This window comes from Pseudophryne corroboree, chromosome 2, assembly GCF_028390025.1.
Source record: "Pseudophryne corroboree isolate aPseCor3 chromosome 2, aPseCor3.hap2, whole genome shotgun sequence".
Lineage (NCBI taxonomy): Eukaryota > Metazoa > Chordata > Amphibia > Anura > Myobatrachidae > Pseudophryne > Pseudophryne corroboree.
Window position 1 is genome coordinate 255,232,492 of NC_086445.1, and position 288,358 is coordinate 255,520,849.

A 288,358-nucleotide genomic window follows, 5' to 3' on the forward strand; every position below is an offset into this window, starting at 1 on the left:
CCCTTACAGCTAATAAAATTATATATATATATATATATATATATATATATATATATATATACACACACACACACACACACACACACACACACACACACACACATATATATACACACACACACACACACACGTATTTTATTCATTTATTTATTTCTTTTCACAAAAGGGACTGCAGGTACCAGCAGGTCTTAATGCCCCGCATGCTGGTACTTGTGGTTCTCCAAGTACCAGAATGTGCAGGGGAGGCTTGCTGTAGTTTCAGCTGTAAAAGACCATGGTGGTCATTCCGAGTTGTTCGCTCGGTAATTTTCTTCGCATCGCAGAGATTTTCCGCTTAATGCGCAATGTTCGCACTGCGACTGCGCCAAGTAAATTTGCTATGCAGTTAGGAATATTACTCACGGTTTTTTCATCGTTGTGTTGATCGTAATGTGATTGACAGGAAGTGGGTGTTTCTGGGCGGAAACAGGCCGTTTTAGGGGCGTGTGGGAAAAAACGCTACAGTTTCTGGGAAAAACGCGGGAGTGGCTGGAGAAACGGAGGAGTGTCTGGGCGAACGCTGCGTGTGTTTGTGACGTCAAACCAGGAACGACAAGCACTGAACTGATCGCACTGGCAGAGTAAGTCTCGAGCTACTCAGAAACTGCACAGAGATGTCTTATCGCAATATTGCGAATCTTTCGTTCGCAATTTTAAGATGCTAAGATTCACTCCCAGTAGGCGGCGGCTTAGCGTGAGTAAATCTACTAAAAACAGCTTGCGAGCGAACAACTCGGAATGACCACCCATATTAAATCAAATTATTTACACACAAAAAAAAATGCTCGTAGGTGTTTTCATACTTTTTACCTTGTTTTTTGCTTTCACACAGAAGCACTGCACAGATCTAACTGATCTGTGCAGGCTTCATGTACGGGTGTGTTTGGCTGCCAGCCCACACGACCACATACACCATCGGAAAACAACTAAAACATGGGGACATAGTAAATTCCTGTGTTTTAGTTTAAAATAAAAAAAGCATCAAATCTTAGTAAAATTTACCCCCAGGTGTTGTGGATTTAAAATGTGCAGGGAGATTTAGATTTCGGTGGGGCGTGTCCAAACTGATCTAAGTGGCTGTGTAAAATAAAGCTGACCAGCAGAGTGGGCTACATGCAACAGCAGCCAGTATTTACCCAGCATGCACAATTTTTTTAATCTATTTTATCCCCTTGTTGTGCAACATGGTTTGTCCAGATACAAAAAGTTACTTGCTCTTTCTTCCTAAATCATAATCAGGCACTATGTATACAAACGCATATAAGTAAAGATGCAATGCCAAGCACAAAGCCACAAATATAAATAGTGTTATTTATTTTATGATTAATATAAAATTAAATGAGGGTTATAAAAACAAATACACAGAGGTACTGAAATGTTCCTACAAAAATTGGCCAAAAAACCCCCAAAAGACCATACTAAAAAGTAAAAGGACAGCCTTAAGGGCCCTACACACTGGCCGACATCAGCCAAAGATATGAACGATCTCGTTCATAAATGAACGAGAAACCGTTCATATCTTTGAGTGTGGAGGCTCCAGCGATGAACGATGCGCGGCCCCGCGCTCGTTCATCGCTGGTCCCCCGTCGGCTGTACATGCAGGCCAATATGGACGATCTCGTCCATATTTGCCTGCACTTCAATGCAGCCGGGTGACGGGGGGAGTGAAGAAACTTCACTCCCCCCGTCACTGCCCCCCCCGCCGCCGGGTCGCCCGTATCCGCCGTCGGGCAGCTCGACGGCGGATCGGCCAATGTGTAGGGCGTATTAGAATTATTTTGACGCAAAACTCATCCTCTTCTCTAAGAAGACACAAATATCCAGGAACCATCCAATCCGATGCCGACACTTCCCTGGCTCACTTTCAACATTATCTAGAATCTGATACCAAGAAAATATGTCCATGGAAGGTGTAGACCTGAAAGGAACTAAAATCCCTCCACAACTACTGTTCTCCAGGTTGCAGGCATATACTCTGACAATAAGGAACTGGTAATAAATAAAGGAAGAAGTGAGCTGCTTCTTGGTCTGTACATATGACAGTCACAAAAGTGGCCAGAAAGCATGGTGCAAATGCTTATATATACATAATACACAATCTGTAGCAGTCAGGAATCTCCAGGATTAATGGGAGTAAAGTGCTGGAAAAGAAAAACAAACAAACAGGAGATAAGCGACCGGTACACACCAACTACTAAACATATCTAAACAGTATGTAGTTCAAAATACATGTGTAATATACAGTACATCTGTAATGGCACTAAAGCTTACAATAACACCATCTAAAGGTTTTTGCTGAAATCAGTCGCTCAGTGCTTGAGTGCCACACGCAGAAATCGCTTTGGCTGGAGATAAACTTTGTCCTCAAAACACACCAGGTGACGGAGACAGACATAAGAAGTAGTAATGTGGAATGTGCACTGTAAGGCCTAAAGGCACAGGGCAGCTATACCAACCTCTAAAACACAAGTATTTCAATTTAGTGCGATTGAAGATCCTATAAATAAAAGTTAGCTGTACGTAAATTCAAGAAAACAGTATAACCGACACAACTTTGACACCTTCATATCAGACCTTCTAAAAATTTTAATAATGTGTACATTTCAAATCTGTTTTACATAGATCAGTTGTCACAAAGTTTGGCTGTGTCAGAGATGTGTTCTTTGAAAGGATAATATAGTGATTTAAAGGTTGGAATAGAACCAGTACATGCTACAGCCTAAGACAGTGATGGCTAACATTGACACTCCAGCTGTTGTTGAACTACATATCCCAGCATGCCCTGCTACAGGTTTGTTATTTGGCCATGCTAAAACTGATGCAGGGCATGCTGGGATGTGTAGTTCAACAACAGCTGGAGTGTCAAAGTTAGCCATCACTGGCCTAAGGTGGTCAGGCAGAAGCTGTACAATCTGCAATACAAGGCTGCCAACACTCTGCTAGCTCATGTTAGCAGCAGAAACTTTTGCTTGGCTTTTCCAGCAATAATATACAAATGTAACGCTTACGTAAACCACATATATCGTACTATACACACACCATGTCATCCTGCTGCTCCAGCAAACTAGATACAGGGTCATTACATCTCCTACAAGAGTTAGCAGTCCCTCGAGATGTATAAAAAGCACACTCCTCATCTAGGTAGGTATCCCAAAACCTCTGCTTTGATGACATTGTAGCTTCTAGTCGTAATCTTGCAATTGTGGGTAAGGAGTGTGGACCTGATGAAAGAAATTTAGTGATCACAAGATTATTAACAAATCAATGGATTCTTGCAAATAACATACTCTCTCTTACAGCCACTAGGTGACACTGGAGAGACATCTTCTACACTGGGGATAAGACAGTGGCATTGTATCTTAGAAAAGGAGTTTCAATATCTACATTGTAGATTTGTACTTAAAGAACCAGCATTAAATATTGCTGCAAGCCTGATAAGTGGAAAAGAATATGTTTGGCGTCTAAAAAATAATTTTTGTACAATGTTAAAATCTTTTTGAAAAGTCATCTGGGGGCACGGGTTCTGTGCCTAGAAGTGGCAGGAGGAACTTGGGCACTTTTAAAAAAAAAAATTCAAAGATAATTTGGCTCCTCCATCTCTATATTGCAAAGTCTGGAGTCTGTTCTATTTTACTCTCAGAACCAGTACAGAAGAAAAGGGAGAGGTAAATGCTCAAAACCACCAATAAACCAGCGCATACATTGGAAGGCCAAACCGTATCCCCCAGTGACTTTGAGAAAAGGATTTAACAGTATCAGTGCTTTCTCTTGCTTCCATTGGGGGTCACTGGATCCACTGGGAATGCTCTGAAGGTCCTGCACACAAACAGATGCCTCCAAATAAGTGCATCTTTGGAGGTAAAAATGTTGAAACAGGATAACAGTTGGCTGGCCAACACTTATCTTCGCTGAGACCTGCCGACACCTATGAAGCACCAACCTAGTGGAATGTGTTCTCAAATTTCCAGGAACAGGTTTACCTGCTCCAATATACCTGCTCAATGACATAGATAAAGCATATGAATGCAAGCTGGGTTATCACAGAACCAAACCTTTATTTTGACCTATTAGGTCATCTGTCTATTACAAATTTGCCATTCTAGCATCAAAAATATTTAAAGTCCTGACAACATCTATAAGTAGGAGATAATCTTCTACATTAGAAGACTAACATTCTGGTTGAAAAGAGCGTCCGTTTCAAGCCCCATCTGTATGGGGAAAAAATAAGATTTTACTTACCAGTAAATCTATTTCTCGTAGTCCGTAGTGGATGCTGGGGACTCCGTAAGGACCATGGGGAATAGGCGGGCTCTGCAGGAGACATGGGCACTTTAAGAAAGAATTTAGATTCTGGTGTGCTCTGGCTCCTCCCTCTATGTCCCTCCTCCAGACCTCAGTTAGAGAAACTGTGCCCGGAAGAGCTGACAGTACAAGGAAAGGATTTTGGGAATCCAGGGTAAGACTCATACCAGCCACACCAATCACACCGTATAACTTGTGATTACTTTACCCAGTTAACAGTATGAATAACAACAGAGCATCAGATAAACCCTGATGCAACTATAACATAACCCTTATTTAAGCAATAACTATATACAAGCATTGCAGAAGAAGTCCGCACTTGGGACGGGCGCCCAGCATCCACTACGGACTACGAGAAATAGATTTACCGGTAAGTAAAATCTTATTTTCTCTAACGTCCTAGTGGATGCTGGGGACTACGTAAGGACCATGGGGATTATACCAAAGCTCCCAAACGGGCGGGAGTGCGCGGATGACTCTGCAGCACCGAATGAGCAAACACAAGGTCCTCCTTAGCCAGGTAATAAACTTGTAGAACTTTGCAAAGGTGTTTGAACCTGACCAAGTAGCCGCTCGGCAAAGCTGCAATGCCGAGACCCCTCGGGCAGCCGCCCAAAAAGAGCCCACCTTCCTTGTGGAATGGGCCTTAACTGATTTAGGCAGCGGCAACCCAGCCACAGAATGAAACTGCTGAATCGTGTTACAGATTCAGCGAGCAATAGTTTGCTTTGAAGCAGGCGCCCCAAGCTCGTTGGAAGCATACAGGATAAACAAAGATTCTGTTTTCCTGACCTTAGCCGTTCTGGTTACATAAACCTTCAAAGCCCTGACCACATCCAGTGACTCGGAATCCTCCAAGTCAGTAGTAGCCACAGGCACCACAATAGGTTGGTTTATATGAAAGGATGAAACCACCTTTGGCAGAAATTGTGGGCGGGTCCGCAATTCTGCTCTATCCGCATGGAAAACCAGATAAGGGCTTTGATGTGACAAAGCCGCCAATTCTGACACACGCCTAGCCGAAGCCAAGGCTAGTAGCATGTCCACCTTACAGGTGAGATATTTCAATTCCACCGTCTTGAGTGGTTCAAACCAGTGTGATTTCAGGAAACTCAACACCACGTTAAGATCCCAAGGTGCCACTGGAGGCACAAAAGGCGGCTGAATATGCAGCACTCCCTTTACAAACGTCTGAACTTCAGGCAGAGAAGCCAGTTCTTTTTGAAAGAAAATGGATAGGGCCGAAATCTGGACCTTAATGGAGCCCAATTTTAGGCCCAAAGTCACTCCCGACTGTAGAAAGTGAAGGAAACGGCCCAGCTGGAATTCCTCCGTAGGGGCATTCCTGGCCTCACACCAAGCAACATATTTTCGCCATATACGGTGATAATGTTGAACAGTCACGTCCTTCCTAGCCTTTATCAGCGTAGGAATGACCTCATCCGGAATGCCTTTTTCTGCTAGGATCCGGCGTTCAACCGCCATGCCGTCAAACGCAGCCGCGGTAAGTCTTGGAACAGACAGGGCCCCTGTTGCAACAAGTCCTGTCTTAGAGGCAGAGGATACCAAGTCCTTCTTGGCCAGTCCGGAACAATGAGTATTGTTCTCACTCCTCTTTTTCTTATGATTCTCAGCACCTTTGGTATGAGAGGAAGAGGAGGAAATAAATAGACCGACTGGAACACCCACGGCGTCACCAGTGCGTCCACAGCTATCGCCTGAGGGTCTCTTGACCCGGCGCAATACTTCTTTAGCTTTTTGTTGAGGCGGGATGCCATCATGTCCACCTGTGGCAGCTCCCACTGACTAGCAACCTGCGCGAAGACTTCTTGATGAAGTCCCCATTCTCCCGGGTGGAGGTCGTGCCTGCTGAGGAAGTCTGCTTCCCAGTTGTCCACTCCTGGAATGAACACTGCTGATAGTGCGCTTACGTGATTCTCCGCCCAACGAAGAATTCTGGTGGCTTCTGCCATCGCCACCCTGCTCCTTGTGCTGCCTTGGCGGTTTACATGAGCCACTGCGGTGATGTTGTCTGACTGAATCAGAACCGGGTGGTCGCGAAGTATGGACTCCGCTTGGCGTAGGGTGTTGTATATGGCCCTTAGTTCCAGGATGTTGATGTGGAGGCAAGTCTCCTGACTTGACCACAGACCCTGGAAATTTCTTCCCTGTGTGACTGCCCCCCCACCCTCGGAGGCTTGCATCCGTGGTCACCAGGATTCAGTCCTGAATGCCGAATCTGCGGCCCTCGAGGAGGTGAGCACTCTGCAGCCACCACAGGAGCGACACCCTGGCCCTGGGGGATAGGGTGATTAACCGATGCATCTGAAGATGTGATCCGGACCATTTGTCCAGTAGATCCCATTGAAAGGTCCTCGCATGGAACCTGCCGAAGGGAATGGCCTCGTATGATGCCACCATCTTTCCCAGGACTCGCGTGCAGTGATGCACAGACACCTGTCTTGGTTTCAATATGTTTCTGACCAGTGTCATGAGCTCTTGAGCCTTCTCCATCTGGAGGTAAACCCTCTTCTGGTCTGTGTCCAGAATCATGCCCAGAAAGGGCAGACGAGTCGTAGGAATCAACTGCGACTTTGGAATATTTAGAATCCAGCCATGTTGCCTTAACACTTCCAGAGAGCGTGCTACGCTGATCAGCAACTGCTCTCTGGACCTCGCCTTTATGAGTAGATCGTCCAAGTATGAGATAATTGTGACCCCTTGCTTCCGCAGGAGTACCATCATTTCTGCCATTACCTTGGTAAATATTCTCGGTGCCGTGGAGAGACCAAACGGCAACGTCTGAAATTGGTAATGACAATCCTGTACTACAAATCTGAGGTACGCCTGATGAGGTGGATAAATGGGGACTTGAAGGTATGCATCCTTTATGTCCAGAGACACCATAAAATCCCCCCCTTCCAGGCTTGCGATGACCGCTCTGAGCGATTCCATCTTGAACTTGAACCTTTTCATGTATATGTTCAGGGATTTTAAATTCAATATGGGTCTGACCGAACCGTCCGGTTTCGGTACCACAAACATGGTCGAATAATAACCCTTTCCTCGTTGAAGGAGGGGAACCTTGACCACCACTTGTTGAAGATACAATTTGTGAATTGCAGCTAACACTATTTCCCTCTGTAAGGGGGAAGCTGGCAGGGCCGATTTGAGGTATCGGTGAGGGGGCATATCTTCGAATTCCAGCTTGTATCCCTGAGACACAATATCTATTGCCCAGGGATCCACCTGTGAGTGAACCCACTTGTGGCTGAAATTTCGGAGACGCGCCCCCACCGCGCCTGGCTCCGCCTGTGGAGCCCCAGCGTCATGCGGTGGATTTTGTAGAGGCCGGGGAGGACTTCTGTTCCTGGGAACTAGCTGTGTTGTGCAGCTTCTTTCCTCTGCCCCTGCCTCTGGCAAGAAAGGACGCACCTCGGACTTTCTTGCCTTTTTGTGATCGAAAGGACTGCATTTAGAAATACGGTGCTCTCTTAGGCTGTCAGGAAACATATGGCAAAAAATTTGACGTTCCAGCAGAAGCTGTGGAGACCAGGTCCGAGAGACCCTCCCCAAACAATTCCTCACCCTTGTAAGGTAAAACCTCCATGTGCCTTTTTGAGTCGGCATCACCTGTCCATTGCCGAGTCCACAGGACCCTTCTGGCAGAAATCGACATTGCATTTATTCTAGAGCCCAGTAGGCTAATGTCTCTTTGAGCATCTCTCATATATAGGACAGCGTCTTTTATATGCCCCAGGGTCATTAATATAGTATCCTTGTCTAAGGTATCAAGTTCCTCAGATAAGGTATCCGTCCATGCTGCTACAGCACTACACACCCACGCCGACGCAATTGCCGGCCTTAGTAAGGTACCTGAACTTGTATAAATGGACTTTAGGGTACCCTCTTGCTTTCTATCCGCAGCATCTTTTAGGGTGGCCGTATCCTGTGATGGCAGGGCTACCCTCTTGGATAAGCGTGTTAAAGCTTTGTCCACCCTAGGGGAGGATTCCCAGCGTAACCTGTCCGTTGGCGGGAAGGGATACGCCATAAACATCCGTTTAGAAATCTGCAGTTTTTTATCTGGAGATTCCCAAGTCTTTTCACATAACTAATTTAGCTCGTGTGAAGGGGAGGGTTGTCACCACCTGCCTTTTTTCCCCATACATATGAACCCTCTTGTCAGGGACTGGGGTTTCCTCTGTGATGTGCAACACATCCTTAATTGCTATAATCATATAACGGATGGATTTAGCCAATTTAGGCTGTAACTTTGCATAATCGTAATCGACACGAGTCAGAATCCATGTCGGTATCTGTGTCAACAATCTGGGATAGTGGGCGCTTCTGAGACCCTGACGGCCTCTGCGACATAGGATCAGGCACGGGCTGAGACCCTGACTGTCCTAAGGTTTCAGCTTTATCCAACCTTTTATGCAAGGAATTAACATTATCATTTAAAACCTTCCACATATCCATCCAATCAGGTGTCGGCACCGTCGGCGGAGACACCACATTCATTTGCTCCCGCTCCGTTTCCACATAGCCTTCCTCGTCAAACATGTCGACACAAGCGTACCGACACACCACACACACAGGGGATGCTCTTTTTGAAGACAGTTCCCCCACAAGGCCCTTTGGAGAGACAGAGAGAGAGTATGCCAGCACACACCCCAGCGCTATATAACCCAGGAATCACACAGTAACTTAGTGTTAACCCAGTAGCCGCTGTAATAATGATTTTTGCGCCTAATTATGTGCCCCCCCTCTCTTTTTTACCCTCTTCTACCGTGAATCTGCAGGGGAGAGCCTGGGGAGCTTCCTCTCAGCAGAGCTGTGGAGAAAAAATGGCGCTGGTGAGTGCTGAGGAAGAAGCCCCGCCCCCTCAGCGGTGGGCTTCTGTCCCGCATTTATGTACAATATTATGGTGGGGGCTCATACATATATACAGTGCCCAACTGTATATATGTCAAACTTTTGCCAAGAGGTCCTAATTGCTGCCCAGGGCGCGCCCCCCTGCACCCTACAGTGACCGGAGTATGTGGGTGTAGTGTGGGAGCAATGGCGCACAGCTGCAGTGCTGTGCGCTACCTCAGTGAAGACTGGAGTCTTCTGCCGCCGATTTCGAAGTCTCACCCGGCTTCTGTCTTCCGGCTCTGCGAGCGGGACGGCGGCGCGGCTCCGGGATCGGACGACGAGGGTGAGATCCTGTGTACGATCCCTCTGGAGCTAATGGAGTATGTGGGTGTAGTGTGGGAGCAATGGCGCACAGCTGCAGTGCTGTGCGCTACCTCAGTGAAGACTGGAGTCTTCTGCCGCCGATTTCGAAGTCTCACCCGGCTTCTGTCTTCCGGCTCTGCGAGCGGGACGGCGGCGCGGCTCCGGGATCGGACGACGAGGGTGAGATCCTGTGTACGATCCCTCTGGAGCTAATGGTGTCCAGTAGCCTAAGAAGCAGGACCTATCTTCAGAGAGTAGGGCTGCTTCTCTCCCCTCAGTCCCACGATGCAGGAAGTCTGTTGCCAGCAGAGCTCCCTGAAAATAAAAAAAACCTAACAAAATACTTTCTTACAGCAAGCTCAGGAGAGCTCACTGAACAGCACCCAGCTCGTCCGGGCACAGATTCAAACTAAGGTCTGGAGGAGGGACATAGAGGGAGGAGCCAGAGCACACCAGAATCTAAATTCTTTCTTTAAGTGTCCATGTCTCCTGCGGAGCCCGTCTATTCCCCATGGTCCTTACGGAGTCCCCAGCATCCACTAGGACGTTAGAGAAAATAAATATGGATATCTGCAATAAAGAACTTAAACAATTTTTGCTGTAGAAACTAGCATAGAAAAAATAAGAACTTACTCACCGGTAATTCTATTTCTCGTAGTCCGTAGTGGATGCTGGGACTCCGTAAGGACCATGGGGATTAGCGGCTCCGCAGGAGACTGGGCACAACTAAAAGAAAGCTTTAGACTACTGGTGTGCACTGGCTCCTCCCACTATGACCCTCCTCCAGACTTCAGTTAGGATACTGTGCCCGGAAGAGCTGACACAATAAGGAAGGATTTTGAATCCCGGGTAAGACTCATACCAGCCACACCAATCACACCGTATAACTCGTGATACAATACCCAGTTAACAGTATGACAACAACTGAGCCTCTCAACAGATGGCTCAACAATAACCCTTTAGTTAGGCAATAACTATATACAAGTATTGCAGACAATCCGCACTTGGGATGGACGCCCAGCATCCACTACGGACTACGAGAAATAGAATTACCGGTGAGTAAAATCTTATTTTCTCTGACGTCCTAAGTGGATGCTGGGACTCCGTAAGGACCACGGGGATTATACCAAAGCTCCCAAACGGGCGGGAGAGTGCGGATGACTCTGCAGCACCGAATGGGCAAACTCTAGGTCCTCCTCAGCCAGGGTGTCAAACTTGTAGAATTTAGCAAACGTGTTTGACCCCGACCAAGTAGCTGCTCGGCAAAGTTGTAGAGCCGAGACCCCTCGGGCAGCCGCCCAAGAAGAGCCCACCTTCCTCGTGGAATGGGCTTTTACTGATTTAGGATGCGGCAGTCCAGCCGCAGAATGTGCAAGCTGAATCGTACTACAGATCCAGCGAGCAATAGTCTGCTTTGAAGCAGGTGCACCCAACTTGTTGGGCGCATACAGGATAAATAGCGAGTCAGTATTTCTGACTCCAGCCGTCCTGGAAACATATACTTTTCAGGGCCCTGACTACGTCCAGTAACTTGGAATCCTCCAAGTCCCAAGTAGCCGCAGGCACCACAATAGGTTGGTTCACATGAAAAACTGATACCACCTTAGGAAGGAATTGGGAACGAGTCCTCAATTCCGCCTTATCCATATAAAATACAGATAACGGCTTTTGCATGACAAAGCCGCCAATTCTGATACACGCCTGGCCGACGCCAAGGCCCACAGCATGACCACTTTCCACGTGAGGTATTGTAGCTCCACGGATTTAAGTGGCTCAACCCACTGCGACTTCAGGAAATCCAACACCACGTTGAGATCCCACGGTGCCACTGAAGGCACAAACGGGGGCTGACTATGCAGCACTCCCTTAACAAAAGTCCGAACTTCAGGCAGTGAAGCCAGTTCTATTTTGGAAGAAAATCGATAGAGCCGAAATCTGGACCTTAATGGAACCCAATTTTAGGCCCATAGTCACCTCTGACTGTAGGAAGTGCAGAAATCGACCTAGCTGAAATTCTTCCTTTGGGGCCTTCCTGGCCTCACAGCACGCAACATATTTCCGCCATATGCGGTGATAATGGTTTGCGTTCACTTCTTTCCTAGCTTTAATTAGCGTAGGGATAACTTCCTCCGGAATGCCCTTTTCCTTCAGGATCCGGCGTTCAACCGCCATGCCGTCAAACGCAGCCGCGGTACGTCTTGGAACAGACAGGCCCCCTGCTGCAGCAGGTCCTGTCTGAACGGCAGAGGCCATGGGTCCTCTGAGATCATCTCTTGGAGTTCTGGGTACCAAGCTCTTCTTGGCCAATCCGGAACAATGAGTATAGTTCTTACTCCTCTCCTTCTTATTATTCTCATTACCCTGGGTAAGAGAGGCAGAGAAGGGAACACATACACCAACTGGTACACCCACGGTGTTACCAGAGCGTCCACAGCTATCGCCTGAGGGTCCCTTGACCTGGCGCAATATCTTTATAGCTTTTTGTTGAGGCGGGACGCCATCATGTCCACCTGTGGCCTTTCCCAACGGTGTACAATCATTTGGAAGACTTCTGGATGAAGTCCCCACTCTCCCGGGTGGAGGTCGTGTCTGCTGAGAAAGTCTGCTTCATTCACTACGGGAATGAACACTGCTGACAGTGCTAACACATGATTTTCCGCCCATCGGAGAATCCTTGTGGCTTCTGCCATCGCCATCCTGCTTCTTGTGCCGCCCTGTCGGTTTACATGAGCGACCGCCGTGATGTTGTCTGACTGGATCAGCACCGGCTGGTGTTGAAGCAGGGGTCTAGCCTGACTTAGGGCATTGTAAATGGCCCTTAGTTCCAGAACATTTATGTGTAGGGAAGTCTCCTGACTTTTCCATAGGCCTTGGAAGTTTCTTCCCTGTGTGACTGCCCCCCAGCCTCGAAGGCTGGCATCCGTGGTCACCAGGACCCAGTCCTGTATGCCGAATCTGCGGCCCCCTAGAAGATGAGCACTCTGCAGCCACCACCACAGCGACACCCTGGCCCTTGGAGACAGGGTTATCCGCCAATGCATCTGAAGATGCGACCCGGACCACTTGTCTCGCCTTTATAAGGAGATCGTCCAAGTACGGGATAAGTACTTCGGCCATTACCTTGGTAAATACCCTCGGTGCCGGGGACAGACCAACGGCAACGTCTGGAATTGGTAATGACAATCCTGTACCACAATTTTGAGGTACTCCTGGTGAAGAGGGTAAATAGGGACATGCAGGTAAGCATCCTTGATGTCCAGTGATACCCTGAAATTCTCCAGGCTTGCAATAATCGCCCTGAGCGATTCCATTTTGAACTTGAACCTTCGTATAGAAGTGTTCAAGGATTTCAATTTTAGAATGGGTCTCACCGAACCTTCTGGTTTCGGTACCACAACATTTTGGAATAGTAACCCCGGCCTTGTTGAAGCAGGGGTACCTTGATTTCACCTCCTGGAAGTACAGCTTGTGAATTGCCGCCAGTACTACCTTTCTCCGAGGGCAGCAGGCCAGGCTGATGTGAGGTAACGGCGAGGGGGAGTCGCCTCGAACTCCAGCCTGTATCCCTGTGATACTACTTGCAGAACCTAGGGATCCACCTGTGGGCAAGCCCACTGGTCCCTGAAGTTCCCGAGACGCGCCCCCACCGCACCTGTCTCCACCTGTGGAGCCCCCGCGTCATGCGGTGGACTCAGAGGAAGCGGGGGAAGATTTTTGATCCTGGGAACTGGCTGTCTGGTGCAGCTTTTTCCTTCTACCCTTGTCTCTGTGCAGAAAGGAAGCACCTTTGACCCGCTTGCTTTTCTGAAGCCGAAAGGACTGTACCTGAAAATACGGTGCTTTCTTAGGCTGTGAGGAAACCGGAGGTAAAAAAATTTCTTCCCAGCTGTTGCTGTGGATACGAGGTCCCAGAGAGCATCCCCAAACAATTCCTCACCCTTAAAAAGGAAGAATCTCCATGTGCCTTTTAAAGGCAGCATCACCTGTCTACTGCCGGGTCTCTAATACCCTCCTGGCAGAATGGACATTGCATTAATTCTGGATGCCAGCCGGCAAATATCCCTCTGTGCATCCTTCATATAAGACGACGTCTTTAATATGCTCTATGTTAGCAAAATATTATCCCTGTCTAGGGGTTTAATATTATCCGACAGGGTATCAGACCACGCTGCAGCAGCACTATTTATGCTGAGGCAATTGCAGGTCTCAGTATAGTACCTGAGTGTGTATATACAGACTTCAGGATAGCCTCCTGCTTTTTATCAGCAGGCTCCTTCAAGGTGGCCGTATCCTAAGACGGCAGTGCCACCTTTTTTGACAAACGTGTGAGCGCCTTATCCACCCTAGGGGATATCTCCCAACGTGACCTATCCTCCGGCGGGAAAGGGTACGCCATCAGTAACTTTTTAGAAATTACCAGTTTCTTATCGGGGGAACCCACGCTTCTTTACACACTTCATTCACTCATCTGATGGGGTAACAAAACACTGGCTGCTTTTTCTCCCCAAAAATAAAACCCCTTTTATGTGGTATTTGGGTTCATGTCAGAAATGTGTAAAACATTTTTTATTGCCGAGATCATGCAACGGATGTTCCTAGTGGATTGTGTATATATATATATATATCTCAACCTCGTCGACACTGGAGTCAGACTCCATGTCGACATCTGTGTCTGCCATCTGAGGTAACGGGCGTTTTTTGAGCCCCTGATGGCCTTTGAGACGCCTGGGCAGGCGCGGGCTGAGAAGCCGGCTGTCCCACAGCTGTTACGTCATCCAGCCTTTTATGTAAGGAGTTGACATTGTCGGTTAATACCTTCCACCTATCCATCCACTCCGGTGTCGGCCCCACAGGGGGCGACATCCCATTTATCGGCCTCTGCTCTGCCTCCACGTAACCTTCCTCATCCAACATGTCGACACAGCCGTACCGACACACCGCACACACACAGGGAATGCTCTGAGGACAGGACCCCACAAAGTCCTTTGGGGAGACAGAGAGAGAGAGAGAGAGTATGCCAGCACACACCAGAGCGCTATATAATGCAGGGATTAACACTATAACTGAGTGATTTTTCCCCCAATAGCTGCTTGTATACATATATTGCACCTAAATTTAGTGCCCCCCCTCTCTTTTTAACCCTTTGAGCCTGAAAACTACAGGGGAGAGCCTGGGGAGCTATCTTCCAGCTGCACTGTGAAGATAAAATGGCGCCAGTGTGCTGAGGGAGATAGCCCCGCCTCTTTTTCGGCGGACTTTTCTCCCGCTTTTTCATGGATTCTGGCAGGGGTAATTTATCACATATATAGCCCTGGGACTATATATTGTGATGATTTGCCAGCCATGGTGTCTTATATTGCCCTCAGGGCGCCCCCCCCAGCGCCCTGCACCCATCAGTGACCTGAGTGTGAGGTGTGCATGAGGAGCAAAGGCGCACAGCTGCAGTGCTGTGCGCTACCTTGTTGAAGACTGAAGTCTTCTGCCGCCGATTTTCCGGAACACTTCTTGCTTCTGGCTCTGTAAGGGGGCAAGCGGCGCGGCTCCGGGAACGAACACCAAGGTCGGGTCCTGCGGTCGATCCCTCTGGAGCTAATGGTGTCCAGTAGCCTAAGAAGCCCAAGCTACCACCAGTTAGGTAGGTTCGCTTCTTCTCCCCTTAGTCCCTCGCTGCAGTGAGTCTGTTGCCAGCAGATCTCACTGTAAAATAAAAAACCTAAATATACTTTCTTTCTAGGAGCTCAGGAGAGCCCCTAGTGTGCATTCAGCTCAGCCGGGCACAAGAATCTAACTGAAGTCTGGAGGAGGGTCATAGTGGGAGGAGCCAGTGCACACCAGTAGTCTAAAGCTTTCTTTTAGTTGTTCCCAGTCTCCTGCGGAGCCGCTAATCCCCATGGTCCTTACGGAGTCCCAGCATCCACTTAGGACGTTAGAGAAAGGTTAGAAACCTAGTGGCACATGTATGATACTCCAATATGGGGGAGAATTGGTATCAGCACACGTTATTGTGCACCGAGCCAGCGGTGTGTGCTCACTGACAGGGCAGATAGCTTGCAGATATGCAGGGCAATGTATGCACGGACCGATCAGACACCTGCAACTATTGATTTCGACAACTGCAGGTGTTGCTGCCCATACTCCACAGCCAGGGACAAAGCTGTCCCCGGCTATTGCGGCTTCCATCTCCAGGCAACATTGTGAGCTCTTGCACGAGTAGCAAAATCTCGCACATGCGCCCTGGATCCGGCCAGGGGGAGACACAGCACATCAGCATTAGGTTGATGCACTGTGTGCTCTGGAGGGGAGAGTTTTCTCTGCCCCGCTTCAGCAAACGAGATGTACCTTCCTGCTTCGCCTTAGTAAAGAGGCAAAGCAGGAAGAGCTCTAGCAGAAGGATATGTGCTGTGATAGTACATCAACCACCTACGGTTGTTGCCCATAGCAACCAATAAGATTCTTATTTATCTAGCACCTTCTAGAACATCTCCACTTCTAAAAACAAAACCTACACTTTAGTAAATATACTCCCTAATATCTATCTAACCTAGTTAAAATAAAAAAGGAGGAAAAACTGTAATAGGGTGTCAATCACAAAAAGGGAGATTTGGTGAGAGTTCTCCTGTTTTTTTAAAGTGGCAATCACTTACATAGCAAAACTAGAAAACTAGGTTGCTTTTGCCATGTAAATGATTACCACTTTAAAAAAAAAAAAAAAAAAAAACACCCTCACAGAACTCACAAAATCTCTCACTCTATGATTCTCACCCCCTATTACATTCCTCTCCATGAATTCTACATTCCACACTTTATGGTAGTTTTTTTTACCCCCCCAAATCAAACCGTATTACCTACATTGTCATCCCCACTCACAGGGTGGTATTCAATTTTGAGTGCCCGACCTCCTGTTCAAAGTGACGGGAGGCCGCAGGACGCAATTCACTTTATACAACAAAGTTGGGCGCAATTTAAAAAATTGCAATTTGGGCAGCCACACGGGTCACTTTTCATGGATATCAGATCGACACCCATGGGGGGGGGGGGGGGGGGTGATTGAAAGCTCAAATGCAGGTGTCGGCAGCCATTGTGCCCGAACGTAGCAACAATTGAATTGCTCCACTGTAGCGCCATCTAGTGACTGCCAGCGCATGCAACAACTGAATCTCGCCCACAAAGTTTAAAAGCGGACAATCAGCACTACGGCATTGAATTGCTGTCTAGATGTTTTGACATTTTGTATACCACATTTGGCAACATCATCTTAGCTGTTCTTCTTAGTCGTAAACAGGTAACATTTAACTATACAGATTAGAACTTTTTGCTGCAGCATGGGAAGGTTAGGTTTTTCATGTGGAATTGTGTGAAGGTCGCTTTTGAAAACAGCTTGCACACAGGGAGTATTGACACGGAAGTATACATGAGTTATAATGAGTAGTTTGGCTTAAAAGCCATGAAGTGTAAAACTGTCTTTAATAGCAGTTTAAATTTACAAATGTGTGGAAAATAAGATTTTACTCACCGGTAAATCTATTTCTCCTAGTCCGTAGTGGATGCTGGGAATTCCGTAAGGACCATGGGGAATAGACGGGCTCCGCAGGAGACTGGGCACTCTAAGAAAGATTTGGTACTATCTGGTGTGCACTGGCTCCTCCCTCTATGCCCCTCCTCCAGACCTCAGTTAGGATACTGTACCCGGAAGAGCCGACACAATAAGGAAGGATTTTGAATCCAGAGTAAGACTCATACCAGCCACACCAATCACACCGTATAACTCGTGATACTATACCCAGTTAACAGTATGAAATATAACAGAGCCTCTCAACAGATGGCTCAACAATAACCCTTTAGTTAGGCAATAACTATATACAAGTATTGCAGACAATCCGCACTTGGGATGGGCGCCCAGCATCCACTACGGACTACGAGAAATAGATTTACCGGTGAGTAAAATCTTATTTTCTCTGACGTCCTACTGGATGCTGGGAACTCCGTAAGGACCATGGGGATTATACCAAAGCTCCTAAACGGGCGGGAGAGTGCGGATGACTCTGCAGCACCGAATGAGAGAACTCAAGGTCCTCCTCAGCCAGGGTGTCAAATTTGTAGAATTTAGCAAACGTGTTTGCCCCTGACCAAGTTGCAGCTCGGCAAAGTTGTAAAGCCGAGACCCCTCGGGCAGCCGCCCAAGATGAGCCCACTTTCCTCGTGGAATGGGCTTTCACTGACTTAGGATGCGGCAATCCAGCCGCAGAATGCGCCAGCTGAATTGTGCTACAAATCCAGCGAGCAATAGTCTGCTTAGAAGCAGGAGCACCTATCTTGTTGGGTGCATACATGACAAAAAGCGAGTCAGTCTTCCTGACTCCAGCCGTCCTGGAAACAAAGTTTCAAGGCCCTGACTACATCCAGTAACTTGGAATCCTCCAAGTCCCTAGTAGCCGCAGGCACCACAATAGGTTGGTTCAAGTGAAAAGCAGATACCACCTTAGGGAGAAACTGGGGACGAGTCCTCAATTCTGCCCTATCCATATGGAAAATCAGATAAGGGCTTTTACAAGACAAAGCCGCCAATTCTGACACACGCCTGGCCGAAGCCAAGGCCAATAACATGACCACTTTCCACGTGAGATATTTCAAATCCACAGTTTTAAGTGGCTCAAACCAATGTGATTTTAGGAAACTCAACACCACATTGAGATCCCAAGGTGCCACGGGAGGCACAAAAGGGGGCTGAATATGAAGCACTCCCTTTACAAAAGTCTGAACTTCAAGCAGTGAAGCCAGTTCTTTCTGGAAGAAAATCGACCGGGCCGAAATCTGGACCTTAATGGAACCCAATTTTAGGCCCATAGTCACTCCCGACTGTAGGAAGTGCAGAAACCGACCCAGCTGAAATTCCTCTGTTGGGGCCTTCCTGGCCTCACACCACGCAACATATTTTCGCCAAATACGGTGATAATGGTTTGCGGTTACTTCTTTCCTGGCTTTTATCAGCGTAGGAATGACTTCCTCCGGAATGCCCTTTTCCTTTAGGATCCGGAATTCAACCGCCATGCCGTCAAACGCAGCCGCGGTAAGTCTTGGAACAGACAGGGCCCCTGCTGTAGCAGATCCTGTCTGAGCGGTAGAGGCCATGGGTCCTCTGATATCATTTCTTGAAGTTCTGGGTACCAAGCCCTTCTTGGCCAATCCGGAACCACGAGTATCGGTCTTACTCCTCGCCTTCTTATTATTCTCAGTACCTTTGGTATGAGAGGCAGAGGAGGGAACACATAAACAGACTGGTACACCCACGGTGTCACTAGAGCGTCCACAGCTATCGCCTGAGGGTCCCTTGACCTGGGGCAATATCTCTTTAGCTTTTTGTTGAGGCGGGACGCCATCATGTCCACCTGTGGCCTTTCCCAACGGTTTACCAACAGTAGGAAGACTTCTGGATGAAGTCCCCACTCTCCCGGGTGTAGGTCGTGTCTGCTGAGGAAGTCTGCTTCCCAGTTGTCCACTCCCGGAATGAACACTGCTGACAGTGCTAGTACGTGATTTTCCGCCCATCGGAGAATCCTTGTGGCTTCTGCCATCGCCATCCTGCTTCTTGTGCCGCCCTGTCGGTTCACATGGGCGACTGCCGTGATGTTGTCTGACTGGATCAGTACCGGCTGGTTTAGAAGCAGGGGTTTTGCCTGACTTAGGGCATTGTAAATGGCCCTTAGTTCCAGAATATTTATGTGCAGGGAAGTCTCCTGACTTGACCATAGTCCTTGGAAGTTTCTTCCCTGTGTGACTGCTCCCCAGCCTCGAAGGCTGGCATCCGTGGTCACCAGGACCCAGTCCTGTATGCCAAAACTGCGGCCCTCTAGAAGATGAGCACTCTGCAGCCACCACAGTAGAGACACCCTGGTCCTTGGAGACAGGGTTATCAGTTGATGCATCTGAAGATGCGATCCCGACCACTTGTCCAAGAGGTCCCACTGGAAGGTCCTTGCATGGAACCTGCCGAATGGAATTGCTTCGTATGAAGCCACCATTTTTCCCAGGACTCGTGTGCAGTGATGCACCGATACCCGTTTCGGTTTTAGGAGGTCTCTGACTAGAGATGACAGCTCCTCGGCTTTCTCCTGCGGGAGAAACACTTTTTTCAGTTCTGTGTCCAAAATCATCCCCAGGAACAGTAAGCGAGTGGAAGGAACCAGTTGTGACTTTGGAATGTTTAGAATCCAGCCATGCAGTTGTAGCACTTCCCGAGATAGTGCTACTCGGGCCAGTAACTGCTCCCTGGACCTCGCCTTTATAAGGAGATCGTCCAAGTACGGGATAATTAAAACTCCCTTTTTTCGAAGGAGTATCATCATTTCTGCCATTACTTTGGTAAACACCCTCGGTGCCGTGGACAGTCCAAACGGTAGTGTCTGGAATTGGTAATGGCAATCCTGTACCACAAATCTGAGGTACTCCTGGTGAGGAAGGTAAATGGGGACATGCAGGTAAGCATCCTTGATGTCCAGGGATACCATGTAATCCCCCTCGTCCAGGCTTGCAATAACCGCCCTGAGCGATTCCATCTTGAACTTGAAATTTGTTATGTAAGTGTTCAAGGATTTCAAATTTAAAATGGGTCTCACCGAACCGTCCGGTTTCGGTACCACAAACAGTGTGGAATAGTAGCCCCGGCCTTGTTGAAGTAGGGGTACCTTGACTATCACCTGCTGGGAATACAGCTTGTGAATGGCCTCTAGCACAGCCTCCCTGCCAGAGGGAGTTGTCGGTAAGGCCGATTTGAGGAACCGGCGGGGGAGAGGCGCCTCGAATTCCAGCTTGTACCCCTGAGATACTACTTGAAGGATCCAGGGATCCACCCGTGAGCGAGCCCACTGATCGCTGAAATTCTTGAGGCGGCCCCCCACCGTACCTGGCTCCGCCTGTGGAGCCCCACCGTCATGCGGCGGATTTGGAAGACGCGGGGGAGGACTTTTGGTCCTGGGAACCTGCTGTGTGTTGCAGCTTTTTCCCCCTTCCTCTGCCTCTAGACAGAAAGGACCCGCCTTTTCCCCGCCTGTTTTTCTGGGGTCGAAAGGACTGTACTTGGTAATACGGTGCTTTCTTAGGCTGTAAGGGGACATGGGGCAAAAATGCAGACTTCCCAGCTGTTGCTGTGGAAACAAGGTCTGAGAGACCGTCCCCGAATAACTCCTCACCCTTATAAGGCAAAACTTCCATGTGCCTTTTAGAATCTGCATCTCCTGTCCACTGCCGAGTCCATAAGCCTCTCCTAGCAGAAATGGACAATGCACTTATTCTAGATGCCAGCCGGCAGATCTCCCTCTGTGCATCTCTCATGTATAAGACTGAGTCTTTTATATGCTCTATGGTTAGCAATATAGTGTCCCTGTCTAGGGTGTCAATATTTTCCAACAGGGAATCTGACCAAGCAGCAGCAGCACTGCACATCCAGGCTGAAGCAATAGCTGGTCTCAGTATAACACCAGTGTGTGTATATATAGACTTTAGGATAGCCTCCTGCTTTCTATCAGCAGGTTCCTTTAGGGCGGCCGTATCCGGAGACGGTAGTGCCACCTTTTTAGACAAACGTGTGAGCGCTTTATCCACCCTAGGGGGAGTTTCCCAACCTGACCTATCCTCTGGCGAGAAAGGGAACGCCACTAGTAATTTTTTTGAAATCACCAATTTTTTATCGGGGAAAGCCCACGCTTCTTCACACACATCATTCAATTCCTCAGATGGCGGAAAAACTATTCGTAGTTTTTTCTCCCCAAACATAATACCCTTTTTTGAGGTACCTGGGTTTATATCAGAAAGGTGTAATACCTCTTTCATTGCCTCAATCATGCCACAAATGGCCCTAGTGGACATTAAATTTGACTCATCGTCGTCGACACTTGCATCAGTATCCGTGTCGACATCTGTGTCTGCCATCTGAGGTAGTGGTCGTTTCAGGGCCCCTGACGGCCTTTGAATCGTCTGGGCAGGCACAAGCTGAGAAGCCGGCTGTCCCGCATTTTGCATGTCGTCAAATTTTTTATGTAAGGAGTCGACACTTGCACGTAATTCCTTCCATAAGTCCATCCACTCAGGTGTCTGCCCCGCAGGGGGTGACAACACATTTATAGGCATCTGCTCCGCCTCCACATAAGTCTCCTCATCAAACATGACGACACAGCCATACCGACACACCGCACACACACAGGGAATGCTCTTAAAGGAGACAGGACCCCACAAAAGCCCTTTGGGGAGACAGAGAGAGAGTATGCCAGCACACACCAGAGCGCTATAATAATGCAGGGACTAACTGAATTATGACCCTTTATAGCTGCTTATTGTATTAAACTGCGCCTAAATTTAGTGCCCCCCTCTCTTTTTTTACCCTTTCTGTAGAGTAGACTGCAGGGGAGAGTCAGGGAGCTTCCTTCCAGCGGAACTGTGAGGGAAAAATGGCGCCAGTGTGCTGAGAGAGATGGCTCCGCCCCTTTTTCGGCTGACTTTTCTCCTGCTTTTTTCTGTATTCTGGCAGGGGTAATTACCACATATATAGCCTCTGGGGCTATATATTGTGGTTATTTTGCCAGCCAAGGTGTTTTTATTGCTGCTCAGGGCGCCCCCCCCCCCAGCGCCCTGCACCCTCAGTGACCGGAGTGTGAAGTGTGTATGAGGAGCAATGGCGCACAGCTGCAGTGCTGTGCGCTACCTTGGTGAAGACTGAAGTCTTCTGCCGCCGATTTTCCGGACCATGTTCATGCTTCTGGCTCTGTAAGGGGGACGGCGGCGCGGCTCCGGGAACGAACACCAAGGACGGGTCCTGCGGTCGATCCCTCTGGAGCTAATGGTGTCCAGTAGCCTAAGAAGCCCAAGCTAGCTGCAAGCAGGTAGGTTCGCTTCTTCTCCCCTTAGTCCCTCGATGCAGTGAGCCTGTTGCCAGCAGGTCTCACTGTAAAATAAAAAACCTAATTTAAACTTTTTCTAGAAGCTCAGGAGAGCTCCTAGTGTGCAACCAGCTCGGGCCGGGCACAGAAATCTAACTGAGGTCTGGAGGAGGGGCATAGAGGGAGGAGCCAGTGCACACCAGATAGTACCAAATCTTTCTTATAGAGTGCCCAGTCTCCTGCGGAGCCCGTCTATTCCCTATGGTCCTTACGGAGTTCCCAGCATCCACTAGGACGTCAGAGAAATGCTCCTGTGGATAACGATTGTGTATAGTCACTGATGAAACGCGCTAGGGCAGGGCCTCATAACATGTGCATCCCTTGGTGTCTGACTCCAGACTTGGGGATATAGGGGGTCATTCAGAGTTGATCGCTAGCAGAAAATGTTTGCTGTGCAGTGATGATGCAAAAAAAGGCACTTCTGCGCATGCGTATGCGGCCAATGCGCACGCGCGACGTACTTTCACAACGGCCGATGTAGTTTCACACAAGGTCTAGCGAAGCTTTTCAGTCACACTGCTGGTTGCAAAGTGATTGACATGAAGTGGGCGTTTCTGGGTGGCAACTGACCGTTTTCAGGGAGTGGTCGGAAAAACGCAGGCGTGCCAGAAAAAACGCAGGCGTGGCTTGGCGAACGCAGGGCGTGTTCGTAACGTCAAACCAGGAACTGAACAGTCTGAAGTCATCGCAAGCGCTGAGCAGGTCTGAAGCTACTCTGAAACTGCACAAAAAATAAGAATTTACTCACCGGTAATTCTATTTCTCGTAGTCCGTAGTAGATGCTGGGACTCCGTAAGGACCATGGGGAATAGCGGCTCCGCAGGAGACTGGGCACAACTATAAAGAAAGCTTTAGGTCTAACTGGTGTGCACTGGCTCCTCCCACTATGACCCTCCTCCAGACTTCAGTTAGGATACTGTGCCCGGAAGAGCTGACACAATAAGGAAGGATTTAGAATCCCAGGTAAGACTCATACCAGCCACACCAATCACACCGTATAACTCGTGATACAATACCCAGTTAACAGTATGACAACAACTGAGCCTCTCAACAGATGGCTCAACAATAACCCTTTAGTTAAACAATAACTATATACAAGTATTGCAGACAATCCGCACTTGGGATGGGCGCCCATCATCCACTACAGACTACGAGAAATAGAATTACCGGTGAGTAAATTCTTATTTTCTCTGACGTCCTAAGTGGATGCTGGGACTCCGTAAGGACCATGGGGATTATACCAAAGCTCCCAAAACGGGCGGGAGAGTGCGGATGACTCTGCAGCACCGAATGGGCAAACTCTAGGTCCTCCTCAGCCAGGGTGTCAAACTTGTAGAATTTAGCAAATGTGTTTGACCCCGGCCAAGTAGCTGCTCGGCAAAGTTGTAAAGCCGAGACCCCTCGGGCAGCCGCCCAAGAAAAGCCCACCTTCCTCGTGGAATGGGCTTTCACTGATTTAGGATGCGGCAGTCCAGCCACAGAATGTGCAAGCTGAATCGTACTACAGATCCAGCGAGCAATAGTCTGCTTTGAAGCAGGTGCACCCAACTTGTTGGGCGCATACAGGATAAATAGCGAGTCAGTCTTTCTGACTCCAGCTGTCCTGGAAACATAGATTTTCAGGGCCCTGACTACGTCCAACAACTTGGAAGCCTCCAAGTCTGTAGTAGCCGCAGGCACCACGATAGGTTGATTCAGATGAAAAGCTGATACCACTTTAGGAAGAAACTGGGGACCAGTCCTCAATTCTGCCCTATCCATATGGAAAATCAGATAAGGGCTTTTACATGACAAAGCCGCCAATTCTGATACACGAAGCCAAGGCCAACAACATGACCACTTTCCACGTGAGATATTTCAATTCCACGGTTTTAAGTGGCTCAAACCAATGTGACTTTAGGAAATCCAACACCACGTTGAGATCCCAAGGTGCCACTGGAGGCACAAAAAAGGGGGCTGAATATGCAGCACTCCCTTAACAAAAGTCTGAACTTCAGGTAGTGAAGCCAGTTCTCTCTAGAAGAAAATAGATAGAGCCGAAATCTGGACCTTAATGGAACCCAATTTTAGGCCCATAGTCACCCCTGACTGTAGGAAGTGCAGGAAACGGCCCAGCTGAAATTCCTCCGTTGGGGCCTTCCTGGCCTCACACCACGCAACATATTTTCGCCATATGCGGTGATAATGGTTTGCGATTACTTCTTTCTTAGCTTTAATCAGCGTAGGAATGACTTCCTCCGGAATGCCCTTTTCCTTCAGGATCCGGTGTTCAACCGCCATGCCGTCAAACACAGCCGCGGTAAGTCTTGGAACAGACAGGGCCCCTGCTGCAGCAGGTCCTGTCTGAGCGGCAGAGGCCATGGGTCCTCTGACATCATTTCTTGAAGTTCCGGGTACCAAGCTCTTCTTGGCCAATCCGGAACAATGAGTATAGTTCTTACTCCTCTTCTCCTTATTATCCTCGGTACCTTAGGTATGAGAGGAAGAGGAGGGAACACATAAACCGACCGGTACACCCACGGTGTCACTAGAGCATAAAGAAAAAACAGACGGCTGCGCTGAATATCAGGAGGAAGATATAATGTACAGAGAGCCAACGTAAAAAATCACAATATTTATTAATAAAACATGTGATAAATTATGTATCATATAAACCGGTTAATAATTTTAAGAACATTCACTTAACGTGAACTGATGGTCTATTGTGATAGCTCAGCTTTTATGGTGAAAAGTTCCGTGTTCCACTTGTTAAATAGTTGGTAAGTACCAGGTGTAATAATGGAATCCTAGTAGATTCAAGGTCCCACAGTTGAAATTGAAATTCAGTACCTTTCCAAATGGGCTGGTAAGAGCCGAGCGTCCTCGGCTTCAATGTCCTGCAGTGCCCATACACGCTAAGCAGCGGAAAAGGAAAAGACAGTCTCTCTCACCACCCGGTCGTAGCGGCGTGTGTGCTGAAGCCGCGGGTGCTGTAGACGGAGAGTGCAGCGGGGACCACCAAGGTGCACCTGGAAAATTTCACCTGAGCTTGGTACGGATAGGGGCGGGTCCTGACGCGTTTCGTCACGTTCACGTGACTTTCTCGAAGGTAGATACCTGCCTCCTAGGTCATCCGGTATTTAAAGGCTGATTTGATTAGTGTGGACAGGTGTCTGTCATCAGCAAATGTTAAAAACAATGAAAAAGCATGCAACGAAGGCTCTCATGTACTGACATATAACATTAAAGAAAGTTGGCAGAAATGACTAGGTAGAAATACATTTATAATTAACCTATTGGTGTCGGAGACGGACATTGATTTAATATAATATCATACTTTAATATAAAGTATATAATAAGCCATTAAAGATAATGGTTTCAGCTCAGATGTAATAACAGATGTATTAATTCGCAACACCCTTAGTCACCTACTAGCCTCTCCTATAATAAATAGCAGACATTTATCACAAGATACACTGGATAAATTTAATTAACTATATATAGAGACTAGTGTTGAGTTCCACAAATAAATTAAAAAATGTTGGGGGTTTGGAAGGGGCAAATTTAAGGCCCTTAGCCAGAAGTGTGGACTCTGCTGGAGAAATATGGGTGGAGGACAAATTATATTTATTTGTGGAACTCAATACCTATACACGTACTTTAGCACGCAAAAGGTACTTTGCAACTAAGAATTTGACTAAACGTAAACTTGATGGTACACCGATCCTATTAGATGATCAAGATAGAGTAGGCGTAGATATGCTGGAATCCTTACTCCTTGAAAACAATACTTTAGACTCTGGGGTACAGATCTATAATCAAAGTCGTACCAATGAACGTAATCTCAAATTTAGAAATAAATCGCAATTCTATCCGTTACACCACAGGAGCCCTGCTATTGATATATTTTATAAGAAAACACTGGATGATTTCAATAGTCTATGTAAGAAAGAATCAAAAAGATTTAAATATAGACATAATTTAACAGTCCAGGAGAGATTGGCTTTACAAAAACTTGCCAGTGACCCCTCCCTTGTCATCAAGTCGGCAGACAAGGGAGGAGGTATTGTCATTCAAAACACTGAGGATTACTTAACAGAGGCTCTTAGGCAACTTAATGACAGGAACACATATGTCAAATTACCAACCAATCCTGCACTTGATTTTCACAGATCACTATCTATTATAGTTAAAGATGCCTTAGATAAAGGCATCATAACTAAGGAAGAATTTAGATATCTCATTCCCACACACCCTGTCACTCCTACTTATTATCATTTACCCCAAATTCACAAATCCCTCACTGCACCCCCAGGTCGACCAATTATCTCTGGTGTAGGGTCCCTCACCTCTAATTTATCACACTTTGTTGATCATTTTTTACAACCACTTGCCTCTTCTTTACGTTCTCACATCAAGGATACTACATGTTTTCTAAATGATATTTCAAACATTAATTGGAAAAGTTCATATTTTTTTATGACCTGCGATGTGCAGGCACTATATTCTAATATTCCGCATAAGAGAGGTCTCTCTACGATAGCAGAATCTCTCTCTAAAACAAGTATGATCGATTCAGAGTTACAAAAATTCATACTGGATTCAATAAATTTTATAGTTTCTCATAATTTTTTTGTATTTAATAAAGAATATTATTTACAGATACTTGGGACGGCCATGGGGACGAGGTTCGCGCCGAGCTTCGCTAACCTATACATGGGTGCCTTTGAGGAGGAGCATGTGTGGGGGCGGAGCTTTGGCGCGGACCTCGTCTACTATGGCCGTTATATAGACGACATGTTTTTTATCTTTGATGGTGATATATCCTTATCCTCAGATTTGATCACCTCTTTAAATAATAACAGTTATAATTTATTTTTCACTGGTACTGCGCACCAATCATCTATCACCTTTCTGGATATCTCACTTGATATAATTGAGGGCAATATATCCACAAAAACGTTTCGCAAAGAGGTTGACACTCTAAACTTTATCCACTATAGAAGTTCACACCACAAGTCATGGTTGAACAGTGTCCCTTTTGGACAATTTAGACGCATTAAGCGTAACTGCAGCAATAGAGTGGATTATCAATTACAAGCAGATGAATTATCTAAATCCTTCTGCAATCGTGGCTATCCAGCAAGATTGATTGAAACAGCACGGGAGAGAACGGATGCTTTAGATAGAAGGGATCTTCTGAAAACAAAAACTCATATATGTAAATTTGCACAAGATCAGCCACATTTCATGTCACAGTTTAACTGTGCTTCCTCTAAGATTAGAAATATCATCTGCAATAATTACTCTATTCTTCTTACAGATCAGATCCTTAGATCTGAACTGAAAGATACTCCTTCAGTGATATTTAGAAAATCTAATAATCTACAGCAACAACTTGCTCCTAGCCTCTTTGTTGATAGAAGACTCACTAATGAGAGTTCAACATCAGCTGGCAATACACAGTGGCTCCCGAAAATAGTAGGGTGTTTCAAATGTGGTGCTAAACAATGTATCACATGTTCATATATTCAGAATAATACAAAAAGCTTTGGTGCTTCAGACTCATCTGAATTTGAGATATGTTCTCATATTAATTGCAATAGTTCCTTTGTCATTTATATATTGGTTTGCAAATGCAACTTAATGTATGTAGGTAGAACAACCCGTAAACTTAGGACGAGGTTCCTTGAGCATAGACGTAACATCCAAAAGGGCCTAATATTTCATAGTGTCTCTAGACATTTTTTAGAAAAGCATCATAAAAACCTGGATGACATACAATTAGTGGGCATAGAGATCATTAAACCCACAACACGGGGGGGAGATAGATATAGAAAACTATGTCTTAGGGAAAACTATTGGATACATAAATTAAGAACACTTACACCAGAAGGGCTCAATGAAAGCATCGAATTTGATCTTTCATGAAAACTTATCTTTACTGGGCACCCGGTGCTTTTGACTCTCCGATATTACACTTGAGTGATATCTGTGAAGACTGTTTAATAACTTCTAGTATTGAAACTATCCCCCCCCCCCGACCTTCGTGCATATATATTAATTTAACATCCATAGTGCATATTCATATGAAATAAAATATCTGTATCATGAATACGCACTTAGGTATTATCTGTCTGGTTATGATACTTTGAAACATCCAGAGTATTTTGAAGGAAGTCCATCTGCAATATATTATCATTTTTATGTGTAGGACTCTTCATTTTCATGTTTATATTTCTTTTTAGTTTTATCATCTATCCATTATAAATATAGCACAACTAAGAAGATACATTTATTTATTTATTATATTGATAATGATGTTGCATATAAAGGATTTCTAATCACTAATAAGATCTATCTATAGACTTTGGAATATGTCCTTCTATGAGATATACATCTGTCAGATTATCCTCACCCTTGTTAGAAAATATTGAAACAAGTAAACTATTGTGTCAATCTCTCAGTCTGTCTCCTATACAAACCTCAGACTCAGTGGCGCATCAAGTTAGAGGACAGATTAGAATCTTAGAGTTCGAATCATGTCAATACCAATATATTAAAGTCTTCCCTTTTTGGTCCGATTTTTTATGTAGATGTGATATATATATAAATACATATATTTTTTTCTCTTGATTAAACTCCTTTAGCGTAAGACGGCACCACTAGTCTCTATATATAGTTAATTAAATTTATCCAGTGTATCTTGTGATAAATGTCTGCTATTTATTATAGGAGAAGCTAGTAGGTGACTAAGGGTGTTGCGAATTAATACATCTGTTATTACATCTGAGCTGAAACCATTATCTTTAATGGCTTATTATATACTTTAATATAAAGTATGATATTATATTAAATCAATGTCCGTCTCCGACACCAATAGGTTAATTATAAATGTATTTCTACCTAGTCATTTCTGCCAACTTTCTTTAATGTTATATGTCAGTACATGAGAGCCTTCGTTGCATGCTTTTTCATTGTTTTTAACATTTGCTGATGACAGCCACCTGTCCACACTAATCAAATCAGCCTTTAAATACCGGATGACCTAGGAGGCAGGTATCTACCTTCGAGAAAGTCACGTGAACGTGACGAAACGCGTCAGGACCCGCCCCTATCCGTACCAAGCTCAGGTGAAATTTTCCAGGTGCACCTTGGTGGTCCCCGCTGCACTCTCCGTCTACAGCACCCGCGGCTTCAGCACACACGCCGCTACGACCGGGTGGTGAGAGAGACGGCCTTTTCCTTTTCCGCTGCTTAGCGTGTATGGGCACTGCAGGACATTGAAGCAGAGGACGCTCGGCTCTTACCAGCCCATTTGGAAAGGTACTGAATTTCAATTTCAACTGTGGGACCTTGAATCTACTAGGATTCCATTATTACACCTGGTACTTACCAACTATTTAACAAATGGAACACGGAACTTTTCACCATAAAAGCTGAGCTATCACAATAGACCATCAGTTCACGTTAAGTGAATGTTCTTAAAATTATTAACCGGTTTATATGATACATAATTTATCACATGTTTTATTAATAAATATTGTGATTTTTTACGTTGGCTCTCTGTACATTATATCTTCCTCCTGATATTCAGCGCAGCCGTCTGTTTTTTCTTTATGCTATTTCCATAATACTACACATAGTATTCCGGCAAGCGCAGCCTATCAGGAATAGAAAATTGTGGTTATTCAACTTTATGAAATATTTATGGTTATCATTTTTTTGATGATTAGGCGCTCGTCTGTTGCAGTTTGGTGTCAGTAGAGCGTCCACAGCTATCGCCTGCGGGTCTCTTGACCTGGCGCAATATCTTTCTAGCTTTTTGTTGAGGCGGGACGCCATCATGTCCACCTGTGGCCTTTCCCAACGGTTTACAATCAGTTGGAAGACTTCTGGATGAAGTCCCCACTCTCCCGGGTGGAGGTCGTGCCTGCTGAGGAAGTCTGCTTCCCAGTTGTCCACTCCCGGAATGAACACTGCTGACAGTGCTAACACGTGATTTTCCGCCCATCGGAGAATCCTTGTGGCTTCTGCCATCGCCGTCCTGCTTCTCGTGCCGCCCTGTCTGTTTACATGGGCAACCGCCGTGATGTTGTCTGACTGGATAAGTACCGGCTGGTTTTGAAGCAGGGGTTTTGCCTGACTTAGGGCATTGTAAATGGCCCTCAGCTCCAGAATATTTATGTGCAGGGAAGTCTCCAGACTTGACAATAGTCCTTGGAAGTTTCTTCCCTGTGTGACTGCCCCCCAGCCTCGAAGGCTGGCATCCGTGGTCACCAGGACCCAGTCATGTATGCCGAATCTGCGGCCCTCTTGAAGATGAGCACTCTGCAGCCACCACAGCAGAGACACCCTGGTCCTTGGAGACAGGGTTATCAGCCGATGCATCTGAAGATGCGATCCGGACCACTTGTCCAACAGGTCCCACTGAAAGGTTCTTGCATGGAACCTGTCGAATGGAATTGCTTCATAGGAAGCTACCATCTTTCCCAGGATCCGCGTGCAGTGATGCACCGACACCTGTTTTGGTTTTAGGAGGCCTCTGACTAGAGATGACAGCTCCTTGGCCTTCTCCTCCGGGAGAAACACTTTTTTCTGTTCTGTGTCCAGAACCATCCCCAGGAACAGCAGACGTGTCGTAGGGACCAGCTGTGACTTTGAAATATTTAGAATCCAGCCGTGCTGTTGTAGCACCTCCCGAGATAGTGCTACCCCGACCAACAACTGCTCCCTGGACCTCGCCTTTATCAGGAGATCGTCCAAGTACGGGATAATTAAAACTCCCTTCTTTCGAAGGAGTATCATCATTTCGGCCATTACCTTGGTAAAGACCCTCGGAGCCGTGGATAGACCGAACGGCAACGTCTGGAATTGGTAATGACAATCCTGTACCACAAATCTGAGGTACTCCTGGTGAGGATGGTAAATGGGGACATGCAAGTAAGCATCCTTGATGTCCAGTGATACCATGTAATCCCCCTCGTCCAGGCTTGCAATAACCGCCCTGAGCGATTCCATCTTGAACTTGAATTTTTTTATATACGTGTTAAAGGATTTCAAATTTAAAATGGGTCTCACCGAACCGTCCGGTTTCGGTACCACAAACATTGTGGAATAGTAACCCCGTCCTTGTTGAAGTAGGGGCACCTTTACTATCACCTGCTGGGAATACAGCTTGTGAATCGCCTCTAACACTGCCTCCCTGCCTGAGGGAGTTGTTGGCAAGGCAGATTTGAGGAAACGGCGGGGGGGGGGGGGGGGGGAGACGTCTCGAATTCCAGCTTGTACCCCTGAGATACTACTTGAAAGATCCAGGGATCCACCCGTGAGCGAGCCCACTGATCGCTGAAATTTTTGAGACTGGCCCCCACCGTACCTGGCTCCGCCTGTGGAGCCCCAGCGTCATGCTGTGGACTTAGAGGAAGCGGGGGAGGACTTTTGCTCCTGGGAACTGGCTGTATGCTGCAGCTTTTTCCCTCTACCTCTGCCTCTGGGCAGAAAGGACGCGCCTTTAACCCGCTTGCCCTTATTGGGCCGAAAGGACTGTACCTGATAATACGGTGCTTTCTTTGGCTGTGAGGGAACATGGGGTAAAAATGTAGACTTCCCAGCTGTTGCTGTGGAAACGAGGTCCGAGAGACCATCCCCGAACAACTCCTCACCCTTATAAGGCAAAACTTCCATGTGCCTTTTAGAATCTGCATCTCCTGTCCACTGCCGAGTCCATAACCCTCTCCTGGCAGAAATGGACATTGCACTTATTTTAGATGCCAGCCGGCAAATATCCCTCTGTGCATCCCTCATGTAGAAGAGTGCGTCTTTAATATGCTCTACGGTTAGCAATATAGTGTCCCTGTCTAGGGTATCAATATTTTCCGACAGGGAATCTGACCACGCAGCTGCAGCACTGCACATCCATGCTGAAGCAATAGCTGGTCTCAGTATAACACCTGTGTGTGTATATATAGACTTCAGGATAGCCTCCTGCTTTCTATCAGCAGATTCCTTCAGGGCGGCCGTATCCGGAGACGGTAGTGCCACCTTCTTTGACAAGCGTGTGAGCGCTTTATCCACCCTAGGGGATGTTTCCCAACGTGACCTATCCTCTGGCGGGAAAGGGTACGCCATTAGTAACCTCTTAGAAACTACCAGTTTCTTATCGGGGGAAGCCCTCGCTTCTTCACACACTTCATTTAATTCCTCAGATAGAGGAAAAACAACTGGTAGTTTTCTCTCTCCAAACATAATACCCTTTTTTGTGGTACCCGGGGTAACAGAAATATGCAACACATTTTTAATTGCCTCAATCATATAACGTTTGGCCCTATTGGAAGATACATTAGTCTCATCGTCGTCGACACTGGATTCAGTATCCGTGTCGACATCTGTGTCTGCCATCTGAGGTAGCGGGCGTTTTAGAGCCCCTGATGGCTTTTGAGACGCCTGGGCAGGCACAGGCTGAGAAGCCGGCTGTCCCATATTTGGTATGTCGTCAAACCTTTTATGCAAGGAGTCGACGCTGTCGCGTAATTCCTTCCACAGAACCATCCACTCAGGTGTCGACCCCGCAGGGGGTGACATCACATTTATCGGCATCTGCTCCGCCTCCACATAAGCCTCCTCATCAAACATGTCGACACAGCCGTACCGACACACCGCAAACACACAGGGAATGCTCTGACAGAGGACAGGACCCCACAAAGCCCTTTGGGGAGACAGAGAGAGAGTATGCCAGCACACAACAGAGCGCTACATAACACAGGGATCCCACTATAAATGTGTTTTTTCCCTTATAGCTGCTTATAATATATATATATATATATATATATACTGCGCCTAAATTTAGTGCCCCCCCTCTCTTTTTTACCCTTATGTAGCTTGACACTGCAGGGGAGAGCCAGGGAGCGTCCTTCCAGCGGAGCTGTGAGGGAAAAATGGCGCCAGTGTGCTGAGGGAGATGGCCCCGCCCCTTTTCCGGCGGACTTCTCCCGCTTTTTCTGGAATTCTGGCAGGGGTATTTTTACACCTATATAGCCTTCCTGACTATATATGGTGTAGATTTGCCAGCCAAGGTGTATTATATTGCCCTCAGGGCGCCGCCCCCCCCCCCCCCCCCCCCCCCCCAGCGCCCTGCACCCATCAGTGACCGGAGTGTGAGGTGTGCATGAGGAGCAATGGCGCACAGCTGCAGTGCTGTGCGCTACCTTGTTGAAGACATAAGTCTTCTACCGCCGATTTTCCGGAACACTTCTTGCTTCTGGCTCTGTAAGGGGGCCGGCGGCGCGGCTCCGGGACCGAACGATCGAAGTCGGGTCCGGTGTTCGATCCCTCTGGAGCTAATGGTGTCCAGTAGCCTAAGAAGCCCAAGCTACCACCAGTTAGGTAGGTTCGCTTCTTCTCCCCTTAGTCCCTCGCTGCAGTGAGACTGTTGCCAGCAGATCTCACTGTAAAATAAAAAACCTAAAATATACTTTCTTTCTAGGAGCTCAGGAGAGCCCCTAGTGTGCATCCAGCTCAGCCGGGCACAAGATTCTAACTGAAGTCTGGAGGAGGGTCATAGTGGGAGGAGCCAGTGCACACCAGTTAGACCTAAAGCTTTCTTTATAGTTGTGCCCAGTCTCCTGCGGAGCCGCTATTCCCCATGGTCCTTACGGAGTCCCAGCATCCACTTAGGACGTCAGAGAAATATTTTGTAGCCGCTGTGCGTTCCTGTCGTTCGCACTTCTGCGAAGCTAAAATACACTCCCATTGCGGGGCGGCATAGCGTATGCACGGCTCCTAAAAACAGCCATCAAGCGATCAACTCGGAATGACCCCCATAGAGTGACAGGAACCAGAACTTCAGTGGGAACTTCTTAAAGGGCTCAAAGTTGTACAGCAATCTCTATATCCACGGTTCCAGTGTCCGTGTCCTCCCCTCAATGGATCAAAGAAGACACATAATGAACGTGTTTCAGGGTGTTGCAGGAACAGTGAACATTTGCAAAATTTGTATTTCAGAATAATGAATGTTGTGAGTGACATGGCAGGGGGTACACACAGAACCAAACGACACTGGACACATTGCTTACCTAAAGTGTTAGACTGCAGAGCTTTTACAGCTGGGTGGGAGAGAAAGGAGAGTGGCAGAGAGGTCTTCACAAAAGACACACTGTTGGAAGGTGGCTGTGGTGTGTCACTAGTATTTAGATGTGATAAAGGTGCAAGGTGCTGGTTCTTGTGCAAAGGAAAATCCTGAGAATACCCAGCTCCATCAGCAGGAGTGACTGTGGTCTCAGAAAGAACCATTTGCTGCTGCTGCTGTTGTAAATTAGCTGGAGAGTTGTCAAACATCTTCAAGGGATCAGATGATTCATTTAGTTCCTGCTTAGAGACATAAGGCAACGTATTACATATACACTAACATCTTGGGGTAAATTTACAAAAGATAAAATTTTAGATCAAACTAAAATTAGAGTGTTTCAGGGTCTAGATTCCTTATTAACGAACAGCCTATTTAAAAAATAGATTTTAAAACTGATGTACTGCAGTCAGATTTTTTTTTGTGTGTCTAAAGTCAGTTTGTCAGTTCCAGTCAAAATTAACTGCATATAGGGCCTAATTCAGACCTGATCGTAGCAGCAAATGTTAGCAGATGAGTAAAACCATGTGCACTGCAGGGGGGGCAGATATAAAATGTGTAGAGAGAGTTAGATTTGGGTGGGGTGTGTTCAAACTGAAATCTAAATTGCAGTGTAAAAATAAAGCACCCAGTATTAACCCTGCACAGAAACAATATAACCCACCCAAATCTGCCAACAAATTTGCTGCTACTATCAACTCTGAATTACCCCCATAGACATTTAAATATGTGAAAAATCAACTACCACTTCCTATTGGTTTTCTATTGGACAAAATATACCACATGCAAGAAGATGCTGTGGTTTCTCTAATTCTTGTTTGCACAGATCCACAATGGTGGGGTGCCTGCGTTGACGGACGCTATGGTGATCACCGCTGGGATTGTACATGTTGAGGATGTGCGAAATGATGGCAAAAAACAAACACACACGCAACCCAAAAAAACAGCAGCCATGAAAAACACAGACGCCCACTGGTGCCATCGCAAAGGCATAGCAACCGAGTACACATTCCCAGCTCACACGCAGATCCTCTGATAATCATCAGCTAGAGTAAATAAACGGCCATGCAGCAAGACTAAACAGATGCCGGAACCATGCTGTTTGAGTACAGATTAGGCAGGCGCAGCCAGCGATAGGCCCCAATACAGAAGCGACATGCCTGCATTCGTTGCCACCAATTCCCCCATTAACGCCTACAAACGGTGTATGACTGTCAATCACTCTGCGTAAAGGTAAGCTCTGCAAGCGGCATCGGTATTAGACTTTAGCACATGCACAGTGTGAAGCATATGCAATTTATTAATCAGTACAAAGCTGAAAGCTCCTGCATTCAAAGACGTCCAGCTGCTAACATAGGAGGCCATAGACAGATGGGCTGGTGCAGGTTTCAATGATGCATCAGACGGAAATGCACTGTACTAGGATGCTGCAAGAGGCATCTCAGTTCTTTAAAACCTGGAAGTGCAACTACAGAAAAATGCCAACTCAGAGTTGGGCCCCATGTGTTTTTGTTTTCCTTTTAAAATGCATGCAAATACCCTTACACCTTTTCTAGCATTCAACATGAGCTTTACCTTTTTCTTGTCTCCTTGTCCTGGACTTTCACCATCTAAGAATAGCCGCACTGCCACTTGCTCCTGCAGCAGAAATAATAAGATTTTACTCACCGGTAAATCTATTTCTCGTAGTCCGTAGTGGATGCTGGGACTCCGTAAGGACCATGGGGAATAGCGGCTCCGCAGGAGACTGGGCACAACTAAAATAAGATTTTACTTACCGATAAATCTATTTCTCGGAGTCCGTAGTGGATGCTGGGGTTCCTGAAAGGACCATGGGGAATAGCGGCTCCGCAGGAGACAGGGCACAAAAAGTAAAGCTTTTCCGATCAGGTGGTGTGCACTGGCTCCTCCCCCTATGACCCTCCTCCAGACTCCAGTTAGGTACTGTGCCCGGACGAGCGTACACAATAAGGGAGGATTTTGAATCCCGGGTAAGACTCATACCAGCCACACCAATCACACCGTACAACTTGTGATCTAAACCCAGTTAACAGTATGATAACAGCGGAGCCTCTGAAAGATGGCTTCCTTTAACAATAACCCGAATTAGTTAACAATAACTATGTACAACTTATGCAGATAATCCGCACTTGGGATGGGCGCCCAGCATCCACTACGGACTCCGAGAAATAGATTTATCGGTAAGTAAAATCTTATTTTCTCTATCGTCCTAGTGGATGCTGGGGGTTCCTGAAAGGACCATGGGGATTATACCAAAGCTCCCAAACGGGCGGGAGAGTGCGGATGACTCTGCAGCACCGAATGAGAGAACTCCAGGTCCTCCTTAGCCAGAGTATCAAATTTGTAAAATTTTACAAACGTGTTCTCCCCTGACCACGTAGCTGCTCGGCAAAGTTGTAATGCCGAGACCCCTCGGGCAGCCGCCCAAGATGAGCCCACCTTCCTTGTGGAGTGGGCCTTTACAGATTTAGGCTGTGGCAGGCCTGCCACAGAATGTGCAAGTTGGATTGTGCTACAGATCCAACGAGCAATCGTCTGCTTAGACGCAGGAGCACCCATCTTGTTGGGTGCATACAATATAAACAACGAGTCAGATTTTCTGACTCCAGCTGTCCTTGCAATATATATTTTTAATGCTCTGACAACGTCCAGTAACTTGGAGTCCTCCAAGTCACTTGTAGCCGCAGGCACTACAATAGGCTGGTTCAGATGAAATGCTGACACCACCTTAGGGAGAAAATGCGGACGAGTCCGCAGTTCTGCCCTGTCCGAATGGAAAATCAGATATGGGCTTTTGTAAGATAAAGCTGCCAATTCTGACACTCTCCTGGCAGAAGCCAGGGCTAGAAGCATGGTCACTTTCCATGTGAGATATTTCAAATCCACCTTTTTTAGTGGTTCGAACCAATGAGATTTTAGGAAGTCCAAAACCACATTTAGATCCCACGGTGCCACTGGAGGCACCACAGGAGGCTGTATATGCAGCACTCCCTTAACAAAGGTCTGGACTTCAGGGACTGAAGCCAATTCTTTTTGAAAGAAAATCGACAGGGCCGAAATTTGAACCTTAATAGATCCCAATTTGAGACCCATTGACAATCCTGATTGCAGGAAATGTAGGAATCGACCCAGTTGAAATTCCTCCGTCGGAGCACTCCGATCTTCGCACCACGCAACATATTTTCGCCAAATTCGGTGATAATGTTGCACGGTTACTTCCTTCCTTGCTTTAATCAAAGTAGGAATGACTTCTTCCGGCATGCCTCTTTCCTTTAGGATCCGGCGTTCAACCGCCATGCCGTCAAACGCAGCCGCGGTAAGTCTTGAAACAGACAGGGACCCTGCTGAAGCAAGTCCCTCCTTAGAGGTAGAGGCCACGGATCTTCCGTGATCATCTCTTGAAGTTCCGGGTACCAAGTCCTCCTTGGCCAATCCGGAACCACTAGTATCGTTCTTACGCCTCTTTGCCGTATAATTCTCAATACTTTTGGTATGAGAGGCAGAGGAGGAAACACATACACCGACTGGTACACCCAAGGCGTTACCAGCGCGTCCACAGCTATTGCCTGCGGATCTCTTGACCTGGCGCAATACCTGTCCAGTTTTTTGTTGAGGCGAGACGCCATCATGTCCACCATTGGTCTTTCCCAACGGGTTACCAGCATGTGGAAGACTTCTGGATGAAGTCCCCACTCTCCCGGGTGAAGATCGTGTCTGCTGAGGAAGTCTGCTTCCCAGTTGTCCACTCCCGGGATGAACACTGCTGACAGTGCTATCACATGATTCTCTGCCCAGCGAAGAATCCTTGCAGCTTCTGCCATTGCCCTCCTGCTTCTTGTGCCGCCCTGTCTGTTCACATGGGCGACTGCCGTGATGTTGTCCGACTGGATCAATACCGGTTTTCCCTGAAGCAGAGGTTCTGCCTGGTTTAGAGCATTGTATATTGCTCTTAGTTCCAGAATGTTTATGTGAAGAGACGTTTCCAGGCTCGTCCATACTCCCTGGAAGTTTCTTCCTTGTGTGACTGCTCCCCAGCCTCTCAGGCTGGCGTCCGTGGTCACCAGGATCCAATCCTGTATGCCGAATCTGCGGCCCTCCAATAGATGAGCACTCTGCAACCACCACAGAAGAGACACCCTTGTCCTTGGAGACAGGGTTATCCGTAGGTGCATCTGAAGATGCGACCCTGACCATTTGTCCAACAGATCCCTTTGGAAAATTCTTGCGTGGAATCTGCCGAATGGAATCGCTTCGTAAGAAGCCACCATTTTTCCCAGGACTCTTGTGCATTGATGTACAGACACCTTTCCTGGTTTTAGGAGGTTCCTGACAAGCTCGGATAACTCCTTGGCTTTTTCCTCCGGGAGAAAAACCTTTTTCTGAACCGTGTCCAGAATCATCCCTAGGAACAGCAGACGAGTTGTCGGCATTAACTGGGATTTTGGAATATTCAGAATCCACCCGTGCTGTTTTAGCACTTCTTGAGACAGTGCTAATCCCATCTCTAGCTGTTCTCTGGACCTCGCCCTTATTAGGAGATCGTCCAAGTATGGGATAATTAATACGCCTTTTCTTCGAAGAAGAATCATCATCTCGGCCATTACCTTTGTAAAGATCCGAGGTGCCGTGGACAATCCGAACGGCAGCGTCTGAAACTGATAGTGACAGTTTTGTACAACGAACCTGAGGTACCCCTGGTGTGAGGGGTAAATTGGAACGTGGAGATACGCATCCTTGATGTCCAAGGATACCATAAAGTCCCCCTCTTCCAGGTTCGCTATCACTGCTCTGAGTGACTCCATTTTGAACTTGAACTTCTTTATGTACAGGTTCAAGGACTTCAGATTTAGAATAGGCCTTACCGAGCCATCCGGCTTCGGTACCACAAAAAGAGTGGAATAATACCCCTTCCTTGTTGCAGAAGAGGTACCTTGACTATCACCTGCTGAGAGTACAGCTTGTGAATGGCTTCCAACACCGTCTCCCTTTCGGAGGGGGACGTTGGTAAAGCAGACCTCAGGAAACGGCGAGGTGGATCTGTCTCTAATTCCAACCTGTATCCCTGAGATATTATCTGCAGGATCCAGGGATCTACTTGCGAGTGAGCCCACTGCGCGCTGTAATTTTTGAGACGACCGCCCACCGTCCCCGAGTCCGCTTGAGAAGCCCCAGCGTCATGCTGAGGCTTTTGTAGAAGCCGGGGAGGGCTTCTGATCCTGGGAAGGAGCTGCGTGTTGCTGTCTCTTCCCTCGACCTTTGTCTCGTGGCAAATATGAATAGCCCTTTGCTCTCTTATTTTTAAAGGAACGAAAGGGCTGCGGTTGAAAAGTCGGTGCCTTTTTCTGTTGGGGAGTGACTTGAGGTAGAAAGGTGGATTTCCCGGCTGTAGCCGTGGCCACCAAATCTGATAGACCGACTCCAAATAACTCCTCCCCCTTATACGGCAAAACTTCCATATGCCGTTTTGAATCCGCATCGCCTGTCCACTGTCGCGTCCATAAAGCTCTTCTGGCCGAAATGGACATAGCACTTACCCGTGATGCCAGTGTGCATATATCCCTCTGTGCATCACGCATATAAAGAAATGCATCCTTTATTTGTTCTAACGACAGTAAAATATTGTCCCTGTCCAGGGTATCAATATTTTCAATCAGGGATTCTGACCAAACTACCCCCGCACTGCCCATCCAGGCAGTTGCTACAGCTGGTCGTAGTATAACACCTGCATGTGTGTATATACTTTTTTGGATATTTTCCATCCTCCTATCTGATGGATCTTTAAGTGCGGCCGTCTCAGGAGAGGGTAACGCCACTTGTTTAGATAAGCGTGTTAGCGCCTTGTCCACCCTAGGAGGTGTTTCCCAGCGCTCCCTAACCTCTGGCGGGAAAGGGTATAATGCCAATAATTTCTTTGAAATTATCAGCTTTTTATCAGGGGCAACCCACGCTTCATTACACACGTCATTTAGTTCTTCTGATTCAGGAAAAACTATAGGTAGTTTTTTCATACCCCACATAATACCCTGTTTAGTGGTACCTGTAGTATCAGCTAAATGTAACGCCTCCTTCATTGCCAAAATCATATAACGTGTGGCCCTACTGGAAAATACGGTTGATTCGTCACCGTCACCACTGGAGTCATCGCCTGTGTCTGGGTCTGTGTCGACCGACTGAGGCAAAGGGCGTTTCACAGCCCCTGACGGTGTTTGAGTCGCCTGGACAGGCACTAATTGATTGTCCGGCCGTCTCATGTCGTCAAACGACTGCTTTAGCGTGTTGACACTATCCCGTAGTTCCATAAATAAAGGCATCCATTCTGGTGTCGACCCCCTAGGAGGTGACATCCCCATATTTGGCAATTGCTCCGCCTCCACACCAATATCGTCCTCATACATGTCGACACACACGTACCGACACACAGCAGACACACAGGGAATGCTCCTAATGAAGACAGGACCCACTAGCCCTTTGGGGAGACAGAGGGAGAGTTTGCCAGCACACACCAAAAGCGCTATATATATATCAGGGATAGCCTTATAATAAGTGCTCCCCTATAGCTGCTTTGTTATATAAAAATATCGCCATAAATTTGCCCCCCCTCTCTGTTTTACCCTGTTTCTGTAGTGCAGTGCAGGGGAGAGACCTGGGAGCCGTCCTGACCAGCGGAGCTGTGAGAGGAAATGGCGCCGTGTGCTGAGGAGATAGGCCCCGCCCCTTTTCCGGCGGGCTCGTCTCCCGCTATTTTGAGAAATCAGGCAGGGGTTAAATATCTCCATATAGCCTCTAGGGCTATATGTGAGGTATTTTTAGCCTTTATAGGTACTCATTTTGCCTCCCAGGGCGCCCCCCTCCCAGCGCCCTGCACCCTCAGTGACTGCCGTGTGAAGTGTGCTGAGAGGAAAATGGCGCACAGCTGCAGTGCTGTGCGCTACCTTTAGAAGACTGCAGGAGTCTTCAGCCGCCGATTCTGGACCTCTTCTGTCTTCAGCATCTGCAAGGGGGCCGGCGGCGCGGCTCCGGTGACCATCCAGGCTGTACCTGTGATCGTCCCTCTGGAGCTTGATGTCCAGTAGCCAAGAAGCCAATCCATCCTGCACGCAGGTGAGTTGACTCCTTCTCCCCTCAGTCCCTCGCTGCAGTGATCCTGTTGCCAGCAGGAATCACTGTAACATAAAAAACCTAGCTAAACTTTCTCTAAGCAGCTCTTTAGGAGAGCCACCTAGATTGCACCCTTCTCGGCCGGGCACAAAAATCTAACTGGAGTCTGGAGGAGGGTCATAGGGGGAGGAGCCAGTGCACACCACCTGATCGGAAAAGCTTTACTTTTTGTGCCCTGTCTCCTGCGGAGCCGCTATTCCCCATGGTCCTTTCAGGAACCCCAGCATCCACTAGGACGATAGAGAAAGAAAGCTTTAGGACTACCTGGTGTGCACTGGCTCCTCCCTCTATGACCCTCCTCCAGACCTCAGTTAGGATACTGTGCCCGGAAGAGCTGACACAATAAGGAAGGATTTTGAATCCCGGGTAAGACTCATACCAGCCACACCAATCACACCGTATAACTCGTGATACTATACCCAGTTAACAGTATGAAATATAACTGAGCCTCTCAACAGATGGCTCAACAATAACCCTTTAGTTAAACAATAACTATATACAAGTATTGCAGACAATCCGCACTTAGGATGGGCGCCCAGCATCCACTACGGACTACGAGAAATAGATTTACCGGTGAGTAAATTCTTATTTTCTCTGACGTCCTAAGTGGATGCTGGGACTCCGTAAGGACCATGGGGATTATACCAAAGCTCCCAAACGGGCGGGAGAGTGCGGATGACTCTGCAGCACCGAATGGGCAAACTCTAGGTCCTCCTCAGCCAGGGTATCAAACTTGTAGACTCTTGCAAAAGTGTTTGAACCCGACCAAGTAACAGCTCGGCAAAGTTGTAAAGCCGAGACCCCTCGGGCAGCCGCCCAAGAAGAGCCCCTTTCCTCGTGGAATGGGCTTTTACAGATTTAGGGTGCGGCAGCCCAGCCGCAGAATGTGCAAGTTGAATCGTACTACAGATCCAGCGAGCAATAGTCTGCTTAGAAGCAGGAGCACCCAGCCTGTTGGGTGCATACAGGATAAATAGCGAGTCAGTTTTCCTGACTCCAGCCGTCCTGGAAACATATATTTTCAGGGCACTGACTACGTCCAGTAACTTGGAGTCCTCCAAGTCCCAAGTAGCCGCAGGCACCACAATAGGTTGGTTCACATGAAAAGCTGATACCACCTTAGGAAGGAATTGGGAACGAGTCCTCAATTCCGCCCTATCCATATTAAAAAATCAGATAAGGGCTTTTGCATGACAAAACCGCCAATTCTGATACACGCCTGGCCGACGCCAAGGCCAACAGCATGACCACTTTCCACGTGAGGTATTTTAGCTCCACGGATTTAAGTGGCTCAACCCAATGCGACTTCAGGAAATCAAACACCACGTTGAGATCCCACGGTGCCACTGGAGGCACAAACGGGGGCTGAATATGCAGCACTCCCTTAACAAAAGTCTGAACTTCAGGCAGTGAAGCCAGTTCTTTTTTGGAAGAAAATGTACAGAGCCGAAATCTGGACCTTAATGGAACCCAATTTTAGGCCCATAGTCACTCCTGACTGTAGGAAGTGCAGAAATCGACCCAGTTGAAATTCCTCCGTTGGGGCCTTCCTGGCCTCACACCAAGCAACATATTTTCGCCATAAGCGGTGATAATGCGATCATATCTTTCCTAGCCTTAATCAGCGTAGGAATGCCTTTTTCCTTTAGGAACCGGTGTTCAACCGCCATGCCGTCAAACGCAGCCGCGGTAAGTCTTGGAACAGACAGGGCCCCTGCTGCAGCAGGTCCTGTCTGAGCGGCAGAGGCCATGGGTCCTCTGAGATCATTTCTTGAAGTTCTGGGTACCAAGCTCTTCTTGGCCAATCCGGAACCACGAGTATAGTTTGTACTCCTCTCCTTCTTATTATTCTCAGTACCTTGGGTATGAGAGGCAGAGGAGGGAACACATACACCGACTGGTACACCCACGGTGTTACCAGAGCGTCCACAGCTATCGCCTGAGGGTCCCTTGACCTGGCGCAATATATTTTTAGCTTTTTGTTGAGGCAGGACGCCGACATGTCCACCTGTGGCCTTTCCCAATCGTGTACAATCATTTGGAAGACTTTTGGATGAAGTCCCCACTCTCCCGGGTGGAGGTCGTGCCTGCTGAGAAAGTCTGCTTCCCAGTTGTCCACTCCGGGAATGAACACTGCCGACAGTGCTAACACATGATTTTCCGCCCATCGGAAAATCCTTGTGGCTTCTGCCATCGCCATCCTGCTTCTTGTGCCGCCCTGTTGGTTTACATGGGCGACCGCCGTGATGTTGTCTGACTGGATCAGCACCGGCTGGTGTTGAAGCAGGGGTCTAGCCTGACTTAGGGCATTGTAAATGGCCCTTAGTTCCAGAATATTTATGTGTAGGGAAGTCTCCTGACTCGACCATAGTCCTTGGAAGTTTCTTCCCTGTGTGACTGCCCCCCAGCCTCGAAGGCTGGCATCCGTGGTCACCAGGACCCAGTCCTGTATGCCGAATCTGCGGCCCTCTAGAAGATGAGCACTCTGCAGCCACCACAACAGCGACACCCTGGCCCTTGGAGACAGGGTTATCAGCCGATGCATCTGAAGATGCGACTCGGACCACTTGTCCAACAGATCCCACTGGAAGATCCTTGCATGGAACCTGCCGAATGGAATTTCTTCGTATGAAGCTACCATCTTTCCCAGGACTCGCGTGCATTGATGCACCGACACCTGTATTTGTTTTAGGAGGTCTCTGACTAGAGATGACAACTCCTTGGCCTTCTCCTCCGGGAGAAACACTTTTTCCTGTTCTGTGTCCAGAACCATACCCAGGAACAGTAGACGTGTCGTAGGAACCAGCTGCGACTTTGGAATATTCAGAATCCAGCCGTGCTGTTGTAGCACTTCCCGAGATAGTGCTACTCCGACCAACAACTGCTCCCTGGACCTCGCCTTTATAAGGAGATCGTCCAAGTACGGGAGAATTATAACTCCCTTTTTTCGAAGGAGTATCATCATTTCGGCCATTACCTTGGTAAATACCCTCGGTGCCGGGGACAGACCAACGGCAACGTCTGGAATTGGTAATGACAGTCCTGTACCACAATTTTGAGGTACTCCTGGTGAGGAGGGTAAATGGGGACATGCAGGTAAGCATCCTTGATGTCCAGTGATACCATGTAATCCCCTTCGTCCAGGCTTGCAATAACCGCCCTGAGCGATTCCATTTTGAACTTGAACCTTCGTATATAAGTGTTCAAGGATTTCAATTTTAGAATGGGTCTCACCGAACCGTCTGGTTTCGGTACCACAAACATTGTGGAATAGTAACCCCGGCCTTGTTGAAGGAGGGGTACCTTGATTATCACCTGCTGGAAGTACAGCTTGTGAATTGCCGCCAATACTACCTCCCCTTTCTCCAAGGGCAGCAGGCAAGGCTGATTTGAGGTAACGGCGAGGGGGAGTCGCCTCGAACTCCAGCTTGTATCCCTGTGATACTACTTGCAGAACCCAGGGATCCACCTGTGAGCGAGCCCACTGGTCGCTGAAATTCCCGAGATGCGCCCCCACCGCACCTGGCTCCACCTGTGGAGCCCCAGCGTCATGCGGTGGACTCAGATGAAGCGGGGGAAGATTTTTGATCCTGGGAACTGGCTGTCTGGTGCAGCTTTTTCCCTCTTCCCTTGTCTCTGTGCAGAAAGGAAGCGCCTTTGACCCGCTCGCTTTTCTGAAGCTGAAAGGACTGTACCTTATAATACGGTGCTTTCTTAGGCTGTGAGGAACCTGAGGTAAAAATTTTTCTTTCTTCCAGCTGTTGCTGTGGATACGAGGTCCCAGAGACCATCCCCAAACAATTCCTCACCCTCATAAGGCAGAATCTCCATGTGCCTTTTAAAGTCAGCATCACCTGTCAACTGCCGGGTCCCTAATACCCTCCTGGCAGAATGGACATTGCATTAACTTTTGGATGCCAGCCGGCAAATATCCCTCTGTGCAGACGTCTTTAATATGCTCTATGGTTAGCAAAATAGTATCCCTGTATAGGGTATCAATATTATCTGACAGGGTATCAGACCACGCTGCAGCAGCACTATCCATGCTGAGGCAATTGCAGGTCTCAGTATAGTACCTGAGTGTGTATATACAGACTTCAGGATAGCCTTCTGCTTTTTAACAGCAGGCTCCTTCAAAGTGGCCGTATCCTAAGACGGCAGTGCCACCTTTTTTGACAAACGTGTGAGCGCCTTATCCACCCTAGGGGATATCTCCCAACGTGACCTATCCTCTGGCGGGAAAGGGTACACCATCAGTAACTTTTTAGAAATTACCAGTTTCTTATCGGGGGAACCCACGCTTCATTCACTCATCTGATGGGGGAACAAAACACTGGCTGCTTTTTCTCCCCAAACATAAAACCCCTTTTTTTTTTTTGGTATTTGGGTTAATGTCAGAAATGTGTAACACATTTTTCATTGCCGAGTGCAACGGATGTTCCTAGTGGATTGTGTATATGTCTCAACCTCGTCGACACTGGAGTCAGACTCCGTGTCGACATCTGTATCTGCCATCTGAGGTAGCAGGCGTTTTTGAGCCCCTGATGGCCTTTGAGACGCCTGGACAGGCACGGGCTGAGAAGCCGGCTGTCCCATAGCTGTTACGTCATCCAGATCTTTACATAAGGAGTTGACACTGTCGGTTAATACCTTCCACTTATCCATCCACTCTGGTGTCGGCCCCACAGGGGGCGACATCACATTTATCGGCATCTGCTCCGCCTCCACGTAACCTTCCTCCTCAAACATGTCGACACAGCCGTACCGACACACCGCACACACACAGGGAATGCTCTGACTGAGGACAGGACCCCACAAAGTCCTTTGGGGAGACAGAGAGAGAGTATGCCAGCACACACCAGAGCGCTATATAATGCAGGGATTAACACTATAACTGAGTGATTTTTCCCCCAATAGCTGCTTGTATACACATATTGCGCCTAAATTTGGTGTCCCCCCTCTCTTTTTAACCCTTTGAGCCTGAAAACTACAGGGGAGAGCCTGGGGAGCTGTCTTCCAGCTGCACTGTGAAGAAAAAATGGCGCCAGTGTGCTGAGGGAGATAGCCCAGCCCCTTTTTCGGCGGACTTTTCTCCCGCTTTTTTTTATGGATTCTGGCAGGGGTATTTATCACATATATAGCCTCTGGGACTATATATTGTGATTTTTTGCCGGCCAAGGTATTCATATTGCTGCTCAGGGCGCCCCCCCCCCCCCCCAGCGCCCTGCACCCATCAGTGACCGGAGTGTGAGGTGTGCCTGAGGAGCAATGGCGCACAGCTGCAGTGCTGTGCGCTACCTTGTTGAAGACCGAAGTCTTCTGCCGCCGATTTCCAGGACCATCTTCATGCTTCTGGCTCTGTAAGGGGGGCGGCGGCGCGGCTCCGGGACCGAACGATCGAGGTCGGGTCCTGTGTTCGATCCCTCTGGAGCTAATGGTGTCCAGTAGCCTAAGAAGCCCAAACTATCTCCAGTCAGGTAGGTTCGCTTCTTCTCCCCTTAGTCCCTCGTAGCAGTGAGTCTGTTGCCAGCAGATCTCACTGTAAAATAAAAAACCTAAAATATACTTTCTTTTCTAGGAGCTCAGGAAAGCCCCTAGTGTGCATCCAGCTCAGCCGGGCACAAGATTCTAACGGAGGTCTGGAGGAGGGTCATAGAGGGAGGAGCCAGTGCACACCAGGTAGTCCTAAAGCTTTCTTTAGTTGTGCCCAGTCTCCTGCGGAGCCGCTATTCCCCATGGTCCTTACGGAGTCCCAGCATCCACTTAGGACGTCAGAGAAAAATGGATGAGATTAACTTAAGTCACAGCTGCTCTGAAGTAAGGTTTAATAAACAGACTGTATTACACATAACATGCTCAAAATAATGTAGTCCAATAGGCTGAAGGCAACAGCTCTCAGCCCAATTCTTCTGACAACAGTAACAGGTCACTGTTACGGCTATAGTGATGTAGATGTAGTAGTGGTAATAGTAGTAGTGGTGGTAGTAGTAATAATAATAAATATAATCTTCTACTACTACTAGAAACCTACTACTTCTATTACACAACAACAACAACAACAACAACAACAACAACAACAACAACAACAACATCATATACTCACCATATCAGGCTCCTTTTCACCTACAACCCCAGGAACAGGGGAAGGGGAGAGTTCATCAACCCACTTTACAGTGGACTTTGCTGAATTCTAGACATAAGATATATGAAACAATCCATAAACCTTTTTGAAATAATATATATATTTATTTTTTTAAATAGGATTTTAATTACCTACCGGTAAATACTTTTCTCATCGTCCATAAGGGATATTGGGGACAGATTTAGTACGATTGGGTATAGATGGGTTCAAAAGGAGCCAGTGAACTTTAAACTTCTTCAACTGGGTGTGCTGGCTCCTCCCCTCTATGCCCCCTCCCACAGGCAGTTATAGGTAAAACAGTGCCCGAAGGAGAAAGGACATACTTGAGAGAAGGAACATAACAAGTGGTGAGATTTACACACCAGCACACCACTAACATAAAACAACCAGCAACAGCTGGTAACAAAACAGCAACAGCTGAACAGGTAACCATAGAAAAAGGAGGACCTGCAGGAAAGTCAACGCACTGAGGCAGGCGCCCAATATCCCTAATGGACTACGAGAAAAGGATTTACCGGTAGATAATTAAAATCCTATTTTCTCTAGTATCCATAAGTGATATTGGGGGAATCTAGTATGATGGGGACTTCCCAAAGCTTCCAGAATGCGCGGAGACGTCTGCAGCACCGGCTGCCCAAACTGGGAATCCTCTTTGGCCAGGGTATCAAACCTGTAGAACTTCAAAGGCGTTCTTCCCCGACCAGGAAGCAGCTCGGCATAGTTGCAAGGCCAAGACTCCATGGGCAGCCGCCCAGGAAGACCCCACCGACCTTGTAGAGTGGGCCTTCAGAGACTGTGGAACAGGTAAGGCTGTCGACACATAGGCCTGTTGGATAGTAAGCCTAAGCCAACGAGCAATGGACTGCTTTGAAGCAGGACAACCCTTTTTCTGCGCATCAAACAGCACGAACAAGGAATCAGTCTTTCTGATCCAAGCCGTTCTCTTGACCTAGATCTTCAAGGCTCGCACAGCATCCAATGCCTCTGGAGGAACAGAAGTGCCATTACCACAATAGGTTGATTCAAGTAGAACGCAGAGACTACCTTCGGCAGGAACTGCTGCCTAGTTCTGAGCTCCGCTCTGTCCTCGTAAAAGACCAAGTAAGGACTCCTACACGATAAAGCCTCCAATTCTGAGACACGTCTAGCAGAAGCCAGGGCCAGTAACATCACCGTCTTCCACGTGAGGTACCCGTCTTCTACCGTTATCAGAGGTTCAAACCAGGATGACTGTAGAAAGTCCAACACCACATTCAAATCCAAGGGTGCCATAGGCGGCACAAAACGTGGTTGTATGTGGAGTACCCCTTGCAAGAAGGTCTGAACTTCTGGCAACAGTGCCAATTTCTTCTGGAAGAAAATGGAAAGCGCTGAAATCTGGACCTTAACGGAACTCAGACGTAAGCCTTTATCCACACCAGCCTGCAGGAAGCATAAAAAACGTCCCAAGTGGAACTCTGCAGGTGGATACGTGCGTTCCTCGCACCAGGAGACATCTTCTCCAGATATGATGATAGTGTTTTGACGTCACAGGTTTCCTGGCCTGAACCATGGTAGCAATAACCTTTTTGGAAAAGCCCTTGTGAGCTAGTATGTTCCGCTCATCCTCCATGCCATCAAACAAAGTCGCCGTAAGTCCGGGTAGACGAACAGTCCTTATTGAAGAAGATCTCTTCTTAGTGGTAGAAGCCAAGGGTCTTCAACGGACATGTCCAGAAGATCCGCGTACCACGCCCTCCGAGGCCAATACGGAGCAATCAGAATTGCCTGGACTCCTTGATTTCTGATTCACTCGAGCACCCTTGGGAGCAACAGAATCGGAGAAAACCGGTACACCAGCCGGTAATGCCAAGGCGACGTCAGTGCATCTACTGCCCTCGCCTGAGGGTCCCTGGTTCATGAACAATACCAGTGAAGCTTCTTGTTGAGTCGAGAAGCCATCATATCTATTTGTGGGCAGCCCCACCGGTCAATGATCTGCCAAAACACCTGATGGTGGAGCCCCCACTCCCCCGGGCGGAGACCGTGATAACTGGAATGAAGATTGCAGACGTTGCTCTTGCATTTCTTTCCGCCCACAGGAGTATCTTAGACACCTCTCGCATGCAGGCTCTGCTTTTTATTCCCTTCTTGCCGATTGATGTACGCTACTGCTGTGGCGTTGTCCGACTGTACCTGCATCACGTGATCCTTGAGCAGAGGAGAGGCTTGAAGCAGAGCATTGTAGATTGCCCGAAGTTCCAGAATGTTGATCGGAAGGAGGGCTTCGTTGCCTGACCACCTGCCCTGAAACTGCGCCCTTTGGGCGACAGCACCCCATCCTCTCAGACTCGCATCCGTTGTGAGGAGGATCCAATACTGAATCTCGAAACTCCGGCCTTCCAGGAGATTGGAGGACTGCAGCCACCACAGGAGGGAAATCCTGGCCCGAGGTGACAGCCGTATCATCCGAAGCCTATGAAGATGTGAATCTGACCACTTGCTCAGGAGATCCAATTAAAATGTTCTAGCATGGAACCTCCCATATTGGATAGCCTCGTATGAGGCGACCATCTACCCCAACAATCTTATGCAGAGATGAATGGATACTCGAGCAGGTCGGAGCACCATGCAGACCATCTCCTGAAGTATTCTTGCATTGTCCTCCGGCAGGAACACCTTCTGGGCCACAGTATCCAGTAAAATCCCCAGGAACAGGAGCCACTGAGATGGCTTCAGGTGAGACTTCTGTAAATTGAGAATCCACCCATGGTGTGACATGTAGTGTGGATAGTGCGGTCAATATGGAGCAATAAAAGCTCCTTGGATCTTGCTTTTATCAGAAGATCGTCCAAGTAAGGGACAGCATTGACCCTCTGGACCCGGAGCTGGATCATCATCTCCACCATTTTCTTTGTGAACACCCTCGGAGCTGTGGACAGGCCGAAGGGCAGTTCCTGGAACTGGTAGTGGTCGTCCAGCAGGGCAAACCTCAGATAAGCCTGATGAGGTGGCCAAATAGGAATATGAAGGTAGGCGTCCTTGATATCCAAGGAAACCATGAATTCCTGTTCTTCCAGGCCCGCAATCACTGCTCTCAAGGATTCCATTTTGAACGTAAAAACCTTTAGGTAAGAGTTCAAGGACTTTAGAATTAAAATGGGCCATACCGACCCATCCGGCTTCGGTACCACAAACAGGTTGGAGTAATAACCCCTGCCTCGGTGTGGTATTGGTACTGGAACAATGACGTGGGACTGGACAAACTTTTGGATGGCCTGTTGCAACGTAACTTGTGTATCCTCCAAAGCTGGTAAGCTTGATTTGAAAAAGCGCTGGGGAGGAGTACCATCGAACTTCAGCTTGTAGCCCCGAGAAATGAGGTCCCTGACCCAGGTATCCTGGCAGGAAACCTCCCAGACACGGCTGAAATGACGCAGTCGAGCTCCCACATAGAGATCCCCTCGGGTGGGTGGGCATCGTCATGCTGAGGACTTATTGGAAGCAGAACTGGTGCTCTGTTCCTGTGAACCGGTGTTTGAAAGTCTTTTTGTCTTACCTCTGGTGCCTCTATTCGCATTGGAGGCTCTCCAGGCCCTAGATTGAAATCTGTTAGACCGAAAGGACTGAACAGACTGCCCCAGGAAGGAACGCCCAGCTGGTGGGGCCCCAGAGGGGAGAAATGTAGATTTCCCTGCAGTGATTTTGGAAATCCACCTATCCAACTCGACCCCAAAGAGCCATTCCCCAGAAAAGGGGGGAGGGGAATTCCACACTACGCTTGGCTTCTGCGTCCACTATCCACTGACACAACCACAAGGCCCTGCGTCCCAGCATTAATATTGCCCATTTTCTTCAGAGAGTCACACAGGACGCGTGCAGTGTCCTGAATGTGCTTCAGGAGAGTCACCATAGTGACCAGAGGTATATCCCCGGAAAGGCCCTCCTGAATCTGAGTAGCCCACGTATGAATGGCATGGGTCATCCAGCAACCCGCTATGACTGGTCTTTGCGATACACCTGCTGCTGTGTAGGTAGACTTTAATGTAGTCTCTATCTTTCTGTCCCCAGGGTCCTTTATGGTAAAGGAGCCCGGGGCAGGCAGCACTGCCTTTTTTGGCAGTCGACAAACTGAAACGTCAACTCCCGGGGGCTCTTCCCAGAATTTCCTACCTTCAGGAGCAAATGGGAAAGTGTGCAAAAATTGTTTTGAGACTTGGAATTTTTTGTCTGGATTTTTCCAGGCTAATTTAAATAGTCATCTAACTGCAGAATCAGGGAAAGTGACATTAGGCTTGTTTTGTGTAAAGAAAAACAACTGCTGTGATGCAGCGTCCTCTAGAGGGAGCTTTAACAAGTCCCATATAGCCAGAATGAGGGGTTCAATACCCTGAGCAGAAGCGGAATCCCCACTAACGGGATCCAAGTCATCCCCATCCTCCTGTATTTCCTCATTTGTCTCAGGGAACAGAGCAGGTAAACCACGCTTTTGTTGTCCTGAGTTAGGGAGGGAGGCTGTGAAACATCTGCCCTAGCAGCGAAGTCTGCAACAGCCTGTTGTAGTAGCTGAGTTTTCTGAACATTAGCAGTGAGTTGTGATGACATATCAGACATCATAGTCTTAAGAGACCCTAACCAGGATGGCTCTGGTCCCTCTCCCACAGCCCCTTTACTGACCTGTGAAGATTGTCTGCATTGTGCACATGAAACAGAATCAGATAAGGGAGAGAATCTGGAGTGGCATACACTGCATAGTTTGCGTTTACCCATGTTCACAGTAATCACAATAACATACACACAGACATAATAAGCCTGCCCGTACTCTGTGTGTGTGTGTGTGTGTGTGTGTGTGTGTGTGTGTGTGTGTGTGTGGGGGGGGGCGGTATGGGGGGGGGGGGGAGAGAGAGAGAGAGAGAGAGACACACAGACAGAGACACACACACAGAGAGACAGAGACACACACACACACACACACACACACACACACACACACACACACACACACACACACAGAGAGACAGACCAGCACAGCTATACAGCCCCAGTGAGGATGTCAGCTTACTATACCACAGTGAAACACTAATGATTTCTGTCCTGTATAGGACACAGATTGTGTACAATAGCGGCTCTCCCCCTTTGCTACACCCTGTACCAGTTTTCCAGCGTGTCTTGCGAGTCAGGAGGAGCTGTGTGTGCCTGCTGCTGCATTAAGTAGAGGAAGGCGCCAAAATGCCGCTGATCCCGCTCTGAGCAGTGATCGCAAAAACACGCTATAGCGTGTATTTTACCCGATTTTGAGGGAAGGTGACTCACTTTTCTGAAATGGGCGAGTCCCCGGGGACGCGCTCTGCTGCAGCAGCCAATCACTTCCTGTTAAGTCAGTGATTGATGCCTGTGACTGTGGCGGGAGAAGGTGAGCACCGCAGAGGCACCGATTCATCATCACAGACTTGCTGTTGCCTGAACCCTCCGCTCCGGCGCCCGTGCTCATGGACTGAGCGCACCGCCTCTCCGCAGGTCAGTTTCCCCGCCGCTCCTGACAGCCGCGCTGAGCGCCGGCCAGTGTGTGTGTGTGCGGTGTACATCTCCCGCCATCCCGGTCTCCGCGCTGCTGTAAACGGACTTCTGGCTGCCGGCTCTCGCCGTGCCTGCCATATGGGCTCTGCCAGCGAGGAGGTGCTTGCACTGTTGCGGTGTGTAAGTGGAGGGGCCCAGTTAGTGTGTGTGTGCCTGGGGTACAAGGGGAGATGGTCAATTACTGCTTGTGTGTCCGAGTTGTTTGGGGGGGGGGGGGGGGGGCAATTGCTGGGTGTGTGCACGGGGTATAAGGAGAGAAGGTTAAATTACTGCTTGTGTGTCCTGGTTGTATGGGGGTTGGGGGGCAATTACAGGGTGTGTGCACGGGGTATAAGAGGGGGGGGGGGATTATGAGGTGGGCAGATGTGTGTGTGTGTGTGTGTGCGCCTGAAGTATGAGGTGGGCAGCTGCTGAGTGTGCCCCGGGTATGAGGTGGTCAGCTGCTGACTGTGCCCGGGGTATGAGGTGGTCAGATGCTGTGTGTGTGCCCGGGGTATGAGGTGGTCAGATGCTGTGTGTGTGCCCGGGGTATGAGGTGGTCAGATGCTGTATGTGTGCACGGGGTATAAGGTGGGCAGATGCTGTGTGTGTGTGTGTGTGTGTGTGTGTGGGGGGTATAAGGTGGACAGATGCTGTGTGTGCGTCCGGGGTATAAGGTGGGCAGATGCTGTGTGTGCGTCCGGGGTATAAGGTGGGCAGATGCTGTGTGTGTGTGCGTCCGGAGTATAAGGTGGGCAGATGCTGTGTGTGTGAGTGCGCACGTCCAGGGTGTGTGGTGGGTAGCTGCTGTGTGTGTGCCCGGGGTATGATGCAATGTGTCTCGGCGCTCTACCTGGTGCAATGTGTCTCGGCGCTCTACCTGGCGCAATGTGTATAACTTGCTCTGCCTGGCGCATTGTGTATAACGTGCTCTGCCTGGCGCAATGTGTGTAACGTGCTCTGCCTGGCGCAATGTGTGTAACGTGCTCTGCCTGGCGCAATGTGTGTAACGTGCTCTGCCTGGCGCAATGTGTGTAACGTGCTCTGCCTGGCGCAATGTGTGTAACGTGCTCTGCCTGGCGCAATGTGTGTAACGTGCTCTGCCTGCTGCAATGTGTGTAACGAGCTCTACCTGGCGCAATGTGTGGAACAAGCTCTACCTGGTGCATTGTGTATAACGTGCTCTACCTGGTGCAATGTTTATATTTGATTTACCTGGTGCAATGTGTCTTAAGTGTTCTACCTGGTGCAATGTTTATATGTGCTCTACCTGGTGCAATGTATATAACGTGCTCTACCTGGTGCAATGTATATAACGTGCTCTACCTGGTGCAATGTATATAACGTGCTCTACTGGGCGCAATGTGTATAATAATGCGCTCTAACGGGCGCAATGTGTATAAAGTGCTCTACCTGGCGTAATGTGTATAACGTGCTCTGCCTGGCGCAATGTGTATAAAGTGCTCTACCTGGTGCAATGTGTATAATGTGCTCTACTTGGAGCAAAGTGTATAGCGAGCTGTACCTGGAGCAAAGTGTATAACATGCTGTACCTGGTGAAATATGTATAATGTGCTCTACCTGGTGCAATATGTATAACGTGCTCTACCTGGTGCAATATGTATAACGTGCTCTACCTGGCGCAGTGTGTATAGGAGGTTCTACCTGGTGCAATCTGTATAAGCGGCACTACTGTGTGGTGTAATGTGAATTGGCACTATTATGTGGTCACGCCCCTTCCCCATGAAGCCACGCCCCTCAAATTTTGAGGCGCGCACTGCCTGTACTTTACGGTCTAGTAAGGTGGAACACCAATTCACTTTCTGCCTAAGGGCACCAAAATGTCTAGTTACAGCTCTGGTGCAGGGTGTCCTGCATGCTACACAGCCCAGCAGCATTGTCACCCCATCCCCCCCACCTTGCAACACTTTTGTAGTGTCCAAACAAGATTAAGATTAATAAGAACCTTCATTTCGATGGGACCCAGAAAAGGACCGGTAGGACCCCAAATTTTGAAAGTGAGGGGTCCCTGGGACCCACTTTTTTTTGGATCAGCGCGATCACTGTCTGAGGTAGCTCCGCTCCCCCAATGGCGCCAGAGCTACAGAGATTTTTATACTGGCAATGTCTCCTAGTTTGCTTACAAACATCACAAAAGTGCTAATTTAAGCCACCGCTAGCCAGTCCACACAGAGGGCTCTAGCGGGTCCTCCCCAGGAGGGGACCGTATGCCGCCACTGCGTTTAGCCGCACCATGAACCAGGGGACCCCCCTAGCAGGGCCCTCGGCTTGTACTCACCACAGTCACCTTCAGGCATCTATTAGGGGTGTGCGACGTGCTGCGATTGCGACAGCTAAGGCGCAGTGCCACGCTGAACAAACAACCTCTCAGGACGGTGGTCCTGCAGTGGGGAAGCGGCTCTGACACCTCGCAAGGCCGGTGACTGCCCCATCCTAACTCCCACGGTGCAGGTATGCTGTTGCCCAAACAGCATACCGAAAATAAAAGTTTAAAAGAAATTGAAGAAAACTCTCTGGAGCTGCAAAGATGTGCATCCTCTCCTGAGGGCCCTTTTTTCTAAACTGCCTGTGGGAGGGGGCATAGAGGGGAGGAGCCCGCACACCCAGTGAACAATTTTTTAAGTGCACCAGCTTATTTGGACCCCGTCTATACCCCATTGTACCAAGTCTCCCCAATATCCCTTATGGATGCTAGAGAAACCATATTGTATATACCATAGAGTGGAAAATTGTACATAACACCCGATGCATTCCTATCTCTCAGACCAACCTGAGTATCAGAGCGTTCGGCATCCAGTCGCTTGTTTGCATTCTCTAATGCCAGGGCCCTCGGTGTTTTTGGAAAGAATGGTTGTTTTGCTATACCAGAACGGAACTGGGAGAACTTCTATAAGGAACAAACAGAACATAACACATGTATTGAGTTGTTAACAGATTACACAGATCAATTAATACTATGGAGTAAATTTACTAAAACAGAGAATTGGTGATGTTGCCCATAGCAACCAATCAGATGCTGTCTAAAATTTATCTATTGCCTTTCAGGAATTGATAGGTAGCATCTGATTGGTTGCTATGGGCAACATCATCAATTCTATGTTTTAGAATCTATAGTAAATTTACCCCTATGGGGTATATGCAATTGCGGTCGAATTCCCGAAATTGTCGAAAAACTGGACTTTTTCGCCAAAAAAAATAAAAATAAAAAATCGACAATGCAATTCAGTACTTTCCGTCAAAAAAACGGACTTTCAAAATTCAACTTTTTGAAATTCGACATTTGTCAAATTCGACATTTCTGCAATGGTACAAATGCGGCAATTCGCCAAAAGTATATTCAATTGAAGTTTGGAAATTCGACAACAGTGCTTTTAGACAGTAAATTCGTCATTTTCAATCCGCCACACTTTGGTGGGGGAATCTAATAAAAAAAAAATTAAAACATGTTTTTTTTGGTGTTTTTTTTTATTGGTAATAGCATATCTATTTATATTAGAAGGGATTAGGTAATTGGTTTGTCTATTTTGGAGGCACAAGTATTATTTATATATTTTTTAAAATATTATTATTTTTTTTAAATGGAATGGTAAAATCCCGAAAAAAAATGGCGTGGGGTCCCCCCTCCTAAGCATAACCAGCCTCGGACCCCGGCCCTGGTTCTAAAAATCCGGGGGGGGGGGGGGGGTGAATGACAGGGGATCCCCCGTATTTTTTAAACCAGCACCGGGTTCTGCGCCTGGTGCTGGTGCAAAAAATACGGGGGACAAAAAAAAAAAAAAAAAAACAGTAGGGGTCCCCCGTTTTTTTACACCAGCATCGGGCTCCACTAGCTGGACAGATAATGCCACAGCCGGAGGTCACTTTTATACAGCGCCCTGCGGCCGTGGCATTAAATATCCAACTAGTCACCCCTGGCCGGGGTACCCTGGGGGAGTGGGGACCCCTTCAATCAAGGGGTCGTCCCCCCAGCCACCCAAGGGCCAGGGGTGAAGCCCGAGGCTGTCCCCCCCCATCCAAGGGCTGCGGATGGGGGGCTGATAGCCTTGAGAAATTTGAAAGAATATTGTTTTTCCAGTAGTACTACAAGTCCCAGCAAGCCTCTCCCGCAAGCTGGTACTTGGAGAACCACAAGTACCAGCATGCGGGAGAAAAACGGGCCCGCTGGTACCTGTAGTTCTACTGAAAAAAAAACTCCAAATAAAAATAAGATTTTACTTACCGGTAAATCTATTTCTCGTAGTCCGTAGTGGATGCTGGGACTCCGTAAGGACCATGGGGAATAGCGGCTCCGCAGGAGACTGGGCACAACTAAAGAAAGCTTTAGGACTACCTGGTGTGCACTGGCTCCTCCCACTATGACCCTCCTCCAGACCTCAGTTAGGATACTGTGCCCGGAAGAGCTGACACAATAAGGAAGGATTTTGAATACCGGGTAAGACTCATACCAGCCACACCAATCACACCGTATAACTCGTGATACTATACCCAGTTAACAGTATGAAATATAACTGAGCCTCTCAACAGATGGCTCAACAATAACCCTTTAGTTAAACAATAACTATAAACAAGTATTGCAGACAATCCGCACTTGGGATGGGCGCCCAGCATCCACTACGGACTACGAGAAATAGATTTACCGGTGAGTAAAATCTTATTTTCTTTGACGTCCTAAGTGGATGCTGGGACTCCGTAAGGACCATGGGGATTATACCAAAGCTCCCAAACGGGCGGGAGAGTGCGGATGACTCTGCAGCACCGAATGAGCAAACTCTAGGTCCTCCTCAGCCAGGGTATCAAACTTATAGACTCTTACAAAAATGTTTGAACCCGACCAAGTAACAGCTCGGCAAATTTATAAAGCCGAGACCCCTCGGGAAGCCGCCCAAGAAAAGCCCACTTTCCTCGTGGAATGGGCTTTTACAGATTTAGGGTGCGGCAGTCCAGCCGCAGAATGTGCAAGTTGAATCGTGCTACAGATCCAGCGAGCAATAGTCTGCTTAGAAGCAGGAGCACCCAGCTTGTTGGGTGCATACAGGATAAATAGCGAGTCAGTTTTCCTGACTCCAGCCGTCCTGGAAACATATACTTTTCAGGGCCCTGACTACGTCCAGTAACTTGGAATCCTCCAAGTATCAAGTAGCCGCAGGCACCACAATAGGTTGGTTCACATGAAAAACTGATACCACCTTAGGAAGGAATTGGGAACGAGTCCTCAATTCCACCTTATCCATATAAAAAAATCAGATAAGGGCTTTTGCATGACAAAGCCGCCAATTCTGATACACGCCTGGCCGACGCCAAGGCCAACAGCATGACCACTTTCCACGTGAGGTATTGTAGCTCCACGGATTTAAGTGGCTCAACCCAATGCGACTTCAGGAAATCCAACACCACGTTGAGATCCCACGGTGCCACTGGAGGCACAAACGGGGGCTGACTATGCAGCCCTCCCTTAACAAAAGTCTGAACTTCAGGCAGTGAAGCCAGTTCTATTTTGGAAGAAAATCGATAGAGCCGAAATCTGGACCTTAATGGAACCCAATTTTAGGCCCATAGTCACCCCTGACTGTAGGAAGTGCAGGAATAGACCTAGCTGAAATTCCTCCGTTGGGGCCTTCCTGGCCTCACAGCACGCAACATATTTCCGCCATATGCGGTGATAATGGTTTGCGTTCACTTCTTTCCTAGCTTTAATTAGCGTAGGGATAACTTCCTCCGGAATGCCCTTTTCCTTCAGGATCCGGCGTACAACCGCCATGCCGTCAAACGCAGCCGCGGTACGTCTTGGAACAGACAGGACCCTGCTGCAGCAGGTCCTGTCTGAGCGGCAGAGGCCATGGGTCCTCTGAGATCATTTCTTGGAGTTCTGGGTACCAAGCTCTTCTTGGCCAATCCGGAACAATGAGTATAGTTCTTACTCCTCTCCTTCTTATTATTCTCATTACCCTGGGTAAGAGAGGCAGAGAAGGGAACACATACACCGACTGGTACACCCACGGTGTTACCAGAGCGTCCACAGCTATCGCCTGAGGGTCCCTTGACCTGGCGCAATATCTTTGTAGCTTTTTGTTGAGGCGGGACGCCGACATGTCCACCTGTGGCCTTTCCCAACGGTGTACAATCATTTGGAAGACTTCTGGATGAAGTCCCCACTCTCCCGGGTGGAGGTCGTGACTGCTGAGAAAGTCTGCTTCCCAGTTGTCCACTCCGGGAATGAACACTGCTGACAGTGCTAACACATGATTTTCCTCCCATCGGAGAATCCTTGTGGCTTCTGTCGGTTTACATGAACGACCGCCGTGATGTTGTCTGACTGGATCAGCACCGGCCGGTGTTGAAGCAGGGGTCTAGCCTGACTTAGGGCATTGTAAATGGCCCTTAGTTCCAGAATATTTATGTGTAGGGAAGTCTCCTGACTTTTCCATAGTCCTTGGAAGTTTCTTCCCTGTGTGACTGCCCCCCAGCCTCGAAGGCTGGCATCCGTGGTCACCAGGACCCAGTCCTGTATGCCGAATCTGCGGCACCCTAGAAGATGAGCACTCTGCAGCCACCACAACAGCGACACCCTGGCCCTTGGAGACAGGGTTATCCGCCGATGCATTTGAAGATGCGACCCGGACCACTTGTCCAACAGATCCCACTGGAAGATCCTTGCATGGGACCTGGCGAATGGAATTTCTTCGTAAGAAGCTACCATCTTTCCCAGGGCTCGCGTGCATTGATGCACCGACACCTGTATTTGTATTAGGAGGTCTCTGTCTAGAGACGACAACTCCTTGGACTTCTCCTCCGGGAGAAACCCTTTTTATCCTGTTCCGTGTCCAGAACCATACCCAGAAACAGTAGACGCGTCGTAGGAACCAGCTGCGACTTTGGAATATTCAGAATCCAGCCGTGCTGTTGTAGCACTTCCCGAGATAGTGCTACTCCGACGAACAACTGCTCCCTGGACCTCGCCTTTATAAGGAGATCGTCCAAGTACGGGATAATTATTTCGGCCATTACCTTGGTAAATACCCTCGGTGCCGGGGACAGACCAACGGCAACGTCTGGAATTGGTAATGACAATCCTGTACCACAATTTTGAGGTACTCCTGGTGAAGAGGGTAAATAGGGACATGCAGGTAAGCATCCTTGATGTCCAGTGATACCATGAAATTCTCCAGGCTTGCTATAATCGCCCTGAGCGATTCCATTTTGAACTTGAACCTTCGTATATAAGTGTTCAAGGATTTCAATTTTAGAATGGGTCTCACCGAACCGTCTGGTTTCGGTACCACAACATTCTGGAATAGTAACCCCGGCCTTGTTGAAGGAGGGGTACCTTGATTTCACCTGCTGGAAGTACAGCTTGTGAATTGCCGCCAGTACTACCTCCCTTTCTCCAAGGGCAGCAGGCAAGGCTGATGTGAGGTAACGGCGAGGGGGAGTCGCCTCGAACTCCAGCCTGTATCCCTGTGATACTACTTGCAGAAGCTAGGGATCCACCTGTGGGCAAGCCCACTGGTCCCTGAAGTTCCCGAGACGCGCCCCCACCGCACCTGTCTCCACCTGTGGAGCCCCCGCGTCATGCGGTGGACTCAGAGGAAGCGGGGGGAAGATTTTTGATCCTGGGAACTGGCTGTCTGGTGCAGCTTTTTCCTTCTACCCTTGTCTCTGTGCAGAAAGGAAGCGCCTTTGACCCGCTTGCTTTTCTGAAGCCGAAAGGACTGTACCTGAAAATACGGTGCTTTCTTAGGCTGTGAGGAAACCGGAGGTAAAAAAATTTCTTCCCAGCTGTTGCTGTGGATACGAGGTCCCAGAGACCATCCCCAAACAATTCCTCACCCTTATAAGGCATAATCTCCATGTGCCTTTTAAAGGCAGCATCACCTGTCCACTGCCGGGTCTCTAATACCCTCCTGGCAGAATGGACATTGCATTAATTCTGGATGCCAGCCGGCAAATATCCCTCTGTGCATCCTTCATATATAAGACGACGTCTTTAGTATGCTCTATGTTAGCAAAATATTATCCCTGTCTAGGGTATTAATATTATCTGACAGGGTATCAGACCACGCTGCAGCAGCACTATTTATGCTGAGGCAAATGCAGGTCTCAGTATAGTACCTGAGTGTGTATATACAGACTTCAGGATAGCCTCCTGCTTTTTATCAGCAGGCTCCTTCAAAGTGGCCGTATCCCCAGACGGCAGTGCCACCTTTTTTGACAAACGTGTGAGCGCCTTATCCACTCTAGGGAATATCTCCCAACGTGACCTATCCTCTGGCGGGAAAGGGTACGCCAGCAGCAACTTTTTTAGAAATTACCATTTTCTTTTTTTTTAATCAATGGTTTTTATTTATTTTTTAATCACAAACATACAAAGCCAGATATGACAGCACATGTGAAGTCCAACATGAGTAGGAGTTGACTGAATTAGATGTCAAGCAGAAATATAACGATGCATTAACAGTGCAACAGTGTATACAATGTCCTAATCATGTACTGCGGAATCCGGCAATGGACAAATATAAAACTAATATCCAACAGATAGTGGAAGAAGTAAAGTAGAACAAGAAGAGAGACAACACATTGAGACACATAGGGGATAACAAAGACACGGGTCAAGTTCCACTAATGGGAACGTTCCCAACACATCTGATTGACTATCGATCTACAGTAGAAATAATATATCCTATATATAGCAATAATACTCAGGCAGCCTCAGATTGTGGAGAGTGTAACTGCGACAATTCTATAGGGTTAGTAGTAACCATAGGCAGCCCTGTCCGCTCCCGAAATGTTTTCCACTTCAACCAAGAGTTCAGTACCGAGGGTGGTGAGGTAGTCTAGTCACCTCCAGACGTTTCAAATAGAAAATGTTTATGTGTGCTGATAACAATGGCATGGAGAGTGGGTACATTTGGTGTTTTCCAAAGCTGTCCAATTGCAGCCTTAGTAGATATGAGGATATGGCCAGCAATATATCTATCACAGCGCAATAGGTCAGGTGAAGTATAATGGAATAGGGCGAACATAGGAGTCATAGGAACCTCAACCCCCAACACCTCCCGAAGAAGAGAGAACACTTCGGTCCACAGCGACCTCAGAACAGGGCATTCCCAGAAAACGTGTAGAATGTTACCCACGTGACCACAATTCCTCCAGCACAACCGGGAGACCGAGGGCCAAATGGTATGGAGTCGCTGTGGAGTAAAGTACGCCCTTTGGCACAATTTAAAGTACATCTCAGAATGCTGAAGGCATCTCGAGATCCCAAAGCACCTCGAGGAGATGGAATCCCACTCTTCCTCCCGCAGGTCTATGGAGAGATCCCTCTCCCACTTCAGCTGCGAGGGAATCTTACCCCTTTTAGAGAGGAGAATTATATATTGGTACCATTTAGATATCCCACCGCCATGATCCGGGGAGGACAGTCTGAGACGAAGGGAGGCCGGAAGGGGGACGGGAGCCACCCCATCCCTCCCACATGACTGCAGCCAATGTCGGATCTGCAAGTATTTGAAGAAGTCGTGCCTCGGGATACCCGAGTTACTTAATAACCTAGAGAAGGGCACCAACCCTCCCTCTGAGAATAGGTCCCCTAAGTGCACAACCCCAGCCTCGATCCAAGTGTCCAATCCCAGGTTGGGTATGAGACTGGCAATAGTCCTAGTTTGTAAATCAGCCGAGGGCAACACGATTTTCGGATCAGACGCAGCTACCGTATGCCAGAGCTTCAGGGTACATCTAACCGACTCCCCCGGGCCCAGCCGCTTAGGGACACAGTGGGCGGGCAGTAGAAACATATCTCTCAAGTCGATCGAACCTAAGAAGGACCGTTCTATAAGGACCCATGGCTTGGGGCTGTGCACGTCGAACCAATCTCGAGCCTGACTGAGAAGGCAGGCGGAGTGGTACGCCTCCAAATTAGGGTATGCCACCCCCCCGACCGCTTTAGGCAACATCAGGACCTGTCTAGCTATGCGGGGCCTAGACCCCTTCCATATATAGAGAGATGATCATGTTAGCTTTCACCAGGAGAGGTCTGGGGAAGCTACGAGGTATAGCCCGGAACAAATACAGAAGTTTAGGGAGTAGTATCATCTTGGTCGCGGAGATTCGTCCTAGCCAAGATATTTCATGAAGGGACCATTCTTTTATTAATTTTTCAAAGGCGCTAAAGAGGGGTACATAGTTACAGTCATACAGGTCTCTGTCTAGGGAGAGGTGAATTCCTAAGTACTTAATGGATCTGACCTGCCAGGCATATCGGTATAGGTCTAAATCGGGTCACAGTACGCGGCTGTATGTGAAGCGGTAGGGCTTCGGTTTTGGTTGTGTTCAACTTGTAGTATGAAATTCTGGAATATCGGTCCAGGATGGCATGGAGCGCAGTTAATGAGGCATCTGGGCGAGTTAAGCAGAGCAAGATGTCATCAGCAAATAAACTGATCTTGTGGGTCAAACCACCTATTTCTGGGCCTGTAATTGTTGGTTCAGTCCTAATTGTCTCAGCCAGCGGCTCAATAGCTAGAGCGAATATAAGGGGTGACAGGGGGCAGCCCTGTCTGGTTCCATTAGTGATATTAAAAACCCCTGACAAACAACCGTTAACAAACACCCTTGCAGAGGGGGCAGAGTACAGAGCAAAAACTGAATCCAAGAACTTCCCAACGAACCCAAATTTATCTAGAACAGCTCTCAGATATCCCCAGTGGAGTCTATCAAACGCCTTTTCGGCATCTAAAGAAAGTATAAGGAGGGGTGTTTTATGCGCATCACAGTGTTCAAGTATGTTAAACACCCTCCGGGTGTTGTCCGGGGCCTGCCTGCCCGGGACAAAGCCCACCTGGTCAGCAGCTATGAGGGAAGGAAGCAGAGGGGAAAGACGATTAGCGATTAACTTTGCAAAGAGCTTAACGTCTGTGTTCAACAAGGCTATAGGACGGTAATTTTGTACTGCTGTGGGGGGCTTGCCAGGTTTTGGAATGGCAACTATCTGCGCCTCAAGCATTTCTTTGGGAAACTTTCCCACACCCGATGCCTCATTGAAAACAGACAGCAGTAGGGGGGCCAATTCATTCTTATATGATTTATAGAAATTGGAAGGGAAGCCATCAGGGCCAGGGGCCTTGTCTTTCGGGAGACCAGAGATAGCTGCATCTAGTTCTTCTAATGTCCAAAGGGAGCTAAGGGACAGGCCGGCCGCGGAGTCCAACGTCGGGAGGGAAATCTCTTTCAGGAACGACTGAATATCAACCTCTCTGGGTTGGGGGGTGGTCGGGTCAGACCTTAAATCATAGAGGTGGGAGTAGTACTCTGCAAAGGTGTTTGCTATATCATAGGGGTCAGATACCCTAGATCCCGTAGCGGAACAGACATAGTGTATCCTGGCCCTAGCTCGTGTGCTCTGCAGCTTCCGAGCCAAAAGACGTCCCGCTTTATTGCATAGTACATAGAACCTCTGGTTTAGTCTAGCAATATTGTGCTGCACATCCCTAAGTGAGAAAACGTTTACTCTTTCCCAGGCGGCTAATAAAAGCTTGTGGGTAGATTTATTGAGCGGGTTCGCTTTATGCAACGATTCCAGTCTGGCAGCCTCCTTATCAGCAAACAGGCGTTCCGCCTGTTGAGTGCGTTTAAGTCTGGCAGCAGTCTGGATGGCTGAGCCTCGAATCACCGCTTTAAAAGAGCACCAGTTATTGAAGATCAAGGTATCTTCCGATTTGTTAGTATCAAGATATAATTGTATAGATTGTCGAATAGTGCTAAGGGCATCAGGGTGATTGAGCAAAAACCTCCCCAGTCTCCAGGGCCCTGGGGGGATCCCACCTGCCTCCAACTCCCATATTACAATTACCGGGGAATGATCAGACCAGGTCATAGGCAATATTTTAATTTCTCGGATGGCCGTCAGGGTCTCCTTGTTCGTCAGGGCAAGGTCTATCCTGGAGTATGTGCAGTGTACATGCGAGTAGAAAGAATAATCCCGCTCTGTGGGGTGTTTAGTTCTCCAAGCATCGTATAGATCGAATTCCCCCAGTAACTGGCGGAGGCTAGGCCTCCCGTCCCGAGCATTCCGACCTCCCAACAGAGTGCTTCTTGTAGTACTAGATCTATCTAGCAGAGGGTCAACCACTAGATTAAAATCCCCCAAGATCATAACCGACCCCTTAGTGTGCTTTTGTATCAGGGAACAGAGTTTCCTACAGAAAGTGAGCTGACCAGAATTAGGGGCATAGCATGAGACTAGAGTGACCATAGTGTTTTCTAGTAACCCTATTAATATGAGATATCGACCCTCAGGATCTATCTGGGACTCTAATGTGAAAGTGCAGTTCAGGGAAAAGAGTATCGCTACTCCAGCCTTTTTTGTAGGGCCATTGGCCATATAGCAAGTAGGAAAACGGTTATCATGAAATTTAGGGGGATCCGATTTTTTGAAGTGGGTTTCTTGAACCGCAACAACATTCGCCTTCATTTTATAGAAGGAGGACAGCGCTAGTTTACGTTTCTGTGGGGAATTTAATCCCTTAACATTGAATAAAACTAACCTGAACATAACTGATTAGTACAGGAACAAATCAATCGCTGAATCCAACATCTAGGAACACAATCCTGAGGAAGACAAGACACATAGGGGAAACAAACAGGGGTAGACAAAAGAGATTTATGAAAAAGAGAAAGGAAACGGACCCCATAAAGATATGGGGCCATAGTAAGGCGCCAAAACATCCAGCGCCTCACCCTATGAAATAGAGAGGTTGGTGGCCAACCTCTCCGCAACCTAACAGTCGAGGATTGTATATCTCGGCGTATGTACACCCACACGGCCTACAACTCACATAGTCTAAGGGTTCAGGGCCGCAGAGACACACAATGCTGGTCAAATATATGAGAGCTATTACGATTAGATTACCAAACAGAGAATTAGTAGGAAAAAGACAAAAAATTAACTCTGTACTTCTCATACATAAGTGCCTACTAGAATGCAATAGCTAACAAGCAGAGTAAAACAATCCCTGTGGCAGTAGCCGACTTAAATCTCAAATGTAACAGTCTCTGCAGTTAACCTCCAGGCCCGGAACGGCAATCCAGGTAAAGGCACTTATGGCAAGTGAATGTGATCAGTATACCATTACTTCTCAACCGTCGACCAGTCCTGCTGGAGTCGATGGTCAGGAGAACTGGGCCCGGGGTCTCCCCCCAAATTCCATTTACGTAGAAGCTTCAGACCCTCATCAGCTGACGAGATGGCTATGGTAGAACCGTCTCTGGAGATCAACAGACGAGTGGGGAAGCCCCATCTATAAAGGATGCCAGCCTTCCGAAGAACAATAGTAACCGGGTGGAAGGAACGTCTTTTATTGAGAGTGTACTGCGACAAGTCTCCATATAGTTGAAGATTTCCCAAGGCTTCTGCCGTATCAGAGGATGGTCTAGCTGCCTTAAGCAAAGAATCTTTAATATGAAAGAAGTGAACCCGCATCAGAACATCTCTAGACGATCCCTCTGGGGCACCTCGGGCCTTAGGGATTCGATGAATTCGATCCAATAAAAGATCGGAGGAGCTGGCGGTAGGCAACAGTTTTTTGAAGATCTCCATAGTATAATCGTGGAGACTGCTATTAGAGATCGAGTCGGGGACCCCTCTGAGTTTCAGATAGTTCCTGCGCGAGCGATCTTCCAAATCCGCCACTTTATCGCACAAGAAATTCACTTCACCCTCCAGGGTATCATGGGAGTCTATCAGCGAATTATGTTAGCCGACTACCTCGCTCATCTTAGTTTCCAACTGGTCTGTCCTCTCACCCAGGTCATCAATGGAGCTCTGGCAGGATTTCAACATGGCTCTGAACTCAGATGTCACGTCGTCCTTAAACTGATGTAGCAAAAGCTTCATACTGCCGACTGTTAAGGCTTCACCGTCCTCGAGGCGCGTTGCAGAGGATGCGTCACTGGAAGGGGGCTCAGAGGACAAAAGAGAGGACCGCTTGGTCTGAGGAGAGGGGCCCACCACAGGGGTTCCAGCTTCTGGGGGTTTGTTACGGAAAGGAGAGGGTTTAAAAAAGGCGACTTGATTGACCTGTTTGGAGGCTTTATGCTTCTTTGGAGGCATGGCTTCTGTTTTCACAGAGAATTGACGAATGCGGTATAGGGGGGGTACAGCTTTCTTCAATCCAGCAGTATAACGACCCGGTGTAGGTATGTATTCGCTAAAATGGTTGCGGGGAGGTATTAGGAGGACATTATGAGCGAAAAAATCACATCTCAGCGCCGCACGGGCAGGGCAATTGCACTAGATCAAGCAGCAATTTTCGCCCCTATCCGGGAGTTATCAGCCGTAAAGATCAGCTCCTTAGTCTCAGGTGTGCAGATATGTATTGTAATGCGGAGCTATCCCTAGGAGCACGGCTACGAATGGCCCAGTCAGCAGATTCACAGCAATGGGCTACAGAGAGCCGTGGTTTCAGGGCTTCAGGGCCCCCACGCTGCCTCCGGGTTGGCACAGGGAGACTCAGGCAAGCAATCTGGGTTAGTAAATATAGTGCAGCTACAGACACCAGCCCCAGGGTAAGGCTGCTAATGTGGTAGTATTGTGTCCCCCCCGGCGTCTCACTTAGGGCCACCTGTTGCGGCCGTCCGCCGATGGTGAATGCGGGCTGCGGTGGAGGGGATCAGGCCAGGGAAGCCGCTCACCTAGTCAGACGTCGCCGTGCTTCACGTCCTGCGCGCTGCTCCGTGGGTCCCGAGACCTAAGATGGCCGCCACCCCGGGAGCTCCAGGCGTTCAGTGTTCGCGCTCCGTCCGTTGTCCCTTTCCCCCGCAGCGCAGCAGATCTCTGCAGCCCGGAGAGGGGGTCCAGTACCAGGGGATCCAAGCAGGGGCTCCTGGGTATGCTTCGGGAATCGGTGCGCCACACGGCCCGCAGCGTGATGTTTAAAATTGAGGCCCCGGCTTCAGAGTGGTGGCTAGGCCGCAATCCGCGGGAGCCAGTATACCGGCTCCCCGATTCCGCAGCTCTAGACCACCGCAATGGGGGGTTCCCACCGTCACAGGGGCTGACTTTAGAGAGCACTTAAGGGGCAGGGAAGCGAATACAGGGGTTTAATTTCCACAAGTACAGAGGAGCTCCCTGTCCGTGCTTCCTCACAGTTCAGCCTCCAGGCCACGCCCCAAAACTACCATTTTCTTATCGGGGGAACCCACGCTCTTTACACACTTCATTCACTCATCTGATGGGGGAACAAAACACTGGCTGCTTTTTCTCCCCAAACATAAAACCCCTTTTATGTGGTACTTGGGTTCATGTCAGAAATGTGTAACACATTTTTCATTGCCGAGATCATGCAACGGATGTTCCTAGTGGATTGTGTATATGTCTCAACCTCGTCGACACTGGAGTCAGACTCCGTGCCGACATCTGTGTCTGCCATCTGAGGTAACGGGCGTTTTTTTGAGCCCCTGATGGCCTTTGTGACGCCTGGGCAGGCGTGGGCTGAGAAGCCGACTGTCCCACAGCTGTCACGTCATCCAGCCTTTTATGTAAGGAGTTGACATTGTCGGTTAATACCTTCCACCTATCCATCCACTCTGGTGTCGGCCCCACAGGGGGCGACATCCCATTTATCGGCCTCTGCTCCGCCTCCACGTAACCTTCCTCATCCAACATGTCGACACAGCCGTACCGACACACCGCACACACACAGGGAATGCTCTGACTGAGGACAGGACCCCAGGGGAGACAGAGAGAGGAGTATGCCAGCACACACCAGAGCGCTATATAATGCAGGGATTAACACTATAACCGAGTTATTTTTCCCCCAATAGCTGCTTGTATACACATATTGCGCCTAAATTTAGTGCCCCCCCTCTCTTTTTAACCCTTTGAGCCTGAAAACTACAGGGGAGAGCCTGGGGAGCTGTCTTCCAGCTGCACTGTGAAGAAAAAATAGCGCCAGTGTGCTGAGGGAGATAGCCCCACCCCTTTTTCGGCTGACTTTTCTCCCGCTTTTTTCATGGATTCTGGCAGGGGTAATTTATCACATATATAGCCCTGGGACTATATATTGTAATGATTTGCCAGCCAAGGTGTATTATATTGCCCTCAGGGCGCCCCCCCCCCAGCGCTCTGCACCCATCAGTGACCAGAGTGTGAGGTGTGCATGAGGAGCAATGGCGCACAGCTGCAGTGCTGTGCGCTACCTTGTTGAAGACCGAAGTCTTCTGCCGCCGATTTTCCGGAACACTTCTTGCTTCTGGCTCTGTAAGGGGGCCGGCGGCGCGGCTCCGGGACCGAACATCGAGGTCGGGTCCTGTGTTCGATCCCTCTGGAGCTAATGGTGTCCAGTAGCCTAAGAAGCCCAAGCTACCACCAGTTAGGTAGGTTCGCTTCTTCTCCCCTTAGTCCCTCGTAGCAGTGAGTCTGTTGCCAGCAGATCTCACTGTAAAATAAAAAACCTAAAATATACTTTCTTTCTAGGAGCTCAGGAGAGCCCCTAGTGTGCATCCAGCTCAGCCGGGCACAAGATTCTAACGGAGGTCTGGAGGAGGGTCATAGTGGGAGGAGCCAGTGCACACCAGGTAGTCCTAAAGCTTTCTTTAGTTGTGCCCAGTCTCCTGCGGAGCCGCTATTCCCCATGGTCCTTACGGAGTCCCAGCATCCACTTAGGACGTCAAAGAAAACAGGACACGCACACCGTGATAGTAAAACTTTATTACACACATGTCGACACACACATACTTACCTATGTTCACACGCCGACCTCTGTCCACTTGTCCAAGTAGAATCCACGTGTACCTGTGAATAAAATTATACTCACCTGATCCAGTGTCCAGGTTATAATCCACGTACTTGGCAAAAAAAAAAAAAAAAAAACGAACACCCGGACCAAACGGACTGAAAGGGGTCCCATGTTTACACATGGGACCCCTTTCCACGAATGCCAGGACTCCACGTGACTGCTGTCACAGAAGGTCCCTTCAGCCAATCAGGAAGCGCTACTTCGTGGCACTCACCTGATTGGCTGTATGCGCGTCTGCTGTCAGACAGCGCATCGCACAGCTCCCTCCATTAGTTTCAATGGTGGGAACTTTGCGGGTAGCGGTGGGCTGACCGCGGGTGACCTCACCGCTGACGCAAAGTTCCCACCATTGAATATAATGGAGAGGCTTTGCGATGCGCTGTCTGACAGCAGACGCGCATAGCCAAATCAGAAGAGTGCCAGTACGTTTCACTCGCAGATTGGCTGAAGAGACCTTTCTGTGACAAAAGTCACGGGGGGGGGGGGGGGCTCTGCATTCGGGGAAAGGGGTCCAATGTGTAAACATGGGACTCCTTTCAGTCCGGCTGGTTCGGGTGTTCGGTTTTTTTTTTTTGCCAAGTACGAGGATTATTTTAAAAGATCCGGACACTGGATTGAGGTGAGTATAATTTTTTTCACAGGTACCCCGGATTCTTCAGTGACGAGGGGGGCGTGGCAGTCAGCGGGTCAACATAGGTAAGTATGTATGTGTCGGCATGTGTGTAATAAAGTTTTACTATCACGTGTGTGTCTCCTGTTTTTATTTGGGTATTTTTTTCCCAGTAGAACTACAGGTACCAGCGGGCCCGTTTTTCTCCCGCATGCTGGTACTTGTGGTTCTCCAAGTACCAGCTTGCGGGGGAGGCTTGCTGGGACTTGTAGTACTACTGGAAAAAACAATATTCACATTTTTTCTCAAGGCTATCAGCCCCCCATCCGCAGCCCTTGGATGGGAGGGGGGGGGACAGCCTCGGGCTTCACCCCTGGCCCTTGGGTGGCTGGGGGGGGGACCCCTTGATTGAAGGGGTCCCCACTCCCCCAGGGTACCCCGGCCAGGGGTGACTAGTTGGGTATTTAATGCCATGGGCCCCAGGGCGCTGTATAAAAGTGACCCCCGGCTGTGGCATTATCTGTCCAGCTAGTGGAGCCCGATGCTGGTGTAAAAAATACGGGGGACCCCTACTCTTTGTCCCCAGTATTTTTTGCACCAGCACCAGGCGCAGAGCCCGGTGCTGGTTTTAAAAATACGGGGGATCCCCTGTCCGTTTCCCCCCCGGATTTTTAGAACCAGCTCGAAGAGCCCGAGGCTGGTTATGCTTTGAAGGGGGGACCCCACGCAATTTTTTTTTCGGGTTTTTTCCCGTTTTTTTTTTTAAATCGGATCAAAATCCGTCAAATCGGCCGTTTTTCGACAGCGGGACTGTCGAATCCGTTTTTCATTGAATATGGTGAATTTCGGCACCCACTTGCCGGAATTCGACGGTCGAATTGTGTCGAATTAAAAAACGGCCGAAAAATTGCCGCGATTCGCCGCTAATTGCATATACCCCTATGAGTGCATAAAACCATGACTATTAGCACCAAATGCCACAGATGCAATACACATAGTATTCTCTTCCACAGTGTTATTTTTTTATTTTTTTTAAAGGTAACATCGTACTGAAAGAAAACAAATAAAAATAATTCTCACATTTAGGAAACACCTTTATTACAAAGGCGCCTGATTCAGGGATGGACAGTACTGCACAGTCTTTGTACGCAATGACTGTGCTACAATGGGCCTAATTCTGAGTTGATCGCAGCAGCAAATTTGTTAGCAGTTGGGCAAAACCATGTGCACTGCAGGGGGGCCAGATATAACATGTGCAGAGAGAGTTAGATTTGGGTGGGGTGTGTTCAAACTGAAATCTAAATTGCAGTGTAAAAATAAAGAAGCCAGTATTTACCCTGCACAGAAACGAAATAACCCACCCAAACTTGCTGCTGCGATCAACTCAGAATTACCCCCAATATGCGAAAGCAGCAGGAGGTGTCTAATAGACAGATGCCCACTGCATGCTGCTGTGATCTGATGCTACATATGAAGATGCAGCATCGCTCATCTGTGTGAACATCGGGCATCTGAGCAACCCTCAGGCTACTCTGTATGGCCGGTCTTTTCGCGCTACCAGGGCAAGTGAAGCTGCGTGGAAGACTCAGACCCCAGCCTCGGCATGCCTACAAAGCAATTAACACAACCCAGTTTTTTTTTTTTTTAACACTCAGCTCACTGCCCCAAAATGGCTACAGACTGTCACTCACCTGACGTTTGCAGCCACACTATGTCAACTAAGCAGGTCCCGATCTGCACTTGCACAGTATGCAACACGATCAGGTTTGTGTACTTTCAATTAGGCCCAAAATGCCGTTTCACAAGGCAGTTTAACCAATCCATACAGAGCTCTATGGAAAAATTCCACAGATAGATAACAGGGTGGGCCCAACAGCATTAATTAAAAGTACATTTATTTAAAAAAAACAAAACATTTATTATGCTGGTGTCTTCACAATAATTTTGGACTATGGCCCTGATTCAGATGTGGTTGGAGTTGCCATCACGGCTGATGTCTTGGAAGAGCCTGTTGCAAGCAGATGCCACCTGCTGCAGTAGTGATCCGACCTGCGTCCTAGCATCCAGCATCAGATCACAGAGTGACCATCGGGCAGGGTGCGGCACCCATGGGGACAAGCAAGCCACCCATCACAGAGACCAGGAAATCTCTGTCCAACTACGGGTATCCAGGCCTTTCCCCTCCCCCTAAATGGCGGCGACACGTCTGTTATCACAAATTGAGTCTGTCACCACCCCCCAGGCGGCAGCAGATTGTCAATCACTGACAACGCTGTCACAAGATCCATTCACGCACAACGAGTCCTGCACATACACAAAGTACAGATAATCAGTACTTTGCGCATCCCATAGCAGTTGCTACAGGATCTGCATAATCCCCCATGTGGAGATTAGATTCCCATACTTTAAGTATCCAGCATATTTGAAAGTCTGTGAGATTATGAAGTGCAATAGATTTGCAGTTTACTTGATGATGGAAATATTTCATTCAAATTATAACAACCATTATATTCAAGGTTCTTGGCATATTGGCCAGTATATGAGCCTGCCCACCTACTTCACGGTGACCTCATCGGACAGGTCCTTAACATTATAGGGGTTCGCCTCTGGGGCACAGAACACACCAAAACTACCCCAGCCATACCACCCCAGGGCATCACACAGATAAGGGATAGAAGTGAGAAATCAGTGTGATGAAAATTAAATTGATGATGTTGCCCATGCCAAGTGTTAAAAAGGAGGACAGCAGTAAGGTGTCAGAGTGTTAGAAAGTGAGGTTAGCTCATCAGTGTTACAAGTGTAAAAGATGTATGAAAAATGAAACATATATAAAAAAACAAAAAAAACAAAACACAGGGTGACATAGGTGTTAAAAATAAATGTAAGGTGGTGGATGCCCCAAAGTGGCCCAGCCAGAGCAAGCTAACAAGCCCCATGCCCCCAAACTGACTGTTTATATAATTGAAAGGATCTTACATATGGCTTTTGTGCAGTCAACATATGCTAGTTCCCTGTTTAAAAGCGAGGCAGTGGGTGGGGTGCTAATCCAGAATGAGGGTGTTCCAAGCCCTCGGGTGTATACACACACACACAATATAGAATATATTGTGGAGAGGGGGGGCCTGACAGAATATGACAGAAATATTTGTAAGATGATCATGATGTACTCCAAATGTGCCACAAAAGAGACATCATGGCAGTGAAGGAAAATGGCATTGTGCAATATACCGCATGTTTCCCATCACCCAAACAGAATAAAATTAGTTAAATATTTCTCATGTTTTAGAACTTGAAATTGTATTTTATTTATGCAGATAACCTTTATCTATGTGCATCCGCAGTGGATTGATCACGTCTTACTGGCACAGTGGGGGTGATTCATTTGCGGACAATGGCCACAAAGTGTAGTTGGAACAGTGGCACTTCTCTTCCAAAACATGATCAATGTTCCAGTCACACTTATAGGAGGTGCACAGGAAAATTGGCAATGTTGTGGTTTTCCATATTCTACCACAATGTACGCAGCCAAACACCAGATATTTGAAAACGGGTCAATAGTCAGTAGTTTTAAAAAAAAATTTATGGTTAAGTTTAGAATTTATATCTAAAAAGTACAAAAGGATGCTTTGCAGTTAAAAACAACAACAACAACAACAACAACAACAGCCACCCCCCCCATAGGGACTAGAAAAATTCAATACAAACCATGGTAGAGTATTGCAACTTGTGAACTCTCCTAGCTGACCCTCCAGGGGATGGGTCACTTGCCTGACTAGCCTTAGGTACACGATAGGGACTGAATACCAGATCTGAAAGAAGACAAACTGCAGGATAAAACAAACCAGAGGCACATTATAAAATCTTCACACTTATTGAGGGTATTATCTAGGTATACATGGATCAGAACGTATGGTGTAATGGTTAGCATTACTGCTTCACAGCACTGAGGTTATGGGTTCAATACCCACCATGGCCCTAACTATGTGGAGTTTGTATATTCACCCAGTACTTGCGTGGGTTTCCTCCAGGTACTCCAGTTTCTTTCCACAATCCCAAAATCTACTGGTAGGTTAATTGGCTCCTGGCAAAAATGAACCCTAGATCTGGGAGAAGGGGAGTGAGATCTCCCCCAACCTGGCTAAAATAATTAAGGAGTACCCATTATAGAAAGAAGGAGGTTCCCTCTTTCAAATATTGGTTCCCTTAGTACTTATTGGCTGGTGATTACCAGGCTATTTTACCCCATGCTATGTAAAATGTAGGCTGTACATATAAAAAGGGAGGGGGAGCGGTGGTACACTATGTGCCCTTATACCCCCATAGTAACAGTTGCAACCAATTTTTAAAAGCAAGGGAGTTTCCGATGTCAAATTATGTGGCCCACTGGTAGTATTGGAGGTTATTCAGGTTTGTTAGCAAACCAAAAAAAAAAAAGCACACTAATGGTCAAAACCATGTTGCACTGCAGGTGGGGCAGATGTAACATGTGCAGAGAGATTTAGGTTTGGGTGTGTTATATTGTTTCTGTGCAGGGTAAATACTGGCTGCTTTATTTTTACACTGCAATTTAAATTTCAGTTTGGACACACCCCACCCAAGTCTAACTCTCTCTACACTTTACGTCACTCTGTCCCACAACATGTGTTTTCCCATTAGTGTTTGCTTTTTTTGGTTTGCTAACAAACCTGAACAAGGCCCACTGTCTGCTGATCAGACAAGATACCAGACAAGATCACCCAGCACTTTGGAAAAATATTGTTGACCATAGATGTTGGAAGGGTGCATTGTGCCGTACTCCCCCACTCTGGCATGGATACATGGAGTACCCAATCTTGAGTAGTTATTGTCTGGCACCAGACAATAGGGGGGGGGTGGGGGGAAAGGGGGTTTCAATTGTTCGTGCTGGCAGCTGTCTCTCCTGTGCGCCCGATGGAGCAATTCAATTGTTGCTCCTGTCAAGTGTGATAAGCTGCTGGTGACGGCATTTCAGCTCCCCTGTGGGGTGATGAGCTGAAATGTGAGAAAAGGGACTTCTTAGGATGCCCAAATAGCACTTTTCGCGATTGCGCCCAATAGTTATCTGGGTTTAGCTGCTTTATGCAGCTAAACCAGACACTAATGGGCGTGATCAGCACAATAAGCAGCATCAATTAAATATCGATCTCCTGGTGAGGACAACTAAAATCCCCCCAATAACAGAAACAGGACACAAAAAATATTTTAAATCACAGTCTTGGGTGGAGTATCTGAAGTCCATATCGTCGTCATCTTGTTTGAAATATATAAAAAAAAAAAAAGTAACCCAATTTAATGCAGTAGTTGGCCTAGTTTTTAATACAGGCCTTGTTGGCTTTCAGTGTTCTTTTTACTAATACTGGGCCTTAATCCGAATTCATATGCAATCGCAGCTGCGATCCCGTACACTGATCAGGAGAGAAAATATGCTAATGCTGCCTCCAGCAGAAGATGGATTTCCCTCCGGCAGCCTGCAAGTATTACCATCTGTGTACACACACACACACACACACACACACACACACAGCGGTGCCCACAGATCTTCTGATAATAGACCATCCGACTAAACTTATGGTCATGCAGAATAGCCACGGGAACTGAGATGCTGGTGCTACATTTTCTGTGTACGAGATCAGAGGCTGAGAAATACCACGTCACTCTTGCGTCTTAGCCGCCACCCCCAGTTACCTCCCACAAAACTGCTTCTTCTTGTAAATCACATGCAAGTGATTCCTTACTGTGAACGACTACGGTGATTGACTTTAGCACATGCGCAGTGCAATTGCCAAACAAATCACACAACTGTGTAAATATTAGCATTGCGAACTACTCAGAACCAGGCCCTGTAAGCGTTTAAACCAAGACAGTTTAATAAAATAAAATACTATATATTTTTTTTTTTTTTTGTACTCACCGTAAAATGTTTTTCTCCGAGTCGATCTGGGGCAGCTGCGCACTTACTAAAGGGTTAGAGTGTGTGGTGTGGAGTTTTGGCACAGAACCTATTAAAAACGACTCCTCTTCCTCTAACCCTTCCCATCTACAGTCTCTCCACAGATCTAGACCCAGTTAACGTTTAGCCAAGCCGGGAGAGACAAAAACAATAAACTAGACTTGCAAAAACAAAGGGAGGGATCGCAGCATCCCCCAGATCGACTCAGATAAAGATTTTAGGGGGAGTAAAAAACACGGCTCCTTCATCAATCTGGGGGACGCTGCGCACTTACTGAGGGAATATCCCAAAGCAAGCTAACAGGAGGAGGGAGAAGAGGCCGGCAAAGTCGCCTGCAAAATATGTTGCCCAACAGAGGCAGAGTCCATACCAAAGGTATGGAAACGGTAGAATTTTGTGAACGTATGCATGGACGACCAGGTCGCTGCTCTGCAGAGTTGCTCAACAGAAATGCCTCCGTGAACAGCCCAGGAGGCGCCAACAGCCCTAGTCTAATGAGCCCATAGTGGAACAGGAACAGCAGAGCAAACATAAGCCTGACGAATAGCGGGCGTGACCCAACGAGCCACTGTATTCTTGGAGGCCGGCCAACAAGATGTCCGTAGGACTAATAGTTTCTGTACTGGAAAGATAAAATGCGCAAAGCCCGAACCACATCCAACAACGCCAAGTGACAGTCCTCAGCAGCCAAGTTGCGCCAAAGGCAGGAAGAACAAGGTCTTCATTAAGATGAAATTTAGAAACCGCCTTTGGTAGAAAAGAGGGCTTAGTACGCAAAACCACCCGATCATCGTGGAACACCAACAATGGTGGCCTGCAAGAGAGGGCTTCCAATTCGGAAACCCATCGGGCCGAGGCAATAACCAAAAGAAAAACAACCTTGAGTGTGAGGCAACATAACTCAACAGACTCCAAAGGTTCAAAGGGGGGACTTCTAAAGAGCCGTAAGAACCAAATTTAAATCCCAAGGAGGAACATAAGGAGGCTGAATTCTCAAAACACCCTGGAGAAATGTCTGGGCTTCCGGTAAAGTAGCCAATCTCTTTTGAAACAGAATGGACAATGCGGAAACCTTACCCTTAAGTGAAGAAAGGCGAAGTCCCTTAGTCAAGCTATCCTGAAGGAAGGACAAAAGTCATGACAAGCGAAAAACACCAGGTGCAACCTTCCATTTTCGCACCAAACTATGTAGATATGCCATACTGATAAATTTGCGAAGTGACTGGCTTTCTAGCCTGAAGCATTGTCTTCACTACCACACAAGAAAAAAACCTTTTTCTCTTAGAATGGGGGATTCAAGAACCATGCCGTCAAAGCCAGTCAAGGTAAATCGTGGTGACAAGGTCCTTGAAGAAGATCCTGACGTAGTGGTAAATGGTAAGGCTCCTCGGTCACCATGCTGCGTAGAAGAGTGTGTACCATTTGCGCTGAGGCCGAATCCGGTGCAATGAGAATTACTGGGAGACCCTCTCGCCTGATTTGCTTAAGCAGCGGCAGGACCAGAGGAATTGGTGGAAAGACATAACCCAGATGAAACCTCCAAGGAGCTGTCATGGCGTCTACCAACGACGCCCAAGGATCCCGGGATCGAGACCCATACAGATGCACCTTTTTGTTGAGACGGGGTGCCACGAGGTCTATGTCAGGATTTCCCCAATGAGACACTAACAGAAGAAACACTTCCTGATGAAGTTCCCACTCGCCCGGATGAAAAATGTGGCAATCTGCCTCCCAGTTCTCCAGTCCCGGTATGTGCACTGCAGAAATGGCTGAAACCCAGTACTCTGCCCAACTGAGGATATGGCTCTCCAACTCAGAGTTCCACCCTGTTTGTTGATGTACGCCACTGCGATGGCATTGTCAGATTGAACGCGTACCGGATGGCCCTGGACAAGCATCTGTACATGACGCACAGCATATCATATCATATCGCTCTTAATTCCAGAATATTGATTTGAAGGGACGAATCCTGGGTGGTCCAGAGACCTTGGAAATGATGAGACTGAAACACCGCCCCCCAACCGCTGAGGCTTGCATCCGTGGTAACGACCATCTTCCCTAAAACCTGCATGCACCCGAGCACGGAAACTAGAGGTAATTGGAGTAGAGATCAAATTCTGTCTTGCAGATCCAGAATCTTGTCCTGGGGTAGGAATACCCCCTGACTCTTGGTGTCGAATAGGAGTCCCAGAAAAACCATGCGACGGAAGGAGAGATGATATGGGCAGATTCACAATCCAGCCGAAAGACCGAAGAGTGTCTATTGTGAGAGTCAAGTGCTGGTGAAGAAGAGAGATTGTGACGGAGCCTTCAGCAATAGGTTGGCCAGCTATGGAATAATATTGACCCCCTGACTTCTCAGTACCATGATCTTTGTGAACACTCGAGGTGCCGTGGACAGGCCGAAAGATAGAGCCTGAAACTGAAGATGCCAGGGACCTATGGCAAACCTTAAAAAGGTGTTGGTGACCCATCCAAATTGGTACATGTAAGAATGCGTCCTTTATGTCTATGGAGGCCAAAAACTTGTCTGCTTCCATGGAACTGATGATTGAACGAATGGATTCCATTTTGAACTTTTCCACCGAAAGATATGTAGAGACACTTTAGGTTGAGAATTGGGCGAAACAAACTATCTGGTTTGTTTACGAGAAAAAAAGACTGGAGTAGAATCAGTGATCTTGTTGGTGAGGGAGAACCTGAAGAACCATTCCGTTTTCTAAAAGCGAGGAGACTGCCCGAATCAATGAATGTCGTTTGACAGGATCTGAAGGAAGGGGGTGACGAAAAATCGGTTGGGAGGCGTTTCGAGATCCAGAATATATCCTTTAGAACCCACAATCACCCAACGATCCCGGTTGGATCGGAGCCAGTGGTCCCTGAATTGAAGCAAATAGGCCAAACCACCAATGAACCCCCCTCGGTAGTTTTGACGGAAGGTCTACGGGTTGTCAGATTTCCTCTACCTCTGAACTGCTCCTCTACCTGTGAATCTAGAGAAAATTATGAAAGGACTGGAAACTTCTTCTGTTTCGGGTGCGAAACCGTGTAGCTTTGGGATTTGGAGTGGCAACCGGAAGAAAGGGACTTTTACCACCCGTGATATTTGAAATAATCTTGGTATGCTCCGATCCAAAGAGAAATTCCCCTTCAAAAAGGGAACTGCTGTCAAGGTCTGCTTTGAATCAGAGTCTGCATTCCAAGCACAAAGCCAAAGTGATCTTCTAAGCCCAGCGGTGGCCAAGCAGCAGCTCGGTCGATTCCCATGGCCTGCCTCCCGACAGGCAGACTGGCACACTTGTTGTTTCTGACGGCGCCAGCCAATCAGAGCTAAGGCTCCTGATTGGCTCATGGACCGGCGTCTAATTGGAAAAAAAAAGGGACTGCGCCGCCGGAGACTGAGGGGCAGGAGAGGCGCACGCTGCGCTCTCCTCCCCCCTCTGACATACAGGAACAGCAGCGTGGTGAGCAGCACTTGGAGGGGGGGGCACTGTGGGGACATGTATCTGGCACTGGGGGAAGGGGCATGTCTACCTGGCACTGGGCGAGGGGGCATATGTAAATCTGGCACTGGGCGAGGGGCATATGTAAATCTGGCACTGGGCGAGGGGGCATATGTAAATCTGGCACTGGGCGAGGGGGCATATGTATATCTGGCACTGGACGAAGGGGCATATGTATATCTGGCACTGGACGAGGGGGCATATGTATATCTGGCACTGGACGAGGGGGAATATGTATATCTGGCTCTGGAGGAGGGGGCATATGTATACTCGGCATTGGAGGAGGGGGCATATGTATATCTGGCACTGGGGGGGGGGGGGCATATGTATATCTGGCACTGGGGGGCACCCATTTTTTGGCGTTATATGTGGCACTGTACAACATGAATAAAAATGGAGGTCATACTCCTACAAACATCATACCAAAAGGTGTGCGCACAAAAATGGGTAAAGGCTTTGAGATAACTAGGTCACGCCCCCATTTTTGCATGCACCCCAAACTGGTGGACGTCCCTTACTCCTCCCAAGCTGACGTGTCTTCCCACTCAGGATCCACTTCACCTTCCCCCAAAGTAATCTCAGTTGAATCGGATTCCTCCCCTGGGAAGTTTAGAGTGGCCGGTGTCTGTACCCATTTAGCAGGTCTAGATTCCAACGAGGTCACAATTTTATGTAAAGATTGTACCAAATCAGAGAGGCACCTACCCACAGATCTGGCCCAAGGGAGTTCTGATTCCCCAGAAGCTGTAGCCGATCCAACTTGACGCAGGCAGCTATGACTTATTCTTGGCCCACATAGGCATAGACTGGTCTGCGGAGCCGCCCGGTTGTTGTACAACTGGCGGCCCAGAGCATGAACTACAGATGGTACCTGGGTCTGTACTACCTTTAGGAAGTTTAGAACCACATTAGGAACATGCAAAGTAAACTACTGAACCCGCCTTTCCTTTTGCACATTTGTCTGGTTTACTGGCCATGGTAATGCACTGTATGCAATCAGGTAATCAACTGCTGCATTCATAAAATACTAGATAAGGTCTGTTCCCCACTTGTCTAACAAACAGTGTAAGGTACCACAAGTATATTTCTATAGAGTCTATAACAGGTTGATGCAGAGAACTGATCTAACCATAAACACACATATAATGCCTGATCCCTGGCTGTATACTTGACTTAGGATGTTCAAATCTTGTTTCTCTCTCTCCTCATCAGTAAGCTGCGCAGTGTCCCCCTGTTCAGTCAGTGCTGCAGTGTGTTTAAATGGCACCCGCTTGTTCAAGACCACCCCTACATACAGTGATGGGCGGAACAGAGCGGCTGCCTAGAGCGGGAAGAACGCGGCGGGAAGTCTGAGACCGCCTCCAGATCCCCTTCAAGGATATGACCGGTCGCGTCAACAAAACACTCTTCCACATCAAATCAACACAGCCATTTTCATGAACATCACAGATTTCAATGACATTTGCTGTGCTTGTTAAGTCTGACGAGAAACTAATTTACACCGAATTTCAAAATAATAGGTTGGATATTTTTGGAGGTAGAGCCATTTAAAAATGAACAAAACATGCAATTTTACTGCCGCGGGGGTCTTTTCGTTGGGATCCGGTCTCTAAGTCGACAGTAACTAGGTCGACAATATCTAGGTCGACCACTATTGGTTGACAGTAACTAGGTCGACATGTTCTAGGTCGACATGAGTTTTTCACAATTTTTCTTTTTTTGAACCTTTTCATACTTAACAATCCACGTGGGCTACGATTGGAACGGTAATCTGTGCAGAGCGAAGCGGTAGCGGAGCGAAGGCACCATGCGTGAAGCATGGCGAGCGAAGTGAGCCATGCGAGGGGACGCGGTGCACTAATTGGGGTTCCCGGTCACTCTACGTAGAAAACGACACCAAAATAACATAACCCCCCCCCCCCCACTCATGTCGACCTTTTGACCTGTCGACCTAGACACCCTGTCGACCAATAGCGGTCGACCTAGTTACTGTCGACCTTCCATACCACACCCCTTTTCGTTTGCCTGTAAATTGAGTTCTAATTAAGACAGAGAGATTAAATTCGTGTCATTTTGAAGCTTATGACAAGATCTTTTCATTTCAATTTTAATTTAGTAAAAAGTTTAATAACTTTTGACCTCAATTTTTTAAAATAGGGATTTTTTTTTTTTATATAAAGATTTTTTTATTTTTTTATTTTTTTAGGAGTTCTCCCATATTTCATTTAAACATGTACCAAATTTCACTTTGGGACTCCCATGGGATAATGTAATAATAATTTACTGACAAGCAGGCAGCTAAATCATACAAAATTCGCACTTGCAGACAGTGTATTATGAAGTATTGAAAAACAGCAATAGAGTGTGTATATATATATATATATATATATATATATATATATATATATATATGTATATGAGAGAGAGAGAGAGAGAGAGAGAGAGAGAGAGAGAGAGAGAGAGAGAGAGAGAGAATTGACAGAGGCACTCTCCAGATTTGTCTTTAGTATGCAAAAAAGTCATCATATTTAATCTGATATACGTTGCATAAACCATTCAGCACTTGCAATAGTATCCTCAAGCGCTTTCGGTCCACAGCGGACCCTCCTCAGGAGGCTAATCGCATTGTCTTATACAGCTAGTAGAAACAGCATTTCATACCAGGCATCCAGCAGTAAAGCTGATCATGCCTGACTGGCTCTATATACACCCAGATTTAATCAAATTTGGCGCCAAAACGCCCCTCTCTGACATCATCATTAAACATACAGCAAATTATTCAGCTATAGATATCAAAATATCACAATCAATGTGCACTCGTATTAAGCCCCTTAGGGGTGTACTGTGATCAAATACCTAAAGTGTGCTCCAGATCTGAGAATATATATATATATATATATATATATATATATATATATATATATCTATATATCAAAGATTAATGAAATTCTTTCGATTTTTAAACGGAGAGGCAGCTCCATCTGAGAAATAAATGATCTTTGTGACGATAGGATACTTTTCCTTAAGAAAATGTATGAGTAACCCCTGGAATAAATGAACTGCAACAGTATCATAGTGAAGGCAGTCTGATATAATAACAAAGCTAACATGCTTTAGACTACCTGCCTCATCTATGAAGTATGCTACACAAGGATGAAGAGTTGCTTGTGCGTTATTCCAGTGGAAACATTGCACTTCTTCTTGCAGTACAAACGAATAGTTCTCTGCAAAGTCGTAGATTACCAAAAACTCCCCTAGTTGCAAACTTAATTTAAAGGTCTGCTTGAAAAGATAAAGGTTGTCTGGCAATGAAGGAATGGCGCAGCAGTATTTGTAACTTATCACAAAAAGCGTCCAGAAAGTCATCAGATGAATGCGTAACTGTCTCAAGATTAGAACGGTCAACAGAGACCCAGTGTTTGTAAGAAACATTATCCATCATGCTGTCATCCATTAACTGCCTCAACTGTTCCTTAAAATGTTTGAGGCGGTTGGCATCTTCACATTCATTACACTCATTAAGATAGCATGCTGGCTGAGGAGGATTGCATATTATCATCGCCAAATAATCCTTACACGATTTCAATGGGATCTCTTCCTTTGATGTCAAATCAGAAATCTTTGCACCTAATATCAGGAGTTTGACATTCTGGTGGATGATGCAGACACACACTGAATGTGTACCACTTCCTCCAGCTAAGGTGCAGTGTTTGGGGCGAAGTTCTGCAAATTTTGAAAACCCTAGACGTTGCATCGGAAACTTTTCTTTAAACGCCTCTTAAATTCCTTAAAACCAACCGTTTGAGCATGAACTCTTTTTCCATCTGGCATTTTTACAGAGACAATGTCTTTCTTTCCAGGCATGATGCGACTTATATCATCAGATTCATAAAAGTTTCTGACAACATTTGCAGTTTCTTCTGTCAGCACCTTCCCTGGTTTTGGATTAAGTGTGGAAAGTATACCTTTCTCTTTAACAAGCTTTTTAGCTACACGAACCATAAAATTGGATGCACCAAACTCTTCCTCCACTCTTTTAATACTCCAACTTTTTACAACAGTACGTGTGTACACCATTACAGAAAGAGAAACTCTGTCTGCAACTTCAAAACTAAACTCATGGAAAGCATGAACAAAACCTGGTCTGTTATATATATTAAGGTTATATTGCTGTTTTTCAAAACTTTACAATACACTGTCTGCAAGTGAGAATTTTGTACAATTTAGTTGCCTGCTTGTCAGTAAATTATTTTTATCGTATTATTTCATGGAAGTCCCAAAGTGAAATTTGGTACATATACATATATATATACACATATATATATCTATCTGTTAAAAAAGCATATATAGGGGGCGCTCCATAGTGCATAAAAGTATTTAATAAAAATGGACAGACGTACAGAATAAAATTAGACTCGTACCGCAAGGTAACCGGTGTGGGCTGGTTACCACATGATTTTACAATAATCTCCCGACAAAGGCTGGAACCAGAAGTCACTTAGTCCGTATTGGAATCCTCACCCCGCCGTTAGCTGCTGCCTTTTGAGGGCCGCGAGTAGGAACACATCAGCCGTGGACTTCAGGATTCAACAGCCCCAGCGAGTACATGCGTCAGTTAGCTCCGCCTTAACGCGTTTCGTCATCGACTTCGTCAGAAGGCTAGAGTATCTGACGCTATGATCATCTTTTATAGATCAAGCCCGTGAAGTTATACATAGTTATACATAATTACAATTCATTTGTACCTAAATAACGGCATTGGACGCCTTAATCAGATCCAATCCATGTTAGTTTATTAAATATTGATCGATAGAAGATTTTTGTAAAGAGTCACTTACACTCCGATGGTATCTCCAAGGTGGTGTATATATATATATATGTATAGTTGTAGTTAATTGAGGATAAATAGCATTCGGCCACTAGGATTGGTGTAATTAGTGCCTCCAAGCCGTATTTTAGAATAACATTCATTAATACCATAAAGTGCATATTACTTACAGATATTCCATTATTATCCTATAAGCTAGATTCAAAGCCTCTTTGCTAATCAATGTATATTTTTATTTTTAATGAGTGTTTTTAATAATTATTTTTAATGATTATTTTTAATGATATCTTTTAATTTTTTATATTTTGTTTTTTGTTTTTTCTAAAAGTATATTCCTAGTCGGCTAATTGAGAAAAGGTGTTATTTCAAACCCTTCATTTAGACCCTTTGGTTTAATGGTATTAAGGGTTAATATCCAAAAGGTTTCCCTTTTTTCCAAATCTTTCTCTCTATTACCTCCCATTTTATTTAACCTTATATGTTCTATACCTTTAAAGGATAACTTTGTGGGGTCACTAGAGTGACAATCCTGAAAATGTCGCGGAATACTATGATTGTTAATTTTATTTTTGATGTTTCTAGTATGTTCTAAAATGCGTATCTTCAGCATCCTTTTAGTCTTACCTATGTATTTATAACCACAGGGACAGGTCAACATATAAACCACAAAGGTGGTGTTGCAATTAATGAAACTCTTTACATGGAAAGAATTACCATTATTACTATTATTACAAGATCCAGAATTAAATGCTCCCCTTGTGGACTTCATATGTGAGTGTCTGCACTTTGTATTAAAACGGAACTACTTTACTTTCCTGGATGACTGGTTTTTGCAGTCATGCGGGACGGCGATGGGGACGATTTGCGCACCCAGCCTAGCAAATATATATATGGGTGAATGGGAAAGCCAGTCCCTAGATGTCTTTAAGGAACATATTGTTCTGTTTAAAAGATTTATTGATGACGTCTTAATAGTGTGGAGCGGTGATGAAAAACAATTAGAAATATTTATCGACACCATTAATGTGAATGATTACAATCTTAAATTCACCCACACATTAAATAGAAATAAAATTGAATTTTTAGATCTTATACTTGATAGTTCTGAATCTGCTGGTTCAGGAAAAATTAATACTTACACATATTTTAAAAAGATAGACTGTAATAGCTATCTAGAATTTGGAAGTTGTCATTTGCCAAACTGGAAAAGGAACATCCCGTTCTCACAATATACTAGATTGAGGAGGAATTGTGCTAATGTAGAGAAATATGACGAGCAGGCATCCACTTACACTAGGAGATTCTTGGAACGAGGGTATCCAGAGAACCTCATAGAACAGTCTAGGATACGTGCTAGAGAGAAATCCAGACAGGATCTGCTTATCTATAAGGATAAGACACACGCTAGTGGCAAATCTGTGGTTACAGCAGATGCACAAGAAATTAATTGCCCCTTTGTTACAGATTATAATGTGGAAGCTGGTGCCATTAAAAATGTGCTTAGAAAGAACTGGCACATTTTACCACTAGATCCAGTGCTGGGTAACCTTCTCCCTAGAAATCCGGGTGTGGTCTTTAGGAGAGCCAAGAATGTAAAATCTTTTGTTTCCCGTAGCCGATTAGAACCAATAAAAGAACAAAAGGATAAACAAAATTTTTTAGAGAATCTGAAAGGTTGCTATGCATGTGGAGGATGCAAAGTTTGTAAATTAATGGATAAAAATAAGACTACTTTTTCGGATAGTAATAATGGTAATTCTTTCCATGTAAAGAGTTTCATTAATTGCAACACCACCTTTGTGGTTTATATGTTGACCTGTCCCTGTGGTTATAAATACATAGGTAAGACTAAAAGGATGCTGAAGATACGCATTTTAGAACATACTAGAAACATCAAAAATAAAATTAACAATCATAGTATTCCGCGACATTTTCAGGATTGTCACTCTAGTGACCCCACAAAGTTATCCTTTAAAGGTATAGAACATATAAGGTTAAATAAAATGGGAGGTAATAGAGAGAAAGATTTGGAAAAAAGGGAAACCTTTTGGATATTAACCCTTAATACCATTAAACCAAAGGGTCTAAATGAAGGGTTTGAAATAACACCTTTTCTCAATTAGCCGACTAGGAATATACTTTTAGAAAAAACAAAAAACAAAATATAAAAAATTAAAAGATATCATTAAAAATAATCATTAAAAATAATTATTAAAAACACTCATTAAAAATAAAAATATACATTGATTAGCAAAGAGGCTTTGAATCTAGCTTATAGGATAATAATGGAATATCTGTAAGTAATATGCACTTTATGGTATTAATGAATGTTATTCTAAAATACGGCTTGGAGGCACTAATTACACCAATCCTAGTGGCCGAATGCTATTTATCCTCAATTAACTACAACTATACATACATACATACATATATATATATATATATATATATATATATATATATATATATATATATATATATATATATACACCACCTTGGAGATACCATCGGAGTGTAAGTGACTCTTTACAAAAATCTTCTATCGATCAATATTTAATAAACTAACATGGATTGGATCTGATTAAGGCGTCCAATGCCGTTATTTAGGTACAAATGAATTGTAATTATGTATAACTATGTATAACTTCACGGGCTTGATCTATAAAAGATGATCATAGCGTCAGATACTCTAGCCTTCTGACGAAGTCGATGACGAAACGCGTTAAGGCGGAGCTAACTGACGCATGTACTCGCTGGGGCTGTTGAATCCTGAAGTCCACGGCTGATGTGTTCCTACTCGCGGCCCTCAAAAGGCAGCAGCTAACGGCGGGGTGAGGATTCCAATACGGACTAAGTGACTTCTGGTTCCAGCCTTTGTCGGGAGATTATTGTAAAATCATGTGGTAACCAGCCCACACCGGTTACCTTGCGGTACGAGTCTAATTTTATTCTGTACGTCTGTCCATTTTTATTAAATACTTTTATGCACTATGGAGCGCCCCCTATATATGCTTTTTTAACAGATATAACACATCCGTGGGAATCGGATTGATCAAAGGGGAGCAGCGGTCCGTGAAAATTTGAAGGAGGACCTAGTGACTTTTCAAGCATTTATTTTTATGCACTTGATTTTACAAACACATTTGTGGTTTTTCATTGTTCATTGGTATCTCAAAGTAATAACCAGCGCTTACCCCTGTCTATATCTGATAGATATATATATATATATATATATATATATATATATATATATATATATATATACATACACACACATATATATACACACACACACACATTATATATATATATATATATATATATATATATATATATATATATATATATATATATATATTTTAAAAAATGGAGGTCAAAGGTCATGGTCAAAGGTTATTAAACTTTTTTTTAGTACTACTTTACTAAATTAAAATTGAAGTGAAAAGATCTAGTCATAAGCTTCAAAATGATAATTAGAATTCAAGTTACAGGCAAACAAAAAGACCCCCGAAACAGTACATCTGCATATTTTGGTCATTTTTAAATGGCTCCACCTCCAAAAATATCCAACCTATGATGTTGAAATTAGGTGTAGATTAGATTTTCCCCCCATCCTACTGGTACACCAAATTTCATAAAAATCGGACAGGGTGCGCTGTGAGGGGAGAGATAGCAGGGGACATGATGCAACACTGCCAGAGCAGGTTGCTTGTCCTACCTGAGAAAGTGCCTCCTCGGTGCTGTGTCCGGTAACAGAATGCCCCAGAGGCCGCTAGCATGGCGACTGTCTAGAGGCATGGTGAGTGAAAAACAGGGCGCACAGCCGCCCACTATCTATCTAATCTCACAAAATGCTTGTCTGTATACAGGGACTAAGCATACTTTTCAAAACAACCTTGAATTAAAACCTGTCTAAAAAACTAACAGTAAAGAAAAACTGTACCTGTCCTCCAAGGCACAAAACTAAAACTAGCGCTGGATCTGTGGAGAGACTGTAGATGGGAGAGGTTGGGGAGAGAGGGGAGTCCTTTTTAATAGGTTATGTGCCAAAACTCTATACCACACACTCTAACCCTTAGTAAGTGTGCAGCGTCCCCCAGATTGATGAAGAATTAAAATAAGATTTTACAAACCAGTAAATCTATTTCTCGTAGTGCGTAGTGGATGCTGGGGACTCCGTAAGGACCATGGAGAATAGACGGGCTCCGCAGGAGACAGGGCACTCTAAGAAAGAATTAGGACTACTGGTGTGCACTGGCTCCTCCCTCTATGTCCCTCCTCCAGACCTCAGTTAAGGAAACTGTGCCCGGAAGAGCTGACATTACAAGGAAAGGATTTTGGAATCCAGGGTAAGACTCATACCAGCCACACCAATCACACCGTATAAAACTTGTGATAACATACCCAGTTAACAGTATGAACAACAACAGAGCATCATCAAACGGATGCCAACATAACATAACCCTTAATTAAGCAATAACTATATACAAGTATTGCAGAAGAAGTCCGCACTTGGGACGGGCGCCCAGCATCCACTACGGACTTCGAGAAATAGATTTACCGGTGAGTAAAATCTTATTTTCTTCAACGTCCTAGTGGAAGCTGGGGACTCCGTAAGGACCATGGGGATTATACCAAAGCGCCAAAACGGGCGGGAGAGTGCGGATGACTCTGCAGCACCGAATGGGCAAACACAAGGTTCTCCTCAGCCCGGGTATCAAACTTATAGAATTTTGCAAAAGTGTTTGAACCCGACCAAGTAGCTACTCGGCAAAGCTGTAATGCCGAGACCCCTCGGGCAGCCGCCCAAGAAGAGCCCACCTTCCTTGTGGAATGGGCTTTTACGGATTTTGGATGCGGCAATCTAGCCGCAGAATGAGCCTGCTGAATCGTGTTACAGATCCAGCGCGCAATAGTTTGCTTTGAAGCAGGAGCACCCAGCTTGTTGGATGCATACAGGATAAACAGCGAGTCAGTTTTCCTGACTCCAGCCGTTCTGGCTACATAAATCTTCAAAGCCCTGACTAAATATAGTAACTTGGAATCCTCCAAGTCACGAGTAGCCGCAGGCACCACAATAGGTTGGTTCAAATGAAAAGATGACACCACCTTCGGCAGAAATTGCGGACGAGTCCGTAATTCTGCCCTGTCCATATGGAAAACCAGATAGGGGCTTTTACATGACAAAGCCGCCAATTCTGACACACGCCTAGCCGAAGCTAAGGCCAATAGCATGACCACTTTCCACATGAGATATTTTAGCTCCACGGTCTTAAGAGGCTCAAACCAGTGAGATTTCAGGAAACTCAACACCACGTTAAGATCCCAAGGTGCCACTGGTGGCACAAAAGGGGGCTGAATATGCAGCACTCCCTTTACAAACGTCTGAACCTCAGGAAGTGAAGCCAGTTCCTTTTGAAAGAAAATGGATAGGGACGAAATCTGGACCTTTATGGACCCTAATTTTAAGCCCATAGTCACTCCTGACTACAGGAAGTGCAGGAACCGGCCCAGCTGGAATTCCTCTGTAGGGGCCTTCCTGGCCTCACACCAAGCAACATATTTTCACCATATACGGTGATAATGTTTTGCTGTCACGTCCTTCCTAGCCTTTATCAGCGTAGGAATAACTTCATCCGGAATGCCTTTTTCCGCTAGGATCCGGCGTTCAACCGCCATGCCGTCAAACGCAGCCGCGGTAAGTCTTGGAACAGACAGGGCCCCTGTTGCAAAAGATCCTGTCTGAGAGGCAGAGGCCATGGGTCCTCTGTGAGCATTTCTTGCAGTTCCGGGTACCAAGTCCTTCTTGGCCAATCCGGAACAATTAGTATTGTTCTCACTCCTCTTTTTCTTACGATTCTCAGCACCTTGGGTATGAGAGAAAGAGGAGGAACACATAGACCGACTGGAACACCCACAGTGTTACTAGCGCGTCCACAGCTATCGCCTGAGGGTCTCTTGACCTGGCGCAATACCTTTGCAGATTTTTGTTGAGGCGGGATGCCATCATGTCCACCTGTGGTAGTTCCCATCGATTTGTAATCTGTGTGAAGACTTCTTGATGAAGTCCCCACTCTCCCGGGTGGAGGTCGTGCCTGCTGAGGAAGTCTGCTTTCCAGTTGTCCACTCCCGGAATGAACACTGCTGACAGTGCTTGCACGTGATTCTCCGCCCAACGAAGATTTCTGGTGGCTTCCGCCATCGCCACCCTGCTTCTTGTGCCGCACTGGCGGTTTACATGAGCCACTGCGGTGATGTTGTCTGACTGAATCAGCACCGGTTGGTTGCGAAGCAGAGGCTCCGCTTGACTCAGGGCGTTGTATATGGCCCTTAGTTCCAGGATATTGATGTGCAGACAAGTCTCCTGACTTGACCACAGCCCTTAGAAGTTTCTTCCCTGAGTGACTGCCCCCCATCCTTGGAGGCTTGCATCCGTGGTCACCAAGACCCAGTCCTGTATGCCGAACCTGCGGCCCTCGAGAAGGTGAGCACTCTGCAGCCACCACAGAAGAGACACCCTGGCCCTGGGGGATAGGGTGATCAGCCGATGCATCTGAAGATGCGATCCGGACCACTTGTCCAACAGGTCCCACTGAAAGTTCCTTGCATGGAACCTGCCGAAGGGAATGGCTTCATATGACGCCACCATCTTTCCCAGGACTCGCGTGCATTGATGCACAGACACCTGTTTTGGTTTTAAGAGGTCTCTGACCAGAGTCACGAGCTCCTGAGCCTTCTCCGCCGGGAGAAACACCTTCTTCTGGTCCGTGTCCAGAATCATGCCCAGGAAGGGCAGACGCGTCGTAGGAATCAGCTGCGACTTTGGAATATTCAGAATCCAGCCGTGCTGTTGCAACACTTCCTGAGAGTGTGCTACGCTGATCAGCAACTGCTCTCTGGACCTCGCCTTTATGAGGAGATCGTCCAAGTATGGGATAATTGTGACTCCTTGCTTTCGTAGGAGCACCATCATTTCCGCCATTACCTTGGTAAATATCCTCGGTGCCGTGGACAGGCCAAACGGCAACATCTGGAATTGGTAATGACTGTCCTGTACCACAAATCTGAGGTACTCCTGATGAGGTGGATAAATGGGGACATGCAGGTAAGCATCCTTTATGTCCAGAGACACCATAAAATCCCCCTCTTCCAGGCTTGCAATGACCGCTCCGGTTTGAGGGCCGATTTGAGGTAACGGTGAGGGGGCATCACTTCGAATTCCAGCTTGTATCCCTGAGACACAATCTGTATAGCCCAGGGATCCACCTGTGAGCGAACACACTGGTGGCTGAAATTTCGGAGACGCGCCCCCACCGCTCCCGGCTCCACCTGTGGAGCCCCAGCGTCATGCGGTGGATTTAGTGGAAGCCGGGGAGGACTTCTGTTCCTGGGAACTAGCTGTATTGTGCAGCTTCTTTCCTCTGCCCCTGCCTCTGGCAAGAAAGGACGCACCTCTGACTTTCTTGCCGTTTTGTGATCGAAAGGACTGCATTTGGTAATACGGTGCTTTCTTAGGCTGTGAGGGAATAAATAAGAATTTACTCACCGGTAACTCTATTTCTCGTAGTCCGTAGTGGATGCTGGGAACTCCGTAAGGACCATGGGGAATAGCGGCTCCGCAGGAGTCTGGGCACAACTAAAAGAAAGCTTTTAGACTACCTGGTGTGCACTGGCTCCTCCCACTATGACCCTCCTCCAAGCCTCAGTTAGGATACTGTGCCCGGAAGAGCGGACACAATAAGGAAGGATTTTGAATCCCGGGTAAGACTCATACCAGCCACACCAATCACACCGTATAACTCGTGATACCATAACCAGTTAACAGTATGAAATTTAACTGAGCCTCTCAGACGGCTCATAACAATAACCCTTTTGTGAACAACAACTATGTACAAGTATTGCAGACAATCCGCTCTTGGGACGGGCGCCCAGCATCCACTACGGACTACGAGAAATAGAATTACCGGTGAGTAAATTCTTATTTTCTCTGACGTCCTAGTGGATGCTGGGAACTCCGTAAGGACCATGGGGATTATACCAAAGCTCCCAAACGGGCGGGAGAGTGCGGATGACTCTGCAGCACCGAATGAGAGAACTCAAGGTCCTCCTCAGCCAGGGTATCAAATTTGTAGAATTTTGCAAACGTGTTTGCCCCTGACCAAGTAGCAGCTCGGCAAAGTTGTAAAGCCGAGACCCCTCGGGCAGCCGCCCAAGATGAGCCCACCTTCCTTGTAGAATGGGCTTTTACGGATTTAGGATGCGGCAGTCCAGCCGCAGAATGCGCCAGCTGAATTGTGCTACAAATCCAGCGAGCAATAGTCTGCTTAGAAGCAGGAGCACCCAGTTTGTTGGGTGCATACAGGATAAAATAAGAATTTACTTACCGATAATTCTATTTCTCATAGTCCGTAGTGGATGCTGGGGACTCCGTAAGGACCATGGGGAATAGCGGCTCCGCAGGAGACTGGGCACATCTAAAGAAAGCTTTAGGACTATCTGGTGTGCACTGGCTCCTCCCCCTATGACCCTCCCCAAGCCTCAGTTAGGATACTGTGCCCGGACGAGCGTACACAATAAGGAAGGATTTTGAATCCCGGGTAAGACTCATACCAGCCACACCAATCACACCGTATAACCTGTGATCTGAACCCAGTTAACAGCATGATTTACAGAGGAGCCTCTGAAAGATGGCTCACAACAATAATAACCCGATTTTTGTAACAATAACTATGTACAAGTATTGCAGACAATCCGCACTTGGGATGGGCGCCCAGCATCCACTACGGACTATGAGAAATAGAATTATCGGTAAGTAAATTCTTATTTTCTCTAACGTCCTAAGTGGATGCTGGGGACTCCGTAAGGACCATGGGGATTATACCAAAGCTCCCAAACGAGCGGGAGAGTGCGGATGACTCTGCAGCACCAAATGAGAGAACTCCAGGTCCTCCTCAGCCAGGATATCAATTTTGTATAATTTTACAAACGTATTTTCTCCTGACCAAGTAGCTGCTCGGCAAAGTTGTAAAGCCGAGACCCCTCGGGCAGCCGCCCAAGATGAGCCCACCTTCCTTGTGGAGTGGGCATTTACAGATTTTTGGCTGTGGCAGGCCTGCCACAGAATGTGCAAGCTGAATTGTACTACAAATCCAACGAGCAATAGTCTGCTTAGAAGCAGGAGCACCCAGCTTGTTGGGTGCATACAGGATAAACAGAGAGTCAGATTTCCTGACTCCAGCCCTCGTGGAAACATATTTTCAGGGCCCTGACAACGTCTAGCAACTTGGAGTCCTCCAAGTCTCTAGTAGCCGCAGGCACCACAAATAGGTTGGTTCAGGTGAAACGCTGAAACCACCTTAGGGAGAAACTGAGGACGAGTCCTCAATTCCGCCCTGTCCGAATGGAACATCAGATAAGGGCTTTTTCAGGATAAAGCCGCCAATTCTGACACGCGCCTGGCCCAGGCCAGGGCCAACAGCATGACCACTTTCCATGTGAGATATTTTAACTCCACAGATTTAAGTGGTTCAAACCAATGTGACTTTTGGAACCCAAAACTACATTGAGATCCCAAAGTGCCACTGGAGGCACAAAAGGAGGCTGTATATGCAGTACCCCTTTTACAAACGTCTGAACTTCAGGGACTGAAGCTAGTTCTTTTTGGAAGAAAATTGACAGGGCCGAAATTTGAACCTTAATGGACCCCAATTTCAGGCCCATAGACACTCCTGTTTGCAGGAAATGTAGGAATCGACCCAGTTGAATTTCCACCGTCGGGCCTTACTGGCCTCGCACCACGCAACATATTTTCGCCAATTGCGGTGATAATGTTTTTGCGGTTACATCCTTCCTGGCTTTGATCAGGATAGGGATGACTTCATCCGGAATGCCTTTTTTCCTTCAGGATCCGGCGTTCAACCGCCATGCCGTCAAACGCAGCCGCGGTAAGTCTTGGAACAGACAGGGTCCTTGCTGGAGCAGGTCCCTTCTTAGAGGTAGAGGCCACGGATCCTCCGTGAGCATCTCTTGAAGTTCCGGTTACCAAATCCTTCTTGGCCAATCCGGAGCCACGAATATAGTGCTTACTCCTCTCCATCTTATCAATCTCAGTACCTTGGGTATGAGAGGCAGAGGAGGGAAAACATACCCTGACTGGTACACCCACGGTGTTACCAGAGCGTCTACAGCTATTGCCTGAGGGTCCCTGGACCTGGCGCAATACCTGTCAAGTTTTTCCCAACGGTTTATAATCATGTGGAAGACTTCTGGGTGAAGTCCCCACTCTCCCGGGTGGAGGTCGTGCTGAGGAAGTCTGCTTCCCAGTTGTCCACTCCCGGAATGAATACTGCTGACAGTGCTATCACATGATTTTCCGCCCAGCGAAGAATCCTTGCAGCTTCTGCCATTGCCCTCCTGCTTCTTGTGCCACCCTGTCTGTTTACGTGGGTGACTGCCGTGATGTTGTCCGACTGGATCAACACCGGCTGACCTTGAAGCAGAGGTCTTGCTAAGCTTAGAGCATTGTAAATGTCCCTTAGCTTCAGGATATTTATGTGAAGTGATGTCTCCAGGCTTGACCATAAGTCCTGGATATTCCTTCCCTGTGTGACTGCTCCCCAGCCTCGCAGGCTGGCATCCGTGGTTACCAGGACCCAGTCCTGAATGCCGAATCTGCGGCCCTCTAGAAGATGAGCACTCTGCAACCACCACAGGAGGGACACCCTTGTCCTTGGTGACAGGGTTATCTGCTGATGCATCTGAAGATGCGACCCGGACCATTTGTCCAGCAGGTCCCACTGGAAAGTTCTTGCGTGGAATCTGCCGAATGGGATTGCTTCGTAGGAAGCCACCATTTTACCCAGAACCCTTGTGCATTGATGCACTGAGACTTGGCTCGGTTTTAGGAGGTTCCTGACTAGCTCGGATAACTCCCTGGCTTTCTCCTCCGGGAGAAACACCTTTTTCTGGACTGTGTCCAGGATCATCCCTAGGAACAGAAGACAAGTCGTCGGAACCAGCTGCGATTTTGGAATATTGAGAATCCAACCGTGCTGCAGCAACACTACCTGAGATAGTGCTACACCGACCTCCAACTGTTCCCTGGATCTTACCCTTATCAGGGAATCGTCCAAGTAAGGGATAACTAAAATTCCCTTCCTTTGAAGGAATATCATCATTTCGGCCATTACCTTGGTAAAGACCCGGGGTGCCGTGGACCATCCATACGGCAGCGTCTGAACTGATAGTGACAGTTCTGTACCATAAACCTGAGGTACCCTTGGTGAGAAGGGTAAATTTTGACATGAAGGTAAGCATCCTTGCTGTCCCGAGACATCATGTAGTCCCCTTCTTCCAGGTTCGCAATCACTGCTCTGAGTGACTCAATCTTGAATTTGAACCTCTGTATGTAAGTGTTCAAAGATTTTAGATTTAGAATCGGTCTCACCGAGCCGTCCGGCTTCGGTACCACAACAGTGTGGAATAATACCCCGTTCCCTGTTGCAGGAGGGGTATCTTGATTATCACCTGCTGGGAATACAGCTTGTGAATGGCTTCCAAAACTGTCTCCCTGTCAGAAGGAGACATCGGTAAAGCCGACTTTAGGAAACGGCGAGGGGGAGACGTCTCGAATTCTAATTTGTACCCCTGAGATATCACCTGAAGGATCCAGGGGTCTACTTGCGAGTGAGCCCACTGCGCGCTGAAATTCATTGAGACGGGCCCCCCACCGTGCCTGATTCTGCTTGTAAAGCCCCAGCGTATACTGAGGGCTTGGCAGAGGCGGGAGAGGGTTTCTGTTCCTGGGAACTGGCTGATTTCTGCAGCCTTTTTCCTCTCCCTCTGTCACGGGGCAGAAATGAGGAACCTTTTGCCCGCTTATCCACGAAAAGACTGCGCCTGATAATACGGCGTCTTCTCATGTTGAGAGGCGACCTGGGGTACAAACGTGGATTTCCCAGCTGTTGCCGTGGCCACCAGGTCTGAAAGACCGACCCCAAATAACTCCTCCCCTTAATAAGGCAATACTTCCAAATGCCGTTTGGAATACGCATCACCTGACCACTGACGTGTCCATAACCCTCTACTGGTAGAAATGGACAACGCACTTAGACTTGATGCCAGTCGGCAAATATTCCGCTGTGCATCACGCATATATAGAAATGCATCTTTCAAATGCTCTATAGGCAAAAATATACTGTCCCTATCTAGGGTATCAATATTTTCAGTCAGGGAATCCGACCACGCCAACCCAGCACTGCACATCCAGGCTGAGGCGATTGCTGGTCGCAGTATAACACCAGTATGTGTGTAAATACATTTTAGGATACCCTCCTGCTTTCTATCAGCAGGATCCTTAAGGGCGGCCATCTCAGGAGAGGATAGAGCCCTTACAAGCGTGTGAGCGCTTTATCCACCCTAGGGGGTGTTTCCCAACGCACCCTAACCTCTGGCGGGAAAGGATATAATGCCAATAACATTTTAGAAATTATCAGTTGTTATCGGGGGAAACCCACGCATCATCACACACCTCATTTAATTTCTCAGATTCAGGAAAACTACAGGTAGTTTTTCCTCACCGAACATAATACCCCTTTTTGGTGGTACTCTTATTATCAGAAATGTGTAAAACATTTTTCATTGCCTCAATCATGTAACGTGTGGCCCTACTGGAAGTCACATTTGTCTCTTCACCGTCGACACTGGAGTCAGTATCCGTGTCGGCGTCTATATCTGCCATCTGAGGTAACGGGCGCTTTAGAGCCCCTGACGGCCTATGAGACGTCTGGACAGGAACAAGCTGAGTAGCCGGCTGTCTCATGTCAACCACTGTCTTTTATACAGAGCTGACACTGTCACGTAATTTCTTCCAACAGTTCATCCACTCAGGTGTCGACCCCCTAGGGGGTGACATCACTATTACAGGCAATCTGCTCCGTCTCCACATCATTTTTCTCCTCATACATGTCGACACAAAAGTACCGACATACAGCACACACACAGGGAATGCTCTGATAGAGGACAGGACCCCACTAGCCCTTTGGGGAGACAGAGGGAGAGTTTGCCAGCACACACCAGAGCGCTATATATATATATATATATATATACAGGGATAACCTTATATAAGTGTTTTTCCCCTTATAGCTGCTGTATAGTTAATACTGCGCCTAATTTGTGCCCCCCTCTCTTTTTTAACCCTTTCTGTAGTGTAGTGACTGCAGGGGAGAGCCAGGGAGCTTCCCTCCAACGGAGCTATGAGGGAAAATGGCGCCAGTGTGCTGAGGAGATAAGGCCGCCGATAAGGGGGCGGAGCCTATCTCCCGTTTTTTTAATGTATTTTGGCAGGGGTTAAATGCATCCATATAGCCCAGGAGCTATATGTGATGCATTTTTTGCCATCCAAGGTGTTTATTATTGCGTCTCAGGGCGCCCCCCCCAGCGCCCTGCACCCTCAGTGACCGGAGTGTGAAGTGTGCTGAGAGCAATGGCGCACAGCTGCAGTGCTGTGCGCTACCTTGTTGAAGACAGGACGTCTTCTGCCGCCGATTTTCCGGACCTCTTCTGCCTTCTGGCTCTGTAAGGGGGCCGGCGGCGCGGCTCTGGGACCCATCCAAGCTGGGCCTGTGATCGTCCCTCTGGAGCTAATGTCCAGTAGCCTAAGAAGCCCAATCCACTCTGCACGCAGGTGAGTTCGCTTCTTCTCCCCTTAGTCCCTCGATGCAGTGAGCCTGTTGCCAGCAGGTCTCACTGAAAATAAAAAACCTAAACTAAAACTTTCACTAAGAAGCTCAGGAGAGCCCCTAGTGTGCACCCTTCTCGTTCGGGCACAGAGATCTAACTGATGCTTGGAGGAGGGTCATAGGGGGAGGAGCCAGTGCACACCAGATAGTCCTAAAGCTTTCTTTAGATGTGCCCAGTCTCATGCGGAGCAGCTATTCCCCATGGTCCTTACGGAGTCCCCAGCATCCACTTAGGACGTTAGAGAAATAGCGAGTCAGTTTTCCTGACTCCAGCCGTCCTGGAAACATAAATTTTCAAGGCCCTGACTACGTCCAGTAACTTGGAATCCTCCAAGTCGCTAGTAGCCGCAGGCACTACAATAGGTTGGTTCAAGTGAAAAGCAGATACCACCTTAGGGAGAAACTGGGGACGAGTCCTCAATTCTGCCCTATCCATATGGAAAATCAGATAAGGACTTTTAAATGACAAAGCCGCCAATTCTGATACACGCCTGGCCGAAGCCGAGGCCAATAACATGACCACTTTCCACGTGAGATATTTTAGATCCACGGTCTTTAGTGGCTCAAACCAATGTGATTTTAGGAAATTCAACACCACGTTGAGATCCCAGGGTGCCACTGGAGGCACAAAGGGGGGCTGAATATGCAGCACTCCTTTTACAAATGTCTGAACTTCAGGTAGTGAAGCTAGTTCTTTTTGGGAAAAAAATCGACAGAGCCGATATCTGTACCTTAATGGAGCCTAATTTTAGGCCCATAGTCACTCCTGCCTGTAGGAAGTGCAGAAATCGACCCAGCTGAAATTCCTCTGTTGGGGCCTTATTGGCCTCACACCAAGCAACATATTTCCGCCATATGCGGTGATAATGTTTAACCGTTACATCTTTCCTGGCTTTAATCAGCGTAGGAATAACATCCTCCGGAATGCCCTTTTCCTTTAGGATCCGGCGTTCAACCGCCATGCCGTCAAACGCAACCGCGGTAAGTCTTGGAACAGACAGGGCCCCTGCTGCAGCAGGTCCTGTCTGAGCGGCAGAGGCCATGGGTCCTCTGAGATCATCTCTTGAAGTTCCGGGTACCAAGCTCTTCTTGGCCAATCCGGAACCACGAGTATTGTCCTTACTCCTCGTTTTCTTATTAATATCAGTACCTTTGGTATGAGAGGCAGAGGAGGGAACACATAAACTGACTGGTACACCCACGGTGTCACTAGAGCGTCCACCGCTATCGCCTGAGGGTCCCTTGACCTGGCGCAATATCTCTCCAGGTTTTTTTTTAGGCGGGACGCCATCATGTCCACCTGTGGCCGTTCCCAACGATTTACAATCAGTGTGAAGACTTCTGGATGAAGTCCCCACTCTCCCGGGTGGAGGTCGTGCCTGCTGAGGAAGTCTGCTTCCCAGTTGTCCACTCCCGGAATGAACACTGCTGACAGTGCTAGCACGTGATTTTCCGCCCATCGGAGAATCCTTGTGGCTCCTGCCATTGCCGTCCTGCTTCTTGTGCCGCCCTGTCGGTTTACATGGGCGACCGCCATGATGTTGTCTGACTGGATCAGTACCGGCTGGTTTTGAAGCAGGGGTTTTGCCTGTCTTAGGGCATTGTAAATGGCCCTTAGTTCTAGAATATTTATGTGCAAGGAAGTCTCCTGACTCGACCATAGTCCTTGGAAGTTTCTTCCCTGAGTGACTGCCCCCCAGCCTCGAAGGCTGGCATCCGTGGTCACCAGGACCCAGTCCTGTATGCCGAATCAGCGGCCCTCTAGGAGATGAGCACTCTGCAGCCACCACAGCAGAGACACCCAGGTTCTTGGAGACAGGGTTATTAGCCGATGCATCTAAAGATGCGATCCGGACCATTGGTCCAACAGGTCCCACTGAAAGATTCTGGCATGGAACCAGCCGAAAGGAATTGCTTCGTAAGAAGCCACCATCTTTCCCAGGACTCGCGTGCAGTGATGCACCGACACCTGTTTTGGTTTCAGGAGGTCTCTGACTAGAGATGACAGCTCCTTGGCTTTCTCCTCCGGGAGAAACACTTTTTTCTGGACTGTGTCCAAAATCATTCCCAGGAACAGTAGACGTGTCGTCGGAACCAGCTGTGACTTTGGAATATTCAGAATCCAACCGTGCTGGTGTAGCACCTCCTGAGATAGTGCTACTCCTACCAACAACTGCTCCCTGGATCTCGCCTTTATTAGGAGATCACCCAAGTACGGGATAATTAAAACTCCCTTTTTTCGAAGGATTATCATCATTTCCGCCATTACCTTGGTAAATACCCTCGGTGCCGTGGATAGTCCAAACGGCAGCGTCTGGAATTGGTAATGGCAATTTTGTACCGCAAATCTGAGGTACTCCTGGTGAGGATGATAAATGGGGACATGCAGGTAAGCATCCTTGATGTCCAGGGATACCATGTAATCCCCCTCGTCCAGGCTTGCAATAACCGCCCTGAGCGATTCCATCTTGAACTTGAACTTTTTTATGTATGTGTTCAAGGATTTCAAATTTAAAATGGGTCTCACCGAACCGTCCGGTTTCGGTACCACAAACAGTGTGGAATAGTAACCCCGTCCTTGTTGAAGTAGGGGCACCTTGACTATCACCTGCTGGGAATACAGCTTGTGAATTGCCTCTAGCACAGCCTCCGTGCCTGAGGGAGTCGTTGGCAAGGCAGATTTGAGGAAACGGCGGGGGGGAGATGCCTCGAATTCCAGTTTGTACCCCTGAGATACTACTTGCAAGATCCAGGGATCCACCTGTGAGCGAGCCCACTGATCGCTGAAATTTTTGAGGCGTCCCCCCACCGTACCTGGCTCCGCCTGTGGAGCCCCACCGTCATGCGGTGGACTTGGAAGAAGCGGGGGAGGACATTTGCTCCTGGGAACCTGCTGTTTGTTGCAGCCTTTTTCCCCTACCTCTGCCTCTGGACAGAAAGGACCCGCCTTTTCCTCGCCTGTTTCTCTGGGTCCGAAAGGACTGTACTTGATAAAACTGCGCTTTTTTAGGCTGTGAGGGAACCTGGGGTAAAAAATAAGAATTTACTCACCGGTAATTCTATTTCTCGTAGTCCGTAGTGGATGCTGGGAACTCCGTAAGGACCATGGGGAATAGCGGGCTCCGAAGGAGGCTGGGCACTCTAGAAAGATTTATGACTACCTGGTGTGCACTGGCTCCTCCCACTATGACCCTCCTCCAAGCCTCAGTTAGGACACTGTGCCCGGACGAGCTGACATAATAAGGAAGGATTTAGAATCCCGGGTAAGACTCTTACCAGCCACACCAATCACACCGTACAACTCGTGATACTATATCCAGTTTGACAGTATGAAAACAACTGAGCCTCTCAACAGATGGCTCAACAATAACCCTTTAGTTAACAATAACTGTTTACAAGTATTGCAGACAATCCGCACTTGGGATGGGCGCCCAGCATCCACTACGGACTACGAGAAATAGAATTACCGGTGAGTAAATTCTTATTTTCTCTAACGTCCTAGTGGATGCTGGGAACTTCGTAAGGACCATGGGGATTATACCAAAGCTCCCAAACGGGCGGGAGAGTGCGGATGACTCTGTAGCACCGAATGAGAGAACTCCAGGTCCTCCTCAGCTAGGGTATCAAATTTGTAGAATTTTGCAAACGTGTTTGCCCCTGACCAAGTAGCTGCTCGGCAAAGTTGTAAAGCCGAGACCCCTCGGGCAGCCGCCCAAGATGAGCCCACCTTCCTTGTGGACTGGGCATTTACAGATTTTGGCTGTGGCAGGCCTGCCACAGAATGTGCAAGCTGAATTGTACTACAAATCCAGCGAGCAATAGACTGCTTAGAAGCAGGAGCACCCAGCTTGTTGGGTGCATACAGGATAAACAGCGAGTCAGATTTTCTGACTCCAGCCGTCCTGGAAACATATATTTTCAGGGCCCTGACAACGTCTAGCAACTTGGAGTCCTCCAATTCACTAGTAGCCGCCGGCACCACAATAGGCTGGTTCAGGTGAAACGCTGACACCACCTTAGGGAGAAATTGGGGACGAGTCCTCAATTCTGCCCTATCCATATGGAAAATCAGATAAGGGCTTTTACATGATAAAGCCGCCAATTCTGACACTCGCCTGGCTGAAGCCAAGGCCAATAACATGACCACTTTCCACGTGAGATATTTCAGATCCTCGGTTTTTAGTGGCTCAAACCAATGTGATTTTAAGAAACTCAACATCACGTTGAGATCCCAAGGTGCCACAGGAGGCAGAAACGGGGGCTGAATATGCAGCATGCCTTTCACAAATGTCTGAACTTCAGTTACTGAAGCTAGTTCTTTTTGAAAGAAAATCGACAGAGCTGAGATCTGTACTTTAATGGAGCCTAGTTTTAGGCCCATATTCACTCCTGCTTGCAGGAAATGCAGAAATCGACCTAGTTGAAATTCCTCTGTTGGGGCCTTTTTGGCCTCGCACCATGCAACATATTTCCGCCATATGCGGTGATAATGCTTTGCCGTAACATCTTTCCTGGCTTTAATCAGCGTAGGAATGACTTCTTCCGGAATACCCTTTTCCTTTAGGATCCGGTGTTCAACCGCCATGCCGTCAAACGCAGCCGCGGTAAGTCTTGGAACAGACAGGGCCCCTGCTGTAGCAGGTCCTGTCTGAGCGGTAGAGGCCACGGGTCCTCTGAGAGCATCTCTTGAAGTTCCGGGTACCACGCTCGTCTTGGCCAATCCGGAACCACGAGAATTGTGTTTTCTCAATACCTTTGGTATGAGAGGCAGAGGAGGGAACACATAAACCGACTGGTACACCCACGGTGTCACTAGAGCGTCCACAGCTATCGCCTGAGGGTCCCTTGACCTGGCGCAATATCTTTTTAACTTTTTGTTGAGACGGGACGCCATCATGTCCACCTGTGGTTTTTCCCAACGGTTTACCAGCATCTGGAAGACTTCTGGATGAAGTCCCCACTCTCCCGGGTGGAGGTCGTGTCTGCTGAGGAAGTCTGCTTCCCAGTTGTCCACTCCCGGAATGAACACTGCTGACAGTGCTAGTACATGATTCTCCGCCCATCGGAGAATTCTTGTGGCTTCTGCCATCGCCATCCTGCTTCTTGTGCCGCCCTGTCGATTTACATGGGCGACTGCCGTGATGTTGTCTGACTGGATCAGCACCGGCTGGTGTAGGAGCAGGGATTTTGCTTGACTTAGGGCATTGTAGATGGCCCTTAGTTCCAGAATATTTATGTGAAGGGAAGTCTCCTGACTCGACCATAGTCCTTGGAAGTTTCTTCCCTGTGTGACTGCCCCCCAGCCTCGAAGGCTGGCATCCGTGGTCACCAGGACCCAGTCCTGTATGCCGAACCTGCGGCCCTCTAGAAGATGGGCACTCTGCAGCCACCACAGTAGAGACACCCTGGTTCTTGGAGACAGGGTTATTAAGCGATGCATCTGAAGATGCGATCCGGACCACTGGTCCAACAGGTCCCACTGAAAGATTCTGGCATGGAACCTGCCGAAGGGAATTGCTTCGTAAGAAGCCACCATCTTTCCCAGGACCCGCGTGCAGCGATGCACTGATACCTGTTTTGGTTTCAGGAAGTCTCTGACTAGAGATGACAACTCCCTGGCTTTCTCCTCCGGGAGAAACACTTTCTTCTGGACTGTATCCAGAATCATACCCAGGAACAGTAGCCGTGTCGTCGGAACCAGCTGTGACTTTGGGATATTCAGAATCCAGCCGTGCTTGTGCAGCACCTCCTGAGATCGTGCTACTCCCACCAACAACTGTTCCTTGGACCTCGCTTTTATTAGGAGATCGTCCAAGTACGGGATAATTAAAACTCCCTTTTTTCGAAGGAGTATCATCATTTCCGCCATAACCTTGGTAAATACCCTCGGTGCCGTGGACAGTCCAAACGGCAGCGTCTGGAATTGGTAATGGCAATCCTGTACCACAAATCTGAGGTACTCCTGGTGAGGATGGTAAATGGGGACATGCAAGTAAGCATCCTTGATGTCCAGGGATACCATGTAATCCCCCTCGTCCAGGCTTGCAATAACCGCCCTGAGCGATTCCATCTTGAACTTGAATTTTTTTATGTATGTGTTCAAGGATTTCAAATTTAAAATGGGTCTCACCGAACCGTCCGGTTTCGGTACCACAAACCGTGTGGAATAGTAACCCCGGCCTTGTTGAAGTAGGGGTACCTTGATTATCACCTGCTGGGAATACAGCTTGCGAATTGCCGCTAGCACCGCCTCCCTGTCTGAGGGAGCAACCGGCAAGGCAGATTTTAGGAACCGGTGGGGTGGAGACGCCTCGAATTCCAGTTTGTACCCCTGAGATACTATTTGAAGGATCCAGGGATCCACCCGTGAGCGAGCCCACTGATCGCTGAAATTCTTGAGGCGGCCCCCCACCGTACCTGGCTCCGCCTGTGGAGCCCCACCGTCATGCGGCGGACTTGGAAGAAGAAGCGGGGGAGGACTTTTGCTCCTGGGAACCTGCTGTTTGTTGCAGCCTTTTTCCCCTACCTCTGCCTCTGGATAGAAAAGACCCGCCTTTTCCACACCTGTTTTTCTGGGTCCGAAAGGACTGAACCTGATAAAACGGCGCCTTCTTAGGCTGTGAGGGGACATGGGGTAAAAATGCTGACTTCCCAGACGTTGCTGTGGAAACTAGGTCCGAGAGACCATCCCCAAATAATTCCTCACCCTTATATGGCAACACTTCCATGTGCCTTTTAGAATCTGCATCTCCTGTCCACTGGCGAGTCCATAAGCCTCTCCTAGCAGAAATGGACAATGCACTTACTTTAGATGCCAGTCGGCAGATTTCCCTCTGTGCATCTCTCATATATAAGACTGAGTCTTTTATATGGTCTATGGTTAACAGGATCGTGTCTCTGTCTAATGTGTCAATATTTTCTGACAGTTTATCTGACCACGCAGCGGCAGCACTGCACATCCAAGCTGACGCAATAGCTGGCCTAAGTATAATGCCTGAGTGTGTATATACAGACTTCAGGATCGCCTCCTGCTTTCTATCAGCAGGTTCCTTGAGGGCGGCCGTATCCGGAGACGGTAGTGCCACCTTTTTAGACAAACGTGTGAGCGCTTTATCCACCCTAGGAGGTGTTTCCCAACGTGACCTATCCTCTGGCGGGAAAGGGAACGCCATTAGTACCTTCTTAGGAATTACCAATTTTTTATCAGGGAAAGCCCACGCTTCTTCACACACTTCATTTAATTCATCTGATGGGGGAAAAACTACAGGTAGTTTTTTCTCCCCAAACATAATACCCTTTTTAGTGGTACCTGTATTTATATCAGAAATGTGTAACACCTCTTTCATTGCCTCAATCATGCAGTGAATGGCCTTAGTGGGCATCAGATTAGACTCATCGTCGTCGACACTGGTGTCAGTATCAGTGTCGACATCTGGGTCTGCGGTCTGAGGTAGCGGGCGTTTTAGAGCCCCTGATGACCTGTGCGACGCCTGGACAGGCACGAGCTGAGAAGTCGGCTGTCCCACATTTGGCATGTCGTCAAATTTCTTATGTAAGGAGTCTATACGTGCACTCATTTCTTTCCATAAGTTCAACCACTCAGGTGTCTGCCCCGCAGGGGGTGACATCCCTTCTAAAGGCATCTGCTCCGCCTCCACATCATTATCCTCATCAAACATGTCGACACAGCCGTACCGACACACCGCACACACACAAGGAATGCTCCAACTGAGGACCGGACCCACAAAAAGCCCTTTGGGGGGACAGAGTGAGAGTATGCCAGCACACACCAGAGCGCTATATAATGCAGGGACTAACTGAGTTATGTCCCCTATAGCTGCTTTTTTTATATAATTTATACTGCGCCTAAATTTAGTGCCCCCCCTCTCTGTTTTTACCCTTTTCTGTAGTGTAGACTGCAGGGGAGAGCCAGGGAGCTTCCTTCCAGCGGATCTGTGAAGGAGAAATGGCGCCAGTGTGCTGTGGGAGATAGCTCCGCCCCTTTTCCGCGGACTATTCTCCCGCTTTTTTCTATATTCTGGCAGGGGTATTTTCCACATATATAGCCTCTGGGGCTATATATTGTGGTATTTTTGCCAGCCAAGGTGTTATTATTGCTTCTCAGGGCGCCCCCCCCCCCCCCCCCCAGCGCCCTGCACCCTCAGTGACCGGAGTGTGAAGTGTGTGTGAGGAGCAATGGCGCACAGCTGCAGTGCTGTGCGCTACCTTGGTGAAGACTGATGTATTCTGCCGCCGATTTTCCGGACCTCTTCTTGCTTCTGGCTCTGTAAGGGGGACGGCGGCGTGGCTCCGGGACCGAACACCAAGGACTGGGCCTGCGGTCGATCCCTCTGGAGCTAATGGTGTCCAGTAGCCTAAGAAGCCCAATCCGGCTGCAAGCAGGCGAGTTCGCTTCTTCTCCCCTTAGTCCCTCGCTGCAGTGAGCCTGTTGCCAGCAGGTCTCACTGAAAATAAAAAACCTAAATCTATACTTTCTTTCTAAGGGCTCAGGAGAGCCCCTAGTGTGCATCCAACCTCGGCCGGGCACAAAATCTAACTGAGGCTTGGAGGAGGGTCATAGTGGGAGGAGCCAGTGCACACCAGGTAGTCATAAATTTTTCTAGAGTGCCCAGCCTCCTTCGGAGCCCGCTATTCCCCATGGTCCTTACGGAGTTCCCAGCATCCACTAGGACGTCAGAGAAATGCTGATTTCCCAGCTGTCGCTGTGGAAACTAGGTCTGAGAGACCATCCCCGAATAACTCCTCACCCTTATAAGGCAAAACTTCCATGTGCCTTTTGGAATCTGCATCCCCTGTCCACTGCCGAGTCCATAAGCCTCTCCTAGCAGAAATGGACAATGCACTTATTTTAGATGCCAGCCGGCAGATCTCCCTCTGTGCATCTCTCATGTATAAGACTGAGTCTTTTATATGCTCTATGGTTAGGAGAATAGTGTCCCTGTCTAGGGTGTCAATATTTTCTGACAGGGAATCTGACCATGCAGCGGCAGCACTGCACATCCATGCTGACGCAATAGCTGGTCTAAGTATAATGCCTGAGTGTGTATATACAGACTTCAGGATCGCCTCCTGCTTTCTATCCGCAGGCTCCTTTAGGGCGGCCGTATCCGGAGACGGGAGTGCTACCTTTTTAGACAAACGTGTGAGCGCTTTATCCACCCTAGGAGGTGTTTCCCAACGTGCCCTATCCTCTGGCGGGAAAGGGAACGCCATTAGTAATTTTTTAGGGATTACCAATCTTTTATCGGGGAAAGCCCACGCTTCTTCACACACTTCATTTAATTCTTCAGATGGGGGAAAAAATAAGATTTTACTTACCGATAAATCTATTTCTCGGAGTCCGTAGTGGATGCTGGGGTTCCTGAAAGGACCATGGGGAATAGCGGCTCCGCAGGAGACAGGGCACAAAACGTAAAGCTTTTTCAGATCAGGTGGTGTGCACTGGCTCCTCCCCCTATGACCCTCCTCCAGACTCCAGTTAGGTACTGTGCCCGGACGAGCGTACACAATAAGGGAGGATTTTGAATCCCGGGTAAGACTCATACCAGCCACACCAATCACACCGTACAACCTGTGATCTAAACCCAGTTAACAGTATGATAACAGCGGAGCCTCTGAAAGATGGCTTCCTTCAACAATAACCCGAATTAGTTAACAATAACTATGTACAATTTATGCAGATAATCCGCACTTGGGATGGGCGCCCAGCATCCACTACGGACTCCGAGAAATAGATTTATCGGTAAGTAAAATCTTATTTTCTCTATCGTCCTAGTGGATGCTGGGGTTCCTGAAAGGACCATGGGGATTATACCAAAGCTCCCAAACGGGCGGGAGAGTGCGGATGACTCTGCAGCACCGAATGAGAGAACTCCAGGTCCTCCTTAGCCAGAGTATCAAATTTGTAAAATTTTACAAACGTGTTCTCCCCTGACCACGTAGCTGCTCGGCAAAGTTGTAATGCCGAGACCCCTCGGGCAGCCGCCCAAGATGAGCCCACCTTCCTTGTGGAGTGGGCCTTTACAGATTTAGGCTGTGGCAGGCCTGCCACAGAATGTGCAAGTTGGATTGTGCTACAGATCCAACGAGCAATCGTCTGCTTAGACGCAGGAGCACCCATCTTGTTGGGTGCATACAATATAAACAACGAGTCAGATTTTCTGACTCCAGCTGTCCTTGCAATATATATTTTTAATGCTCTGACAACGTCCAGTAACTTGGAGTCCTCCAAGTCACTTGTAGCCGCAGGCACTACAATAGGCTGGTTCAGATGAAATGCTGACACCACCTTAGGGAGAAAATGCGGACGAGTCCGCAGTTCTGCCCTGTCCGAATGGAAAATCAGATATGGGCTTTTGTAAGATAAAGCTGCCAATTCTGACACTCTCCTGGCAGAAGCCAGGGCTAGAAGCATGGTCACTTTCCAAGTGAGATATTTCAAATCCACCTTATTTAGTGGTTCAAACCAATGAGATTTTAGAAAATCCAAAACCACATTGAGATCCCACGGTGCCACTGGAGGCACCACAGGGGGCTGTATATGCAGCACTCCCTTAACAAAGGTCTGGACTTCAGGGACTGAAGCCAATTCTTTTTGAAAGAAAATCGACAGGGCCGAAATTTGAACCTTAATAGATCCCAATTTGAGACCCATAGACAATCCTGATTGCAGGAAATGTAGGAATCGACCCAGTTGAAATTCCTCCGTCGGAGCACTCCGATCTTCGCACCACGCAACATATTTTCGCCAAATTCGGTGATAATGTTGCACGGTTACTTCCTTCCTTGCTTTAATCAAAGTAGGAATGACTTCTTCCGGCATGCCTTTTTCCTTTAGGATCCGGCGTTCAACCGCCATGCCGTCAAACGCAGCCGCGGTAAGTCTTGAAACAGACAGGGACCCTGCTGAAGCAAGTCCCTCCTTAGAGGTAGAGGCCACGGATCTTCCGTGATCATCTCTTGAAGTTCCGGGTACCAAGTCCTTCTTGGCCAATCCGGAACCACTAGTATCGTTCTTACGCCTCTTTGCCGTATAATTCTCAATACTTTTGGTATGAGAGGCAGAGGAGGAAACACATACACCGACTGGTACACCCAAGGCGTTACCAGCGCGTCCACAGCTATTGCCTGCGGATCTCTTGACCTGGCGCAATACCTGTCCAGTTTTTTGTTGAGGCGAGACGCCATCATGTCCACCATTGGTCTTTCCCAACGGGTTACCAGCATGTGGAAGACTTCTGGATGAAGTCCCCACTCTCCCGGGTGAAGATCGTGTCTGCTGAGGAAGTCTGCTTCCCAGTTGTCCACTCCCGGGATGAACACTGCTGACAGTGCTATCACATGATTCTCTGCCCAGCGAAGAATCCTTGCAGCTTCTGCCATTGCACTCCTGCTTCTTGTGCCGCCCTGTCTGTTCACATGGGCGACTGCCGTGATGTTGTCCGACTGGATCAACACCGGTTTTCCCTGAAGCAGAGGTTCTGCCTGGCTTAGAGCATTGTATATTGCTCTTAGTTCCAGAATGTTTATGTGAAGAGACGTTTCCAGGCTTGTCCATACTCCCTGGAAGTTTCTTCCTTGTGTGACTGCTCCCCAGCCTCTCAGGCTGGCGTCAGTGGTCACCAGGATCCAATCCTGTATGCCGAATCTGCGGCCCTCCAATAGATGAGGACTCTGCAACCACCACAGAAGAGACACCCTTGTCCTTGGAGACAGGGTTATCCGTAGGTGCATCTGAAGATGCGACCCTGACCATTTGTCCAACAGATCCCTTTGGAAAATTCTTGCGTGGAATCTGCCGAATGGAATTGCTTCGTAAGAAGCCACCATTTTTCCCAGGACTCTTGTGCATTGATGTACAGACACCTTTCCTGGTTTTAGGAGGTTCCTGACAAGCTCGGATAACTCCTTGGCTTTTTCCTCCGGGAGAAAAACCTTTTTCTGAACCGTGTCCAGAATCATCCCTAGGAACAGCAGACGAGTTGTCGGCATTAACTGGGATTTTGGAATATTCAGAATCCACCCGTGCTGTTTTAGCACTTCTTGAGACAGTGCTAATCCCATCTCTAGCTGTTCTCTGGACCTCGCCCTTATTAGGAGATCGTCCAAGTATGGGATAATTAATACGCCTTTTCTTCGAAGAAGAATCATCATCTCGGCCATTACCTTTGTAAAGATCCGAGGTGCCGTGGACAATCCGAACGGCAGCGTCTGAAACGGATAGTGACAGTTTTGTACAACGAACCTGAGGTACCCCTGGTGTGAGGGGTAAATTGGAACGTGGAGATACGCATCCTTGATGTCCAAGGATACCATAAAGTCCCCCTCTTCCAGGTTCGCTATCACTGCTCTGAGTGACTCCATCTTGAACTTGAACTTCTTTATGTACAGGTTCAAGGACTTCAGATTTAGAATAGGCCTTACCGAGCCATCCGGCTTCGGTACCACAAACAGAGTGGAATAATACCCCTTCCCTTGTTGTAGAAGAGGTACCTTGACTATCACCTGCTGAGAGTACAGCTTGTGAATGGCTTCCAAAACCGTCTCCCTTTCGGAGGGGGACGTTGGTAAAGCAGACTTCAGGAAACGGCGAGGTGGATCTGTCTCTAATTCCAACCTGTACCCTTGAGATATTATCTGCAGGATCCAGGGATCTACCTGCGAGTGAGCCCACTGCGCGCTGTAATTTTTGAGACGACCGCCCACCGTCCCCGAGTCCGCTTGAGAAGCCCCAGCGTCATGCTGAGGCTTTTGTAGAAGCCGGGGAGGGCTTCTGTTCCTGGGAAGGAGCTGCGTGTTGCTGTCTCTTCCCTCGACCTCTGCCTCGTGGCAGATATGAATAGCCCTTTGCTCTCTTATTTTTAAAGGAACGAAAGGGCTGCGGTTGAAAAGTCGGTGCCTTTTTCTGTTGGGGAGTGACTTGAGGTAGAAAGGTGGATTTCCCGGCTGTAGCCGTGGCCACCAAATCTGATAGACCGACTCCAAATAACTCCTCCCCTTTATACGGCAAAACTTCCATATGCCGTTTTGAATCCGCATCGCCTGTCCACTGTCGCGTCCATAAAGCTCTTCTGGCCGAAATGGACATAGCACTTACCCGTGATGCCAGTGTGCAGATATCCCTCTGTGCATCACGCATATAAAGAAATGCATCCTTTATTTGTTCTAACGACAGTAAAATATTGTCCCTGTCCAGGGTATCAATATTTTCAATCAGGGACTCTGACCAAACTACCCCAGCACTGCCCATCCAGGCAGTCGCTACAGCTGGTCGTAGTATAACACCTGCATGTGTGTATATACTTTTTTGGATATTTTCCATCCTCCTATCTGATGGATCTTTAAGTGCGGCCGTCTCAGGAGAGGGTAACGCCACTTGTTTAGATAAGCGTGTTAGCGCCTTGTCCACCCTAGGAGGTGTTTCCCAGCGCTCCCTAACCTCTGGCGGGAAAGGGTATAATGCCAATAATTTCTTTGAAATTATCAGCTTTTTATCAGGGGCAACCCACGCTTCATTACACACGTCATTTAATTCTTCTGATTCAGGAAAAACTATAGGTAGTTTTTTCATACCCCACATAATACCCTGTTTAGTGGTACCTGTAGTATCAGCTAAATGTAACGCCTCCTTCATTGCCAAAATCATATAACGTGTGGCCCTACTGGAAAATACGGTTGATTCGTCACCGTCACCACTGGAGTCATCGCCTGTGTCTCGGTCTGTGTCGACCGACTGAGGCAAAGGGCGTTTCACAGCCCCTGACGGTGTTTGAGTCGCCTGGACAGGCACTAATTGATTGTCCGGCCGCCTCATGTCGTCAAACGACTGCTTTAGCGTGTTGACACTATCCCGTAGTTCCATAAATAAAGGCATCCATTCTGGTGTCGACTCCCTAGGGGGTCACATCCTCATATTTGGCAATTGCTCCGCCTCCACACCAATATCGTCCTCATACATGTCGACACACACGTACCGACACACAGCAGACACACAGGGAATGCTCCTAACGAAGACAGGACCCACTAGCCCTTTGGGGAGACAGAGGGAGAGTTTGCCAGCACACACCAAAAGCGCTATATATATATATATCAGGGATAGCCTTATAATAAGTGCTCCCTTATAGCTGCTTTGTTATATCAAAATATCGCCATAAATTTGCCCCCCCCCTCTGTTTTACCCTGTTTCTGTAGTGCAGTGCAGGGGAGAGACTTGGGAGCCGTCCTGACCAGCGGAGCTGTGAGAGGAAATGGCGCCGTGTGCTGAGGAGATAGGCCCCGCCCCTTTTCTGGCGGGCTCGTCTCCCGCTATTTAGAAAAATTAGGCAGGGGTTAAATATCTCCATATAGCCTCTAGGGGCTATATGTGAGGTATTTTTAGCCTTTATAGGTAATCATTTGCCTCCCAGGGCGCCCCCCTCCCAGCGCCCTGCACCCTCAGTGACTGCCGTGTGAAGTGTGCTGAGAGGAAAATGGCGCACAGCTGCAGTGCTGTGCGCTACCTTTTGAAGACTGCAGGAGTCTTCAGCCGCCGATTCTGGACCTCTTCTGACTTCAGCATCTGCAAGGGGGCCGGCGGCGCGGCTCCGGTGACCATCCAGGCTGTACCTGTGATCGTCCCTCTGGAGCTTGATGTCCAGTAGCCAAGAAGCCAATCCATCCTGCACGCAGGTGAGTTGACTCCTTCTCCCCTCAGTCCCTCGCTGCAGTGATCCTGTTGCCAGCAGGAATCACTGTAAAATAAAAAACCTAGCTAAACTTTTTCTAAGCAGCTCTTTAGGAGAGCCACCTAGATTGCACCCTTCTCGGCCGGGCACAAAAATCTAACTGGAGTCTGGAGGAGGGTCATAGGGGGAGGAGCCAGTGCACACCACCTGATCTGAAAAAGCTTTACTTTTTGTGCCCTGTCTCCTGCGGAGCCGCTATTCCCCATGGTCCTTTCAGGAACCCCAGCATCCACTAGGACGATAGAGAAACTACGGGTAGTTTTTTTCTCCCCAAACATAATACCCTTTTTAGTGGTACCTGGGTTTATATCCGAAATGTGTAATACCTCCTTCATTGCCTCAATCATGCAACGAATGGCCCTAGTGGACATTAGATTTGACTCGTCGTCGACACTGGTATCAGTATCCGTGTCGACATCTGCGTCTGCCATCTGAGGTAGCGGGCGTTTTAGAGCCCCTGATGGCCTTTGAGACACCTGGGCAGGCACGAGCTGAGAAGCCGGCTGTCCCGCATTTGGCATGTCGTCAAATTTTTTTTGTGTAAGGAGTCGACACTTGCACGTAATTCCTTCCATAAAACCATCCACTCAGGTGTCTGCCCCGCAGGGGGTGACATCACTTCTATGGGCATCTGCTCCGCCTCCACATAATTTTCCTCATCAAACATGTCGACACAGCCGTACCGACACACCGGGAATGCTCTAATAGAGGACAGGACCCCACAGAAGCCCTTTGGGGAGACAGAGTATGCCAGCACACACCAGAGCGCTATAAAATGCAGGGACTAACTGAATTATGTCCCCTATAGCTGCTATAATATTTACTGCGCCTAAATTTAGTGCCCCCCCTCTCTTTTTTACCCTTTTCTGTAGTGTAGACTGCAGGGGAGAGCCAGGGAGCTTCCTTCCAGCGGAACTGTGAGGGAGAAATGGCGCCAGTGTGCTGAAAGAGATAGCTCCGCCCCTTTTTCGCGGACTTTTCTCCCGCTTTTTTAAGGATTCTGGCAGGGGTAATTATCACATATATAGCCTCTGGGGCTATATAGTGTGATTGTTTTGCCAGCCAAGGTGTTTTTATTGCTGCTCAGGGCGCCCCCCCCCAGCGTCCTGCACCCTCAGTGACCGGAGTGTGAAGTGTGTATGAGGAGCAATGGCGCTCAGCTGCAGTGCTGTGCGCTACCTTGGTGAAGACAGAAGTCTTCATGCCGCCGATTTTCCGGACTGCTTCTGGCTCTGTAAGGGGGACGGCGGCGCGGCTCCGGGACCGAACACCAAGGCCAGTTCCATGCGGTCGATCCCTCTGGAGCTAATGGTGTCCAGTAGCCTAAGAAGCCCAAGCTAGCTGCAAGCAGGTAGGTTCGCTTCTTCTCCCCTTAGTCCCTCGTTGCAGTGAGCCTGTTGCCAGCAGGTCTCACTGTAAAATAAAAAACCTAAATTATACTTTCTTTCTAAGAGCTCAGGAGAGCCCCTAGTGTGCATCCAGCTCGGCCGGGCACAAAAATCTAACTGGGGCTTGGAGGAGGCCCATAGTGGGAGGAGCCAGTGCACACCAGGTAGTCTAAAAGCTTTCTTTTAGTTGTGCCCAGACTCCTGCGGAGTCGCTATTCCCCATGGTCCTTACGGAGTTCCCAGCATCCACTAGGACGTCAGAGAAAATGGCAAAAAATTTGACTTCCCAGCCGTAGCTGTGGAAACTAGGTCCGAGAAACCGTCCCAAACAATTCCTCACCCTTATAAGGTAAAACCTCCATGTGCTTTTTAGAGTCGGCATCACCTGTCCATTGCCGAGTCCACAGGACCCTTCTGGCAGAAATCGACATTGCATTTATTCTAGAGCCCAGTAGGCAAATGTCCCTCTGGGCATCCCTCATATATAGGACAGCGTCTTTTATATGCCCCAGGGTCAGTAAAATAGTATCCTTGTCCAAGGTATCCAGTTCCTCAGACAGAGTATCTGTCCATGCTGCTACAGCACTACACATCCAGGCCGACGCAATTGCCGGCCTCAGTAGAGTACCTGAATGTGTATAAACAGACTTCAGGATACCTTCCTGCTTCCTATCCGCAGGATCCTTTAGGGAGGCCGTATCCTGTGACGGCAGGGCCACCTTCTTAGATAAGCGTGTCAAAGCTTTGTCTACCCTAGGGGAGGATTCCCAGCGTATCCTGTCCGTTGGCGGGAAAGGGTACGCCATAAGTAACCTTTTGGAAATCAGCACTTTCCTATCAGGAGAATCCCACACTTTTTCACATAACTCATTTAACTCATGTGAAGGGGGAAAAGTCACCTCTTGCTTTCTCTCCCCAAACATATAAACCCTCTTGTCAGGGACAGGGTTTTCCTCTGATATGTGCAATACATCCTTCATTGCTATAATCATGTAGCGGATGGCTTTAGCCATTTTAGGCTGCAATTTTGCATCATCGCCATCGACACTGGAGTCAGAATCCGTGTCGATATCTGGGTCAACAATTTGGGATAGTGGGCGCTTCTGAGACTCTGACGGCCTCTGCGCTGTAGGATCAGGCATGGGTTGAGACCCCGACTGTCCCAAGGCTTCAGCTTTATCCAACCTTTCATGCAAGGAGTTTACATTATCATTTAACACCTTCCACATATCCATCCAATCAGTAGTCGGCGCCATCGGCGGAGACACCTCATTCATCTGCACCTGCTCTGCTTCCACATAGCCTTCCTCGTCAAACATGTCGACACAATCGTACCGACACACCACACACACAGGGGATGCTCTATTTGAGGATAGAACCCCCACAAGGCCTTTTGGAGAGACAGAGAGAGTATGCCAGCACACACCCCAGCGCTGTATAACCCAGGAATTACACAGTAACTTAGTGTTTACCCAGTAGCTGCTGTATTTGTGATTATTGCGCTAAATTTATGTGCCCCCCCTCTCTTTTTACCCTCTTTCTACCGTGAGTCTGCAGGGGAGAGCCTGGGGAGCTTCCTCTCAGCGGAGCTGTGGAGAGAAAATGGCGCTGGTGAGTGCTAAGGAAGAAGCCCCGCCCCCTCAGCGGCAGGCTTCTGTCCCGCGATTTTGTGTAAAAATAATGGCGGGGGCTCATGCATATATACAGTGCCCAGCTCTATATATGCCCTATTTTGCCAGGAGGTACTCAATTGCTGCCCAGGGCGCCCCCTCCTGCGCCCTACAGTGACCGGAGTGTGTGGGTTAGTGTGGGAGCAATGGCGCACAGCTGCAGTGCTGTGCGCTACCTCATATGAAGACAGGAGTCTTCTGCCGCCGATTTTGACGTCTTCTTGCTTCACCCGCCGGCTTCTGTCTTCTGGCTCTGCGAGGGGGACGGCGGCGCGGCTCCGGGAATGGACGACCAAGGTTAAGTTCCTGTGTTCGATCCCTCTGGAGCTAATGGTGTCCAGTAGCCTAAGAAGCGCAACCTAGCCGCAGTTAGTAGGTTTGCTTCTCTCCCCTCAGTCCCACGTAGCAGAGAGTCTGTTGCCAGCAGAAGTTCTCTGAAAATAAAAAACCTAACTAAAATACTTTCTTATTAGCAAGCTCAGGAGAGCTCACTAAAATGCACCCAGCTCCGTCCGGGCACAGATTCTAACTGAGGTCTGGAGGAGGGACATAGAGGGAGGAGCCAGTGCACACCAGTAGTCCTAATTCTTTCTTAGAGTGCCCTGTCTCCTGCGGAGCCCGTCTATTCCCCATGGTCCTTACGGAGTCCCCAGCATCCACTAGGACGTTAGAGAAAACTGATTTTAATTTAAGATCTTTCTGTTGAAAACCTACACATAGGGGGCAATTCAATTCAGCTCAATGTAGAATAGCACCGGGATGAGTGTCCACAGCTAGTCAATTAGCTATGCAGTAAACCCACGACTAGAGGATTACTGCTCGCACCCTCCTGAAGTGCACACTGTTATCTGACTAAACTAGTGCCGCAATGCTAGTTGTGAGTTATCACTCGCGCCAACAGCATCGCGACGAGCACTTAAGTTGGAGAATGCCATTTACCGCAACTAAACCCCCTGGCTTTAGGTACAGTAAACTGCATCTTCCGACTTCAGTGCCAGGCACGATGTGGCCAAATGAATAGCGCCATGCACTCATTCCTGGTGCTATTCAACATTGTGCTGAACTGAATTGCCCCTAAAGAATCCTGCTTTTTACTATTTTGGAAAGGTGGATTACTGGCGAAACAAGAACCAAACCGTTATTTTTCTCTGTGGTGTTTACAAGCCAAATAATAAATAAATTTGATTTTGGATCCGTTTTTTGACAATAAACACACTTTTTGGTTAGACAAAAAAAAAATTTGATATGTTAAAATGAAGAAAAAAGACTTACGGTGTGTACACACGGTGAGATAAATCTAAGATTTTGACTTAATAGTCAAAATCTTATGAAAAGTTAGTGCATATCTCAAGGTGTTAGGCAGCTTGCGATACAGATTCGATCCCGATGCACGCTCCCGTGGGGTCGGCATCGTAAGGCTAGATAGACTGTGCTGGCAAGTCAATCTTGACTATCTAGTGTACTAGTACAAAGTATAGTCAAAATTGTACATAGACAAAATCTCAAGCACAGAGTCAGAATCTGTACTGTACTATCTAGGCTCTGGGGGAGTTCAAGGGAATTCGCAGAGTCAAAATCGGACATAGCAAGGATCTCACTGTGTATACACACCTTAATGGTTGGAATGTGATAAGTGCAAACGTGGAAAAATAAATAAATAAATGACCTTCAGCAGGGGTGGGGTTACAGCAGTGAGGTTCTCATGCATGAGCTGTAATATCATTACTTTAATCCAGTAGTAGTAGTACCCAAACTGTGTGCCTAGTCACCATGGGATGCTGCAAGGCTCTTGCAGGGATGCCTCAGGTTGCTGGTCTAGGTCCATATTTAATTTTTATGGTCAAAGTGAGGGGCAAAAAACTAGTGCTAGCTGCTGCCAACCGTAAAATGTGTGGACATTCAGAAGCACAACTGTACACCACCACATAATGGAACCTAAGAATGACAGATAGGCACAATCTCCGTAGTTAATATTTTTATTCCAAATACTCTAGGGCACAATGATTTTAAAAATAAGATTTTACTCGCCGGTAAATCTATTTCTCGTAGTCCGTAGTGGATGCTGGGGACTCCGTAAGGACCATGGGGAATAGACGGGCTCCGCAGGAGACTGGGCACTCTAAGAAAGATTTAGTACTACTGGTGTGCACTGGCTCCTCCCTCTATGCCCCTCCTCCAGACCTCAGTTAAGGAAACTGTGCCCGGAAGAGCTGACATTACAAGGAAAGGATTTTGGAATCCAGGGTAAGACTCATACCAGCCACACCAATCACACCGTATAATTTGTGATAACATACCCAGTCAACAGTATGAACAACAACAGAGCATCAGACAAACCTGACGCAACCATAACATAACCCTTATTTAAGCTATATACAAGTATTGCAGAAGAAGTCCGCACTTGGGACGGGCGCCCAGCATCCACTACGGACTACGAGAAATAGATTTACCGGTGAGTAAAATCTTATTTTCTCTAAAGTCCTAGTGGATGCTGGGGACTCCGTAAGGACCATAGGGATTATACCAAAGCTCCCAAACGGGCGGGAGAGTGCGGATGACTCTGCAGCACCGAATGAGCAAACACAAGGTCCTCCTCAGCCCGGGTATCAAACTTGTAGAACTTTGCAAAAGTGTTTGAACCCGACCAAGTAGCTGCTCGGCAAAGCTGTAATGCAGAGACCCCTCGGGCAGCCGCCCAAGAAGAGTCCACCTTCCTTGTGGAATGGGCTTTTACTGATTTTGGAGGCGGCAAGCCAGCCGCAGAATGAGCCTGCTGAATCCAGATCCAGTGTTACAGATCCAGCGAGCAATAGTTTGCTTTGAAGCAGGAGCACCCAGCTTGATGGATGCATACAAGATAAACAGAGAGCCAGGTTTCCTGACTCCAGCCGATCTGGCTACATAAATCTTCAAAGCCCTGACTACATCTAGTAACTTGGAATCCTCCAAGTCACGAGTAGCCGCAGGCACCACAATAGGTTGGTTCACATGAAAAGAGGACACCTCCTTTGGCAGAAATTGCGGACGAGTCCGTAATTCTGCCATGTCCATATGGAAAACCAGATAGGGGCTTTACTTGACAAAGCCGCCAATTTTTGACCACTTTCCACGTGAGATATTTTAACTCCACGGTCTTAAGCGGCTCAAACCAGTGAGATTTCAGGAAACTCAACACCACGTTAAAATCCCAAGGTGCCACTGGTGGCACAAAAAAAGGGCTGAATATGCAGCACTCCCTTTACAAACGTCTGAACTTCAGGTAGAGAAGCTAGGTTTTGTATGAAAGAAAATAGATCGGGCCGCAATCTGGACCTTAATGGACCCCAATTCTAGGCCCAAAGTCACTCCCGACTGTAGGAAGTGAAGGAAACGGCCCAGCTGGACTTCCTCTGTAGAGGCATTCCTGGCCTCACACCCAGCAACATATTTTCGCCGTATACGGGGATAATGTTTAGCCGTCACGTCCTTCCTAGCCCTTATCAGCGTAGGAATAACCTCATCCGAAATCCCTCTTTTCTACTAGGATCCGGCGTCCAACCGCCATGCCGTCAAACGCAGCTGCGGTAAGTCTTGGAACATACAAAGTCCCTGCTGCAACAGATCCTGCCCTAGAGGCAGAGGCCATGGGTCCTCTGTGAGCATTTCTTGCAGCTCTGGATACCAAGTCCTTCTTGGCCAATCCGGAACAATGAGTATTGTTCTCACTCCTCTTTTCCTTATGATTCTCAGCACCTTGGAAAAGGAGGAAACACATAAACCGACTGGAACATCCACGGTGTCACCAGTGCGTCTACAGCTATCGCCTGAGAGTCTCTTGACCTGGCGCAATACCTCTGTAGCTTTTTGTTGAGGCGGGATGCCATCATGTCCACCTGTGGCAGTTCCCACCGACCTACAATCTGCGCGAAGACTTCTTGATGAAGTCCCCATTCTCCCGGGTGGAGGTCGTGCCTGCTGAGGAAGTCTGCTTCCCAGTTGTCCACTCCCGGAATGAACACTACTGACCGTGCGCTTACGTGATTCTCGGCCCAGCGAAGAATTCTGGTGGCTTCTACCATCGCCACCCTGCTCCTTGTGCCGCCTTGGCGGTTTACATGAGCCACTGCAGGTGATATTGTCTGACTGAATCAGAACCGGTTGGTCGGGAAGCAGGGTCTCCGCTTGACATAGGGCGTTGTATATGGCCCTTAGTTCCAGGATATTGATGTGAAGGCAAGTCTCCTGCCTTGACCACAGCCCTTGGAAATATCTTCCCTGTGTGACTGCCCCCCACCCTCGGAGGCTTGCATCTGTGGTCACCAGGACCCAGTCCTGAATGCCGAATCTGCGACCTTCGAGAAGGTGAGCACTCTGCAGTCACCACAGGAGAGACACCCTGGCTCTGGGGGATAGGGTGATTAACCGATGCATCTGAAGATGTGATCCGGACCACTTGTCCAGTAAGTCCCATTGGAAGGTCCTCGTATGGAACCTGCCGAAGGGAATGGCCTCGTATGATGCCACCCTCCTTCCCAGGACTCGAGTGCAGTGATGCACTGACACCTGTTTTGGTTTTAATAGATTCCTGACCAGTGTCACGAGCTCCTGAGCTCTCTCTATCGGGAGATATACCCTTTTCTGGTCTGTGTCTAGGATCATGCCTAGGAGAGGCAGATGAGCTGTAAGAACCAACTGCGACTTTGGAATATATAGAATCCAGCCGTGTTGCCGTTACACTCCCAGAGAAAGTGATACGCTGTTCAGCAACTGCTCTCTTGATCTCGCTTTTATGAGGAGATCGTCCAAGTACGTGATAATAGTGACACCTTGCTTCCGCAGGAGCACCATCATTTCCGCCATTACCTTGGTGAATATTCTCAAGGCCGTGGAGAGACCAAACGGCAACGTCTGAAATTGGTAATGACAATCCCGTACCGCAATTCTGAGGTACGCCTGATGAGGCGGATAAATGGGGACATGAAGGTATGTATCCTTTATGTCCCGAGTCACCATAAAATCTCCCCCTTTCAGGCTTGCAATTACCGCTCTTAGCGATTCCATCTTGAACTTGAACCCTTTCAGGTATATGTTCAGGGATTTTAAATTCAATATGGGTCCGACCGAACAGTCTGGTTTCGGGACTACAACATGGTCGAATAATAACCCCCTCCTTGTTGAAGGAGGGGAACCTTGACCACCACCTGTTGAAGATACAATTTGTGAATTGCAGTTAACACTGTTTCCCTCTCGTGGGGGGAAGCCGGCTGGGCCGTCGGTGAGGGGGCATCTTCTCAAAGTCCAGCTTGTATCCCTGAGACACAATATCTATTGCCCAGGGAACTAACAGGGAATGAACCCACTTGTGGCTGAACTTACGAAGGCGTGCCCCCACCGGGCCTAGCTCCGCCTGTGGAGCCCCAGCGACATGCGGTGGATTTTTGTAGAGGCCGGGGAGGACTTCTGTTCCTGGGAACTAGCTGTGATGTGCAGCTTCTTTCCTCTGCCCCCGCCTCTGGCAAGAAAGGACGCACCTCGGACTTTCTTGTTTCTTTATTCGAAAGGCTGCATTAAATAATGTCGTGCTTTCCTAGGCTGAGCAGGAATAGAAGGCAAAATAATAAGAATTTACTCACCGGTAATTCTATTTCTCGTAGTCCGTAGTGGATGCTGGGGACTCGATAAGGACCATGGGGAATAGACGGGCTTCGCAGGAGACTGGGCACTCTAAAAGAAAGATTCAGTACTATCTGGTGTGCACTGGCTCCTCCCTCTATGCCCCTCCTCCAGACCTCAGTTAAGGAAACCGTGCCCGGAAGAGCTGACATTACAAGGAAAGGATTTTGGAATCCAGGGTAAGACTCATACCAGCCACACCAATCACACTGTACAACTTGTGATAAACTTACCCAGTTAACAGTATGAACAACAACGGAGCATCACACAACCGATGCCACATAACCATAACCCTTTGTTAAGCAATAACTATATACACGTATTGCAGAAAGTCCGCACTTGGGACGGGTGCCCAGCATCCACTACGGACTATGAGAAATAGAATTACCGGTGAGTAAATTCTTATTTTCTCTAACGTCCTAGTGGATGCTGGGGACTCCGTAAGGACCATGGGGATTATACCAAAGCTCCCAAACGGGCGGGAGAGTGCGTATGACTCTGCAGCACCGAATGGGCAAACACAAGGTCCTCCTCAGCCAGGGTATCAAACTTGTAGAATTTTGCAAATGTGTTTGAACCCGACCAAGTAGCAGCTCGGCAAAGCTGTAATGCCGATACCCCTCGGGCATCCGCCCAAGAAGAGCCCACCTTCCTTGTGGAATGGGCTTTCACTGATTTTGGATGCGGCAATCCAGCCGCAGAATGAGCCTGCTGAATCGTGTTACAGATCCAGCGACCAATAGTTTGCTTTGAAGCAGGAGCACCCAGCTTGTTGGATGCATACAGGATAAACAGCGAGTCAGTCTTCCTGACTCCAGCCGTTCTGGTTACATAAATCTTCAAAGCCCGGACTACGTCCAGCAACTTGGGAGTCCTCCAAGTCACGAGTAGCCGAAGGCACCACAATAGGTTGGTTCAAATGAAAAGATGACACCACCTTTGGCAGAAACTGCGGACGAGTCCGCAATTCTGCCCTGTCCATATGGAAAACCAGATAGGGGCTTTTACATGACAAAGCCGCCAATTCTGACACACGCCTAGCTGATGCTAAGGCCAACAGCATGACCACTTTCCACGTGAGATACTTTAGTTCCACGGTCTTAAGTGGCTCAAACCAGTGGGATTTCAGGAAATCCAACACCACATTAAGATCCCAAGGTGCCACAGGTGGCACAAAAGGGGGCTGAATATGCAGCACTCCCTTTACAAACGTCTGAACCTCAGGCAGTGAAGCCAGTTCTTTTTGAAAGAAAATGGATAGGGCCGAAATCTGGACCTTTATGGACCCTAATTTTAGGCCCATAGTCACACCTGACTGTAGGAAGTGCAGTAATCGACCCAGCTGGAATTCCTCTGTAGGGGCCTTCCTGGCCTCACACCAAGCAACATATTTTCGCCATATACGGTGTTACTGTTTTGCTGTCACGTCCTTCCTAGCCTTTATCAGCGTAGGAATAACTTCCTCCGGAATGCCCTTTTCCGCTAGGATCCAGCGTTCAACCGCCATGCCGTCAAACGCAGCCGCGGTAAGTCTTGGAACAGACAGGGCCCCTGTTGCAACAGGTCCTGTCTGAGAGGCAGAGGCCATGGTTCCTCTGTGAGCATTTCTTGCAGTTCCGGGTACCAAGTCCTTCTTGGCCAGTCCGGAACAATTAGTATTGTTTTCACACTTCTGTTTCTTACGATTCTCAGTACCTTGGGTATGAGAGGAAGAGGAGGAAACCCATAGACCGACTGGAACACCCACGGTGTTACTAGTGCGTCCACAGCTATCGCCTGAGGGTCCCTTGACCTTGCGCAATACCTTTTTCGCTTTTTGTTGAGGCGGGACGCCATCATGTCCACCTGTGGCAGTTCCCACCGATTTGCAATCTGCTTGAAGACTTCTTGATGAAGTCCCCACTCTCCGGGGTGGAGGTAGTGTCTGCTGAGGAAGTCTGCTTCCCAGTTGTCCTCGCATGGAACCTGCCAAAGGGAATGGCTTCGTATGACGCCACCATCTTTCCCAGGACTCGCGTGCAGTGATGCACAGACACCTGTTTTGGTTTTAGGAGATCTCTGACCAGAGTCACGAGCTCCTGAGCCTTCTCCTCCGGGAGAAACACCTTCTTCTGGTCTGTGTCCAGAATCATGCCCAGGAAGGGCAGACGCGTCGTAGGAATCAGCTGCGACTTTGGAATATTCAGAATCCAGCCGTGCTGACGCAACACTTCCTGAGAGTGTGCTACGCTGATCAGCAACTGCTCCCTGGACCTCGCCTTTATGAGGAGACCGTCCAAGTATGGGATAATGGTAACCCCCTGCTTCCGAAGGAGCACCATCATTTCCGCCATCACCTTGGTAAATATTCTCGGTGCCGTGGACAGGCCAAACGGCAACGTCTGGAATTGGTAATGACAGTCCTGTACCACAAACCTGAGGTACTCCTGATGAGGTGGATAAATGGGGACATGCAAGTAAGCATCCTTGATGTCCAGAGATAACATGTAATCCCCCTCTTCCAGGCTTGCAATGACCGCTCTGAGCGATTCCATTTTGAACTTGAATTTCTTCAGATAAATGTTCAGGGATTTTAAATTCAAGATGGGTCTGACCGAACCATCCGGTTTCGGTACTACAAACATAGTGGAATAGTAACCCCTTCCCTGTTGAAGGAGAGGAACCTTTACAACCACCTGCTGGAGGTATAACTTGTAAATTGCTGCCAGCACTACCTCCCTTTCCATGGGGGAAGCTGGCAAGGCCGATTTTAGGTAACGGTGAGGGGGCGTCACCTCGAATTCCAGTTTGTATCCCTGAGACACAACTTGTATAGCCCAAGGATCCACCTGTGAGCGAACCCACTGGTGGCTGAAATGTCGGAGACGCGCCCCCACGGCTCCTGGCTCCGCCTGTGGAGCCCCAGCGTCATGCGGTGGATTTAGTGGAAGCCGGGGAGGACTTTTGTTCCTGGGAACTAGCTGCGTGTTGCAGCCTCTTTCCTTTACCCCTGCCTCTGGCAAGAAAAGATGCACCTCTGACTATCTTGCTCTTTTGCGAACGAAAGGACTGCATTTAGTAATACGATGCTTTCTTAGGCTGTGGAGGGACATAAGGCAAGAAATTTGACTTCCCAGCCGTAGCTGTGGAAACTAGGTCTGAGAGACCGTCCCCAAACAATTCCTCACCCTTATAAGGTAAAACCTCCATGTGTTTTTTAGAGTCGGTATCCCCTGTCCATTGCAGAGTCCATAAGACCCTCCTGGCAGAAATGGACATTGCATTTACTCTAGAGCCCGCAAGGCAAATGTCCCTCTGGGCATCCTGCATATATAGGACCGCGTCCTTGATATGTGCCAGGGTCATTAGAACAGAGTCCCTGTCCAGGGTATCTAACTCCTCAGACAGAGTATCCGTCCATGCTGCTACCGCACTACACATCCAGGCCGAAGCAATTGCTGGCCTCAGCAGCGTACCAGAATGTGTGTAAACAGACTTCAGGATAGCTTCCTGCTTTCTATCCGCAGGATCCTTTAGGGCGGCCGTATCCTGAGACGGCAGGGCCACCTTCTTAGACAAGCGTGTCAACGCCTTGTCTACCCTGGGGGAGGATTCCCAGCGTAACCTGTCCGTTGGCAGGAAAGGATACGCCATCAGCAATCTCTTGGAAATTACTACCTTCCTATCAGGGGAATCCCATGCCTTTTCACATAATTCATTCAATTCATGTGACGGGGGGAAAGCCACTTCTTGCTTTTTCTCCCCATACATATAAATCCTCTTGTCAGGGACAGGATTTTCCTCAGAAATGTGTAACACATCCTTCATTGCCACAATCATGTAGCGGATGGCTTTAGTCATTTTAGGCTGCAACTTTGCATCCTCGTCATCGACACTGGAATCAGATTCCGTGTCGACATCTGTGTCAACCAACTGGGATATTGGGCGCTTTTGAGACCCTGACGGCCTCTGCGCTGTGGGAGCAGGCATGGGTTGAGACCCCGACTGTCCCAAGGCTACAGCTTTATCCAATCTGTTATGTAAGGAGCTTACATTATCATTTAACACCTTCCACATATCCATCCAATCAGGTGTCGGCCCCGTCGGGGGCGACACCACATCTGTTTGCACTTGTTCTGCCTCCACGTATCATTCCTCATCAAACATGTCGACACAGGCGTACCGACACACCGCACACATACAGGGAACGCTCTGACTGAGGACAGGACCTCACAAAGGCTTTTGGGGAGACAGAGAGAGAGAGTATGCCAGCACACACCCCAGCGCTATATAACCCAGGGATTACACTGTACCTTAGTGTTTACCCAGTAGCTGCTGATATATATTGATATATATATATATATATATATATATATATATATATATATATATATATATAGAGAGAGAGAGAGAGAGAGAGAGAGATTTTTTTATAATATATATATATATATATATATATATATATATATATATATATATATAGATAGAGAGAGAGAGAGAGAGAGAGAGAAATTAAGTGCATAAGAGCGCCTAATAGTGTTTAAAAATTGTCAAATCAATTCACCATGTGAAAAAGTGCAAAGTGTAAATTTTAAAAAGGATCGACTTCGCTTCCTTGGGAAACTGCTTCAGTCTGATGACACTTTTGAGACATGCAAAATAGAAAAAGCCAACATAGTGTGTACTGTTTAAATGGTATACAATGCTCCAAAAGTTTAGGGGCCTTGCTGGTCCCAATATAAATAAAAGAACTGGATGAGCAATTCCAATTCCAATAGGTAGGAGCTATACACAATTGTAATACATAAACAATAATTTTAATATAATATCTCCTGAAGCCAATGTAGGTAGCACACGTACAAGATAAAAATTAATAAACAGCTTATCTATCCATAAGTAAAAGTCACAAGGTGAGCAGCAGCCCAATCCTGTCAGCACGTAAACAAATGTCCTGAAGCAAATGCAGGTAGCATACGTACAGAATAAATAGATTAAAATGGCTTATCTGTCCATTCAAGGAAGTCAAGGTTGAGTAGTAAGTCCCGGTCCCGACGCGTTTCGTCCTGTAGCATAGGACTTCATCAAGGGGATACTCAGTGGGAGCACAGCAGGATATTTATAAGGTAGACAATTGATCACATGTCTACCAGGAAGTGGACATCACTTCCTGTGAGTGCTGGAGAGTATTTCTTATTGCATTATTCCGCATAAACTGACTCTAATAAATATCATTGAAATAAATGTAGATAAATAGGGACACACACATATATTAACAACACACAAACTTTACAAATGATGGTCCCTGTAGTGGTAACGGCTCAAATGCGGTCGTGAACCGCATCTTGAACCGCAAAGACATCACTTCCGCCCGGCGTCATGGAGGACAAAAATACGATATGTGACCTGCGGCGTGAACCGCAGACGTCACTTCCGCCGGACACTGTGGGGAATCTTTCGGCGGTGACGCGCAGTCTTTCGCGTCACTGACGTTGTACAGAGAGTTCAGGGTTCAAGGCGGTGACACGCATGTTACTTCCGCTATAGCTGGAACGCACAGCCATCTTCCATCTGATTGATTCAGTGATATCTTGCTGGTATTTTCGCCGTGGAACGCACGACCATTTTAGCTCTAGCTTAACAGAGACTCAGTATTATACAGATGGTAGTACATGGATAAAGGTAGAAACTTTTTATAATGGTGTATATTTAGATAGTTGTTGAAGAGTGGATTGGTATATATAAATAACACAAATATAATAACTTAGTAAATGATCTCTGGTAAGTGGAAGGTGAAACAGTGATAATGGTGAATAAAGTGCAAAGATATAAATATAAAATTAAATATATATGAACAAAAAATTATTATAAAAATAAGAATTTACTTACCGATAATTCTATTTCTCGGAGTCCGTAGTGGATGCTGGGGTTCCTGAAAGGACCATGGGGAATAGCGGCTCCGCAGGAGACAGGGCACAAAAGTAAAGCTTTTACAGGTCAGGTGGTGTGTACTGGCTCCTCCCCCTATGACCCTCCTCCAGACTCCAGTTAGGTACTGTGCCCGGACGAGCGTACACAATAAGGGAGGATTTTGAATCCCGGGTAAGACTCATACCAGCCACACCAATCACACCGTACAACTTGTGATCTAAACCCAGTTAACAGTATGATAACAGAGGAGCCTCTGAAAGATGGCTTCCTAAACAATAACCCGAATTAGTTAACAATAACTATGTACAAGTATTGCAGATAATCCGCACTTGGGATGGGCGCCCAGCATCCACTACGGACTCCGAGAAATAGAATTATCGGTAAGTAAATTCTTATTTTCTCTATCGTCCTAAGTGGATGCTGGGGTTCCTGAAAGGACCATGGGGATTATACCAAAGCTCCCAAACGGGCGGGAGAGTGCGGATGACTCTGCAGCACCGAATGAGAGAACTCCAGGTCCTCCTTTGCCAGGGTATCAAATTTGCAAAAATTTACAAACGTGTTCTCCCCTGACCACGTAGCTGCTCGGCAGAGTTGTAATGCCGAGACCCCTCGGGCAGCCGCCCAAGATGAGCCCACCTTCCTTGCGGAATGGGCCTTAACAGATTTAGGCTGTGGCAGGCCTGCCACAGAATGTACAAGTTGAATTTTGTTACAAATCCAACGAGCAATCGACTGCTTAGAAGCAGGTGCACCCAACTTGTTGGGTGCATACAGTATAAACAGCGAGTCAGATTTTCTGACTCCAGCCGTCCTTTAAATGTATATTTTTAAGGCTCTGACAACGTCCAACAACTTGGAGTCCTTCAAGTCGTCTGTAGCCGCAGGCACTACAATAGGCTGGTTCAGGTGAAACGCTGATACCACCTTAGGGAGAAAATGCGGACGCGTCCGCAGCTCTGCCCTATGTCGAATGGAAAATTAAATAAGTGCTTTTATAAAACAAAGCCGCCAGTTCAGATACTCTCCCGGCCGAAGCCAGGGCCAGTAACATAGTCACTTTCCATGTGAGATATTTCAAATCCACATTCTTTAGTGGTTCAAACCAATTGGATTTGAGGAAATCTAAAACTACATTTAGATCCCACGGTGCCACCTTAGGCACCACAGGAGGCTGTATATGCAGTACTCCTTTGATAAAAATCTGGACCTCAGGGACCGAGGCCAATTCTTTTTGGAAGAATATTGATAGGGCCGAAATTTGAACCTTAATAGATCCCAATTTGAGACCCAAAGACAATCCTGATTGCAGGAAATGTAGGAAAACGACCCAGTTGAAATTCCTCCATCGGAGCACTCCGCTGCTCGCACCACGCAACATATTTTCGCCCAATACGGCGATAAAGCTTCGCGGTGACTTCCTACCTTGCCTTTATCAAGGTAGGAATGACTTCTTCTGGAATGCCTTTTCCTTTTAGGATCTGGCATTCAAACGCCATGCCGTCAAACGCAGCCGCGGTAAGTCTTGAAAAAGACAAGGACCCTGCTGAAGCAGGTCCCTTCTCAGAAGTAGAGGCCACGGATCGTCCGTGACCATCTCTTGAAGTTCCGGGTACCAAGTCCTTCTTGGCCAATCCGGAGCCACTAGTCTTACTCCTCTTTGCCGTATAATCCTCAATACCTTTGGTATGAGAGGCAGAGGAGGAAACACATATACCGACTGGTACACCCAAGGTGTTACCAGCGCGTCCACAGCTATTGCCTGCGGATCTCTTGACCTGGCGCAATACCTGTCCAGTGTTTTGTTGAGGCGAGACGCCATCATGTCCACCATTGGTTTTACCCAACGGTTTAATAGCATGTGGAAAACTTCTGGATGAAGTCCCCACTCTCCCGGGTGAAGGTCGTGTCTGCTGAGGAAGTCTGCTTCCCAGTTGTCCACGCCCGGGATGAATACTGCTGACAGTGCTATCACGTGATTCTCCGCCCAGCGAAGGATCCTGGCAGCTTCTGCCATTGCCCTCCTGCTTCTTGTGCCGCCCTGTCTGTTTACATGGGCGACTGCCGTGATGTTGTCCGACTGGATCAACACCGGTCTTCCTTGAAGCAGAGGTTCCGCCTGGCTTAGAGCATTGTAGATTGCTCTTAGTTCCAGAATGCTTATGTGAAGAGACTTTTTCAGGCTCGACCACACTCCCTGGAAATTTTTTCCCTGTGTGACTGCTCCCCAGCCTCTCAGGCTGGCATCCATGGTCACCAGGATCCAATCCTGCATGCCGAATCTGCGGCCCTCCAATAGATGAGCCTCCTGCAACCACCACAGAAGGGATACCCTTGTCCTCGGCGACAGGGTTATCCGCAGGTGCATCTGAAGATGCGACCCTGACCATTTGTCCAGCAGCTCCCTTTGCATGGAATCTGCCGAAAGGGATTGCTTCGTAAGAAGCTACCATTTTTTCCCAGGACTCTTGTGCATTGATGTACAGACACCTTTCCTGGTTTTAGGAGGTTCCTGACCAGGTCAGATAACTCCTTGGCTTTTTCTTCGGGAAGAAAAACCTTTTTCTGAACTGTGTCCAGAATCATCCCCAGGAACAGCAGACGAGTTGTCGGCATTAATTGGGATTTTGGAATATTCAGAATCCATCCGTGCTGCTTTAGCACCTCTTGAGATAGTGCTAAACCCATCTCTAGCTGTTCTCTGGACCTTGCCCTTATTAGGAGATCGTCCAAGTATGGGATAATTAATACGCCTTTTCTTCGAAGAAGAAATATTATCTCGGCCATTACCTTTGTAAAGACCCGAGGTGCCGTGGACAAACCAAACGGCAGCGTCTGAAACTGATAGTGACAGTTTTGTACAACGAACCTGAGGTACCCCTGGTGTGAGGGGTAATTGGAACGTGGAGATACGCATCCTTGATGTCCAAGGATACCATAAAGTCCCCTTCTTCCAGGTTCGCTATCACTGCTCTGAGTGACTCCATCTTGAACTTGAACTTCTTTATGTACAGGTTCAAGGACTTCAGATTTAGAATAGGCCTTACCGAGCCATCCGGCTTCGGTACCACAAAAAGAGTGGAATAATACCCCTTCCCTTGTTGTAGAAGAGGTACCTTGACTATCACCTGCTGAGAATACAGCTTGTGAATGGCTTCCAAAACCGTCTCCCTTTCTGAGGGGGACGTTGGTAAAGCAGACTTCAGGAAACGGCGAGGTGGCTCTGTCTCTAATTTCAACCTGTACCCCTGAGATATTATCTGCAGGATCCAGGGATTTACCTGCGAGTGAGCCCACTGCGCGCTGTAATTTTTGAGACGACCGCCTACCGCCCCCGAGTCCGCTTGCGAAGCCCCAGCGTCATGCTGAGGCTTTTGTAGAAGCCGGGGAGGGCTTCTGTTCCTGGGAAGGAGCTGCCTGTTGCTGTCTCTTCCCTCGTCCTCTGCCTCGTGGCAGATATGAATAGCCCTTTGCTCTCTTATTTTTAAAGGAACGAAAGGGCTGCGGTTGAAAGGTCGGTGCCTTTTTCTGTTGGAGAGTGACTTGAGGTAGAAAGGTGGATTTCCCGGCCGTAGCCGTGGCCACCAAATCCGATAGACCGACCCCAAATAACTCCTCTACGCATCGCCTGTCCACTGTCGTGTCCATAAAGCTCTTCTGGCCGAAATGGACATAGCACTTACCCGTGATGCCAGTGTGCAGATATCTCTCTGTGCATCACGCATATAAAGAAATGCATCCTTTATTTGTTCTAACGACAGTAAAATATTGTCCCTGTCCAGGGTATCAATATTTTCGATCAGGGACTCTGACCAAACTACCCCAGCACTGCACATCCAGGCAGTCGCAATAGCTGGTCGTAGTATAACACCTGCATGTGTGTATATACCTTTTTGGATATTTTCCATCCTCCTATCTGATGGATCTTTAAGTGCGGCCGTCTCAGGAGAGGGTAACGCCACTTGTTTTGATAAGCGTGTTAGCGCTTTGTCCACCCTAGGAGGTGTTTCCCAGCGCTCCCTAACCTCTGGCGGGAAAGGGTATAAAGCCAATAACTTCTTTGAAATTAGCAGTTTTTTATCGGGGCACCCCACGCTTCATCACACACGTCATTTAATTCTTCTGATTCTGTAAAAACTACTGGTAGTTTTTTCACACCCCACATAATACCCTGTTTAGTGGTACCTGTAGTATCAGCTAAATGTAACATCTCCTTTATTGCCAAAATCATATAACGTGTGGCCCTACTGGAAAATACGGTTGATTCGTCACCTTCACCACCGGAATCAGTGCCTGTGTCTGGGTCTGTGTCGACCGACTGAGGCAAGGGGCGTTTTACAGCCCCTGACGGTGTTTGAGGCGCCTGGACAGGCACTAATTGAGTGTCCGGCCACCTCATGTCGGCAAACGACTGCTTAAGCGAGTTGACGCTATCCCGTAATTCCACAAATAAAGGCATCCATTCTGGTGTCGACCCCCTAGGAGGTGACATCCTCATATTTGGCAATTGCTCCGCCTCCACACCAATAACGTCCTCATACATGTCGACACACACGTACCGACACACAGCAGACACACAGGGAATGCTCTATACGAAGACAGGACCCACTAGCCCTTTGAGGAGACAGAGGGAGAGTCTGCCAGCACACACCAAAAAGCGCTATATATGACAGGGATAGCCTTATGATTAAGTGCTCCCTTATAGCTGCTTTTATATTAATATATATATATAGCCATTTATTTTGCCCCCCCTCTCTGTTATACCCTGTTTCTGTAGTGCAGTGCAGGGGAGAGACCTGGGAGCCTTCCTGACCAGCGGAGCTGTGACAGAAAATGGCGCCGTGTGCTGAGGAGATAGGCCCCGCCCCTTTTCCGGCGGGCTCGTCTCCCGCTATTTAGTACATTTAGGCAGGGGTAAATATCTCCATATAGCCTCTGGGGCTATATGTGAGGTATTTTTAGCCTTTTTAAAGGTTTTCATTTGCCTCCCAGGGCGCTCCCCCCCCAGCGCCCTGCACCCTCAGTGACTACCGTGTGAAGTGTGCTGAGAGGAAAATGGCGCACAGCTGCAGTGCTGTGCGCTACCTTAAGAAGACTGCAGGAGTCTTCAGCCGCCGATTCTGGACCTCTTCTTGCTTCAGCATCTGTGAGGGGGCCGGCGGCGTGGCTCCGGTGACCATCCAGGCTGTACCTGTGATCGTCCCTCTGGAGCTTCATGTCCAGTAGCCAAGAAGCCAATCCATCCTGCACGCAGGTGAGTTCACTTCTTCTCCCCTCTGTCCCTCGTTGCAGTGATCCTGTTGCCAGCAGGAATCACTGTAAAATAAAAAACCTAAGCTAAACTCTCTAAGCAGCTCTTTATGAGAGCCACCTAGAATTGCACCCTTCTCGGCCGGGCACAAAAATCTAACTGGAGTCTGGAGGAGGGTCATAGGGGGAGGAGCCAGTACACACCACCTGACCTGTAAAAGCTTTACTTTTGTGCCCTGTCTCCTGCGGAGCCGCTATTCCCCATGGTCCTTTCAGGAACCCCAGCATCCACTTAGGACGATAGAGAAAAGGGTGCGATCTCAAACCCCTCATTAAATCCAAGGGGAGCCATTGTCTTTAATTAAAAAATCCAGAACATTTCTCTTTTGGATAGTTTATTTAGAATGTCTCCACCCCTTTCGCCAAGATTGACAATTTCAATGCCTTTGAAGGTCATGTCTTCAGGGTTGGAGTGATGAAATTCATGAAAATGTCTATAAATTGCATGTGTGGTGATTTTGTTTTTAATGTTCCTGTATGCGCAGTTTAAGGACTCTCTTCGTTTTTCCAACGTACTTCAGTCCGCACGGACATTCCAAAAGATAAATCACCATTACAGAGTTGCAGTTTATGAAATGTTTAATGGTGTATTCGCGAGAGTTGTCATTATTGGAAAACTTCTTCCGATTGCGGTGCACCAATTTGCAGATATTGCAACTCCCACATTTATAACAGCCTTGGCACGGCTTGCTTTGTATTGATGTGGTAGATTTCGAGAGACTGGGTGCCAGAATCTCTTTAAGACTACTTGTTTTCCTAAAGACAACTTGGGGTTTTGGAGGCAAGACTTCTCTTAAGACTGGGTCCATCATTAAGATATTCCAGTGTTTATTCAGGGATTGACGGATGATTTTTTTCATGACAGTTATATGTAGTGATGAATGGAACCGTGATGCTTCTCTCTGCTCCTTCTTCTTCTATCTTTCGTGGAGGCTTATGTGTAATCCTGGTTTTCACAAGGGCTTTTTCAATAACATCCTCTGGATATTCCCTTTCTTTGAAACGTTCGTATATATCTCTGCGCCTAAATTTATGTGCCCCCCCTCTCTTTTTTACCCTCTATTGCACCTGTATACTGCAAGGGAGAGCCTGGGGAGCGTCCTTCCAGCGGAGCTGTGAAGAGAAAATGGCGCTGGTGTGCTGAGGAAGAAGGCCCCACCCCCTCAGCGGCGGGCTTCTGTCCCGCATCTTATGTGTAAAAATGGCGGGGGCTCGCACATATATACAGTGCCTGACTGTATATATGTATACTTTTGCCATCAGGTATCTTAATTGCTGCCCAGGGCGCCCCCCCCTGCGCCCTGCACCCTACAGTGACCGGAGTGTGCGGGTGTACTGCGGGAGCAATGGCGCACAGCTGCAGTGCTGTGCGCTACCATAAGTGAAGACAGGAGTCTTCCGCCGCCGATTTCGATGTCATCTTGCTTCTGCTGCTTCTGTACTTCTGGCTCTGCGAGGGGGACGGCGGCGCGGCTCCGGGAACGGACGATCAAGGTTAGGTACCCGTGTTCGATCCCTCTGGAGCTAATTGTGTCCAGTAGCCTAAGAAGCGCAACTTAGCTGCAGTGAGTAGGTTTGCTTCTCTCCCCTCAGTCCCACGTAGCAGAGAGTCTGTTGCCATCAGAAGCTCTCTGAAAATAAAAAACCTTACAAAATACTTTCTTTTCTAGCAAGCTCAGGAGAGCCCACTAGGAGCACCCAGCTCTGGCCGGGCACAGATTCTAACTGAGGTCTGGAGGAGGGGCATAGAGGGAGGAGCCAGTGCACACCAGATAGTACTGAATCTTTCTTTAGAGTGCCCAGTCTCCTGCAGAGCCAGTCTATTCCCCATGGTCCTTACGGAGTCCCCAGCATCCACTAGGACGTTAGAGAAATCAGAATTACCAGCTATAGCTGTGGAGACCAGGTCCGAGAACCCTTCTCCACACAATCCTCAGCCTTCCATATGCCTCTTAAGTCGGCATCATCTATCCATTGCATATTCTACAGGACACGTCAAGCAGAAATCGACATAGCTTTGACTCTAGGACCCAGTATACTTATGTCTCTTTGGGCATGTTTTATATATACCTATCTCTTAAGACAGTATCTTTAATATGTAAAGGATGTTGGGTTGTCCTAATGTGCGCTTATTGTTAGCAGCCCGTCTCTAATTGCAAATAGGGGAATCCCTCCAAAACCCCTGGTTCTAGATTTGTATGTGTGTTGAGCAATAGATGTGTAGGCGCTAACTCTAGAGAATGAATGTGGGATGGAAACTTCCCTTAATTATGGTATATCAAGGCGATGTACAGTTCCTCCAAGGTCCTGTCTCAAGACTATCTTCTACCGGATTCAACTCGAATGGTCCCCGAATTCATATGGAGAGGAAAGAAACCATATAGTGTAGTACATACAGGTAACCAGTGATGTATAAACTGTGAAAGGTCTCTTCCCAAAGTGACACCTGACCAGTGGTGTACGGAACAGAGACACTAGCCCAATTACCAGATGTGTAAATTCAATCAGGCGTGTAACACTATCCCTTTCAATCGATCCAGATGTTAACTCCGCAGAGCCCAAACCCAGTGCTTCTCAGAATTTCAGACCTCTTCCCCAAATAACTCTATACACAATGGCACACTGATAGTGTAAAATGGCTCAATTACCAGACTCAGATGTACATTCAGCATGTGTCAACGTCCTTTGTGATGTTCATGGACGACAATTTCAACAAACAAACCGGCCCGGAACCAGCATCAATTCATATGGATAAAAAATATAAAAGAAACGCATAGCATAATACGTTTTTTTATTTTTTTTTAAAAAGGGGTTAAAACAACTGCTGGACTGATTCCCAACTGGAATCCGAATATATGGTATACACAATTACCAAATAGAATGTATGTATCAAACAATTAAAAACTGTATCCTCCGCTCCTTATCCCAAGCTCATCAGATGACATAGGTGACAATAGGATTGAATCAATTACCAGAAGCCACGAGTATATAGGTATGTATACTCTGGATGGTGTGGAGAAAAGATGTCTTCCCAGTTCGCGTTCCGGATCGCTCTCTGGACCCCTCACCTGTCCTGGTTGTAAGAAACAAACACCGTGCCACCGTAGCCGTCCCTCCACCAACGCGTTTCAACCCGCACTCGGGTCTTTCTCAAGGTGATGAGCATGTCCCCTCCTTGTCCTGTATTTAAATTCCCTTTATCCAATCGGGGACCTTACCTATCCCCCGGTGACTACGCTCAGCTGAACACCCTCCTAGCTCCCCAGTCCGTTGTCATGGATACCGGCCTCAACTTCCGGTCAGTCCGATCCGTTGCCATGGATACCGGCCTCAAACTTCCGGTCACCCAAATCCCCGTAATGGCTTCCGGCTGCTTCCCGTGACCGCGGGTCCATGTTGTCCTGAATGTCCCGTCATCTAAAGCTGTCCCTCCCCCTCCTGTTTTCAGGCGGCGGTAATCCTTAAATACCCATACATCTTTAAACTTCTTTCTTCATTCGGCCCGCTCACCATGGTCTCCGTTTACACCGCTTCCGGTTTGGCGTGATCTCCGTCTACGTCACTTCCGGTTCGGTGGTTTCCATGGTGACCGCTCCGTGTATGGTAGAGAGTCCTCCTCCTTTCCTTTCAGTTTCCATGGTGATAACCTTCTCTACTGTTATCAGCTTTGCAGTGTGTTGCTGTCGACTTACATATATTCAAAATATACGGGGAATCATAAATATAGAAATCCTATTCCCTTCTTGCTCGTTTTAACTCGATTTTCCTTTCTTCAAAGGCTTATCCTCGAGGCAAGAAAAGATGGAAATAGTGATTAGTGACAGGTATGGTGTTGAGGAAATCTGACAATAAAAACCTATTCTAATATGAAGTGTGTATGATGTATGTGTATTATGGTCAAGATATGAGGGTGCTGATTGTGTAAAGCTATACAGATGAAGTTTTGTAAAGTCACAGAAACCACTTCAGTTCAAAGTCTAAATTGAGTCCATGTGGTTTCAATGTGTTCAGTTCATAGATGAGTTTCATCTCCGCCTTGGCCAATTGTGTACCTATGCCTTTTTGCCGGATATGTCCCTCAATAAGTTTGATCCCCACAAATTGTTTAATATGGTTAGTAGAACAATTGTGAGTGTTTTTAAAATGACTTGACAGGGAATGTGTCTCCAATCCCTTCTTAATGTTACGGAGGTGTTCCCCCATGCGAGTTTTAAATGGCCTGGTGGTCCTACCTACGTAAAACAAATTACATGAGCACTCTATTGCATACACTATATTACAGCTATTACATGTAATAAATTCATCTATTCGATGTTGGATCCCGTTAATTCTGATATCTTCTACTTTCCTCTGGTCGCTTTTTATATTTCTGCACCCTAAACACATCCCGCATCGGTGGAACCCTTTGGTGCGGATGCTTCTTTTAATTTGAGGACCCGTGTGCAGGCTTCTCACCAATTTGGAGCCCAAATTTGCTGCTCTTTTGTAAATGAAGACGGGCTTCTCCGGTATTACTCCTCCCAATACTGGATCTTTTTTTAAGATGCCCCAGTGCTTCCGGAAGGCTTTTTCCACTACTTTATGTTGTGCTGTGTAATTTGTAATGAATGCCCATTGGAATTGGGTCTGTTCTTGTTGTTCATTTCCGGTTCGTTCTTCCAGTAGTGTGTTCCTATCGATTGTTTTGACTTGATCCAATGCTTTTTCTATGACACTTGGAGCATATCCACTTTTAGTAAATTTCTGTGTTAATGTTTCTGCTTGTTGGTGATAAACAATGTCGTCTGTACAATTGCGTCTGATGCGTTTCAGTTGCCCTCCTGGTATGGAGCTAAGCCAATTACCATGGTGACAGCTGGTGGAGTGGATATATGCTTGTGAGTCCGTTGGTTTCGTAAACGTTTTAGTTTTTATCTCGCCCCTGTCAATATAGATCGTAAGATCCAAAAAGTTTACAGATGATGAACTGGTGTCAAAAGTGAATTGTATATTGAGCACATTGGTATTCAAGTATTCGAGGAATTCATCCAGTAGATCCTTGCCGCCTCTCCAAATGAAGAGCACATCATCTATATAGCGGACCCAGGTCACCAGGTTCGCCCCAAATGGGTTGTTATTCCATACATGGTCCAGTTCCCACTGGCCCATGAAGATATTGGCATAACTTGGGGCGAACCTGGTGCCCATCGCTGTGCCCACCTTCTGCAAGAAGAAGTCTCCCATAAACATGAAATAATTGTTATTAAGGATGAAGGAGATACCTTCAATGATAAGTTCTTGTAGTCCCTTCTCGATGTTACTGGACTCTAAAAAATTTTTAACTGCAGCCACTCCCGCTACGTGGTCTATTATTGTATAAAGGGATTTGACATCTCCTGTAACCAAGATAAGCTCTTCTTCCCATAGAACTTTAGATAGTATCTGAAGTGTATCCCTCGTATCCTTTATATGAGACTTATTCGTGAGTACTAGTGGTTGGAGATGGTGATCTATGTACTCAGAAAGGTTAGCAGAAATGGAATTAATACCTGCCACTATCGGTCTCCCTGGTGGCTGTAGAGGATTTTTGTGTACTTTTGGGAGAACATAAATCACTGGTATTGTGGGTTCCGGGTTCCATAGAAATTTTGCCTCTCCTTCCTCGAGTATCCCTTTCTGCTGGTAATTATGGATCAGGCTTTGTAGTTCCCCCATGATCTTCTTTGTGGGGTCATTCCTCAGTTTTTGATACGTGATCCCGTCGTTTAGTTGCCTAAGCACCTCCCCCTCATACCAACTTTTATCCATCAAGACTACTCCACCCCCCTTGTCTGCCGGCTTAATTACAATGTCCGTATTGGATTGAAGTTCTTTGAGGGCTTTTCGTTCTTTATTGGTTAGATTCTGTTTTACCCCTTTACTTTCAATTTTCTTAATGTCATCATGCACCATGGTATAAAAGGTGTCAATCTGACTTCCCTTTATGTGGGAAGGATAGAATATGGACTTTGGCTTGAAAGTACTGACCTCCCTAATATCTGTATCGACTTGCTCACCCTCTTTGGATAGGAAGAATTTTCTTATGCATAATTTTCTTATGTACTTGTTGATGTCTATAAACAACGTAAATTTGTTTATAGTGGCAGTGGGCGCATATTTGAGTCCTTTCCCTAGTAGACTGGTCTCTACCCCTGTTAACACATGCTTACTGATGTTAAAGATTTTGACACTTTCCAGTTGTCCTTTGTTGAGGGACTCTTGTGTTTTGTCCTGCTCCGTTGAGGCGATATTCCCTTTAGTTCTTTTATGATGTTTCCTTCTCTCTTTTTGTTTAATCCTTTTAGTCTCAGCTCCTCCCCTTTTCCCTCTCTTAGTTTTGTTCTTTGATGTCATTATACCCTGTAAGGGGGTCTCCTGTCTCTCAACCCTAAAAAAGGGGACCTTTCCCTATAGTTGACTAGGGGAGCAAATCTATTGTTCGAATTTCTTTCATTGTAATTGATATAGGGGTCTTCCATTCTAGTCCTTATTATTCTATCGTCCCTCCAGGATGGTCTATCTCTCCAGTGCATGTTTTCTCTTTGGTTGAACCTCCCTGTTTCGATTTCTGCGGGATGCCTGCGTTGATGGTATGCTGAGGTCTCTTCCCGCGTTGGTGGAGGGACGGCTACGGTGGCACGGTGTTTGTTTCTTACAACCAGGACAGGTGAGGGGTCCAGAGAGCGATCCGGAACGCGAACTGGGAAGACATCTTTTCTCCACACCATCCAGAGTATACATACCTATATACTCGTGGCTTCTGGTAATTGATTCAATCCTATTGTCACCTATGTCATCTGATGAGCTTGGGATAAGGAGCGGAGGATACAGTTTTTAATTGTTTGATACATACATTCTATTTGGTAATTGTGTATACCATATATTCGGATTCCAGTTGGGAATCAGTCCAGCAGTTGTTTTAACCCCTTTTTTAAAAAAATAAAAAAACGTATTATGCTATGCGTTTCTTTTATATTTTTTATCCATATGAATTGATGCTGGTTCCGGGCCGGTTTGTTTGTTGAAATTGTCGTCCATGAACATCACAAAGGACGTTGACACATGCTGAATGTACATCTGAGTCTGGTAATTGAGCCATTTTACACTATCAGTGTGCCATTGTGTATAGAGTTATTTGGGGAAGAGGTCTGAAATTCTGAGAAGCACTGGGTTTGGGCTCTGCGGAGTTAACATCTGGATCGATTGAAAGGGATAGTGTTACACGCCTGATTGAATTTACACATCTGGTAATTGGGCTAGTGTCTCTGTTCCGTACACCACTGGTCAGGTGTCACTTTGGGAAGAGACCTTTCACAGTTTATACATCACTGGTTACCTGTATGTACTACACTATATGGTTTCTTTCCTCTCCATATGAATTCGGGGACCATTCGAGTTGAATCCGGTAGAAGATAGTCTTGAGACAGGACCTTGGAGGAACTGTACATCGCCTTGATATACCATAATTAAGGGAAGTTTCCATCCCACATTCATTCTCTAGAGTTAGCGCCTACACATCTATTGCTCAGTATCTTTAATATATATATATATATATATATATATATATATATATATATATATATATATATATATATATATATATATATATATATATACACACACACACACACATACTAGGGTCTCAATCTCTGCTGATAAGGTACCTGTCCACGCTGCCACAGCGCTATAAACCCATGCCGACACAATCGCCGGTCTGAGTAGTGTACTAGAATGTGCACGCTATCTGCAGGATCCCTGAGAATAGCTAGTGCTACCTTCTGTGCAAACGTGACACCCTAGGGGAAGATTCCCATCACCTCCTGGTCCTAGTGGGGAAAGGATACTGCCTGAGAATTTCTTGTGGGAAGCTGCAGTCTCTTGTCTGGAGATTCCCGCTCTTTTTCCTCATGAGAGGAGGGAAATTTACCTCAGCTTTCTTCCCCGTAACATGTGTACCCTTGTGTCAGGGACAAATGAGTCATCAGTGATATGCAAATCATCTTTTATTACAATAATCATATATTGAATACCTTTCAGCCATTTTGGCTGTAACTTTGCATTATCGTAGTCGACACTGGAGTCAAACTCAGTGTCGATATCAGTGTTTATTAGTTTGGATAGTGAGCATTGTGAGACTCTGAAGGTCTCTGTGACATAGGGACAGACATGGGTAGATTTCCTGTCTGTTCTCTAATCTTTTGTGCAATAAATTCACCTCAGCACTTACACATATCCAAACAGGTGTCGGCGTTGTCGACGGAGACACCCTCTCACACACATATTTGCTCTATCTCCTCCTTAGGGGAGCCTTTTACCTCAGACATGTCGACACACACGTACCGACACACCACACACACAGGGGATGCTCTATTTGAAGACAGTTCCCCCACAAGGCCCTTTGGAGAGACAGAGAGAGAGTATGCCAGCACACACCCCAGCGCTATATGACCCAGGAATCACACAGTAACTTCGTGTTAACCCAGTAGCTGCTGTATATATTGTTTTTACGCCAAATTGTGCCCCCCCTCTCTTTTTCACCCTCTCTATCGTGCTTCTGCAGGGGAGAGCCTGGGGAGCTTCCTCTCAGCGGAGCTGTGGAGAGAAAATGGCGCTGGTGAGTGCTGAGGAAGAAGGCCCCGCCCCCTCAGCGGCGGGCTTCTCCCGCGATTTTGTGTAAAATTAATGGCGGGGGCTCATGCATATAACAGTGTCCAACTGTATATATGCTGCTTTTTGCCAGGAGGTAATCAATTGCTGCCCAGGGCGCCCCCCCCTGCGCCCTACAGTGACCGGAGTGTGTGGGTTAGTGTGGGCGCAATGGCGCACAGCTGCAGTGCTGTGCGCTACCTCATATGAGGACAGGAGTCTTCTGCCGCCGATTTTGACGTCTTCTTGCTTCAACCCGCCGGCTTCTGTCTTCTGGCTCTGCGAGGGGGGACGGCGGCGCGGCTCCGGGAACGGACGACAAGGTCAGGTCCTGTGTTCGATCCCTCTGAAGCTAATGGTGTCCAGTAGCCTAAGAAGCGCAACCTAGCCGCAGTTAGTAGGTTTGCTTCTCTCCCCTCAGTCCCACGTAGCAGAGAGTCTGTTGCCAGCAGAAGCTCTCTGAAAATAAAAAACCTAACTAAAATACTTTCTTATTAGCAAGCTCAGGAGAGCTCACTAAAATGCACCCAGCTCTGTCCGGGCACAGATTCTAACTGAGGTCTAGAGGAGGGGCATAGAGGGAGGAGCCAGTGCACACCAGTAGTACTAAATCTTTCTTAGAGTGCCCAGTCTCCTGCGGAGCCCGTCTATTCCCCATGGTCCTTACGGAGTCCCCAGCATCCACTAGGACGTTAGAGAAAAAAAGTTTGGGAACCACTGCTTTAATCTGTTGACTCTACCACAAATATAACACATAGGTCAGATAGTGTCCCTACATGCTTTAGCAAGTAATGCCCTCTTGGAGCAGCTGGTTTGTACACTTCAGCATTTGCAAAAGAAAATCTAACAATTCTAATGGTAAATAACTGGACCTACCTTTAAGAGGTAGTGCTATGTTAGACATGCGTCCATAGGAAAGCGTTGGGGTGGTGGCCTGTTTTGCAGAAGAACCAGAACAGGTCTGAAAATATAAAAATAGTAATAAATGGATTAATAGGTCACTATATTAAGGTTTTCCCCTCAACTCATTCAGATGAAATTCAGCTTACCATGCCACCCTTTAACACAGCATTTGTACCTGGCACAGGGACTCTCTGTGCCAAGCTTAGTTTCCCACAATTTCCAGTGGACACACCAGTGTTGGTAAGGATACTGGTCAGTGCCTGTAAATCTGCAACAAATTCTCCAGACCCAGCATCTGAAAGAAGGATAAGAAACCATGAGTCTCATAACACGCTAGAGACCTTCCCCTAGCTGCAGAAGGGATATTACCTGATTTCTGCTGGTCCTCAGGAGTCCTCACAAGATCACAGTTTTCTGCAGAAGCATTTACTTCTAACTGTTCACACCTATACAGGTAACATAGTATTTAGACAGCATAGTAGCTAATCACTCCTATATAACAATACGGGACAGATGTAACTCAGCCCCTGACCTCTACAGAAATATTAAACATAAAAAGGCAAAGCGGCATATACTGGAAAAAGAACATTAGGACAAAAAAGAAATTTAACAATGCATGTAATATTATAGTCATGATCACAATATACACTATCACAGGAATAAGGCAGCTTTTTATTTTAATATTAATCACATGTTAATACTTTGTACAGTACTCCCACACTCCCATTAGATATTACAGTAACACACAAATCAGTTATGTATCCCTGACTTTTCATAACTAACACAAGATAAACAAACAGTCTGAATTAACCCACTTACTTTACTGCTGATGATGATGCAGTGCCTGCTACACTTTCCATAACCAGAGGGAGTATAGCCGACTTTGCTGTATTGACCTCCAGCTTAGCTAGTGGTGGAGAGGTTATACTACGGACTAGCACATGGGGAGGAGAGTTCATCTGTTGTAGCAACTGATTCTCCTACATGGTGTAAATAAATAAAATACATGTAAACATACAAGACAAGTAAATCAAAAACAAAATTTTGATTTCACATCTATGAGGGTTACCATGGTAAAGTCTAAACTATGAGAAAAGCAAGTTACTACTAACCTGTGACTGGAGTTTGTCATCCTTTTTAAATGCTGCTGGTCCCTTTGAATGGACAACAGGGATGTGGCTTTTGAAAAGGTCATTTGGTCTACACAGAGGTTTCTCATCATTAACTGGAGAAGAAAAGGATTAAAACTATGAAAGTCTCTCCTTGTTACTATAATACAATATGTGGATATATTAAAAAGAGAGTATTTTTCTACTGAAGCGGCAGGGAGACCCAAGTAATGAATTACATTTATCTTTAAGAAAAAAACAAAAAAACACAAAAAAAAACCTTTCAAGTATCCAATCAGTAGAGTCTAGGCAGACAGTACGCCACCTAAGGACAGTTTCGACTAGCTAAAGTTTAAACCACAGCTATAAAAATATACAGATCACAATGATCAAGGAACTAAAAGTACTAGGGGCCTCATTCCGAGTTGATCGCAGCTCTGCAAAAAGTTGCTAGCGAGCGATCAAGTTAAAACTCGGCAAAACTGCGCATGCACCGCAATGCCCAGGTGCGTCTTACGGGTACAAAGCGGATCGGTGCTGGGCGATGGATTTAACGAAGAATCCATTCGCACAGCCGATTGCAAGGTGATTGACAGAAAGAGGGCGTTTATGGGTGTCACATGACCGTTTTCTGGGAGTGCCTGGGAAAACACAGGCGTCTCTAAGCGTTTGCAGATCGGGTGTCTGACGTCAATTCTGGGACCAAAAAGACTGAAGTGATCGCAGCGGCTGAGTAAGTCCAGAGATACTCAAAAACTGCAAAAAACTTTTTTGTGCTGTCGGCTGCAACAGCGTTCGCACACTTGCAAAGCAAAAATACACTCCCCCATAGGAGGCGACTATCTGATCGCAGCGCAGCAAAAAGTTGCTGGCGAGCGATCAACTCGGAATGAGGGCCTAGATCTGCTAGCCAGTATACTTCAAGAACGAATAAAGGATTAAAAATCATCCTAAAAAATGGAGAACACAGTGACCATTTTCCCAGCTAGCCACACCTTTACCACTATAGAGCTCTCAGATTTTGTGTGTGGGTTCAGCCACAAAAGTTAATTTTATCTGTTGGTAGGAAAATCCTCTGAATCAGAGAATCTAGGAGTGCTCCTAGATGTGGCATCCTCTGACAAGGAGGCAGGGAGGACTTCTTCCAGTTGATGAGCCAGCCGTGTGCTTGCAAAAATCAACGATCAGCTGAAGATGGCATTGGAGAACCCCCGGGAGAATGTGCTAAAAATTGGAAGGTTGTAAAGGTTTGGAAGAATTCTGACCCCCAGAGCTGGGCTGCCTTGATTTTGGTAAAGACCAGAGGGGCCATAGAAAGACCGAAGAGCAGTGCCCTAAATTGATAATGTTGCAGAAGGACAGCAAACCTGAGGAATGGATGATGATTGGGAGCAATTACAACAGAGCATAAAATCTGCATGCCGTGGCTTGCAGAGCGAAGTGCATGTAGACGTCACAGGTCCCCAGTCACAGTTAACTTTGTGGGCCGGGTGACCTACACTGCCAGGAGCGGCACAACAGCAGCTTTAAGCATCCAAGTCCTCACTCTTCATGCAGGTGTTCAGTTGAACACCTTTTCAAGAAAAAATAAGAATTTACTCACCGGTAATTCTATTTCTCGTAGTCCGTAGTGGATGCTGGGAACTCCGTAAGGACCATGGGGAATAGACGGGCTCCGCAGGAGACTGGGCACTCTAAAAGAAAGATTAGGTACTATCTGGTGTGCACTGGCTCCTCCCTCTATGCCGCTCCTCCAGACCTCAGTTAGGGAAACTGTGCCCGGAAGAGCTGACACAACAAGGAAAGGATTTGGAATCCAGGGTAAGACTCATACCAGCCACACTGTACAACTTGTGATAACCATACCCAGTTAACAGTATGAACAACAACTGAGCCTCCTTTTACGGATGGCTCATAACAATAACCCTTTAGTGAAGCAATAACTATATACATGTATTGCAGAGAGTCCGCACTTGGGACGGGCGCCCAGCATCCACTACGGACTACGAGAAATAGAATTACCGGTGAGTAAATGCTTATTTTCTCCGACGTCCTAGTGGATGCTGGGAACTCCGTAAGGACCATGGGGATTAGACCAAAGCTCCCAAACGGGCGGGAGAGTGCGGATGACTCTGCAGCACCGAATGAGCAAACTCAAGGTCCTCCTCAGCCAGGGTATCAAACTTGTAGAACTTAGCAAATGTGTTTGAACCCGACCAAGTAGCAGCTCGGCAAAGCTGTAAAGCCGAGACCCCTCGGGCAGCCGCCCAAGAAGAGCCCACCTTCCTTGTGGAAAGGGCTTTCATTGATTTAGGATGCGGCAGTCCAGCCGCAAAATGTGCCAGCTGAATCGTGCAACAGATCCAGCGAGCAATAGTTTGCTTTGAAGCAGGAGCACCCAGCCTGTTGGGTGCATGCAGGATAAATAGCGAGTCAGTTTTCCTGACTCCAGCCGTCCTGGAAACATACATTTTCAAAGCCCGGACTACGTCCAGCAACTTGGAATCCTCCAAGTCCCGAGTAGCCGCAGGCACCACAATAGGTTGGTTCAAATGAAACGCTGATACCACCTTTGGGAGAAATTGGGGACGAGTCCTCAATTCTGCCCTGTCCATATGGAAGATCAGATACGGGCTTTTACATGACAAAGCCGCCAATTCTGACACACGCCTAGCTGAAGCTAAGGCCAACAGCATGACCACCTTCCACGTGAGATACTTTAGCTCCACGGTCCTAAGTGGCTCAAACCAGTGTGATTTCAGGAAACTCAACACAACATTAAGATCCCAAGGTGCCACTGGAGGCACAAAAGGGAGCTGAATATGCAGCACTCCCTTTACAAACGTCTGAACTTCAGGCAGTGAAGCCAGTTCTTTTTGAAAGAAAATAGATAGGGCCGAAATCTGGACCTTTATGGACCCCCATTTTAGGCCCATAGTCACCCCTGACTGTAGGAAGTGCAGAAATCGACCCAGCTGGAATTCCTCTGTTGGGGCCTTCCTGGCCTCACACCAAGCGACATATTTCCGCCATATGCGGTGATAATGCTTTGCTGTCACATCCTTCCTAGCTTTTATCAGCGTAGGAATCACTTCATCTGGAATGCCCTTTTCCGTTAGGATCCAGCGTTCAACCGCCATGCCGTCAAACGCAGCCGCGGTAAGTCTTGGAACAGACAGGGCCCCTGCTGTAACAGGTCCTGTCTGAGAGGCAGAGGCCATGGGTCCTCTGAGATCATTTCTTGTAGTTCTGGGTACCAAGTTCTTCTTGGCCAATCCGGAACGATGAGTATAGTTCTTACTCCTCTCTTCCTTACTATCCTCAGTTCCTTGGGTATGAGAGGAAGAGGAGGGAACACATAAACCGACTGGTACACCCACGGTGTCACTAGTGCGTCCACAGCTATCGCCTGAGGGTCCCTTGACCTGGCGCAATATTTTTTTAGCTTTTTGTTGAGGCGGAACGCCATCATGTCCACCCGTGGCAGTTCCCAGCGATTTACAATCTGTGTGAAGACTTCTTGATGAAGTCCCCACTCTCCCGGGTGGAGGTCGTGCCTGCTGAGGAAGTCTGCTTCCCAGTTGTCCACTCCCGGAATGAACACTGCTGACAGTGCTAGCACGTGATTCTCCGCCCATCGAAGAATCCTTGTGGCTTCTGCCATTGCCATCCTGCTTCTCGTGCCGCCCTGGCGGTTTACATGGGCGACCGCCATGATGTTGTCTGACTGAATCAGTACTGGGTGGTTTTGAAGCAGGGGCTCTGCTTGACTCAGGGCGTTGTAAATGGCCCTTAGTTCCAGTATATTTATGTGTAGTGAAGTCTCCAGACTTGACCACTGTCCTTGGAAGTTTCTTCCCTGAGTGATTGCCCCCCACCCTCGGAGGCTTGCATCCGTGGTCACCAGGACCCAGTCCTGTATGCCGAACCTGCGGCCCTCGAGAAGATTAGCACTCTGCAGCCACCACAGCAGAGACACCCTGGCCCTTGAGGACAGGGTGATCAACCGATGCATCTGAAGATGCGATCCGGACCATTTGTCCAACAGATCCCACTGAAAGATCCTTGCATGGAACCTGCCGAAGGGAATTGCTTCGTAAGAAGCCACCATCTTTCCCAGGACTCGCGTGCAGTGATGCACCGACACCTGTTTTGGTTTCAGGAGGTCCCTGACCCGAGATGACAATTCCTGGGCCTTCTCCACCGGGAGAAACACCTTCTTCTGTTCTGTGTCCGGAATCATTCCCAGGAAAAGCAGACGCGTCGCAGGAATCAGCTGCGACTTTGGGATATTCAGAATCCAGCCGTGCTGTTGCAACACTTCCTGAGAGAGTGCTACGCTGACCAACAACTGCTCTCTGGACCTCGCCTTTATGAGGAGATCGTCCAAGTACGGGATAATTATAACTCCCTTCTTCCAAAGGAGTATCATCATTTCGGCCATTACCTTGGTAAATATTCTCGGTGCCGTGGAGAGACCAAACGGCAACGTCTGGAATTGGTAATGACAGTCCTGTACCACAAACCTGAGGTATTCCTGGTGAGGTGGGTAAATGGGGACATGCAAGTAAGCATCCTTGATGTCCAGCGACACCATAAAATCCCCCTCTTCCAGGCTTGCAATAACCGCCCTGAGCGATTCCATTTTGAACTTGAACTTCTTTATATAAAACTGTTCAAGGGATTTTAAATTCAGAATGGGTCTCACCGAACCGTCCGGTTTCGGTACCACAAACATTGTGGAATAGTAACCCCTGCCCTGTTGAAGGAGGGGGACCTTGATTATCACCTGCTGGAGGTACAGCTTGTGAATTGCCGCCAGTACTACCTCCCTTTCCCTGGGAGCAGCTGGCAAGGCTGATTTGAGGTAACGGCGAGGGGGAGTCGCCTCGAACTCCAGCTTGTATCCCTGAGATACAATTTGTACAGCCCAGAGATCCACTTGTGAGCGAACCCACTGGTTGCTGAAGTTTCGGAGACGCGCCCCCACCGCACCTGGCTCCGCCTGTGGAGCCCCAACGTCATGCGGTGGACTTAGTGGAAGCAGGGGAGGATTTTTGTTCCTGGGAACTGGCTGCCTGGTGCAGCTTCTTTCCTCTACCCTTGCCTCTGGCCAGAAAGGATGCTCCTCTGACCCGCTTGCCTTTCTGAGGCCGAAAGGACTGCACTTGATAATACGGTGCTTTCTTAGGCTGTGAGGGAACCTGAGGTAAAAAAGTCGACATCCCAGCAGTTGCTGTGGATACGAGGTCCGAAAGACCGTCCCCAAACAATTCCTCACCCTTATAAGGTAAAACCTCCATGTGTTTTTTAGAATCAGCATCTCCTGTCCATTGCAGAGTCCATAATACTCTCCTGGCAGAAATGGACATTGAATTCATTCTAGATGCCAGCAGGCAAATGTCCCTCTGGGCATCCCGCATATATAAGACGACGTCTTTTATATGTTCGATGGTTAGCAAAACAGTATCCCTGTCGAGGGAATCAATGTTGTCTGACAGGGTATCAGTCCATGCTGCTGCAGCACTACACATCCAGGCTGAAGCAATAGCAGGTCTCAGTAGAGTACCAGAGTGTGTATACACAGACTTCAGGAAAGCTTCCTGCTTTCTATCCGCAGGCTCCTTTAGGGCGGCCGTATCCGGAGACGGCAGTGCCACCCTTTTCGATAAGAGTGTTAGCGCCTTGTCCACCCTAGGGGATGTTTCCCAACGTAACCTATCCGTTGGCGGGAAAGGGTACGCCATCAGTAACCTCTTAGAAATCACTAGTTTCTTATCAGGGCAACTCCACGCTTCTTCACACAAATCATTTAATTCATCAGATGGGGGAAAAGTCACTGGCTGCTTTTTCTCCCCAAACATAATACCCCTCTTGGTGGTAACCGGGTTAATATCAGAAATGTGCAATACATCTTTCATTGCAGTAATCATGCATCGGATGGCTTTTGTAGACTGTACATTTGTCTCATCCTCATCTACACTGGAGTCAGACTCCGTGTCGACATCTGTGTCTACCATCTGAGCTAGCGGGCGTTTATGGGCCCCTGACGGCTTCTGAGTCGCCTGGGCAGGCGCGGGCTGAGACCCCGGCTGTCCCAAGGCTGCTGCGTCATCGAACCTTTTATGTAAGGAGTTGACACTGTCGGTTAAGACCTTCCACATATTCATCCAATCAGGTATCGGCCCCGTCGGGGGCGACACCACACTTATCTGCCCCTGCTCCGCCTCCACGTAACCCTCATCAAACATGTCGACACAGCCGTACCGACACACCCCACACACACAGGGAATGCTCAGACTGAGGACAGGACCCCACAAAGTCCTTTGGGGAGACAGAGAGAGAGTATGCCAGCACACACCACAGCGCTATATAACACAGGGATTTACACTATAAAAAGTGATTTACCCAATAGCTGCTTAAATATCTTATTTGCGCCTAAATTTATGTGCCCCCCCCTCTCTTTTTTACCCTTCTTGTATCAGGATACTGCAGGGGAGAGCCTGGGGAGCTGCTTCCAGCGGAGCTGTGAAGGGAAAATGGCGCTGGTGTGCTGAGGAAGAAGGCCCCGCCCCCTCAGCGGCGGCCTTCTGTCCCGCGTTTTATGTAACTTAATGGCGGGGTTTTTTACACATATACAGTTTTCAGACTGTATTATGTGTATTTTAAGTGCCAAAAGGTATTATAATTGCTGCCCAGGGCGCCCCCCCCAGCGCCCTGCACCCTACAGTGACCGGAGTGTGTGGTGTGCTGTGGGAGCAATGGCGCACAGCTGCGGTGCTGTGCGCTACCTTAATGAAGGTCTTCTGGCTCTGCAAGGGGGACGGCGGCGCGGCTCCGGGAACGGACGATCGAGGTCAGGCCCTGTGTTTGAACCCTCTGGAGCTAATGGTGTCCAGTAGCCTAAGAAGCACAAGCTAGCTGCAAGCAGGTAGGTTTGCTTCTCTCCCCTCAGTCCCACGTAGCAGTGAGTCTGTTGCCAGCAGATCTCACTGAAAATAAAAAACCTAACAAATACTTTCTTTTCTAGCAAGCTCAGGAGAGCCCACTAGGAGCACCCAGCTCTGGCCGGGCACAGATTCTAACTGAGGTCTGGAGGAGGGGCATAGAGGGAGGAGCCAGTGCACACCAGATAGTACCTAATCTTTCTTTTAAAGTGCCCAGTCTCCTGCGGAGCCCGTCTATTCCCCATGGTCCTTACGGAGTTCCCAGCATCCACTAGGACGTCAGAAAAATATATGTTCCTACTAGAGATAAGCGGGTTCGGTTCTCAGAGAACTGAACCCCCCCGAACTTCACGTGGTTTACACGGGTCCGAGGCAGCCTCGGTTCTTCCCGCCTGACTCGGAAAACCAAAACGGGGGAAAACTTTATCATCCCGCTGTCGGATTCTCACGAGATTCGGATTCCATATAAAGAGCTGTGCGTGGCCGCCATTTTCACTCGTGCATTGTCGCGAGAGGACATGGCTACGTTCTCTGAGTGGAAAGCTCAATATCGGTGCTCAGTATCTGTGCTGCATTGTGGTGACCAGTATACTACAGTACAATAGTCCAGTGCTGCATCTCGCTGCTCAGTGTCAGTTCTAGTATCCTCATCAGTACTCAGGATCAGTGCTCAGTGTCTTGCTGCTGCATTGTGGTGACCAGTATACTACAGTACAATAGTCCAGTGCTGTTCTCGCTGGCGAGTGTCAGTTCTAGTATCCTCATCAGTAGTCAGTATCACTACTCATTGTCTGGTGCTGCATTGTGTGGTGCTCAGTATACTACAGTACATTACTAATAGTCCAGTGTCTTGTGCTGCATCCTGCTGCTGTAGGGTGCTGTGGTAGTGTCCTGTCACTGTGCATAGGTAATCATCATTCCAGTCACAGTGGTATCTGGGGCGGTGACCATTCCAGAGGGCTTTTGTGCTACTCACTAATACTAGTACTAGTGTCTTGTGCTGCATCGAGCTGCTCAGTGTCAGTTCTCCGTAGTATCATCAGTGCTCAGTATAATCAGTGCTCAGTATAATCAGTGCGCTGTTAGACGTGCGCCCGTTATCGCCATTAGTGCAGTGGGATTTAGACAATTGATGAAGTTATTGTGTCCCCGGTACCAAATCCTATCTAGATTCCACTTCACTAGGCAGACGATAGCGAGATTTTGCCAATTAATTCCAGTGATTTGGACGAAGCATTACAGTGATTTTACCAATGAATATCGGTGATTTCTAATTATTAATTCCAGTGATCTTGCCAAATAATTCCAGTGATTTGGACATATAATTCCAGTTGGAATTGTTTGTGTCGCTTGGCTTAGTCATACAGCTACCTCATTGCACCTCTTCGACATCTTTGCATGAGGTGCTGTTTGGGGCCTAGTTTTTGAAAAGTGCCATCCTGTGTGACACTGCCATACGAGTCCAGGGGTACGGCTGTATTAGTCTTGGGGTATTGCCGTTTAAGTCCACCAATTGCATATTTTTTTTTTTTTTTTTTAAAGTGACTGGAGCATGCTGAAGATGCTGTCAGTGGACCGAATTGCGGCACACTCTTGACATTCAGCCACTGCGTGAGACTACTAGATGGGCCAGGTGGTTTTGTCGCTTAGCTTAGGCCTACAGCAACCTCGGTGCACCTTGTTTTCATCTTTGCATCATGTGCTGTTAGGGGCCTTTTTCTGATATCTGCCCTCCTGTCTGACACTGCAGTGCCACTCCTAGATGGGCCAGGTGTTTGTGTTGACCACTTGGGTCGCTTAGCTTGGTCATCCAGTGACCTTGGTGCAACCTTTTGGCCTAAAAACAATATATTGTGAGGTGTTCAGAATAGACTGGAAATGAGTGGAAATTATGGTTATTGAGGTTAATAATACTATAGGATCAAAATTACCCCCAAATTCTATGATTTAAGCTGTTTTTGAGGTTTTTAAAAAAAAAAAAAAACACCCGAATCCAAAACGCACCCGAATCAGAGAAAAATTCTTAAGGGAGGTTTTGCCAAAACGCGTCCGAATCCAAAACACGACTGCGGAACCGAATCCAAAACCCGAAAAATGCCTGCTGCACATCTCTAGTTCCTACACAGAAGAAAAATGGTGCCCTACTCCGTGTGCACAAAATTCAAATCTGAAGTTTTTCCAGGGAGCAGCATAGAGGGGGAAAAGTCAGAGGCCAACTAGTTTGTAATGTAGTTGCAAACTAGACTAGTTGCAAACTAGTCGCTTAGCTTAGGCCTACAGCAACCTCGGTGCACCTTGTTTTCATCTTTGCATCATGTGCTGTTAGGGGCCTTTTTCTGATATCTGCCCTCCTGTCTGACACTGCAGTGCCACTCCTAGATGGGCCAGGTGTTTGTGTTGACCACTTGGGTCGCTTAGCTTGGTCATCCAGTGACCTTGGTGCAACCTTTTGGCCTAAAAACAATATATTGTGAGGTGTTCAGAATAGACTGGAAATGAGTGGAAATTATGGTTATTGAGGTTAATAATACTATAGGATCAAAATTACCCCCAAATTCTATGATTTAAGCTGTTTTTGAGGTTTTTAAAAAAAAAAAAAAAAAAACACCCGAATCCGAGAAAAATTCTTAAGGGAGGTTTTGCCAAAACGCGTCCGAATCCAAAACACGACTGCGGAACCGAATCCAAAACCCGAAAAATGCCTGCTGCACATCTCTAGTTCCTACACAGAAGAAAAATGGTGCCCTACTCCGTGTGCACAAAATTCAAATCTGAAGTTTTTCCAGGGAGCAGCATAGAGGGGGAAAAGTCAGAGGCCAACTAGTTTGTAATGTAGTTGCGCCCTGCTCCGGGCACTAGCACCATCTATATCCCAACGTACAGCAGTATCCTCCATACAGTAAAGCACGAGTGGTCCTCAATGTCTGACTCCTCTGCTACTACCTCCCTCTTCCTGCAGAATTACATGTTCCGCAAAGGAAAAAAAAAAAAAAAAAAAACACTACGTAAAATAACTCTCCAAAATCCTCCCGGTGGATAAACTTTAACCAGCACTGCAAAGATTTCACAAAGGCTTGTGCCAAAACAGTCTCATCTAGTAGTTACGCTGAGTGACCAGATGATCCCTGGCAATCTGTAGCTGGGTACACATTAGGCGATATATCAGCCATTCGAGCAACCGCCGATGTATTGCGACGCGAGCCTCACAGTGGATGTGTACACCAGATATACGTCTTTGAACGAAAAAAAAAAAAAATACAGCTTCCTGCAAGATGGACATAGACGAAAGGTGGAAATTAAGGACATTGGCAGTTTAAAATTATTATTATAATACATATATATATATATATATATATATATATATATATATATATATATATATATATATATAGAGATATATATAGAGATATATATATATATATATATATATATATATATATATATATATATATATATATATATATATATATTCCATAGACCAAAAACCTTACGGTTTCACATGTCCCATTAAGGCTTCTTAGACATGATCGAAATTTCAGAAACCTGTTGTAACTCTTCCACTCAAACTCCAAAAAGCAATGAAATTCCGATCATTAAGGCTGACGCCTTAATGGACGTGTTCCTTGCGCAATACAGATATGGTATGCCATCACAGCCTGTGGGTAAGTGCAGATTCAGCACTCTCACAGAGTGAGATTGCTGTCACTCACACAATGGTGGAGCTGCTAATTTACAGATTTGTGTGCTCATTGGAATACACACATGCAGTCTATGCAACTGAAGGTCTGAGCAGTTTTGTGGTGCTCCCATCCCACACAGTGCCCACAACCATCCCATTCGGTCACCACAACCATCCCACCTTGTTACAACATCCTTCTGACTCCATACATCCATCTCACATAGTATACACATTTAGCTCCCTCAAACATCTTGGTTAATTGCTAAAACTATAATACCCTATCTACGGTCTATGCATCTACACTTACTTCCCCTATACACCCCCATGCTGCCCTGTCTTCCCCAATCCCTACTGCTGTGTTCTCCCATCTGTGCTAGTCTGTACTAACTAATCTGCACCATCTGTCTTTCCCCACCTGTGCCTTGTCTGTACCACCGTTCCCTTCTCTCTGTGCTGCTCAGTGTTTCCTTCTTCAACGTCACTCTGCCTCCTTCAGTACATGGCACACTATTTTCTCTCCCATCTGCACCAGTTTTCTACCCATCCATGCCAGTGTTTTCAACCCATCTGCACCGCTCTGTCTCCCTTCCCATACTTGCTGCTTAATCTACCCCCTATCCACACCACTCTTACCCCATTCATGTAGCTGACATCCTGAAGGTAAATTTCGTGGATCATGTGCTCTTGGCAGGGGGATAACCGCTACAGCCCACCCCCCAGTGGTCTGGAAACGCCTCCGTTGTGCAGACCATGCCCTGCCAATGGCATGCTAACGCTGTTTGCACGCCCCCCTCCTTCCCCGCAACCACCTCTGCCTATCAATCAGGCAGGGTGATCGCAGCCAGTGAGATGCTGATAGCATCTCACTGGGCTCCTGGGGTACGCACGCGCAGTGCGGCCATTGCACGTGCGCACCTCACAAACTAATTCAGACTGCGATTGCTGCTGCTGCGGTCTGAATTACCCCCTGTGTTTCTTTGTCCCCCCCATCAGTGCTGCTTAGTGTTCAACTCTATCCACACACTTCTGTTCCCCCATCCACACCGCTCTCCTCCCTCCAATCAACAACACTCTTACCTCATCTGAGCAGCTTTGTCTTCCGCTCAGACCTTCAGTTGCATAGACTGCATGTGTGTATTCCAATGAGCACACAAATCTGTGAATTAGCAGCTCCACCATTGTGTGAGTGACAGCAATCTCACTCTGTGAGAGTGCTGAATCTGCACTTACCCACAGGCTGTGATGGCATACCATATCTGTATTGCGCAAGGAACACGTCCATTAAGGCGTCAGCCTTAATGATCGGAATTTCATTGCTTTTTGGAGTTTGAGTGGAAGAGTTACAACAGGTTTCTGAAATTTCGATCATGTCTAAGAAGCCTTAATGGGACATGTGAAACCGTAAGGTTTTTTGTCTATGGAATTTCATCGCTTTTTTTAAATTTATTCTTTTTATTCAGAAATGTAAAATTTCACTGTAAGAATAAACATTTGATTTTTTAAATGTTTAATGAAAATGTTCGTATAACATCACTGTTCTGTGCAAAATTATTTTATTAACCAAACCGAATTGTTTAAGGTCCATACACACTTAACGATTTAATGAGCAACGTCGCTCATTTTCCCCCTCCTTGAGCGATGTCGCTCGTTTTATCGTTAAGTGTGTATGCCGCCAGCGACGAACGATGCGCGGCCCCGCGGGTCGGCAACAATCGTCGCTGTCGGTAGGTCATGCATGAAGGATGTGGACTGTCGTCCACGACCTTCATGCAGGGCTGGCGGGGGCGTGACGTCACTGAGCGATATGAGCGGTCATATCGCTCAGCGTGTACAGTTGGCCGCCGGCCGGCCGGGGGAAACATTAGATGATGTCGCTCACAGAGCGACATCGTTTAATGTGTATGGGCCTTTAGACTTTGGTCAAAATATTTTGCTGCCTTTGCAGCTGATGCAGGGAGGGGGGTAGGCGGCAGCAGCCTGTGACTGAGGCTGGAGGTAGGCGTGAAATGCATTGCTTGTACGTGTGAGTGCGTGGTGTCAGGTGCTGCGCGTGTATATGTGTGTGTGTGTGTGTCAGGTGCTGCCTGTGTATCAGCTCCTGTGTGTGTGTGTGTGTATGTGTGTCAGGTGCTGCGTGTATATACGAGTGTGTCTGATAGTGCGTGTGTATGCGTCAGCTGCCGCACGTGTATGTGTGTCAGGTGTTGCGGGTGTATATGTGTGTGAGTATCAGGTGCTCCGCGTGTGTACAAGGGTAGGTCTGGTGCTGTGCATGAATACGTATGTCTGTGTCAGGTGCTGCGCGTGTACATGTGTGCATCAGGTGCTGCGCGTGTACATGAGTGTGCATTAGGTGCTGCGCGTGTACATGAGTGTGCGTCGGGTGCTGCGTGTGTACATGAGTGTGCATTAGGTGCTGCGCGTGTACATGAGTGTGTGTCAGGTGCTGCGTGTGTACATGAGTGTGCGTCAGGTGCTGCGCGTGTACATGTGTGTGCGTCAGGTACTACACGTGTCTATGTGTGTGTGAGTAAGGTGCTGCATGTGTGTGTGTGTCTGATGGTGTGCGTGTATATGTATGTGTCAGGTGCTGCGTGTATATGCATGTGTCAGGTGCTGCATGTTTATTTAATTGTGTCTGATGCTACGTGTGTGTGTCAGGTGCCGCACGTGTATATGTGTGTGTGTCAGGTGTTGCGCGTGTATGTGTGGGTCAGGTGCTGCATGTTTATTTTATTGTGTCTGATGCTACGTGTGTGTGTGTGTGTCAGGTGCCGCACGTGTATGTGTGTGTCAGGTTGCGCGTGTATGTGTATGTCAAGTGCCGTTCCCCTTCTTCCCATCCCAGCTCTCTCTGTAGAATACAGCTCTGCACCCAGAGAGAGGGAAAGACTAGGGGGCTGATCACTGCACTGCTCACTTTTTGGTCATGAGTTCGGCCTCCTGTTTCTTCCAGTGCTGTGTTCCTGCAGCCCAGCCCTCCCTGTTGTGCCAGAGAATCAGCCCTTCCTTCCCCTGCCAGAGAGAGAGAGCCAGAGGCAGAGACACTCTTCCCGTAGCTGGCTTACCCCCAGTACTTCAGCACTGGCCATGCGGCAGTCAACAAAGGAGACCAGCAGGGGGTTCTGGCAGCATCAGCTGTGGCCGCAGCTGGATCGGGGAGGCCTGTAGTGTCTGAGGTGGGCAGCACTTCCTCCGCCGCTGTCACCTTCCCCTGCCGGAGAGAAAGCCAGAGACATACCCTTCCCGCAGCTGGGCTACCCCTAGTACCTCAGCGCTGGCCAGGCGGAAGTCTATGGAGGGGACCGGCAGGGGTTTCAGGCCACAGCAGCAGCGGCCGCAGCCAGATCAGGGAGGCCTGCAGGGTCAGAGCTGGGCAGCACTTCTACCAACACTGTCACCTCTGTGCTGGGCATGTACACCAGTCCGTACGGACGGAGGTGTCCACAACAGGCAGCAGTATAATGAGTCAGACAAACTCATTACACGCCGCCCACTGCTGCGCCGCATGCACTCGATGGAGGAAGCCTAGATGCGGTCCCCAGCTGCAGCGAGGGAGAAGGGTGATCACATCACCCTTCAACCCGGCACCTCACAATCAGCTGGGGATCTGCAGTAGCTTCATCTCCCTCTTCCTCTCTGACAGCACAGCAGCCCCTCTGGGTCCCATGTAGCTCTGCCCCCCTGCTCAGAGTTCACTCGGCCTCTCCTGATTAAAAAGAAAATAAGAGACTGACCTGCTGCTCAGATGCGAGGAGGGGACGGGCGGTAGGTCCTCTGTGAGTACACTACACAGTCAAAATTAACTCTGACTCCTCACAACAGTGTGGACTGCGGGCGACGTCAGACGCCAATTTGGGTGTGCTTGCCGCACTACCTGCCCATCAAGCCCAACGTGGTGCCATGGTGCAGCCCCGCCCACTATACGGATTCCATTTTGTATTAGGAACCCTATAACAGCATTCTGACATCCCTCCCCATGATGCTGCCATCCATACACTGCCGCTCTCACACAACTGTACACTGCTGCTCTCATACATCCATACACTGCCGCTCTCAAACATCCGTACAACCCCGCTCTCATACATCCGCACACTGCCGCACTCTTACAGCCGCACACCATTGCACTCTTACAGCCGCACACCATTGCACTCTTACAGCCGCACACCATTGCACTCTTACAGCCGCACACCATCGCACTCTTACAGCCGCACACCATCGCACTCTTACAGCCGCACACCATCGCACTCTTACAGCCGTACATTGCCGCTCTCATACATCCGCACACTGCCGCTCACATCTATACAAACATAGCCTCCATACATCTACACATCCAATCCCCGCGCAAGGGAACACTGAAATCACTATCACTTTTGCCCGGGGTGTGACCACAGCCAGCCACTACTCCGGCCACCTTCTTGTGACACCAAAATGCATCTTACCTATCATCAGGGTGGTGCTGCTGCTGGGGGTGGGTTGCTGCCTCAGTCTCCAGGTTGGTGCTGCGATTGGAGGGGGTACTGCTTCCCTGTGCTGCCACTGTCTCCCGGATCATCGTGCCGCTGGCTGAATTGCAGCTTGACGCTACTGCTGCCGGGAGTAACAGCTTCCTGGCTGTTGTTGCTGGTGGCTGCCTACTGCTCATTGCCACCGGAACACTGACCGGCTCGGCAGTGATGCTGGCGGAGGAGTAGTGGCGGTGGGGTGGGGGTGGGGGGGTGCCTGCTCCCTTCCCTCGAGCATGCTGCAGTGTACAAAAATAAATAATAAATAGAGAGCTTACCAGGGTGAGAGTCTGTATGGATCACAGTGATTACATGGGGCACAGCAAAAGGACACCTTGCTGTGAGGGGCTCTGCCCACACAGATTGCTGCACCCTCTCTGATGTCAGCCGCTGCCCTCTCGTTCTCTGGGCGGCTAGTTCCAGTGTGAAGTAGGAGAGGAAGAGAACACACAGGAGAGCAGCCCTGATATATAACAGAGGTGGAAGTTCTATAGGCAGCAGAGACGGAGACCAGCCAGCCAGTCTCCCAGTGCCCTGATCACTACACGCCTCCAGCACAGCATTACAGGAGGGTCCTATAGTGCTGCCCTGAGCTAACAGGTGTGTGTACCAAGTGTACCCCGTACAGTGTGCTGCGCCCTGGTATCTCTGAGAGGGGTGAGGTCACCGTGCCGCTTTAGTATATGGCTTTTCCTTAGTACTGTACGTTACAGCCCTGCACTAGTGGTGGCAACTCTGCCCTATGTGAACCTGTGAGGTTATTTTCCTATTTACAGAATAACCGGGGAGAAGGCGGCCATATTGCGGCTCTCAAGTGAAGGCACTCTAATACACCCCCTGCTGGCGGCCACTGTGCAGGCGCAACAAATTGAAATGCCCGATCTCTAATGGGGCATATTTCTCTTAATTAAAAAAAACCTGTAACTTTCTGAAAAACCACAACCCCAAAAGGCACTTCAGTGGGACATGCTCTATCTAATAAAACAAACCCCAAGTCATATATATATATATATATATATATATATATATATATATATATATATATATATACATACACACACAAACACTCATGTATATACATGTATACACAAATACACGTATGTCCATGTTTATGTATGTATAATACATTGATAGAGTACATTATATTTATGAATTAATTGCTTCCCGATTCTGCAGCAGCATCATCAGCACCACCAGTGTTACTCACAGTCACTTCACACTGACTGCTGCACAACACATCACTTAATTTCCGGGCCGCCCGCCACCTGGTGAAGAGACATGGGAGATGAAGGACCAGCAGTGCCACGTTGAGCGGAAGTATTGTGAATTAGTTACCCACACACTCCTTGTGACACCTGCTCCCCGTCTGCCCTCCCAACCGCCGCCTGCCGTCCGGAACCCGCACTGACAAGTAAGTCTCAGCAGAATGTGTCTGCCGGCGGCTCCCAGTCCCCAGTGGTGTGGCGGCCGCGGCACACTAGGACTGAGAGACCGCAGCGGGAGGAAAGCACAGGTGGGCGGGAGGAGAGCATGGGCGGACATCACCAAGTCACATTGCAAGGTGACGCCAGTCCCCCCAGTGAGGCCGCCAACTAATGCACTCAGCATAGTATTAGCAGCAGGCAGAGGGGGGGCGGGCGCATCGGTGGTGGGAGGTACGGAAATGAGCTGCAGGCTAGGCTCCACCGATCACACACTCAGTGATCACTGTGCTACAGCAAGCGTGGCGTGCAGCGGTGCTGGACATTAGGGAGTGCCTGTGCGCACCAGGCACCCCCTGTACGCACGCCTATGCGCTACCACCCCCCATATGCCACACTACATCACTATGCTATAGCCCTCCCATATGCTGCACTTCATAATTACACTATACCCCCCATACAACATACTACATCACCACACTACACTACTCACAATAAAATTAAAGCATCCCAGTTCCTCATTCTTAATGAGCTCACGTGAGTTCTCTTCCCAACGGAGCTCCAGACCAAGTAACAATGAAGACACCAGCAGCGTGTAGGGGCATGCCTGGTCCACTTGTCAGGAGAGAGCAGTCACTGGAGGGTAAGAAGGGGGCGGGGCCTAGTCCTACAGACGGGAGAGAACACAGACAGGAGAGAGCAAGGTACAGGGGTAGAAGGGGACGGCTGATGTGAAGAAGGGGGCGGGGCCTATTCTTACAGGCTTTCAAAATTCGATTTTTTTAAAAATTCGACATTTGACAAATTCGACTTTTCTGCAATGGTACAAATGCGGCAATTCGACAAAAGTATATTCAATTGAAGTTTGTAAATTCGACAACAGTGCTTTTAAACAGTAAATTCGTCATTTTCAATCCGCCACACTTTGCTGGCGGAATCTAATAAAAAAATGTAAAAACATGTTTTTTTTGCAGTTTTCTTTTTTGGTAATATCATATCTATTTATATTAGAAGGGATTAGGTACTTGGTTTGTCTTTTTTGGAGGCACAAGTATTATTTATATATTTTTTAAAAGATTATTATTATTTTTTAAATGGAATGTGAAAAACCCGTAAAAAAAATTGCGTGGAGTCCCCCCTTAAAGCATAACCAGCCTCGGGCTCTTCGAGCCGGTCCTGGTTCTAAAAATCCGGGGGGAAAACGGACAGGGGATCCCACGTATTTTTAAAACCAGCACCAGGCTCTGCGCCTGGTGCAAAAAATACGGGGGACAAAAAGAGTAGGGGTCCTCCTTATTTTTTACACCAGCATCGGGCTCCACTAGCTGGACAGATAATGCCACAGCCGGGGGTCACTTTTATACAGTGCCCTGCGGCCGTGGCATTAAATATCCAACTAGTCACCCCTGGCCGGGGTACCCTGGGGGAGTGGGGACCCCTTCAATCAAGGGGTCCCCCCCCCAGCCACCCAAGGGCCAGGGGTGAAGCCCGAGACTGTCCCCCCCATAAAAGGGCTGCGGATGGGAGGCTGATAGCCTTGAGAAAATTGAAAGAATATTGTTTTTTCCAGTAGTACTACAAGTCCCAGCAAGCCTCCCCCGCAAGCTGGTACTTTGAGAACCACAAGTACCAGCATGCTGGAGAAAAACGGGCCCGCTGGTACCTGTAGTTCTACTGGGAAAAAAATACCCAAATAAAAACAGGACACAGACACCGTGAAAGTATAACTTTATTTCACACCTGCCGACACACACATACTTACCTATGTTGACACGAAGCAGTCGGTCCTCTTCTCCAAGTAGAATCCACGGGTAACTGAAAATAATAAGAATTTACTTACCGATAATTCTATTTCTCGGAGTCCGTAGTGGATGCTGGGGTTCCTGAAAGGACCATGGGGAATAGCGGCTCCGCAGGAGACAGGGCACAAAAAGTAAAGCTTTCCGATCAGGTGGTGTGCACTGGCTCCTCCCCCTATGACCCTCCTCCAAGCCTCAGTTAGGTACTGTGCCCGGACGAGCGTACACAATAAGGGAGGAATTTTGAATCCCGGGTAAGACTCATACCAGCCACACCAATCACACCGTACAACTTGTGATCAAAACCCAGTTAACAGTATGATAACAGAGGAGCCTCTGAAAGATGGCTTCCTAAACAATAACCCGAATTAGTTAACAATAACTATGTACAATTATTGCAGATAATCCGCACTTGGGATGGGCGCCCAGCATCCACTACGGACTCCGAGAAATAGAATTATCGGTAAGTAAATTCTTATTTTCTCTATCGTCCTAGTGGATGCTGGGGTTCCTGAAAGGACCATGGGGATTATACCAAAGCTCCCAAACGGGCGGGAGAGTGCGGATGACTCTGCAGCACCGAATGAGAGAACTCCAGGTCCTCCTTAGCCAGAGTATCAAATTTGTAAAATTTTACAAATGTGTTCTCCCCTGACCACGTAGCTGCTCGGCAAAGTTGTAATGCCGAGACCCCTCGGGCAGCCGCCCAAGATGAGCCCACCTTCCTTGTGGAGTGGGCCTTAACAGATTTAGGCTGCGGCAGGCCTGCCACAGAATGTGCAAGTTGGATTGTGCTACAGATCCAACGAGCAATCGTCTGCTTAGACGCAGGAGCACCCATCTTGTTGGGTACATACAATATAAACAACGAGTCAGATTTTCTGACTCCAGCTGTCCTTGCAATATATATTTTTAATGCTCTGACAACGTCCAGTAACTTGGAGTCCTCCAAGTCACTTGTAGCCGCAGGCACTACAATAGGCTGGTTCAGATGAAATGCTGACACCACCTTAGGGAGAAAATGCGGACGAGTCCGCAGTTCTGCCCTGTCCGAATGGAAAATCAGATATGGGCTTTTGTAAGATAAAGCTGCCAGTTCTGACACTCTCCTGGCCGAAGCCAGGGCTAGTAACATGGTCACTTTCCATGTGAGATATTTTAAATCCACCTTTTTTAGTGGTTCAAACCAATGAGATTTTAGAAATTCCAAAACCACATTGAGATCCCACGGTGCCACTGGAGGCACCACAGGAGGCTGTATATGCAGCACTCCCTTAACAAAAGTCTGGACTTCAGGAACTGAAGCCAATTCTTTTTGAAAGAAAATCGACAGGGCCGAAATTTGAACCTTAATAGATCCCAATTTGAGACCCATAGACAATCCTGATTGCAGGAAATGTAGGAATCGACCCAGTTGAAATTCCTCCGTCGGAGCACTCCGATCCTCGCACCACGCAACATATCTTCGCCAAATGCGGTGATAGTGTTGCACGGTTACTTCCTTCCTTGCTTTAATCAAAGTAGGAATGGCTTCTTCCGGCATGCCTTTTTCCTTTAGGATCCGGCGTTCAACCGCCATGCCGTCAAACGCAGCCGCGGTAAGTCTTGAAACAGACAGGGACCCTGCTGAAGCAAGTCCCTCCTTAGAGGTAGAGGCCACGGATCTTCCGTGATCATCTCTTGAAGTTCCGGGTACCAAGTCCTTCTTGGCCAATCCGGAACCACTAGTATCGTTCTTACGCCTCTTTGCCGTATAATTCTCAATACTTTTGGTATGAGAGGCAGAGGAGGAAACACATACACCGACTGGTACACCCAAGGCGTTACCAGCGCGTCCACAGCTATTGCCTGCGGATCTCTTGACCTGGCGCAATACCTGTCCAGTTTTTTGTTGAGGCGAGACGCCATCATGTCCACCATTGGTCTTTCCCAACGGGTTACCAGCATGTGGAAGACTTCTGGATGAAGTCCCCACTCTCCCGGGTGAAGGTCGTGTCTGCTGAGGAAGTCTGCTTCCCAGTTGTCCACTCCCGGGATGAACACTGCTGACAGTGCTATCACATGATTCTCTGCCCAGCGAAGAATCCGTGCAGCTTCTGCCATTGCACTCCTGCTTCTTGTGCCGCCCTGTCTGTTTACATGGGCGACTGCCGTGATGTTGTCCGACTGGATCAACACCGGTTTTCCTTGAAGCAGAGGTTCTGCCTGGCTTAGAGCATTGTAGATTGCTCTTAGTTACAGAATGTTTATGTGAAGAGACGTTTCCAGGCTCGTCCACACTCCCTGGAAGTTTCTTCCTTGTGTGACTGCTCCCCAGCCTCTCAGGCTGGCGTCCGTGGTCACCAGGATCCAATCCTGTATGCCGAATCTGCGGCCCTCCAATAGATGAGCACTCTGCAACTACCACAGAAGAGATACCCTTGTCCTTGGAGACAGGGTTATCCGCTGGTGCATCTGAAGATGCGACCCTGACCATTTGTCCAACAGATCCCTCTGAAAAATTCGTGCATGGAATCTGCCGAATGGAATTGCTTCGTAAGAAGACACCATTTTTCCCAGGACTCTTGTGCATTGATGTACAGACACCTTTCCTGGTTTTAGGAGGTTCCTGACAAGCTCGGATAACTCCTTGGCTTTTTCCTCCGGGAGAAAAACCTTTTTCTGAACCGTGTCCAGAATCATCCCTAGGAACAGCAGACGAGTTGTCGGCATTAACTGGGATTTTGGAATATTCAGAATCCAGCCGTGCTGTTTTAGCACTTCTTGAGACAGTGCTAATCCCATCTCTAGCTGTTCTCTGGATCTTGCCCTTATTAGGAGATCGTCCAAGTATGGGATAATTAATACGCCTTTTCTTCGAAGAAGAATCATCATCTCGGCCATTACCTTTGTAAAGACCCGAGGTGCCGTGGACAATCCGAACGGCAGCGTCTGAAACTGATAGTGACAGTTTTGTACAACGAACCTGAGGTACCCCTGGTGTGAGGGGTAAATTGGAACGTGGAGGTACGCATCCTTGATGTCCAAGGACACCATAAAGTCCCCTTCTTCCAGGTTCGCTATCACTGCTCTGAGTGACTCCATTTTGAACTTGAACTTCTTTATGTACAGGTTCAAGGACTTCAGATTTAGAATAGGTCTTACCGAGCCGTCAGGCTTCGGTACCACAAATAGAGTGGAATAATACCCCTTTCCCTGTTGTAGAAGAGGTACCTTGACTATCACCTGCTGAGAGTACAGCTTGTGAATGGCTTCCAAAACCGTCTCCCTTTCGGAGGGGGACGTTGGTAAAGCAGACTTCAGGAAACGGCGAGGCGGATCTGTCTCTAGTTCCAACCTGTACCCCTGAGATATTATCTGCAGGATCCAGGGATCTACCTGCGAGTGAGCCCACTGCGCGCTGAAATTCTTGAGACGACCGCCCACCGCCCCCGAGTCCGCTTGAGAAGCCCCAGCGTCATGCTGAGGCTTTTGTAGAAGCGGGGGAGGGCTTCTGTTCCTGGGAAGGAGCTGCCTGTTGGTGTCTCTTCCCCCTTCCTCTGCCTCGTGGCAGATATGAATATCCCTTTGCTCTCTTGTTTTTAAAGGAACGAAAGGGCTGCGGTTGAAAAGTCGGTGTCTTTTTCTGTTGGGGAGTAGCTTGAGGTAAAAATAAGAATTTACTTACCGATAATTCTATTTCTCGGAGTCCGTAGTGGATGCTGGGGTTCCTGAAAGGACCATGGGGAATAGCGGCTCCGCAGGAGACAGGGCACAAAAAGTAAAGCTTTTCCAGATCAGGTGGTGTGCACTGGCTCCTCCCCCTATGACCCTCCTCCAGACTCCAGTTAGGTACTGTGCCCGGACGAGCGTACACAATAAGGGAGGATTTTGAATCCCGGGTAAGACTCATACCAGCCACACCAATCACACCGTACAACTTGTGATCTAAACCCAGTTAACAGTATGATAACAGAGGAGCCTCTGAAAGATGGCTCCCTAAACAATAACCCGAATTAGTTAACAATAACTATGTACAAGTATTGCAGATAATCCGCACTTGGGATGGGCGCCCAGCATCCACTACGGACTCCGAGAAATAGAATTATCGGTAAGTAAATTCTTGTTTTCTCTATCGTCCTAGTGGATGCTGGGGTTCCTGAAAGGACCATGGGGATTATACCAAAGCTCCCAAACGGGCGGGAGAGTGCGGATGACTCTGCAGCACCGAATGAGAGAACTCCAGGTCCTCTTTTGCCAGGGTATCAAATTTGTAGAATTTTACAAACGTGTTCTCCCCTGACCACGTAGCTGCTCGGCAGAGTTGTAATGCCGAGACCCCTCGGGCAGCCGCCCAAGATGAGCCCACCTTCCTTGCGGAATGGGCCTTAACAGATTTAGGCTGTGGCAGGCCTGCCACAGAATGTGCAAGTTGAATTGTGTTACAAATCCAACGAGCAATCGACTGCTTAGAAGCAGGCGCACCCAACTTGTTTGGTGCATACAGTATAAACAGCGAGTCAGATTTTCTGACTCCAGCCGTCCTTGAAATGTATATTTTTAAAGCTCTGACAACGTCCAACAACTTGGAGTCCTCCAAGTCGCTTGTAGCCGCAGGCACTACAATAGGCTGGTTCAGGTGAAACGATGATACCACCTTAGGGAGAAAATGCGGACGCGTCCGCAGCTCTGCCCTATCCGAATGGAAAATTAAATAAGGGCTTTTATAAGATAAAGCCGCCAGTTCAGATACTCTCCTGGCGGAAGCCAGGGCCAGTAACATAGTCACTTTCCATGTGAGATATTTCAAATCCACATTTTTTAGTGGTTCAAACCAATGGGATTTGAGGAAATCTAAAACCACATTTAGATCCCACGGTGCCACCGGAGGCACCACAGGAGGCTGTATATGCAGTACTCCTTTCACAAAAGTCTGGACCTCAGGGACTGAGGCCAATTCTTTTTGGAAGAATATTGACAGGGCCGAAATTTGAACCTTAATAGATCCCAATTTGAGACCCATAGACAATCCTGATTGCAGGAAATGTAGGAAACGACCCAGTTGAAATTCCTCCGTCGGAGCACTCCGATCCTCGCACCATGCAACATATTTCCGCCAAATGCGGTGATAATGCTTCGCGGTGACTTCCTTTCTTGCCTTAATCAAGGTAGGAATGACTTCTTCTGGAATGCCTTTTCCTTTTAGGATCTGGCGTTCAACCGCCATGCCGTCAAACGCAGCCGCGGTAAGTCTTGAAAGAGGCAGGGACCCTGTTGAAGCAGGTCCCTTCTCAGAGGTAGAGGCCACGGATCGTCCGTGACCATCTCTTGAAGTTCCGGGTACCAAGACCTTCTTGGCCAATCCGGAGCCACTAGTATCGTTCTTACTCCGCTTTGCCGTATGATTCTCAATACCTTTGGTATGAGAGGCAGAGGAGGAAACACATACACCGACTGGTACACCCAAGGTGTTACCAGCGCGTCCACAGCTATTGCCTGCGGATCTCTTGACCTGGCGCAATACCTGTCCAGTTTTTTGTTGAGGCGAGACGCCATCATGTCCACCATTGGTCTTTCCCAACGGTTTATTAGCATGTGGAAAACTTCTGGATGAAGTCCCCACTCTCCCGGGTGAAGATCGTGTCTGCTGAGGAAGTCTGCTTCCCAGTTGTCCACGCCCGGGATGAACACTGCTGACAGTGCTATCACGTGATTCTCCGCCCAGCGAAGGATCCTGGCAGCTTCTGCCATTGCACTCCTGCTTCTTGTGCCGCCCTGTCTGTTTACATGGGCGACTGCCGTGATGTTGTCCGACTGGATCAACACCGGTCTTCCTTGAAGCAGAGGTTCCGCCTGGCTTAGAGCATTGTAGATTGCTCTTAGTTCCAGAATGTTTATGTGAAGAGACTTTTCCAGGCTCGACCACACTCCCTGGAAGTTTCTTCCTTGTGTGACTGCTCCCCAGCCTCTCAGGCTGGCGTCCGTGGTCACCAGGATCCAATCCTGTATGCCGAATCTGCGGCCCTCCAATAGATGAGCCCTCTGCAACCACCACAGAAGAGATACCCTTGTCCTTGGAGACAGGGTTATCCGCAGGTGCATCTGAAGATGCGACCCTGACCATTTGTCCAACAGATCCCTTTGGAAAATTCTTGCATGGAATCTGCCGAATGGAATTGCTTCGTAAGAAGCCACCATTTTTCCCAGGACTCTTGTGCATTGATGCACAGACACCTTTCCTGGTTTTAGGAGGTTCCTGACCAGGTCGGATAACTCCTTGGCTTTTTCCTCGGGAAGAAAAACCTTTTCCTGAACCGTGTCCAGAATCATCCCTAGGAACAGCAGACGAGTTGTCGGCATTAATTGGGATTTTGGAATATTCAGAATCCATCCGTGCTGCTTTAGCACCTCTTGAGATAGTGCTAATCCCATCTCTAGCTGTTCTCTGGACCTTGCCCTTATTAGGAGATCGTCCAAGTATGGGATAATTAATACGCCTTTTCTTCGAAGAAGAATCATCATCTCGGCCATTACCTTTGTAAAGACCCGAGGTGCCGTGGACAAACCAAACGGCAGCGTCTGAAACTGATAGTGACAGTTTTGTACAACGAACCTGAGGTACCCCTGGTGTGAGGGGTAAATTGGAACGTGGAGATACGCATCCTTGATGTCCAAGGATACCATAAAGTCCCCTTCTTCCAGGTTCGCTATCACTGCTCTGAGTGACTCCATCTTGAACTTGAACTTCTTTATGTACAGGTTCAAGGACTTCAGATTTAGAATAGGCCTTACCGAGCCATCCGGCTTCGGTACCACAAATAGAGTGGAATAATACCCCTTCCCTTGTTGTAGAAGAGGTACCTTGACTATCACCTGCTGAGAGTACAGCTTGTGAATGGCTTCCAAAACCGTCTCCCTTTCGGAGGGGGACGTTGGTAAAGCAGACTTCAGGAAACGGCGAGGTGGATCTGTCTCTAATTCCAACCTGTACCCCTGAGATATTATCTGCAGGATCCAGGGATCTACCTGCGAGTGAGCCCACTGCGCGCTGTAATTTTTGAGACGACCGCCCACCGTCCCCGAGTCCGCTTGAGAAGCCCCAGCGTCATGCTGAGGCTTTTGTAGAAGCCGGGGAGGGCTTCTGTTCCTGGGAAGGAGCTGCCTGTTGCTGTCTCTTCCCTCGACCTCTGCCTCGTGGCAGATATGAATAGCCCTTTGCTCTCTTATTTTTAAAGGAACGAAAGGGCTGCGGTTGAAAAGTCGGTGCCTTTTTCTGTTGGGGAGTGACTTGAGGTAGAAAGGTGGATTTCCCGGCTGTAGCCGTGGCCACCAAATCTGATAGACCGACTCCAAATAACTCCTCCCCTTTATACGGCAAAACTTCCATATGCCGTTTTGAATCCGCATCGCCTGTCCACTGTCGCGTCCATAAAGCTCTTCTGGCCGAAATGGACATAGCACTTACCCGTGATGCCAGTGTGCAGATATCCCTCTGTGCACCACGCATATAAAGAAATGCATCCTTTATTTGTTCTAACGACAGTAAAATATTGTCCCTGTCCAGAGTATCAATATTTTCAATCAGGGACTCTGACCAAACTACCCCAGCACTGCACATCCAGGCAGTCGCTATAGCTGGTCGTAGTATAACACCTGCATGTGTGTATATACTTTTTTGGATATTTTCCATCCTCCTATCTGATGGATCTTTAAGTGCGGCCGTCTCAGGAGAGGGTAACGCCACTTGTTTAGATAAGCGTGTTAGCGCCTTGTCCACCCTAGGAGGTGTTTCCCAGCGCTCCCTAACCTCTGGCGGGAAAGGTTATAATGCCAATAATTTCTTTGAAATTATCAGCTTTTTATCAGGGGCAACCCACGCTTCATCACACACGTCATTTAATTCTTCTGATTCAGGAAAAACTATAGGTAGTTTTTTCACACCCCACATAATACCCTTTTTAGTGGTACCTGTAGTATCAGCTAAATGTAACGCCTCCTTCATTGCCAAAATCATATAACGTGTGGCCCTACTGGAAAATACGGTTGATTCGTCACCGTCACCACTGGAATCAGTGCCTGTGTCTGGGTCTGTGTCGACCGACTGAGGCAAAGGGCGTTTCACAGCCCCTGACGGTGTTTGAGGCGCCTGGACAGGCACTAATTGATTGTCCGGCCGCCTCATGTCGTCAAACGACTGCTTAAGCGAGTTGACGCTATCCCGTAATTCCACAAATAAAGGCATCCATTCTGGTGTCGACCCCCTAGGAGGTGACATCCCCATATTTGGCAATTGCTCCGCCTCCACACCAATATCGTCCTCATACATGTCGACACACACGTACCGACACACAGCAGACACACAGGGAATGCTCTACACGAAGACAGGACCCACTAGCCCTTTGGGGAGACAGAGGGAGAGTCTGCCAGCACACACCAAAAAAGCGCTATATATGACAGGGATAGCCTTATAATAAGTGCTCCCTTATAGCTGCTTTATATATATCAAAATATTGCCATTAAATTTGCCCCCCCTCTCTGTTTTACCCTGTTTCTGTAGTGCAGTGCAGGGGAGAGACCTGGGAGCCGTCCTGACCAGCGGAGCTGTGAGAGGAAATGGCGCCGTGTGCTGAGGAGATAGGCCCCGCCCCTTTTCCGGCGGGCTCGTCTCCCGCTATTTTGTGAATCCAGGCAGGGGTTAAATATCTCCATATAGCCTCTGGGGGCTATATGTGAGGTATTTTTAGCCTTTTAATAGGTTTTCATTTGCCTCCCAGGGCGCCCCCCCCCAGCGCCCTGCACCCTCAGTGACTGCGTGTGAAGTGTGCTGAGAGGAAAATGGCGCACAGCTGCAGTGCTGTGCGCTACCTTTAGAAGACTGCAGGAGTCTTCAGCCGCCGATTCTGGACCTCTTCTTACTTCAGCATCTGCAAGGGGGCCGGCGGCGCGGCTCCGGTGACCATCCAGGCTGTACCTGTGATCGTCCCTCTGGAGCTGATGTCCAGTAGCCAAGAAGCCAATCCATCCTGCACGCAGGTGAGTTCACTTCTTCTCCCCTCTGTCCCTCGTTGCAGTGATCCTGTTGCCAGCAGGAATCACTGTAAAATAAAAAACCTAAGCTAAACTTTCTCTAAGCAGCTCTTTATGAGAGCCACCTAGAATTGCACCCTTCTCGGCCGGGCACAAAAATCTAACTGGAGTCTGGAGGAGGGTCATAGGGGGAGGAGCCAGTGCACACCACCTGATCTGGAAAAGCTTTACTTTTTGTGCCCTGTCTCCTGCGGAGCCGCTATTCCCCATGGTCCTTTCAGGAACCCCAGCATCCACTAGGACGATAGAGAAAAGGTGGATTTCCCGGCTGTAGCCGTGGCCACCAAATCTGATAGACAGACTCCAAATAACTCCTCCCCTTTATACGGCAAAACTTCCATATGCAGTTTTGAGTCCGCATCGCCTGACCACTGTCGCGTCCATAAACTTCTTCTGGCCGAAATGGACATAGCACTTACCCGTGATGCCAGTGTGCAGATATCCCTCTGTGCATCACGCATATAAAGAAATGCATCCTTTATTTGCTCTAAAGACAGTAAAACATTGTCCCTATCCAGGGTATCAATATTTTCAATCAGGGACTCTGACCAAACTACCCCAGCACTGCACATCCAGGCTGTCGCTATAGCTGGTCGTAGTATAACACCTGTATGTGTGTATATACTTTTTTGGATATTTTCCATCCTCCTATCTGCTGGATCTTTAAGTGCGGCCGTCTCAGGAGAGGGTAACGCCACTTGTTTAGATAAGCGTGTGAGCGCCTTGTCCACCCTAGGAGGTGTTTCCCAGCGCGCCCTAACCTCTGGCGGGAAAGGGTATAAAGCCAATAACTTCTTTGAAATTAGCATCTTTTTATCGGGGGCAACCCACGCTTCATCACATACATCATTTAGTTCTTCTGATTTAGGAAAAAACTATAGGTAGTTTTTTCACACCCCACATAATACCCTGTTTAGTGGTACCTGTAGTATCAGCTAAATGTAACGCCTCCTTCATTGCCAAAATCATAACGTGTGGCCCTACTGGAAAATACGGTTGATTCGTCACCGTCGCCACTGGAATCAGTGCCTGTGTCTGGGTCTGTGTCGACCGACTGAGGCAAAGGGCGTTTTACAGCCCCTGACGGTGTTTGAGGCGCCTGGACAGGCACTAACTGATTGTCCGGCCGTCTCATGTCGTCAAACGACTGCTTTAGCGTGTTGACACTATCCCGTAATTCCATAAATAAAGGCATCCATTCTGGTGTCGACCCCCTAGGAGGTGACATCCCCATATTTGGCAATTGCTCCGCCTCCACACCAATATCGTCCTCATACATGTCGACACACACGTACCGACACACAGCAGACACACAGGGAATGATCTTAACGAAGACAGGACCCCACTAGCCCTTTGGGGAGACAGAGGGAGAGTTTGCCAGCACACACCAAAAGCGCTATATATGACAGGGATAGCCTTATAATAAGTGCTCCCTGTATAGCTGCTTTTATAATATAATTTTTGCCACTATTTTGCCCCCCCTCTCTTGTTTTACCCTGTTTCTGTAGTGCAGTGCAGGGGAGAGACCTGGGAGCCGTCCTGACCAGCGGAGCTGTGTAAGGAAAATGGCGCTGTGTGCTGAGGAGATAGGCCCCGCCCCTTTTCCGGCGGGCTCGTCTCCCGCTCTTTAGTGTATTCTGGCAGGGGTTAAATATCTCCATATAGCACCCGGAGGCTATATGTGAGGTATTTTTTAGCCAAATAGGTTTTCATTTGCCTCCCAGGGCGCTCCCCTCCCAGCGCCCTGCACCCTCAGTGACTGCCGTGTGAAGTGTGCTGAGAGGAAAATGGCGCACAGCTGCAGTGCTGTGCGCTACCTTTAGAAGACTGAGGAGTCTTCTGCCGCCGATTCTGGACCTCTTCATGTTTCAGCATCTGCAAGGGGGCCGGCGGCGAGGCTCCGGTGACCATCCAGGCTGTACCTGTGATCGTCCCTCTGGAGCTGATGTCCAGTAGCCAAGAAGCCAATCCATCCTGCACGCAGGTGAGTTCACTTCTTCTCCCCTAAGTCCCTCGTTGCAGTGATCCTGTTGCCAGCAGGACTCACTGTAAAATAAAAAACCTAAGCTAAACTTTCTCTAAGCAGCTCTTTAGGAGAGCCACCTAGATTGCACCCTTCTCGGCCGGGCACAAAAATCTAACTGAGGCTTGGAGGAGGGTCATAGGGGGAGGAGCCAGTGCACACCACCTGATCGGAAAGCTTTACTTTTTGTGCCCTGTCTCCTGCGGAGCCGCTATTCCCCATGGTCCTTTCAGGAACCCCAGCATCCACTAGGACGATAGAGAAAAAATAAGAATTTACTTACCGATAATTCTATTTCTCGGAGTCCGTAGTGGATGCTGGGGTTCCTGAAAGGACCATGGGGAATAGCGGCTCCGCAGGAGACAGGGCACAAAAGTAAAGCTTTCCGATCAGGTGGTGTGCACTGGCTCCTCCCCCTATGACCCTCCTCCAAGCCAGTTAGGTACTGTGCCCGGACGAGCGTACACAATAAGGGAGGAATTTTGAATCCCGGGTAAGACTCATACCAGCCACACCAATCACACCGTACAACTTGTGATCTAAACCCAGTTAACAGTATGATAACAGCGGAGCCTCTGAAAAGATGGCTCACAACAATAATAACCCGATTTTTGTAACTATGTACAAGTATTGCAGATAATCCGCACTTGGGATGGGCGCCCAGCATCCACTACGGACTCCGAGAAATAGAATTATCGGTAAGTAAATTCTTATTTTCTCTATCGTCCTAGTGGATGCTGGGGTTCCTGAAAGGACCATGGGGATTATACCAAAGCTCCCAAACGGGCGGGAGAGTGCGGATGACTCTGCAGCACCGAATGAGAGAACTCCAGGTCCTCCTTAGCCAGGGTATCAAATTTGTAGAATTTAGCAAACGTGTTTGCCCCTGACCAAGTAGCTGCTCGGCAAAGTTGTAAAGCCGAGACCCCTCGGGCAGCCGCCCAAGATGAGCCCACCTTCCTTGTGGAATGGGCATTTACATATTTTGGCTGTGGCAGGCCTGCCACAGAATGTGCAAGCTGAATTGTATTCCACATCCAACTAGCAATAGTCTGCTTAGAAGCAAGAGCACCCAGTTTGTTGGGTGCATACAGGATAACAGCAAGTCAGTTTTCCTGACTCCAGCCGTCCTGGAACATATTTTCAGGGCCCTGACAACATCTAGCAACTTGGAGTCCTCCAAGTCCCTAGTAGGTGCAAGGCACCACAATAAGCTGGTTCAGGTGAAACACTGACACCACCTTAGGGAGAGAACTGGGGACGAGTCCGCAGTTCTGCCCTGTCCGAATGGACAAACAGATATGGGCTTTTTTGAGAAAAAACCACCAATTTGACACTCGCCTGGTCCAGGCCAGGGCCAAGAGCATGGTCACTTTTCATGTGAGATACTTCAAATCCACAGATTTGACTGGTTTTAAACCAATGTGATTTGAGGAATCCCAGAACTACGTTGAGATCCCACAGTGCCACTGGAGGCACAAAAGGGGGTTGTATATGCAATACTCCCTTGACAAACTTCTGGACTTCAGGAACTGAAGCCAATTCTTTCTGGAAGAAAATCGACAGGGCCGAAATTTGAACCTTAATGGACCCCAATTTGAGGCCCATAGACACTCCTGTTTGCAGGAAATGCAGGAAACGACCGAGTTGAAATTTCTTTGTGGGGCCTTCCTGGCCTCACACCACGCAACATATTTTCGCCACATGTGGTGATAATGTTGTGCGGTCACCTCCTTTCTGGCTTTGACCAGGGTAGGAATGACCTCTTCCGGAATGCCTTTTTCCCTTAGGATCCGGCTTTCCACCGCCATGCCGACAAACGCAGCTGCGGTAAGTCTTGGAACAGACATGGTACTTGCTGAAGCAAGTCCCTTCTTAGCGGCAGAGGCCATAAGACCTCTGTAAGCATCTCTTGAAGTTCCGGGTACCAAGTCCTTCTTGGCCAATCCGGAGCCATGAGTACAGTTCTTACTCCTCTACGTCTTATAATTCTCAGCACCTTAGGTATGAGAAGCAGAGGAGGGAACACATACACCGACTGGTACACCCACTGTGTTACCAGAACGTCCACAGCTATTGCCTGAGGGTCTCTTGACCTGGCGCAATACCTGTCCCGTTTTTTGTTCAGACGGGACGCCATCATGTCCACCTTTGGTATTTCCCAACGGTTTACAATCATGTGGAAAAAACTTCCCGATGAAGTTTCCACTCTCCCGGGTGGAGGTCGTGCCTGCTGAGGAAGTCTGCTTCCCAGTTTCCATTCCCGGGATGAAACACTGCTGACAGTGCTATCACATGATTTTCCGCCCAGCGAAAAGTCCTTGCAGTTTTTGCCATTGCCCTTCTGCTTCTTGTGTCGCCCTGTCTGTTTACGTGGGCGACTGCCGTGATGTTTTTCCCACTGGATCAATACCGGCTGACCTTGAAGCAGAGGTCTTGCTAAGCTTAGAGCATTATAAATTTACCCTTAGCTCCAGTATATTTATGTGGAGAAAAATCTCCAGACTTGATCACACTCCCTGGAAATTTTTTCCTTGTGTGACTGCTCCCCAGCCTCTCGGGCTGGGCTCCGTGGTCACCAGCATCCAATCCTGAATGCCGAATCTGCGGCCCTCTAGAAGATGAGCACTCTATAACCACCACAGGAGAGACACCCTTGTCCTTGGATATAGGGTTATCCGCTGATGCATCTGAAGATGCGATCCGGACCATTTGTCCAGCAGATCCCACTGAAAAGTTCTTGCGTGAAATCTGCCGAATGGAATTGCTTCGTAGGAAGCCACCATTTTTACCAGGACCCTTGTGCAATGATGCACTGTTTTTAGGAGGTTCCTGACTAGCTCGGATAACTCCCTGGCTTTCTCTTCCGGGAGAAACACCTTTTTCTGGACTGTGTCCAGAATCATCCCTAGGCACAGCAGACGTGTCGTCGGGATCAGCTGCGATTTTGGAATATTTAGAAACCACCCGTGCTGTTGTAGCAGTATCCTAGATAGTGCTACTCCGACCTCCAACTGTTCCCTGGACTATGCCCTTATAGGGAGATCGTCCAAGTAAGGGATAATTAAGACGCCTTTTCTTCGAAGAAGAATCATCATTTCGGCCATTACCTTGGTAAAGACCCGGGGTGCCGCGGACAATCCAAACGGCAGCGTCTGAAACGGATAGTGACAGTTCTGCACCACGAACCTGAGGTACCCTTAGTGAGAAGGGCAAATTTGGGACATAGAGGTAAGCATCCCTGATGTCCCGGGACACTATATAGTCCCCTTCTTCCTGGTTCGTTATCACTGCTCTGAGTGACTCCATCTTGATTTGAACCTTTGTAAGTGTTCAAAATTTTTTTTTTTTTTTTTTTAGAATAAGTCTCACCTAGCCTTCTGGCTTCAGTACCACAATATAGTGTGGAATAATACCCCTTTTCTTGTAGTAGGAGGGGTAATTTAATTATCACCTGCTGGGAATACAGCTTGTGAATTTTTTCCCATACTGCCTCCTTGTCGGAGGGAGACCTTGGTAAAGCAGACTTCAGGAGCCTGCGAAGTCTCGACATTCCAATCTGTACCCCTGGGATACTACTTGTAGGATCCAGGGGTCCTGTACGGTCTCAGCGCCATGCTGAGAACTTGTCAGAAGCGGTGGAACGCTTCTGTTCCTGGGAATGGGCTGCCTGCTGCAGTCTTCTTCCCTTTCCTCTATCCCTGGGCAGATATGATCTTATAGGGACGAAAGGACTGAAGCTGAAAAGACGGTGTCTTTTTCTGCAGAGATGTGACTTAGGGTAAAAACGGTGGATTTTCCAGCAGTTGCCGTGGCCACCAGGTCCGATGGACCGACCCCAAATAACTCCTCTTCCTTTATACGGCAATACACCTTTGTGCCGTTTGGAATCTGCATCACCTGACCACTGTCGTGTCCATAACATCTTCTGGCAGTTATGGACATCGCATTTACTCTTGATGCCAGAGTGCAAATATCCCTCTGTGCATCTCGCATATATAGAAATGCATCCTTTAAATGCTCTATAGTCAATAAAATACTGTCCCTGTCAAGGGTATCAATATTTTTAGTCAGGGAATCCGACCAAGCCACCCCAGCTCTGCACATCCAGGCTGAGGCGATCGCTGGTCGCAGTATAACACCAGTATGTGTGTATATACTTTTTATGATATTTTCCAGCCTCCTGTCAGCTGGTCCTTGAGGACGGCCCTATCTATAGACGGTACCGCCACTTGTTTTGATAAGCGTGTGAGCGTCTTATCCACCCTAAGGGGTGTTTCCCAACGCGCCCTAACTTCTGGCGGGAAAGGGTATACCGCCCATAATTTTCTATCGGGGGGAACCCACGCATCATCACACACTTTATTTAATTTATCTGATTCAGGAAAAACTATGGTAGTTTTTTCACATCCCACATAATACCCTCTTTTGTGGTACTTGTAGTATCAGAAATATGTAACACCTCCTTCATTGCCTTTAACGTGTGGCCCTAATAAGGAATACGTTTGTTTATTCACCGTCGACACTGGATTCAGTGTCCCTGTCTGTGTCTGTGTCGACCGACTAAAGTAAACGGGCGTTTTAAAACCCCTGACGGTGTTTTTGAGACGTCTGGACCGGTACTAATTGTTTGTCGGCCGTCTCATGTCGTCAACCGACCTTGCAGCGTGTTGACATTATCACGTAATTCCCTAAATAAGCCATCCATTCCGGTGTCGACTCCCTAGAGAGTGACATCACCATTACAGGCAATTGCTCCGCCTCCTCACCAACATCGTCCTCCTACATGTCGACACACACGTACCGACACACAGCACACACACAGGGAATGCTCTGATAGAGGACAGGACCCACTAGCCCTTTGGAGAGACAGAGGGAGAGTTTGCCAGCACACACCAAAAACGCTATAATTATATAGGGACAACCTTATATAAGTGTTTTCCCTTATAGCATCTTTTTTATATATTTCTAACGCCAACTTAGTGCCCCCCCTCTCTGTTTTAACCCTGTTTCTGTAGTGCAGTGCAGGGGAGAGCCTGGGAGCCTTCCCTCCAGCCTTTCTGTGAGGGAAAATGGCGCTGTGTGCTGAGGAGATAGGCCCCGCCCCTTTTTCGGCGGCCTCGTCTCCCGCTCTTAACGGATTCTGGCAGGGGTTAAATATCTCCATATAGCCTCCGGAGGCTATATGTGAGGTATTTTTAGCCAAAATAGGTATTCATTTGCCTCCCAGGGCGCCCCCCTCCCAGCGCCCTGCACCCTCAGTGACTGCCGTGTGAAGTGTGCTGAGAGGAAAATGGCGCACAGCTGCAGTGCTGTGCGCTACCTTTAGAAGACTGAGGAGTCTTCTGCCGCCGATTCTGGACCTCTTCTTACTTCAGCATCTGCAAGGGGGCCGGCAGCAAGGCTCCGGTGACCATCCAGGCTGTACCTGTGATCGTCCCTCTGGAGCTGATGTCCAGTAGCCAAGAAGCCAATCCATCCTGCACGCAGGTGAGTTCACTTCTTCTCCCCTAAGTCCCTCGTTGCAGTGATCCTGTTGCCAGCAGGACTCACTGTAAAATAAAAAACCTAAGCTAAACTTTCTCTAAGCAGCTCTTTAGGAGAGCCACCTAGATTGCACCCTTCTCGGCCGGGCACAAAAATCTAACTGAGGCTTGGAGGAGGGTCATAGGGGGAGGAGCCAGTGCACACCACCTGATCGGAAAGCTTTACTTTTTGTGCCCTGTCTCCTGCGGAGCCGCTATTCCCCATGGTCCTTTCAGGAACCCCAGCATCCACTAGGACGATAGAGAAAAAAGATAATTATACTCACCTGATCCAGGTTCCAGATTAAATCCACGTACTTGGCAAAACAAACCGAACACACGGACCAGACGGACTGAAAGGGGTCCCATGTCCACGAATGCAGACATCCGAAACTCGCGAGAATCCGACAGCGGGATGACAACGTTCGGGCGCGCTCGGGTTAGCCAAGCGAGGCGGGAAGGTTCGAACCTGCCTCGGACCCGTGTAAAATGGGTGAAGTTCGGGGGGTTCGGATTCCGACGAACCGAACCCACTCATCACTAGTATGTACGTGTGCGTCAGGTGCCGTGCGTGCACGTACGTGTGTGTCAGGTGCCGTGCGTGCACGTACGTGTGTCAGGTGCCGTGCGTGTACGTGTGTGTGTGTCAGGTGGCGCGTACCTACATGTGTATGTCAGGTGCTGTGCATGTGTGTACGTACACGCGTGTATGTGTCAGGTGCCGTACGTGTGTGTGTGCCAGGAGCCGCGCATGTACATGTGTGTGGGTGTCAGGAACCGCGCGTGTACGTACATATATGTGTATGTGTGTGTGTCAGGAGCCGCGCGTGTACGTACATGTGTGTATGTGTGTCAGGAGCCACGCGTGTGCATACGTGTGTGTGTGTCAGGTGCCACACGTGTATGTACGTGTGTGTGTGTCAGGTGCCGCGCGTGTACGTACGTATGTGTGTGCCTGGAGCCGCGCGTGTACATACATGTGTGTGTGTGTGTGTGTGTGTGTGTGTCTCAGGTGCTGCACGTGTATATGTGTGTATCTCAGGGGCTTCATTTGTATGCGTCAGCTGCCACGTGGGTGTCAGGTGTTGAGAGTGTATGTGTTTGTGTCAGGTGTCGCATCTGCATGTGTGCGACTGTCAGGTGCTGCGCGTGTATGTGTGTGTCAGGTGCTGCATGTATATATGTGTGTGTTACGTGCTGTTCATGTATGTGGGAGTGGCAGGTGCTGCATGTGTATATATGTGTGAGTAGCAGGTGCTGCGTGTGTATATGATTGTGTGTCAGGTGCTGTGCGTGCGTGCGTGCGTTAAATGCCACATGTATATATGTGTCAGGTGCTGCCTGTGTGTGTGTCAGGTGCTGCATGTCTGTATGTGTGTGGGTGTGTCAGGTGCTGCATGTCTGTGTGTGTGGGTGTGTCAGGTGCTGCATGTCTGTGTGTGTGGGTGTGTCAGGTGCTGCATGTCTGTGTGTGTGGGTGTGTCAGGTGCTGCATGTCTGTGTGTGTGGGTGTGTCAGGTGCTGCATGTCTGTGTGTGTGTGTGTGTGTGTGTCTTTCAGGTGCTGCATGTGTGTGCCAGGTGCTGCATGTCTGCGTGTGTCAGGCGCTGCATGTCTGTGTGTCAGGTGCTGCGTGTCTGCGTGTGTGTGTCAAATGCTGCGTGTGTGTGTGTCAGGTGCTGCGTGTCTTTGTGTGTGCGTGTCTGTGAGGTGCTGCATGTGTGTGTCAGGCGCTGCATGTCTGCGTGTGTGTGTGTGTGTCAGGTGCTGCGTGTCAGGTGCTGCGTGTGTGTGTGTGTGTCAGGTGCTGCGTGTGTGTGTGTGTGTCAGGTGCTGCGTGTGTGTGTGTGTGTCAGGTGCTGCGTGTGTGTCAGGTGCTGCGTGTGTGTCAGGTGCTGCGTGTGTGCGTGTGTGTCAGGTGAACATCCCAGTTCCTCATTCTTAATGAGCTCACGTGAGTTCTCTCCCCAACGGAGCTCCAGACCAAGTAACAATGAAGACACCAGCAGCGTGTAGGGGGCAGGCCTGGTCCACTTGTCAGGAGAGAGCAGTCACTGGAGGGTAAGAAGGGGGCGGGCCTAGTCCTACAGACGGGAGAGAACACAGACAGGAGAGAGCAAGGTACAGGGGTAGAAGGGGACGGCTGATGTGAAGAAGGGGGCGGGGCCTATTCTTACAGGCTTTCAAAATTCGACTTTTTAAAATTCGTCATTTGACAAATTCGACTTTTCTGCAATGGTACAAATGCAGCAATTCGACAAAAGTATATTCAATTGAAGTTTGTAAATTCGACAACAGTGCTTTTAAACAGTAAATTCGTCATTTTCAATCCGTCACACTTTGCAGGCGGAATCTAATAAATAAAAGTTGTTGTTTTTTTGGTAATAGCATATCTATATTAGAAGGGATTAGGTACTTGGTTTCTCTTTTTTGGAGGCACAAGTATTATTTATATATTTTTTAAAAGATTATTATTTTTTAAATGGAATGTAAAAAACCCGGAAAAAAAAATTGCGTGGGGTCCCCCCTCCAAAGCATAACCAGCCTCGGGCTCTTCGAGCCGGTCCTGGTTCTAAAAATCCGGGGGAAAAACGGACAGGGGATCCCCCGTATTTTTAAAACCAGCACCGGGCTCTGCGCCTGGTGCTGGTGCAAAAAATACGGGGGACAAAAAGAGTAGGGGACCCCCGTATTTTTTACACCAGCATCGGGCTCCACTAGCTGGACAGATAATGCCACAGCCGGGGGTCACTTTTATACAGTGCCCTGCGGCCGTGGCATTAAATATCCAACTAGTCACCCCTGGCCGGGGTACCCTGGGGGAGTGGGGACCCCTTCAATCAAGGGGTCCCCCCCCCCCCCCAGCCACCCAAGGGCCAAGGGTGAAGCCCGAGGCTGTCCCCCCCATCCAAGGGCTGCGGATGGGAGGCTGATAGCCTTGAGAAAATTGAAAGAATATTGTTTTTTCCAGTAGTACTACAAGTCCCAGCAAGCCTCCCCCGCAAGCTGGTACTTTGAGAACCACAAGTACCAGCATGCGGGAGAAAAACGGGCCCGCTGGTACCTGTAGTTCTACTGGAAAAAAAATACCCAAATAAAAACAGGACACAGACACCGTGAAAGTATAACTTTATTTCACACCTGCCGACACACACATACTTACCTATGTTGACACGAAGCAGTCGGTCCTCTTCTCCAAGTAGAATCCACGGGTACCTGAAAATAAAAGATAATTATACTCACCTGATCCAGGTTCCAGATTAAATCCACGTACTTGGCAAAACAACAAACCGAACACCCGGACCAGACGGACTGAAAGGGGTCCCATGTTTACACATGGGACCCCTTTCCACGAATGCAGACATCCGAATCTCGTGAGAATCCGACAGCGGGATGATGACGTTCGGGCGCGCTTGGGTTAGCCGAGCAAGGCGGGAAGGTTCGAACCTGCCTCGTGTAAAAGGGGTGAAGTTCGGGGGGTCCGGATTCCGACGAACCGAACCCACTCATCACTAGTATGTGCGTGTCAGGCGCTGCGTGTGAGTGTGTTAGGCGCTGCGTGTGAGTGTGTGTGCGTGTCAGGCGCTGCCTGTGAGTGCGCGTGTGTGTCAGGCGCTGCGTGTGAGTGCGCGTCTGTCAGGCGCTGCGTGTGAGTGCGTGTGCGCATGTCTGTCAGGTGCTGCATGTGAGTGCGTGTGCGCGTGTCTGTCAGGCGCTGCGTGTGAGTGCGCGTGTCTGTCAGGCGCTGCGTGTGTCAGGCGCTGCGTGTCTGTGTCTGTCAGGCGCTGCGCGTCTGTGTGTGTCAGGCGCTGCGCGTCTGTGTGTGTGTGTCAGGCGCTGCGCGTCTGTGTGTGTGTGTCAGGCGCTGCGCGTCTGTGTGTGTGTGTCAGGCGCTGCGCGTCTGTGTGTGTGTGTCAGGCGCTGCGCGTCTGTGTGTGTGTGTCAGGCGCTGCGCGTCTGTGTGTGTGTGTCAGGCGCTGCGCGTCTGTGTGTGTGTGTCAGGCGCTGCGCGTCTGTGTGTGTGTGTCAGGTGCTGCGCGTCTGTGTGTGTGTGTCAGGCGCTGCGCGTCTGTGTGTGTGTGTCAGGCGCTGCGCGTCTGTGTGTGTGTGTCAGGCGCTGCGCGTCTGTGTGTGTGTGTCAGGCGCTGCGCGTCTGTGTGTGTGTGTCAGGCGCTGCGCGTCTGTCAGGTGCTGCGCGTCTGTGTGTGTGTGTGTGTGTCAGGTGCTGCGCGTCTGTGTGTGTGTCAGGTGCTGCGTGCCTGTGTGTGTCAGGCGCTGCACGTCTGTGTGTGTGTGTCAGGTGCTGCGTGTGAGTGTGTGCGTGTGTCAGGTCCGTGTGAGTGTCATGTGCTGCGTCTGTGTGTGTGTGTCAGGTGCTGCCTGTGTGTGTGTGTGTGTCAGGTGCTGCATATTTGTGTGTGTGTGTGTGTGTGTGTCAGGTGCTGCATGTCTGTGTGTGTGTGTGTCTGTCAGGTGCTGCATGTCAGGCGCTGCATGTCTGCGTGTGTGTGTGTCAGGCGCTGCATGTCTGAATGTCAGGTGCTGTGTGTGTGTGTGTGTCAGGTGCTGCGTGTGTGTGTGTCAGGTGCTGCATGTCAAGTGCTGCGTGTCTGCGTGTGTCAGGTGCTGCGTGTCTGCGTGTGTCAGGTGCTGCGTGTGTCAGGTGCTGCATGTCTGCATGTGTCAGGTGCTGCATGTCTGCGTGTGTCAGGTGCTGCATGTGTGTGTGTGTGTGTCAGGTGCTGCGTGTGAGTATGTCAGGTGCTGCGTGTGAGTGCATGTGTCAGGTGTGTGAGTGTGTGTGTCAGATGCTGCGTGTGTGTCAGGTGCTGCGTGTGTGTGTGTGTGTGTCAGGTGCTGCGTCTGTGTGTGTCAGGCGCTGCGCATCTGTGTGTCAGGCGCTGCGCGTCTGTATGTGTCAGGCGCTGCGCGTCTGTGTGTGTCAGGCGCTGCGCGTCTGTGTGTGTGTCAGGCGCTGCGCGTCTGTGTGTGTGTCAGGCGCTGCGCGTCTGTGTGTGTGTCAGGCGCTGCGCGTCTGTGTGTGTGTCAGGCGCTGCGCGTCTGTGTGTGTCAGGCGCTGCGCGTCTGTGTGTGTCAGGCGCTGCGCGTCTGTGTGTGTCAGGCGCTGCGCGACTGTGTGTGTCAGGCGCTGCGTGTGAATGTGTGCGTGTGTGTCAGGTCCGTGTGAGTGTCAGGTGCTGCGTCTGGGGACGGCGGGGAGGGATGGACGGACACAGCAGGGAGGGCGGGGGGGATGGACGGACACAGCAGGGAGGGCGGCGGGGGGGGATGGACGGACACAGCAGGGAGGGCGGGGGGGGGGATGGACGGACACAGCAGGGAGGGCGGGGGGGGATGGACTGACACAGCAGGGAGGGCGGGGGGGATGGGAGGCCGGGGGGGGATGGACGGACACAGCAGGGAGGGCAGGGGGGGGATGGACGGACACAGCAGGGAGGGCAGGGGGGGGATGGACGGACACAGCAGGGAGGGCAGGGGGGGGATGGACGGACACAGCAGGGAGGGCAGGGGGGGGATGGACGGACACAGCAGGGAGGGCAGGGGGGGGATGGACGGACACAGCAGGGAGGGCAGGGGGGGGATGGACGGACACAGCAGGGAGGGCAGGGGGGGGATGGACGGACACAGCAGGGAGGGCAGGGGGGGGATGGACGGACACAGCAGGGAGGGCAGGGGGGGGATGGACGGACACAGCAGGGAGGGCAGGGGGGGGATGGACGGACACAGCAGGGAGGGCGGGGGGATGGACGGACACAGCAGGGAGGGCGGGGGGGGGGGGGGATGGGCGGACACAGCAGGGAGGGCAGGGGGGGGATGGACGGACACAGCAGGGAGGGCGGGGGGATGGACGGACAGCAGGGAGGGCGGGGGGGGGGGGGGGATGGGCGGACACAGCAGGGAGGGCGGGGGGGGGATGGACGGACACAGCAGGGAGGGCGGGGGGGATGGACGGACACATCAGGGAGGGCGGGGGGGGGATGGACGGACACAGGGAGGGCGGGGGAGGATGGACGGACACAGCAGGGAGAGCGGGGGGGGATGGACAGACACAGCAGGGAGGGCGGGGGGGATGGACGACACAGCAGGGAGGGCGGGGGGGGGATGGACGGACACAGCAGGGAGGGCGGGGGGGGATGGACGGACACAGCAGGGAGGGCGGGGGGGGATGGACGGACACAGCAGGGAGGGCGGGGGGGATGGACGGACACAGCAGGGAGGGCGGGGGGGGATGGACGGAAACAGCAGGGAGGGCGGGGGGGGATGGACGGACACAGCAGGGAGGGCGGGGGGGGTTGGACGGACACAGCAGGGAGGGCGGGGGGGGATGGACGGACACAGCAGGGAGGGCGGGGGGGGATGGAAGGACACAGCAGGGAAGGCGGGGGGGATGGAAGGACACAGCAGGGAAGGCGGGGGGGATGGACGGACACAGCAGGGAGGGCGGGGGGGGTGGACGGACACAGCAGGGATATGGACGGACACAGCAGGGATATGGACGGACACAGCAGGGAGGGCGGGGGGGATGGACGGACACAGCAGGGAGGGCGGGGGGGATGGACGGACACAGCAGGGAGGGCGGGGGGGATGGACGGACACAGCAGGGAGGGCGGGGGGGGGGGGTGGACGGACACAACAGGGAGGGCGGGGGGGGATGGACGGACACAGCAGGGAGGGCGGGGGGGGGGGATGGACAGACACAGCAGGGATATGGACGGACACAGCAGGGAGGGCGGGGGGGATGGACGGACACAGCAGGGAGGGCGGGGGGGGGGGTGGACGGACACAGCAGGGAGGGCGGGGGGGGGGGGGTGGACGGACACAGCAGGGAGGGCGGGGGGGGGTGGACGGACACAGCAGGGAGGGCGGGGGGGATGGACGGACACAGCAGGGAGGGCGGGGGGGGGGTGGACGGACACAGCAGGGAGGGCGGGGGGGGGGTGGACGGACACAGCAGGGAGGGCGGGGGGGGATGGGCGTACACAGCAGGGAGGGCGGGGGGGGATGGGCGTACACAGCAGGGAGGGCGGGGGGGATGGGCGTACACAGCAGGGAGGGCGGGGGGGATGGGCGGACACAGCAGGGAGGGCGGGGGGGGATGGGCGGACACAGCAGGGAGGGCGGGGGGGGATGGGCGGACACAGCAGGGAGGGCGGGGGGGGGATGGGCGGACACAGCAGGGAGGGCGGGGGGGGATGGGCGGACACAGCAGGGAGGGCGGGGGGGGTGGGCGTACACAGCAGGGAGGGCGGGGGGTGGGCGGACACAGCAGGGAGGGCGGGGGGATGGGCGGACACAGCAGGGAGGGCGGGGGGGATGGGCGGACACAGCAGGGAGGGCGGGGGGGTGGGCGTACACAGCAGGGAGGGCGGGGGGGATGGGCGTTGACAGCAGGGAGGGCGGGGGGATGGGCGTTGACAGCAGGGAGGGCGGGGGGATGGGCGTAGACAGCAGGGAGGGTGGGGGGGATGGGCGTAGACAGCAGGGAGGGCGGGGGGGATGGGCGTAGACAGCAGGGAGGGCGGGGGGGGATGGGCGTAGACAGCAGGGAGGGCGGGGGGGATGGGCGTAGACAGCAGGGAGGGCGGGGGGGGGGATGGGCGTAGACAGCAGGGAGGGCGGGGGGGATGGGCGTAGACAGCAGGGAGGGCGGGGGGGGGATGGGCGTAGACAGCAGGGAGGGCGGGGGGGATGGGCGTAGACAGCAGGGAGGGCGGGGGGGATGGGCGTAGACAGCAGGGAGGGCGGGGGGGGATGGGCGTAGACAGCAGGGAGGGCGTAGACAGCAGGGAGGGCGTAGACAGCAGGGAGGGCGTAGACAGCAGGGAGGGCGTAGACAGCAGGGAGGGCGTAGACAGCAGGGAGGGCGGGGGGGGGATGGGCGTAGACAGCAGGGAGGGCGGGGGGGATGGGCGTAGACAGCAGGGAGGGCGGGGGGGGGGGATGGGCGTAGACAGCAGGGAGGGCGGGGGGGGATGGGCGTAGACAGCAGGGAGGGCGGGGGGGGGATGGGCGGAGGACGGACACAGCAGGCCGGGCGGACACAGCAGGGCGGGCGGGCGGGCGGCCGGGCACAGCAGGGCGGGCGGCCGGGCACAGCAGGGCGGGCACAGCATCGGAGGACGGACACAGCAGGGCGGGCGGGCAGGCGGGGGACGGACACAGCAGGGCGGCCGGGCGGACACAGCAGGGCGGCCGGGCGGACACAGCAGGGCGGCCGGGCGGGCGGACACAGCAGGGAGGGCGGGGGGGATGGGAGGCCGGGGGGGGATGGACGGACACAGCAGGGAGGGCGGGGGGGATGGACGGACACAGCAGGGAGGGCAGGGGGGGGATGGACGGACACAGCAGGGAGGGCGGGGGGGGGGGATGGGCGGACACATCAGGGAGGGCGGGGGGGGGATGGACGGACACAGCAGGGAGGGCGGGGGGGGATGGACGGACACAGCAGGGAGGGCGGGGGAGGATGGACGGACACAGCAGGGAGAGCGGGGGGGGATGGACAGACACAGCAGGGAGGGCGGGGGGGGATGGACGACAGCAGGGAGGGCGGGGGGGGATGGACGGACACAGCAGGGAGGGCGGGGGGGGGATGGACGGACACAGCAGGGAGGGCGGGGGGGGGGGATGGACGGACACAGCAGGGAGGGCGGGGGGGGGGGATGGACGGACACAGCAGGGAGGGCGGGGGGGGATGGACGGACACAGCAGGGAGGGCGGGGGGGGATGGACGGACACAGCACGGAGGGCGGGGGGGGATGGACGGACACAGCACGGAGGGCGGGGGGGGATGGACGGACACAGCAGGGAGGGCGGGGGGGATGGACGGACACAGCAGGGAGGGCGGGGGGGGGGATGGACGGACACAGCAGGGAGGGCGGGGGGGATGGACGGACACAGCAGGGAGGGCGGGGGGGGATGGACGGACACAGCAGGGAAGGCGGGGGGGATGGACGGACACAGCAGGGAGGGCGGGGGGGGGTGGACGGACACAGCAGGGATATGGACGGACACAGCAGGGATATGGACGGACACAGCAGGGATATGGACGGACACAGCAGGGAGGGCGGGGGGGGGGGGGGTGGACGGACACAGCAGGGAGGGCGGGGGGGGGATGGACGGACACAGCAGGGAGGGCGGGGGGGGGGGATGGACGGACACAGCAGGGATATGGACGGACACAGCAGGGAGGGCGGGGGGGATGGACGGACACAGCAGGGAGGGCGGGGGGGATGGACGGACACAGCAGGGAGGGCGGGGGGGGGGGTGGACGGACACAGCAGGGGGGGGCGGGGGTGGACGGACACAGCAGGGAGGGCGGGGGTGGACGGACACAGCAGGGAGGGCGGGGGGGGATGGACGGACACAGCAGGGAGGGCGGGGGGGGGGATGGACGGACACAGCAGGGAGGGCGGGGGGGGGTGGACGTACACAGCAGGGAGGGCGGGGGGGGATGGGCGTACACAGCAGGGAGGGCGGGGGGGGATGGGCGGACACAGCAGGGAGGACGGGGGGGATGGGCGGACACAGCAGGGAGGGCGGGGGGGGGATGGGCGGACACAGCAGGGAGGGCGGGGGGGGGATGGGCGGACACAGCAGGGAGGGCGGGGGGGATGGGCGTACACAGCAGGGAGGGCGGGGGGGGATGGGCGGACACAGCAGGGAGGGCGGGGGGGTGGGCGGACAACAGCAGGGAGGGCGGGGGGGATGGGCGTAGACAGCAGGGAGGGCGGGGGGGATGGGCGTAGACAGCAGGGAGGGCGGGGGGATGGGCGTAGACAGCAGGGAGGGCGGGGGGGATGGGCGTAGACAGAAGGGAGGGCGGGGGGGGATGGGCGTAGACAGCAGGGAGGGCGGGGGGGATGGGCGTAGACAGCAGGGAGGGCGGGGGGGATGGGCGTAGACAGCAGGGAGGGCGGGGGGGGATGGGCGTAGACAGCAGGGAGGGCGGGGGGGGGGATGGGCGTAGACAGCAGGGAGGGCGGGGGGGATGGGCGTAGACAGCAGGGAGGGCGGGGGGGGATGGGCGTAGACAGCTGGGAGGGCGTAGACAGCAGGGAGGGCGGGGGGGGGATGGGCGTAGACAGCAGGGAGGGCGGGGGGATGGGCGTAGACAGCAGGGAGGGCGGGGGGGTGGGCGTAGACAGCAGGGAGGGCGGGGGGGGTGGGCGTAGACAGCAGGGAGGGCGTAGACAGCAGGGAGGGCGTAGACAGCTGGGAGGGCGTAGACAGCTGGGAGGGCGTAGACAGCTGGGAGGGCGTAGACAGCTGGGAGGGCGTAGACAGCTGGGAGGGCGGGGGGGGATGGGCGTAGACAGCAGGGAGGGCGGGGGGGATGGACGGACACAGCAGGGAGGGCGGGGGGGGGGGGGGGGGTGGACGGACACAGCAGGGGGGGCGGGGGTGGACGGACACAGCAGGGAGGGCGGGGGGGATGGACGGACACAGCAGGGAGGGCGGGGGGGGGATGGACGGACACAGCAGGGAGGGCGGGGGGGGGGTGGACGTACACAGCAGGGAGGGCGGGGGGGATGGGCGTACACAGCAGGGAGGGCGGGGGGGGATGGGCGGACACAGCAGGGAGGACGGGGGGGATGGGCGGACACAGCAGGGAGGGCGGGGGGGGATGGGCGGACACAGCAGGGAGGGCGGGGGGGGGATGGGCGGACACAGCAGGGAGGGCGGGGGGGGGGTGGGCGGACACAGCAGGGAGGGCGGGGGGGATGGGCGGACACAGCAGGGAGGGCGGGATGGGCGTACACAGCAGGGAGGGCGGGGGGGGATGGGCGGACACAGCAGGGAGGGCGGGGGGGTGGGCGGACACAGCAGGGAGGGCGGGGGGGATGGGCGTAGACAGCAGGGAGGGCGGGGGGGATGGGCGTAGACAGCAGGGAGGGCGGGGGGGATGGGCGTAGACAGCAGGGAGGGCGGGGGGGATGGGCGTAGACAGCTGGGAGGGCGTAGACAGCAGGGAGGGCGGGGGGGATGGGCGTAGACAGCAGGGAGGGCGGGGGGGGATGGGCGTAGACAGCAGGGAGGGCGGGGGGGGGTGGGCGTAGACAGCAGGGAGGGCGGGGGGGGTGGGCGTAGACAGCAGGGAGGGCGGGGGGGGGTGGGCGTAGACAGCAGGGAGGGCGGGGGGGGGGTGGGCGTAGACAGCAGGGAGGGCGGGGGGGGGTGGGCGTAGACAGCAGGGAGGGCGTAGACAGCAGGGAGGGCGTAGACAGCAGGGAGGGCGTAGACAGCAGGGAGGGCGTAGACAGCAGGGAGGGCGTAGACAGCAGGGAGGGCGTAGACAGCAGGGAGGGCGTAGACAGCTGGGAGGGCGTAGACAGCTGGGAGGGCGTAGACAGCTGGGAGGGCGGGGGGGGATGGGCGTAGACAGCAGGGAGGGCGGGGGGGGGATGGGCGTAGACAGCAGGGAGGGCGGGGGGGGATGGGCGTAGACAGCAGGGAGGGCGGGGGGGGATGGGCGTAGACAGCAGGGAGGGCGGGGGGGGGATGGGCGTAGACAGCAGGGAGGGCGGGGGGGATGGGCGGAGGACGGACACAGCAGGCCGGGCGGACACAGCAGGGCGGCCGGGCGGACACAGCAGGGCGGGCGGCCGGGCGGGCACAGCATCGGAGGACGGACACAGCAGGGCGGGCGGGGGACGGACACAGCAGGGCGGGCGGGAGAAGTATAAGAAAAATAAGAAAGGATGGCATACATCCTGCCGGCTTCCTCCGAGCTGCGGCTATCTCCTCCCGCTGACACTCCTGAAGGGGACCCGGCTTCTGCTCCGTCGTTCTCCTTCCCCAGTAAGGCTCCCTCCGTCGATCACGTCCCGCGATCTCCTCCGGGTCTTGTAGACGCTCCCTCCTTCTCGTCCTCCCGCCGCCTGCAGCTGTCCTCGTCATGCACGAGACACTGCTTCCCGCGCTCTCCTCGTGCACAACTTGACAAGCTCATCTATGTTCACCCCCTGCTGGCGGCCACTGCGCAGGCGCAACAAATTGAAAAGCCCTATCTTTAAAATGGGGCATATTTTACTTAATTAAAAAAAAACTATAACTTTTTCAAAAACCACAACCCCAAAAGGCACTACACTGGGACATACTCTATCTAATAAAACAAACCCCAAGTCTTAATTTGTCCTCTATCCTGAGTTATGCCTTCCCAAAAAAATCCTCATTCACTCTATAGGAAAACCATGTCAAAAAGCCACAGAGGGAGTGGCAGAAAAAAACTGACAGTTGGAACTTTAGCTTACTCTCAATTCCTCATTTTTTATTATTTTGCCCTGAAATTTGGCATGCACCAGCGGGTGACGATTCTACACGTCCATGCCAAATTTCAGCTCGGTACGTCCAATCAGTTTTGAGGTGTAGCCCCTCAAACACCATGCCCCCATCTCAGAAGTTCCCTATGGGAGAATTCCGTTTGTTCGATTCAGCCTTAATATAAGGGCACGACCGTGCCCTTATAATATATATATATATATATATATATATATATATATATATATATATATATATATATATATATATATATATATATATATATATATATATATATATATACATACATACATACATACATACACACACACACAGGTTGAGTATCCCTTATCCAAAATGCTTGGTACCAGAGGTATTTTGGATATGGGATTTTTCCGTAGTTTGGAATAATTGCATACCATAATGAGATATCATGGTGATGGGACCCAAGTCTAAGCACAGAATGCATTTATGTTACATATACACCTTATACACACAGCCTGAAGGTCATTTTAGCCAATATTTTTTATAATTTTGTGCATTAAACAAAGTGTGTCTACATTCACACAATTCATTTATGTTCCATATACACATTATACACACAGCCTGAAGGTCATTTAATACAATATTTTTAATAACTTTGTATATTAAACATAGTTTGTGTACATTGAGCTATCAAAAACAAAGTTTTCACTATCTCACTCAAAAAAGTCCGTATTTCGGAATATTCCGTATTTCTGAATATTTGGATATGGGATACTCAACCTGTATGATTCTATATATATATATATATATATATATATATATATATATATATATATATATATATATATATATATATAGATATATATATATATATATATAGATATATATAGATATAGATAGATAGATAGATAGATAGATAGATAGATAGATAGATAGATAGATAGATAGATAGATAGATAGATAGATAGATAGATAGATAGATAGATAGATAGATAGATAATTTTACTCACCGGTAAATCTATTTCTCGTAGTCCGTAGTGGATGCTGGGGACTCCGTAAGGACCATGGGGAATAGCGGCTCCGCAGGAGACTGGGCACAGCTAAGAAAGATTTAGGACTACCTGGTGTGCACTGGCTCCTCCCACTATGACCCTCCTCCAGACTTCAGTAAGGATACTGTGCCCGGAAGAGCTGACACAATAAGAAAGGATTTTGAATCCCGGGTAAGACTCATACCAGCCACATCAATCACACCGTATATCTCGTGATAATATACCCAGTTAACAGTATGAACACAACAGAGCCTCTCAAAGGATGGCTCAACAATAACCCTTGTAGTTAACAATAACTATATACAAGTATTGCAGACAGTCCGCACTTGGGACGGGCGCCCAGCATCCACTACGGACTACGAGAAATAGATTTACTGGTGAGTAAAATCTTATTTTCTCTGACGTCCTAGTGGATGCTGGGGACTCCGTAAGGACCATGGGGATTATACCAAAGCTCCCAAACGGGCGGGAGAGTGCGGATGACTCTGCAGCACCGAATGAGAGAACTCAAGGTCCTCCTCAGCCAGGGTATCAAATTTGTAGAATTTTGCAAACGTGTTTGCCCCTGACCAAGTAGCAGCTCGGCAAAGTTGTAAATCAGAGATCCCTCGGGTAGCCGCCCAAGAAGAGACCACTTTCCTTGTGGAATGGGCTTTTACAGATTTAGGCTGCGGCAGGCCAGCCACCGAATGCGCAAGCTGAATTGTGCTACAAATCCAGCGAGCAATAGTCTGCTTTGAAGCAGGAGCACCCATCTTGTTTGGTGCATACAGGATAAATAGCGAGTCAGTCTTCCTGACTCCAGCCGTCCTGGAAACATAAATTTTCAAGGCCCTGACTACGTCCAGTAACTTGGAGTCCTCCAAGTCCCTAGTAGCCGCAGACACCACGATAGGTTGGTTCAAGTAAAAAGCTGATACCACCTTAGGAAGAAACTGGGGACGAGTCCTCAATTCTGCCCTATCCATATGGAAAATCAAATAGGGGCTTTTACATGACAAAGCCGCCAATTCTGACACACGCCTTGCTGAAGCCAAGGCTAAAAGCATGACCACTTTCCACGTGAGATATTTTAAATCCACGGTTTTGAGTGGCTCAAACCAATGTGACTTTAGGAAACCCAACACCACGTTGAGGTCCCACGGTGCCACTGGAGGCACAAAAGGAGGCTGAATATGCAGCACTCCCTTGACATATGTCTGAACTTCAGGCAGTGAAGCCAGTTCTTTTTGGAAGAAAATCGACAGAGCCGAAATCTGGACCTTAATGGAACCCAGTTTTAGGCCCATAGTCACCCCTGACTGTAGGAAGTGCAGAAATCGACCTAGCTGGAATTCCTCCGTTGGGGCCTTCCTGGCCTCACACCACGCAACATATTTTCGCCATATGCGGTGATAATGTTGTACGGTTACATCTTTTCTAGCTTTAATAAGCGTAGGAATGACTTCCTCCGAAATACCCTTTTCTTTTAGGATCCGGTGTTCAACCGCCATGCCGTTAAACGCAGCCGCGGTAAGTCTTGGAACAGACAGGGCCCCTGCAGCAGCAGGTCCTGTCTGAGCGGCAGAGGCCATGGGTCCTCTGAGATTAATTCCTGAAGTTCCGGGTACCAAGACCTTTTTGGCCAATCTGGAACAATGAGAATAGTTCTTACTCCTCTTTTCTTTATTATCCTCAGTACCTTGGGTATGAGAGGAAGAGGGGGGGAACACATAAACCGACCGGTACACCCACGGTGTTCACTAGAGTGTCCAGAGCTATCGCCTGAGGGTCTCTTGACCTGGCGCAATATTTTTCTAGCTTTTTGTTTAAGCGGGACGCCATCATGTCCACCTGTGGCTTTTCCCAACGGTTTACAATCAGTTGGAAGACTTCTGGATGAAGTCCCCACTCTCCCGGGCGGAGGTCGTGCCTGCTGAGGAAGTCTGCTTCCCAGTTGTCCACTCCCGGAATGAACACTGCTGACAGTGCTATCACGTGATTTTCCGCCCATCGGAGAATCTTCAAAGTCCTTGGAAGTTTCTTCCCCGTGTGACTGCACCCCAGCCCCGAAGGCTGGCATCCGTGGTCACCAGGACCCAGTCCTGTATGCCGAATCTGCGTCCCTCTCTGAGATGAGCACTCTGCAGCCACCACAGCAGAGACACCCTGGTCCTTGGAGACAGGGTTATCAACCAATGCATTTGAAGATGCGATCCGGACCATTGGTCCAACAGGTCCCATTGAAGGTTCTGGCATGGAACCTGCCGAATGGAATCGCTTCGTAGGAAGCTACCATCTTTCCCAGGACTCTCGTGCAATGATGCACCGACACCTGTTTTGGTTTCAGGAGGCCTCTCACTAGAGATGACAGCTCCTTGGCTTTCTCCTCTGGGAGAAACATTTTTTTCTGGACTGTGTCCAGAATCATCCCCAGGAACAGTAGACGTGTCGCCGGAACCAGCTGAGACTTTGGAATATTCAGAATCCAACCGTGCTGGTGTAGCACCTCCTGAGATAATGCTACGCCGACCAACAACTGCTCTCTGGACCTCGCCCTTATCAGGAGATCGTCCAAGTATGGGATAATTAAAACTCCCTTTTTCCGAAGGAGTATCATCATTTCGGCCATTACCTTGGTAAATACCTTCGGTGCCGTGGACAGGCCGAACGGCAACGTCTGGAATTGGTAATGACAATCATGTACCACAAATCTGAGGTACTCCTGGTGAGGATGGTAAATGGGGACATGCAGGTAAGCATCCTTGATGTCCAGAGATACCATGTAATCTCCCTCTTCCAGGCTTGCAATAACCGCCCTGAGCTATTCCATCATGAACTTGAATTTTCTTAAATATGTGTTCAAGGATTTCAAATTTAAAATGGGTCTCACCGAACCGTCCGGTTTCGGTACCACAAACATTGTGGAATAGTAACCCCGTCCTTGTTGAAGTAGGGGCACCTTGACTATCACCTGCTGGGAATACAGCTTGTGAATTTCCTCTAACACAGCCTCCCTTTCTGAAGGAGTCGTTGGTAAGGCAGATTTGAGGAAATGGCGGCGGGGGGGGGGGGGGGGGGGGATGTCTCGAATTCCAGCCTGTACCCCTGAGATACCACTTGAAGGATCCAGGGATCTACCTGTGAGCGAGCCCACTGATTGCTGAAGTTTTTGAGACGGCCCCCCACCGTACCTGGCTCCGCCTGCTGAGCCCCAGCGTCATGCGGCGGACTAAGCAGAAGAAGGACTTTTGTTCCTGGGAAGTGGCTGTATGCTGCAGCTTTTTTCCCCTACCTCTGCCTCTGGGCAGAAAGGACGCGCCTCTACCCCGTCTGCTCTTTTGGGGGCGAAAGGACTGCACCTGATAATACGGTGCTCTCTTTGGTTGTGAGGGGACATGTGGCAAAAATGCTGACTTCCCAGCTGTTGCTGTGGACACCAAGTCTGAAAGACCATCCCCGAACAACTCCTCACCCTTATAAGGCAAAACTTCCATGTGCCTTTTAGAATCTGCATCACCTGTCCACTGCCGGGTCCATAACCCTCTCCTGGCACAAATGGACAGTGCACTTATTTTTGATGCCAGCCGGCAAATATCCCTCTGTGCATCTCTTATGTAAAAGACAGCGTCTTTAATATGCTCTACGTTTAGCAATATAGTGTCCCTGTCTAGGGTGTCAATGTTTTCTGACAGGGAGTCTGACCATGCAGCTGCAGCACTGCACATCCATGCTGAGGCAATAGCTGGTCTCAGTATAATACCAGTGTGTGTATATATAGCTTTCTGGAGAGCCTCCTGTTTTATGTCAGCAGGTTCCTTTAGGGCGGCCGTATCCTAGGACGGCAGTGCCACTTTTTTTGATAAGCGCGTAAGTGCTTTATCCACCCTAGGGGGTGTTTCCCAACGTGACCTATCCTCTGGCGGGAAAGGGTACGCCATTAGTAATCTTTTTTTTTAAATTACCAATTTTTTATCGGGGGAAGCCCACGCTAGTTCACACACTTCATTCAATTCTTCAGAAGGGGGAAAAACTACTGGTAGTTTTCTCCCCAAACATAATACCCTTTTTTGTGGTACCTGGGGTCACCTCAGAAATGTGTAAAACATTTTTCATTGCCTCAATCATATAACGAGTGGCCCTATTGGACATTACATTAGTCTCTTCGTCGTCGACACTGGTATCAGTATCCGTGTCGACATCTGTGTCTGCCATCTGAGGTAGCGGGCGTTTTAGAGCCCCTGATGACTTTTGAGACGTCTGGGCAGGCACGGGCTGAGAAGCCGGCTGCCCCGCATTTGGCATGTCGTCAAATTTTTATGTAAGGAGTCGACACTTTCGCGTAATTCCTTCCACAAGTCCATCCACTCCGGTGTCTGCCCCGCAGGGGGTGACAACACATTTATAGGCACCTGCTCCTCCTCCACATAAGTCTCCTCATCAAACATGTCGACACAGCCGTACCGACACACCGCACACACACAGGGAATGCTCTGACAGAAGACAGGACCCCACAAAGCCCTTTGGGGAGACAGAGAGAGAGTATGCCAGCACACACCAGAGCGCTATATAAATCAGGGATTAACTAAATTATATCCCCTTATAGCTGCTATATGTGTATTGCGCCTAAATTTAGTGCCCCCCTCTCTTTTTTACCCTTTTTTGTAGTGTAGACTGCAGGGGAGAGCCAGGGAGCTTCCTTCCAGCGGAGCTGTGAGGGAGAAATGGCGCCAGTGTGCTGAGGGAGATAGCCCCGCCCCTTTTTGGGCTGACTTTTCTCCCGCTTTTTTATGGATTCTGGCAGGGGTATTTATCACATATATAGCCTCTGGGGCTATATATTGTGATATATTTGCCAGCCAAGGTGTATTTATTGCTTCTCAGGGCGCCCCACCCCCCCAGCGCCCTGCACCCTCAGTGACCGGAGTGTGAAGTGTGTATGAGGAGCAATGGCGCACAGCTGCAGTGCTGTGCGCTACCTTGGTGAAGACGGATGTCTTCTGCCGCCGATTTTCCGGATTCTTCTTGCTTCTGGCTCTGCAAGGGGGCCGGCGGCGCGGCTCCGGGACCGAACACCAATGGCCGGTTCCATGCGGTCGATCCCTCTGGAGCTAATGGTGTCCAGTAGCCTAAGAAGCTCAAGCTACCACCAGTTAGGTAGGTTCGCTTCTTCTCCCCTTAGTCCCTCGCTGCAGTGAGTCTGTTGCCAGCAGATCACACTGTAAAATAAAAAACCTAAAATATGCTCTCTCTCCAGGAGCTCAGGAGAGCCACTAGTGTGCAACCAGCTCAGCCGGGCACAAGATTCTAACCGAGGTCTGGAGGAGGGTCATAGTGGGAGGAGCCAGTGCACACCAGGTAGTCCTAAAGCTTTTAGTTGTGCCCAGTCTCCTGCGGAGCCGCTATTCCCCATGGTCCTTACGGAGTCCCAGCATCCACTTAGGACGTCAGAGAAATAATAATAATAATAATAATAATAATAATAATAATAATAATAATAATATATATATTTTATAGAGGATGGCAATGGTGCGGCACTCCAACATTTTTCCATCAGAGAATAAAACTCACCGACCAGTGACCCCTGTGTCCGTGAGTTGGAAAAATGTCTGAGTGCCGCACCATTGCCATCCTCTATAATAAATATATATATATATATATATATATATATATATATATATATATATATATATATATATATATATATATATATATACATATATATACATATATACACACATATATATATATATATACACACACATATATATATATATATATATACACACACACATATATACATACATATATACATACATATATACATACATATATACATACATATATACATACACACTCCAAATATATGTGCTAACCTCTGCTGCTCACTAAACTAGTGCTTTCAACATACCTTTTGTATGCATCTTGGAGAAATAGGACATCCTGTCTGAATTAGAGGATGTAGTTTGACAGCTTCGCATAGAGTACATTGAGCTTCTGACCATCTTCAAATAAGAATATTAAAAAAAAAAAATTTAAAAAAAAGGAAGTGACAAATAAATAAAACACAAAAATAGGATTATAATTACCTACCGGTAAATCCTTTTCTCGTAGTCCGCAGAGGATACTGGGGTTCCATTTAGTACCATGAGTTGACGGGTCCCCTAGGAGTCATGGACACTTTAAGAATTTGATAGAGGGAGGAGCCAGCCCACACTATGTCCCTACTACCAGACTCAGTCTAGGAAACTGTGCCTGAAGAGACGGACATACTTTGAGAGGATAAAGATAGTGGTGAGATTCCGAACCAGCATACACAAAACAGAGGAATGCTATGCTAACCCAACTTTAAACAGGAACAGCAACGCCTGAACTAACAATACTTAACCAAGTAACAGTGCAGGAAGAACGAAGCACCGGGCGGGAGCCCAGTATCCTCTGCGGACTATGAGAAAAGGATTTTCTGGTAGGTAATTAAAATCCTATTTTCTCTTACGTCCCAGAAAATACTGGGGTTCCATTTAGTACCATAGGGATGAACCAAAGCTCCCAAACCGGGTGGGAGAGTGCTGAGGTTTCTGCAGAACTGATTGACTAAACTGAAGGTCTTCAGAGGCCAAAAGTATCAAACTTGTAGACTTAGCAAATGTGGTCGACCCAGACCAAGTAGCCGCTCGGCAGACCTGTAACGTAGAGACTCCCTGGGCAACCGCCCAGGAAGAACCCACCCACTTAGCAGAGTGGGCCTGTACAGATTCTGGAACCGGCAAACCTGCCGTAGAATAAGCATGCTGGATAGTGAACCTGATCCAGCGTGCAACTGTCTGCTTTGAAGCAGGACACCCAATTTTATTGGGATCATACAGAACGAACAGAGAGTCAAATTTCCTGTGATGAGCTGTCCTCTTTACGTATACCTTCAAAGCCCTCACAACATCCAAAGACATTGAAGCAGCGGAAGTGTTGGTGATAACCGGAACCACAATAGGTTGGTTGATGTGAAACGCAGACACCACTTTCGGAAGAAATTGCTGACGAGTTCAGAGTTCAGCTCTGTCCTCATGGAAAATTAAATATGGCTCTTGTGAGACAAAGCCCCCAGCTCTGACACACGTCTTGCTGAAGCCAAGGCCAACAGTGCGACGGTCTTCCACGTAAGATATTTCACGTCCACCTCCTGAAATGATTTAAACCAGTACAACTGGAGGAATTGCAGCACCAAATTGAGATCACAAGGTGCTGTGGGAGGCACATAGGGAGGTTGGATGCACAGAACACCTGTCAAAAACATCTGGACCTCAGGGAGAGAAGCCAATTGTTTTTTAAAGAAAGTGGACAAAGGCCGAAATCTGGACTTTTATGGAGCCCAGACGTAGGCCCACATCCACACCTGCCTGCAGAAAAAGCAGGAAATGTCCCAGGTGAAATTCCACCGTAGAATAAGTTCTGCTCTCACACCAAGAGACGTATTTCTTTCAAATACGGTGGTAATGTTTAGACGTTACCCCCTTCCTGGCTTGGATCATAGTCGGGATAACTTTGTTAGGGATACCTCTTCTGGCTAGAATCAGCCGTTCAACTTCCATGCCGTCAAACGTAGCCACGGTAAGTCCCGATAGGCAAACAGGCCCTGTTGCAGAGGATCCTTGCGAAGGAAGTAGAGGCCACGGATCTTCGAAAAGCATCTCCAGAAGGTCCACGTGCCAGGCACTTCTTGGCCAGTCCGGACCTTTTCCATTTTTATTCTTTTGAGAATTATTGGGATCACAGGAAGTGGAGGAAACACGTACACCATCTGATAGACCCATGGAGTCAGAGTGTCTACCGCCACTGCCTTTGGGTCTCTCGACCTGGAACAGTACAGCTTGAGGTTCTTGTTGAGACGAGAGGACATGTCGATTTGTGGATATCCCCACCGACATGTCAAGCCCCTGAACACTTCCGAGTGAAGGCCCCTTCCTAGTTGTCTACTCCCAAAATGAAAACCGCTGACAACGCCACAGCGTTTTTTTCTGCCCAGAGGAGAATTCTTGACACCTCTGACATTGCTGCTCTGCTTTCTGTTCCATCCTGTCAGTTTATGTACGTCACTGCCGTCACATTGTCTGACAGGACCTGAATGGCCCGATTGTGAAGATAAGAGGCCTGCAGCTGGGCGTTGTATATGGCCCAGAGTTCCAGAATGTTGATTGGAAGGATCACTTCCTGACTTGACAATCTTCTTTAAAAAAAAAACTGTACCCCCTGGGTGACTGCTCCCCAACCTCTGAGGCTTGCGTCCGTGGTCAACAGGACCCAGTCCTGAAATCCGAACCTTCGACCCTCGACGAGGTGAGAAATCTGTAGCCACCACAGAAGGGAGATCCTGGCTTTTGGCGACAGAATGATCCTCTGGTGCATGTGAAGGTGCGATCCGGACTATTTGTGCAACTGATCGAGCTGGAAGGGTCTTGCGTGAAACCTTTCATATTGAAGCGCCTCATAAGAGGCCACTACTTTCCCAGAAGGCGAATGCATAGATGCACAGATATCCGTATTGGCTTCAGGACATCCCAAACCATTGACTGGATTACCAATGTCTTTTCCAACGGAAGGAACACTTTCTGTGACTCCGTGTCCAGTATCATTCCCAGGAATGCGAGTCTCAGTGTTTGCTCTAGTGAGATTTCGGAAGGTTCACAATCCACCCGTGATCCTGGAGAAGTTTGGTTGAGAGAGCAATGCTGTCCAGCAACCTCTCCCTAGACGGCGCCTTTTCTCAGAAGATCGTCTAGGTACAGAATTATGTTCACTCCCTGCTTGCGGAGTATTAACATCATCTCTGCCATCACCGTGGTGAACACCCTCAGTGCCGTGGGGAGACCAAATGGCAGGGCCTGGAACTGGTAGCGACTGTCCTGTAGTGCAAACCATAGATAAGCCTGATGAGGCGGCCAGATCAGAATGTGAAGGTACGCATCCTTGATATCCAGAGACACTAGGAATTCCCCTTCCGCCAGTCCTGAGATCACCGCTCTCAGAGACTCCATCTTGAACACTCTTAAGAACGGGTTCAAGGACTTGAGGTTCAGAATTGGTCGTAACGAACAGTCGGAATAGTACCCCTTGTTGTGCAGATGAGGTGAAACTGGAACAATGACTTGAGTCTGAACCAGTTTTTGGATGGCCTACTGTAAAGTTATACTTGCCTCATGTGAAGCTGGTAAGCCAGATTTGAAGAATCTGTGAGGTGGGAGCTATTGGAACTCCAGTCTGTAGCCCTGGGAAATAAGATCTATGACTCAGGGATCCCGGCACGAACTTGACCAAGTGTGACTGAAGAATTTTAGTCAGGCTCCCACCTGACAGTCCACCGTCATGTTGAAGGCTTTGAGGAAGCAAAGCCTGAGCACCTGCAGTTGCTGGTTTGCATGGTTTACCTCTTGCGCTTCTGTAGGCCGTAGAAGCACCTCTGGATTTTCCCTTAAAAACTCGGCTGTCCGAAAGGACTGTAAATTTGAAGCGAAATAAGCTTTCCTGGCTTGGGGAGCTGCGGAAGGAAGATACGTAGACTTAGCCGCAGTAGCTTTGGAGATCCATTTGTCTAGTTCATCTCCAAACAAGGCCTCTCCTGTGAATGGTAGGCCTTCCACAACTTTCCTGGAGTCCACAGCAGCAGTCCACTGGTGTAGCCACAAGCCCCTGCGTGCCGACACTGCCATAGCAGTGGTGCGTGCATTAAGCAAGTCTATCTCTTTTATGGCTTCCACCATAAAGTTCGCAGAGTCCTGTATATGCTGCAGGAGTAAACCAACATCCCCCCTAGACAAGGAATCTAACCCCTCAATTAGGTTACCTGACCATTTAGCAATGGCTTTTGTGATCCACTAATATGCAATAGTGGGTCTTTGGGCCACCCCAGCAGCTGTGTACAATGATTTGAGTGTAGTCTCAATTTTACAATCAGCCGTGTCTTTCAGGGAGGCTGCACCAGGGACAGGAAATAAATTTTTTCGTGACAGCCTAGAAACTGATGCGTCCACTAGCGGTGGATTTTCCCCATTTTTCCCTATCCTCCAAAGGAAATGGAAAAGATGAGAGCAATCTTTTAGGGATTTGAAAGTTCTTATCAGGATTAACTCATGGTTCTTCAAACAGGGTATTCAATTCCTTTGACGCAGGAAAAGTGACTGAGGACTTCTTTTTTACATTAAAATAAGATTCCTCACAGTCCTCTGACACCTTATCAGGAATTTGCAGAACATCTCTGATAGCCACTATAAGAGCCTCTATTCCCTGTGACAGAGTAGCATCCCCCCCATCCAAATCCACCTCACCCTCCTCCATGTCTGACCAGTCAGCGTCAGACTGCAGGATATGGGCCAGAGATCGTTTTTTGCTGACAAATGGGAGGGGATTGAGACGCTGGTTTGGGGACCAAGGGGGTCATTCCGAGTTGTTCGCTCATTGCCGATTTTCGCAACGGAGTGATTAAGGCTAAAATGCGCATGGTACGCAGTGCGCATGCGCTAAGTATTTTAGCACAAAACTTAGTAGATTTACTCACGTCCGAATTTTCATCGTTGAAGCGATCGGTGTGTGATTGACAGGAAGTGGGTGTTTCTGGGCAGAAACTGGCCGTTTTCTGAGAGTGAGCGGAAAAACGCAGGCGTGCCAGGAAAAAACACGGGAGTGTCTGGAGAAACGGGGGAGTGGCTGGCCGAACGCAGGGCGTGTTTGTGACGTCAAACCAGGAACGAAACGGCCTGAGCTGATCGCAATCTGTGAGTAGGTCTGGAGCTACTCAGAAACTGCTAAGAATTTCTATTCGCAATTCTGCTAATCTTTCGTTCGCTATTCTGCTAAGCTAAGATACACTCCCAGAGGGCGGCGGCCTAGCGTGTGCAATGCTGCTAAAATCTACTAGCGAGCGAACAACTCGGAATGACCCCCCAAGTCTCTATTCATAAACTCATCCACAGTCTGTCTTAAGTATTATGTCTTTTTCTCATTGCGGGATAATTTTGTAGAAATATTTGAGCTCATTCCCTTAATGGAATTAACCCACACCGGTTCAGCCCCACTATTCTGGGAAGGTGCACTGCCCTGAGTACCCAGTAATGAGCCCCCTGGTGAAGAGGAACACTCCGCTGTACAAAAAACACTCTTTGCCTGACATAATGTAAATGGGACAGCGCACACACACACACACACACGAAAAGGTTAAGCACAATTAACCCATAAAGAGCCCTCCAGTGAGACACAGTTATTTGGAGCCAGCCCCCATCGCTCCTTTATCGCTAATGCCAAGCTTAGCCAGGTCGTAGACTAAGTACCCTGATAGGGGACTTAGTACACTAATAAATCACTCCCCCCCCTGCTAGGGCTTCCTGGTACCGCTGAGGTAATCTGAAGTCTCTCCGGACAAGCTGCGCGTTCCTCTCCTGTCAGCGTCTGTGTCCACTGCAGAGGGAAAATGGCGCTGGTGAGCTGCTGGATCCGCTCATAGTGAAGGCCCCGCCCCTTCAATGGCACGCGGTCTTCCCTTTTCTTTTCTTTTTAATACTGGCTGAGGTAACCTGGTGCTTAAAGTGGAGAGAAAACAGTGTTAAGGCTTCTTTGCCAGTGTGGGTACTGTGTACAGTGTACTGAGACGCAGCTGTGTACTGTCTTGAGTCGCATTCCGCCCCGGTTAGAAGCCGTGCGTCTCCGTACCGTCATGCCGCCATAATTGCCGGAGCCCCGTTACACGGGACGCCGGCTTAGTACTCACCACTCTTCATTCTTCTAGCTGGTAGGTGAGGCGGCGTGTTGCGGGAATGTACGCTCGCTGTGGTGGGGCTTGCGAATAGTTCCCTCAGGAGCTCAGTGTCCTGTCGGCGGGAAATGGGACCATTAACCCTTCAAGAGGTTTAACCGTTCCCTCCCCCTAAGTCCCATGAAGCAGGCAGGCTGGTGCCAACCAGCCCTGTCTGAAAATAACAAACCTAAAATAAATGCAGATAACTCTTCAGGAGCTTCCATAAGTGAGACCGGCTCCTCCGGGCACATTTTCTAAACTTATTCTGGTAGGAGGGGCATAGAGGGAGGAGCCAGCCCACACTATCAAATTCTTAAATTGCCCATGGCTCCTAGTGGACCCGTCTATACCCCATGGTACTAAATGGAACCCCAGCATCCTCTAGGAAGTAAGAGAAAAAACTCCGTAGAGGATGCTGGGGACTCCAAAAGGACCATGGGGTATAGACGGATCCACAGGTGCTTGGGCATACTATAAAAAGACTTAAACTGGGTGTGAACTGGCTCCTCCCTCTATGCCCCTCCTCCAGACCTCAGTTAGAAAACTGTGCCCAGGAGAGATGGACATATCGAGAAAAGAATTTATAATTTAAACACAGTGAGTGTTATACCAGCTCACACCACAAGACATGGCCTTCAACAGAATACCAGCCCACGGTATGAAAAACATACAGCCATATGCTGAGAGAATATGTAACACAACCTGAGTGTCAACCCAACCAATAATAAGAAACTACATGCCAAGGCATGAACAACGTCAGCAATAGCCTGACAGACAAGAAATACCACAAAGTGCCACCAAAATCAATAACTGCAGACACAGTACGCACTGGGACGGGCGCCCAGCATCCTCTACGGACTAGGAGAAAATAAGATTTTACTTACCGGTAAATCTATTTCTCGTAGTCCGTAGTGGATGCTGGGGACTCCATAAGTACCATGGGGAATAGACTGGCTCCGCAGGAGACAGGGCATTTTAAGAAAGAATTAGGATACTGGTGTGTACTGGCTCCTCCCTCTATGTCCCTCCTCCAGACCTCAGTTAAGGAAACTGTGCCCGGAAGAGCGGACAGTACAAGGAAAGGATTTTGGAATCCAGGGTAAGACTCATACCAGCCACACCGTATAACTCGTGATAAACATACCCAGTTTACAGCATGAACAACAGAGCATCAGATAACCCTGATGCAACCATAACATAACCCTTATTGAAGCAATAACTATATACAAGTATTGCAGAAGAAGTCCGCACTTGGGACGGGCGCCCAGCATCCACTACGGACTACGAGAAATAGATTTACCGGTAAGTAAAATCTTATTTTCGCTAACGTCCTAGTGGATGCTGGGGACTCCGTAAGGACCATGGGGATTATACCAAAGCTCCCAAACGGGCGGGAGAGTGCGGATGACTCTGCAGCACCGAATGAGCAAACACAAGGTCCTCCTCAGCCAGGGTATCAAACTTGTAGAACTTTGCAAAAGTGTTTGAACCCGACCAAGTAGCTGCTCGGCAAAGCTGTAATGCCAAGACCCCTCGGGCAGCCGCCCAAGAAGAGCCCACCTTCCTTGTGGAATGGGCTTTCACTGATTTTGGTAGCGGCAATCCCGCCGCAGAATGAGCCTGCTGAATCGTGTTACAGATCCAGCGAGCAATAGTTTGCTTTGAAGCAGGAGCACCCAGCTTGTTGGATGCATACAGGATAAACAGCGACTCAGTTTTCCTGACTCTAGCCGTTCTGGCTATATAAACCTTCAAAGCCCTGACTACATCCAGTAACTCGGAATCCTCCAAGTCACGAGTAGCCACCGGCACCACAATAGGTTGGTTCATATGAAAAGATGACACCACTTTTGGCAGAAATTGCGGACGAGTCTGCAATTCTGCCCTGTCCATATGGAAAACCAGATAGGGGCTTTTATGTGACAAAGCCGCCAATTCTGACACACGCCTAGCTGAAGCCAAGGCTAACAGCATGACCACCTTCCACGTGAGATATTTTAACTCCACGGTTTTAAGTGGCTCAAACCAGTGTGATTTCAGGAAACTCAACACCACGTTAAGATCCCAAGGTGCCACTGGAGCACAAACGGGGGCTGAATATGCAGCACTCCCTTTACAAAAGTCTGAACTTCAGGAAGAGAAGCCAGTTCTTTTTGAAAGAAAATGGATAGGGCCGAAATCTGGACCTTAATGGACCCCAATTTTAGGCCCAAAGTCACTCCCGACTGTAGGAAGTGAAGGAAACGGCCCAGCTGGAATTCCTCTGTAGGAGCATTCCTGGCCTCACACCAAGCAACATATTTTCGCCATATACGGTGATAATGTTTAGCCGTCACGTCCTTCCTAGCCTTCATCAGCGTAGGAATAACCTCATCTGGGATCCCTTTTTCTGCTAGGATCCGGCGTTCAACCGCCATGCCGTCAAATGCAGCCGCGGTAAGTCTTGGAACAGACAGGGCCCCTGTTGCAACAGATCCTGCCTTAGAGGCAGAGGCCATGGTTCCTCTGTGAGCATTTCTTGCAGCTCTGGATACCAAGTCCTTCTTGGCCAATCTGGAACAATGAGTATTGTTCTCACTCCTCTTTTTCTTATGATCCTCAGCACCTTGGGTATGAGAGGAAGAGGAGGAAACACAAACTGACTGGAACACCCACGGTGTCACCAGTGCATCTACAGCTATCGCCTGAGGGTCTCTTGACCTGGCGCAATACCTCTGCAGCTTTTTGTTGAGGCGGGATGCCATCATGTCCACCTGTGGCAGTTCCCACCGACCTGCAATCTGCGCTAAGACTTCTTGATGAAGTCCCCACTCTAGAAGGAAGGGAGAGAAAGAAGGCTCTTGTGTGGGCGCACTCTTGAAAGGAAAGGAAAATTCCTATGACATATAGAGAGAAATACTTAAAACATAACTTTTAATGTTTGTAATAAAAATACCCCTATAAATGATCCATATCAAAGAAAAAATGTGATGATTAGAATTAATAAAATGTTCTGGTCTGTTTAATCACACTTGGTAATTGGAATGGTTGTAGACATTGATTGGTCTTACCTCCAATTCCCCTGACCAGCACAGAATATCTGTGTTAATAGAACCAGGGAGTGATCATAAGAGTTATTAAATAAGTAAGACCCACTTGGGCTACTTGATTCAAAATTGGTTAGTCTCCAGCATTCAAATGAGCTGGACTTTCTGACGTAAGCCACAAAAATTAGTATTAAGCCTCAAAAAGAGAAGGAAAAAAGGGGGGAGAGAAGAATTAGTGGTGATGCTGCTGTTGGTGTTGCAAACACATGTGGAGGGAAATGGTCCCAACTCTACAACACCGGGTATTCGCAGGAAGTCTCCTCTCCTGGTACTGACCCGGCCCAACGCTGTTTGGCTTCCAAGATCAGACGAGATCGGGCATTGGCAGCGTGGTATGATAGTAGAGAATTTTTGGATTGCACCAATGAGAGTGCACCTATGTAAGAAACAGAAGAAAGAGGAAAAAGGGAGACAGAAAGAAAGAACGAGAAAAGAAGAAATGAAAAATAGTATGGAGAAGAAAAGGAATGAATCAGTGTAGCATAATTGATGGATCTGCTTTCTGCGTTAGACACAGCTCAACAATTCCCACTTGAGTGGTATAGTGTTCCGTGAATCGCAGATGAGAGTCCATGAAGCAATAGTGAAGTATGGGAAGGAGATATGAAAGATATGCTAGGTTGAACTGTCAAAAAAATTAATTAATTAAACATTGATTTTGAAAAACACATTATTATTTAACGTGCATATTTGGAATAAAGTTTAAAGGTTCAAAGAGTATGCTGAGGCTTACGATGAAATAAGATTATTATCAGACAAAATACTGGCCTCTGCTTGAAAAAAGTATTTCTTTGTAATGTGAATACTTTAACAGATATTGATTTTGGAAGAATGAGAAAAAAAAAAAAGGGGGATGAAAAAGACAATTTGGGCTATATTTATTAGACAGTGGTGCTGTAGCAAAGAGCTATGTGTGTGCTGCATATGTCCAAATGGCATGGAATAACATACAACAGATAAATATAAAGCGCATCAAGAGTTTGTGGTCTGTGCAGAATATACACAGAACGGCAGTGGAACTCTGATAGGAATACACAGGTCTAGACATTTGCTGTATAATCAAGCATATTAATAAATGCACTTAGTGTGTTGTTGTCTGTGCGCACTATATACAAAGCAGAGCACCAATAGGTCCAATCGGATATGATGGAAGCTTAATGCCCATCAAAAGGTTGCCGTCTGTGCTAAGTATGCATGGGACAGCAGCAGGCTTGTAGTCAATGGTACTATCAGCCAAAAAATATCTGCGTATGCTACATGACTGTTAACATGCTGTCTAATACAACATAAGTAGTGAATACGAAAAAGTATTTTGCTGTCTGTGCAGGATGTGCACAGAACAGCTGAGGCTTACGGTCACCAAAATTGGAGAAGGAAGGCAGGTTAGGGCAGTGTCATGTGCCCAGGCAGGAGCTGAGAAATCACTCCATGTGTGGTCCCCCTCTCGGAACGGAAAACGCGTTTCGCCCTGACGGGCTTGTTCACTTCCGGGTTTAGGAGGGAGTGTGCAACGTAGGTTTATATAGCAGCTGAGGGGTGTATACTACCCATTAGTTGGAGGATATCATTGACGCGGGGCTGAGGATAGCAACGGCCGCTGTGAAGCGTCTGTCCGTTGTTATGGAGACGATACGTGACGTGCAATTGGGGGGCGGGGCTTGTGCGATCACGGGAGGCCACTGGGTGACTGGCCGTGTGTGCACACATGATGGCCCTGAAGTATCGCGAGAGCCATCTTTGTGGATGGCAATTGCCTGTTTGTGAGTGCAAATAAGTCCTTGGCGCCATCTTAATTAATGGCAAGACAGCGGCGCTAGGAAAGGAAGACTGAATTACAACATAGATAGAATAAAGAATTAAAGAAACATTGTAATAGGTAGAACCCTGGGTGGGAAGGCAGGTAGGAGAAAATTGAAGTGGCATCAATGAAGATAGAATAAGAATTAATTAAATATAAAAAAAATATATAAAAAAATAAAAAATATATACAAAAATTTATATTGACAAGGGATAAATGAAAATGAAAAATAAAAATAAATGGAAAGTAAAATGTAAATGGAAATGGAATGATTATAAAAACTAGTGATAGAAGTACCTTGGGAATTAAAATAGAATGGCAGATCAGCAGTGCCAAAAAATTTTTTGTTGATACGCAAGGAAAAGATGTGAACGTAAATGGGGTACATAATTTGAGGGTGTGTGAGGATTGAACTGTGTTAATGAAAAGGGTAGGAGGTGAGGGGAGGGGGAAAGAGGGAGAAAAGAAATGGTGAACACCATAAGGTGAATGGGACAAAGTGTGCCAGTGAGGTGGAATAGATGACTGGGGAACGGTGTAGCTAGGGAGTATTGGAGGAGAAGGGGAGGTTAGTGAAGGGAAGGGAAGTGCAAACGGGTAGAGGTGACCACCCATTGAAGGCCTGTGAATGGAGTGTGGGTGCAGGGATAAGTGGGTGGGGGGATGAGGTGGGGAAAGAGGAGGGAAGGGGAGATTAATAGAAGAAAAAAAGGAAGGGGGGTGGGGGGGGGGGGAAGAGAAGAATGGGCAGTTAAAGGAGTGTTAAATATATAGAAACGGTGAGAATTGGAATAAATTCTGTTGGAGGAAAAATTATTCACAAGAACACTGCATAATTGATGTTTTCATTCAGGCCATAAGGCCTGAGACTGTTGAGCCGAAAGATCCATTCACTTTCCTTCTTGTATAGTTCCTTAGTAATATCCCCACCTCGTATGCCCAATTGGACACGATCTAAACCGAAGGCTTTGAATTCTTTGATGGATCCCTTGTGGTGATGGTGAAAATGCCTGGCAACAGAAGTAAGTTGTTTCATTCGTGCAAGGTCTTTCGCTGCATTGCGTATGTTGCCCAAGTGTTCCAAAACTCTTTCTTTGAGTTTTCGTGTGGTCATGCCGACATATTTTAGATTACATCCGCAGGTTATACAGTAAATAACTGCTTGTGTATCACAATTAAAATAGTGTTGTAATTTCCCCACTCTCCCGTGTTGAGGTTGTGCCTGCTGAGGAAGTCTGCTTCCCAGTTGTCCACTCCCGGAATGAATACTGCTGTTAGTGCTCGTACGTGATTCTCCGCCCATCGAAGAATTCTGGTGGCTTCCGCCATCGCCACCCTGCTTCTTGTGCCGCCTTGGCAGTTTACATGAGCCACTGCGGTGATGTTGTCTGATTGAATCAGCACAGACTTGTTGCGAAGCAGGGCCTCCGCTTGACTTAGGGCGTTGTATATGGCCTTTAGTTCCAGGATATTGATGTGAAGGCAAGTCTCCTGACTTAACCACAGCCCTTGGAAATTTCTTCCCTGAGTGACTGCCCCCCCACCCTCGGAGGCTTGCATCCGTGGTCACCAGGACCCAGTCCTGAATGCAGAACCTGCGGCCCTCGAGAAGGTGAGTACTCTGCAGCCACCACAGAAGAGACACCCTGGCCCTGGGGGATAGGGTGATCATCCGATGCATCTGTAGATGCGATACGGACCACTTGTCCAACAGATCCCATTGAAAGGTCCTCGCATGGAACCTGCCGAAGGGAATGGCCACGTATGACGCCACCATCTTTCCCAGGACACTCGTGCAGTGAAGCACCGACACCTGTTTTGGCTTTAAGAGGTCTCTGACCAGTGTCATGCGTTCCCGAGCCTTCTACGTCGGGAGAAAAACCTTCTTCTGGTTTGTGTCCAGAATCATGCCCAGGAAAGGCAGACGCGTCGTAGGAATCAGCTGCGACTTTGGAATATTCAGAATCCAGCCATGCTGTTGTAGACTTCCCGAGAGCGTGCTACACTGATCAGCAACTGCTCTCTGGACCTCGCCTTTATGAGGAGATCGTCCAAGTATGGGATAATTGTGACTCCCTGCTTTCGCAGGAGCACCATCATCTCTGCCATCACCTTGGTAAATACTCTCGGTGCCGTGGATAGACCAAACGGCAACGTCTGGAATTGGTAATGACAATCCTGTACCACAAATCTGAGGTACTCCTGATGTGGATAAATGGGGACATGAAGGTAAGCATCCTTTATGTCCAGAGACACCATAAAATCCCCCTCCTCCAGGCTTGCGATGACCGCTCTGAGCGATTCCATCTTGAACTTGAACCTTTTCAGGTATATGTTCATGGAATTTAAATTCAATATGGGTCTGACCGAACCGTCCGGTTTCGGTACCACAAACATTGTCGAATAGTAACCCTTTCCCTGTTGAAGGAGGGGAACCTTTACCACCACCTGCTGGAGATATAATTTGTGAATTGCTGCTAACACTATTTCCCTCTCTATGGGGGAAGCCGGCAGGGCCGATTTTAGGTAACGGTGAGGGGGCATCACTTCGAATTCCAGCTTGTATCCCTGAGACACAATCTCTATAGCCCAGGGATCCATCTGTGAGTGAACCCACTTGTGGCTGAAATTTCGGAGACGCGCCCCCATCAGGGCTGGGTCCGCCTGTGGAGTCCCAGCGTCATGCGGTGGATTTAGTGGAAGCTGGGGAGGACTTCTGCTCCTGGGAACTAGCTGTATTGTGCAGCTTCTTTCCTCTACCCCCGACTCTGGCAAGAAAGGACGCACCTCGGACTTTCTTGCCTTTTTGTGATCGAAAGGACTGCATTTGGTAATACGGTGCTTTTAGGTTGTGAGGGAATATATGGTAAAAAAAAAATAAGATTTTACTCACCGGTAAATCTATTTCTCGAAGTCCGTAGTGGATGCTGGGAACTCCGTAAGGACCATGGGGAATAGCGGCTCCGCAGGAGACTGGGCACAACTAAAGAAAGCTTTAGGACTACCTGGTGTGCACTGGCTCCTCCCTCTATGACCCTCCTCCAGACCTCAGTTAGGATACTGTGCCCGGAAGAGCTGACACAATAAGGAAAGGATTTTGAATCCCGGGTAAGACTCATACCAGCCACACCAATCACACCGTATAACTCGTGATACTATACCCAGTTAATAGTATGAAATATAACTGAGCCTCTCAACAGATGGCTCAACAATAACCCTTTAGTTAAACAATAACTATATACAAGTATTGCAGACAATCCGCACTTGGGACGGGCGCCCAGCACCCACTACGGACTACGAGAAATAGATTTACCGGTGAGTAAAATCTTATTTTCTCTGACGTCCTTGTGGATGCTGGGAACTCCGTAAGGACCATGGGGATTATACCAAAGCTCCCAAACGGGCGGGAGAGTGCGGAGGACTCTGCAGCACCGAATGAGCTAACTCTAGGTCCTCCTCAGCCAGGGTATCAAACTTGTAGAATTTATCAAATGTGTTTGACCCCGACCAAGTAGCTGCTCAGCAAAGTTGTAAAGCCGAGACCCCTCAAGAAGAGCCCACCTTCCTCGTGGAATGGGCTTTTACAGATTTAGGATGCGGCAGTCCAGCCGCAGAATGTGCAAGTTGAATCGTGCTACAGATCCAGCGAGCAATAGTCTGCTTTGAAGCAGGCGCACCCAACTTGTTGGGCGCATGCAGGATAAATAGCGAGTCAGTCTGACTCCAGCTGTCCTGGAAACATAGATTTTTAGGGCCCGGACTACGTCCAGCAACTTGGAGTTCTCCAAGTCACAAGTAGCCGCAGGCACCACAATAGGCTGGTTCAAATGAAACGCTGAAACCACCTTTGGGAGAAATTGGGGACGAGTCCTCAATTCCGCCCTATCCATATGGAAAATCAGATAAAGGCTTTTACAAGACAAAGCCGCCAATTCTGACAAACGCCTGGCCGAAGCCAAGGCCAACAGCATGACCACTTCCACGTGAGATATTTTAGTTCCACGGTTATAAGTGGTTCAAACCAATGCGACTTTAGGAAATCCAACACCACGTTGAGATCCCAAGGTGCCACTGGGGGCACAAAAGGGGGCTGAATATGCAGCACTCCCTTAACAAATGTCTGAACTTCAGGTAGTGAAGCCAGTTCTTTTTGGAAGAAAATCGATAGAGCCGAAATCTGGACCTTAATGGAACCCAATTTTAGGCCAATAGTCACCCCTGATTGTAGTAAGTGCAGAAATCGACCTAGCTGAAATTCCTCCGTTGGGGCCTTCCTGGCCTCACACCATGCAACATATTTCCGCCATATGCGGTGATAATGGTTTGCGTTCACTTCTTTCCTAGCTTTAATTAGCGTAGGGATAACTTCCTCCGGAATGCCCTTTTCCTTCAGGATCCGGCGTTCAACCGCCATGCCGTCAAACGCAGCCGCGGTAAGTCTTGGAACAGACAGGGCCACTGCTGCAGCAGGTCCTGTCTGAGCGGCAGAGGCCATGGGTCCTCTGAGATCATTTCTTGAAGTTCTGGGTACCAAGCTTTTCTTGGCCAATCCGGAACAATGAGTATAGTTCTTACTCCTCTCCTTCTTATTAGTCTCAGTACCTTGGGTATGAGGCAGAGGAGGGAACACATACACCGACCGGTACACCCACGGTGTTACCAGAGCGTCCACAGCTATCGCCTGAGGGTCCCTTGACCTGGCGCAATATCTTTTTCGCTTTTTGTTGAGGCGGGACGCCATCATGTCCACCTGTGGCCTTTCCCACACCGGTGTACAATCATTTGGAAGACTTCTGGATGAAGTCCCCACTCTCCCGGGTGGAGGTCGTGTCTGCTGAGGAAGTCTGCTTCCCAGTTGTCCACTCCGGGAATGAACACTGCTGACAGTGCTAAACATGATTTTCCGCCCATCGGAGAATCCTTGTGGCTTCTGCCATTGCCATCCTGCTTCTTGTGCCGCCCTGTCGGCTTACATGGGCGACCGCCGTGATGTTGTCTGACTGGATCAGCACCGGCTGGTGTTGAAGCAGGGGTCTTGCCTGACTTAGGGCATTGTAAATGGCCCTTAGTTCCAGAATATTTATGTGTAGGGAAGTCTCCTGACTTGCCCATAGTCCCTGGAAGTTTCTTCCCTGTGTGACTGCCCCCCAACCTCGAAGGCTGGCATCCGTGGTCACCAGGACCCAGTCCTGTATGCCGAATCTGCGGCCCTCTAGAAGAGGAGCACTCTGCAGCCACCACAACAGCGACACCCTGGTCCTTGGAGACAGGGTTATCAGCCGATGCATCTGAAGATGCGATCCGGACCACTTGTCCAACAGATCCCACTGAAAGATCCTTGCATGGAACCTTCCGAATGGAATTGCTTCGTAAGAAGCCACCATCTTTCCCAGGACTCGCGTGCAGTGGTGCACAGACACCTGTTTTGGTTTTAGGAGGTCTCTGACTAGAGATGACAACTCCTTGGCCTTCTCCTCCGGGAGAAATACTTTATTTTCTGTGTCCAGAACCATCCCCAGGAACAGTAGACGCGTTGTAGGAACCAGCTGCGACTTTGGAATATTCAGGATCCAGCCGTGCTGTTGTAGCACTTCCCGAGCTAGTGCTACACCGATCAACAACTGTTCCCTGGACCTCGCCTTTATAAGGAGATCGTCCAAGTACGGGATAATTAAAACTCCCTTTCTCCGAAGGAGTATCATCATTTCGGCCATTACCTTGGTAAATACCCTCGGTGCCGTGGACAGACCAAACGGCAACGCCTGGAATTGGTAATGACAGTCCTGTACCACAAATCTGAGGTACTCCTGGTGAGGAGGGTAAATGGGGACATGCAGGTAAGCATCCTTGATGTCCAGTGATACCATGGAAACCCCCTCGTCCAGGCTTGCAATCACCGCCCTGAGCGATTCCATCTTGAACTTGAACCTTCTTATATAAGTGTTCAAGGATTTTAAATTTAAAATGGGTCTCACCGAACTGTCCGGTTTCGGTACCACAAACATTGTGGAATAGTAACCCCGTCCTTGTTGAAGGAGGGGTACCTTGATTATCACCTGCTGAGAATACAGCTTGTGAATCGCCTCCAGCACTGCCTCCCTGTCCGGGGGAGCTGTCGGCAAGGCAGATTTGAGGAAACGGCGAGGGGGAGACGTCTCGAATTCCAGCTTGTACCCCTGAGATACTACTTGTAGAATCCAGGGATCCACCCGTGAGCGAGCCCACTGGTCGCTGAAGTTCTTGAGACGGGCCCCCACCGTACCTGGCTCCGCCTGAGGAGCCCCAGCGTCATGCGGTGGACTTAGAGGAAGCGGGGGAGGACTTTTGTTCCTGGGAACTGGCTGTATGTTGCAGCTTTTTCCCTCTACCTCTGCCTCTGGGCAGAAAGGACGCGCCTCTAACCCGCTTGCCTTTCTGGGGCCGAAAGGACTGTACATGATAATACGGTGCTTTCTTTGGCTGTGAGGGAACATGGGGTCAAAATGCTGACTTCCCAGCGGTCGCTGTGGAAACGAGGTCCGAGAGACCATCCCCAAACAACTCCTCACCCTTGTAAGGCAATACTTCCATGTGCCTTTTAGAATCTGCATCTCCTGTCCACTGCAGAGTCCACAATCCTCTCCTAGCAGAAATGGACATTGCGTTTATTTTAGATGCCAGCCGGCAAATATCCCTCTGTGCATCTCTCATGTACAAGACAGCGTCTTTAATATGCTCTACGGTTAGCAATATATAGTGTCCCTGTCTAGGGTATCAATGTTTTCCGACAGGGAATCTGACCACGCAGCTGCAGCACTGCACATCCATGCTGAAGCAATAGCCGGTCTCAGTATAATACCTGAGTGTGTATATACAGACTTCAGGATAGCCTCCTGCTTTCTATCTGCAGGCTCCTTTAGGGCGGCCGTGTCCGGAGACGGTAGTGCCACCTTTTTTGACAGACGTGTGAGCGCTTTATCCACCCTAGGGAATGTCTCCCAACGTGACCTGTCCTCTGGCGGGAAAGGGTACGCCATTAGTAACCTTTTAGAAATTACCAGTTTCTTATTGGGGGAAGCCCACGCTTCTTCACACACTTCATTTAATTCATCAGATGGGGGAAAAACCACTGGTAGTTTTTTCTCCCCAAACATAATACCCTTTTTTGTGGTACCTGGGGTAATATCAGAAATATGCAACACATTTTTCATTGCCGTAATCATGTAACGGGTGGCTCTATTGGAATGTACACTAGTCTCATCATCGTCGACACTGGAGTCAGTATCAGTGTCGACATCTGTGTCTGCCATCTGAGGTAGCGGGCGTTTTAGAGCCCCCGATGGCTTTAGAAACGTCTGGGCAGGCACAGGCTGAGAAGCCGGCTGTCCCACATCTGCTATGTCGTCAAACCTTTTATGTAAGGAGTCGACACTGTCGCGGAATTCCTTCCACATAACCATCCACTCAGGTGTCGACCCCGCAGGGGGTGACATCACATTTATCGGCACCTGCTCCGCCTCCACATAGGCCTCCTCATCCAACATGTCGACACAGCCGTACCGACACACCGCACACACACAGGGAATGCTCTGACTGAGGACAGGACCCCACAAAGCCCTTTGGGGAGACAGAGAGAGAGTATGCCAGCACACACCAACAGCGCTATATAACAGGGATTAACACTATAACTGAGTGATTTTTCCCAATAGCTGCTTGTATACACAATATTGCGCCTAAATTTAGTGCCCCCCCTCTTTTTTACCCTATGTAGTCTGGAAACTGCAGGGGAGAGCCTGGGAGCGATCCTTCCAGCGGAGCTGTGAGGGAAAATGGCGCCAGTGTGCTGAGGGAGATAGCCCCGCCCCTTTTTTGGCGGACTTCTCCCGCTTTTTTCTATGTATATCTGGCAGGGGTATTTTACACATATATAGTCTCTATGACTATATCATGTGTTATTTGCCAGCCAAGGTACTCAATATTGCAGCCCAGGGCGCCCCCCCCCAGCGCCCTGGACCCATCAGTGACCGGAGTGTGAGGTGTGCATGGGAAGCAATGGCGCACAGCTGCAGTGCTGTGCGCTACCTTGATGAAGACCGAAGTCTTCTGCCGCCGATTTCCAGGACCCTCTTCTTGCTTCTGGCTCTGTAAGGGGGACGGCGGCGCGGCTCCGGGACCGGACGACCGAGGCTGGGCCTGTGTTCGATCCATCTGGAGCTAATGGTGTCCAGTAGCCTAGAAGCCCAAGCTAGCTGCAAGCAGGTAGGTTCGCTTCTCTCCCCTTAGTCCCTCGTAGCAGTGAGTCTGTTGCCAGCAGATCTCACTGAAAATAAAAAAACTAAAATAAACTCTCTTTTTCTAAGAGCTCAGGAGAGCCCCTAGTGTGCATCCAGCTCAGCCGGGCAGAAAATTCTAACTGAGGTCTGGAGGAGGGTCATAGAGGGAGGAGCCAGTGCACACCAGTATCCTAATTCTTTCTTAAAGTGCCCTGTCTCCTGCGGAGCCCGTCTATTACCCATGGTCCTTAGAGTCCCCAGCATCCACTAGGACATTAGAGAAAAGAATTTACCGGTAGGTACTAAAATCCTATTTTCTCTGACGTCCTAGAGGATGCTGGGGACTCCCAAAGGACCATGGGTTCTATACCAAAGCTCCAGAACGGGCGTGAGAGTGCAGACGACTCTGCAGCACCGATTGAGCAAACATGAGGTCCCCATTAGCCAGGGTATCAAACTTGTAAAGCTTAGCAAAGGCGTTTGAAACCCGACCAAGTAGCCGCTCGGCAAAGGTAACCCGCCGAGACACCTCGGGCATCCGCCCAAGAAAAGCCCATCTACCTAGTAGAATAGGTCTCCCCCGACTTCGGTCACGGCAATCCCGCCGTAAACTAGCACGCAGAATCGTATCACCGATCCAGCGTGTAACAGAGTGCATAGATGCAGGCGCCCCAAGCACGCTGGGATCATACCAGACAAACAGAGTCTCTGTTACCCCAAACTGAGCCCAATTGGTGACATAAATCTTCAAAACCCTGACTACATCGAACGACGTAGAATCAACCAATGCTGAAGTTACCACAGACATCAAAAGAGATAGGTTTTCGATAAACACTGAAAACTCGTTTCTGTAGAACCACTAACAGAGTTCTCATTCTATCCACTTGGAAAAACAAACAGGGGCTCTTGTGAGACAAAGCCGCTACTTCCGATCGCCCAAAAGGCAAAAGCATGACCACTCTCCAAAAGAGAAATTTTAACACAACCTTCAGTAAAGGTTACAATCAGAGAGACACCAGAAAACGCAACACCACGTCAAGGTCCCACGGTGCCAATGGGGGCACAAATGGAGGTTGGATGTGTAGTACTCATTTCACGAAAGTCGGAACTTCTGGAAAGGTGACCAATACAAAATTTATAAGGCCAAAACTGCCCTGAAACGGAGCCAAACTTTAGGCCTGCATCCACACCTGCTTGCAAAAAATGGAAAAGACAGACTCAGCTGAAAGCCTTCCGCAGGAACCTTCTTAGATTCACACTAAGACACATATTCACGCCAAATACGGTGGTAAGGCTTCGCCGATACTTCTTTTCTAGCCTAATGGAGTGTGGAAATGACCACACTGGGAATACCCATTCGGACTAGGATATGGTGTTCAACCGCCATGCCGTCAAACGCAGCCGCGGTAAGTCCTGATACACGCCCCGATCACGATGTAAGAGTTCCTCCCGTAGAGGAAGAGGCCCTGGATCTTCTATGAATAAATCATTGAAGAAATGGATACCAAGCCCTCCTTGGCTAGACCGGAACAATGAGGATCGCCGGAACCTCTGACCCTCTTACGTTTATCACCTTAAGCAGAGTGAAAGCGGAGGGGACACGTAGACTGAAAACACCCAAAGTGTCACGAGGGCGTCCACTGCTATAGCTTGGGTGTCCCTTAACCTGGAACCATATTCCCGAGGTCTCTCGTTGAGGCGAGACGTCAATATGCCCAAATGAGGCATTCCTCAAAGACTTGTCAGTTCTGTGAAACTTCTCGATGATGACAGTATTTCTCCCGAATGGAGAGCGCGTCTGCAAAGGAAATCTATTTCTCTGTCATTTACGTCCGGTACGAAGACTGCTAATATAACGTTTACAGGTCTTTCCACCCAACGGAAAACTATTTCAGCTTCTGCCATTGCTGCTTTGCTCCTTGTTCCGTCCTAGCGACTGACATACGCCACTGCTGTCAAGACATCTGATAGAATTAACACGGGTAGATCACGAAGAATATGTTCGTTGAAAACAGCTCTTAATTCAAGAAACTTATTGTAGACAAGCTTCCCAGCTTGACCTTTTCTTCTGGAAACACTTGTAAGGACTGCTCCCCAGCCTCAGAGATCTGCATACATGGACACCAGGATCTAATCCTGGATCCCGAACCTTCGTCCCTCCAGGAGGTGAGAACTGAGCAGACACCACTGAAGCGATATCCTGGCCATTAGAATTATAATCCGGTGCCTGTGCCGGTGAGACCCGGACCACCTTCCCAACAGGTCCCGTGAAAATCACTCTGGCATTCGACCTGCTCACCGAAAAGGCCTCCTAGGCCGCACCCAACTTGTTCATCAACGGAACATATTGATGGAGTGGCACTGCAAATCTGATCCGACTCAGGATCCTCAGACTTCATCCCACAGGAAAACACAGAACCTCAACCGTTCCGTATCAACCCTGATACCACCTCCGACATCTGCGTCGTTGGGAACAACAGCCCTTCCCTGTGTTGAAGAACCGTCAGAGAGAAACAACGATTTGCACCACTTGTTTCTTGACCTCGCCTCAATCAGGCGAACATCTCAGTACAGAATAACAATGGCTCTTACTATTGAAAGAAAACCATCATACCACCATCACTACAGTGAAAAGGCAAAGACAATCCTGGCTTTCCCTCCAGGTAATGTGAATGCATAGAACAACGCAGGTAAACTTTTTATTTTTATAACCGGGACAGGAGGACAAGGCCCTGAACCTGGCGCTCCTTTGTATGGCGTCGCGTACTACCTCCCCTTACAGAGGGGCAACGGCAATATCCATTAGAAAATCAGTGAGGTGAAACATCTGTAACTCCAGAATGTCCCCCTTTGGATTCCATAAATAACTCACCGGATTTAATCTATTCCCAGACTAAGTGAAAGTAGTAATTGAGTCCTCACCGGAGCGGGGTCCCGCCATATGGACTCTGCGACATGCGGTGTATGTGGTAGAAACAGAAACGACATCCACTTCTGCGAACCTAATAAGGCTGCAGAACTTACCTTTTCACCTTCCACAGGCTGTACAGAAGAGGAAAAAAAGAACTGTATCTGACTGATTAAAATGACTGCATCCCACAAAAGAATGCGTCACCAACCTTTGTGAGGGAAACTAACTGCCGAAGTTAGACTTACCAGGAATATCCGCCGAGATTGACTGAACGGAGACATCCCCCCAAACAGCGGGACACCGTCCCAGGGAAAAAGTCCAGTAACTCTCGGAGTCAGCCTCAGCATTCCCCCGGCCACACTTCCTGTATACGTACGGCAGCCTGCCGCAACGTTATAGAGAAGAAGCAACTTAAGGAACCTCCCCTGTCTCTTTAGGGTAAATCTATCTGATGTCTTACCGAATACAAACACTCCCTCATGTGCATGTAATGCAAATAAGCCCACAGCATAGAAATATAATATCACTTAGCTTTCCTGTATACAATCTTTTGAGATGGGGCCCCGTGTCGACCAGGCGTTGACCATCACAGTATTCTATCCGTGGCGGAAAAAGAATAAACCTTCGGACGTCCGGAGAGGGTGTGACTTAGAGCTTTAATCAACAGAGCGACCAGCACATGAGAAGGAAAATATATATATATATATATATAAAAAAAAAAAAAAGAAAGGAAAAGGAAAAGGAAAAGGAAAAGGAAAAGGAGAGAGAGAGAGAGAGAGAGAGAGAGAGAGAGAGAGAGAGAGAGAGAGAGAGAGAGAGAGAGAGAGAGAGAGAGAGAGAGAATATATATACATATAAGCGGATTGGCCGGAGCATTCGGGTCCCCAGTGACATGTGTTCTGAACGTGTATGACCATGTACTGAAAAGCCCCAGTTGTGGATCTACCAGGAAACATTATAGTCAACAGAAAACCCTAGTATTTGTCAACAGCAGGGATTAGTAACCAGGCAAAAATTGTATTCCTGCGACCCCAAGGGGTCCGAGAGAAGTATACCTATACAAATATCACTCCCCCTAAAGTATATACACAGGTATAAGTCAGTTACAGCATGTCCATTTACACCCGGTGAAAACAGTTGGTGCCGACAGGGCCACCCACATACTACTGTGCCTCCCTTATAGTGTTTACTTTCCACAAGCATACCACTACCGACCTGATCAAGTACCCACATACGTCGGCGATGCAGACAGTGAACCCCATAGGTGTTCATGCCTGTCGACACAAGTGAACTAAAGTGGGTATAACTGACAGGGAGCACACATAAAATACACACAAGCATGATTTCATACACATCTCTGAATCAACTAGTGTTCTATAAGTCCAAATAACACCAAAAGACTGTGCCCCCCCCCCCCTTTGGCGGGGACAGAGAAAATGGCGCTGACTCCAGTGTGTGAGGGCTAAGCCCCGCCCCCCTTGGCGCGCTCTAGCCCCGTTATCTTATATAAGCAGGCCGGGGATCGCATATAGTGTAACACACTACATACCACCTGAAAATGCTGTTCAGGGCGCCCCCCCCCCCTGCGCCCAAGTAAATCGTTGGTGTGGGAGCACCAGCGCGCCGCGCGACCGCCACTATGAACTGGCGGGGTATCGCACGCGGTGCCCAGGGCCCGTAGCTCAGTAACTGCTGCCCAGGGCACCCCCCCCCCAGCGCCCTGCACCCTATGAGTACCGCTGGCGAGTGGGAGGACGGAGCGCAGCGCGACCGCTGCTATAAACTGGCGGGGGTATCGTACGCGGCGCTCGGGGCCCGTAGTATGCTCTTTTGCCAGTTAAAACCTTGACCTCAGTAACTGCTGCCCAGGGCGCTCCCCCCCAGCACCCTGCACCCTGTAAGTGCCGTTGGTGTGTGGGAGCATGGAGCACAGCGCTACCGCTGCGCTTATCTCAGTTACTGAAGTCTTCTGCGGTCTGAAGTCTTCTGTACTTCTCATACTCACCCGGCTTCTTTCTTCTGTGAGTGGGGTGACGGCGCGGCTCTGGGAACAAGCAGCTAGGCGCACCAAGTGACCGAACCCTCTGGAGCTAATGGTGTCCAGTAGCCCAAGAAGCAGAGCCCTTGAACTAAGAAGTAGTAGGTCTGACTTCTCTCCCCTCAGTCCCACGATGCAGGGAGCCTGTATCCAGCAGGTCTCCCTGAAAATAAAAAACCTAACAAAGTCTTTAGAGAAACTCTGTAGAGCTCCCCTAGTGTGTGTCCATTCACTCCTGGGCACAAAGTCTAACTGAGATCTGGAGGAGGGGCATAGAGGGAGGAGCCAGTTCACACCCAGTTTAAGTCTTTATAGTGTGCCCAAGCTCCTGCGGATCCGTCTATACCCCATGGTCCTTTTGGAGTCCCCAGCATCCTCTAGGACGTAAGAGAAATAAATAAATAAATAAATAATGGACTACACACCAACTTCAATACATCTTAACCTTCCTAGGATGTTCGGGTCTTTTTTGACCCATATCAAATACACCTTAGGTGTATGCTCCATTGCAACACCCTAGAAAGGTTAAATACATAGTTTAAAAAGAGTATGCATCAACTTCAATTTAGACATTCAAAATAAAGATTTGGTAGTTATCTAGTAGAATCATGTAAATAAATAAAAAATAAAGACAGTGCTGAACATGTGTAAGATTGCTAAGATTTTACCTTCATGTGAACCTATACATTGGTAACTTCACCTGTTAAAAAGAAATAGTTGCAACCTGGATGCTAATAGTGGCAGACCGAGTTCTTGGTCTATATACTGTATGTGCCAACCATTTAGCACAGTACACATTGATGACCGGTTCACCAAGTATTTCTGCCTTTAAATAGTGGGCTTATGTAATATCATCTCACCTGAGCCTCCATCTCGCCGACTATTACATACATAAGCATCAGAGTATTTAAAGAACAGTACACATCACAAAGTATCTAAAACAATGAGGTGGAGGAAAAAGTGACAAAAGAAAATAAAAAATAAAAACCACAAGAAAACTAAATTTGGCGTTCTTCTACATCAAAGACGAGACAAAATGTGATCACTAGATTGTTTTACTGAGAGAAATAAATGGTTATTAGACATTGCCAAGAGCAAAATCACATGCAATGAAATTCTACACAATGTCTTCCTCTCACCATGTTCCTGCTGCTGAACTGTTGAGCAGTTGCCGATACTCTCATAGGCACCCTCTGTGCCAGGCTAAGTTTACCAGCAGCAGCAGGTACGCCGACATTAGACAAAATGCTAAAGAGAGCTGCTGGGTCTGCTTTAAATTCTACTTCAGAGGTATCTGAAAAGCAAGGAATATATCAGACACTATCTATTAGCAAATTAGCATATCTTAATTAAAGCAATATTAGAAAGATATTTTTGCTTTAACAATGCAATCATATCTTAGATACAACAGAGCTTTGGCCTGGAAATAATGGACAATAGAGAGCCAAGTGGCTGTGGGCATTAGAATGCTGCAAAATATAATATGCCTAGTACAACCACGTGCAAGTCAGTTGTAAATCAAGGGCTAACATATTGGTTATATGTAGGAGTAGATTTACTAAAGCTTCTAAAACAGATAAGTGGTGGTGTTGCCTATAGCAACCAGATTCTGTCTATCACTTTCTAGAATGTAAAAGAGAAATAGTTAAACTCCGATTGGTTGCTATGGGCAACACCCCCAGCTGTCTGTTTTAGAAGCTATAGTAAATATACTCTATAGACTATATAACTTTCTGTTAATATATCGACTATCAGTTGGTGTTTGAAAATCAATTTAGCTTTACTCTAACAAACTGGTAGGATGGGATGGATTGATTACTTAATACGGTGAGTTTAGTACAGGGGAAAATAGCCAAACAATGCAACACTATTGGCCACGTACAGGTGATCCACTGATTCCTCCCCTCTTCCCCGACCCCAAGTGGATGAAAAATAAACACATTGTACCCTTTACATTGGCATCCTTGCAATTCAGATTTTTGAGACCGAGGACAACTTCAGCTAATGGCTCCCGAACTCGGTGACTAGCTGGAGGATTCACAGAGAGCCCCGCATCCGTAGAAGCTGGTACCTTATGCCGATCTCCTTTCTGTGTGAAGTTAAAGGGCTGTGGACGGGTGCAAGACTTTTTACTCACTGCTTTACCCTGTGAAAATAATAGGATTTTAATTACCTACCGGTAAATACTTTTCTCGTAGTCCATAAGGGATATTGGGGAGACTTGGTACAGCATGGATTCACTGGGGGAGGGGGGGGGGGGGGGGGGGGGGGAGGAGAGAGATCATGTCAAACAAATCTTATTGACTTTGACTGTGTGACTTAAGTGATGGATAAAGCTGGAGCCATGGATATAGCTTATCTAAACTTTAGCAAGGCTTTTGACCCTGTTCCACATCGCATACTGGCTAAATAAACTTGGAAGCTTGGGATTGGTTACTAGGATTATTGAATGGATGAGATCTTGGTTGCAGGATAGAAAACAGAGTTGTGGTAAATGGAGTGCATTCACAGGAGGGAAATGTTACCAGTGGAGTACCCCAGGGATCTGTACTTGGACCAGTGCTTTTTAATATCTTTATTGGCGACATTGCAAATGGAATTAAAGGGAAAGTATGCCTTTTTGCAGATGACACAAAGGTATGCAACAGGGCAGACACCAGGTGGGGTAAAACAAATGATTGAGGATCTAGGTAGACTAGAGGAATGGTCAAGAGCATGGCAATTACAGTTTAATGCCAAAAAATGCAAAATCATGCACTTAGGTCACAAAAATCCAAAGGCTAAATATAATATTAATGGTATTATACTGGAAACTACTGAGGAGGAAAGGGATCTAGGATACACTATTTCAGGTGCCTTAAAGGCAGGTAAGCAATGTAAATATAGCAATGAGGAAGGCTAGTCAGATGCTTGGCTGCATTGGGAGAGGAATCAGCGGCAGAAAGAAAGAAGTAATAATGCCCTTGTATAGGTCATTGGTACGGCCTCATCCAGAATACGGTGTACAACTCCTGAGGCCATATCTTCAAAAGGATATTAAATACATTAGAGACTGTACAAAGAAGGGCAACTAAAATGGTGCATGGCCTACATCACAAAACATACCCAGAAAGACAAAAAAAAAAAAATCTCAATATGTATAGTTTAGAGCAGAGAAGGGAAAGGGGGGACATGATAGAAACGTTCAAATTTATCAAGGGTTTTAACAAAGTCCAGGACACGAGTACATGCACTGAGATTGGGGAGGGTAGGGGGGCTTGGGGTAGGTTCAGGAGAAATATGAGGAAAAATTATTTCACAGAAAGGGTAGTGGACAAGTGGAATAGCCTCCCATCAAAGGTGGTAGAGGCTAAGAGTAGAGCAATTTAAACATGCATGGGAGAGACATAAGGATATCCTTACAAAGAAATAAAGAATCGAATAAGCCAAGATAAAAATATGGTTAAAAAATAAAATAAAAAAAAAGGGGAAGGGGAGACGAGATGGGCCAAGTGGTTCTTATCTGACGTCAAATTCTATGTTTCTATGTTAGTATGATGGGGACGTCACAAAGCTTCCAGAACGGGTGGGAATGTACGGAGACTGCTGCAGGACCGCCTGCCCAAACTGGGTATCCTCTTTGGCCAGGGTATCAAATCTGTAGAACTTCAAAGGTGTTCTTCCCCGACCAGGTAGCAGCTTGGCATAGTTGGAAGGCCTAGACTCCATGGGCAGCCGCCCAGGCAGACCCCACTGATCTTGTAGAGTGGGCCTTCAGAGGTGCCAGAACCACAAAAGGTTGATTCAAGTGGAACGCAGACGACCTTCAGCAGAAACTGCTGCCTAGTCCTGAGCTCCACTCTGTCCTCGTAAAAGACCAAGTAGGGACTTCTACACGATAAGGCCCCCCAATTCTGAGACACGCCTAGCAGAAGCCAGGGCCAGTAACATCACTGGTTTCCACGTGAGGTACCTGTCTTCTACCATCAGCAGTGGTTTGAACCAGGAAGACTGTAGAAACTCTAACACAACATTCAAATCCCAGGGTGCACAAAAGGAGGTTGTATGTGAAGTACCCCTTACAAAAAGGTCTGAACTTCTGGCAACAGTGCCAATTTCTTCTGGAAGAAGACGGAGAGAGCTGAAATCTAGACCTTAATAGAACCCAGACGTAAGCCCTTGTCCACACCAACCTATAGGAAACGTCCCAAGTTAAACTCCGCAGGCGGGTACATGCGGTCCTCGCACCAGGAGACATTTCTTCTCCAGATATGATAGTGTTGCGACGTCACAGGTTTCCTGGTCTGAACCATGGTAGCAATGACCTTGTGAGTTAGGATGCTCCACTCAACCTCCACCCTTGGGAGCAAAGGAATCGGAGGAAACAGGTAGGCCAGTCAGTAAGGCCAAGGCAACATCAGTGCATCCACTGCGCTCGCCTGAGGGTCCCTGGTTCGTGAGCAAAACCAATGAAGCTTCTTGTTGAGTCGAGAAGCCATCATGTCTATCTGTGGGCAGCCCCACCAGTCGATCTGCTAAAACACCTGATGGTGGAGCCCCCACTCTCCCGGGTGGAGATCGTGACGACTCAGGAAGTCCGCTTCCCAGTTGTCTACTACTGGAATGAAGAATGCCGACAATGCTCTTGCATTTCTTTCTGCCCAGAGAAAATAATTTGAGACCTCTCGCATGCAGGCCCTGCTTTTTGTCCCTCCTTGCCAACTGATGTACCCCACTGCCGTGGCTTTGTCCGACTGTACCTGGATCGCTTGATCCCTGAGTAGAGGAGAGTCGTGAAGCAGAGCGTTGTAGATCGCCCGAAGTTCCAAAATGTGTATCTGAAGGAGGGCTTCGTGGGTTGACCACCTGCCCTGGAACTGAGCACCTTGGGTGTGCTCCCCATCCTCTCAGACTCGCATCAGTGGATGGATGGATGGATGGATGGATGGATGGATATTCGAGCAGGTCGGAGAACCATGCGGACCATCTCCTGAAGTGTTCTCGCCTTGTCCTCTGGGAGGAACACCTTCTGGACCCCAGTATCCAGTAACATCCCCAGGAACAGGAGCCGCTGAGTTGGCTCCAGGTGGGACTCCTGTAAATTGAGAATCGACCCATGGTGTGACAGAAGTTGGATAGTGCGGTTGATATGGAGCAATAAAAGCTCCCTGGATCTTGCTTTTATCAGGAGATCGTCCAGGTAAGGACCAACATTGACCCCCTGGACCCGGAGCATCATCTCCGCCATTACCTTTGTGAATACCCTCGGAGCTGTGGACAGGCCGAAGGGTAGCGCCTGGAACTGGTAGTGATCATCCAGTAGGGCAAACCTCAGATAAGCCAGATGAGGTGGCCAAATCGAAATATGGAGATAGGAGTCCTTGATATTCAAGGAGACCATGAATTCCTGTTCTTCCAGGCCCACAATCACTGCTCGCAAGGATTCCATTTTGAACTTGACTTTAGAATCAAAATGGGCCTTACCGAACCGTCCGGCTTCGGTACCACAAACAGGTTGGAGTAATAGGCAGAAAAAAAATGTACAACAAGTGTACCCCCTGGCGCTATTAAAAAATATGGCTTAAATTAATAGTTCATTTAAATTCAAGTCTAATAGATCAGTCTGTATGCCGCTCACTGCAGCAAAAGGGACTTCTCTACCCTCTCAAACTATTTGACCAGAAACACACACAAATACAAACAGCGCTCACAGACTATTAAAAAATTTCTTTCTTAAAAATCCTTCCCTATGTCTCCTACACCAGATATAAAACCTGTGACAATTTATCATTAGCTCAACATGGCAAACATGTATCAATTTCACACTGGCAGATTCTCAAGTTTCTAAATGTAACTTTTACACAGCATTGGAACAATTACTTATATTTCAAACAGCACAATTGACAATCATTATGTTTTTAGTAGCACAGATAGAAACTTAATAACAATATCGCCCCACAGACTCTTTGCAGAGAGTAAACATGCATTCAATTATTCCTAAGCAGCTGACAATAAAAGCAGATTCTTCTGTCTGCAGTTCTGTAATAAACAGCATGCGAGGTTTCCAAGCAGTAATGTCCTAATTAGATGTTTATCATGCAAGACAATTGAGAATACTTTTTATAGGATTCAATGTTCCTATGCACTAATAGTGCTGTTAGGTGGTCATTCCGAGTTGTTCGCTCGTTATTTTTTTTCGCAACGGAGCAATTAGTCGCTCATGCGCAATGTTCGCAGTGCGACAAGTAAATTTGCTATGCAGTTAGGTATTTTACTCACGGCATTACGAGGTTTTTTCTTCGTTCTGGTGATCGTAATGTGATTGACAGGAAGTGGGTGTTTCTGGGCGGAAACTGGCCGTTTTATGGGAGTGTGTGAAAAAACACTACCGTTTCTGGGAAAAATGCGGGAGTGGCCGGAGAAACGGGGGAGTGCCTGGGCGAACGCTGGGTGTGTTTGTGACGTCAAACCAGGAACGAAACTGACTGAACTGATCGCAGATGCCGAGTAAGTGTGGAGCTACTCAGAAATTGCTGAGAAGTGTCTATTCGCAATTCTGCTAATCTTTCGTTCGCAATTTTGATAAGCTAAGATTCACTCCCAGTAGGCGGCGGCTTAGCGTGTGCAAAGCTGCTAAAAGCAGCTTGCGAGCGAACAACTCGGAATGAGGGCCTTAGTACAGAGTTCCTCTGTTTATTTAGTTGGTTAGTAGATTTAGCATGCAGACATCTGAAGCAGCTTAGTTTGTATTATAAAGCTTATTCATGCAGAGCAATAGTTGGAACAGTTTTTAGCCTAGATCAGGCTTACTCATGCACAGCAGTAATTGTTTAACATGGCCATGATAGCATACATACACTCCTTCGTTTTGGATTGTAGACCTTATTAACTCCCGGCTCTGGTGCTTGAATGACCGTTTACAGCAAGCCTTATCTGGAGATCCAAGATGGATTGTCCAATGATCGAACAAGTGGTGTTCCTAAATAGGAAAATGTTATATGAGCTGTAGGGTCTTTAAAACGCGTTTCTCCGCCAGCACATACGATCAGCGGCTTCCTCAGTCAGATGGAGGAAGCCGCTGATCGTATGTGCAGGTGGAGAAACGAGTTTTAAAAACCCTACAGCTCATATAACCTTTTCCTATTTGGGAACACCACTTGTTCGATCATTGGACAATCCATCTTGGATCTCCAGATAAGGCTTGCTGTAAACGGTCATTCAAGCACCAGAGCCGGGAGTTAATAAGATCTACAATCCAAGACGAAGGAGTGGTAATATATGTATGCTAACATGGCCATGTTAAACAAAATACTGCTGTGCATGAGTAAGCCTGATCTAGGCTAAAAACTGTTCCAACTATTGCTCTGCATGAATAAGCTTTATAATACAAACTAAGCTGCTTCAGATGTCTGCATGCTAAATCTACTAACCAACTAAATAAACAGAGGAACTCTGCACTAACAGCACTATTAGTGCATAGGAACATTGAATCCTATAAAAAATATTCTCAATTGTCTTGCATGATAAACATCTAATTAGGACATTACTGCTTGGAAACCTCGCATGCTGTTTATTAAAGAACTGCAGACAGAGAAGAATCTGCTTTTATTGTCAGCTGCTTAGGAATAATTGAATGCATGTTTACTCTCTGCAAGGAGAGTCTGTGGGGCAATATTGTTATTACGTTTCTAACTGTGCTACTAAAAACATAATGATTGTCAATTGTGCTGTTTGAAATAGAAGTAATAATTGTTCCAATGCTGTGTAAAAGTTACATTTAGAAACTTGAGAATCTGCCAGTGTGAAATTGATACATGTTTGCCATGTTGAGCTAGTGATAAATTGTCACAGGTTTTATATCTGGTGTAGGAGACATAGGGAAGGATTTTTAAGAAAATAAAAAAAACTTTTTTAATAGAGGTTGGAGTAATAACCCGTTCCTCGTTGTTGTATTGGTACAGGAACAATGATGTGGGACTGGACCAACTTTTAGATGGCCTGTTGCAACGTAACTTGTGTATCCTCTGTCAAAGTCAAAAATAATACATAAAGAGAACATACAAACTACACACATTTAAGTCAGTATACTTGCAAATACGCACAGCGAGCACAGCAATATATGGTAACACACGCATTTACACGGACATGCCACAGAGATGGATTCTACACTTATTTCATGCAGTACATAATTATAATAATATCAAGCGCCAGACATCATGATGATTTAAAATTACCTAATGAATTAATGTCATGAATGTGTATTATTTGAAAAGAACCAGATACACCTGTCATGTTTACTATTAAAACAAGCAGATTGGTGTGTAGATTAATTTGATACTTGTTATTAAGTTGTGGGACATTGTGACGGATGGTTATGATTGAATGTATAAAAGCTAAAATCACTTTGTTAGAACAATGAATGTTACAGTGGACAGGGAACTCAGGCCAGCCCTTTGGCAGTCTTCAAGGCTGAACCTGATCAGCATATACAAAGAGAATAGTGACTCATAATGAACACCTCCCCCAGAAACTAGTTAACACATTTTGCTGGTCACACAGGAAGGTAGTTCCTGTTTTTTGGTCTCAGAGGAAGATGAAGTCTCAGCATGATTTTACAGAGGAGAGAGAGAGAGAGAGAGAGAGAGAGAGAGAGAGAGAGAGAGAGAGAGAGAGAGAGAGAGAGAGAGAGAGAGAGAGAGAGAGAGAGAGAGAGAGAGAGAGAGAGAGAGAGAGAGAGAGAGAGAGAGAGAGAGAGAGAGTCATATGGAGGGACAAACTTATATGAGAAAGATATGGTATTGTATCGCTGGCATGTAACTGCAACTGCATATAACTGTATGTCCTAACTGTTTACTGTGTGTGAGTTGTATTCATGTAACTATAGGTATACTGTACTTTGTAATATATATTGAATCCATATCCTTTTAACAACATATATATACATCAATGAGCTTTGGAACTCAGATGTGTGGGTGTATTGTTTTCTCTTATGGGATGCAGTGTTGTGCGATGTACAGCACACATTCATGGGATATGGTAATAAGAGTTGCAGGCATTTACAATATATATTAGAGCGGGCATTTTAAATATTTGTGAGAAATCAATTTGGCATTCTTACCTCCAAAATTGGTAAGCTGGATTTGAAAAATCGTTGGGGAAGAGCAACGTCGAACTCCAGCTTGCAAGCCCTGAGAAATTAGGTCCTTGACCCAGGTATCCTGGCAGGAACACTCCCAGACGCGGCTGAAGTGACGCAGTTGAGCTTCCACCTTGGGATCCCCTCGGCGTGGGTGGGCACAGTCATGCTGAGGACTTAGTGGAAGCAGAACTGGTGTTCTGTTCATGAGAACTGGTGTTTGTAGGTCTTCTTGTCTTACCTCTGGCGCCTCTAGCCACATTGGAGGCATCTCTGGACCTAGATCTAAATCTGTTAGACCGAAAGGACTGAACAGACAGCCCCGGGTAGGAACGACTAGCTGGCGGGGCCCCAAAGGGGATAAACGTGGATTTCCCTGCAGTAACCTTAGAAATCCACGTATCCAACTCAAACCCCGAAGAGCCATTCCCCAAAAAAGGGGAGAGATTCCACACTGCACTTAGACTTTGCGTTCGCTATCCATTGACGCAACCACAAGGCCCTGCACGCTGACCCTGCCACGGCAGAGGTCCTAGTATTAAATTTTGCCCATCTCCTTGAGCGAGTCCTGAATGTGCTTCAGGAGTGTCACCTTAGTGACCAGAGGCATATCCCCGTAGAGGCCCTCCTGAATTTGAGAAGCCCACGTGTGAATGGCATGGATCATTCAGCAACCAGCTATGACTGGCCTTTGCGATACACCTGCTGCTGTGTAGATAGACTTTAGTGTAGTCTCTATCTTTCTGTTCCAAGGGTCCTTTATGGTAAAGGAGCCCGGGACAGGCAGAACCGCCTTTTTAGACAGTCAAGAGACTGATACGTCAACTCCCGGGGCTTCTCCCCAGAATTTCCTACCTTCAGGAGCAATTGGGAAAGTGTGCAAATATCTTTTTGACACTTGGTATTTCTTGTCTGGATTTTTCCAGGCTAACTTAAATTGGTCATCTAACTCTGCAGAATCAGGGAAAGTGACATTAGGCTTGTTCTGTGTAAAGAAAGACGACTGCTAGGACACAGCATCCTCTAGCGGGAGCTTTAACACGTCCCGTATAGCCAGAATGAGGGGGTTCAATACCCTGAGCAGAAGTGGAATCCCCACTAACGGGATCCCAGTCCTCCCCATCCTCCTTTATATCTTCATCTGAATCAGAAAATAGGGCAAGTAAACCACGCTTTTGTGGTCCTGAGTTAGAGAGGGGGGCTGTGTAACATCTGCCCTGGAAGCCAGGTCTGCAAAAGTCTGCTGTAGTAGCAGAGTTTTTTTAGCATTAGCAGTGACTTGTGAGGACATATCAGACATCATAGTTTTAATTGCACCTAGCCAGAAAGGCTCTTGACCCCCCTCCCCCAGCCCCCTCACTGAGTTGTGAATATTGGCTGCATTGTTCACATGATACAGAATCAGATAAGGGAGAGAATCTGGTGTGGCACACACTGCATAGTTTGTGTTTACCCATGTTCACAGTAAAGCACAATTACATACACAAACAAGTAATAACTAGCAAGCCTGCCCCTTACTGTATGTGAGAGGGAGACAGAGAGAGAAAGAGAGCGAGCAAGAGAGCACCAGCAAACCTCAGCTACATAGCCCCAGTGACGCTGTAAGATGTTATATCACTGTGAAACACCTATGATTACTGTCCTTTATAGGACACAGATTGTGTACAATAGCGGCTCTCCCCCTTTGCTACACCCTGTACCAGTTTTCCAGTGTTTTCCGGGTGTCAGGAGGAGCTGTGTGTGCCTGCTGCAAGCAGAGGAAGGCGCCAAAATACCGCTGGTCCCACTCTGAGGTAGCTCCGCGCCCCCCCCCCCCCCTCCCCCAAATGGTGTTGGAGCTACAGTGTTTTTTATACTGGCAATGTCTCCCAAACAGCTTAAAAACATCACACAAGTGCTAGTTAAAGCCACAGCTAGCCAGTGTACACAGGGAGCTGTAGCGGGTCCCCTGCGTGTCAGTCGCACTTTGAACCAGGAGACCCCCCTAACGGGCCCCTGGTTTGTACTCACCATTGTCGTCACCTTCAGGTTAAGGGTGTGCGGTGTGCTGCGATTGTGACAGCTAAGGCGCAGTGCCCAGCTGTACAAACAACCTCTCAGGCCGAAAATAATAAAGATTGAAAAGAAACTTAACAAAACTCTCTGGAGCTGCAGAGATGTGCATCCTCTCCTGAGGGCACTTTTTTCTAAACTGCCTGTGGGAGGAGCCAGCGCACCCAGTGAAGAAATTTAAAGTGCACCGGCTCCTTTGGACCCAGTCTATACCCCATCGTACTAAGTCTCCCCAATATCCCTTATGGATGCTAGAGAAAAACTCATTAAGATACAGTATAGCAAGAACATGTTTGGAGATTCATTAACTTTTAAACAATCACTATTAACTAGCCTTGAGAAAGACTGCTATCAAGATGCTAAGGTAACTATGGGGCAGATGGCTGGAGCAGCATTTAACATACAAAACAAGTGATAACAAGAATTTTAAAACGTTCCCTAATTTTGTTGCTCATTATGGAAACACTGAACAGCTCTAGTGTCAAGCAATGTGGGAGGATGTGTGATTAGCAAGTCAGTTTGGTGACATCACTGTGCTATCACGGATACCCTTTTTTCACCCCTGCAATAACCTGGGCTATTGCCGGGTCAACCCAGGTGGCGGTTTGGTGGAAAAGGGTCCCAAAAAAATAGTTACCCAGAAATCCAACCAGGGTAGCTACCAGGGTCGGACCCAGGTAGCAGCGCATTATTAGCCAGTGGGAGCTTGATCACCGGTGCTTGGAGATGTCATGTCCCACCGCCGGCAGAACAGAAACACTGTACATGGGTGCAGATTTAAGAGGGCCAACCCAGGAATAACTAGAGCTGAACCTGCAGTATAAACGGGGTCTGGCCCACGTCAGAACTATGTTCAAAAACACGGGTCCGACCTGGTTTTTTGGGAGGAAAAGGAGTATGATTAACCTGTTATATGTGGTGTGATGATTCTGTTTCAAAGTGAGAGAAGTACCATGAAGAAGGACATTCATACAATATGTGAGGGCTCGCCACATGTTATGTAACATCCTTATTACATGCGTCTGAAGATCAAGCCATGGCTACTTATAACCAACCTTTACATAAATACTCATTTCCATTATTCAAACTGTTTTAATGGACCTTAAATGTCTACCCACAGGAGTGGCAATCATTTGAAAGTCTGAGTCATTATTTATGAGAATGCAATCACTGGGAAGCTGCAGAGTGTTTGTGGTCTCAGTCTGAGTTACCTTGGTATAATAACAGTAAATCAAATAAATGGAAAGTGTCCTGTAAAGTGCAGTGAACATAAAATATGCTGCTCATACACTCATAAAACAAGTAAAACACCAAATACTTATACCATAGATATACATATATAAAATAATGAGTATATACTAGCACTCTTTTCTGAAGAATGTGTCTGTATAGTGTGTAAGCTGTGCTACTAGGGGGCATCTGTAAGGGGGCATATCTAATGGGCCAAAACAACTGACAGTGGGCATATCTAATGGTGCATAACAACTGACTGGGGACAAATCTAATCGGGCATAACAACTGACTGGGAGCAGGCTAATTTTTAAGTTGATAATTTTTGTATGGCACCCGAAGGATTTTATAAATATCCAAATGGCCCTTGGTAGAAAAAAAAAAGGTTTCTCACCCCTGCTTTATGCAGTATGCACTTTGCAATATTACCTATGCACTTTCACATGTTTGTTGCATAAATTGCACTTTTTAATGTACTGTTAATAAACGAAGGATACATTGAGTATTAAGTCTAATGGATCAGGCCCATTATTTTGGGTAAATGTTAAGCATAAGGAGCAATATTATATTTATTCCATTGAATTGGTTTTACAGACATTCTTCAGAAAAGAGCGCTAGTATATACTCCTTGTTCTATATTAGTATTAGGTAGGCCAATCCCTGGCCGTTTTTTTCAATCCTGGGATTGAAAAACGATCAATCCCGGGATTCCCGGGATTGCAGTAGGGATCAGTGAAGAAGGGTGTAGGGAGCAGCGCTGGAGGGTAGGTAGTGGTGCGGGAGGGTGTAGGTAGCGGCGGGGAAGGGAGGGAGGGTGTAGGTAGCAGTGCAGGAGGGTGTAGGTAGCTGGGCGGGAGGGTGTAGGTAGCGGTGCGGAGGGTGTAGGTAGCTGGGCGGGAGGGTGTAGGTAGCTGGGCGGGAGGGTGTAGGTAGCTGGGCGGGAGGGTGTAGGTAGCTGTGCTGAGGCTGTAGGTAGCTGGGCGGGAGGGTGTACAGTAGGTAGCGGGGAGGGTTGGTAGCGGCGCGGGAGGGAGGGTGGGTGTAAGTAAGTACCACTTAATATTAGGTGGGCGCAAGCCATGGACACACTGAACGCGGCGGCATTTCAAATGAAGCGCCGTCCGCCAGCCAACCAGAGCTGGCGGACCAGCAGCCAATCAGGGAAGCGGCCGCAGCAGTCGCTCCTGATTGGCTGCCGGTCCGCCAGCTCTGATTGGCTGGCGGCCGGCGCCACATTTGAAGTGCCGCCGCGTTCAGCGTTCGTCTATGGCTGCCGCACGCCTAAGTGTAAGTAGTATTACTTACACACGCTCCCTCCCGCACATGCGCAGTGTAATCCCGTGAATCCCGGGATCCCGCCGATCCCGATCCCGGGATTGGCCTCCCTAATTGGTATAACAGGAAATACAAATGAACTATATAGGCTCATTCTCACATACCCTCTGAAAATGGTTCTGCCAGGCCTGATGCATCTTTTGGAAGTCTGGGGGTGCCCTGGTTTTTAGGGGAATTGGAAGTTTGCTTTTCTGTGGATCCTTCAGCACAATCTTTTGCAATGTCGGCTTTTGTTTGCCCTGCTGAGGACATGGCGGAGAGCTCAGACAGTTTTCTTTCCCTTTCACCCAACTGTTCTTGTGAAAATCCAAGGGTTTTTTATGTGACACCCCGGTCAAAGCTTGACTGACAGGCAGCATTCCTGGGAGATGGACACCTCGGCCTATTTACACGTGTAAACTGCAGCAGCCTCCAATTACCTGTCTAAAGAATAAGCAGAAGGCTCAATAATACTCTTCAAAATAAGCCATCAGAAAATAAGATTTTACTCACCGGTAAATCTATTTCTCGTAGTCCGTAGTGGATGCTGGGAACTCCGAAAGGACCATGGGGAATAGCGGCTCCGCAGGAGACTGGGCACAACTAAAGAAAGCTTTTAGGTCACCTGGTGTGCACTGGCTCCTCCCACTATGACCCTCCTCCAAGCCTCAGTTAGGACACTGTGCCCGGACGAGCTGACATAATAAGGAAGGATTTTGAATCCCGGGTAAGACTAACCAGCCACACCAATCACACCGTATAACTTGTGATACCATACCCAGTTTAACAGTATGAAAACAACTGAGCCTCTCAACAGATGGCTCAACAATAACCCTTTAGTTAACAATAACTATGTACAAGTATTGCAGACAATCCGCACTTGGGACGGGCGCCCAGCATCCACTACGGACTACGAGAAATAGATTTACCGGTGAGTAAAATCTTATTTTCTCTGACGTCCTAAGTGGATGCTGGGACTCCGTAAGGACCATGGGGATTATACCAAAGCTCCCAAACGGGCGGGAGAGTGCGGATGACTCTGCAGCACCGAATGAGAGAACTCAAGGTCCTCCTCAGCCACGGTATCAAATTTGTAGAATTTTGCAAACGAGTTTGCCCCTGACCAAGTAGCAGCTCGGCAAAGTTGTAAAGCCGAGACCCCTCGGGCAGCCGCCCAAGATGAGCCCACCTTCCTTGTGGAATGGGCTTTTACTGATTTAGGATGCGGCAGTCCAGCTGCAGAATGCGCCAGCTGAATTGTGCTACAAATCCAGCGAGCAATAGTCTGCTTAGAAGCAGGAGCACCCAGCTTGTTGGGTGCATACAGGATAAATAGCGAGTCAGTTTTCCTGACTCTAGCCGTCCTGGAAACATAAATTTTCAAGGCCCTGACTACGACCAGCAACTTGGAATCCTCCAAGTCCCTAGTAGCCGCAGGCACCACAATAGGTTGGTTCAAGTGAAAAGCTGATACCACCTTAGGGAGAAACTGGGGACGAGTCCTCAATTCTGCCCTATCCATATGGAAAATCAGATAAGGGCTTTTACATGACAAAGCCGCTTTGGACTCACACCAAGCAACATACATCCGCCATATGCGGTGATAATGCTTTGCAGTTACATCTTTCCTGGCTTTAATCAGCGTAGGAATGACTTCTTCCGGAATGCCCTTTTCCTTCAGGATCCGGCGTTCAACCGCCATGCCGTCAAACGCAGCCGCGGTAAGTCTTGGAACAGACAGGGCCCCTGCTGCAGCAGGTCCTGTCTGAGCGGCAGAGGCCATGGGTCCTCTGAGATCATCTCTTGAAGTTCCGGGTACCACGCTAGTCTTGGCCAATCCGGAACCACGAGTATTGTTCTTACTCCTCGTTTTCTTATTATTCTCAGTACCCTTGGTATGAGAGGCAGAGGAGGGAACACAAACTGACTGGTACACCCACGGTGTCACTAGAGCGTCCACAGCTATCGCCTGAGGGTCCCTTGACCTGGCGCAATATCTCTCTAGTTTTTTGTTTAGGCGGGACGCCATCATGTCCACCTGTGGCCTTTCCCAACGGTTTACCAACAGTTGGAAGACTTCTGGATGAAGTCCCCACTCTCCCGGGTGTAGGTCGTGTCCGCTGAGGAAGTCTGCTTCCCAGTTGTCCACTCCCGGAATGAACACTGCTGACAGTGCTAAAACGTGATTTTCCGCCCATCGGAGAATCCTTGTGGCTTCTGCCATCGCCATCCTGCTTCTTGTGCCGCCCTGTCGGTTTACATGGGCGACTGCCGTGATGTTGTCTGATTGGATCAGTACCGGTTGGTTTTGAAGCCATTGTAAATGGCCCTCAGTTCCAGAATATTTATGTGTAGGGACGACTCCTGACTTGACCAAAGTCCTTGGAAATTTCTTCCCTGTGTGACTGCCCCCCAGCCTCGAAGGCTGGCATCCGTGGTTACCAGGACCCAGTCCTGTATGCCGAATCTGCGGCCCTCTTGAAGATGAGCACTCTGCAGCCACCACAGTAGAGATACCCTGGTCCTTGGAGACAGGGTTATCAGCCGATGCATCTGAAGATGCGATCCCGACCACTTGTCCAAGAGGTCCCACTGAAAGGTTCTCGCATGGAACCTGCCGAATGGAATTTTGCTTCGTAAGAAGCTACCATTTTTCCCAGGACTCGTGTGCAGTGATGCACCGATACCTGTTTTGGTTTCAGGAGGTCTCTGACTAGAGATGACAGCTCCTTGGCTTTCTCCTGCGGGAGAAACACTTTTTTTCTGTTCTGTGTCCAGAACCATCCCCAGGAACAGTAGGCGTGTGGTAGGAACCAGCTGTGACTTTGGAATGTATAGAATCCATCCGTGCTGTTGTAGCACTTCCCGAGATAGTGCTACTCCGACCAACAACTGCTCCTTGGACCTCGCCTTTATAAGGAGATCGTCCAAGTACGGGATAATTAAAAACTTCCTTTCTCGAAGGAGTATAATCATTTCTAACATTACCTTGGTAAAGACCCTCGGTGCCGTGGACAGTCCAAACGGCAGTGTTTGGAATTGGTAATGGCAATCCTGTACCACAAATCTGAGGTACTCCTGGTGAGGATAGTAAATGGGGACATGTAGGTAAGCCTCCTTGATGTCCAGGGATACCATGTAATCCCCCTCCTCCAGGCTTGCAATAATCGCCCTGAGCGATTCCATCTTGAACTTAAATTTTTTTTTTTTTTATGTATGTGTTCAAGGATTTCAAATATAAAATGGGTCTCACCGAACCGTCCGGTTTCGGTACCACAAACAGTGTGGAATAGTAACCCCGTCCTTGTTGAAGTAGGGGCACCTTGACTATCACCTGCTGGGAATACAGCTTGTGAATTGCCTCTAGCACAGTCTCCCTGCCTGAGGGAGTTGTCGGCAAGGCAGATTTGAGGAAACGGCGGGGGGGAGACGCCTCGAATTCCAGCTTGTACCCCTGAAATACTACTTGAAGGATCTAGGGGTCCACCTGTGAGCGAGCCCACTGATCGCTGAAATTTTTGAGGCGGCCCCCCACCGTACCTGGCTATGCCTGTGGAGCCCCCCCGTCATGCGGTGGACTCAGAGGAAGCGGGGGAAGAATTTTGATTCTGGGAACTGGCTGACTGGTGCAGCTTTTTCCCTCTTCCCTCGTTTTACACGCTTGCATTTCTGAAGCCGAAAGGACTGTACCTGATAATACAGTGCTTTCTGAGGCTGTGAGGAAACCGGAGGTAAAAAAAATTTCTTCCCAGCTGTTGCTGTGGATACGAGGTCCCAGAGACCATCCCCAAACAATTCCTCACCCTTATAAGGCTCTATGTGCCTTTTAAAGTCAGCATCACCTGTCCAGTGTCGGGTCTCTAATAACCTCCTGACCGAATGGACATTGCATTAATTCTGGATGCCAGCCGGCAAAATATCCCTCTGTGCATCCCTCATATATAAGACGACGTCTTATGTTCGCAAAATAGAATCCCTGTTTGACAGGGTTACAGACCACGCTGCAGCAACACTATCTGCAGGTCTCAGTCTAGTACCCGAGTGTGTAAATACAGACTTCAGGATAGCCTCCTGCTTTTTATCAGCAGGTACCTTCAAAGTGGCCGTATCCTAAGACGGCAGTGCCACCTTTTTTAACAAACGTGTGAGCGCCTTATCCACCCTAGGGGATATCTCCCAGCGTAACTTATCCTCTGGCGGGAAAGGGTACGCCATCAGTAACTTTTTAGAAATTACCAGTTTCTTATCGGGGGAACCCACGCTTTTTCACACTTCATTCACTCATTTGATGGGGGAACAAAACACTGCCTGCTTTTTCTCCCCAAACATAAAACCCTTTTTTAGTGGTACTTGGGTTAATGTCAGAAATGTGTAACACATTTTTTATTGCCGGGATCATGTAACGGATGTTCCTAGTGGATTGTGTATATGTCTCAACCTCGTCGACACTGGAGTCAGACTCCGTGTCGACATCTGTGTCTGCCATCTGAGGGAGCGGGCGTTTTTGAGCCCCTGATGGCCTTTGAGACGCCTGGGCAGGCGCGGGCTGAGAAGCCGGCTGTCCCATAGCTGTTACGTCATCCAGCCTTTTATGTAAGGAGTTGACACTGTCGGTTTATACCTTCCACCTATCCATCCACTCTGGTGTCGGCCCCACAGGGGGCGACATCACATTTATCGGCATCTGCTCTGCCATCACATAAGCCTCCTCATCAAACGTGTCGACTACCGACACACCGCACACACACAGGGAATGCTCTGAGGACAGGACCCCACACAGCCCTTTGGGGAGACAGAGAGAGAGTATGCCAGCACACACCAGAGCGCTATATAATTTAGGGATTAACACTATATTGAGTGAATTTTTCCCAATAGCTGCTTGTATATACAATATTGCGCCCAAATTTAGTGCCCTCCCTCCCTTTTTAACCCTTTGAGCCTGAAAACTACAGGGGAGAGCCTGGGGAGCTGTCTTCCAGTTGCACTGTGAAGAGAAAATGGCGCCAGTGTGCTGAGAGAGATAGCTCCGCCCCTTTTTCGCGGACTTTTCTCCCGCTTTTTTATGGCTTCTGGCAGGGGTATTTATCACATATATAGCCTCTGGGGCTATATATTGTGATATATATGCCAGCCAAGGTGTTTTTATTGCTGCTCAGGGCGCCGCTTCCCCCCCCAGCACCCTCAGTGACCGGAGTGTGAAGTGTGCATGAGGAGCAATGGCGCACAGCTGCAGTGCTGTGCGCTACCTTGGTGAAGACTGATGTCTTCTGCCACCGATTTTCCGGACCTCTTCTTGCTTCTGGCTCTGTAGGGGGGACGGGGCGCGGCTCCGGGACCGAACACCAAGGCCAGTTCCATGCGGTCGATCCCTCTGGAGCTAATGGTGTCCAGTAGCCTAAGAAGCCCAAGCTAGCTGCAAGCAGGTAGGTTCGCTTCTTCTCCCCTTAGTCCCTCGCTGCAGTGAGCCTGTTGCCAGCAGGTCTCACTGTAAAATAAAAAACCTAATTATATACTTTCTTTCTAGAAGCTCAGGAGAGCCCCTAGTGTGCATCCAACCTCGGCCGGGCACAAAATCTAACTGAGGCTTGGAGGAGGGTCATAGTGGGAGGAGCCAGTGCACACCAGGTGACCTAAAAGCTTTCTTTAGTTGTGCCCAGTCTCCTGCGGAGCCGCTATTCCCCATGGTCCTTTCGGAGTTCCCAGCATCCACTAGGACGTCAGAGAAAATAATATACACATGCACTTCTTTCCCATACATCACCTAAGGTAGCATCAACAGATCGCTGCCTACGGATATAGCTGCATTTGTAGATCTTACCTAGCTAGAATTAGCATGAAAGAGGCATATGCAAATATAACACACGGGATCACAAACTATAAAGAACGGAGAAAATACACTTTATAGTGCAGCATAAGAGATCTCTCTATTAATATGAGAGTGCTGTGTGTAAATATATTCACACATACTGCACAGGTTGTTGGGGGGGCACACGGGTTAGTTCTGACAAGTGCCCACTGTGGCAAGTGCAGTAGGTGATGGTAGTACTTCTGCCATACATACTGGGATAATAATATCATAGAAGTTCTGCAGTATTAGCGCATAGGCATTGTTATCGCTGCAATAACAGACAGGTAGGATACGTCTGATCACGCACAGAGAGCAGCGTTACACAATAATAAATACCGTACACTGAACACTTACCTGATACAACCGCCTCAATTACACATAAAGCACAGTCTGCTGGTACATGGAGCGCCGGACGGGTCCCGGCCCTGGCAGTGATGTGGGCACACCGATACAGAAAGCGTCTACCAGAGGCTCGCCATAAACTCTCGTTCAGTTCATAAAAAGCGCCGCCTTCTGATTGGTCATCATGTACGGCAGCTGATACATCCCATTCTCTAATGTACTCCCTGACGTCATCATGAGTCGTCAGATCACGTGATTTTAAAACATTTAGGAGCTGTAAGGGCGGAAGTTCTCTCCTGCCCACTCGTTATGTCACGTCCAGGTCCTTTGCAAGAAGGCAACATAGACACAACCGTATCACATATACAAAGTGATATACAAAGCGTCTCTGCGACGCCGAGACTCAGAGAGCCCTGTAGCTGCCTGCTGCTGTGCTGCGCATAGTATTGTTCTATTGGGCAGAGGCTGCTTGCAAGTTGCATCACTTCACAATGGCATACTTGTCTACCTGACCCTCTCCAGGAGGGAGAAAATGCTCTGTTCCTGGACTTTCCTGGTAATGTATGATTGCCATCACCTGTGGTGAGCTAATTAATTGATAAGAAAGATGTTTCACCACAGGTGATGGCAATCATACATTACCAGGAAAGTCCAGGAACAGAGCATTTTCTCCCTCATGGAGAGGGTCAGGTAGGCAAGTATGCACAATGGAGTAGTGTTAAGTAAGAAGCTGTTAGGCATGCGGGGATGCAGGCTGCTGGTGATGGGGCGTGTCAGGGAGTACATAGATCATCATATAAAATGCTGGGTGTTTGGGGGCCTGGGGCACAGGTAGTACATGTAGTATGAAGCAGTTTGTTGCTTGATGATAGCGAATGTCGGAGACTGTTGGGGCACATGGGATGTTTGAGTGATGGGGAATATCGGAGATGCTAGGAGCATTTGGGGGGCAACGGGGTAAGCAGATTGCTGGTGATGAGGCATGACAGGGAGACGCTGGGGGTAATTGGAGCACTTGGGGAAGGGGAACTACCTGGCTTCCATACTAGGAATATGCCATTTCCCATGTAGTAATGTGCCAAAGGCCTAATTCAGGGTTGTTCGCAAAAGCAAAATATTTCTCTAATGGGCAAAACCATGTGCACTGCAGGTGGGGCAAATGTAACGTGCATAGATAGATTTGGGGGGGGTTATTTTGTTTCTGTGCAGGGTAAATACTGGCTGCATTATTTTTACACAGCACTTTAGATTTCAGTTTCAACACACCCCACCCAAATCTAACTCTCTCTGCACATGTTATATCTGCCCCCCCCCCTGCACTGCACATGATTTTGCCCGTTAGTGAAAGATTTTGCTTTTGCGATCAACCCTGATTTAGGCCCCAGGTACATTAACTGAAGAGTATCTATGTGTACAACCCATAAACTGCTGACTGCCTATGTTTAGGGTCTATTACCTGTCAGTCTATGGGATTACCTGTCAATCTATGGGATTAGTAAAAGAACAGTGGCAAAAATCAAGAGGGCGGACTAAATCGACATGACGTTTATTGGGCACTAGAAGAAATAGAAACAACTGATTACGGAGCAGACGTGACGTCATGTGGATATTGCACATGCTCAGTGTGATTTTTGTGGTCGGGACGCCATCATTGTACTCCTCATTTATTTAGGTAGAGCCCAGCCTAGCACTCTCACAGTTGTTAATAAAATGTATAAATGCGATAATTTCTCAATCTAATTTAAGATGGATTTACAATAGAGGGAAGAAAGAGTCTGCAGTGTAGCATATTGATTCTCATAGCGCTAGACCAGGGGTGGCCAACCTGTGGCTCTTGAGCCGCATGTGGCTCTTTCTTTCTTTAAATGTGGCTCCCGACACTTGAAGTCACATTACCACAATAGTTCCGGTAACCACTGCACTCCAGAAAGACACGCAGAAGCACTACGAGGGCTGTGGACTGAGGAAGCCAGAAACTAGAGATAAAACACCCACCGTCAAACAGAGGATCCTTAAGCCCCTTTCACATTGCCAATGCCCATTCACATTGCCAATGCAGGATCCCACCCGGGAATTAGAAACGGTCCTTCCCGGGTGGGATCCGGCATTGGACCCTAACAGGTGGCTTCCCAACTCGGCAATATGCTGGGTCGGTTGCCATAGCTGCAGGGGAGGGGGGGGGCATCAGCGGCGTTGGGAGATGAGCTCATCTCTGTGCTGCCTCTCCCTATGTAGTAAACTGGTCCCATCGACCCGGGAACCCAATTATGCTGCCACTGACCTGGTATTCAACCCAGGAATAAATAAGAATTTACTTACCGATAGTAGTCCGTAGTGGATGCTGGGGACTCCGTAAGGACCATGGGGAATAGCGGCTCCGCAGGAGACTGGGCACATCTAAAGAAAGCTTTAGGATTATCTGGTGTGCACTGGCTCCTCCCCCTATGACCCTCCTCCAAGCCTCAGTTAGGATACTGTGCCCGGACGAGCGTACACAATAAGGAAGGATCTTGAATCCCGGGTAAGACTCATACCAGCCACACCAATCACACCGTACAACTTGTGATCTGAACCCAGTTAACAGCATGATAACAGAGGAGCCTCTAGAAAAGATGGCTCACTACAGCAATAACCCGATTTTTTGGTAACAATAACTATGTACCAGTAATGCAGACAATCCGCACTTGGGATGGGCGCCCAGCATCCACTACGGACTACGAGAAATAGAATTATCGGTAAGTAAATTCTTATTTTCTCTAACGTCCTAAGTGGATGCTGGGGACTCCGTAAGGACCATGGGGATTATACCAAAGCTCCCAAACGGGCGGGAGAGTGCGGATGACTCTGCAGCACCAAATGAGAGAACTCCAGGTCCTCCTCAGCCAGGGTATCAATTTTGTAGAATTTTACAAACGTATTTGCTCCTGACCAAGTAGCTGCTCGGCAAAGTTGTAAAGCCGAGACCCCTCGGGCAGCCGCCCAAGATGAGCCCACCTTCCTTGTGGAGTGGGCATTTACAGATTTTTGGCTGTGGCAGGCCTGCCACCGAATGTGCAAGCTGAATTGTACTACAAATCCAACGAGCAATAGTCTGCTTAGAAGCAGGAGCACCCAGCTTGTTGGGTGCATACAGGATAAACAGCGAGTCAGTTTTCCTGACTCCAGCCATCCTGGAAACATATATTTTCAGAGCCCTGACAACGTCTAGCAACTTGGAGTCCTCCAAGTCCCTAGTAGCCGCAGGCACCACAATAGGTTGGTTCAGGTGAAACGCTGAAACCACCTTAGGGAGAAACTGAGGACGAGTCCTCAATTCCGCCCTGTCCGAATGGAAAATCAGATAAGGGCTTTTACAGGATAAAGCCGCCAATTCTGACACGCGCCTGGCCCAGGCCAGGGCCAACAGCATGACCACTTTCCCTGTGAGATATTTTAACTCCACAGATTTAAGTGGTTCAAACCAATGTGACTTTTGGAACCCAAAAACTACATTGAGATCCCAAAGTGCCACTGGAGGCACAAAAGGAGGCTGTATATGCAGTACCCCTTTTACAAACGTCTGAACTTCAGGGACTGAAGCTAGTTCTTTTTGGAAGAAAATTGACAGGGCCGAAATTTGAACCTTAATGGACCCCAATTTCAGGCCCATAGACACTCCTGTTTGCAGGAAATGTAGGAATCGACCCAGTTGAATTTCCTCCGTCGGCCCTTACTGGCCTCGCACCACGCAACATATTTTCGCCAAATGCGGTGATAATGTTTTGCGGTTACATCCTTCCTGGCTTTGATCAGGATAGGGATGACTTCATCCGGAATGCCTTTTTTCCTTCAGGATCCGGCGTTCAACCGCCATGCCGTCAAACGCAGCCGCGGTAAGTCTTGGAACAGACAGGGTCCTTGCTGGAACAGGTCCCTTCTTAGAGGTAGAGGCCACGGATCCTCCGTGAGCATCTCTTGAAGTTCCGGTTACCAAGTCCTTCTTGGCCAATCCGGAGCCACGAATATAGTGCTTACTCCTCTCCATCTTATCAATCTCAGTACCTTGGGTATGAGAGGCAGAGGAGGGAACACATACACTGACTGGTACACCCACGGTGTTACCAGAGCGTCTACAGCTATTGCCTGAGGGTCCCTTGACCTGGCGCAATACCTGTCGAGTTTTTCCCAACGGTTTATAATCATGTGGAAGACTTCTGGGTGAAGTCCCCACTCTCCCGGGTGGAGGTCGTGCTGAGGAAGTCTGCTTCCCAGTTGTCCACTCCCGGAATGAATACTGCTGACAGTGCTATCACATGATTTTCCGACCAGCGAAGAATCCTTGCAGCATCTGCCATTGCCCTCCTGCTTCTTGTGCCACCCTGTCTGTTTACGTGGGTGACTGCCGTGATGTTGTCCGACTGGATCAACACCGGCTGACCTTGAAGCAGAGGTCTTGCTAAGCTTAGAGCATTGTAAATGGCCCTTAGCTTCAGGATATTTATGTGAAGTGATGTCTCCAGGCTTGACCATAAGCCCTGGATATTCCTTCCCTGTGTGACTGCTCCCCAGCCTCGCAGGCTGGCATCCGTGGCACCAGGACCCAGTCCTGAATGCCGAATCTGCGGCCCTCTAGAAGATGAGCACTCTGCAACCACCACAGGAGGGACACCCTTGTCCTTGGTGACAGAGTTATCCGCTGGTGCATCTGAAGATGCGACCCGGACCATTTGTCCAGCAGGTCCCACTGGAAAGTTCTTGCGTGGAATCTGCCGAATGGGATTGCTTCGTAGGAAGCCACCATTTTACCCAGAACCCTTGTGCATTGATGCACTGAGACTTGGCTCGGTTTTAGGAGGTTCCTGACTAGCTCGGATAACTCCCTGGCTTTCTCCTCCGGGAGAAACACCTTTTTCTGGACTGTGTCCAGGATCATCCCTAGGAACAGAAGACAAGTCGTCGGAACCAGCTGCGATTTTGGAATATTGAGAATCCAATCGTGCTGCCGCAACACTACCTGAGATAGTGCTACACCGACCTCCAACTGTTCCCTGGATCTTACCCTTATCAGGGAATCGTCCAAGTAAAGGATAACTAAAATTCCCTTCCTTCGAAGGAGTATCATCATTTCGGCCATTACCTTGGTAAAGACCCGGGGTGCCGTGGACCATCCATACGGCAGCGTCTGAACTGATAGTGACAGTTCTGTACCATAAACCTGAGGTACCCTTGATGAGAAGGTAAATTTTGACATGAAGGTAAGCATCCTTGATGTCCCGAGACATCATGTAGTCCCCTTCTTCCAGGTTCGCAATCACTGCTCTGAGTGACTCAATCTTGAATTTGAACCTCTGTGTCACGATCCGGGTATCTGGACGCCATTTCTTACCCATCAGATGCCTCCTAAGGCTGGCTCAGCGCTCCAGGACCGGATCCCATCTGTTATCCTAATGTTCACATTCCTGCATCCTCTCCTGTCTCTCTGAGACGCTGTCACAGTAACGCCTTATTACATCTGGCATGGCGTCTCCCGCGGCCTCCGCCGCCGTCCCTGAGCTTCTGCATGCAGAGTGTCAGAGTGGCGATTACGTCAGCCGCGGCCTCCGCTGTGTCCGCGTGGTTGGATGTGCACTTGTCAGCCTGGCGTCTCCTGTCTCCAGTGGCCGGCGCCGCCATTACTGTTTTCATTACCACATGGATTACAAACCAAACTTCCCTCCAAGTGTCTGCATGGGCGCAGCCATCTTGGATTCTGTCAGCTGATCATTTCCTCCAATCTGTTGTCAGTATTGTTAATCTGCATAATTGCCTAGCCAATCCCTTCCTTGCTGCAGGTATAAATACACTGTGCCTGAGCAAGGAAGGCGTCAGTGCTTTGGTTGTCAAACCTAGTTCCTGTTTGTCTCTCTCCTGTGATTGTCTTCCAGGTTCCAGCTCCTGTCTCAAGACTTCCACCATAGAGACCCGCACCAGCATTCCACCTGCGGTGTAGCCTGACTCTCCAATCCATTGTGGATTCATCTGTTTCCAGCTACAACATTACCTGCTTCCAGCTCAGCTTCCAGCAGAGTACAGCTTCCCTTAAAGGGCCGGTGTCCTTTCTACACTTTACCACTCTCCACCGGTATTTTTATTTCTCCGCTCTCAAGTTCTACATTTCAGTTCATATTTCATCGCTCCCAAGTTCATTTATTATTTAACTGGTTCCAGCCAGTATCCACTCCGTGCTAACAACAGTCTGGTTCCAGCCAGTATCCACAGCAGCTGTTTTACCTTCAGCAACCCAGCTTTTCCTGGAACACCAGCTGGCACAATCCTGGGTTATCTCCATTGCTACAGTCGGGCCTGGTAAGGACTTTCCATCTAGAAGATCATAAGAACTATCTCACACTACCAGTGCCCTGTGGCTCCTGCCATCCTGTAGTACCCAGGAACTGTATTTATTATTTGCTGACTTTTACGTTTTCTTTTACTGCTGCTGTGTTGCGGAGTTGTCATAATAAACATCATTGACTTTTATCTAAGTTGTCGTGGTCACGCCTTCGGGCAGTTATTATTCATGTTACTTACATGTCCAGGGGTCTGATACAACCTCCCAGGTTCCGGTACATCTCAGCCCCTACAACTGAGGCTGCCTCCCGTCAGCTCAGGCCCTCAGTTGTGACAGTAAGCACTGACCTAATGAATCCAGCCGGAGACCAGGATCAAGCGGCCAGGCCGATGCAAGAACTGGCAGCCCGACTAGAACATCAGGAGGCTGCACAGGGCCACATCATCCGCTGTCTCCAGGATCTCTCTACTCGGCTGGATGGGATTCAGACAACTCTCCGTGGATCAGGCGCATCTGGTGCGTCAACCACAGTGACTCCAGCTATAACCCCACCCACCTTACCCATTTCTGCTCCACGTCTTCATCTTCCAACGCCAGCAAAATTTGACGGATCTCCAAGATTCTGCAGGGGATTTCTCAACCAGTGTGAGATTCAGTTTGAGCTACAACCTGGCAATTTTCCCAGTGACCGTACAAAAATTGCCTACATCATCTCTCTTCTCAGTGGCTCCGCCCTTGACTGGGCATCACCGTTATGGGAGAGGTCCGACACCCTGCTATCTTCTTACACTGCATTCGTGTCAACATTCAGGCGCATCTTCGACGAGCCAGGCCGGGTAACCTCAGCTTCATCCGAGATTCTCCGTTTACGCCAGGGGTCACGTACTGTAGGACAATATCTGATACAGTTCCAGATCCTGGCATCCGAACTGGCATGGAACGACGAGGCCCTGTATGCTGCATTCTGGCATGGCTTATCTGAGCTTATTAAAGATGAGTTAGCTACCAGAGACTTACCTTCTAAGTTAGATGAGCTAATCTCACTCTGCACGAAAGTTGATTTACGTTTCAGAGAGAGAGCAACTGAGCGTGGAAGATCATCTGCTCCAAAATCTTCTGCTCCTCCTCCTCGTCAACTGTCACCATCTAAAGATGAGCCCATGCAAATTGGCCGTTCCCGTTTAACTCCTGCTGAGCGCCGAAGACGTCTCTCTGAGTCTCTTTGTCTTTACTGTGCAGCTCCGTCTCACACCATCAATGCCTGTCCCGAACGTCCGGGAAAACTCCAAACCCTAGCTCGCCCAGGAGAGGGCCGGCTAGGAGTAATGATCTCCTCTCCATCTCCTCATGATTGTAATCTCCCAGTCTCGCTTCAAGTTGCTCAACGTTATCGGAACGTCATTGCTCTCCTTGATTCCGGAGCAGCTGGGAACTTTATTACTGAAGCCTATGTTAAACGGTGGTCCCTACCCACCGAGAGACTTCCTTCCTCCTTTTCCTTAACTGCCGTGGATGGCAGTAAAATTTTTGATACTGTTATTGCTCTAAGGACTCTACCAGTTCGTCTGAGAGTGGGAGTTCTTCATTCCGAACTTATTTCACTTTTAGTGATTGCAAGAGCCACACATCCTGTGGTCCTGGGCCTTCCATGGCTCCGTCTTCACAATCCTACAATTGATTGGACGACTACGCAAATCCTGGCATGGGGTTCCTCCTGTGCAGAGACATGTTTGTTTAAAGTATTGCCTGTCTGTTCTTCCTCCCCCAGGTCGTCTGATGTTCCACCTCCTCCATATCAAGATTTCACGGATGTGTTCAGTAAAGCTTCTGCTGATATCCTTCCTCCTCATAGAGAATGGGACTGCCCGATTGATCTCGTTCCAGGGAAGGTTCCACCTCGAGGCCGAACTTATCCGTTGTCTCTGCCTGAGACGCATTCTATGGAGGAATACATTAAAGAGAACCTAGCAAAGGGGTTCATTCGACCTTCTTCTTCCCCAGCCGGCGCAGGCTTCTTTTTTGTAAAAAAGAAAGATGGTGGTCTGCGGCCGTGCATCGACTACAGAGGTTTGAACGACATTACCATCAAGAACCGTTATCCTTTACCCCTGATTACTGAGCTCTTTGACAGAGTTAGCGGAGCTACCATCTTTACAAAGCTGGACTTGCGAGGTGCATACAATCTCATCCGGATCCGTGAGGGTGACGAGTGGAAGACCGCCTTTAACACCCGTGACGGACATTATGAGTACCTCGTCATGCCCTTCGGATTGAGCAATGCTCCAGCTGTCTTCGAGCATTTTGTCAATGAGATTTTCAGAGACATTCTATACCGTCATGTCGTGGTCTATCTAGACGATATCCTCATTTTTGCCAACGATTTAGAGGAACATCGTTTTTGGGTTAAAGAGGTTCTGTCCCGTCTCCGTGTCAATCATCTCTATTGCAAATTAGAAAAATGCGTCTTTGAAGTCAAGTCCATTCCGTTTCTAGGGTACATTGTGTCCGGTTCCGGACTAGAGATGGATCCTGAGAAACTACAAGCAATTCAGAATTGGCCGGTACCCTTAACCCTCAAAGGGGTCCAGAGGTTCTTAGGGTTCGCCAATTATTACCGAAAGTTTATACGAGACTTTTCCACCATTGTGGCGCCTATTACTGCTTTCACCAAGAAGGGTGCTAACCCGTCCAAGTGGTCTGAAGAAGCCATGCAAGCTTTTCATCTTTTAAAACAGAGGTTCATCTCTGCGCCTGTCCTGAAACAGCCTGACATCGACTCTCCTTTCATCCTAGAGGTGGATGCCTCCTCCGTTGGAGTAGGAGCGGTGTTATCTCAGAGGGCTAAAGATGGCCATTTACATCCTTGCAGTTTCTTCTCCCGGAAGTTCTCCCCAGCTGAGCGCAACTATGCCATTGGCGACCAGGAGTTGCTAGCCATCAAGCTCGCTCTAGAAGAGTGGAGGTATCTGTTGGAGGGAGCTTCTCATTTAATCACCATACTTACAGACCACAAGAACCTTTTATACCTGAAGGGCGCACAATGTCTCAACCCTCGTCAGGCCAGATGGGCACTTTTCTTTTCCAGGTTCGACTTTAAACTCCAGTTCTGTCCGGGCTCTCAGAATCGCAAGGCCGATGTCCTTTCCCGCTCATGGGAGCAAGAAAATGAGTCAGAGTCTTCAGACAAGCATCCTATTATAAATCCGTTGGCATTCTCCACGGTAGGGATGGACTCTACGCCCCCATCAGGGAAAAGTTTTGTGAAGCCGATGCTAAGGAAGAAGCTCATGCATTGGGCCCATGCTTCCCGTTTTGCCGGACATACAGGTATCCAAAAAACCCTGGAGTTTATCTCTAGGTCCTATTGGTGGCCAACTCTGAAAAAGGACGTCTTGGAGTTTATTGCATCTTGCCCAAAGTGTGCCCAACATAAAGTATCCCGCCAGTCGCCTGCGGGGCAACTGGTTCCACTATCCGTTCCCCGTCGACCATGGACCCACTTGTCGATGGATTTCATTACAGACTTACCCATGTGCAACAAGTTCAATACCATCTGGGTGGTAGTTGACCGGTTCACCAAGATGGCACACTTCATTCCTCTCACCGGTCTTCCGTCAGCTTCCAAGTTGGCTCAAGTATTCATACAAGAGATCTTCCGACTCCACGGTCTTCCTGAAGAAATTATCTCAGATCGAGGAGTTCAATTCACAGCCAAATTCTGGCGAAGTTTATGTCAAGTCCTCCAAGTCAAGCTAAAGTTTTCCACGGCTTACCATCCTCAGACCAATGGTCAAACCGAGAGGGTGAATCAGGACTTGGAGGCCTTCCTCCGCATCTATGTGTCCTCCTCTCAAGATGACTGGGTTCAATTACTTCCCTGGGCCGAGTTCTGTCATAACAACCAGTATCATTCTTCATCTGCTTCAACACCATTCTTCACTAACTTTGGATTCCACCCTAAAGTTCCTGAGTTCCAACCGCTTCCAGCAACTTCTGTTCCCGCAGTGGATATCACCTTGCATCAGTTTGCCAATATCTGGAAGAGCGTACGATCAGCTCTGCTCAAGGCATCGTTCAGGTACAAGAAGTTTGCGGATAAGAAGCGTCGAGCAGTTCCTGCTCTCAAGGTGGGTGATCGGGTATGGTTATCCACGAAGAATTTGAGGTTAAGAGTTCCCAGTATGAAGTTTGCACCTCGCTATATCGGTCCTTTCAAGATTGAACAAGTCATCAATCCTGTTGCTTACAGACTCCAGTTGCCTCCCTTCTTAAAAATACCCAGGACATTCCATGTTTCCCTGTTGAAACCGCTGATCTTGAATCGGTTCAATTCCTCACTTCCTCCAACTCCGAAAGTCCAAACTCAACGAGGCGTTGAGTATGAAGTGGCCAAGATCCTGGACTCACGTCACCGTTACGGTCAACTACAATATCTTATTGACTGGAAGGGTTATGGTCCTGAGGAACGTTCATGGACCAATGCTTCTGATGTCCATGCTCCTGCCTTGGTCCGGAGATTCCATTCCAAGTTTCCTCAAAAGCCAAAGAAGTGTCCTGGGGCCAATCCTAAAGGGGGGGGTGCTGTCACGATCCGGGTATCTGGACGCCATTTCTTACCCATCAGATGCCTCCTAAGGCTGGCTCAGCGCTCCAGGACCGGATCCCATCTGTTATCCTAATGTTCACATTCCTGCATCCTCTCCTGTCTCTCTGAGACGCTGTCACAGTAACGCCTTATTACATCTGGCATGGCGTCTCCCGCGGCCTCCGCCGCCGTCCCTGAGCTTCTGCATGCAGAGTGTCAGAGTGGCGATTACGTCAGCCGCGGCCTCCGCTGTGTCCGCGTGGTTGGATGTGCACTTGTCAGCCTGGCGTCTCCTGTCTCCAGTGCCCGGCGCCGCCATTACTGTTTTCATTACCACATGGATTACAAACCAAACTTCCCTCCAAGTGTCTGCATGGGCGCAGCCATCTTGGATTCTGTCAGCTGATCATTTCCTCCAATCTGTTGTCAGTATTGTTAATCTGCATAATTGCCTAGCCAATCCCTTCCTTGCTGCAGGTATAAATACACTGTGCCTGAGCAAGGAAGGCGTCAGTGCTTTGGTTGTCAAACCTAGTTCCTGTTTGTCTCTCTCCTGTGATTGTCTTCCAGGTTCCAGCTCCTGTCTCAAGACTTCCACCATAGAGACCCGCACCAGCATTCCACCTGCGGTGTAGCCTGACTCTCCAATCCATTGTGGATTCATCTGTTTCCAGCTACAACATTACCTGCTTCCAGCTCAGCTTCCAGCAGAGTACAGCTTCCCTTAAAGGGCCGGTGTCCTTTCTACACTTTACCACTCTCCACCGGTATTTTTATTTCTCCGCTCTCAAGTTCTACATTTCAGTTCATATTTCATCGCTCCCAAGTTCATTTATTATTTAACTGGTTCCAGCCAGTATCCACTCCGTGCTAACAACAGTCTGGTTCCAGCCAGTATCCACAGCAGCTGTTTTACCTTCAGCAACCCAGCTTTTCCTGGAACACCAGCTGGCACAATCCTGGGTTATCTCCATTGCTACAGTCGGGCCTGGTAAGGACTTTCCATCTAGAAGATCATAAGAACTATCTCACACTACCAGTGCCCTGTGGCTCCTGCCATCCTGTAGTACCCAGGAACTGTATTTATTATTTGCTGACTTTTACGTTTTCTTTTACTGCTGCTGTGTTGCGGAGTTGTCATAATAAACATCATTGACTTTTATCTAAGTTGTCGTGGTCACGCCTTCGGGCAGTTATTATTCATGTTACTTACATGTCCAGGGGTCTGATACAACCTCCCAGGTTCCGGTACATCTCAGCCCCTACAACTGAGGCTGCCTCCCGTCAGCTCAGGCCCTCAGTTGTGACACTCTGTATGTAAGTGTTCAAAGATTTTAGATTTAGAATCGGTCTCACCGAGCCGTCCGGCTTCGGTACCACAACAGTGTGGAATAATACCCCGTTCCCTGTTGCAGGAGGGGTACCTTGATTATCACCTGCTGGGAATACAGCTTGTGAATGGCTTCCAAAACTGTCTCCCTGTCAGAAGGAGACATCGGTAAAGCCGACTTTAGGAAACGGCGAGGGGGAGACGTCTCGAATTCTAATTTGTACCCCTGAGATATCACCTGAAGGATCCAGGTGTCTACTTGCGAGTGAGCCCACTGCGCGCTGAAATTCATTGAGACGGGCCCCCCACCGTGCCTGATTCTGCTTGTAAAGCCCCAGCGTCATACTGAGGGCTTGGCAGAGGCGGGAGAGGGTTTCTGTTCCTGGGAACTGGCTGATTTCTGCAGCCTTTTTCCTCTCCCTCTGTCACGGGGCAGAAATGAGGAACCTTTTGCCCGCTTGTCCACGAAAAGACTGCGCCTGATAATACGGCGTCTTCTCATGTTGAGAGGCGACCTGGGGTACAAACGTGGATTTCCCAGCTGTTGCCGTGGCCACCAGGTCTGAAAGACCGACCCCAAATAACTCCTCCCTTTAAAAAGGCAATACTACCAAATGCCGTTTGGAATACGCCTCACCTGACCACTGACGTGTCCATAACCCTCTACTGGTAGAAATGGACAACGCACTTAGACTTGATGCCAGTCGGCAAATATTCCGCTGTGCATCACGCATATATAGAAATGCATCTTTTAAATGCTCTATAGGCAAAAATATACTGTCCCTATCTAGGGTATCAATATTTTCAGTCAGGGAATCCGACCACGCCAACCCAGCACTGCACATCCAGGCTGAGGCGATTGCTGGTCGCAGTATAACACCAGTATGTGTGTAAATACATTTTAGGATACCCTCCTGCTTTCTATCAGCAGGATCCTTAAGGGCGGCCATCTCAGGAGAGGGTAGAGCCCTTACAAGCGTGTGAGCGCTTTATCCACCCTAGGAGGTGTTTCCCAACGCACCCTAACCTCTGGCGGGAAAGGATATAATGCCAATAACATTTTAGAAATTATCAGTTGTTATCGGGGGAAAACCACGCATCATCACACACCTCATTTAATTTCTCAGATTCAGGAAAACTACAGGTAGTTTTTCCTCACCGAACATAATACCCCTTTTTTTTTGGGTGGTACTCGTATTATCAGAAATGTGTAAAACATATTTCATTGCCTCAATCATGTAACGTGTGGCCCTACTGGAAGTCACATTTGTCTCTTCACCGTCGACACTGGAGTCAGTATCCGTGTCGGCGTCTATATCTGCCATCTGAGGTAACGGGCGCTTTAGAGCCCCTGACGGCCTATGAGACGTCTGGACAGGCACAAGCTGAGTAGCCGGCTGTCTCATGTCAACCACTGTCTTTTATACAGAGCTGACACTGTCACGTAATTCCTTCCAACAGTTCATCCACTCAGGTGTCGACCCCCTAGAGGGTGACATCACTATTACAGGCAATCTGCTCCGTCTCCACATCATTTTTCTCCTCATACATGTCGACACAAACGTACCGACATACAGCACACACACAGGGAATGCTCTGATAGAGGACAGGACCCCACTAGCCCTTTGGGGAGACAGAGGGAGAGTTTGCCAGCACACACCAGAGCGCTATATATATATACAGGGATAACCTTATATAAGTGTTTTTCCCCTTATAGCTGCTGTATTGTTTATACTGCGCCTAATTAGTGCCCTCCCTCTCTTTTTTAACCCTTTCTGTAGTGTAGTGACTGCAGGGGAGAGACAGGGAGCTTCCCTCCAACGGAGCTGTGAGGGAAAATGGCGCCAGTGTGCTGAGGAGATAGGCTCCGCCCCCTTATCGGCGGCCTTATCTCCCGTTTTTTTATGTATTTTGGCAGGGGTTAAATGCATCCATATAGCCCAGGAGCTATATGTGATGCATTTTTTTGCCATCCAAGGTGTTTTTTATTGCGTCTCAGGGCGCCCCCCCCCCAGCGCCCTGCACCCTCAGTGACCGGAGTGTGAAGTGTGCTGAGAGCAATGGCGCACAGCTGCAGTGCTGTGCGCTACCTTGTTGAAGACAGGACGTCTTCTGCCGCCGATTTTCCGGACCTCTTCTGCCTTCTGGCTCTGTAAGGGGGCCGGCGGCGCGGCTCTGGGACCCATCCAGGCTTGGCCTGTGATCGTCCCTCTGGAGCTAATGTCCAGTAGCCTAAGAAGCCCAATCCACTCTGCACGCAGGTGAGTTCGCTTCTTCTCCCCTTAGTCCCTCGATGCAGTGAGCCTGTTGCCAGCAGGTCTCACTGAAAATAAAAAACCTAAACTAAAACTTTCACTAAGAAGCTCAGGAGAGCCCCTAGTGTGCACCCTTCTCGTTCGGGCACAAAGATCTAACTGAGGCTTGGAGGAGGGTCATAGGGGGAGGAGCCAGTGCACACCAGATAATCCTAAAGCTTTCTTTAGATGTGCCCAGTCTCCTGCGGAGCCGCTATTCCCCATGGTCCTTACGGAGTCCCCAGCATCCACTTAGGACGTTAGAGAAACACTGCTTATAACCCGGGTTGAATTATCGGGTCAGGCGACCCAGGAATTCGCCAATGACCCATTCCCACCGCACACCAACCTGTGTTGACTCTGCACATTGCCGGATCGATACCGGGATATTTGTGTGGTGTGAAAGGGGTAATAAGGAGCTGCTACAATGGCATGAGTTGTGGTGGGGGGGCTCTGAAGTGACACATGAGGGTGCTAGCAGGAGTGACACGTGGGGAAGCTGACTGGAGTGACACAGCAGGGTGCTGGCTGAAGTGACACATGGGAGAGCTGAAGTGTACTATGTGAATCGTCTTTCATTATATTTTATGTGGTTCTGGCTTTTTCAATTATTTTATGCGGAAGTGACTTCTTCAATGTATTTTATGTTGGATCTGGCTTTAAAAATTTATTTATGTGGATCTGGCTTTTTCAATGTATTTTATACCAGGGCGTGGCCTAGCGGGCACACCCCATTTTTGCATGCTCGCCTTCGGCTCTTTGACGTACCTAACAAGATTTTTTGGCTCTTTGACTCCCCTGCGCTAGACAATAATTTTCAACACGTGTAATGTTTGAATACATTAATCAAAAGATATTTATTGTTAACTCCTAAACACATACAGTGTGGTCCATAAGTGTGGAAACACCCTTTTCTCTGACATCCTAGTGGATGCTGGGAACTCCGTAAGGACCATGGGGAATAGACGGGCTCCGCAGGAGACTGGGCACTCTAAAAGAAAGATTAGGTACTATCTGGTGTGCACTGGCTCCTCCCTCTATGCCCTTCCTCCAGACCTCAGTTAGAATCTGTGCCCGGCCAGAGCTGGGTGCTCCTAGTGGGCTCTCCTGAGCTTGCTAGAAAGAAAGTATTTGTTAGGTTTTTTATTTTCAGTGAGATCTGCTGGCAACAGACTCACTGCTACGTGGGACTGAGGGGAGAGAAGCAAACCTACCTGCATGCAGCTAGCTTGTGCTTCTTAGGCTACTGGACACCATTAGCTCCAGAGGGTTCGAACACAGGGCCTGACCTCGATCGTCCGTTCCCGGAGCCGCGCCGCCGTCCCCCTTGCAGAGCCAGAAGACTGAAGAGAAGGAGATGAAATCGGCGGCAGAAGACTCCGGTCATGTGCGCCATTGCTCCCACTACACACCACACACTCCGGTCACTGTAGGGTGCAGGGCGCTGGGGGGGGGGGGGGGGCGCCCTGGGCAGCAATAAAATACCTTTTGGCATAAAAATACACATAATACAGTCTGTGACTGTATATGTGTAAAACCTCTGCCATTTTTCAGTCAGAAACTGCAGGGAGAAGCCCGCCGCTGAGGGGGCGTGGCCTTCTTCCTCAGCACACCAGCGCCATTTTTCCTTCACAGTTCCGCTGGAAGCAGCTCCCCAGGCTCTCCCCTGCAGTATTCCTGATACAAGAAGGGTAAAAAAGAGAGGGGGGGCACATAAATTTAGGCGCAAATAATATGTATTAAGCAGCTATTGGGAAAAATCACTCATTATAGTGTTAATCCCTGTGTTATATAGCGCTGTGGTGTGTGCTGGCATACTCTCTCTCTGTCTCCCCAAAGGACTTTGTGGGGTCCTGTCCTCAGTTAGAGCATTCCCTGTGTGTGTGCAGTGTGTCGGTACGGCTGTGTCGACATGTTTGATGAGGAGGGTTACGTGGAGGCGGAGCAAGGGCAGATAAATGTGGTGTCGCCCCCGACGGGGCCGACACCGGATTGGATGGATATGTGGAAGGTCTTAACAGACAGTGTCAACTCCTTACATAAAAGGTTCGATGACGCAGCAGCCTTGGGACAGCCAGGATCTCAGCCCGCGCCTGCCCAGGCGTCTCAGAGGCCATCAGGGGCTCATAAACGCCCGCTAGCTCAGATGGTAGACACAGATGTCGACACGGAGTCTGACTCCAGTGTAGATGAGGACGAGACAAATGCACAGTCTACAAAAGCCATCCGATGCATGATTACTGCAATGAAAAATGTTTTGCACATTTCTGATATTAACCCGGTTACTACCAATAAGGGTATTATGTTTGGGGAGAAAAAGCAGCCAGTGACTTTTCCCCCATCTGATGAATTAAATGAATTGTGTGAGGAAGCGTGGAGTTCCCCCGATAAGAAACTAGTGATTTCTAAGAGGTTACTGATGGCGTACCCTTTCCCGACAACGGACAGGTTACGTTGGGAAACATCCCCTAGGGTGGACAAGGCGCTCACGCGCTTATCAAAAAAGGTGGCACTGCCGTCTCAGGATACGGCCGCCTTAAAGGAGCCTGCGGATAGAAAGCAGGAGGCTATCCTGAAGTCTGTGTATACACACTCAGGTACTGTACTGAGACCTATTGCTTCAGCATGGATGTGTAGTGCTGCAGCCGCATGGACTGATACCCTGTCAGACAACATTGATTCCCTCGACAGGGATACTATTTTGCTAACCATAGAACATATAAAAGACGTCGTCTTATATATGCGGGATGCACAGAGGGACATTTGCCTGCTGACATCTAGAATTAATGCAATGTCCATTTCTGCCAGGAGAGTATTATGGACTCGGCAGTGGACAGGTGATGCTGATTCTAAAAGACACATGGAGGTTTTGCCTTATAGGGGTGAGGAATTGTTTGGGGACGGTCTCTCGGACCTCGTATCCACGGCAACAGCCGGGAAGTCAACTTTTTTACCTCAGGTTCCCTCACAGCCTAAGAAAGCACTGTATTATCATGTACAGTCCTTTCGGCCTCAGAAAGGCAAGCGGATCAGAGGCGCATCCTTTCTGCCCAGAGGCAGGGGTAGAGGAAAGAAGCTGCACCAGGCAGCCAGTTCCCAGGAACAAAAATCCTCCCCCGCTTCCTCAAAGTCCACCGCATGACGCTGGGGCTCCACAGGCGGAGCCGGGTGCGGTGGGGGCGCGTCTCCGAAACTTCAGCAACCAGTGGGTTCGCTCACAAGTGGATCTCTGGGCTGTACAAATTGTATCTCAGGGATACAAGCTGGAGTTCGAGGCGACTCCCCCTCGCCGTTACCTCAAATCAGCCTTACCAGCTGCTCCCAGGGAAAGGGAGGTAGTACTGGCGGCAATTTACAAGCTGTACCTCCAGCAGGTGATAATCAAGGTTCCCCTCCTTCAACAGGGACGGGGTCACTATTCCACAATGTTTGTGGTACCGAAACCAGACGGTTAGGTGAGGCCCATTCTGAATTTAAAATCCTTGAACACTTATATAAGGAAGTTCAAGTTCAAAATGGAATCGCTCAGGGCGGTTATTGCAAGCCTGGAAGAGGGGGATTTTATGGTGTCGCTGGACATCAAGGATGCTTACTTGCATGTCCCCGTTTACCCACCTCACCAGGAGTACCTCAGGTTTGTGGTACAGGATTGTCATTACCAATTCCAGACGTTGCCGTTTGGTCTGTCCACGGCACCGAGAGTATTTACCAAGGTAATGGCCGAAATGATGATACTCCTTCGGAAGAAGGGAGTTATAATTATCCCGTACTTGGACGATCTCCTTATAAAGGCGAGGTCCAGAGAGCAGTTGTTAGTCAGCGTAGCAATTTCTCGGGAAGTGTTGCAACAGCACGGCTGGATTCTGAATATCCCAAAGTCGCAGCTGATTCCTGCGACGCGTCTGCTCTTCCTGGGCATGATTCTGGACACAGAACAGAAGAAGGTGTTTCTCCCGGTGGAGAAGGCCCAGGAATTGTCATCTCTGGTCAGGGACCTCCTGAAACCAAAACAGGTGTCGGTGCATTACTGCACGCGAGTCCTGGGAAAGATGGTGGCTTCTTACGAAGCGATTCCCTTCGGCAGGTTCCATGCAAGGATCTTTCAGTGGGATCTGTTAGACAAATGGTCCGGATCGCATCTTCAGATGCATCGGTTGATCACCCTGTCCCCAAGGGCCAGGGTGTCTCTGCTGTGGTGGCTGCAGAGTGCTCATCTTCAAGAGGGCCGCAGATTCGGCATACAGGACTGGTTCCTGGTGACCACGGACGCAAGCCTCCGAGGATAGGGGGCAGTCACTCAGGGAAGGAACTTCCAAGGACAGTGGTCAAGTCAGGAGACTTCACTACACATAAATATACTGGAACTAAGGGCCATTTACAACGCCCTGAGTCAAGCAGAGCCCCTGCTTCAAAACCAACCAGTGCTGATTCAATCAGACAACATCACGGCGGTCGCCCATGTAAACCGCCAGGGCGGCACAAGAAGCAGGATGGCGATGGCAGAAGCCACAAGGATTCTCCGATGGGCGGAAAATCACGTGCTAGCACTGTCAGCAGTGTTCATTCCGGGAGTGGACAACTGGGAAGCAGACTTCCTCAGCAGGCACGACCTCCACCCGGGAGAAAGGGGACTTCATCCAGAAGTCTTCAAGCAGATTGTAAACCGTTGGGAACGGCCACAGGTGGACATGATGGCGTCCCGCCTCAACAAAAAGCTAAAAAAATATTGCGCCAGGTCAAGGGACCCTCAGGCGATAGCTGTGGACGCACTAGTGACACCGTGGGTGTACCAGTCGGTTTATGTGTTCCCTCCTCTTCCTCTCATACCCAAGGTACTGAGGATAGTAAGAAAGAGAGGAGTAAGAACTATACTCATCGTTCCGGATTGGCCAAGAAGAACTTGGTACCCAGAACTACAAGAAATGATCTCAGAGGACCCATGGCCTCTGCCTCTCAGACAGGACCTGTTGCAGCAGGGGCCCTGTCTGTTCCAAGACTTACCGCGGCTGCGTTTGACGGCATGGCGTTTGAACGCCGGATCCTAACGGAAAAGGGCATTCCAGATAAAGTGATTCCTACGCTGATAAAGGCTAGGAAAGATGTGACAGCACAACATTATCACCGTATATGACGAAAATAATAAGAATTTACTTACCGATAATTCTATTTCTCGTAGTCCGTAGTGGATGCTGGGGACTCCGTCAGGACCATGGGGAATAGCGGCTCCGCAGGAGACAGGGCACAAAAATAAAGCTTTAGGATTAGGTGGTGTGTACTGGCTCCTCCCCCTATGACCCTCCTCCAAGCCTCAGTTAGGATACTGTGCCCGGACGAGCGTACACAATAAGGAAGGATATTGAATCCCGGGTAAGACTCATACCAGCCACACCAATCACACCGTATAACTTGTGATCTGAACCCAGTTAACAGTATGACAAACGTAGGAGCCTCTGAACAGACGGCTCACAACAATAACAACCCGAATTTGTTTGTAACAATAACTATGTACAAGTATTGCAGACAATCCGCACTTGGGATGGGCGCCCAGCATCCACTACGGACTACGAGAAATAGAATTATCGGTAAGTAAATTCTTATTTTCTCTAACGTCCTAAGTGGATGCTGGGGACTCCGTCAGGACCATGGGGATTATACCAAAGCTCCCTAACGGGCGGGAGAGTGCGGATGACTCTGCAGCACCGAATGAGAGAACTCAAGGTCCTCCTCAGCCAGGGTATCAAATTTGTAGAATTTTTGCAAACGTGTTTGCCCCTGACCAAGTAGCAGCTCGGCAGAGTTGTAATGCCGAGACCCCCCGGGCAGCCGCCCAGGATGAGCCCACTTTCCTTGTGGAATGGGCCTTGACAGATTTAGGTTGTGGCAAGCCTGCCACAGAATGTGCAAGTTGAATTGTGCTACAAATCCAACGAGCAATCGTCTGCTTAGAAGCAGGAGCACCCATCTTGTTGGGTGCATACAATATAAACAGTGAGTCAGACTTTCTGACTCCCGCCGTTCTTGAAATATATATTTTCAATGCCCGGACCACGTCCAACAACTTGGAATCCTCCAAATCGTTAGTAGCCGCAGGCACCACAATAGGCTGGTTCAGGTGAAACGCTGACACCACCTTAGGCAGAAAATGAGGACGCGTCCGCAGTTCTGCCCTGTCCGTATGGAAAATCAGATATGGGCTCTTATATGATAAAGCCGCCAATTCTGATACTCTCCTGGCTGAAAGCAGGGCCAGTAGCATGGTTACTTTCCATGTAAGATACTTCAACTCCACCGATTTGAGCGGCTCAAACCAATGGGATTTGAGAAAATCCAAGACTACATTAAGATCCCACGGTGCCACTGGGGGCACAACCGGGGGCTGTATATGTAGTACTCCTTTTACAAAAGTCTGGACTTCAGGAACTGAAGCCAATTCTTTCTGGAAGAAAATCGACAGGGCCGAAATTTGAACCTTAATGGACCCCAATTTGAGGCCCATAGACAATCCTGTTTGCAGGAAATGTAGGAATCGACCCAGTTGAAATTCCTCCGTGGGGGCCTTCCTGGCCTCACACCACGCAACATATTTCCTCCAAATGCGGTGATAATGTTGTGCAGTCACCTCCTTCCTGGCTTTTACCAGTGTAGGAATGACCTCTTCCGGAATGCCTTTTTCCCTTAGAATTCGGCGTTCAACCGCCATGCCGTCAAACGCAGCCGCGGTAAGTCTTGGAATAGACACGGTCCCTGCTGAAGCAGGTCCCGTCTTAGAGGTAGAGGCCACGGATCCTCCGTGAGCATCTCTTGAAGTTCCGGGTACCAAGTTCTTCTTGGCCAATCCGGAGCCACTAGTATCGTTCTTACTCCCTTTTGCCGTATAATTCTCAGTACTTTTGGTATGAGAGGCAGAGGAGGGAACACATACACTGACTGGAACACCCACGGTGTTACCAGAGCGTCCACAGCTATTGCCTGAGGGTCTCTTGACCTGGCGCAATACCTGTCCAGTTTTTTGTTGAGGCGGGACGCCATCATATCCACCATTGGTTTTTTCCCAACGGTTCACAATCATGTGGAAGACTTCTGGATGAAGTCCCCACTCTCCCGGGTGTAGATCGTGTCTGCTGAGGAAGTCTGCTTCCCAGTTGTCCACTCCCGGAATGAATACTGCTGACAGTGCTATCACATGATCTTCCGCCCAGCGAAGAATCCTTGCAGCTTCTGCCATTGCTGTCCTGCTTCTTGTGCCGCCCTGTCTGTTTACGTGGGCGACTGCCGTGATGTTGTCCGACTGGATCAACACCGGCTGACCCTGAAGCAGGGGTTTTGCCAGACTTAGAGCATTGTAAATCGCTCTTAGCTCCAGTATATTTATGTGAAGAGACATCTCCAGGCTTGACCATACTCCCTGGAAGTTTCTTCCCTGTGTGACCGCTCCCCAGCCTCTCAGACTGGCATCCGTGGTCACCAGGACCCAGTCCTGTATGCCGAATCTGCGGCCCTCTAACAGATGAGCACTCTGCAACCACCACAGAAGAGACACCCTTGTCCGTGGCGATAAGGTTATCCGCTGATGCATCTGCAGATGTGATCCGGACCATTTGTCCAGCAGATCCCACTGAAAAGTTTGTGCGTGGAATCTGCCGAATGGAATCGCTTCGTAAGAAGCCACCATCTTTCCCAGGACTCTTGTGCATTGATGCACAGACACTTTCCCTGGTTTTAGGAGGTTCCTGACAAGTTCGGATAACTCCCTGGCTTTCTCCTCCGGAAGAAACACCTTTTTCTGAACCGTGTCCAGAATCATTCCCAGGAACAGCAGACGTGTCGTCGGGGTCAACTGAGATTTTGGAAAATTCAGAATCCACCCGTGTTGTTGCAGCACTAGTCGGGTTAGTGCTACTCCGTCCTCCAGCTGTTCTCTGGACCTTGCCCTTATCAGGAGATCGTCCAAGTAAGGGATAATTAATACGCCTCTTCTTCGCAGAAGAATCATCATTTCGGCCATTACCTTGGTAAAGACCCGAGGTGCCGTGGACAATCCAAACGGCAGCGTCTGAAACTGATAATGACAGTTTTGCACCACGAACCTGAGGTACCCTTGATGTGAAGGGCAAATTGGGACATGCAGGTAAGCATCCTTTATGTCCAGGGACACCATAAAGTCCCCTTCTTCCAGATTCGCTATCACTGCTCTGAGTGACTCCATCTTGAACTTGAATTTTTGTATGTACAGGTTCAAAGATTTCAGATTTAGAATAGGTCTTACCGAGCCGTCCGGCTTCGGTACCACAAATAGCGTGGAGTAATACCCCTTTCCCTGTTGTAGGAGGGGTACCTTGACTATCACCTGCTGAGAAAACAGCTTGTGAATGGCTTCCAATACCGTCGCCCTGTCTGAGGGAGACGTTGGCAAAGCAGACTTTAGGAACCTGCGAGGGGGAGACTTCTCGAATTCCAACCTGTAACCCTGAGATACTACCTGCAGGATCCAGGGGTCCACCTGTGAGCAAGCCCACTGTGCGCTGAAATTCTTGAGTCGACCCCCCACCGCTCCTGAGTCCGCTTGTAAGGCCCCAGCGTCATGCTGAGGGCTTTGCAGAACCCTGAGAGGGCTTCTGTTCCTGGGCAGGGGCTGCTTGCTGCCCTCTCTTACCCCTTCCTCTGCCCCGAGGCAGATATGACTGTCCTTTTGTCCGCTTGTTCTTATAGGACCGAAAGGACTGCGGCTGAAAAGACGGTGTCTTTTTCTGTTGGGAGGGGGTCTGAGGTTAAAAGGTGGATTTTCCGGCAGTTGCCGTGGCCACCAGATCCGATAGACCGACGCCAAATAATTCCTCCCCTTTATACGGCAATACTTCCATATGTCGTTTGGAATCCGCATCACCTGACCACTGTCGCGTCCATAAACTCCTTCTGGCAGATATGGACATCGCATTTACTCTCGATGCCAGAGTGCAAATATCTCTCTGAGCATCTCGCATATAAAGGAAAGCATCCTTTAATTGCTCTATAGTCAATAAAATACTGTCCCTATCCAGGGTATCAATATTTTCAGTCAGGGAATCCAACCAGACGACCCCAGCACTGCACATCCAGGCTGAGGCGATGGCTGGTCGCAGTATAACACCAGTATGTGTGTATATACTTTTTAGGGTAGTTTCCAGTCTCCTATCAGCTGGATCCCTGAGGGCGGCCGTATCAGGAGACGGTAACGCCACTTGTTTTGATAAGCGTGTGAGCGCCTTATCCACCCTAGGGGGTGTTTCCCAGCGCGCCCTAACCTCTGGCGGGAAAGGGTATAATGCTAATAACTTTTTTGAAATTAGCACTTTTCTATCTGGGTTAACCCACGCTTCATCACATACATCATTTAATTCCTCTGATTCAGGAAAAACTACAGGTAGTTTTTTCACCCCCCACATAATACCCCTTTTTGTGGTACTTGCAGTATCAGAGATATGCAAAGCCTCCTTCATTGCCGTGATCATATAACGTGTGGCCCTACTTGAAAATACGTTTGTTTCATCACCGTCGACACTAGATTCAGTGTCTGTGTCTGGGTCTGTGTCGACCGACTGAGGTAAAGGGCGCTTTACAGTCCCTGACGTGTCTGAGACGCCTGGGCAGGTACTAACTGGTTTGCCGGCCGTCTCATGTCGTCAACTGATTTTTGTAATGTGCTGACATTATCACGTAATTCCATAAACAAAGCCATCCATTCCGGTGTCGACTCCCTGGGGGGTGACATCACCATTATCGGCAATTGCTCTGCCTCCACACCAACATCGTCCTCATACATGTCGACACACACGTACCGACACACAGCAGACACACAGGGAATGCTCTTATCGAAGACAGGACCCCACTAGCCCTTTGGGGAGACAGAGGGAGAGTTTGCCAGCACACACCCAAGCGCTATAATATATATGGGAACAACCTTATATAAGTGTTGTTCCTTATAGCAGCTTAAATATATCAAAATATCGCCAAAAAATGCCCCCCCTCTCTGTTTTACCCTGTTTCTGTAGTGCAGTGCAGGGGAGAGTCCTGGGAGCCTTCCTCACAGCGGAGCTGAGCAGGAAAATGGCGCTGTGTGCTGAGGAGAATAAGCCCCGCCCCCTATTTCGGCGGGCTTTTCTCCCGGAGTTTTAGATATCTGGCATGGGTTAAATACATACATATAGCCTCAATGGCTATATGTGATGTATTCTTTTGCCATAAAGGTATTAAATATTGCTGCCCAGGGCGCCCCCAGCAGCGCCCTGCACCCTCCGTGACCGCTTGGTGTGAAGTGTGCGACAACAATGGCGCACAGCTGCAGTGCTGTGCGCTACCTTCATGAAGACTGAAGAGCCTTCTGCCGCCTGTTTCCGGACCTTCAATCTTCAGCATCTGTAAGGGGGGTCGGCGGCGCGGCTCCGGGACGAACCCCAGGGTGAGACCTGTGTTCCGACTCCCTCTGGAGCTAATGGTGTCCAGTAGCCTAAGAATCCAATCCATCCTGCACGCAAGTGAGTTGAAATTCTCTCCCCTAAGTCCCTCGATGCAGTGAGCCTGTTGCCAGCAGGACTCACTGAAAATAAAAAACCTAAAAACTTTTTCTAAGCAGCTCTTTAGGAGAGCCACCTAGATTGCACCCTGCTCGGACGGGCACAAAAACCTAACTAAGGCTTGGAGGAGGGTCATAGGGGGAGGAGCCAGTACACACCACCTAATCCTAAAGCTTTATTTTTGTGCCCTGTCTCCTGCGGAGCCGCTATTCCCCATGGTCCTGACGGAGTCCCCAGCATCCACTTAGGACGTTAGAGAAATGTTGCTTGGTGCGAGGCCAGAAAGGCCCCTACAGAGGAATTCCAGCTGGGTCGATTCCTGCACTTCCTACAGTCAGGAGTGACTATGGGCTTAAAATTAGGATCCATAAAGGTCCAGATTTCGGCCCTATCTATTTTCTTTCAAAAAGAACTGGTTTCACTGCCTGAAGTTCAGACGTTTGTTAAGGGAGTGCTGCATATTCAGCCCCCTTTTGTGCCTCCAGTGGCACCTTGGGATCTTAACGTTGTGTTGGATTTCCTGAAATCCCACTGGTTTGAGCCACTTAAGACTGTGGAGCTAAAATCTCTCACGTGGAAAGTGGTCATGCTATTGGCCTTAGCTTCGTCTAGGCGTGTGTCAGAATTGGCGGCTTTGTCGTGTAAAAGCCCTTATCTGATCTTCCATATGGACAGGGCAGAATTGAGGACTCGTCCCCAATTTCTCCCTAAGGTGGTATCAGCGTTTCATTTGAACCAAATTATTGTGGTGCCTGCGGCTACTCGGGACTTGGAGGACTCCAAGTTACTAGATGTAGTCAGGGCTTTGAAAATCTATGTAGCCAGGACGGCTGGAGTCAGGAAAACTGACTCGCTGTTTATCCTGCATGCACCCAACAAGCTGGGTGCTCCTGCTTCAAAGCAAACTATTGCGCGCTGGATCTGTAACACGATTCAGCAAGCTCATTCTGCGGCAGGATTGCCGCATCCTAAATCAGTAAAAGCCTATTCCACAAGGAAGGTGGGCTCTTCTTGGGCGGCTGCCCGAGGGGTCTCGGCTTTACAGCTTTGCCGAGCTGCTACTTGGTCGGGTTCAAACACATTTGCTAAGTTCTACAAGTTTGATACCCTGGCTGAGGTGGACCTTGCCTTTGCTCATTCGGTGCTGCAGAGTCATCCGCACTCTCCCGCCTGTTTGGGAGCTTTGGTATAATCCCCATGGTCCTTACGGAGTTCCCAGCATCCACTAGGACGTCAGAGAAAATAAGAATTTACTCACCGGTAATTCTATTTCTCGTAGTCCGTAGTGGATGCTGGGCGCCCATCCCAAGTGCGGACTCTCTGCAATACATGTATATAGTTATTGCTTAACTAAAGGGTTATTGTTATGAGCCATCTGTTACTGAGGCTCAGTTGTTGTTCATACTGTTAACTGGGTATGGTTATCACGAGTTGTACGGTGTGATTGGTGTGGCTGGTATGAGTCTTACCCTGGATTCCAAATCCTTTCCTTGTTGTGTCAGCTCTTCCGGGCACAGTTTCCTTAACTGAGGTCTGGAGGAGGGGCATAGAGGGAGGAGTCAGTGCACACCAGATAGTACCTAATCTTTCTTTTAGAGTGCCCAGTCTCCTGCGGAGCCCGTCTATTCCCCATGGTCCTTACGGAGTTCCCTGCATCCACTACGGACTACGAGAAATATAATTACCGGTGAGTAAATTCTTATTATAAAAAAAGAGATGAGTAAGGAAATAATAATCCAGTGTCTACACATATGATATGGGAGTGGGGGGAAACTTCTTAGGGTATGTCACCAGTATGGCAGCCATCTTGTAGTCAGCCATCTTGGATGCAACTCTATTTCTCATACGTCCTAGAGGATGCTGGGGTCACATTTAGAATCATGGGGTATAGACGGATCCACAGGAGACATGGGCGCTTTAAGACTTTCAAAGGGTGTGAACTGGCTCCTCCCTATATGCCCCTCCTCCAGACTCCAGTTTTAGAATTGTGCCCAGTGAGACTGGACGCACTACAGGGGAGCTCTACTGAGTTTCTCTGAAAAAGATTTATGTTAGGTTTTTTATTTTCAGGGAGGCTTCTGGCAACAGTCTCCCTGCTTCGTGGGACTTAGGGGAGAGAAGTATGACCCACTTCTAGTGAGTTCAAGGGCTCTGCTTCTGGCTGACAGGACACCATTAGCTCCTGAGGGGGATGATCGCTGGGTATGCCTAGATGCTCACTCCCGCAGACTGCCGTCACCCCCTTACAGAGCCAGAAGTCAGAAGACAGGTGAGTAGCAGAAGAAAAGAAGACTTCTCTTCAGTGACAGCATTTCTGAGGTACCGTGCAGCGAACGGACGCTGCGCGCCATGCTCCCACACACACAGCACTGCAGGGCACGGGGGGGGGGCGCCCTGGGCAGCATAAATCCTCATTAAAACAACTGGCAAGAGGGGACATTAGTGCCAAGGCACTGTCCTAACCCCTGCCAGCGGAATAAATTATTTATTTATGAGCGGGACAGAAGCGCGCCATTACAGCGGCGGGGCTTCTTCCTCACCAGCACACTGCTCGGTGCCATTTTTTCTCCTCAGAGAGACGCTGGTCCTTCCTTGGGGGGCGCAGCAATATGGGTGCTTATTGTTAATCTATAATGCGCTACAAGTCTGTCATATAACAGTTTATTTTCTCTAACGTCCTAGAGGATGCTGTGACTCCGTAAGGACCATGGGATAGACGGGCTCCGCAGGAGACATGGGCACTTTAAGAAATACTTTGGATCTGGGTGTGCACTGGCTCCTTCCTCTATGCCCCTCCTCCAGACCTCAGTTTGATACTGTGCCCAGTGGAGACTGGATGCTTTCAGGGAGCTCTCCTGAGTTTCCTGTAAAAGAAAGTATTTTAGTTAGGTTTTTTATTTTCAGGGAGCCTGCTGGCAACAGACTCCCTGCATCGAGGGACTGAGGGGAGAGAAACAGACCCACTTCTCTGAGTTTCAGGGCTCTGTTTCTTAGGCTACTGGACACCATTAGCTCCAGAGGGATCGGTACGCAGGTCTCACCCTCGCCGTCCGTCCCAGAGCCGCGCCGCGTCCTCCTTGCAGAGGCGGAAGAAGGAAGCCGGGTGAGTATGTGAGGAAAAGACTTCAGAGGCGGCAGAAGACACCTTGATCTTCATAGAGGTAACGCACAGCAGTGAAGCGGTGCGCCATTGCTCCCATTCTCCTCACACACTTCGGTCACTGTAAGGGTGCAGGGCGCAGGGGGGGGCGCCCTGGGCAGCAATAAACACCTCCTGTGGCAAATACACATATATACATGTACAGCTGGGCACTGTACATGTATAAAAAGAGCCCCCACCATGTTATTCGAAAATTTGAGCGGGGCTTCTCCCTCAGCACTCACCAGCGCCATTTTTTCTCCACAGCACCGCTGAGAGAAAGCTCCCCGGACTCTCCCCTGCTTGACACATGGTGAAAGAGGGTTTTAAAGTAGAGGGGGGGGCACATAATTGGCGCATATACATGATACAAAAGCGCTACTGGGTAAACATTCTGTGTTTTTTCCTGGGTCATATAGCGCTTGGGTGTGTGCTGGCATAATCTCTCTCTGTCTCTCCAAAGGGCCTGGTGGGGAACCTGTCTTCAGAAAAGAGCTTCCCTGTGTGTGTGTGGTGTATCGGTACGCGTGTGTCGACATGTCTGAGGTTGAAGGCTCACCTAAGGAGGAGGGGGGAGTGTATGAATATTAGGTCTCCGTCGGCAGCGCCGACACCTGACTGGATGGATATGTGGAATGTTTTAAGTGCTAATGTTAATTTATTGCACGAAAGATTAGACAAAGCTGAAGCTAGGGTACAGTCAGGGAGTCAACCCATGTCTGTCCCAATGTCGCCGGGACCTTCGGGGTCTCAGAAGCGCCCACTATCCCAAATAGTTGACACAGATACCGACACGGATTCAGACTCCAGTGTCGACTACGATGATGCAAAATTGCAGCCAAGGGTGGCTAAATATATTCGATATATGATTATCGCAATTAAAGATGTTTTGCATATTACTGAGGAACGCCCTGACATGAGGGTACACATGTATAAGGGAAAGAAACCTGAGGTCACTATTCCCTCTTCACATGAGCTGAATGAGTTATGCGAAAAAGCGTGGGAAACTCCAGACAAAAAACTGCAGATTCCCAAAAGGATTCTAACAGCTTATCCTTTCCCGTCACAGGACAGAATACGGTGGGAATCCTCCCCTAGGGTAGACAAAGCTTTGACACGCTTATCAAAAAAGATAGCGCTCCCGTCCCAAGATACGGCTACCCTCAAGGATCCTTCTGACCGCAAGCAGGAGGTTACCTTGAAGTCCATTTACACACATTCTGGTACGTTACTCAAGCCGGCAATTGCGTCGGCCTGGGTTTGTAGTGCTGTAGCAGCATGGACAGATTCTTTATCAGCGGATATTGAGACCCTTGATAAGGATACCATTTTAATGACCCTAGGGCATATAAAAGATGCTGTCTTATATATGAGGGATGCTCAAAGAGACATTAGATTACTGGGTTCCAGAATAAACGCTATGTCCATTTCTGCTAGGCGACTCAAAGAGGCATATGGAGTTTTTGCCTTACAAGGGTGAGGAATTGTGTGGAGAGGGCTTCTCGGACCTCGTCTCCACAGCTACGGCAGGTAAATCAAATTTTTTGCCTTATATTCCCTCACAATCTAAGAAAGCGCCTCATTATCAAATGCAGTCCTTTCGTTCAAATAAAAGCAAAAGAGTACGTGGATCGTCCTTTCTTACCAGGGGTAAGGGCAGAGGAAAAAAGCTGCACAACACAGCTAGTTCCCAGGAACAGAAGTCCTCCCCGGCCTCTGCAAAATCCACCGCATGACGCTGGGGCTCCCCTGAGGGAGTCCGCTCCAGTGGGGGCACATCTTCGAGTTTTCAGCCACATCTGGGTTCAATCACAGGTGGATCCCTGGGCAATGGAGATTGTTTCCCAGGGATACAAGCTGGAATTCGAAGAGGTGCCTCCTCGCCGGTTTTTCAAATCGGCGCTACCAACTTCTCCCCTGGAAAGGGAGATAGTGTTACATGCGATTCAAAAATTGTGTCTTCAACCAGTGGTGGCCGAGGTTCCCCTGCTTCAGAGAGGGAAGGGGTACAACTCAACCCTGTTTGTGGTCCCTAAACCGGACGGTTCGGTCAGACCCATTTTGAATTTAAAATCCCTGAACCTTTACTTAAAACGGTTCAAGTTCAAGATGGAATCGCTCAGAGCGGTCATCGCCAGCCTGGAAGGGGGGGATTTTATGGTATCGCTGGACATAAAGGATGCATACCTGCATGTTCCCATATATCCTCATCAGGCGTACCTGAGATTTGCGATACAGGATTGTCATTACCAATTTCAGACGTTGCGGTTTGGGCTTTCCACGGCCCCGAGAATTTTCACCAAGGTAATGGCGGAAATGATGGTGCTCCTGCGAAAGCAGGGTGTCACAATTATCCCGTACTTGGACGATCTCCTCATAAAAGCGAGATCACGGGAGAAGTTGCTGAACAGCGTATCCCTTTCACTGAAGGTGTTACAGCGACACGGCTGGATTCTCAATATTCCAAAGTCGCAGCTGAATCCTACGACTCGCCTGTCCTTCTTGGGCATGATTCTGGACACAGACCAGAAAAGGGTTTTTCTTCCGGTAGAAAAAGCGCAGGAACTCATGAGTCTAGTCAAAGAACCTGTTGAAGCCGAAACAAGTGTCAGTGCATCATTGCACTCAAGTCCTAGGAAAAATGGTGGCGTCATACGAAGCCATTCCCTTCGGCAGGTTCCATGCAAGGACTTTCTGCACATGTTATATCTGCCTCCCCTGCAGTGCACATGGTTTTGCCCAGTTGCTATCAAAAATCCTGCTGCGATCAACTTGGAATTACCCCCATGATTGTGGATATTAAGGACGTATTAACGTCACTGAGGACCCTGCTGTTCCTGACGGAGGGGGTCTATATATATATATATATATATATATATATATATAGATATATATGTGTGTGTAATATAAATATATATATATATATATATATATATATACACACACACACACACAGTTGTGCTCATGAGTTTACATACCCTAGCAGAATTTGTGATTTTCTGGCCATTTGTCAGAGAATATGAATGATAACTGACAAACTTTTCTTTCACTCATGGTTAGTGGTTGGGTGAAGCCATTTATTGTCAAACAACTGTGTTTACTCTTTTTAAATCATAATGACAACAGAAACTACCCAAATGACCCTGATCAAAAGTTTACATACCCCAGTTCTTAATACCGTGTATTGCCCCCTTTAACATCAATGACAGCTTGAAGTCTTTTGTGGTAGTTGTGGATGAGGCTCTTTATTTTCTCAGATGGTAAAGCTGCCCATTCTTCTTGGCAAAAAGCCTCCAGTTCCTGTAAATTCTTGGGCTGTCTTTCATGAACTGCATGTTTGAGATCTTCCCAGAGTGGCTCAATGATATTGAGGTCAGGAGACTGAGATGGCCACTCCAGAACCTTCACTTTATTCTGCTGTAGCCAATGACAGGTCGACTTGGCCTTGTGTTTTGGATCATTGTCCTGTTGGAACGTCCAAGTACGTCCCTTGCGCAGCTTCCGTGCTGATGAGTGCAAATTTTCCTCCAGTATTTTCTGATAACAACATGCTGCATTCATCTTGCCATCAATTTTGACCAAGTTTCCAGTGCCTTTGTAGCTCACACATCCCTAAAACATCAGCGATCCACCTCCGTGTTTCACAGTAGGAATTGTGTACCTTTCATCATAGGCCTTATTGACTCCTCTCCAAATGTAACTTTTATGGTTGTGGCCAAAAAGTAAAATTTTGGTCTCATTACTCCAAAAGACTTTGTTCCAGAAGTTTTGAGGCTTGTCTCTGTGCGGTTTGGAGTATTGTAAGCGGGATGCTTTGTGGCATTTGCGTAGTAATGGCTTTCTTCTGGCGACTCGACCATGCAGCCCATTTTTCTTCAAATGCCTCCTTATTGTGCATCTTGAAACAACCACACCACTTTTTTTCAGTGAGTCCTGTATTTCAGCTGAAGTTATTTGTGGATTTTTCTTTGCATCCCGAACAATTTTCCTGGCACTTGTGGCTGAAATTTTGTTGGTCTACCTCACCGTGATTTGGTTTCCACAGAATCCCTCATTTTCCACTTCTTAATTAGAGTTTGAACACTGCTGATTGGTATTCTCAATTGCTTGGCTATCTTTTTATATCCCTTTCCTGTTTTATACAGTTCAATTACCTTTTCTCGCAGATCCTTTGGCAATTCTTTGCTTTCCCCATGACTCAGAATCCAGACACGTCAGTGCAGCACTGGATGAAAGATGCAAGGGTCTTTCAGGAGTCCAGAAACTCACTAACCTTTTATACATACACACTGATTACAAGCAAACAGATCACACGTGAGGATGGTTACCTTTAGTAGCCATTCAAACCCGTTTGTGTCAACTTGTGTGCATGTTATCAGGCCAAAATCTCCAGGGTATGTAAACTTTTGATCAGGGTCATTTGGGTAGTTTCTGTTGTCATTATGAGTAAACACAGTTGTTTGACAATAAATGGCATCACCCAACCACTAACGATGAGTGAAAGAAAAGTTTGTGAGTTATCATTCATATTCTCTGACAAATGGCCAGAAAATCACAAATTCTACTAGGGTATGTAAACTTATGAGCACAAGTGTGTGTGTGTGTGTGTGTGTGTGTGTGTGTGTGTGTGTGTGTGTGTATATATATATATATGTGTGTGTGTGTGTGTGTGTGTGTGTGTGTGTGTGTGTGTATGTGGATGTATGTATAGATCTATACTGAAAGCTGAGGTAACGTTCCTCCATCTCATGTGCTGAGCGCTCTGTTTGAGAAAGTCTGGGTCAGCCTGACAAGACAAATCCCCAGGAGTATTCCGGTTGTTATTCGTTTCCCGCCGCGGACAGAATAAAGTGGGAGTCACCCCCTGCTCTGCAGGGGGCCCTGTCACAAATCCAGCGGATCGTATACAGGAAGCTACGTTATATTCTAGTTATGTAACCACGGGTACATTACTTAGACCTGCCATTGCATGGGTGAGTAGTAGTATTCAAAAATGGTAGGATACCTTCTCTTCCGATATAGATACCCTGGAGAGAGATGGGATACTCCTTACGTTGGGTCATATCAAGGACGCTGCAGCATACTTACGTGAGACTGCAAGGGATGTAGGACTCTTGGGTTCACGGGCCAATTCCATGGCGGTCTCGGCTAGGAAGAAATGGAGTCTTTTCCCTATGAAGGTTGTCAAAGTTGAAAAATATTGTAATACATATGCCTTGTACTAAACCCCATGCACATGCCCGCTGCTCGTGCACCCAGTCCCCCGTGCGTGCACATATCCGCAAGTTGCGTAAGAGTCGCTCCGGCGATCGTGCGCATGATATGTGTAGTTACGGCGGAGTTTGTGAGCGTGTAGCATGCTATTAGAACATAGCATATTTAACCCAAATAGTGCATTTTGTAGATATAGTTCCCCTAGACCATGTCAGCGAGTAATATTAGTTTAAACAGTTCCTGGACAGAGAGGTTCGTCTTTGCATGATAGGAAGGGTCAGATAAAGGTTGGAAGGTGATGTTTAGTATCCAGCTGTAGGGTATTTTAAGGGTAACATTCCGGTGTTAGTTAGGAAAAGATCGCTTGCTCCTACGTATAGTTATGTACAAAAGTAGAATATGAACATTAACTGTATTTGCTGTAAATTACACATGCGGCGGGAATCCAGAGGATACCACCCACAAGAGCAGTTGGGAAAAGACATCGCCTACCTATTCAAATCCACCTATGACCTTTGCTGTAATGTAAGGACACATCCCTGTGTCCAATGAACAATGAGATTACAGTGACCATTGTATTGTGTATGCATGTTGTGTATAAAAAGACCACTGTTGCCTGGCCGGTGAGAAGACTCTGAATGCTATCTACCTGATAGCGGAGGACTGGTCCAGGACGCGCTTGCGAACGATTCCCCACGTATGTATATTCTCTGTAGCCATTATTCTCAGTTATTCTGTTTAGATTTCCTTGTTAGTCTGTAGTGTATAACTTGTATCTGTTTACCCCTTTTCTCTGAATAATCCACTGCGGTGTTAGAGCCCAGTGGTTTACCACAAACCGGTGTTGTGTTTTCACTTTCCTGCAAAGGGCTTTATAGCGTATTAATCAGTATAAGGTGTATAAGCATTGTTAAGGTGTACGCACTGCGGGTACTTTATACCGCCAGCGCTACTTAAGGTTTAATGGTATTACAACGTTGCAGTACTTGGCTGCTAAGGTTTAAAGTATAAGCATATCCTTACATTGTTTCATTAATAAGGTTTACAGTATATCAATCTGTGAGCGTACGTGCCGCGTGTACGTTGTACCCACGGCACGGCGTCTGATACGCTAAGTGCGTATCAATACGGTACTCAGTACGCAAATAGCGTACTTAGTACTAGCAAAAAGAAATACAACTCTGCGCTGGACAACAAAAGGCAGCAATCAATACCTTCTGGTGTTATCGAAACCAGAAAAAACAAGTATACAATGCAAAAGATGATATTATTTTGCGCCAATTTTTAATGGTAGATAGGAAATTTCAGTTATACAGTTCTTACTGTGAATAGTTCATTCTTCTTCTTAAGTGTATTGACTCATCGAATGGGGATGTTCACATGGAAAAAGAACACAAACAAAATGTCCCAATGTATAGTATTGTCTTGATGGTAACAGTCAAAAAGATAAAAGAATATGGGATATATTCAGATCCTCCACTCAGTGGTGATAGAAGGCATAATGGGATCACCCAAATAAGTGCGATGGTCAGGGAAAATGATGCTCACTTCAAAGCTTACTTTCAAAAAGTCTGGTCCATGCATATAAAGGTATCTTTAAATGGGTCCTGGGATGGCGTCCTCTAATGGGTATTAATACAGCCCCTCCACAGGAGGGGCTGTATTATGTTATGTATTATGTTGCTCAGATCTGTTACCTGGGGGATTCAGCTCATGTGGAAGTGGTAATTTGGGCCCTTAGGATTATTCATCTACCACTTTGTGCTGTCATTGTTACACCTTCCCTGAAACAGGTGACTGTATCTGTGTAAAAGCAACTTTTATATTTTTATAATTTTTTGTTTTATTTAATAAAGTCCGTTTTTATATACAAACGTTTTTTTTCCCTACTTCCATACACATGGGGAAGGAGATCTGAAAGAAACCGCTATAGGAGTGGACAACGCTAAATTCAAGTAAGCATACATGTACGATTTCATGCCAGATGAATAGATGATAAAGAATATCGAAAGATACCTTTATATGTATGGATCCATCGCTTTTATGTAAGCGTTAAAGTGAGCATCATTTATTATTGCGACACACTTCGTGGGTGACCCTTACCTACTAGCATCACGGTTTAAAGGTTACTGTATTCTCCATTTTAAAAAGTTCATTACTGTATTACACATTGGAGCATCTTTCTTGTTCCCGTTTTCCATATATATCCTGTGGCGGGGCTGTATTAATACCCATTAGAGGACGCCATCCCAGGACCCATTTAAAGATACCTTTATATGCATGGACCAGACTTTGTGAAAGTAAGCTTTGAAGTGAGCATCATTTTCCCTGACCACCGCACTTATTTGGGTGATCCCATTATGCCTTCTATCACCACTGAGTGGAGGATTATCTTTTTGACTGTTACCATCAAGACAATACTATACATTGGGACATTTTGTTTGTGTTCTTTTTCCATGTGAACATCCCCATTCGATGAGTCAATACACTTAAGAAGACGAATGAACTATTCACAGTAAGAACTGTATAACTGAAATTTCCTATCTACCGTTAAAAATTGGCGCAAAATAATATCATCTTTTGCATAGCGTACTTAGTACCTAGCGTGATTCCGTGTGCATACGTGCCGCGTGTGCGTTGTGCCCATGGCACGGCGTCTGATACGCTAAGTGCGTATCAATACGGTACTCAGTACGCAAATAGTGTACTTAGTACGTAGTGTGTGTAATTAGTCTAGCGGCCATAGCGGCTCCACGGTAATAGCGAGTCTAGTGATATAGCTTTGTGTTTTAAGATAGTCATGACACTTTATCAATTGGGGAGCTCGTCCGGTCCTCCTCATATCCGCAGCCTAGCAGGACAAGGCAGACTTTATCTATCAGCAAAGGGCGGGAAGGGTTAAAGGTATCCCCTGTTAGCCTTCTCTTGGTCAGGTGGATACACTGGTGCTGATTAGATAAGCGTCTGCTCCGCATGGTTTGTAGGGATGCTGGTGGGATCCGAAAGGTAAGAACGTAAAGCTATTTTTAAAATCTGTGAAATTTCTGTTTGGTGCCAACTGCGCACGTAACACACGCACACACCTGTATTTTATTTGTGTATTTTGCATATCTACTCGCTTGTTGCCATTAGCATTGATTATTAGATACATTTTGACCCGTGCTGAGAAATTTGTTGCTATTTAGTTAAAAATATAGAGTAATATTTAAGGGAGTACGTGTAAAACACACACGCAGCCTGGCCGAGTTATAAAGGTTTATACAGGAGATACCATGTGGTGTTTGGTAAGCGATTATAGTTAAATATCAACTAAACAAAATGATGGGCGAATTCCAAGCGCTGCTGTAAACCGGAACTCCTTGTGTCTGAAAGAATCCTCAAAGGAAACAGAATACACAATATCCTTGTAGAAGCTTCAGCATACAATAAATCTCTTGAGATATCCTTCAATGACTGACCTGTATTATAGGCCCTATATTCACATAAGGGTATCTTTGTCTTCTATTCAATACACCGCAATCATGTCATCCAAAGTATATAGCTTCAGCACACAGGTGTTTACTTAAGATATTCTTTGATAACTGACCTGTATTATAAGCCCTATATTCACATAAGGGTATCTTTGTCTTCTTATTCAATACACCGTAATCACATCATCTATAGTATATCACTCATTGGAACAAAGCTCACCTTTATGATAAGCCCTATGTGCATCCAAAGGTATCTTTAACGGATCCTCCCACACCGGAATCTTTCAATGGTCTTGTAGGTACATCCACAGCCTCACAATAGGTAAAAACTTCATCAGTCCGTTTTGAATTAAAAAATCTGTTTTTCTTTAATTTTTATAGTCACATAAAAATATTTAAAAATCCATACAAAAATGGAGGCACCCCATAAGCAGAACCGGCAAGATCACTTCCACTCACACCCCTAAGATGGAACTCGGGAAATAGGTACAAACCAATAAGGATCGGAGTGCACAGCCAATCCAAAGGATGTCCTAGTGAGTGGTAAGATATAGCCGGGGGTCCTCTACAGCAAACACCAACGCGTTTCGGAACTTTGTCCTTCCTCAGGGTGTGATGGTGGAAGTGATCCTCTCGGCCCTTTATACCCACCACCCATATCACATGACCAGTTTAGCCAATACGATTGTTATATCCTAAAAATCATACATTTCCATATAATAATATCGATATTGATCTACCATTGTTATATAGTTATCAACATAAAATCATATATATCCATTAAAAAACAAAATACAACAAGATAATAATAAGAAAACCTTAATTCATATTCAATTGGTTAACTATAAAATGAGGCTGTGGTTCCATCTCCAATGTTGTTGCCTGCAAATACTTTTCCAATCCTGGATTAGTATGTCCATATTTTGATATAGTTCATTTCACCTTCTCTAAGGCCCATAAGCCTCTGCGGTTCGTTGCCATAGAAACCGCACGTACGTCCGTTGTTATCCCCGACACAGCTGAAATAATTCATCATAACCCGGACTTCCGCCCTCTCAGGGTTTGCAGCTTCCGCCCTGCGTTCCTTCTACCACTTGGTCCGTGACACGCTTGTCCTGACCGGATGTTTTAATTGCAATACATCACATCCGGTTCCTGGAACGCATACCGGAAGTTCAAGTTTTGCCGAGGTGGAACGCATATCGCTATGCCCGTCTCCCCCATGAAGTACATAGAGAAAAATAAATATCCATTAGTGATGTCATTTTTTGCATAATTTAAATATACAAGGATCACTCTACATACATAGTTTGAGTGGTCAAACCTCGGCAAAACTTGAACTTCCGGTATGCGTTCCAGGAACCGGATGTGATGTATTGCAATTAAAACATCCGGTCAGGACAAGCGTGTCACGGACCAAGTGGTAGAAGGAACGCAGGGCGGAAGCTGCAAACCCTGAGAGGGCGGAAGTCCGGGTTATGATGAATTATTTCAGCTGTGTCGGGGATAACAACGGACGTACGTGCGGTTTCTATGGCAACGAACCGCAGAGGCTTATGGGCCTTAGAGAAGGTGAAATGAACTATATCAAAATATGGACATACTAATCCAGGATTGGAAAAGTATTTGCAGGCAACAACATTGGAGATGGAACCACAGCCTCATTTTATAGTTAACCAATTGAATATGAATTAAGGTTTTCTTATTATTATCTTGTTGTATTTTGTTTTTTAATGGATATATATGATTTTATGTTGATAACTATATAACAATGGTAGATCAATATCGATATTATTATATGGAAATGTATGATTTTTAGGATATAACAATCGTATTGGCTAAACTGGTCATGTGATATGGGTGGTGGGTATAAAGGGCCGAGAGGATCACTTCCACCATCACACCCTGAGGAAGGACAAAGTTCCGAAACGCGTTGGTGTTTGCTGTAGAGGACCCCCGGCTATATCTTACCACTCACTAGGACATCCTTTGGATTGGCTGTGCACTCCGATCCTTATTGGTTTGTACCTATTTCCCGAGTTCCATCTTAGGGGTGTGAGTGGAAGTGATCTTGCCGGTTCTGCTTATGGGGTGCCTCCATTTTTGTATGGATTTTTAAATATTTTTATGTGACTATAAAAATTAAAGAAAAACAGATTTTTTAATTCAAAACGGACTGATGAAGTTTTTACCTATTGTGAGGCTGTGGATGTACCTACAAGACCATTGAAAGATTCCGGTGTGGGAGGATCCGTTAAAGATACCTTTGGATGCACATAGGGCTTATCATAAAGGTGAGCTTTGTTCCAATGAGTGATATACTATAGATGATGTGATTACGGTGTATTGAATAAGAAGACAAAGATACCCTTATGTGAATATAGGGCTTATAATACAGGTCAGTTATCAAAGAATATCTTAAGTAAACACCTGTGTGCTGAAGCTATATACTTTGGATGACATGATTGCGGTGTATTGAATAGAAGACAAAGATACCCTTATGTGAATATAGGGCCTATAATACAGGTCAGTCATTGAAGGATATCTCAAGAGATTTATTGTATGCTGAAGCTTCTACAAGGATATTGTGTATTCTGTTTCCTTTGAGGATTCTTTCAGACACAAGGAGTTCCGGTTTACAGCAGCGCTTGGAATTCGCCCATCATTTTGTTTAGTAGCTAGAAAAGAAGTGGTGTTCTTTGGGACGTATTTTCAAGCTGCCGCTGGGGCGCAAGTCACTGTTTCATTTTGTCTTAATAGTTAAATATCGTTTACATTTATAGAAGTGTGGTATTTGTATTACTGCGGACGTATACGGCCTTTGTACACGTGTTTCGGAAAACGTTCAAGACTGAGTACGCAACGTAAAGGTCTATACACGTGGCGTATTTTACGCAACGTGCGTACAGATACGCCCACTAAATACAAATCACACAATAGCATTGTTTCAGTTTAGGCGAGACGGTAGCCACGCGATAATAGCACAAATTTGTTCAGTTTCCAAAAAAATTTAGTTTAAAAACCTTTTCTCTGACGTCCTAAGTGGATGCTGGGACTCCGTAAGGACCATGGGGAATAGCGGCTGCGCAGGAGACTGGGCACAACTAAAGAAAGCTTTAGGACTACCTGGTGTGCACTGGCTCCTCCCTTTATGACCCTCCTCCAGACCTCAGTTAGAATTTTGTGCCCGGCTGAGCTGGATGCACACTAGGGGCTCTCCTGAGCTCTTAGAAAAAGAAAGTTTATTTTAGGTTTTTTATTTTCAGTGAGATCTGCTGGCAACAGACTCACTGCTACGAGGGACTTAGGGGAGAGAAGCGAACCTACCTGCTTGCAGCTAGCTTGGGCTTCTAGGCTACTGGACACCATTAGCTCCAGAGGGATCGAACACAGGCCCAGCCTCGGTCGTCCGGTCCCGGAGCCGCGCCGCCGTCCCCCTTACAGAGCCAGAAGCAAGAAGAGGGTCCTGGAAATCGGCGGCAGAAGACTTCGGTCTTCATCAAGGTAGCACACAGCACTGCAGCTGTGCGCCATTGCTTCCCATGCACACCTCACACTCCGGTCACTGATGGGTGCAGGGCGCTGGGGGGGGGCGCCCTGGGCTGCAATATTGAGTACCTTGGCTGGCAAATAACACATAATATAGTCATAGAGACTATATATGTGTAAAATACCCCTGCCAGATATACATAGAAAAAAGCGGGAGAAATCCGCCGAAAAAGGGGCGGGGCTATCTCCCTCAGCACACTGGCGCCATTTTCCCTCACAGCTCCGCTGGAAGGATCGCTCCCAGGCTCTCCCCTGCAGTTTCCAGACTACATAGGGTAAAAAAGAGAGGGGGGGCACTAAATTTAGGCGCAATATTGTGTATACAAGCAGCTATTGGGAAAAATCACTCAGTTATAGGGGTACATTTACTAACATTCGTAATTTCCGAAAATAGGTCAAAGTTCAATCACGAATGACATCGACAGTGTAAAACTGCAACTTTTTGAATTGATTACGATGGATTTACTAAGCTGTCGTATTCGGGTTTTTCTTTTCTTCCGATGTCGATGTCATTCGTGTTTTTTTACCTATTTTTACGGCAGTGATTAGCAAAACACTGCCTTTTTTTTTTACAATCAATCTCGGCCGGATCTGTGTGATCCGTGCTGGTGTTCTTATTTTTTTTTTTTTAATTAAACACTGTAAAATAATTTAAAAAAATGCGTGGGGTCCCCCCTCCTAAGCATAACCAGCCTCGGGCTCTTTGAGCCGATCCTGGTTGCAGAAATATGGGGAAAAAAATGACAGGGGTTCCCCCATATTTAAGCAACCAGCATCGGGCTCTGCGCCTGGTCCTGGTCCCAAAAATACGGGGGACAAAAAGAGTAGGGGTCCCCCGTATTTTTAAAACCAGCACCGGGCTCCACTAGCTGGACAGATAATGCCACAGCCGGGGGTCACTTTTATACAGCGCCCTGCGGCCGTGGCATCAAAAATCCAACTAGTCACCCCTGGCCGGGGTACCCTGGGGGAGTGGGGACCCCTTCAATCAAGGGGTCCCCCCCCCCAGCCACCCAAGGGCCAGGGGTGAAGCCCGAGGCTGTCCCCCCCCATCCAATGGGCTGCGGATGGGGAGGCTGATAGCCTTTGTTGTAAAAGAAAAGATATTGTTTTTAGTAGCAGTACTACAAGGCCCAGCAAGCCTCCCCCGCATGCTGGTACTTGGAGAACCACAAGTACCAGCATGCGACGGAAAAACGGGCCCGCTGGTACCTGTAGTACTACTACTAAAAAAATACCCAAAAAAATACAAGACACACACACCGTGAAAGTAAAGATTTATTACATACATCCACACAAACATACATACATACTTACCTTATGTTCACACGCAGGTCGGTCCTCTTCTCCAGTAGAATCCAAGGGGTACCTGTTGAAGAAATTATACTCACGAGATCCAGGGGTCCAGGCTCCTCGGGAAATCCAGGGGTAATCCACGTACTTGCATAAAATAAGAAAACGGAAAGCCGAGCCACGAACTGAAAGGGGCCCCATGTGTTCACATGGGACTCCTTTCCACGAATGCCAGAAAGCCACTCTGACTGATGTCTAAGTGGGTTTCTTCAGCCAATCAGGGAGTGCCACGTTGTAGCACTCTCCTGATCGGCTGTGTGCTCTTGTCCTCACTGACAGGCAGCACACGGCAGTGTTACAATGTAGCGCCTATGCGCTACATTGTAACCAATGATGGGAACTTTCTGCCCTGCGGTTGACCTAAAGTGACGTCACCGCTGAGCAGAAAGTTCCCATCATTGGTTACAATGTAGCGCATAGGCGCTACATTGTAACACTGCCGTGTGCTGCCTGTCAGTGAGGACAGGACCACACAGCTGATCAGGAGAGTGCTACAACGTGGCGCTCCCTGATTGGCTGAAGAAACCCACTTAGCCAGAAGGCAAAGTGGGTTTCTTGCATTCGGGGAAAGGTGACCCATGTGCAAACATGGGTCCCCTTTCAGTTCGTGGTCGGGACACCGTTTTTTTATTTTTGGCAAGTACGTGGATTAACCCTGGATTTGCCGAGGAGCCTGGACCCCTGGATCTCGTGAGTATAATTTATTCAACAGGTACCCTTGGATTCTACTGGACAAGAGGACCGACCTGCGTGGGGCCATAGGTAAGTATGTATGTATGTGTATATGTAAGTAATAAAATTATACTTTCACGGTGTGTGTGTCTTGTCTTTTTTTGGGTATTTTTTTAGTGGTAGTACTACAGGTACCAGCGGGCCCGTTTTTCCGCCGCATGCTGGTACTTGTGGTTCTCCAAGTACCAGCATGCGGGGGAGGCTTGCTGGGCCTTGTAGTACTGCTACTAAAAACAATATCTTTTCTTTTACAACAAAGGCTATCAGCCTCCCCATCCGCAGCCCATTGGATGGGGGGGGACAGCCTCGGGCTTCACCCCTGGCCCTTGGGTGGCTGGGGGGGGGACCCCTTGATTGAAGGGGTCCCCACTCCCCCAGGGTACCCCGGCCAGGGGTGACTAGTTGGATTTTTGATGCCACGGCCGCAGGGCGCTATATAAAAGTGACCCCCGGCTGTGGCATTATCTGTCCAGCTAGTGGAGCCCGGTGCTGGTTTTAAAAATACGGGGGACCCCTACTCTTTTTGTCCCCCGTATTGTTGGGACCAGGACCAGGCGCAGAGCCCGATGCTGGTTGCTTAAATATGGGGGAACCCCTGTCATTTTTTTCCACATATTTCTGCAACCAGGATCGGCTCAAAGAGCCCGAGGCTGGTTATGCTTAGGAGGGGGGACCCCACGCAATTTTTTTTGACAAAATAAGCACTTTCCCACCCCTTCCCACTGATATACATGCACGGATCTCATGGATCCGTGCATGCCTATCCAATCACGAATTAAAAAAAAAGGTCTGTTTTTTTTTAGCACTTTTTTACGAGTTGTAATTTTTCACGGCAGTGTTTGTTCTTTTTTTGCTTTGCACTTCTTAGTAAATGACCGAGATTCATACTTAAACAGCCGCGTTTTGACCGATGGTGTATTCATTCGTAATTTTTTACCTGAACTTGCAAAAAATTACGAATGCCCTCATCACTGCCGTGATTAGTGTTTAGTAAATGACCGAGATTGACCGAGATGACACTTTGATGAAAAAACGGCATCTCGGTCAAAATCGGGAGCTTAGTAAATTTCCCCCATAGTGTTAATCCCTGTGTTATATAGCGCTGTTGGTGTGTGCTGGCATACTCTCTCTCTGTCTCCCCAAAGGGCTTTGTGGGGTCCTGTCCTCAGTCAGAGCATTCCCTGTGTGTGTGCGGTGTGTCGGTACGGCTGTGTCGACATGTTTGATGAGGAGGCTTATGTGGAGGCGGAGCAGGTGCCGATAAATGGGATGTCACCCCCTGCGGGGCCGACACCTGAGTGGATGGACTTGTGGAAGGAATTACGTGAAAGTGTCAACTCCTTACATAAAAGGTTTGACGACATAGCAGATGTGGGACAGCCGGCTTCTCAGCTTGTGCCTGCCCAGCTGTCTCAAAAGCCATCAGGGGCTCTAAAACGCCCGCTACCTCAGATGGCGGACACAGATGTCGACACGGATACTGAATCCAGTGTCGACGACGATGAGACTAATGTACATTCCAATAGGACCACACGTTACATGATTGCGGCAATGAAAAATGTGTTGCACGTTTCTGATATTACCTCAGGAACCACAAAAAAGGGTATTATGTTTGGGGAGAAAAAACTACCAGTGGTTTTTCCCCCATCTGATGAATTAAATGAAGTGTGTGAAGAAGCGTGGGCTTCCCCCGATAAGAAACTAGTAATTTCTAAAAGGTTACTAATGGCGTACCCTTTCCCGCCAGAGGATAGGTCACGTTGGGAAACATCCCCTAGGGTGGATAAAGCGCTCACACGTCTGTCAAAGAAGGTGGCACTACCGTCTACGGACACGGCCGCCCTAAAGGAGCCTGCTGATAGAAAGCAGGAGGCTATCCTGAAGTCTGTATATACACACTCAGGTATTATACTGAGACCAGCTATTGCTTCAGCATGGATGTGCAGTGCTGCAGCTGCGTGGTCAGATTCCCTGTCAGAAAATATTGATACCCTAGACAGGGACACTATATTGCTAACCATAGAGCATATAAAAGACGCAGTCTTATACATGAGAGATGCACAGAGGGATATTTGCCAGCTGGCATCTAACATAAGTGCAATGTCCATTTCTGCCAGGAGAGGATTATGGACTCGGCAGTGGACGGGTGATGCAGATTCTAAAAGGCACATGGAAGTTTTGCCTTATAAGGGTGAGGAGTTGTTTGAGGATGGTCTCTCGGACCTCGTTTCCACAGCGACAGCTGGGAAGTCAGCATTTTTACCCCATGTTCCCTCACAGCCAAAGAAAGCACCGTATTATCAGGTACAGTCCTTTCGGCCCCAGAAAGGCAAGCGGGTTAAAGGCGCGTCCTTTCTGCCCAGAGGCAGAGGTAGAGGGAAAAAGCTGCAGCATACAGCCAGTTCCCAGGAACAAAAGTCCTCCCCCGCTTCCTCTAAGTCCACCGCATGACGCTGGGGCTCCACAGGCGGAGCCGGGTATGGTGGGGGCCCGTCTCAAGAACTTCAGCAATCAGTGGGCTCGCTCACGGGTGGATCCCTGGATTCTTCAAGTGGTATCTTAGGGGTGCAAGCTGGAATTCGAGACGACTCCCCCTCGCCGTTTCCTCAAATCTGCCTTGCCAACAACTCCCTCAGACAGGGATGCAGTGCTAGAGGCAATTCACAAGCTGTATTCCCAGCAGGTGATAGTCAAGGTGCCCCTCCTTCAACAAGGACCGGGTTACTATTCCACAATGTTTGTGGTACCGAAACCGGACGGTTCGGTGAGACCCATTTTAAATTTGAAATCCTTGAACACTTATATAAAAAAATTCAAGTTCAAGATGGAATCGCTCAGGGCGGTTATTTCAAGCCTGGATGAGGGGGATTACATGGTATCACTGGACATCAAGGATGCTTACCTGCATGTCCCAATTTACCATCCTCACCAGGAGTACCTCAGATTTGTGGTACAGGATTGTCATTACCAATTCCAGACGTTGCCGTTTGGTCTATCCACGGCACCGAGGGTATTTACCAAGGTAATGGTCGAAATGATGATACTCCTTCGAAAAAATGGAGTTTTAATTATCCCGTACTTGGACGATCTCCTGATAAAGGCGAGGTCCAGGGAGCAGTTGTTGGTCGGGGTAGCACTATCTCGGGGGGTGCTACAACAGCACGGTTGGATTCTAAATATTCCAAAGTCACAGCTGGTCCCTACGACACGTCTACTGTTCCTGGGGATGGTTCTGGACACAGAACAGAAAAAAGTGTTTCTCCCGGAGAAAGTCAAGGAGCTGTCATCTCTAGTCAGAGGCCTCCTGAAACCAAAACAGGTGTCGGTGCATCACTGCACGCGAGTCCTGGGAAAAATGGTAGCTTCCTACGAAGCAATTCCATTCGGCAGGTTCCATGCAAGGACTTTTCAGCGGGACCTGTTGGACAAGTGGTCCGGATCGCATCTTCAGATGCATCGGCTGATAACCCTGTCTCCAAGGACCAGGGTGTCTCTGCTGTGGTGGCTGCAGAGTGCTCATCTTCAAGAGGGCCGCAGAATCGGCATACAGGA

The 288,358-nt window shown here is 48.4% G+C and overlaps 1 protein-coding gene and 1 pseudogene across 3 annotated transcripts; both read right to left on the reverse strand.

The window, feature by feature from the left end:
- Window positions 1-1,336: 1,336 nt before the first annotated feature.
- TROAP (trophinin associated protein) lies at window positions 1,337-242,528 on the reverse strand. 3 transcript variants are annotated; one of them, XM_063952683.1, is made up of 17 exons: window positions 242,296-242,528; window positions 236,219-236,537; window positions 224,330-224,528; window positions 223,522-223,676; window positions 198,430-198,523; window positions 144,262-144,374; window positions 143,969-144,129; window positions 143,519-143,595; window positions 143,296-143,444; window positions 143,123-143,207; window positions 74,579-74,682; window positions 56,244-56,360; window positions 47,879-47,965; window positions 36,172-36,234; window positions 34,547-34,841; window positions 3,079-3,260; window positions 1,337-2,180 (listed from the first exon to the last, which is right to left on the reverse strand). In XM_063952683.1, the coding sequence occupies exons 2-17, from the start codon at window positions 236,471-236,473 to the stop codon at window positions 2,148-2,150; spliced, it is 2,169 nt and encodes a 722-aa protein (XP_063808753.1). In that variant the 5' UTR covers window positions 236,474-236,537; window positions 242,296-242,528; the 3' UTR covers window positions 1,337-2,147. The 3 variants fall into 3 exon arrangements, with proteins under 3 accessions (XP_063808753.1, XP_063808752.1, XP_063808751.1); XM_063952682.1 differs by having other exon boundaries at window positions 34,547-34,838; window positions 74,579-74,697; XM_063952681.1 differs by having other exon boundaries at window positions 74,579-74,697.
- LOC135053490 (5S ribosomal RNA) lies at window positions 207,611-207,729 on the reverse strand (annotated as a pseudogene).
- Window positions 242,529-288,358: the final 45,830 nt, after the last annotated feature.

Bases quoted from the DNA above. Each gene is read 5' to 3' on its own strand.
- TROAP (XM_063952681.1), bottom strand. From the start codon at position 236,473: ATGCTGCCTGTCAGTCAAGCTTTGACCGGGGTGTCACATAAAAAACCC. The intron at 143,596-143,968 runs GTAAGTGGGTTA...TTACCTGTATAG, and splicing joins GCATCATCATCAGCAGTAAA to GTGTGAACAGTTAGAAGTAA. The intron at 74,698-143,122 runs GTAGGTCCAGTT...TTTATCCTGCAG, and splicing joins CATAGCACTACCTCTTAAAG to TTTGTCTTCTTTCAGATCTG.